This window comes from Stegodyphus dumicola, chromosome 1, assembly GCF_044657685.1.
Source record: "Stegodyphus dumicola isolate Sdum_Otavi_A_Nest chromosome 1, ASM4465768v1".
Lineage (NCBI taxonomy): Eukaryota > Metazoa > Arthropoda > Arachnida > Araneae > Eresidae > Stegodyphus > Stegodyphus dumicola.
The window spans coordinates 64,997,694-65,284,127 of NC_140768.1; the positions used below are offsets into that span (position 1 = coordinate 64,997,694).

The window sequence follows — 286,434 nt, forward strand, 5'->3', positions numbered from 1 at the left end:
AAGATAAGCCTGCAACACCGTGTTGTAATCCGGGATGTCCTAGCAGCACGCGCATGATGACGTTCGTCTAACGCTTTCTAAACACGTCAATGATACACACTGAAGCACACGGATGACTCCATGTCTTGCAGTTCGGAATGACATCAAAGTAACAAGTGATCTAAAGCACATGGTTATAGAATGTGAGCTCCTTAATACGCAGAGTTTGGATTAACATCTTCAGATCGATCTCGTTTGACAGGTAAGGTAAATTTAAATTATGTTTTTTCGGATGTTGAAGTGCTAAATCGAAAATAAACATTTTGGTTGCAGCAGATCATGCATCTGAGAATAAAAAGTAAGACCATTTAACTCAGGAGGCTTTTGCATCCATACTTTACATTTTTTTCATTTTCCTTTCCAATTCGTTATTAAGGTACTTATCAGTATATAATTCGGCAGAGATTACCTAAATATTCTTAATGAATTTCAGATATCAGTTCATTTTTTATGAAGTGTATATTCTACTTCTGAGAGGAGGGAGACAATTCCAAATTATGATCAAAGTTCAGATTTCTATAAATGAGTGCAACATATACTCAGCTTCACATAATGAGAACAAAAGAGAAAGTATTCGTTTGAATTCAGTTATTTTAACGAAAAGATATTAATTTTCTAAATACATTAAAACACGTTTGTAATGAAATAGTAGTTTACCACTCAGCGTGTACAGTGTGAAGTATGTAACACTCAGTGTCATTCAGTAACAACTTTCAGTGTTAACATTTTGCCAGTCAATGTGGCTGTGTAAAAAGTTCGGATACCATACGTTTCGTCAGTGTGATTGTGTAAAACATTTGAATAGGCTCTAATGTTATGTAAGAACTAAAAAATTAAATTTGTTATACGGCAGAATATCACAAAAGTAGACAATAAATAATCATATCAAAAACTTACTGTTGCGGCGAGACTAACTTTTAAATATTCAATGTTCAAATATTTCCAAAACTATGAATATTAACGTAACAAAATCATGCGGATATTCATTAATCGAAACTATATGAAACACTTTATTTCATGTGAGGTTTTCCCCTTAGTTTATAAAATTTTATTCCCTTTTAAAACAAATTCTATTATATGTGTCTGATACTAATAGAATGTGAGCTAAGGCTAATGCATTTCATCTAACAAGATCATAAGAATCACGGGATAAACCAGGAAAAATATTTACATGAATCCTCCCATAAAATATATATATATAAGGTGCAGATGTTAAGATCTTATATTAAAAATGTTTAAAGTAATTAAGTAACTGTTTGAAGTATAATTACAAAAGATTTATTCATTTTGGCAAGAGAGATTAAACATTATTTTTACAATACTGCTTTTTATGATAATCCGATGAAGCCTTATTGCATTTTTTATCCATAAAATAGAACTTTTAAAAAATTAAATACCGTAAATATTGCATAAATTACTAAAATATCAGTAGTGATTTATTTATTATTTATACTGAAGAAATAATTTTATTTTTATATCAAAGGCATGGTTACGTGTGCTTATAATTTTCCAAAAGAATATTTTGATGTCATTTTATTGAAATTAAAACAAAAATAGCTGTAGAAGAGAAAACAGAAACTAGAATTCAAAAGTAATAAAAAAGGATCTTTGCAAACTCTTTTATTGAAAATAGTGAGAATTTTATCTTATAAAAAGCTCTTGTTATTTTTATCACATCCAAGAAAATATATAAATAACTGACAAGAAGAAGAATGATAGCAGTAATATAGGACCATAAAACATAAGTTTGTTTGCTTCTTTTTAGTTCTTACTGAAATGCTGAATTTCATTTTCCTCAAAGTGGAACGATTTCTTGAAATGGTTGCTCACATGGTCGTATAAGGTGAAATATTTTTTACGACGAGTCGGCGCTTTTGAGTTTCATGTTTTATGTTCGATTTCTTGGGTAACAATGGCTTGTTGAAATCCAGACCTGAAAGAAAGTGTTCCAACGTATCCCATCCTCCACCTAAACGCACCACAACGTTATTTCCTCGAACAATCTAGGAAAAAAAATGTTAATTAATCTAACTAAAAAAGTTATATAAGATAAAATTTAGTTTGGAATTCATTTTTTGAGTACTTTAAAATTTAACTTCAATTAAAAAATAAAAGAAAACCAAGCCTGAAAGAGATTTTTTGCACAATGACCCAAGCTGGTTCTCTAGAAAAACAAAACATATTTTGTATATACACATTGATTCATAAGCCGTAAGTACCTGAAATATGTCAATCTTAAAGATACCATTTTAATCCTGTTTATCTAAAAGATTCTACACGTCTCCCAAGTAGCATATGACGTTGCAAAGACGTTGCAAACTGGTCCGAGAGGTTGCAAAGTGGTCGTGGTAACTTTTACGACGTCTTTTCAACGCGGTGAAGACGTAAAATGTTTGCCGTTGCATTTTGGGAATTTCTCGACGTCGTTCAGACGTTGTGAGCTGACCGCCTTTAGGCGTGGTCGTTTTTGGCATTTCTTTCCTCGCGTTCGAAGTGCATGCGTGGATTTTATGTTTTCGCAAGTGCTGGTGACTTTTCTTCGTATAAAATGGAGGGAAACGAAAATCCCCCACGAATTTCTACTTCATGTGACTTAACGAAGGCGACTCGCCGCCATGTGTTAGGCTTACCCTTGGACATTACCTCCGAGGCTACATGAGTTAGGCTTGCCCTCGGACTTTTTTCGTCGACTGATGGCGGCCACCTGACTTTTACTTTCGTCTTTTTTTTTTTTTTTTTTTTTTTTTTTTTTTTTTTTTTACTGATGTGTCATTGGAAAAAATACTTTTCTCCATATAAAGATATATATGACAATAAAAAATTCATATTACAGCAAATGAACTTGTGTGATAAATCTAAAATGACTCGAAGGTACAGCAGTGAACTTTTAATTTTTGCATATTCTTTATACATGAAATCCTCATCATGCTATTCTTTGTTGTATGCCATCAACCGATCATTGACGTTCAAGCATTCTGAATTTCGACAATTCGTTACAAAATGTGACTACAAAATAGTACATGAGTGAAAAATTTAACAAATTGAACGATGAAAATAGAATCGCAAATCTACTAATTGATTAAATCTATGTAAAGAAATCAATTGCTTATAAAAGGAAATCAGTATCAGGTTTTGCAGAAAATAAGTACGATACTGAAGCTGACACTGTACAAGCTTTCATAATAAGCTCTATTTTATTCATCTTATAAAGAAACTATTGCTTTAGTTCCCGATAATAATTTGAATTCAGATTATGTTGCGTGACCCGCAAGCTCTTCATATTCTGGTCGAAGCAGGTTTTTCAGTTGCTTTGATGATTTCTGATAATAATAGAATAAACAGAAACATGTTTCAGAATTTAGGTCGTAAAAAGTGTCAACTCGTGTCAGCAACCTTGAAAATAACGAGAAAAAATTTTTCTTACTTTTTGATTCTGTACACCTTTTGAAATAAGAAATAATTTTATTAATCAGTTACACACCCAAAAACATGTTGATAATCGATTAAAATGTATAATGCCTAAATTTTCGCATCTAAGGAATATATATCATAAGGATAAGACGTCAATTGTAAAAATGCACTGTAAACCATAAAATAAAACAGCATAATTCAAATAAAAAATAGTTTAAAATAAAAAAATCTGGGTATTTAAAGCCATCGCAAAAAATGTAAGCTTTCAAAATTATTTATCTAACTTTAAAATAATTGTTCATGTCAACATAATCATATTATATAATTATGATATAATCTTGATGTTTAAAACACTTTTCACTACTGAAAAGAGTCTTTTTTTTAACTTTATGGTATTAAAATCCCCCAAAATAGTATATATGTAAATTAAAATGTTTATTAATAAGAGTTTATCTATTCGCATAAGAGTGAAATAAAAAAATGATTGTTTGCTTATTTATATTCATGAAAATATATTTCTAATATAGAAAATAATAGGTCTTAGACGTAAATAGAATTATTATAAAAAAGTTTCATGTTTCTAGTAAAATCTGGATATTAAGCCCTTAACAGCATTAAACACGATGCTGCGATTATTCGTTTAAATGAATAAGGTTCTTTGGAATTGGATTTTTCATTTTCAAATGCTTGATTTACATGAATTTAATAACATTTGATTCTACTATGATACGAGTGTTTCAGGTTTTTGCTATGAAGAATATGTTTTGGAAATTAGTTAATGGCATTAATGCTCTTTCAAACGATGTAGTTATTGTTAAAATTTGGTCTATATGAGTCTATTCATAACAATTGCAGTTCTGAAAATGAATTCAAAAAGCTAATATTCTCCTTATTCATAATCATGATAGTATATTTTTTAAATAGGTAATAAAAAACTTTGGATGTAATTAGAATTATTATAATAATATTTTTTATGATTTTTGTAAAATTGGATATTTAAGCCCTTTATAGCATTTAAAACAATGCTGAGGTTATTTGTTTAAATCAATAACGTTCTCTTCAAATATATTTTGCGTGTTCAAGGATATGATTTATATAAATTTTATCGCAAGTTTCAGTCCGATATAATCAGGGAGTTCAGTAGTTTTGTTTTGAATATTCATAAATGGCATTAAGTTTATGTGAATCTACTCTTGTATATTGTTTCTGAAAAGAACATCAGATAAGAAAATATGTACCTATTTATAATCTTCTAACCTCTGTGAATGTGTGTATAGGTTATATAAAAATGTTTGGAGTAAATGTTGGATATTCGAAACTTTTGTATTAAAACTATTTAAAACAATAAAAACAATGTTGCAGTTACTGATTTAAATAAGAATATTTTGAAACTCAGTGTTTAATATTAAAATGTGTGGTTTATGAGTGTTGACATACAATTTAAATATTTTATTGTATGGCATTTAAATGTTTTATTGTATTATGTTTTATGTTATTGGCAGAATTTAAAATATAGTTACATATCAAAGACATGAGAATATCTTCAGACTATGTTTATTTTATAGCTACATGAGCGACATACCATAGTCACCAAACACCACTCTCGCAATATATCCAGAAGACACAGTGGTTCTGCCACAAAAGACACAGTGGATTCATTTCTTAGCCCAGTCATACGACACGTGCAAACTCACATTCAGGTATTTAAGTCTTTTTAATAAAATATAAAATTCAAGTCAAAAGATAGAAATCAGACGCGGTAAGAAGAAGAAACTAAACAATAATCTCAAACTATCGGAACTCTTGGTAGCCTGGGCTAAGCAAGCCACTTAACGTGATACAAAAATTCACTGATGTAAATAACACTCATTACATCTATTATCAATATCTTTCGATTGCGTAAAGCTAAATTGTTTCCTTTAATTGCTCGAAATAACGTTTTATCTATTCATCATAAGTTACTCATTTACAAATGCATTCTACGTGCAGTGCTATATTATGTCTGCCGTGCCTAGGCATATTTATAGAGAACTAATGGCAACACATTTTAAACTTATTCTGCGACAGATTATAAACCTTCCATGGTATACAAGAAATAATAGGATTCATTAAAAGTTGAACATTATGCAGATACACCTTTAAAACACCTTTTATTATTACGTTGCTTAAAATTTTCACAACACTCAATGCACTATTAGTAATGAAGCAATGAAAATTTTCAAGTATGATATCAATGCATCTATTAGCAGCAAAAGACCTAAATATATTTTAAGTACCAGTATCTCCAGTAATTACTATATAATTAATTAAAAAATCATATAGCACCATTTAACCACATTTCCTGTATTATTTTTCCTTATTCTTATCATCAAAACTAAAATTTAGTAAAACATAACTTGAATGCCATAAACATTCGAATTATGTTAACAATTATTATGAACAGTTATTTTTGCCATAAACATTCGAAGAGAACATTTATTTAATAGGGGTATGGTTTTCTGTACTGTTGCTTTGGTGCTTTCCTGTTTGAGCTGACATGTTGAACTGGGCCTGTTGCTGGCTTTTAAATCGCTGAGTTTGTTAATCAAAAATTTATTCAATTCGTAGAAATTTTGAAATAAACAGGAAATAAAAAATTCAGTCTTCGAGGTGGACATGTTTGGTTGGTGTTCACACATTTCTTAGACGCTTTTGCTTTGCTATAAAAATTGTCTACTAGGAAATTTGTTTAACTACAATTATATTTTTGAAAGTATAAGTTATCGTATGCTGTCTAATAGTTTTGTTTTCATTTTGTTTGTTTAGAAGCAGTAGATGAAAGGCTATGTTTGTGCCTCTTTCCAAAAAAATGTTTCGCATCTAGTCATTAAAAAACGTTGTGAAAGGCCATGATTTTCGAATATCTAAAGCTACGATAGGTAATATTTCAAAAAGAAAGGTAAAAAACGTCAACGTTTGGCTTCATGCTGAAACATTGTTCTGTATACATATACAAGTAAAAAAACGGAATGTTTCGAATGTTGCAAAGCTAATATCTTTAAAGTTATAAGAAAATCCGCCAAGGACAGTAGAAAAATCATTAAAATGCTCAGTGTCAACTGTAAACAAAGTGATTAATGCTAATTTGATTCACAAAAAGGCGAAACAACACAATGTACATTGTCTTTCTACACGACCCGAGCGCAGAATGCTCTGTAGAATTCTTTATGAGAAACATTTATCCGGACAAAAATTGAAAGATGTTGCCACGATAGATGAATCTTGGATATATTTAAATAACTGCAGTAAAACGAGATCTAATTAATACCATCCAAGAGGATTAAAAAGTCTTGAAACATGGTTCAAAGAATCTAAAGGAAGTTTTGCAAAGAGATTTATGATTGTTGCCAGTTTTTCATGTAACAGAAAATAAAGAGAGTGGAGAAACGTTTTAAGATCAACTTCACATATTATCAGGAACATATTTTTACCCAATTTTCAAACAAGAAATACCTTCTCTTTACACACAGTGCCATTAATCAGTAGATCTGCCTCAAGACAAAGCAAGCAGCCACACATCAAAATCTAATGTTAATTTCCTGGCAAAAATTGAACAAGAAACTGGTATCAATGCCATACCCTTCATTCATATCCCTGATGTATCACACATAAATTTTGGAGTTTTGAGACTTTTAAAAAGCGGATTATCCAGATAACCTATAACCCTCTTGGATTTTTGAAAACTGTTAAAAAGGAATGGGATAAAATACCTCTCCTGATACTATAAAAGGCTTTAGTGTCTTGGAAATTAGGGTGTAGAAAGATAGTGAAGATTAATGTTTATCAAATAGAAAATGAAATACAAAAAGGTTTAGGTAAAATATTTCTGTAAATACAATGAAAATCGTCTAAAAATGTGCGAACAACCTCTGTATACTTTAAAAGGAATGACTGTTAGACGATTTGAAAATTAAACTGGAGATTTCTTGAACCTCTAATAATGTCAATTAAAGGACTACATAAGTAGTAAACAGAGATATAAATGCAATAGGTGAGAGTACCTTATCTACTTATAATGTCAATTTTTCTTTTAAAGAACATAGCAAAACTGCTTTTAATTCCTTTTAACTTACCCGAAGTAATACATTTTTATCTCCAAAAATATAATGACCCTCTGAGATGCGTCGAATTTTGTTTTCATCTTTATTGTATTGACGAGCTACTTCCAACACCTAGAAAAGGAAAATTTTAAAAATGCCGTTATATTTAATGACAAAGAGAAAAGAGAGAGAATTGAACGGTTATTGTGTTATGAAACACTAATTTTAATTTTTAAAGAAGTTTAGCACATTAATTGAATATTTGTTATATCTAATTTGCTACATAAAAGACTTAGCTTAAAATTGACTCAAAAGAACATCTCATTAAGAAATCATCTATTTTATGCTATATAAACCACTTAGTTTATTTTATTATTTAGGTCACGGAATCATATAGTTTATCTAACTGTACAAAAAATAATCATTATGATGGTTTTCTCAAGAGTAACTGGTGGAAGAAGGACCCAAACGAAATTTAGGTCTCCATCCCCTTTGGATGCATTTGCAAAATTTAGGATTTAAATTTAGGCAGATAGCCTCTGTGTGCTTTGGATAAATTAAATATCTATTTAACCTATCGTAACTGGAAAGGTAAGTGATAAATCTCACACCTCGTGGAGTGGCAACAACTCGGAGAACTGGCAATGGTAGTTTACCAGTCCGAAAGTTTGACTAAAGGAAAGAGGACGATATAGTATTTTAATGCAATGCGGCTTGACAAACTGAAAGACTATCCTCCAGATGCTTTTAATTTTAAAAAACGAAACAGTTGAATCAGAAATCACTGAATCACCAAATTTTCCTTTCTCTGCGACTCCCTTCTTTTCTTAATATGCATTTTGCACTGACGAGAGTAAACTAACTTCTTGATACTCAGGAATACTGATAAACCATATATATTATAGTTGTGTAAAAGTATGAAAGATTTTAAATAAAGACGGTAATTATTCATAATATAAAACACATGTAATCCTCTCGTACTTTTATAATTTGTGTACATTATTAAAACATTCACCACGTGTATTGCGTAGATAATCAGTGTCATCCAGAAAATGAGAAGGGTGAAGCATTTATCTGGTGGAAAAATAAGAGGTGACGCAAAATTAAAATATAAAAAATTCAACATTAGTGTAAAAGTTATTAAAAACCATTCAAGAAACGCAATTTCAAGTTTTGCTTTAGGGGCTGAAATCTGTTATTATACATAAAAGTGATCTGCTGTGAAATGAACAGTCTGTCTCTTTACTTTCAGTGAAGTCAAGCAACTCTAGGCTACTGCCACCCATTTTTATCCCATATTAGGCATAAAAAATCTATTTATGACACCGCTGATCAGAATAAATCTTTCAGGAAATGAGATCTTACATGAAAAGTCTTTGACGTTATTGAAAGGATAACGATCAGTTGAGATGGATAAGTCGAAGTATTATAATTCATCACAAATTATTATTAAAATGCAGTAAATTTTATCATTTAAATTTTATCATTTAATACTGAAATATGCTTTAAGAATTAAATAATCCGTATATAAGATGTTTTCACATATATGACAACCCTGACTTGGAAAGCATAAGTAACAGATGTGTTTATATACACAATTTTTGCATTACATAAAAAGGGTTGACATATATGCGCTGTCTCATTAAATGGTTTCTATAGTAAAACTAATTAAAATAATTTAATTCAAGAGTAAATATCTTTTTAATGTAATATGTAAGAGACCATTAATAATTTATCATTGTTTATTTTTAAATGCTTATCCATGCATGCAAAAGAGTATGGTTTTCATATTATTTTCAGAAAATAATACTACTTATGTGAGGTAATTACCAATAAAAGAAATTCATTATCTAATCGTCAAATTAGTAAACATTTTGTTTCATTAAAACGGAATAACTATTTGATTGGTAACAAAATGATAATGAAATTGACTGTAATTCTGGAATGTACAAAGTTGGTAACTTACATTTTGACTCATAAATAATAAAATAAAAAAATACGAGCTATATAAACAAAAACATTAAAAAATGTTAGACAAGCTAAGGGAAAAAAATCTATATTTTATTGTTGTATTCAATGGAATTGTTAGATAAAGGTTTAGTCCGAGTATATGTTTTTAAAATGAATATATAATAAGTGGGAAAATAAGCTGTAGTTTTATATTCTGCCACAAAAGAACATAGAGCAATAGAATTGACGCAAAGCATGCAATAAAAACTTAGAGTAATTAGAAATGCGGATAAAAAATCATGTGATAACAAAAAGGAGTCAAAGCTACCTTTTTGTCGAGAGCTGATCGCTTCCTTTGCGCCAAGAGAGGAACGCCATCCAAGTGCAGCTTGTTGTTTCTTTCCATCAAACTCCTGGATGACGCTATGGATGATGAACTTCTGCTGAGATTGGGATTAGATCTTATTCTGCTGCTGATAGTTTCCGTTCTCACCGACGAAGAGCTACGTCTCAACGATGGAGACGAAGTTCGTGGAGAGAATACTTTTGACATTGTATTTTCTGCCAGATAGTTGTCTGAACGGCTTCTGACCACCACTACTACGTTCTTGTCCTTTTTCCGCAAGGGAATCGAGCTGCGCTTTAGAGAAGAACTAGGTGATGAGGTTTTAGAGTAAACTGAACTTGGAGAAGGACTTCTGGGTCCACTAGAGCATCCGGAATCCCATCGTTGAATTTTGGTTGGGGGATGTATTGAAGCAGAGAAAAAGAATTCATCATCTGAGCAATCTGACATATCATCTGTCACAGCTATAGTTGAAGTCGGTGAAAGCTGAATAGGAGGAGGGAGCAGAATACCATATTTTGATGCCAATCGAGAGAGCTCCAAGAGACATAATATTACAGTACGTGGTTGGGTTTGCAGAACTACAATATAAAAATACCTGTTTTAAATTCATGAAAGACAATATTATTTCTTGTATTACTACATGACGGTAAAGAGATTATACAGACAATAACTTATGTTTATAAATAACAGCTCTTCAGTTAAGAGCGGCTAAAGTATTTTACGCGTTGAAAAGTGATTGTTTAATTTGTGCGGTTTTGCCTAGATGCTCAAGAAAGTAAAATGTTTTACACCTTCTCCTGCCATCTGAGATGTAAGTAACCGATCAGAATCGTATTTGATGTTACTTTATAGCATCTAGAACAGCGGTTCCCAATTTGGGCTCCGCCGAGTCCTCAAGAATCCTCGTCCGCTAGAGAAAAATAAAATAAAAGCGTGAAACTGGAAAATAAGAAACAAGAACAATAACAAAAACAACAAAATATTGATTATATTTTGAAGGCAAAAATTCAACAAGTTGAATTTCATGTCGCCTCTAGCAGCCCAAACTTGGCCATTACTTGGAAATGCATATTTATAAAGTTTCTCTTTCATTCTCGATCCTTCGAAAATTCTTTGAATTCGCTGGAAACTTAACCCCCATAAATACAGGTGGCTTGTCGTTTTAGAGTCTATTCTCAGTGAAATACCACCGAAAATATCGCGATTCCTTAGCGATTCTGCCCCGAATTTTCTGTTTCCTTATGGGTTTAGTTGTATAGCCAGCAAGTTTTTATTAAGGAAGATGATAATACAATTAATGAACAATATGAAAACGCAACCTGTTAAAACCAGATTTTATATACTAATGAGTGAAAAATCTGAGAAGCCACCATGAGTTTCTCCTGTTGCATATTAAAGTAAGATGATTGTCTTGAGAATGGCCTGGTGATGCAGTGGTTATCGTGTCGCGCAGCAGCATCATAGGTCCGGGGTTCGATCCCCGGGCTGGGAAAGCTAGCTTGACTCAATCTTTCATCCTTAAGTGGGTCGATTAAAAATGAGTACCAAGTTCGCTTGGAGACTAAACAACGGTGCTCCTGCGACAAGCTGACCACCTGTCCAGGGCGCATGTTCACGCAGCCCTGAGCCCATGATCCGGAAAGAATGATATCGGGGCATTGCAGGCCATGACCCCCTAGGGATGTTGTGCCACTGAGTTTAGTTTTAAACTGTCTCGAGGGCGTTGACATATTCACAAAAAAGCAACTACTAGACTTTCATTAAAAGTTTTTGAGCTTTTTAATGTAATTTCCTAATTTAGTACGTACACTGCAGAGGGAGTACACTATAGTTGCATAATAATAAAATTAAATTATAATTTTCTTTTAGAGAGGGTTTAAAATTTTCAAATAATAAATCATGAGCGATATTTTTTGAACTAAACGCATGTAATTATTAACTTAGAGAAATCGAATTTATTAGAACGATTTCAGTGATGCTCTCAGGAGCAATGCAAAGTATTTGTTGTAACATAAGTAGGTATATTTTATTGAATTTTGGAAAACCTTTTATGAACAGTTAACATTTAACAGTATCAGGTTAAGAATAAATTGAGATATTATGGTAACATAATTTTTGAAACATAATTTTACTTCATTGATATTATTCAACTGTTTAGATTTCTCATTACTTTACATTCCCTTATATTCTACCCGTGTAATAGGTAGTATACAATAGCACAGCATATACTAACACGTATGTGTTTATAATGACACTAAGTAAGGCATATAATAGCATTTCCTACCCATGTAGTAATACAGTTCTTAAACATCAATGACTTACAAGTTGAGAAGTGGCTCTGGCTCTGTGAGTCAAAAATTTTGGGAACATAGAATATGTAAATATGTTCGATATTTTTACTAATTTCTCAGATTGAAGTAGCTATCAACTAAAGCTGCTAGATTTCAAGCTGCTGGTATCATATTAACGATCACAATTCATTCTTACCAATTCAAATATGCATTAGCATCAACACAAGTCTACTAGCTATCAAGCTTTTTAGTAATTTTATGATTAAAAAGGAAATAAATTATGTATCAAAATTAATTAAAAAGTTTATTAAGAAAGTTTAACAGCTTCAAACTACATTCAGTGGGTATATATGAAATAACTAAAAGCACATTTATTAGAAACGATAACAACGAAACACAATTTGAAAAATTTTCACATCGAAATAATATATCTCTACAGATGGCTTTAGAACTGAATGTAGATTTCGCAGTTGTTTTATAAGGATGACGTTTCAATTAGATGTTAATGGAAAAGAAATCTTGATAATAAAAATCATATATCCCAAACAGAAGTATTAGATTTAATTAAAGAAACTGAATATATTATTATAAACAATAATATTGATTCAAATAAGTTTACTATGTCGATAATATTACAATATTTTTAGAAGTTTTAACAGTCACCACACATCGCCATTAATCCATAGGATCCAATGTTTGTTACGATAAAATAACTTCATGTCAAAATTTGTTGAATAAAATTCATGTTAGAATACATGGTACTGGTACTAAGTTAGCGGGTCAGTTAGCGAAAGAGGCCACTGAAAATGATAATGAAGAGCATGTTTTTAATCTCCAGTCTTCGAACACATCTTTAAAAATACCTTCTGACAATAGCACGTAAAACTATGGTATCAAAAATGGATTACTTTTGAAAAGGGCAAAGGCGCTTTTCAACAAACATGGCATACTTGCTGTGTTTTATAATAAACATGGATTTTCTAATGTTGGTCATAATACGTATGAGGAGACATGTTCCTTTACAAAATGTTATCATATTAAATTTCCTGCAGCAAGCATTAATTCTTTTATAAGGTATTCTAATTAAACAAAGACCTTTTTGGTCATAAAATATGCAAAATTATAAAATTACTTTCTACGTGAGCAGACAATTATGAAATAACTCAAAAAATAGAGAATGTAACGCTATGTAATCAGAAATATAAAATTGCTTTCTACTTGAGAAGACAATTATGAAATAACTAAAAAAATATAGAAAGTAACGATATGCAATCAGAAATATATACTATACGTAATTGTCGGCATCTTTAAAATTTCTGTATGTAGTGTTTTACTTACGGATTCAAGGCGCAAGAACCTTTGTGAAAGGAAGATTTATGAATGATTTACTTTATAAGCTTAATGAGCTTTACGACAAATTTTTTACTATACGACATTTTATGAACTTTATATACATATATATATAGAGAGAGAAAAAGTTCATAAATCACTTTCATTTTCCTTCAGTATCAGTTTCAGTGGCCCCTTTTGCTAACTGATCTGCTACACTCCAACATGAATTTTATTCAACAAAGTTTGAAATGAAGTTTCAAACTGCGTTGTATATTGTAATAAACACTGAATTTTGTAGACTAATGATGATGCGTGATGACTATTAAAACTCCTAAAAGTATTGATCTATTATCGATACAATAAACTTATATGAATTAATGACTTTATTATTTATGATATATTCAGTTTAACTGTATCTAATACTTATGTTTAGGATCCGTTATAATAAATGTATATTTGAAGCCCGCCATATTTACGGAGAATATAGCTTGAAATCTTAAGGAAACAATAATAGAAAGAATTCATGGAATAGATTCTTATTCTAATCGAAAGACTTCTGTTGAGAATCGAATCTAAGATTCGACTGTAAATTATGAATTTTATGATTCCTTAGGACAGGAATGTCAGACATGATATACTAATATTTCTTTATATGTATTCATGACGATGACTGCAGTTGAAAATCACACGTACTATAACATTTTTACGTTAAATAAAAATGTGAATATATATGTAATATATATATACGTATATATATATATGTGATATAATACGAGTATAAGTGATTTTACACTGTAGTCATCGACATGAATACACATAAAGATATATTAGTATATTTTGTCTGACACCCTAGTCTAAGGAATCATAAAAAGTTTAGGTACAGTCGAATCTCAGATTCTATTTTTCAGTAGAAGTCTTTCTATTAGAATAAGACTCCATTCCATGAATTCTTTATATTATTGTTTTTTTAAGATTTCAAACTGTATTCTCCATACACGTGACGGGCTTAAAGTATATATTTACTAGAAAGGATCCAAAAAATTCTTTTTTTTAAATTTATTTGAATATATCACTAATAAATTATTTGAATTAGGTACATGACTCATAGAAATTAATATTTTAACTTTAGATTCCATCAACAGTGAAAATTATATTTTTTCTTAAAATATAAAAATAAACGATAATTGCTCTTATTTACAAAACCATTACCAAAATTTCTGCTCAAAATTTAAACTCACTACTATATTAGAGTTAAAATAAAATTATTCATGTGCATAGAACAGCAACAGAAATTTAGAAGATGATATATTGTGTACAATAACAAAAATGAAATGTTTATCATGAGTTAAAAGCAAGAAAGCAGAAAGAAACGATACATGTTTGTTATTTTAATACATAAAAAATTTATATGTAAATTTTAGTTACAGTTTTATGAATGAAAAGGGGTGTAAGAATTATATTAATTTATCTAACAGTTAAATTTTGAGTTAAACTTAATTTCCTATCATTTTTGAATTTCATCTTACAACTTCTGGCCAGAACGTAGTTTTAGAATTACGCTTGAATGCAAATTGAGGAAGAGCGATATTTAACCGCGAAGTTCTACTGTCTTAGTTAGAGAGAACCAGAGATTCTGGCTAGCACGCGACCACCTTTTTCGGCTACTCTTTCTTAAGCTATTATTACGCTCAGCCGTACTTTAGGCCCTTGATAGCTTCGCAGTTCAGCGTTAAGGGGCCAACTCTGTCAAACTTGTTATAGCTTCGGCTACATCTTTTTTAGTTAAGATTAGTTTAGTTTAGTTCTTAGTTTCTTAAGTTCAAGCCTGAGTGTCGGCTTTATTGTACAACTCCAAGACGGAGTTCTGTTAAACATTATTTGAATAATAAAGGGTGTTTAACTCTTTTCAAGTTTTGGTTACTGTCTCACGAACTCAAGCGATTATTTGCTTACTAGTTTTTAAGATTCTTCACATTCAACTGTAACTTAAAATACACAGTAAAGAATCGTCCAAATATCTTTTAAGGAATTTTAACGATCTGTAAGTACGCTTCACAGCTTAGTTAATAGATAAGAATTTGTTTAACTGTTTTAAACTAAATAATTTTCATTAAAACATTTAAAGTATGGTCATCGCATATACGCATGCGTATTCATCTAATTTTTTACATTACACTATAATTAAGTTAAAAACTTTATTCCCTTATATGAAATTTTAAGGCAATCTCTTGTTCTGTAGCTTAATTTATAAGAAATTTAAGTGCACACTTTTTATGGATTTACAGAATTGTGATTAGTAACGCGCTTGGTGACTTGTTTCTTAAAGCAAGTTAAACATAAGCATATTTTAATATTACTTTAATTTTTTTAGAAGTAATCTCAGGCAGAAAATGTTTGTAGCAGAAAGTGTAAGTATAAAAATAAACTATAAATGATTCGGTATAATATGATGAAATAAGAGTTTAATTTTTCATAGAAATATATTCTTTACATGTATTAGGATATATTTTTATTCCATAGTGAAGCCTTTCTTCTGTTTTTCTGTATTTACTGTAGCTTTATTTCAGAGACGGAATCAATGCAGAGAAGTTATTTATAATAAAATTACGTTTGAAGTGTGACCTAAAAACTGTAAACTGTATTTGAAATGAAATTTGTAGTTCTAGATAATATTCGAATAATTAAGGTGACATTGCCCTTAAATATGCAGTAAATATAAATGCGAAATCAAAATCATTAAGTGTTGCTATGGGCACAGTATGCTACTTTTACTGAATAATTGATTAGAATTTTGTCCTACTGGCTTTACCTACTTGAACGAGAACGTATTTCTTTCTTGAAGCGATGTCTAGTGGTAAAAGCATCATTACCATCTGTCCATCATCCTGACGTTCGTTATTAAACCTCCAGCTGGGCGACTAATGCAGAGCGGCAGCAGAACGATATTGATCAAAGAGCATTTTGATTTGATAATCTGCTTCGTTTCCGAACACATTTATAATCAAACCACTATAGAATGATAGCTAATTTACTCTGGAATTAATTAATTACATACTTTTGAATTTGTCAAGTGTAACTGAAATTCTATAAGTGTGATAAAATTGTAAGTATAAGAAAAAATAAAATACTAAAGTAAGAGAGAGTTTCTTGTACACTAGGAACTAGAAATTATATGATGTATTTAGATTTACATATGTGAAAAGTACTCAAAGTAGATAACATTTATTAAATTATTTTCAGAACTTAATAATAAAATTTGCGTTTATTTACAACCACATTTTAGTAAATAAAAATGAACTTCTTATGGAATTAATTTTGAAATTTGTTGAATTTAGTTATTATAGCACTTGCATACATGGTATATTTTATACAGTAAGAACAAAATTTTAAAGATAATTTGTTTTCTTAATTTTTTTCTATAACCATAACCGATGAATGAATGATAGAAAGACCAAATCTTATTAAAATATACGCTTATAAGGGGTCGAGTTGGATGGGGGTCATAAAACAGTCCTTTATAGTGTAACAATTATTTATTAACAGGTTTAAGTTACACATGGACATTACATTTAACTTAAAGAAAATTACAGAGCAAGAGTCTGATACAACCTCTCAGGTTAAACATTTGGCTTTTATTGAAGTCCTTCCCTGGCTACTTACCAGAGGCAACCTTGTTGTTACAGTTATTCCAACAGTTAATAGTAGCAGCAGAGTTTATATTAAATGATTGGTTACAGGCTTTAAATTTAATCAGGTACCAACCCTTTAGAATGTTGAGTTGCTTTCTTGAATTTCCACTGTTTTAACTGAAGTATGAAAGTATTGCATGTATAAGCAAATGATGATGTCATTGTATCATATTTTTTGCTATCCAAGAGAAACTCATAAATTACTTATTGATCAATATTGTTGGACATCATCATGATTGCATTCATATCTTCTGTAAAAGTATTCACACATTTTTCCAGCTGGCAAATTAAATTTCCTTGAAGCTTTAAATATTGATAAAAATATTTAAACTTTGCATAATGATTCTAATTCTTATTAAACCATGTGCTTCAAATAACTTAATTTGCGCTTAATTTATTTCTCATTTTCCATGAATAACTGGGGATAGTTGTTTCTTGCTTTTCCTTATGCTAGGTGCTGTGCAACATTTTCCAAAGCTTTCTCTTTTATTGATTTATTTATTAAAAAAATATAATGTTCATTTTCTAATTAATGGCCGAAAAACCAACATGAGCGACACATTTAAAGTGCGTCAAGTTTGATTCGAATTTATTATAGTTACATTTTATATGAAATTCTTTATTTTATTTTTAAGGAATTTTATTACGGGATATTCTTAGTCATTTTAATGACACATTTGAATACAGCCATGCATAATTTTCGATGAAAGATGTTCTGCAAAATGTGGTGTTTTAAATTCACTTTATTTTCATTTCGATTGCAAAGCATATCATTACATATATCCTTTTGCAGTCTAAAATGAAATATTTATTTACTAAATACCAGAAATTACACTATTTGGAAACTTTTGAATATAAGTTCATTAACTGCTTATGAATTCAAATTTCATTATTTTTTACGTTATTAAAAGCTTGTTTAGTTGACTATAATATTATTCAAACATTTGCATGATAAACTCATACAACCATTTAAAATTTAAAAAATGATACTAATAATAAATATAACAGACATATTTGTAGTAGTGTTTTTAGAACAGAATTAACATACATGGAAAAATTATCAGTTTTTTCTAACGTTCATGGAGAATCTTGCATTTAGAAATACAGCTAATGAAATTACTTTTATTAAAACTGTACTCCAATTCTTACAATTCTTACACTTAGATTTTATCGATAACAATGTCATAAAGTGTATTTTAATCTTAATATATAATTTTATCATTTAAAATGTATGATGTGAAATGTAATTACAGTGATAGTGCAATGAAGTGAAGCTGAAAATTTCCAAGTATTGTTTTCACACGTCTTTCCATTCAAAATAATGCTTACTTTTATAAAAGATGAGTCAGAAATGTGGCTGCATATTTGAAATACATATTAGTTTGTATAAACGGACGATTAGGTGCGCAATTCTGTATTTAGGCCAGATGTTCCAGCAAATCTGAGGTGCAAAAATACTGCAATGCCGAAGTCAAGCGCAGATTTCGAAAAGAATTAAGAAATTACGATTTATTTTGATTTGCATTTTGCTAATTTTCAGTAAACGGTAATTAGAATTTATACACTGATCTGATGTTACTGTCAATCGGGTGGGAGAAGTCACAACAACAACGAAAGAATTTATACAATCCGTCTTTTACTAAAGGAATCATCACCATCTTGGCATAGCTATCTCACTACTATGGTAATCGGAACATTCACTTCTGATATTGTATGAGCTTCTGGAATTTTTCAGTTTTCAAGTTAGGAAATTTTACTTTTGAATCATTAAAGCAAAATTTGATAAATTCTCAACAAAATGTCGAAGATTACTGAAGAGCTGCAAATATGGTTTGAACAGCTGCAAATGTATAAAAGTTCAGTCGATAGCTTTTGGTGCTCGATTTTCAATTACGTCGTATTTTTAAGAGTACGTTATCAATCCGAGATATCAATTCTTTTTTTTTATTGGAAGAGATATTTTTGTTTATTTTTCTTTGACGCTTGATCTTCGCAGCAATAGAATGTAACCTATTACTTAAAATAGACACTTGAAGGTCTTCCCGACTCTCTATTTGCGATCGCAACGCGTGTCGTCATAACTGCATTTTCCCACCTAGTTTGAGTCTGTAGATCAAGTCAGACTTTATTCATGAGATTTTTATTAAACAAAACAGGCTAAATAGAAATGAAGTGAAGAAAAAGCAATTAGCAGACTCAACCTGCGACGAAGCTGCCATTACCGTAATTACGAAAAAGGTCAAACGGTAGAAAATGACTCTGAAATTTGTCTGTTCTAAATTAGAATAGATACTGTAACTCCTCCAATACCCAGCAGAAAAACGCGATCAGCAGTAATTTATGCATTTAAGCTATTAAATGGTTAGAAATAGTAAGAATCACCAACTATTGTATTTACTGTTAAATTTATTCGCGTATTGTACCCCTTTCCCTCTAACTTTATCGCTTGAAAACTAGGATAGGAAAAACACGCGGTGTATATTATTCCTAAAGAGACGGCTTAAATGACAAACATAGTACAGTTAAAAGTATTCATAAAGATACTTTTCATCAGTTTCAATAATATTCTTTCTGCTTACACAAAATAATTTCCTATTTGTGCACACATTTTACATTGTTACTATGAACCAGAAGTTTCTAAACTATATGCTGAAAGCCTAGGAAAAAAAATACTGTACAGTTAAAAACATGCGAGTAAAAATACGGTATTACTCGAATTTCGAGATATTGTTAATCTTCTCGCTCAGATCAAAAGATTAAACAGAATGTTTACTTCTCAGAAACCTTTAGATCCCCATCACTGCAAAACCATGACACCTTGCTCTGGAAAGATAGAGGATTTCTAAAGAACAATTTCAACGTACGATTGACTTAGATCACATGGGATCCTCAAAAAGTAGTTATTCTTGCCCATTGCGTATGATTTCGGTTTCCAAAATGGGCTACCCAGACTGGAGGTAAGTTAGTAATTACTGAGCATTAAATGGCCCTGTACTTTATGACAATATAGTACTTATGTAGTATTTATGTTTGAGTTGCTCGGGAAAAGCCTTTTTTTTTCTTGTTTATCATTTGAAAGTTTAGCATCAAACACAAATTAATCTTGAGGATGTATACAAAATTGCAACTGTAACACCTTCAGGCCTGTATGAAAGCACTAGAATGCAATTCAGGCTTTGTAATTTGGCTGCAGCATCTCTGTTCTGCATCATTTAAGTATTTTGATGTAAAATGTTTGGAAGTTCTTGGTTTCCAAGCTTTCTGTTGAAGGAGTTGAGCCTTAATCCGACAAAATTAAAACTACTCATCACCTACTAGACATCACTACTACTATTTACACTACTCATCACCTACAACTTAGAGACGATTTTGGAGATTATACAGTTTCTATAACTATTTCATTCCAAGGAAAGCACACAAAGTTTTTCCTTAGTCAAATTTCTGAAAAGACACAAAAACTGAAGAAAGTTTCGGTGTTCTGCAAAAGTTCTAGTACATGATAAACTAAACTGGACAGAAGCGGAAGAAGCTTTTATGGAAACGAAAGCATTCTTTCTGCAACAAACCTTCTTCGACACTATTTTAAATGCTTAGGCTTTGGATAAAAGCAGCGGATTGTGATATTGGTGGATCCCTGATGCAACTTACTGGGACCACTAGAGAACCGAAATCTTTCTTATCGATAAGACTCTAATTCGCAATTTAATATAGTCAGTAATTCGAAATATAAACAGTTAGCTCGGTAATTCGAAATGTAAACAGTTAGCTCGGTAATTCGTTTCGAATTACTGAGTTCTTCGTGAATTATTAGCAAACTTTTCCACATAATGAATGTGGAAGCATTCGCTAATCGTCCACAGAGAAAGGCAATAAATAAAGAGAGTTGGGTTGGTATTGATGTGCATCATCCTTCATTTGCCAGAAGAGTTTCCTATGGCACTGTCACATTTCCTTTACCCATAATGCGACGAAATCAACTGTGTAGTTCCATTTCTGTAGCTTTGCGACTTATTTAACTTGTCTGACAGCAATGCTATAGCAAATCCATGAATTTTATTGTGACCAAAAGGCAAAGGTTGCACCTGTTATTGGCTTAAACCTTGCGCACCATAGAGCTGTCAATAGGAATTTGCCCATTCCATTCCAGTTTTAAAGTAGAATCCACCAAGGGATGAATCCGAGGGTCTCCTACCTCAATATCCTTCCCGACAACCTCTCTAGACGACTTTGGCCTGGACAGCATTTTAAGCACCCATTTGCTGCAAAGATTCCCTACACTTACATAAATCCATGTTTTCTCCGAATCGAGGTCCAAGGCTAAGACAGTCGGATCCCCTGCATCATGCCAAAAGGGCTGCAGTCATATGTATAACTTATGTTTTAGTTATAATATTTCACATTCCTGTTTTGATGCTTCTGTAAGACAAAGTTTACATTTTATAGAATTCTATTCAGTAATTTATTCAAAAATTAAATTACATTGCATTATGTAGGATTATTTTTCTGTTTCCTCAAAATTATAAACTGTTGAATGTTCTAACACGAATCGTATGCGGAAAGCTTTGGTGATATAAATAACGTTTTTATAACACAATATGTCTAATAATTTATGTTCACCCAATTCTAGAAACATTTAACTGAGTAACTATATTTTCTGACTTTCTGTTTGCTAGATAGATTTTTTCTCGTTAGCTAGTTAACATTTCATTAGAAAGTGAAGCGAGAAATTATATGATCCCTGCAGAAATCGGAATAACCTACATCAGTCAGCCTTTTCATACTAATTTTAGTCCCTGAATATAAAGAAGTTCCCATTCTAGTAGCATTACATAATTTCCTGCCAGAGTTAAAGTTAGCGAAGGAACCTGGGAAAAGTTTCCGAGACCGGATTAAACAATACATTTATCATGCTGTTTGAGAATAGTTCCGGAAGTAATTTTTAATACTTCAGGGCGGTTAAGGTAATACTAATGACTTCTTATCATGGTTTTGAAGAGATACGGTACAAACAGAGAATAGCAAAATATGTAGACTACTAGCTGCTAATCATTAGTTATATGATCATTAGTTATGATAAGTAACCATTGGTATAATAACAGAACATTCTGCAGCCATCATAAACGATAAAATCATCGTTAATTACTTTGATGAAGAAAATTACTATAAAGAACACAAAAATTTTTAATTCGTTATATTTTAATGTTTTAAGCAAAATATTAGTCAATACTTTTAGTATTTTATGAACAACTTAGAACAGCAAGATTTAGCTTTCAACAAAATGTCTAAAACTAAATTATATTTTTTCGGTCGTAAAAATTTTCTAAATTTGTTTAAACAATTCCAAAAGACAGAGTATGTAAAAATACTTTTTAACGAACATTTCGTTTCACGCGGCTCAATATAGCGAAAATATATTTTGAAAAATCTTTCAAATTCGTTAGTTATCTATGGCAAAATATTCATGAAAAATATTTGTCACAAAGACATTTCAGTGTGCACGAATTACATTTATCATTCTTTCTAACTTAAATGATGATATAAGAAACTGGTGGCATAATATTGAGAATACTGAATAATCAATTCGTATAAAACACACCTGACAATTGTCAGCTTTACGGAGTATTTCAAATCAACGTGCACATAATAATGGCAGGTTTCTATTCAAAATTTGAATAAAAATCATTATTGAGTAAATGGTGCCGAAAACGTTGAAGAGATTATATGATAATACCGGTTTTTTGATTTTACATAACAATTAATTTGCAGTTTCAGACTTTCAGTTAGACTCTTTTAATCGCATTTTCATTTGTTCAGCATATTATAAAATTTAATACATTATTTTCACATTCTTAATCAGCTCTAAAACAACTTTATGAGTAGTTACAAAGTACTCTCCTTCTTTTGCATTTTATGAATAATTTATGCCCAAATTCTTTTAAGAGCACTTTTACGTATTGCAAACACAAAATTTTTGGTATTTTTAAGTTAGAAATAACTTAATACAGCGAAATTGCATTACACAGCCCGCGTAAAAAATGCTTCAAATATTTTTGCTAAAATGTGTTATATGACTCATGCTGTTTCAATCAGAAAACTTACTTTATTTTATTCTTTCTTACACTGGAGCTATGGGTCCTCGGCCAACCGTACAAAACAGATAACTGTGCAGTCGTTTTGCAACATTCTACATAATAACAATATAATTTGCTACGCATTATATACATCATTTAAAAAATAATAGCTATTGGTTAAAATTCTTTCTACATTAAACCAAGAAGAGAGATGCTGAAAGCTGCATTCTTATTGTTATTAAGAGGTTTTTATTTTATTTTATTTTTATTTATTTTTATTTATTTATTTATTTATTTATTTATTATTTTTTTTTTTTTTTGATGACCATTCGTACAAAAGCAATTAATTTACTCTCATAATTTCTATTCGTTTTTACCTTGAAATTATTCCCTTTTTTCTGAAACTTATAATATGTAATATATTAATGTATAATAATTATATATTATTATTTATAATATGTAATATAATGTCTTATTTATTTCTGAGAATTATAATATGCATCAAAATATGTAACCGTTTTAAAAATATGGTAAACCTTCTTTGAAGAGTTTGATGGATGGGACATAACATGTTGTTTAAAGATTATTTAGTCCGAGATATATTTTGTCCGATTGTATCAGAAACAAGCATTTAAGAAAGATATCTTAAACAAATAATGCATAAAATATTATAGAAATTTTTAGTAAAATAATCAGCGATTCTTACGTACGCAGTATCTAACATAAGATTTAATTAGGTAAAAGGAATGTACCTTAAATCCTGTCATTTGTATAAGGAAACCACAGTTAAAGTTACATGCATCAAAAGATAAAATAGAAGCTTAAATAACCAAGAAATATCACTTAGCGAAACAAAAAACGTTTGATATAAACTCAGTTTAAAAAGTAATCTGTCATGGTTAGATGAAGAACCTTATACATATTACAAACCTATCAGAACAGTTATAAAATCAGTTTCTCATATTTTTCTGTGTCACGGCATTTTGATATATATTGACAATGTAACGCATTAGAAAAACTATAAAATTTCACATTTACGCATTTAAAAATGTCCTCGACATATTATTCACCCGTGTTTCTGTCCTAAACAAGACATATCTACCATGGATTTATCTGACAGTAACTAAAACTTTCTCCTTGATCAAAGCGGAAGAAAATTGCATTGAGAAACCAAATGGCATTGACAGTTTCGCTTCTAGAGAAGCAAAGACGTCACTGAAGTAAAAATATACGAAATTAACGTCGTACCCAATCCATCCGATTCAAATAAGACTGCATCACGAACTCCAAAACTTTTGCACCATCGGATAAACATTTCGGCGTTGTCTCTTGCGAAAAATGTTTCTCTCTTGGCTCGCTCCCAATATTTCAACTGTAACTGTGTCTGCAACGAAAAAAATAAGAAAAGTGGCATTTAAATCTCTACAAATTGTACATTTCTTTCAGCTATATTTTCAAACTTTTCCTATTAAATAGGATATTAATAAAGCATTTTAAACACAAATAACTTCATAAAGTGGGGAAAGAATGCAGCCTAAATTTGAGAAATGAAATATGTGAATCTGTAATTAACTAACTTGAGTGGAAATGTAACTCCTTTGAATGGAGTCTTTTAAAATTTGGACTTAAGTTTGAAGAAAAGAAAGTTGTAGAGAAAAGAAATACAAAGATAAGCCTTTATTCTATCCTTTTAATAAACTGCACTTATTAAAAAATTTCAGATTTTCCAAGCTGAAATGAAAAGCTTTTTGTGTTAAAAAATTAAAATTTAAACAATTTTAAATTTTGGAATATGATTTGATTATGAATGCATGATTCATTTTTCTCTAACACCGAAATGAGACATATGCATCTCCTCTGCAGCATGTAAATGATATTGAAAAGCTTAATAATCTTGAAGAATATGTAAAACTTCTTTATAACATCAGGAAATAATGGTCAGAAATAGCTTAGTTGTTGTTTTAAGCGCGGAGATGGTAAATGAAAATGAAAGGATCTAGGCGGATTAAAAGGCAAAGAGTGAAACATTCTGGGATAAATTTTCGATTCTGAGAGCAGATTTAGTTGATACATATTAAATGTGAGATAAAAAAGTGGTAAAAGATTTTAATAGAAAACAAAACATGCTTCCGGTTTTTACAGATAAAGAAGGCTATTACGCCAAACCATTACGAAAAAGAGTTAAGAAACGTATTAAAAACAGGTGGAGAAGAAGAGACAGCTTGAGATGCAGTAAGGATAAAATCAAAATGAATGACAGAAAGTCATCGCATAAAATAATATGCACAGAAAGGAAAAAAAAAATATTTAAACGCTTATAGCTCCTACAGAATAAATTAAGTGTAATAAATCTGCAAAGGGACAGTATAACTATTTGCAAGCAAAAGTAAAATAAACCGTGTGGAAATGCACTTCATTTAGACGAAAATGTAAACATGGTAATACATTCATTGTATGCAACATTTTTCATATAAATTATTATACTTCTTATATGTATGAAATTTGAGTATTAAGCTGTAAGGTTTATCTATTTATTATTAACTAATAGTTCATTTTAAGTTGAAAAGTTTTTTCTATCACTCTCTTTTCACCCACGCTTCTCATGGCAGAACGTAAATGAGGTAGAGAGAGTTTATTCAGATTAAGGTAGAATGAAGTACTATTTAAGCAAGAGTTTCGGAAGTTAGTTTTCAGAGCGTATTTGCCTACTAGTTTAGGAGTCACGTTGTGCAGTGATTATTCGCGATTTGGGTTAGCGGCGTTGATGTGTTCTTGTCTTAGGATTGTCTCTCCGGTTACTTTAGACTAGCTCTTTCTGAACGTTAAAGTATTCTGTGAGCCGTTAGGCTAACCTACATACCTTGAAATTACTATTTGTTACGTATTTGCATTAGGCCAGAAATGTTGGCTTCTTGCAACCCAAGTTGGGTCATTTGTTAATTTTGAATAAAGGGTCTTATATACTCTTCTTCTGATCTCTGTTTAGTTTCACAAGGTTGGGAGATAATTCTTCAAAAGACCTTTTTAAAGTTCCTAAGTCTCATTTACTAAGCCTCATAGACTTTACAAAGCATTAAAATGATTTTCATTTAATTATACACAATGAGCTTCATATTCCTAACTGTTTGTAACACAGACAAATCTTAAACGAATTTTTCAGTGTCGTAACTGTCTGATCAACAGCTTTTGCCCGTTTATATTAAGCATATTTAAGACGAAGTGTTATATTATTTTTTAATAAGAAGGTATAATCCAATGCATTTATGCATTTTTATATCTTGAATACTGCAAATTATTTTAGAATGATTTCAATAATTGATATTACGCATTTTGAATTCATTCAAGGCAAAATTCAGGGTAGAGAGTGCGCTATTAAAAGTTTCTTGCAACAATACATGTCAAGAGCAGAAAAAACTAACTCCCTGATCTTGTTTGGCGCAGAAAAATGTATCGGTTGAAATAAAATTGAAATAGACACGGAAAAAAGGAAAGAAGAATATATACATGATGAAGTTATAATTTATTTTTCCTCTCTGAATTAAAGTTAGTATATGCAGAAAAATACATGTCGCAATAAATCAGTTTCGTTTGCTACTAATGCCGTCTAAATTATATCGTCTAAATCCGTCTAAATGATATTGATAGTATTTTTTAAAAGGTGCTTTAAACAGACTGGATGACCGTAAATGCCCCTTGAATGGTTAGTAGCGGGTCCATGGTTCCAGTTAAAAGATTTAGACAAATTATGTAGGCTTTTAAACTTTATGTGACATAATTAATTAATCAAAAGAATAGAGAATAATAGATAACAACATGAGATAATTTTTAGTAAAAATGTGTATAATTAATTTTTATGCCTACCACCTACAAAGAGATTTCCAATCAGTAGATCTTTAATTATTTGAAATATTTGGCTTGTAATGGGAAATTGGCCCTGAAGAGAATGTTAAAACTGTATGATTTAAACTACATACCGCAAAGAAAATGTCAGCTTTAGGAGCCATAAAAAAGCACAGTATATTGTACTTTTTATGTAAGTATATTGTACTTTTTGTATTTTTATTTAGTACAATATCTTGTACTTTTTATATTTTTATTATTTAGTTTGCAAAATATTTTCGAATTTCAGTTTTCCTCTGAATGCTGCTTCAAACATAACTTAATGTTTATACTTTCCTGGCAAAAGTGATATCTTTTGGTAGAGAGTTTTGCTTAAATTCAAATTTATAGCCTCTTGTAGCCATATTTGTAAATGCTTTTTGAAAATTTTGATTCATGTTATCTCGAGTAATTTTAATTTTGTTTTATTTATTCATCTATGGGAAATCGTTTTAAAATTGAAATTTTATTTCCTACAACACTCGTATAAAACTATTCAATTTTGTATAATTTACTAAAAGGATAAACGTGCGCAAACTGAAAGGTTTACCACGTTTAGTTCGTTCCGTAAATTGTGATTATAAAGCAATAAGTATTTAGTTAAACATTCAGAAACTTCCACTAAAAGCACTTAAAACAGTTTTGCCCAGACAAGACGCGAAATTACAAGACTTTTGAATATACTTTGAGGTTATTTGAAGACAGCATATTATTAACCAGTATACTACCAGCACCTGCAGTTAAGGTTAAAACCGAATTGGAACAAATTACACGCATAAAACGGTATAGATAGTCTTAGAACTTGCAAAGAAAAAGAATATCCGAAATTCTTACCTTGTGTTCCACAAAGCATTTTGAGTTATTTGGCGATATGCCATAATGCGTTAGTTTGCTGAGAAAACATATCCCCAAAGGAATTATCACAAAATATATCTGTAAATGTATCTGTATCACAAAATGTATATATAAGCGAAATCGTGGTTTGCTACAGAGTTTGGATAATTTGTAAGCGTGAAAACTTTGTACGTATAAATGGCTGAACTGAAACTTTCTGAACAGACAAATTGTCCAAATCTTTAAATTTTGTCTTTATTTTGTTTCGTTTTTTGCCTTTCAGTGCATCTTAACTTCATGCAAATAAAGCAAATACTTATCATTTGATCATATATCTAGACTAAAGTAAAACTGTATTTTCCGAACCGAATAACTTTCTTTGAGTTATTCAAGGTCAGCTTTGCTGTTAATATACTTGTGGTAGGAGCTTTTGACGACGAACTGAGATTAGTACTGACATTCAAAACAGCTGTGTAGCTGCATCAGCAGGATATTATACTGCATATTATAATACAAATAGTGCCGCCCAGAAGGAGAAGTGCTTAGTGACTTTGATTGCCGTACCGAAGGGCCCGGGTTCAAATTCTGGAGAAGGCATGGATGTAAATTACCTGTTCGTGATAGGAGCAAAGGTGGCTCACCTATTAAATGATTAAATGCCTCCATAATTAAATGATCACCGCTTCCAGACTTAGTAGTGGATAACGCAATTGTAAAGTTTAGCTTTCTTTGGAACTATAAACTAGTTCCGAACTCCCAACAGGCGTAAAGCGAATTATCGCTGTATCTGAAGTAACTACAGAGACTTGAAAATGTTTAAACAACCTTGTTATTAAAATGGAATTTTGAACAACGTTAATCCTTCTAATAGGCGTTGCTCATCCCTCAGCTCGTCGCTGCATCTGCTGGATCTTTGTAGTTTTCTGTTCCTTTTGGAAACTTTTCTTTTCTGTCGTCTTGGACCTTCGTATTCAGTAGTTTCGCTTTCTTTTGGCTCGTTGCACATTGATCTTTTTCTTGTCTCGTTCACCATGTCTAGCGTTCTTCCTTTTTCTTTGTGGACCTTGCATTCCCAATGTTGAAGGAATTTTCGCCATCTTTACCGCTGGCTCTTCTCTGCTGATACTGTTACACCCTGAACATAGATCCTCCAAGATTTCGTTCACAAACTCTTTTCCATTATCTGAAATTACTTTAAGTGGTGCTCCAAGTTTTAATATAAATTTATTTAAGAAAGAATCTGCAACAATTTAGCTGCAGTTCTTTTAAGGGAGCTATTTCTAACCCCTTTGAAAAATGATCCGGGATTGCCAGAAAATATTTATTTTAATTTTTTCATTGCATGAATAGGAACCTTGTAAATCAATTCCTATTATATCATTAGGAAAGGTGACTTTGATATTGTTCAAGTATACGGTCGGGCTATAACTAACTGGAAAATGTTGCAGGGCCTAACATAGTACATAGTCTTTAATAAATTATTGTAGCTGTGGAAAACAAACAGCTTCTCGTACTCTTTGAACTGTTTTTATTATCCAGAGATGACCTGAAACTGTCGCATCATGCAATTCTTTCAAAATATCCAATCTTAAATTCACTGAGATAACCAATCTTAATTCGTTATTTTTGTTTGTTACATTGTAGTGAAAGAAAATATAGTCAATAATCTCATTATTTGTAGCTCTGTTTCTAATATCCGTAATATTCTTGTGTTAAAAATGACAGGATCATTAAAATATTGATGAATATTTTTAACTTCTGGGTCTGTGCAACTCTGCAACAAGTGTTTCGCGAGAATCCGAAATTTTTGACGTTAAAATTACACATTTTCTCGTCATCTAATTTTATTCTGGATAGAGCATCTGCCACAACATGCTTATTCCTGGGATTATGTATAAGTACTAAATTGTACTTTTGAAATTTAAGGGCCCTGGCCTTCTCAAAATAAACTCGAAATTTCTAAATCGCAAAAAAAAAAAAAAAAAAAAAAAAAAAAAAAAAAAAAAAAAACTGCTAACGTTCCTCTCTCTAAAACGGTGCAGTTGAGTTAGATTAAGTGCCTTTTTACATATCCAACTGTCTGTCCGTCTTGCATTAAGCATGGCTTCTACTGTAAAATCCGATACATCTGCGGACATTTCTATTTTTTCATCTGCTTCAGGGAATTTTAATACTTAAGCCTTTTAAGTATTTCAAAAGCTGTGCTTCTGCCGAAAAGGTAAACTTGGATTATTTTTTTTAAAGTTTAATAGTGGTTTTCCTGCATAGACAAAATCTTTGATAAAAGTCTTATAATATGAGCACAAGCTCAGATATGCGGCAAACGTGTTTGCTCTATTAGCTGGAGGATAGATTTTAGTGCAATAATTTTGGAACTTCCATCTCGATTCTCTTTTGAGATACCTTATAGCTCAGCAAACGAAGTTCTTGCGCCGCAGATTTGCACTTGACCGCATTTATTTTTAACCTTGCTTCTTTTAGAAGCGAAAACAGAAGTCTGAAAATTTTAAGTTATCCCTTCTCTGACAGCGGTAAGGTTTTGCCCCACAAAGGGGGGGGGGAATTTCTCACGCCAATACTGCGCTTTATCACTTGAGTTAACCCCAGGGACCCATCAAATGAATTTGAAAATTTTCTTAACAACTGCTTAATTTTTCGTCTGGCTTCATTTCCTTCAAGTACAAGGCCGGAGGCTGGAATACTTTTTTTTCAGTTTATCCATGTACAACTGAACTGTAGCTTCCTGAAAGTTAATTTTCTCCCGCGCCTTTAAAAAAATCCATTCCCAATGTTACCTATGCCTGCAAATTTTCACAACAAAGTAAAACACCTTCCGATTGTCATTTCTCACCTATACATCTAATGTAACTTTTCATATGCATCCCCACTGTTTGCTTTTGGCAGCAATAATTCTCATTCCTACATCAAACACTCTGTACCGTCTAAAATTCTTTCTAAAACTTTTTTCTGCTAATTTGTTTTTTCATTACAGTACTTAAGTGAATCTTGGAGACAGTTCTTTACTTTTCTAGGTGACTATACCCTCTTTTGCAATATATCGTGGGTGTCGCCACTTGCGGGTGAAAATTTCTTCCCATTATTAAAACGTCTAACCACCGTCAGACCGTAGGCTTCCTTCCGCTATAGTCTACGAAAACGTCCGCTCGATCCGTGCTCACACTGGTTTATGTAGTTATCCCCAACTTTCAAACTTCACCGCCAATATCCCCCAACTTTCAAAACTTCACCGCCAGCTCAAATAACAGTAGCATACTCGGGTTTCACTGAAGTTCTGAATTTAAGCCATCAACCTAAGCAGAGTTATTTGTATAACCTCCCCATCGGGTTTTTTCACATACAAATAAGTTTAGAAACTGTATTTTCACTTCCTTGCACAAAGTAAAGTATTCACGAAAAATTCCGGGTATCATATTTCAACGAAAATATCCATTTTGACCGCTATCGAATCCGTTTGATCATTTTTTTTGCATGATAGCTGACACTTTTTCCCAAAACGAATTATAAAGCTGATTTAAAGTGGATTCAGAAGAAATTTTTTTCGTGGCGTCTCTCTCATAACTCCAAAACGAATAGCCTCAGAACGTCGAAATTTTGTATATAGGACTGCTAGAGCATGTAGTCGCACACCTCTCTTTTTGTTGCACAAAAATATATAAATATATACCCAGTCTATTACTCGGCTGAGCTTAATTTTTTTTTATTCTTATACGTTGGTTAATTGTGCATTTTTGGTTTAAAAATGTTTGAATTATGTTGTACTTATCTCCCGTTTAAGGTTTTTATGCCTTTAGTTAATCTGCATACAATAGTTCTAGAATTATCAACAATTAAAAAGTTCTTTAAGTGCGGCTAAGCCTAATTTTTTTCCATAGCAGCCATATTTGTTTACATTTGAAACTTAGCAGAATAGTGAATTTGTTGCCAATCTAGAGAAAGTAAGCTTCGCAACAATAAAGTAACGTCTTAAATGTCAGTTTCTGCCTCTTCGGTGTCTTTTTTGCCGAATGGGAAGGTTCCTTTAAAGAAAACTTTAAATTTTGTACAGCGAGAAATCTGCCTTCTTGCCTGCTGCCCGCGTTGCTTGGTTTTGCACAGAAACTATAATTTTAATTGTAAAACGTTTTAAAATTATTTTAACTGTATTTTGTGTTTTATGCTTTTCCATATTTTTCAATTTTTAATGAAGATATTTTGAGGTTTTAATGTATTTTTGCCTTTCCACGGAGTGAGAACTGAATTAATTGAATATTAATTGAATGACAAATACATCTCTAATGAAATTCGAGAAAATAAATTTAAATGAAATGCATCAAAAATGCGTATAATTTAATATTCCTTACAAGGAAATCATGTGGTGTCCGCATCAGATTTTTTATATATGAATTCCGTCAACTCTTCGACCTTAGTATGGTATATACCAAACAGTTCCGCTTCTAATTTCTCCCTATAGGAATACTTTTACCAAGGCGGCTTTAAATATTTCCAAATTGTAATTCTTTCTGCCTAATCCTCTTAAAATTTACCAATGCACTTGTACCATCAAGTCTTCATAATCTTCTATATTTCCGCAATCAGGTAAACCAAAAACTGAGAATTCAGCTATTCGCGAAGTGTCACTACTGAACTTGTGCCATCAAAAGTAACTGCGTATTTCACTGTCGCTGGCATGTATCTACGATGAATCTGAATACTTTCATAGGAATTATTGGTACCTGTGGAGCCTGCGATCTTGGGGAGGAAGCAGATTAAAAGTTGACTTGTCTTGTGACGTTGTTCGTAATTTGTTCGCGCGTTGCTTATAGAGTGTGGCTTTTGGAAGCATAAACTAGTTCCATATCCTAACAGACGTAATCCGAATTCTGAAGATTTAGGCTGAATACAGAGATTTGAAAAGCTTCAAACAGCCCTTTTTTATTAAAACGAATTTTGAACATAAACGCAGTTCTTGCATTAAGAGAATCAAGTACCACTTGTGCAATGCAACTAAAGTAACAATCAGATTATGAATTTAAATGTCGGCAGCGGAACGCAAAAACCCAAGAATTACACTCTTATCAGAACTAGCAGAACTAACATAACGTTGCCATAAGAGGCAGAAATACGCTTCGTCTAACAATCCAAAAACCTCAGCTGTACGTTCAAACTTATTTACATTTCTGGTGTTTCTGGTAATCAGTACTGTATTTATCAGCAAAATCCTTGCATTAGTATATTTAGCAGTTTACACAGTCCTTCGTTAATCTATAGTATGAAATATATAGTGATCGGCTTACTGCGAAACTATATGAAAGGTAAAATTATAAGGTATTTCCCCCTCCTTCCTGCATGCTTTCGTGGTGTAACCGTAGCACATTCTGTGAATATTCGACAGGTCTTAGGTAGAAGTCCCAGCAAGAGTTTTTCTCCTGCTTAAAAAAAAACCCTAATGATTTTACAGTGGCGACCGAACTAACAGGTGACGGACAATAATTGGTTTCCACCAGGATTTGGTGATTGTGAATCCTAATCCTCAGGCGTCCTTTAAAAGAGGCAGTATATAAAATATTTTCTCCCTCTTTCCAGCATGCATTCGTGGTGTGACAATAGCACACTCGGCGCGTATTCGAGGGGCCCAGGTTCGAGTCCCGAAGGCGAAGGTGTTGCTCATTTTCCCTGTCTCCTGCTTCAAAAGAACTTAAATACTATAAAAATATTTTCTCAAAACATTTGGTGGGTGCTGCTCCTACTTTGTTAAATTTTAGCCTTTCGTTTCTTTTCTTAAAACTTCTTGCAAACAATTAAGCACAACTCACCATAACAACGTCAGAACTTTGCAAAAGTCAAAAGAAATTTTTTACAGGTACGGATACCTCTTGCAACACTGTTAAATGTATTATTGTAAGTCTCTATTAGACTTTTCTTAAGGGTGTTTTCACTAACAAATTATGAGTTAGATCCACAAATCAAGTTCATTCATGTTTATATGAATCTCTTCTCGTTTTCTTTACAACTAAAAATTATATTACTTAGAATTTTATACTTATCGACACTAGACCCATAGGCCTCCTAGACAACACCGTCTTTCCCTTCAGAATCAACTAGTAGGCTTTACGTGCAACGGCGAAAAAGCTCTTCAGAAGTTTTTTAATGTTAGCTAATGCTCGTCGCTTGATTTATATATGTGTATTACACTAGTTTGGGCGAATATTCATGACGTCAACCAAAGGAAAGATAGGACAGTACTTAGCTTAACTGTAAGCAGAACTATAATATCCAGTGTAAATTCGATATCATTTTGCATTTAGAGAGATAACCAATGCAGTTTTCCATAATATAAGCAGGTATCTTTAAAAATAAACGTTAAATAATGTATATAAGCAGGTTTTTATATAATGAATGGAAAAATAATGTATGGATATGCCTTTAATTAAAAAAAATTAAAAGGCAGAATTTAAGGCTGCAGGATAAAGCTATTTTTGCATGTAAAAGTCTTGGGAACACTATACGCAGACTTTAGATTCGTTTTTTTTTTTTAGTCCAAAGGGGCTTTGTCCCAGAAAGACTATTGTTTTCGTTTTGCGATTTTGCGTTGGTTTGCTATAAATGTCCGTTTCACTTTTCAAACTGTTGTCACCAAAGTTAGAGTCCTGCATTATATTTGAGGAAATTAAATAATGAAAAATCTGTATAAATGTATGTATATTTCTCGAATTGTGATATGACTCGCATTGTGTGATTCGAATTTTGAATGACGTAATCCTACTGCGAATATGGACATGTAGAAGCCCAAATTTGAAATTTGGAATTTGATTTATTATTGATTTCATATTTTGTAAAACGTTAACGAATTTTTGAATAACAAACTCACTCAAGGATTTCAAAGCGAGCAATGGCAACGTTGTACAGAAAAAACAATTTTATCTCCAGCGCGCGAGACTCTGTATCGGAAATTCTAAAGATATGCTGAATTTAAAACTATTTTGCGTAAAAAAACGCCCCTTTGGACGTAATTTAAAACCTGGAACCTTTCAGACTTTTTTTTTTTTTTACTTTTAAGGTATAAGATTATTTTTGTTAAATTTGCTATTTTCGCAACAAAAGCCGAATTAATCAAAGATGAACATGCTTTTACTTACTGGTTCAAAATTTCATAAATTACTATAATTAATATTAATTTCAAAATGAAATAATTTTAAAAATCAGAGCTAATTTCAGTTCTTGAAGGATAAAAACCACGGATACCTGCAGATACTTGCTTACAAACTTCTTTGCGGATTTTTGATTGATAAATGTTTAATAGAGATGTAGAAATATATTCAGTACAGATATGGTAATAAATATATTATGGTACTAAATTTCAAATGAAGACATCTAAAAGAATTAAATATCCATAGGTTAAGTTTTGTTAATTTATGAGAGTAAAATATGCAAGTGCTGTTAGGCTTAAGAAGGTTGTTTCCCTAATCACCCTTTCAGAAGCAGAAACTAACACTTCGTTACAACAGTTCAGGACCAGCTGAATATATATTTTATAAATTGTATTTAAAAGTTTCGCTGTTACAGCCCCATTTAACTGCTGCTAGTTGTTTAAGAATAGGCAGTCTTTTTCATGCCTTTGAGATAACATGATCAGCATGTCCCCTCCGTGTTAGCTGGTTGTTGAAGATTCAGTCTAAGTAAGTTAAAAATCATTAAGTTCTCCCTGAAAGACGAGTTTGGAAACAAAGGGTTGTCGATTAAGAGTGAAAAACTGGCTGGTAGGTTTATTTATGTTTATTGACATATTGTTATCCTTTCACCAATAGCCAAGTCGCTTCAGGGTTAGATTCAAACAGTGTTAAGTTCGATTTGGTCTTTTTTCACAGAACTACACCAAAAGACTATATTGTTTGCAAATAGAGACTATTCTGTCAATCCAACAGAGTCAGATCAAGGAGTTCTAGTGCCCTATGGTAGACCAGTTTCATTTTACTTAAATTTCGAAGCATGATCTCCAAAGCGAGTGCGCAGAAGCGTTGAGAAAAAAATATTTGATCCACCAGAGCATCTTGCCATCAACATCTAGGGATTGCAGTTTTTGAATAGGCCTTAGTCTCTAGACCCTCTCAAAAGTGGCTTCAAAGTCTACACATACGACAAAGACAGAATGTTGGTGATCCAGAGCATCTTTTACAGACTGGCCAGGGAAAACGACATGTTGACTTCTTGATTGGAATCTTCTAAAACCTGCCTGGGTTGTAAACAAAAAAAAAAAAAAAATATTTTTCTTAGATGACTTTTAATAGAACGCAAGTTAAGGAAACAAACCGATAACTATTAAAATTAACCGAAGGTTTATTCTTTTTAAGAATTGGAATAACGATAGTTTTTTCCAAATAGAAGGTACTTCAAAATTCCATGCATAGTTTTATAATTTTAAAAGCCCAGACAGTGCATTTTTGCCAATATTTTTTGATAATTCCTAGAAAAAGTTATCCATCCCTGGACTCTTTACATTTTTCGTTTGTGTAGGCAATAAGAAAGATCCAACTTTAAACAATTGTTAAGAGCATGCTGAAAAATTAAGATAATTAAGATAAAATGATGAGGTATGAGGCTATCAACGGAAACATCGACACTATAAATAAAACTGCGTATGTCACGCACATTATCTCAGTATACTCTAAAATAAAGAATACATTATAAAAAGAAATATTTTCAATCTATTTTAAAGTCTCACATTCTCACAATTTTTCTGCTTTTTTTGCAAATTTTGAAAGATTTCCAAAAAAAATCTGACATGATGGGAAAAAAATTGAATGTCTCTTTTGGATTCAGAATTAAAAATACATAGAAATCAATTAACAAAAGCTAAAAAATGTGACAAAAGCCAAATTTTGCAGGTTTGTGTATTTTTAGAACCAAAATATGTGTTTTTTTTATCATTTATTTTATTGCATATTCACTTAGCGAAATGTAAAATTTCTACAGAGATAATATCTTGTCTTAATATCAGATGCTAACCCCGTTAGCAGGAGAATTGCGTAGGTGGAATTAAGAAACAAACCACACACTAGTATTCTAAATTAAATTCCATTTTTTTAAATTTTAAAATATATTGAAATTAAGAGCAATGTACAAACAACAATGAAGAACAAATCAATGAAGATTTTCACACTTGCATCTTCTAAAAAAAGATAAATGTATGATGCTTTATTAATGATCTTATCAATTTTTATTTTCCCATGAAACTTTTATTCGTCAAGAGCGTCAAACTTCCGCAGAATAAGAAAAGAAAGATGATGAATAAAACCGAATACAGGGCAGCTGTATACGCTTAGCAAATAATGCTGTCATCTCTTACCAGCGATCTAACCGTTGTATTCAAGGACCAGAAATGCGGGAAAATGTTGAAAAGCGAAGCAGGGGAGATGCGTAAATAGTTTTACTGATAATGCTTGCTGGTTCTGCGAGGAATAGTTGAGTCTGTGAAAAGAGTTTTATTTATTCTTGCTTGAAGTAAAAACCTTTATCTGGAGTTTCAATTTGCAAAGTTTTTATGGCAAAGGAATGAGTTCTCTTATTAAAAATGCTTTTCTTATTCTATTTTAAGCTGTGAACCATTCTTTATTCTAATTTAAAGAAGGAACTTCAATTTTTCCCATTTCTATACTTTAAATTAAAAGCCTTCTATTAACATAAAAAGTATTAAGAATTCCTATAATATTTGGAAGGTATATAAATATAACTGATGATTTTAGGAACTGTGAACTAATTTTATGAACAAATGAAAAAAATTATTAAATACTATTTTACATCTACATATCTTACTTGAAAGTTTATTTTACATCAGATATTCTATACAAATATTATTTTACAGGTAAATATGACTGTATGATAATTCCTCTTCAGAAATCTTCCTCCATGACTCATTTCTTTCCGTCGGTACGCTTTTACATGACCGGGATTTAGAAAATTTTCTTATTAACACAATAAATTTTATTTGGTAGACTTCAAGAAATATTTCCGATATTTATCTAGAAATTTCCCATTGTTAATAAAATATACACTATAAGAAAATAATTTTAAATTAGAAAGTTTGTTCGTTACATAAAATAATTTTGAACGAAGTCTAAAAATCTGTTTAATATCTTATATATAAAACTGAGATTTACAGTTAATCCCCCCATTCGACATCGAAAGTTCAGTCATTTAGCCCCTTTCGGTATAATTCTGTCCAGTTTTAATGTAATATTTATTTGCAACACTTTTGAAGTTCTACGTTCTACTGTTTCAGTGTGTTAAACACCTTCTTCCCTCTGATTTTTTCTTACTGCAGGATTTGAATGGAAATATAGAAACGTGATGAAAGCAGATCAAAATGGATAACAGCATAATAGTGTCATTGCAAAAACTCATCAGGATATTTCAAGGCTGATGGGTAGGTACCATTGCAATTGTCTAGAACTGTTGTAAAAGTGCCATCATCTTTATGAAGATTAGATTTTAAACTGAAACTATGTGCCTTCATACAGGTGCCGACACCGTTATGTCAAGGCTATATAAATATCGATATGCTTTCTTTGATTCTCCATTTATTACATGACATGAGATTACATGCCGAAGTAAAAATTTATGCAGCCATTCAGTTAAAAGCCTTCATAATTCAATCGAAGTGCTATTTTTTTATTTCTTGATTAACATAATTCAATGGAATATTGGATGCAAGACACTGAAAGAAAAATTTTAGTAAAATGGCTTCGACCTCACAAAACGTTCCATCTTGAGCACATAATTTCTTTGAAACGTACTATCCACAAAATTATGCTTTTTCTTCAAACATTTTCCCTATTATAAATATAGTTTTTAGCGTTGTCACATGAATATCTAGTTTCTTTACTAACTCAACTTTCATTAAGAGTGCCTTTCGCTTTCATGACATTTTGTATCAGGTAATTTTGCTTTACCTAGTTTACGTAACACAACGTCCTTTCGGAAGAAGAAAGCAGTATCTATTTTTCCTTTCAAGTATCCTCTCTATTCAGGAACTGGTTTTCAACTCTTGTACCAGACTGGGATGTCTCATACCTTTGTTTTCTCCTTTTATCTCCATTTTTCGAGAAAATGCATGCTTGAACTGTGAAGTGTAAAACCAACAGGTAAGACAATTAAAAGAGACGTATAACCGAAGTTATGCGACATAGAAAATAAATAATTTATTAATGAAGTAAATAGAACTGAATCGGGATCAAGATCAAACGACGTATAAATGTTAAAGACGTATAAATGAGGAAACAGTGCTTTAGTGTAATTCAAAATATACGTAATCATGTATATTTGAATTTAAGTTCCTTGAGGTTGGGGGTTCAGGTAAAGCTTAAAGGTGGCTAGTGTAAGAATAGTTTTAATACATATAAGCAGCAAAGACTATAAGTATTTTATACGTATTTTAAAGTATGTTTGAGCACTTTCTGATTCTAAAAAAAAATTATATTAAAACCATTAAAACCCATGAAAATTGTTTAAAATTTGTGAAAACTTTTCAAACCAGTTATATTTCATTATCTCATCTAGAACGATAACACAAACCATATATATTTGGTCTTTAATTACGGTTATTTTAAGTAATATTTTTTCTTTCAATTTGCAATATAAAAAAAACTCTATCCTCTACTCTTCAAGTTTAGTTTATTTTGTTTATTCAAAATGCAAACTCAGAGCGCGCTGACATTTAAAATATGAAGAAATATATGAAACTAAAGACTTTTTTTTAAAAAAAATAGTAACGATAAATGAAATACTTCTGATTCCAGTGTAGTATCTGCAAGGGCTATGACTTTCCAGGATTATCAGATCCACACCCTGCACTTTTCATCAATCAAGGGCTCAATTAATAATGAGCCTTCTTAACCGCTTCACAGGCACCTGATAATAAAAGAGATATTTAAAATTCTTTCCCTGCCCTGGATTGCCGATCGATTTGTGCTTAAATCACGATCCCCCTCTCATCTCCTAGCGAAATAAATTCCTATTTTTTTCCCATCAAATGATTTCTGGAATCTTGTACAATGTTTCGGCGACAGAAAAGATTCTTTCTTTCATTCTGGATGCTTTCTATTAAATACAGGAAGATTAATTTTGTGCAACATAGCGCGAACTTGGATAGCAAATTAATGTCTAGCGACTTAGTTGGAAACGGGTCGAATTTTTTAAATTTTATTTTTCGTTTATTATATTCGGGAATCTTACATTAACTGGTCGATAAGAGTGATTATCTGGATTTATAGGTTAGAAGAAATGGAACGACTAAAATAATGCTATTCTGGATTGGATGAAATATTCTTATTTCTTGCTGCAGTTTATGGTTAAAAGAATCTTATATTTGCAAGTGCAAAGTTAAAATTTATAAGTAACTTAAAATTAAAATTTTTCTTTTCACATTTATTTGTAAAAATGTGAAAAGAAATAAAGTTTCAGTACTCATGGCTATTTCAGTTATATTTCTTTATTTCCTGAAATTCATCAATAATTCTCAAGTTTTATCGTATGGCTAAAATGTTTCATAGATATTTATGATGTGCATTTCTGAATTGCATTAAGAAATGCGATAATCTTCATAAAATCCAAGAAGCTATTTCATCTTAAATTCTAGTTGAAGAATAATTTATTCGTTAACAGATTTGATCAAATGCTGAAACAAGTATTTTTTAAACAACAATTTATTTAATCCAATATATTTTGCCAATTTTTCCTACTGGTGTATGTTCGTTTTATCTTTGCTCTGCTATTGATATCATTAATCTCCTATTGATGCATTTGACAGATTTTTAGATAATAGCCAACAACTCAGATTTCCTTAACAATTTGTCAAATGATTTGACCACCCTCCTAGTTTCTATAGCGAAATTCCTTATACACTAATATTTAAGAGAATTTTTTACTTATTTGTCTATGATTTATTTGATCTCTGCCCTATAAGAGTTTAAAAGAACAAACAAAAACGGCTTCATTTATATTTTATGGCACGCCACTTTACAAAACAACCCCCAAAAAACATAACCCAAATAAGTCCTCGGAGGTTCTGTGTGTTACTGAGAAGAGAAAAACAAGGGAAAGCCCTGGCATAGATTTCATTAGTAATACGATGATTAAGCACAAGGGAGTTGTCATGACATGCCGTTTTACGAACATCATAAATCTTCCACTCAAGATGTCATATTTCCGTCGCCATGGAAAACAGCAGTGATTATCCTGATACTGAAGCCAGGAAAGTTCTCGGATAATCCTGTTTCATGTCAATCAATCAGCTTTCTTCCTCGATTCAGCAAGATCACGGAGACAGTTATATTGTGAATTTGTCAAATTACTTTGAGGAAAATAATATCATAATACCAAAGAAATATGGCTTTTTCGAAGGCTCTATACCACAGGTTACCATACGTCAACCTTTTAGTCTCCCTGGGCCACAGTGGAAGAAGAAGAGATCTTTTAGGCGATATAAATTATTTCTAACGCACATGAGCAGCTCGTGACTTGCTTACATTTTACCGAAAATTTTCGGATTTGGTGAGGTTTGACAGCTGAAAGAAGTATTTGAATTTCATCTCAAGGGGGAGAACTTGCGGGTTTTAACGCGTTGATCCCAATTTGCTCAGTGTGCACTATAGACACTGTGCGAAAGCTAAGCAACTTTTTTTTATTTTGGTCGTAATCATGCAAAGAATCAGCTGGTGGACATATAAAATTCATAATACAGTGGTACAATGCAGTACTTAAAAGAGGAAGAAAGTGTATTAGAAAAAAAAATAGGACGCATACGCTACGGATTGCATAGAAAAAGGCTTTGTTGACAGAATTGCGTTGGCAAAATAAATTGTATGGCCAAGAGGGAGAACATTTAAAGGAAGAACCATAGTGAGGGATATGACCTCTCCTGTAATTGCAATGATTACATTGCACCGTCTATTGATACTCACCACCAGTTTATCTAAAAGTTCTTGCCAATCATTCCACCACGTCTAAAGGCGTCTTGATGTTTTCCTGTAGACATAAAATTTCACATTCATTTGCAGAAGAACGCATGAAAGTGCGCCTTGCTTTCTTCCTTTTAAGTTAGCTTCCACTGCAGCCTGATTTCTCGCATTTTGCGTACCCTGACGCGCCCTCTGACATCACTGCGCTGATATTTGCATATACATCACCTTTCTAGTGAGTTGGCTTTTCACTGTGCAGACCGCAAAAAGGTCTTTTCAGCAATGTTATGGTTGTATGTTGAAAAATATTGTTGCTTTTGCACGCTTGTATATATATATATATTAGAAAACGCACTTAGAGAAAAATTTCAAGTGAATCATGATTTACTTGATTCATAACGTGAGAAACTACTCTCAAACACTAACGATAGCTGATGAGACCTCCCCGAAAAAAATGTAAATACATATTTAAGTACTTCAAACTTTATTAGTTTATGATATTTTTAATATAATGATAGCAACTCAGAATTATTTTGACATTATATTTCCCGTTTTATACACAAAATTTCATTACAAATTTGATTTATAATTATAAAATAACAAAAATTCTAAAACTAATACAATATTTGACCTTGAATTTGAGAAACTTATGAATCAAAATCTGCTTCGGTTGAAGTAGTCGCAATTCTCAGAAAGTTCTCAAGGTGTTCAAATCAGACTCTAATTTCCTCTTACTATGCTTCTCTCTTGAAAATAGTTTTTCGTAATTGTACGTGCTGTCAAATATTGATGACATGAGAAATGTATGACTGTGCAGCGAGGAATATTTGTCTTCAGCGAGGTAGGTATGATTTATAAAAAGATCAACAAAGAGAATGATACTATGCTGCAGAGATTATGTCATGCGTAGGAACACAATGCTGAAGTACCAAACTGATTTTTCACCCGACATACTCACTTAACGTATCGTAATTCCACTAAAGATGTAACAAAATGTAGGCGAAAATTCCTCACGTATCTTGAAATAGCATCTGAGCACTCTGCACGACTTTAAACACACCTTAAAGCACTTGAAAATAGAACATCGTTGGAATATATTGCAGCTTGAAGACAAGAAACGCTGGGAATACTAGTCTTGATATCCTCACCTTGCCGAAAAATACTAAGAGCCTCAAACCACACGTACGTCCACTTTGAAAACTAGCCTCAAACGCCGATCGCAACAGCATAAGATGTATAATCGGCGTTTCGGGTGTTGATATTTCTTCTGCACTACGCTTTTTGGGCCCCACTAATACTTGCTTTAGTCCGCATGCGGCCTACGGGCTCGACATTCCTGTTCTAGAACGTACCAACTATTCAGAGCTATGAACTTTATCCTAGAGTTTGTGAAGTCAGCAATGAAATATTTAAACAAAGGAACCACGTTTAATAATATCGATGTTATTAATTGCGTAGTCCTTTGCCCCCACTTCTCTTTCTGCTATGAAAGTGTGCTTTACATAGTTCTGTTCATTGTTTAAAGATGTATATAGCTATATGAAATTCTGGGGTGCATAGCACACCCATAAATGACGATGTGTGAACGTGTTTATGTGTATCAAGGTTTATCTTGTTACGAAATAAATCTATATCGAACCAACCTTCATGACTGAAAGCTTCTCTTCTCCGTTATTTCGTCTCATGCAACTACGAAGCTGTTTTTTAAAATATATTAGAAAAAATATTACAAAAACATTATGTTAAAAAACAATAACAAAGCAGCGGTAAATGGAAAATTAGCCTAATTCGAATATCACCAGGGACTTTTCAAGAGAAATGCATATTTAGTGATAGTTTAAACTTTATTCTACATGCATATTAACTTTTAAGTTTGAATCAAGTTAAGCTTTCACATTTTTTCTAATTTTTTTATTAGTATTTCATACATATTGTGTTTTTACTTTTTGAATTACAATTGGATCTTTACTTTATGTTTAAACTACTTTGCAAAGGAACCGCAGTATCACTTTAGCTCATAGGCAATAGCTTGAAGAATTTACTTTTTTATATAGTATATATATATATATACATATACATATATATATATAATGAAGAAAAAAGACGTAGTAGCAATATTTATGGCGCAGCGAGTAGAATTCATAGAATCGATATTCAACATCGATATTCAAGAGGAAGAATTCTGATTGCGTTGTTTGCTAAAATGTTGAATCCGTAGTGATTAGGAAACTTGGCAGCTGAGTCATTTTAATTTCAATTAACATTTGTGGCCACAATTTACGGGGCACTCTAATCGTGCCTATTTCCAGAACATTTACATTTTTGATACTATTGCGATAGGAAGAGAGCATAGCGAAACAGCGTCCAAGCAGAAGCATCTGAAGTGCAAGCAGTCCAAGCAGTTGAAGGCGCATTTATCCAATATGGCAGTCTATTACGAAAAAGGTTTTGATTTAGTTTAGAAAGGTTTCAATTCTCAGAGTTTAGGTTCGGAATTAACTACATCATCAGTGTTACGCAAGCTATGTGACATCGATTAATTAAAAAAAGTCGCAGTCCAGAAAAGTTATTATTTTTAGAACACAGAGAGGAAACATCCAAATTAAAAATGAGGAATTATAAGTGTATTACTAAAATGAACTATAAAGCTGATTTACATATTTTTATCATACACACACAGACAAATAATTTTTACAAATAGTTTTGAATTAAAATGCATAAACACGAGGGTGTCGGGGGACAATTAATGGAGTAATTTATCAATTTTACTGCAGAAATTGCTTTTCACTCAAAATTGAATTAGCGAAAATGCTTAATCGGAATGAGTTCTTTGGTGCTCTGCATTGGTTCTTGATCCCTTCAATTAATGGAAATATTTGGCCTAGCTTGAATTGCAGGTTTGGCATCGCCTTATTACTTGAGTAAGGACGAAACACCTTCGTATTTATTTCTTAATTATTGTTCATTGAACTGGTTTGTTTCCCTTGAAAAGTCAACTAATTTCCGAACAATAGCAATGATTACTTACTTAATTTCTTTTTACAATTGAAATTATTTTATTCATGATTTAATTCAAGTCCCCGTTAAACATTTTTAACAATTTACATTCAAGTTACTTTAAAACAATTTTCGGAATTAAACTTACTAACTATGGATTTATTCTTTTAAGATAATTTTACTAAAATTAATCTTAGGAGATAATATAATCAATATTTATTAAATAAATTATTATTAACTTACTTTGCAGCAATTGCGCAAGTAGTAGAATAACTCTATTTCGCACTAAGTGAATTTAAGATCATACAACATTTATATATAGAGATATATAGACATTAAACATGAAATTCAATATCTTAAAAATCACTCTCATCAATAATCAAATTACACTCAATTTTATTAACTTATTTTTACGAAAATTACACATTAGGTAATTTTAATTTTAATTTTAATTTATTGTTACTTATGGATTTTAATGCCCTATAACTGCCGATTAACAAGAACGAGGCAATTAATTGCTATTTAAAACCTTGTTACTTCAATGCCGATGGACTGCGAAGATAATTTGAAATTTCTAGAGCCCAATTGCTTCATAAGATATCACCATACATAAAGTAATCAATTATTTGAGAAAATACAAAACTGATGTTCACGAAATTTATCTTCGGCCAAGCAAAAACTCAAGCTACAAGATTATAATGTCGTAAGAAATGATAGACAACATACCACTGTACTGATTATTAAAAAATTATATAAAGTGTTCAATTTATGAGCTCCCGCTTTCTGTTCAGATCGAGAACTCTGCAGCGATCATGTACAGTAGCACCAAGGAACAGTTCCTATTTATAGTAGTCTAAAAACTTCACAGAAACATCATCAATCGGCAAGATTTACTAAATCATAACCATCTCGGATCTCTCTAACATTATTGCAGGAGACTTCAATGTCAAACATCCTGAATGGAATACCTGCCATGGAAATTTTGAGTAGAAGGCCTCTGAAACATTTTGCTGATAATCTGACAATTCTAGGCGGCAGCTGCCTCACAAGATATTATCAAACATGTACAAGTGATATTCTGGACACTGTTATCATGAAACACGTTCATCAAACCCTTTTCTGGAAGATATCGAAGATGTTTTTTCTGATCCCGATCTCGTAAATTTTGACTTCTACGGACTCTATCCGTGTATAGAAAAATACAAAAATAGTTCAAATTGAAAAAATTTAAAATATCATGAAAAATATCAATAACACTATCCACCTTGATAACTACGGAGATATAGAAAACTCCATTTATCATCTCAGCAATAAAATCAACAATATTGTCAACATTTCTACAACTTCAGTTCCTATTATTAATGAACCCAGCAGTGGCAGAGAGATAAAGTCGCTAAGCACTGATAGTTCGGTCCAGGGTTGGAATCCCGGTGAACGCTCTGGCTGCATGGGTGTTTTCATGTTTTTCCATGTGTAACGTGTATGTTATGAACCAGTTTCCCCCTCCAAGAAGGCATCCCTCAGGCATATAGCCCTGGAATGCTTAAGCTTTACTTTAATCAAATAAACCAAAACCAAGCATTTCTTCATATTTAATAAATATTTTAAAAAACTTAAAAAAATTAATTTTTTTTGCATTTTTAAAACATTTTAATTATCTTAATTTTGAGTAAATTTTCTTTGAAAATTCTTCCGTTGTTCCTTGAAAAAAATCAAATTATCCTAAGCAATTTTTATAATTTATTACATATTTTTTATCTTAAATCAGTATTTTTTAAATTTTATAGAATTGTTTTCGTAAATTGAATTGTGCATGTTTTTATTTTAATATGTGTATTTCCCACTAGGAAGTAGCTCATCTTTCGTAATTTGATTTCGATTTAATTATTATCTCTTGATTAATTAATTTTTGTAGCCTATGCGAGATTTTAATAATATATATCATATTAATTTGAGATTTCTCTATATATTTATATATGGACTGTAAATGCGAGAAACGAATTATACAAAAGAATTGTAGTTCATTTGCATCTTTACCTATCAAAGCATACAGTCAGTCCAGTGCTTGACTGATTTTTGTGAATATTGCTTTGAATAAAGTTACAGTTCCACGAATATCACAGTTAATGAAACAAATTTATGAAATTTTAACTTACTTCTGACTTTTCATAGTATTGCCGAAATTCATCTACTTTCGACTGTATGCATTTTGCCAATCTACACAAAATGACACCAGTGGATAGCTTTTGTATCAGATTGTCAGCATGAACGACGGTTACACCTATTAAAAAAATAATAAAATTTGTAGGAAGTAAATTTCAATGAAATAATTAAGAAGCCTTTTCTTAAACTTTACATCAGCAAATTTCATAGACTCACATTATAAGGTATTTCTCTCGCCTTCTTAGCATGCCCTCGTGATGAAGTGGTCAGAATACTCGGCGCGTATTCGAAAGGTCCGTGGTTCGAGTCCCGGCGAGGGCATTGCTTATTTTTCATGTTTCATAGTTTGTTTACCTGTTTCAGAATAAACTAACGTCTCTACAGTGGCGCCCGAACTAAAGAGAGTGTATATAAGGTATTTCCCCCACCTTCTTAGCATGTCTTCGTGGTGTAGTGGTGAGCACACTTGGCGCGTATTCGAGAGATCCGTGGTTCGAGCCCAGGCGAGGGCATTGCTTATTTTTCATGTCTTCTGCAAAATAATAACGTAATGTCTCTACAACATCCATCAAGAGATGAAATACTATACCTATTTGAAAATAACAAAATCATGCTTACAATCTTTGAAAATTCTGACAAAATATTGTAGTATTATATCCTTTTGTGATGCTGTTCCATGAATATTCTAGAAGTCGGAATGGATTCGGAATTAATTTCTATAAGTGTTAGTTATGCTTTTTTTATTCTTTAAAAGTTACTTTCTATGATATTACATCAATTTGTTTCCACTTGTAATTCATTACTTCCCCTTTACCACTTAAAAGTAATTTTAGGCTTTTTCATAACACGAAACATGTTTACATATTCATGAAATGCATTTTATATTTTGTTTCCAAAATATTTCTTGTATTGTGTTCTACTGAATTGCAGTTTTCTTTGAGAATTCACAAGGGGTTATAACTATTCATTCCTGTAATGTTAAGAAGTTTAATTTCATTTCATTATTTTAGGCAAATAGACTTTCCCCATTTTTAAATTTAAATCCTTAATTGATACATAATAACTACCTACTTTATTTTACAATGGCAGGATTTCACTGTACATAACACCTTAAAAAACAATGAATTACTAAAAAATTATTTATTTATTCATCGGCACAGATTGCAGCAGATTTTTCGAACGAATAAAATGTTTCTTTGCCAAGCGGGAAAAGAACGATGAAGGCAGATTTATACTAAACGAATGAAACCCAACGATATTTCCTTAGGGAAAAAAACAGGGTAAACCAAAAAATTAATGAATGCTTAAAACGAAAAAATCGAAAACGACCAGGGAAGGAAACTTCACGCACAAATTCCCTGGAGGAATTGAGACAATACGAATTGGAGGGGGGAATCAAAGAATAGGCGAAAATTCATCTAGAACAGAAGTTCTCAGCCCGTTTTCATTAGCGTATGTTTGTTTCATCATAGCTAGTGAAAACGCCCACTTTTGTTAACGAAAATACTTATCTATTTCTAGACTAGTGGTCTTATTATTAGTAACAATTGGTAATTGATTTTTATAATTAGTGTAGCTGAAACCGCGTAGAGAGTTTCCGAGTTCGCGAGGAACGGCGAGATCAAGTTACATTAATTAAGGATTCTGCTCCTTTTGACAAAATAACATAACAAGGGATAGGTTGTCAGCCTATTCAAATTTAAGGTTTAATGCATAGACCATGCTCAGCACAGCAGTTTGCTATTATTTTAACTTGTGCTTTGGTATCTTACCGCAATGGCCAGCCGTAGCTAAACGAATCTACATCTTCTCCAGATACACCTGAAATGCGATCAGAAAAAGGAAGGTATGTCAGCAGTAGCTGACTTAGTTAGCTTGATACGGGTATTGTGGAAAGGAAAGAAGACTCGGAAGTGATGGCATAACACCCCAATAGGCTGTTTGTTGAATACTTTAAACCGAAACTTCTTATAGCTGAGTTACTGAGTTTCCTGACTTTTGCGGAACAAAACCAAGAAAATATGAAAGCAACAATTCACTCGTGAGCGGAAGATGAAATTCTTTTGCGTATATATATATTACTTTTGTATATTGTTTTAAAAATATTACACATAGAAAAAAATTTTGAAATTATTGTTAAAATAACGTATTCAGTACTTGTTTCCTTAAATATTTTAATTTGTTAGATATAAGAAGTTTAAATATGATTTTAATGAAAATTAAACTAATTAGAATTTTCAGTTTACAACTTGACAATTGGCAGACCGGATTCGGTTACAAGGAAGTGGATAAGACAGGAGTTTTAATATGCTATCATTAAGACAAAAATTGTTTTCTGCATAAGAAAATAGTTCTTAATAGATATATCAGAGATTCAAAATTTTTTCTCTTTATGTTTTACTTTGAGCAAATCTTATTTTGCTTTGATTTTATTTTGCGAAAGTTTTATAACTAAAGCTTTTTAATTTGTAATAAAATTTATTTGGAAACTAAACACATTTAGGAACTTAAATTTCTCGTTTAAAAACTCGTACTATAATGAGATTTGAAGAAAATGACATCAAATAAAGATAACAAGCTCAAATTAATGATAAAAACTGCTTAGCTTTAAAGTTTGAAACTAATGTCGTGAGTTAGAGAAAGTGAGATCCTTATAAATTTCAAATTTGAATGCAATATCCCGTTAAGTTTAATTATTCAGAGATTTGACTATGATAACCTCAAATTCAGCAAATCTTTGATTAATGTGAAAGAAATGTTCACCAAAAGGAAATCTAGAAAAATCCTTTTCGAAGTAAGTAAGTTTGAAAAAACAAGAAAATGACCGTTTAGAGGATTTTACACTGAAGTCTAACACATCAAAAGGAAGAGTTTACAATTAAAAGAATAAAACAATATTAAAAATATTTTAAAAAGGAAAACGTCGTAGAAATTTAAAAAATATAAATGATTCTTCACTTAACATATGGCATTAGAAACATTTTTTATTAATGACAATAACACTGCAAATGTTCATAAAAATTTACAGTTAGGTAAATCATAAATTAAATGTATTTTAATTTTTACAGTTAAATACATAACTAAAAATGCAATATAAGGATTTATATTATTAAGAAGAGAGTTTATTGGTTTTTAAGTGTCTCTGTCTGTTAACCAATAACAAATTATTTAAATTGTCTTTTAAATTCTCAAATGGTTTTAAGATTGCTATGTGAGGAAGCACAGGGAAATTTAAGGTCTTACGTTTTGCACAATAGCAATTATTGCCAACAATTGCTTTTAGATTCTTTTCACTACTCTTGTCAATCATTTTCTAAGGTGTCAACATCAGAAGGATTATTCTAGTAAGTTTTGCGATTTTTTTTAGTTCTAGTATGTTTATCTTTATATCTGGCGCATTTTTCTTATCGAATACTGATCAAAATAATAATTAATTAATTAAAAAATAACATGAACATTAGACATATGAATTTAAGTTTTACCTTTAAGTAGGAAGCGGTATTTAACAAGCCAAATAATTTTGAATTGCAATATAAAATCCTTTAATCGGGGCTTAGTTTCTCTTTTTATCGTTAATCCTACCAAAATGGCAATTTCAAATTTATATTCCTATGGCAATAAATATCACCATAATCTTCCAGTCTTTTTGATAAAAATTATAATGAAAATGACGATGAAAAATTGTTTTACAAAATCTTAACTATGATATATTATAATAACAATATCTTATAATACAGTATCATAACAAACATGATATCTTAATGATGGAAATATCTTAATATTAATAATATCTTAATAAATAACAGCAAATGAAGAGATAAATCCAGCAGCAATGCTCAATTTTTAGATATAAGAAAAAGGCGAGAGGAGGACCTTTCTAAAATAAGTTTAAAAGAAAGATGAGTTCCAGACAGAGACAATGAGGTACTTTAGGATCTACGTTGGGTTTTTAATCAAATTTTCAAACGGATAAATTTTAAAAATCCTGTAAAAGTTTATGCGATGCTGAATTTTAGAATCAGACTCTCTTCATATTAAAACGCGTTTAAAATTTCCGTAATATATTATTAAGGTAAATGGCTGTGAAGATCTTAAAAGAAAGTATATAGAAGAGCTGAAAAAATTCAAGAATTCACAGTTTTTTTTCACAAATTTCTGAAATGAAAAGTACTGTAGGAGAGCTAATGTATCGCAATTTAACATTAGTTAAAGCTTGTTTTATGTGCATTGAGTTAAGCCTCCCACACTCATCAGCAGGAAGTGAAAGTATACTTCCAACAAGTATATTATAAATTTTCCAACAAGTATTTTTAAAAAGTATATTTCCAACAGTGGAAATTAATGAAAACAAAATAAAATTCATCTGCGGACTCTCTTAAAGAATCACTTTTTTGACAACGGAAAAATTAAAGCACCCCGCAGCAGCAGATTTTACTATCTCTTATAATAAATTAATTTAACAAAATCTTCCAAAAGTAATGAAAAATCAACACTTGTAATGTTTTTCTTGTATGTAGATGACAACAATGAAGTGTCTTGACTTTTGCCATATACTTACCAAATATTAATCAAATAATTTAATATTTAAGTTCCTATATAATAAAAAAGATAGTAATATTGAGAAATGCCTAAGAAAGTGAAATTGAAGCAAGCATAATGTTTATTTCTATAAGTATTTTTATTAGACATAGTTATTCTGAAGTACACTACAGATTGTATTTTGCCAAGACAGGTATTTCATATGTCAAATTAAAACAATACATATGTAAAAATATTAAATTTTTTATTCGCTTTAATATTTTTTTGTACTCTGCATGTACCTTGTATGTATGCTTCTAATATGTGAATGGATGATTATTCATAGGGGCTTTTGTTTTGATGATTATATTTGTAAATATGCAATTATTATATCTTGCTTCTATTTACTTATCATTTTTCATGAAATAAAAGTGTAGATATATGGGTCAGATGAAAAGACATAGAACCATACTGCATTTTTCATAGATTTGGTTTCTTTATTACTGAAGAGAAAAGGAAAAGACCTGCTCTTAAAATAGTGGGAAACGTTAACTTGAATATTTGTTTTTCTAGCTTGTAAATTCTCTTTCAAATGCCGGACAAATTCAATTTAAATTGAATTAACAAACAAAATACATGACATTCTGTCAATTTATTTTTTTTATGAAGAGTTATAAATCTATTTCGGTGAATAATTTCCCTAAACTCAGTTTCTTTATGAGAAGAAAAGAATGGATTGCATTATTATTTAAAGTAATTTAAACTTTAAATACATGAGCACTTCTTACAATAGCCTTCAACTTTTCAAAAATCGTATTTTGTTTGCTATTTTTTTTAAAGCCAATTTTTAATTTAAGTTTGAAGGCTTCTCGATTTCGAATATTTGAAATGCTGTTAAATATTAGATGACTCTGAAATATTGTTAAATATTTATTATTCAAAATTTATATTAACTGTGGGATGTAATATTTTATTGTAAGTTTTAGCTGCGGTATTAAAAGTGAAATTCTATTACACTATTTATGCTCATTTCAAATGCTAGAATTCAAAAACAATTTTAATCAAAGGTTTTGTTTATTGAATAAAAGCTTAATTCAAATTTTATCGCTTTTAATTCCACAGGTTTCATATTTAAAATATATTTTAGTTCAATCTATGATAATGATTAGGAAAACCAGGAAATAGCTTAAAATTTAATAGCTTTTACTCGGGCTTCCTTTTTAGTTATTGAAGAGGCTTTGTGTTAGCATTTACGAAACATGCGATTTACATTTATATTCTGATAAATTAACCTAATTTACCGAATATCTAAATCTATACAACATAGAAAGTTTTATAGTTAATAAGTGAAAGTTTTACAAAGAATATTTTAAATCTGTAATACAAAGCCTGGATCAGTAAAGTAAAAAGATTTAAAATTCTGGAATATTTTACTTATCAAATATTAATGTTCTCAACTGTAATTTGCACTAAACGTTTGAGTATTTTGAAAAAAAAAATACTTACTTTAGAAGTAAGTATTTTTTTTACTTACTTTAGAAAAAATGGGAAAATAAATAATCATGATAAATATGAATAAAGCCTGTTCTCTTATTTATTACACTATTAATTAAGGAGATGAATCATCAAGATAAGCATTTCCATTAAATCTAATTTTACAAAAAAATGCGAAACATTGGAATGTTTAGCAATGAAAAGAACACTGTACTATTTTCTTTTTCAAACTATAATGGGTTTCGCTGCTTAAGATTTGAAAACAGCCTCTTGAAAATATTGCAACTAAAAAAGTAAGATAATTTCTTTTGTAACTTAATTTGAATAATTTTTGAATGAACTGCACATGGCTAATTATACGAATGCATCATTCGGACAATAATATTATGTTTGAAAATATTTTGAATAAATTTTAACTTTTCATTTAAACTTTATTCGTTAAATCTCAGAAGGAAGTAACACCCGTCTGTAATTAGAAACCTTTCATAGTATTCCATAAATAATCATAGGTTTCCCTGCATTTTGTTAATGTTTGGGGTAAAATGTTTTATGATTTCAAAATAATTTTTAATTTATTCATTTTTTTCAATACATAACGTGTATTGAAATCTTTGATGAAAATGTTTTGTACATTGGCAGTTTAGCTAATTTAAGGAAACTGTGTTTGTAGAAAAAAAAGTTGAATTAGTGGAACATAGCTATTTAGATATTATATAGGAATTCTGACGTATTCTCGAAATAAAGGAAAATTCAATTTTTCATTATTCTGCAAATGATATATGAGGATGATTGATTTTCATTATAAAATAAATATTTATTTCTAAAGGAGGACAATAGTAAAAAATCTGATGTGTACACCACATGACTTCCTTGTACGGAATATTAAATTATACGCATTTTTTTCTTGAATTTCATTTAAATTGATTGGATTGAATTAAATCTAGTTCATCGACAGCGCATAAACCACAATAGAATAAATGCATTCTTTAAAATTCACTATATTTGTTGACTATAAGGACACTCTGAATGCACAAAATTTATATCATTTGAAGAATTATCTTATCGTTGCCATATGTTCTATTCAAATACTATAATAAAACTAGAACGATGTATGAAAGAAATTAAGCAAACAAAACAAAAAAGAAACAGTTTTTCACAGACGATTTAGTATTTCTCATTCAATTAATTCAGTTGTCACTTCGCGACAAGGCAAAAATACATAAAAACTCAAAATATCTGTATTAAAAATTACGAAGTAAATCTTAAACACTTATTTCCTCGAAAAAATTCCAGAAAGGATTAAGCATGATTTAATTAGCAATAATAAATGAAGGCGTTATTTTTGTTGTTGCAAAGCTCTAGATTGGCAACAAATCTACAATTCTGCTATTTCAAATGTAAACAAATATGTCCGCCGTGTTATTTAAAACTTAACCGCACTTAAACAACTTTTAAATTGTTGATATTTGTACAAATATTGCTTCCAGAATTACGAAAGGCATAAAACCCTTAACCGGAAGATAAGAACAACATAATTCAATCTTTTTTAAAGCAAAAAATGTACAATTTACAAACATATAAGAGTAAAGAAACTGAGATCACTGTGCCGAGTAACAAAGTGGATATATATATAAATATAGTATTTATATACGTTTGGTGCGGCTGTTTGCAACCAAAATACGGGGTGCACATCTACATGTTACAGCAGTCCTATATACAAAATTTCAACGTTCTGAGGCTACTCGTTTTCGAGTTATGCGAGATATGTACGTACGCACGTATGTACATACGTTCGTACAGACGCCACGAAAAATTCTCTTCAGAATTAATTTTAAAGCAGTTTTATAATTTTTTTGGAGGAAACGAAGCTTTTATTCTGTCCTTACGTACAGATATCACACAAAACCATCGTTAAATTCCATTCGATAGCGGTCAAAATGGATATTTTCGTTGAAGTATGCTGCCTGAAACTTTTACATACTTCCTTTTTACTTCATACAATGAAGTAAAAAGAAGCTAAACCCATGGACGGAAAACTGGAGTTCATTAGCTTTCGAAATCACAAATTCGTACGTAATATTTTCTGATATGTTACATCATTAAAAGTTGTTGCAGGATACTAGAATTTATTGCCATGCGACATTAACGTTTTACTTTTGATCTCAAAAATCCATTATAATGTATTTTCCCGATGTAAATAGATTTATTTATGGTGAGCACTGTCTAATTTTGCTTTTGATAGTTGTTATCTTGTATCAGAGAAGTCTGAAATTTCTAAATTGGCTATTTTTTATAGGAATGCTTTTATGGACAAGTACATACATACTTTGGCCACCAAGATAATTTACGTTTTTCCAAATTCTTAATATATTCCTGTCTTCGAATTGCTAAATTAGTAACCCCTATCGTGATTGACGATGAATAATTTAAAAAAAGTTTTGAATATGCAATGGAAAAAATTTTCTTTTATATCTGTTATTCAAATAAAAATATTAAAATTTCAGAATTTAATACTTCGATCTAAAATTTAAAATTTGGGCCTCACTTACCTAAAGTGTTATTAATCCATGCGGCTAAAGAGCGCTTTTGCGCTTTAATAATTTCTTTCTCTTTGCCGTAAATAATCATATTTTCCATAAGTGGAGGCTCTAGATATCCAGCCTTTTCTTATACGAACTCTTATTTATTTCATTCTGAAGGCAAGACTTGTCAAGTAACCGCTGGAGGACAAATGTGTATCATAAGGGGATCGACAAGCACTCCAAGTTGAAGGTGAATACGAAATCAAGAACTAAGCTATTGGGCTAATGAAAGCACGCGATGTTCCCATGGCAGCAATTAGACGGCTCTCTTTCATTGCCGAATTTCTGCTCATTGTGTTGGTGTTGAAAGTGAGTGGTCAGGGTGAGAATGGATTGTCCGCATCGTTTCCGGCTATTGAGTCATCGTGTTTTGGTCTGTGTACGCCAGAGGGTGGGGCATCATTTCGGGGCGACCTTTGTACTGCAAGAGGATGTTCATGGACCAGCGATTGTCGGGGCTTTCGCTATCCTGGCTTTTGCTTGCGTAAGGTGTTGGCATTCACGGTCACATAGTTTTTATTTCAGGATTATTTCGCTTTTATGTGGATTATCACGCGGGCTTAAAAATATCGCTTTCTGTTCCGATATATATTTTTGCGTGTGGCCTTTGGGTTGGTCTTGAAGTTCAGTAACCTTTCTAGAAATTGAGAGGAAGCTTAATTCATTCCCGTCAGATATTGGCTCAGCAAACCGCTTACGGTGATTACTTGAATAGATGTAAAGCCCACCCAGCATTTTTTTTTTTTTTTTTTTTTTTTTTTTTCATTTTGAATGGAAAAACCTTTTTGAATGAAAGGATTTAAATCTATCATTCCGCGTTTTGAAATTATTGGGATATTTCACTTCTGCTAACTGTAGAGAATCAACGCAGGTAACTAGTGAATAAGCAAAGAAAATATAATATAATTCCCAATGGAATTTAAATTTCATGTCTGAGGCTGAGCACCTTAATCCAGGATGATGCAGATCTGATATGTTACAACATTGGTATTATTGTTCGTTGTCGGTTTCTGATGAAAAATGCTTTTGCTTACCCTAATAAAGGGTTATTGACGAACAAGTAGACAATAAGACCATGCCTGAAAAATTCTTTTAAACATTAAAAAAATACTTACACTTTCGCAATACTGTAGAATATTATAGACCAGGGGTTCTCTACCGGTGGTACGCAAGAGAAAATAGGCGGCACGCAAGGAAGTAAAGTATTTTTAACTATAAAATTTCAAAAATTGAAATTCCAACATCCTGCGAGTTTTTTTTTTTCTAACACTCGTAAATTTATGCGATCTGAGCTTTGTTCGAGAGTGGTGGTGGTAGTAGTACTTTCTAGCGGTGGTGCTAAAGGTTTTCACTTTTTGCTTCGATGGTACGCGTTAGTCAAAAGGTTGAGAACCGTTGAGACCATTCATTTTTACAAGATTTTACCAAACCAAATCAGATGATCTTTCATGTATTCGGGTTCAACATAAGGAGCTAAATATTGTAGTATTGTATTTTTATTTGAAAGAATTTGTTCACTTCCACGCCTGTCGAATTAATTTCTACCTTTTCGTTGCCCTGCGTTGGCGACACGCTTTTGAGATTTGTCGTTCGTAGGATTCGGTCGCTAAAAGCGTAGCTGACCTATAACTGTTGTAATTCTTATTTTATGCTTATCTGTACTCCTGAATTATTACTAAATGTTTACGTGTGAATGTTATATTATTAAATGTATTCAGTTTGGTTGAAATAGACCGAGAGTGACTGAATTTATTAAGTATGTTTAAAGTCGAAACTGCGTCATCCATATCGGCGCCATTCTAATACGAGGTACGTAAACAGAATTAGACAAAACATAAGTTACAATTTATCTGTTCGAGAATTCTAAAATATTTTAATTACTATTATGAGAGAAGAAGCTAACAATTTAGTTAACTTAATCAACAACCGCTCCAAAATAAAGGTATGCTACGAAGGTATGCGGGAGAAATACCTTATATATTCTCCCACTTTTAAAGGGCGTCTGGGGATTAGGGGACCCAATCGCCGAATCCTGGTGGTGGAGAATCATCATCCACCACCTTTTTTTAGTTCGGACGCTACTGTAGAGTCATCAGGTTATTTTGAAAGCAGGAGAGTTGGAAAATGAGCAATGCCCTCGCCGGGACTAGAACCTTGAACCTCTCGAATGCTGACCATTACACCATGAAGGTATGCAGAAAGGAAGGAAAATACCTTACATGTTGAGCAAGTTTGAAGGGAAAGTTGAACTCTAAGTCCAAGTACAACAGAAGAAACGCTTTAAAATAGGATACGCGAATCAAAAAACGTTCGAAAATTATGTTCATATGCATCTTTCTGTTACTGTTTAATAATACTCGTAATCCACTTTTAATTATTTCTGCTTCTCCACAACCATACCTGCCTCCCGATGCTTCACACACCATAATTTAAATGATTGCAGAATTATATAACACAAAGTACTGAGTTTATGTAAACTTCTTTTTTACTTAAAAAATTAAAATAAACTTAAAAAATTTAAATAACTAGCAGTTATACAGACCCGAAATATAATTTACTGTAAGCATCAGTTTAATTCTATTAACGAATGACAGCACAGTGTCTAACTTATGTATTTATGCGAAGTAATCCCAATGTACTTATCACGGGCTAGTCAAATGTAAGTTAAGAGTTGGTTAATGGCTCTTTACGAGAGTTTAATATTTCTCAGAAGGTCTTCTAAAGATAGTAGGGTAAACACGACTGCTAAAGGATAGACACTATGTAATCAAGACAGTAAAATAAAAACCAAATCACACTATAATTTAATAAAGGAAAAATCAAATCATATTTTAAATAAATCATAATTGCCTATTTCTCTTCTCGCACATTTTTGTTCGGTCAGTAATTTGTGTTTGTCCTTACTTGTCTAGAGAAAGCAAAAATAAAGAAGAAATAGAATGCTAGAAAACTAATTTAGAACAGGAAATTAAAAAATTAATAAAAACGAACTTTTAAATATTGAGATACTTGTAAGAACTGGTAAATAATTTTATTGCGTATTTCATTCAATATTTACGTTCTAAGGACTTTTAACATTTATACTTTTTAATTCTCGACTGAAAACAAATTTAGAGTAAGTAATGCCTTTTACGTTAATATTTATTCAGATAAAAAAGTTAATTTCTTTCTCTTTTTTTTTTTTTTTTTTTTTTTTTTTTTTTTTACTTACGGTAACCCTGACATTATAAATATATCCTGGTTTTGATCCTTCTTTCTTTAAATAACGTTAATACGTGTGGGGAATCAGTCACAAATCATGGTGAAATTGACTACTTTCTTCTGTTATCGTGGTGTTGTTGTGCATCATGAAATTCTAATAAATGATCAGACTTTTAAAAGAATATTATTTGAATATTTTGCAACGTTTCTGTCAAGTAATTTGCAGAAAAACACCTAAATTGCGGCGAGATAACTCACAGATTTCGCATTACTATAATGCACCAGTTCGTTTTGCTTTTGGTGTTTGAGAACTTAAGGCCCAACATTCTATAAATACTCGAGTTTCACATTCATCTGATATGGAACAACAGGATTTGTTTTTATTTCCAATGTTAAAATTACAATTAATTGTTTAACACTTTCAGTCTATTGATGCAAAAAAGAAAATTCGCTATGAAAACTATTTTAAGCCATGTTCTGAGTATTGGAAAATATGTTGGCACAAGTGCATGGCAGTTAGATGAATCTGAGAATGTAATAAATATGGACAAATAAATTGTAATCTAATGCTTTAATAAATCATTTCTGATTCTTTTTGATGAGAGTAATACAGTCAGATCGTTCACAACTTTGAATTTGCCTCCAAATGCCCAAAACGTAAAGCCAGTGAAACATGGATAGTTTGCCTTGTGTTTAGTCATAATACCTGTACTACGAACTGGCTTCGAGATTGTTTTGAGGTTTTCTCCATTTGCAGCGCAAACACAGGCCAGGTTCCTTTAGACTAGGGATGTCAAACTCATAGGTACACTTGGGCCAAACAAACAAGGTTTAACTTTAGGCGGGCCGAAAAAAAAAAAAAAAAAAAAAAAATCAATATTTATAGAAACGCAGATTTATTTCGAATAATACAATAATAAACATATATATATATTTATATAGAAAAGAACAAGAAAAATTTAATGTTTACGTCCTGATACTTGACATCTCTTCTCTGCTATTATCTTTCCTATTTCGGGAGAAATTTTGTTTGCAGTGATAACTTTCAACGCTGACCCAAGGTGAGCATCATTAATACGGTTTCTAATAGGAGACTTATTACCTTTCATGACTGAAAATAACTGCTCGCACCGATAAGTGCTACCAAACATGGAAATAATTTCATATGCGAATTTTCGAGTATTTTCAAACCTGGCTGGTAAATATTTGTAAAATTCAGGCACGCCCACTTCAATGAATTTTGCTTTCAAATTTGAGTTGCATTGAATCTCGATCACCTCCATTTGCATATGGCTGGGTACTGAGTCAATACTTATTGAGAAAAATCGAAGGAAAAAAAAAAAAAAAAATTGTCTTCGAGTGAACTAAAATCATTAAACCTCGTTTCAAATTCAGTTGTTAAATTTGCAATTTTTTCTGCGTATTTTTTATATGAACAAGTATCATATAAACTTGATTTGTTCATGCTGCACGTCGGGAAGTGCGTCAAATCTTCATTTTTAAGTTGTTTTTCTCAAAGAACTAGTTGACATTTGAATGCTTTAATTATGTCAAATATGTTCGTAATGATATGATCTTTTGCTTGTAACGATAAATTTAAATCGGTTAAGTGTTTGGTTATATCAACCAAGAAAGATAAATCTTGTATCCATATTGGATCGTAAAACAAACTTACGTCTTGATTTTTCGTTTTTAAAAACTGACATATTTCTTCTTTCAAATCCCAGAATTGTTTGAGAATCTTGGAGCAAGATAACCAACGTACCTCGGTATAGTAGGACAAACCCGAATATTCACTATCTAACTCACTTAAGAAAACAGTGAATTGACGCTGATTTAAACCTCGAGATCTTATAAAATTTATAACTTTTTTTATATATGACAAAACATTCTCCACATTTATTACTTTTGTGCATAGAACTTCTTGATGTATAATACAATGCATATGATGAATGTTTGAACAGTGAATTTCACTAAGTTTTTTTCTTAGTAATGCTACGAAGCCCTTGTTTTTCCCGGTCATTGATGGAGCGCCATCTGTAGCTACAGAATTTAATTTTGCCAAAGGTAGATTGTATTTCTGCAGAAGTCCAAAAACACAGGTAAATATATCTTCTCCTGTGGTAGTACCAGGCATCGGTATTAGTTCCAGTAATTCCTCAAAAATGTTAAAATTCTTGTCACAAGAACGAAGAAACGCTGCTAATTGAGCTTTGCCACTAATGTCCGTGCTCTCGTCACAGGCAATGGAGAAACTTTCGAAACTAGATGATTTTGCTTTGATCACTTAAATTCGCGGCTAAATCAGTAACTCTTTCCGCAACTGTATTTCGAGACAATGAAATTAATTGAAAAGCCTTCACATTTCCAGGACAAACAATTACTCCAGCTTTCATTAGGCATTCCTTGATGAAATCACCGTCAGTAAAAGGCTTCGAATGTTTAGCTATCAACTCGGACAAGACGTAGCTTGCATGTACCGCCGCTTCACTTTCTTGCAATACTTTACTAAACATGGACTGTTGCTTTTTCACTCCTAACTTGAGCTCTTTCAACTTTTCTTCTCTCATTAATCCTTCGTAATTGTTATATTTCGATTTGTGTTGTTCGTAATGACGTTTAATATTATATAACTTTGGTACATTAATAGTATTATTACATATCAAGCAGATTATTTTATCTTTTATTTCACAGCAAAAATATTCTAATTCCAATTTTACTTGGAATATTCTATGTTCGTCAGGGATTTTTCGTTTAATTTTACTACCACTTGGTTTTGATATAGACATACTGAATACAAAGGGCTGGAATAAACACGGTTAACGTTAAAAAGTTAACAAAAATTTATTCTTTTCACAAGAGATAAATCAAAATGCTGAAATATTTCTTCAGAAATATTCCAACAATATCACAAAATGTCAAACGTTTAGCAAAAATCAATTCAAAACAGAGAAACTAATTCTATCTCACAGCGAAATCGCTACAAATCAATCACAGCATTAAGTAAACAAACAGTTCGCTAGAACAACAGCTACTACTGAGATGAATTGTTTGTTCTCGGCTTTTATAAGCTTTATAATTAATTTCTCGAATATACTGGAAACATCTATAAATATCTGGATTTTTGTGGATGGCAACAGCAATTACGAGATATTTATTTATTAGGTATTAAATGCACGCGCTGTTCTATTTTTAACCTTCCAACGCAGCTGTCTTTTCAAAAATCGTCTGCGTTGCTAAGGCAACATGAAGCAAATCTAATTACAATTCTAAATAAAAAAAAACTAAATAAATAAATAACTATGAAATCCGTAACAATATGATTTAAGTAATAATTAATAATAAAGCAAAGTGCATGCACATGCATGCACCAATATATCGTACAAAACTATGATTGGAAAACTGAGACCATGAGTTCGGCCACATTCGGCTATCGAGGGATGCGTACAAGTTCTGAATGCACGTGTCCCCCAAACGCCGAAGGTAGCTGAACGAAAGCTACTCACACACATTTGTAATTTAAGTAGTGCGTGTGTCAGCTCGCTGTGAGTAATCTAACAACACTGAATAAATTATCGTTAAGTACTTAGCAGTAAACATTTCATTTTTTTCTTCGTCGATATGTTATTTTATTATTATATATTATTATTTGCCGATATATTGGCCGGGCCGCAAAAATATTTGTTGTGGGCCGCGAGTTTGACATCTTTGCTTTAGACAATGCTCCGGAATGCATCTTTTCCGCTAACAGCTAGCTAGTCTAGTTAAACAATTGTTAACTGAATTCAAATATTAAAAAAAAAAAGATTTAATTTCAGTTGAAGTTATATTTAAGATTCCATATATTGACCAAAGTTACTTCAACTACAATTCAAATTTTTTTTGAATATACAGGGAGTCCCGTAAATGTTGCGACAAACTTCTGGGGAAGGTAGAACACATCATAAGGATTAAAAATTGCATAGGAACCCATGCCCGGAAATGTCAGGGGTAGGTGGTAGCAGCGGGAGAAGATGGGAAAGGAAATAAGAGAGTGACTAATTTGAAACATTTATTGAATATGAATACAAATGGTGTACGACAGTTTGAATATTACAACAGACGCTCGAAATTTGCACCATCAAACGCCAAACATGTCTGACACCGACAGACCATTGATTGCCCGACATGTTCAAACACACCGGGAGTTTCTTTGATTGTAGCAGCTGTTCAAGCGAAATTTGCCACGAGATCCATTTCAGACAAAACAGGATCGTGATACACGACATTTTTGATGGCTCCTCAGCACAAACACTCCCGCAAGTAGCACAAATTTTAATCAGACGTGCAAATAAACTGTGATATGGTTGATGTCTGTTGGGGAAGCGGTTCTTGTCCATTACCATTCCATTCACTTTTTATCTTTTTAGTTTGCCTCTAAACGTTTAAAAAATCTGGGCTAAATTTTTAGTTCTGAAACTCTAATTCATTATTGGAGAGATATATTGCTGACAGAAAACTTAAAATGTGATAATGTATAAAATATTTATTTTTAATTAGCGGCTAGTAGTTGCATATATTCATTCACAATTGAAACTTAAATTTATCCTGTGTATAACAAAACGTGTTTACACTATACATTGATCCAAGTCAAGTCTTTAGCACGAAGGTAACATCAATATAAAATTTCCTCAGTTTCTTAACTAAGACCATTAATTAAAACTTTATTTATGGATAAAACTGTTTTTATTAGCTTAGCTTACACTGTTGTCAGTTCATAAGCACTGAATCAAATTCATATATGTTTAAGTTTAGATTGCTTTTATTCCTAATTTTCAGGTGTTATACTGAGTCATCTCGAGCAGCACATCGACGGAATGAGCATACAAGTTTTAAAAGAAAAACAACTAATTTTAATTAACCTTCAACTTAGATTTAATTAACTTAAATGAATAGAAATGACAAAATGTGTTTAAGAAAGACTAAATACAATTTCTAAACAGAGTTATTTAGAAGAAAAAAAAGAAGAAAAAAAAGAAGGAAAAAAAAAAAAAAAACAGTAACTACCTTAAACTAACATTTAAGTTATACACCTAACTATTTACTGCTAAGAAATTCCATCTAAATTACCTACTCTCAGACAGAAATTGGCCTATCTTTGATAACTTCACTTTGCTAAGCAGAATTTTATTCTCTTGGAGATCAGCTGAGGTTAAATAGCTTTGATATTAAAATATCATTCTGTAATAATGGACGCGGATATATCAAATACTAAAGCGGCAAGTAACTTCTATTTAAAACACTATAAGGTATTTCTCCCACCGCCGTAGCGTGCCTTCGTGGTGTAGTGGTCAGCACACTGAGCCGGTATTTCAGAGGTCCGTGGTTCGATTCCCGGCGAAGGCGACTGCTCATTTTTCATCTTGCCTGCTTCCAAAAATACCTAATGTCTCTACAACACTCTTGCTATTGTTTGAGTTTCTTATAGACATTCATTTACATTACTTCGTGGTTTTCTTAAAGAGGTGTTTAATAAAGAAAACTAGAGTTAACTAAGAGAACTAGAGTTTATAGATTACCTATGAATTACATGTCTCTCGCCAAGAGAAAGATTTCAGAATGAAAATACTCCTTTTGATGTGACTAGTAGCAGTTAACATGTAAAATAAAAAATACTCAGAAAGAAGAAGTTTAGAAATATTAAGATATATAGTTAGTATTACAAAACCCTCTGATAAAAAATTTCTGTCGAAAGTTAAAAAGTCTAAACAACATTTTCCAAACATTAAAGAGAACATCAAGTTTTACTATCAACTGAAGTATCCACTTTGGTGGAAAAACAACACCTCTTAAAAACACATTCTGTAACATATAAATATGTATTATTTTCAAAATTATTTTCACTTTCAAATATAATAAATTAGACGTCGTTTTAAAGAAAATCTTGTAAAGAATTCAAAACTTTTTTCTGTTTTGAAACTGCATTAGTTGAAAAATGTATGAAATTAGGAATGGCTCATAAAAACACAACTAACCAATAGAAAATCAAAAATGCTTATTCAGTCCGCTATAACTGTCTTTGATGTTCGAATATGGCTAGCAAATGAATGATTATTTAAAAGTTCTTGCTTTAAAGTTTATCATGTTGAGAACTCTGTGTTGTAGTTTTTATTAGCCCAAAGGAGCGTTAGCTTAGAAGGGTATTAGTCTCGTAACGGCCTTTTGCCTCGGTTCATTATAAACGGCGTGTCACTTTTTAAATTGTGGCCACCAAATATTATCGCCCTGTATTATATTTAAAGAAATTAAATAATGAAGAATCTCATGAACTTATGCATGCTTCTAGCATTATGAAAAAAACAACGATACCTAGAGCCATTAAATTTTGAATAAAGTAGGCCTCCAACCGAACATGGGAATCTGGAAGACGAAATTTTAATTTCAAATTTGTTTTAGTGTCTATTTCATATTTTGTAAAAAATTTTTGACTAACAAACTCAACAATTTCAAAGCGAGCAATGGAAACACTGTACGAAAAAAAAAAAAAAAAAAAAAAAAAAAAAAAAAAAAAAAAAAACACGCCTTTCTGGGCATAATATACAATCTGAAATCTTTCAAATGTCCTTTTCTTTTAAGTTAGTTTAAAGGTACTTATTTTCAAAGAAAGTGCTGAAATTATTACGAATAAGTGCTGAAATTATTGCCCTGCTTGTAATGAAGGCATATCGCTATCAAATAAAGCTCTTGTTATCAAACTGCTATAAAATATGACATTATTCGATTATTTTATTATTATGACAAATATTACCTGTCATTATTTGATTAAATATTATGTTTTTAACTACAATTTTGGAAGATCGGCTTAAAAGAGAAAGACAAACGAAAAGTACTTGCATAACTGATCGAAGGGGTTTTCGTTTGTCTTTAACGGATCGTTTCGATAGTTATGAAAGATGAAGTTGCTGTTAAGCTACTCTATGAATGCTTTTAGATGAACTGTAAATTTAAAATTGTCTAGTTTTTAGTTGGAAACATCAGACCTGTAATAAAAGTTCGCATATGTTCTTAGTTTCATTCATAGACGTTGCAAGATGCTTTATTCGTGTAGAAAAATAGCTGATGTCGTGGTAAATATTAAGAACGTTATATTGGTACTATGTTTCCCAAATGACAAGATGTTTTAAAATTTGTTTTAATGTTCTATAAGTACGGTAGAAATAGAAAAAACATAAAATTGACAATTTTGTGCATGACTAATACTCTGGGTACATGACATCTTTTGTTCTTCTTTAGCTACGACCTGTAGTCAGAGTCTGGTAATACTTCCATAAATCCACAGACTGCTTGCTTTTATTCATTGCACTTTTCTGTGGTTTTCATGCATTAATTGTTAGTTTTATGTAATAAAATATTATAAAATAAGTTTTAAAAAAGTTTATGTAGTGAAAACAAAGGCTTCGTTAGTGGAATTGATGAATAGCTAAGATAGTTTTCAAAACCAATGTCCATGATGGTGAAATGAGATGCAAAGGAGGGCAATGATGAAATTTATGACAGAGGCAACGAATTCATAGACACAGGTAGTACATGGTAATTTTATTACATATTAAGTGAATGCTGTTATAAAAAATGTCTTCAAAAGAAAGATATTTTGTTGAAACGTCAGAAAATGCATGCAGAATGTAAGGTGCATCAGGAACCTGAATTGAAATTGCTGTTGGAAGTGTTCCAAGACTTACTGTACAAAACAAGTCATCAAACAAAGTACGAGATATATTATGGAAAAAGGAGAAAATAAAGAGCAACTTTTTTTTTTTGTACCAGAGGATCTACCTAATGAGATACCAGTAAAGGAAATGCCCTATTATTGATAACAATATAGGTGCATTAAACTGATTTATAGGTACATTTTCGTTTTTGTAATTCCAACTATACAATTGGCGGTAAAGAGAGACTTTTATCATTTTATGTGTAAAGTGTTTATTTATTTTATTAACTAATTATTTTATGTTACGCATCTACTGTCACTTCTCCCTTTCCGTTTCGCAGCCAGATTGCTAATTTTAGGTAGCTCGTATTTAAATGAGGTAGAAAGAGATATCATTTAAAAGGAGGTTTTTAGATTACTAGTTGAAATACTACGTTAGCATTATATCTTCGGCTTTGCTTTATTCTTGACAATAGTGCTTGTCACGCCGGTGTAGACTTGAGCTAATTTGCACATTAATTATTTCTGTGTAGCCTTTGTCTAACTTTCAACTTAGTTTAGTTTTAATTTGAATTCATTACTTTTACGCCATTTGATTACTTTTGATTCTGTAAGCACGAGAAGTGCCTTCTGTTAAATTATCTGAGTTCTTAATAAAAGGGTCTTTTATACCCTTCTCACGTTTTCGTTGTTTATCTAGACATAGCGATAATTTGCTTAACTGTCTTGACTCAGTGTATGCTAAGTCTTGACTTAGTGTATGCTACCAAAAGAGTGAAACTGCATAGATGCATGTGTTTCTCAAATAGCACAAGCGGTAAATAATTTATTAAACACAGTAAAACAAGAAATACGTTTCTGAAAATATTACGTAACAGTACGGATACGTAACAGCACGGATATAGTATATTCGGGCCAAAAGAAAAAAAAATCATGCAACTTTGGTTTAAGTGCCCATAACTGAATAAAGACCTCTTTCATTAATAAAACATGTAGGTTTAAGACAGTACATTGGGCATGTGATCATGTTGATTGCTCATAAAGAGAAGGCCGCTCAGAAGTATGGTATAAGATGCAAAATGCCGAAGTTTTATTCGTTTGCCTTTAAAAGTTCATTTCGATATTTGTGAAAAATTAAGACGCAAGTCGCCCTGTTCTGTTAACGTTTCCAGGTGATTCTGTTAACGTTCCAGGTGGTTCTGTTAACGTTCCAGTAAATGAAGACTGAAGAAAAACGACTTAGCCCAAAACCTGTGAAAAAACCTTTATTAATTAACTAGTGAAAAACCAAGATCAAGCGACTACAATATGCACGTGATCATGTAGTTAGACTGCGTATGAATGACGTAAAGTTATTTGGAGTGCTGAAGCAATATTTTCTTTAAAATAGAATCATACTTGTACAATGCCATCACAATGAAAGATTTAAACCAAATATATCATAGCAACAGTACGCATGTACTACTATAGCTAAGATATGAGGTTGAATCACAGCAGAGGGATTGGACTGATTTCAAATCATAGGAAAAAAGAATTCGGTCCAAAAAATATATTAATGTACATTGCGAAAAAAAGGGGAGACAGTTCTAGTATATCACCCGTTCTAAAACTTGGCCGATTGATGAAATTCAAATTGCTTTTTCCATGTCTCGAAAGCGCGAATAGTATATACTATATTACATTTATATATAGCTTTGATCTAACATAGGTATTTTGACACAAAATCGGATTTTTCTTGAAACAGCATACCAATCTTTTTCATATTTCTATTGTACGACTCAAATTATGCCTAAATATTAAATTTTGTAATTTTTGGTGAGAAATTTATGGAGAAATTTAAAAATTTATTCTGGCGAATTTTTTTTTAGTTTGCGCGAAGAATAATTCACTCGGGCGAACTTCTTAATTTATAGCAACCTATTTTCCTTTCCTTTTTCTTCGTTGTACACTAGAAGAAAAATGGACATCGTTCATACTTTCAAATAATTTTAACAAAGTGCGGTAACCACATTTTCGTTATTATCGCTTATAATAAATACTCCAAATTTCAAAACGCACCAAAATGTAAATTCGCGTATATTAAGATGCATTTTGGTTTTGGTTTGGTTTATTAGATTACGGCAAAGCACTCGAGGGCTATCTGCCTTAAGGGAGGGATGCCTTCGTGGAGGACTTTCTAAGGGAAACTGGCTCGTATACACGTTACACATGGGGAAAACCACGAAAGCACCCATGCAGCCAGCCCATTCGCGGGATTCGAACCTCGGACCGAACTACCAGTGTTCAGCGACGTTACCGCTCGGCCGCTGGTGGGCCAAGGTGCATTTTGAATAAAACACTAATTTTTTACGGGTATGCTTAGAAATGCGTCTACTTTAAGATGACGGTAAAACTTTTGTACATTAAAATTCAAAATGTTTTTCGAAAAATTTATAAAAATTATTTGAAAATACGAATTTTAAAAATAAATATAAGTCGCGCCTTGGAGACGTATAAAACGTAAGTTGAATTTTTTCAATCGCACAATAGGGCCCACCAGCGGCCGAGCGGTAAAGTCGCTGAACACTGGTAGTTCGGTCCGAGGTTCGAATCCCGCGAACGGGCTGGCTGCATGGGCGTTTTCGTGGTTTTCCCCATGTGTAACGTGTATACGAGCCAGTTTCCCTTAGAAAGTCCTCTACGAAAGGCATCCCTCCCCTTAGGCAGATAGCCCTCGTGTGCTTTGCCATAATTAAATACACTACACCAATCGCACAATAGAACGGAATATATAGAACTGTTCTTTTTTTATGCGCAATGTACTTGAAAGAAAATTGCTTCTAACAAACTTCGCAGAATGATAATAAACTATGCATTAAGCACGAACGATGTACAGAGATTTCCTTTTAAATAGATTCTAAAACTGGCAGTGCCTTGATCATTTGTCATCTTTCAATTCAATTGAAATTATTTGGATGCTATGGAAACAGAAGATCAGTATGAATAGTGTAAGCAATAAAACAGAGTTAAATGGCGTTGTAATTTTTTGCAGTATCCAGTAATTCTAATGAATGACATTGAGAAACTTGCGAGTAGTATGTTCAAGTGATGCGTGTTAGTAATAAGAACGATAGTTTCCTAATTAAATATTAACTATCTATTATAACTCGAAACGTTTCAAAATTCGCTGATCAATGTGAGATGTTTGATATTTTATAATTTTATATTATTATTTTATTTTTAATTTAAAAATTATTTCTAGTCTACAAGAGTTACAAAAATGCATTTATATTTATCTTTTCAGATTATTTATGTTTTTTGTTTTCATAAATGATCTTTAAAATCCTGTTGATACTTAAAAATCTTCTGAAATTTTTATAAAACTAACTTTAAATTTATATATAATTTATTAACTTTAGTATTAAAATTAATTTTTAAAATATGGTTAGAAGCACAAAATGCTGCAGTATATTTACTTCAAGCTGTACTGATTTCCAGTTCAACAGTAAAATTAGTTTTGGTACGAAGATCAAAATCTTGGAAATTAACAAAATTCTGTATAGAATTCTAAGCAAAATAGCTTTATCTAATTTCAAAGGATTTTTTTAGGTTATACTCTATTACTATTATTAATTAATAGTACTTTTAGCAGAAGAGGTTATGGATAGGAAATATATCAATACTGCCACCCGCAGATCATAATAACATTTAGATTAGCAATAGAACAATAACATTTAGATTAGCTACCGACAGGACAAGAATCAGACCGGCAGTTGTTTTGGTACAGAAGAGCGGCAAATTCGAGGAGAAAATAGGATGATATGGCTAAAGGCAAGCGGACAAGTTACAATAATATCAGAATAACGATCTAGAATAGTAAGAACTATATAGATTAAGTTCTAGACGTCAGGGGGCTTGAAACGAGAAGAATAATGTTGAATGACGAGGAATTTTATGTTATTCTTATTGATTGCATGAGATTTTCGCTTTCCTGTACCAAAATAAGGATTCGTCTTTGTAAAATAGAGGACAAATTTTATTCATAGTTGGTATGTCTTGCTCGGAGAGAAAGTACTTATACACTTCTGTAACATGTGAGGTTTTCAAATGTTTCTTAAATAACATTAGGTAACATGTTCCAAGGGTTAAATTTTTTTCATTAGTAACTTAAAGTTTGATTTTTGAGAATTCAGCCTAATACTTCTATTCTTTCACAATTCTGTTATTAGAATTACGTCATATTTATGAAAATTTTATTGACATTTGAAAGCGATTACGTAGGAACTTTCCAATTTTATGTGTCATTATGCCAAATTATGTTTTGTTACCAGGATTTATTATTTACTTGACCTGTTGCCATTGCACGCGATGCTATTTCTTTAATTTGTCTCCTGTGCTGCCTGGCAAAACGTTATATCGCAGATCGCTCTCGTTAGATGTTTTAGAAGTTTTTAATTTATCTTTAAAATATAACTCTAGGCGCCTAAGAAACTCAGCGATTTTTACAGCAGCAGCATTTAAACGCGCTCAAAATTCTCCCTAAAAACATCAGCTTTTATATTTTATAAAGATACTTATTAAAATATATCTCTGTTTTAATTTTTATAGTGGTTCATTCTTATTAACATAGCATATAATAAATTTAAATGATATAGTTTAAAATATACCGGATTAATAATTTTTGCGAACATTTTCAGTATTACAGCAAAAAAAAGATGATTTTCACCTTACATATCATTTAAGGAATCTTTTTTTAAAAATATATTTTTATGTACTTGTAGAATTTGGAAATATAAAAATTATTTAATTCAGGTTGCATTTATTTGTAACTCATATAGAAATAAATAAGCTTTAGGTTATATATATGTTGAGTAGTGACACAGCATCAGTAAGCATATAAATTTTATTAATATATGTCATGACTTAATATCGATAATAATACGTGATAAAACATTTTGTTTATAAAGCACTTACAGAGTTTAAAATTATTCAATGGAATGGAATCAAGAAGAATAAATTAAATTATCATAAATTTATGCATTTTAAATACATAAATTATATATGCTGAGAAATCTGTTGAAGTAATTTGATCGGATAGATGTAAAATTCTATTCGATCGAAATAAAATTAAAAATAATACAGCTGTGTTATTTTGATTTCATGAATTTATGCATATAGTTTATGCATTCTAAAAAGTTAATAACATTTAAGGTACTTGTAGTGTAAACACATAAAATGAAATGTAACTTAATTGTAAGAGCTTATTAAATTAGAATTAACAAGAAATTTTTTGTTTGTTTAATAGGTAAGTACAGCTTGTCTGTCTACGTGGGGAATGTCTTGACAGAAGATTTTATAAAGGAGCATGACTGGTATTCACTTTATAAATGAGGACGCATTTAGAACATTTTCACGAATTGAATCCACGCCAAACTACTCTAAACAAGAGAGTGAGTCATATAGTTTTATTTCCAGTTCTATTGCTATACAATGCCGAAATACATTTAAGTTTCACGATGAAATATTTCTAACAATTTTGATATCATAGCCTAAGCTTTGAATCTAATTCATAAATTTAAACAATCGATCATGCTTCTGTAAAGGAATAAACCTATCTCATATATCATGTTCGTAGCAAATTTGCAATTAAAGCTGCTTTTCTTGAATTCTATTCATTTCAGCATAATACAAGAAGATTGATGCATGGCTACGTGCTTAGACGCTCTCAGAATTTTGCCTCTGTCATCAATTTCAATTTCGCTTCACTTTGTGAAAGCAGATGCACTTTTTTTCCACTTTCAGAACGCAATGCTCGTTTATCCCATAAAAGTACAATCCCAACGGCACCACGATGGCGGTTTAACACGAATCGAAACAGATGTCACGTTTCGAGCTAATGACATTACCATCTTACCCCTCCCCAAACATGGATTCTTATATTCTGCTTTGGATGCTCAAGAAAGGAATTTTTAAGGATACATTTTGTTACCAATGCAACCTAATTTTGCTACTTTTATAAATAGTGGAGTAAATTCATGTCATACCATTCATTTATATTCACTAAAACGATTCAATGTATTGTACAGTCATTAGGTTATTTTGAAGCATGTGACGCGAAAAATTTGCAGTGCCTTCGATAGGACTCGAACCTTGACATCTCGAATACGCTTTGAGGAGGGACAAAGAAGGGAGAAAATATCTTGTACACTCCCCTTTTTAAGGGGACAAGGGGACCCAATCGCCAAATCCTGGTGGTGATGAATTTCTTGTCCGCCACCTTTTATTTTGGGCGCCACTTGTAGAGGTATAAGATATTTCTCCCATCTTCTTGGCATACTTTCGTGGTGTGGTGGTCTGCATGCTGGGCGCGTATTCCAGAGGTCCGTGGTTCGACTCCCGGCGGAGGCGTTGTTCATTTTTCTTCTCTCTTGCTTCCAAAAAAAAAATCCTAATGTCTCTACAGAGTCACTTGGTTATTTTGAAACAGGAGATATGAAAAATCTGTAGTGCCTTCGCCGGAACTCGAAATCTGGACTTCTGGAATACACGTTGAGTATGCTTCCGATTACATCACGAAGGCATGTAGAAAAGAGGGAGAAAAATACCTTATAATACAAATGATAGAAATCAATGAGTAGGTTAGTTAGTTGATTATATTATCATGGTAAAGCACACTAGCTTTATTTCCGAAGGAGAGGGATATCTTCGTGAAGGACCTTTCTAAGGAAATTAACTTGTAATTAATTAAATGGAAAACCACAAAGAAACCATGCCACTAAACCCACTCGTAATGGAATTGTGAAAAAATACAAAAATTGAAAGTCATTTGGCCATTTGGTCACTGGTATGAACATCTAACGATCTAATATTGCTTAGCAGAAATTAAGTTTTAAAATTTATCAAAACTATGTCGATGTTGCATACTTTAGTTTCGTAAATCCTATTTTAGTGTATTAATTAAATTAAAAAACAATAAATCGTTTTAAACCAAAATATGCTAGGTAAATGTAAAATAAATGCTTTGCTGCATTTAATCAGTAAACATTAAAGGTTGCAATTGATCAGACCTTAAAGCAGACTTTGTTATCAAAACAACTAGTTTATGAATCATTAAAAAAATTGTTTCAAAAGAAAACTTGAGATAAAACCTACTTTATTTGTTTGGATAACCTTAAAAATCCATTGTAAACACAGAATATTCTTTGCACTTAGTTTTACACTTGAATGCATAACAAAAAATACTTGTTTCGCAACGAGTACAAAATACTTAAGTTGAAATAGTAAGGTCGACTTTATTTCAGATAAAGAATACATTCATACAGGTCAATAAACTTAAATTTTATAATGAATGTGGCATATCGCATTTCACTGATAAGCAGTGTTTTTGCTTTTCTTAAATTTCAAGGCATCTATGAAAAAATGGAAGATTTTTGAACCATCATGATTCAAGGAGGTTGAAAATAGGTCATGACACAAGTAGAAAATATAAGGATGATTTATATTGATATTGCCTAAGGTATTTCTTACCAATGCCGATAACTCGCCACACGATTAAAGGGTCATCTGAAAGACTGATAAATTAAAGTACAAATTACAAGGATATAAAGCAAGAAAATATTATGAAAAACAAGTTTAAAAATACCACTAATGCTCTTAGTAGCTTCTAAATAGTTAATCTGTGTTCTAATACTAATAAGCAGGCTTTCCACATTCTCGCATTCACTATATTCTTATTTATAACTTTTCCCATAGTAGTTTAGAGAAAACTATTTCTATAGAAACCGTTGTATGCATAGATATGCATTCGAATTTTGAATTCTGATTGAAGGAATTCATGTTTAATGATATTTAATTTTCTTTTCAATAAAAAGGTAAGCGATAAACCTATTTAATGAATGTTCTGCCCCAATTTAACGACTGTGTTTCGAAATCTTTTCAATTTTGAATTTTTTAAAGCATTTTTCAGAAGATAATTCCGTTCAGTATATATATATATTATTATTATTATTACTTCGGCTACAGTTTCTAGGAACAGGAGAAACTTAGTCATTAAAAATTATGTGAAAAAAAGACTATTAGGCAAACGTGAATTGACAGTTCAAGAAAGCATTTAAAAGCAATTTTCTTGATGCTATGAATTTGTTATTGTCATTTCATTATTACATCAAGTATTATAAACAATTACTTTTGGAAGAAAGATATTTTTTACAAAAAATAATCCAATGCAGTATACTTTCTAACATATAGAACTCCATAGAAGATATTTTGAAGGATGAAACGAAATTACAAAGATCTAAAGATTTTACAGATATCTCCTTTATATATTTTTGAAATATATTTAATGATAATGAAAAATTAATATTTTAAATAATTTTATCGATATTTACTCTCAGTTTTTTTAAATTATTGGACTAAGAAAGAAGAGATGATACAAAGGGTGTTTACGCATTTTTAAAACGATTTCAATAAAAAATTAAAAAAAAAAAGCAAATGTTTTGGAATAAACATTTCTGCCATCAGATTATTATTTGAAATGAGAAATATCGTCCGATTTTTTAAAATTTATTTTACTTACAAAATGTCGTATGTAAACAATCTGTGGACTGAAGGATATGTTTTTTGCACTTTCCGAAGCGAATTATTCCTATTTCATATTTCAATTGCATTGTTTTGAAATGAATGGTATTAAAATTTCGAAGTGCAAATGAACATTATTAATCTGAAAGAGTTAAGCAGTCGATCTGCTGCAACAGAGACCCTAAACGAATGCCAGAAAAAGGTAACTGCGCAAAAAAAGTAATGGGACAGTTCTATATACCCCGTTATATTGGACCGATTGACAGAATTCAAATTGCGTTTTCAATGTCTCGAAAGCGCGACTTAGAATATATATTAGGTTTATACATATATTGTTTTAATATAGGTATTTTGACACAAAATTGGACCTTTTCTGAAATGACATGCCAATTTTTTTCCATATTTCGATTCTAAGACTCAAATTATGCCTAAATATTAAATTTTGTAAAACTAGGTGCGAAATTTACGGAGAAATTCAGAAATATATATTGGCGCAATTTTTTTTTCATTTGACGAACATCTTAATGTATAGCAACCAATTTTCCTTTCCCTTCCATTATACCGGAGCGGGGAAAAAGGCACCTCGTTCCTACATTTTTACATTGTGCATGAGCGGAAAAAAAGTCCCATCGTTCCTATTTCCAAATAATTTTAGCAAAGTGTCTAAACCACATTTGATGTTTTATCGCTTTCAAGAAATATGCCAAATTTCAAAAAGCGAAAATATATAAATTCACATATATCTTAGGAAATTTTGAAAAAAAAAAAAAAAAAAACTGTAGTTTTTTTTCTGGTATGCTTAGAAATACGTCTACTTTAAGATGGTGGTAAATATTTTATAGATTATAAATTCAAATTTGTTTTTGAAAAATTTATAAAATTACTTAATAAATCACAAAAAATGGGTGAATTTTATTTGGAATGAATCAGAATTTCGAAATGTGAAAAGAAGAATCAAATAAGTTGAATAAAAAAAGAGAGATTAATAAATATACTATGCTAAACTCAATTAACATTGAGGAGCTAAAATTTTGAAAGCTAATTTTTTTGAAAACCTTGGTAGTTTGGCGTAATTTGGCTTGTAGAATCGAGATATGAAAAAGCATTGGTATGTTATTTTAGAAAAGGTCCGATTTTGTGTCAAAATACCTATATTAGAACAATGCTATATATAAATCTAATACATAGCCTAAGTCGCGCTTTCGAGAGATGAAAAACGCAATTTGAGTTTCGTCAATCAGCCTAGTAGAACGGGATATATAGAATTGTCCTTTTTTTTCTTTCGCAGTGTACATACTATTTTTAATGTTTCTAAAGTTGAATCATTGATAACAAGAGAAAATTCGCTGATCTAGAAATCAGTTGCGAAGTTTTTAAATACATCTGTAGCAACAATAAGTAAAATAAAGAATCAAGATTTATAACCTAGATAAACTAAAAAAATATAATGTTCATCAGCTTTACCAAAGCATGTGGCTCAACACAGAAAGTTTGTAGTACCTTCTATGAAATTTGTTAGCAGAAGATAAATAGAAAAATATTTTCTCGCTCGATAAGCATGACTTTACCTAAATGACTGCAACAAAAAAAGGTCTCTTTATTATGGTAAACGAAGTGACAAACCTACAAATCTGGTTCCCTCAGTGCAAAGAAAGTTTCAGTAAGGGGTTTATGATTGTCACAGATTTGTTTACAATGGGAAATTAAAAATAAGAACACTGGGGCCATTTTGAGATTTGTCGTCAACTTAGCCAACTTTGGAAGCTTTCGGAAATCACATTTTTAAAGCCCTAAGAGCGTTTTAAAGATTCGGGAAATGATTAGCAACTCGATAAACAACGGCTGCGGTGAATCCGTGCGTCAGTGTTGAGTTAGCTGAATAGTTGAATTTAGAACCATACAAATGTACTGAATTCTTCAGAAATTATTACTTTAGACATGATTTGTGAGCGATTACGGTATCCTGCGATATTCTTCGCGTTGTTAGGAGGAATTTTGGGCTTATTTCTTTCTTTTCTTCCTCCTTTCTTCTTTTTTCCATCCTGTCCCTTCTCTTTATAGTTATTCACCTTGCTATGTGAACTGTTATTAGTTTCCTAAAGCGTCAATTTCTACTTACGTATCTGACGTAGTTATTAAAGAAATCTCTATTAAACTCGTACATTTCAGCAATAGTTTATTTGTACATGCCCATTCATTGCCTCCCTTTCTGAGTGAATTCGAATCAATATTGCTCAAAATATCTCTTCTGAGTACTTTAGCGTATTTATGAAAATGCATTTTTCTTTTTCCATTTGTAAATTATCCATGTTCTTTGAGTACGTGTTATCATGAGATGCGTTCTTAAATATTTTTAACATAAAAAACTATTTTGCTAACAGAAATAGTTGACAAGAATATTAAAAGTTCTTCTAATTTTTAAACTCATTAAAGAGAATGTCTAATTTTGCTTTATCCTGTAGCAAAGAGTATCGTTCTTTTCTGCATTTACGAATAGACTAATATTTTCATATCATTTACGAGTCATGTTGTATCATAATACGAAAAAAAATATTCGTTAAGTTTTGACAGTATATATTTATGAAATTTTCTCAAAACTTGCAGAAGTATTTCGAATCTAAATGCCGAACACTGAAGATCTTTATAAAATTCAAACTTCGACATTTTAGCGTTATAAGCTTCTCCAGAATTACACTATATAATGTCAGGATTCTATAGAATCGTCACCATTACTGTCATTTTGATAATGGTAGCTCTGTTGTAGCTATAATGTTCACCTATATTATTCCTAGTTTCAAAATTTTTATTTAGTGATTTCCAGAGTTTCAGAAAATTCATTTAAAGAAAAATTTCACTTTAGAAATTAAAGCCAGAAGAAGTATTTATCCTTTCATTATTCAATCATTTTCTTTTATTTTTAGATGACGAAAAATGTTCCTACAGATTCTCTTCATAGAGTTTAGTATGAAAGAAAATTTTGTTTTTTGGCTAAGAAGCATTTTATTACAAAACCTTTAAGGTGGACAATTTTGGGACAATATAATGAATAAAAAGCTGATATTTTACAAAATATAATCAAAAACATTTTTATTCGTTTAGAAAACTGAAGATTTCGACTTAAGTAAATCAGTGAACTACTAACAAAATCTAAAACTCAGGACACATCGCCCGGCTTACAAATACGCTGCCAAAGTTCTACATAATTAATGTGGGTAACTATAAATTTCTCATAGCTTTCTCATACAAATTCATAGCAATTCTCAGTGACGCCATAAAAATAAGAAAATTCCTTATCTGTAAATTCCACTATCATCAACGTATGCCATTGCCGTTGGTGAATTTGGCATTCATTTGTCACAGTATTCGTTTCACAAGCCATATTGTAACAAAAGATATCTTAAACATTTCAAACCTGATTTTATCCTATTAACTGCCACATCAATAGGCTCATTTTGAAATGCGTGCTGTATGACTCTAAAGATAAATTCTGTGTTTAATTCTCTGCTGTGAGTTTTTGTTATCTGAATTCCAAACTATGTGCACTTATTCTTGCGATTTTTCAGATACCTATAAATGAGCATTTGAAAATTGCAAAATAAGGATACTGCGTCAAATGAATTTTATTAGAAATAATTTTTTTATTATTTGTTTTTTCATTTTGCAAATCATACGTTATGTTCATTTGCGTATTGAAAGAATGACCGATTCTTTGCTATTTGTAAGGCAGTTTGCAAAGCAGTGAACGTTATGACCTGGAGATTTTATGTCAGTCATAAGCAGTAATTTAAAAGTTTAAACTGTTAAAGCCAGTCTTATCTCAATAACTTGCATGTTTAGAAAAAGTACAACTATCTGTGCACATTACTTAGTTTATTGTACCTTAACCGTACATATTTAGAAAAAAATATTTTATAAGCATATCTAAAATCCTATTTACATTATCATACCAACGTATATTTAACTATTATTATGGCAACGTTTTTTACCCCTGCGTTCTATTTTCAACTTCAGGAGAACTGCGTAAGACCTGTTTTTCTGTACATCTTTACATTAAACATGAAAATGTAATTTTTCCAACAGTTCTTTCATTAAAGGAAAGAAATATCATTCAGAAAGTCATAAAATCAAACCTTAAGACCTATATACTACAAAAATAAAATCATTGATATACATAGAAGGAGTGAAACAAATAAAATAAAATTCCTGCTTATTGTTCTGTTCCTTACAGTTAAGCTAGTATACTTCATTGCATTTACAAAGTGATTGGGTTGGTTTGGGTTGAAATATTTGATTATAACCAAGCACTCGAGGGCTATATGGCCAAGGGGAAGGATGCATTTTGTGGACAAAAGGGATTGGGAAAAATTCTCATTCATCCCTCAATTTTTTTTTTTGTTTTCCCGATACCATAGAAGTTTACTGTGTGGCCCATGTCCTTAGATCAGACACGTAAAAAAAATATAAGACATAGTCTTTTTACATAGGGTCTAAGGTGAATGCTCCCGAAAAGAACACGAAGACTATACAAGGATTCTACTGAAATCTTATAACTAAATCCTGAAATTCTCTTTCTTCCTTTATATTAAAATCATTAAAAAACTTAATAGCTTATGTCTAGATCAAAATTAATTTAATTTATTCTATTAGATTAAATTAACGCATATATAATTCTATTAGATTAAATTAACGCATCTATAACGCAAAGTATAATAGATAATAATTTGTATTTTGACAGTTTTAATCTTTTGAGAATGAAAGTCTTTGTTAAGATTTCAGACAGGAATATGCAGACAAGAAAGGAAAATTAAATTATACGAAGAGTAACTTCTTTCTCAAATTTCTTTCACAAATTTAATTATTCTCTGTTTCAATATCATTCAGTCTCTTTACACGTGCTTCATTAATACAGCTAGAATAAACTTCTTACTATTATTTTATACATTTGTTCTCATAAGTCATTTCGTACAAAAACTATTAGTTGATAATGTATTTTGCCACCGCACTTCCAAATTATCATGTGCTTCTTCGGAGTTCTCTGTGTAGCGTGATGAACTACTAATTTTGCGTGACTATCTATTCTTAATCCACGATGGCTGGTAAATTTGTTATTGGCTCATCTACTCATCATAACAGAATCATACTTTCTAGCAAAGATTATCACGATGGTGATATTAAACTTGACAACCCAAACGAAGGATGCAAATTTAAATGTCTCCAGTTTAATTAATTCGCTTGTGAAATTTTTGCTATCTCATACTCTATCACCTTCCATTAGGAAATTTGGCTAGAACTAACATTTGGCACCGACATTTGACTAGAACTAACAATTTCTTGATCTGTCATTAATTCTTTGTCTATTTCTTCAATTTCAGGCATCGATAGTTACATTCAACTTGCATCAACTGACTACTGCTGTTTTGTAATTTTCTTCTTTTCCAAAATGGTGAGAATCGGGGAAAAAAAAAAAAAAAAAAAAGACTTAATTGAGAAACAAAACTGCAAATTCAAACAAGAATACTAAAAAGAGCATTATAAAATAATTTAGGCAATCTAATTTGCTGTTCAAGGAAAATTTGATATTCAAGTTAGGAAAAATAAATACCAAGTCTTACTTGAAATATATTTTACTAAAAATTTCTTACGAATATGCAGCTATGTTATTCAATAGTACTGATTTATTAACGCAAAATAAGTAATTCTAAAATGAGAAACGTTTAGAGACTTGAAGATGAAAACCGTTAAGTAGAAGGAAACAGGTTACTTAACTTAGAAGATTACTTGTGAGAGAGAGGAGAGAATTTTGTTTCGAAAGCCGCTGTGTACGGAATCCATATAAAACAGAGGGAAAAAAATCTGAAGTTGTTTATTATGATAAATAGCACTCGAAATCGTTTTGACAGAAGATGAGTGATTTTGTCGCTTTTTTAGGTCAACACTGTATCTATTTGTTGCTAAACGTGGGGAAAGGAACAAACGTAAACACATTTTATACACTTTGTAGTTAGTTTTGAGGTAAATGTAAGAGCTTAGCAATGTACAGTTATTTAACCAGCTCACCCAACGGCGGGCATAAGAATAAATTGTAGCAATGTTTAATCAACTATTGTAATATTTAAAAATATTTCTAAAGACAAAACGTTGAAAAATTAATCTTCAACAAGGATTTGTTTTTAGGTTAACAACAGGCTCTACAATGAAATTAAATCAATAAATTGCAGAAATACCATCATATATGTATACTTATGATCCTGAGCTGAAACGACAAACATAGAAAAATATTCGAATATCGAATTCACGACATTTTTTAATGAGTGAAGATCTAATTAAAGTAACATGCCAAATAACAATTATTAGAAAACTCAAACAACAGCAATCAACCTTAATTTTTATAAATTTGAAATACTAGTTTCGAAGGTTTGACTGCAGAAACTCCTTCTTCAGCTCCAGGAGTGAAATTGACGAAAGACAAGTTTGTGCTCACGCGATAGCAGTGAAAACAACAGATTAGAAAATTCCATCAAAATACGAAAGAACTATTGGCGCCATCTATTGATAAAAAAATGAAAGAATTTTTTAAAGATATGGGTAACTTCCGTTTGGAATTTGGATCATTAGCTAGAACTAAAGCATTTTTATGAATGCCTCTAATCAATTCATAAAAATGTCATAAGAAGAAAATTTATTTCGCTAAGATATTTTGGGAATAATTTAGGCTGCAAAAAATGGAAAATTGATAATGAGCAACCGATGATCTGAATGTTTCCTTTTCCTAACATATGTTTCATATCCATTAGTATGAAATGTTAAGGCTCTCATAGTTTGCCTAATATGCATTAAACTCCAACGGCAAGCAATACTATGTATATTGCAGAAGTTCATTTCTAAAATGGTATTTTTAAGTACGTAGCTGCAAATTTTATGGTAACGAAACAATCTCTAACAAGTGAAGATGTGTTAAATGGTCAGGATCGCATATTTCATTACAAATATTTACCTCTATATGAGCATTATAAAATTGTCATGAAATTATCTATTTTCATAGTCTTGATTACCAAAATCTGATTTTTCTTTCGAGTGCGAATGTTATTAGGAAATATATTTGGCTTTTTAGACTTTTCTGGGTGTTTACAACCTAAATTTATATTCATAAAAATTGTAGGTACTTTTGCGTTTTGCCTGCGCAAACGATAAAGTAGCCAATAATGGTACAACTGATGCCAAATGGAATATCTTCGCTGGTAACCTTTTACACATCATTTTCAAAACAAGTCGTAGCCATTTCTTACCAGATTGATTGTTTCTTTCAATACTGGCATAAAATTACATAGAATATTTACAAAGATAATTAAATTTTATGCCCTAAGACCATTCGCGGTAATTAAGTCAATTAGGATGCAATCACACCGCTCACCCGAAGGCGAAAATATAGAAAAGGCAAAATCAAGGATTAAATTCATCAATTCTAATTGAGAATGCACTAGCGAAGTAAAGCACTACGGTTTTACATAATTTCCCAGTAAGCTATTTGTACGAATTGAAATAATTCTTGCATTTAAACTTGTATTCAAAATTAAGATTTAACTTAAAGTAGATAATTAAAGTAGATAAATTAAAGTAGATAATTACTGGGAGAATTACATTTTTGTAGCGTAGTTTACGTGAGATGAGGTGACTTGGGGTCACGTGATATGAGCCGGCGAATTAGGATGTTGAACCATGATAGCATAATAAATTATTAAGTTAATGTCTTTTTACAAATTTATTGTCTTTATTTATTGGCTTTTTACAAAATTATAAACCATATTAAAATGTTTATGCCTTCAAAATAAAAAATTCTTAGAGCTAACATTTGTCAACATTTTTTATGTGCATACTGTATGTTGGCCCACCAGCGGCCGAGCGGTACAGTCGCTGAACACTGGTAGTTCGGTCCGAGGTTCGAATCCCGCGAACGGGCTGGATGCATGGGCGTTTTCGTGGTTTTCCCCATGTGTAACGTGTATACGAGCCAGTTTCCCTTAGAAAGTCCTCCACGAAGGCATCCCTCCCCTTAGGCAGATAGCCCTAGTGTGCTTTGCCATAATCAAATACACCACCACACCATACTGTATGTTGTCGCCAACAAAGTCTGCTTGGCGAGATTTGCGCCGACGAAAAGTATCAAATTGTAATATTACCAATAACTTTATACATTTTCTTCAAAAATTATTTATTTATATGCCAAATTTTTTCCTTCCATAATAAAGCCCTTATACATTTGTATAAATACCGATTACATATTTCAATGTTTTTGATTTGTTGATAGCATAAAAATTTCACATATTTTATTTACTTGGTCCTGTTGTTGATATTTTTACTATGATGTTTATCTTTATATCAACATTTTAGTACAATAACACTGGATGATAAACATTTAAACAAGCAAAAAAGCATAATGGAAAATCCCTTAAACAAAAGTATTTTACTTCTTGTTAACGATAAAAATTTAGAAAATAAATTCATAAAAAATTATACAATTATAAGATATTTCTCCCACATTTCTAGCGTGCCTTTGGGGTGAGCACACTGACAGTATCTCAGAGGTCCGTGGTTCGATTCCCGGCGAAAACGGTTGCTAATTTTTTATCTCTTCGGCTTCCGAAAAATCCTAATCTCTCTACACAAAACGTAAACTAAAATCACTTTAAAAGTTCTATTTTTCTTCGTGACTTAACTCACACAAGACAATAAAAAGTCATATCGCCGAAAATTATTTGAGTTGAAAAATTTAACAATAACTGAGACTTTTTTGGTGTTTATAGCCTAAATTTGTATTCATGAAAATTCTAAAACATAAAAACATCAGCGAACTTTATGAATTCAACAGCTATTGATTCTAATTTATAATATTTGTTATAATGACTTCAGTTCTATTTAGTTGACATAAAAATTTTTAAAATATTTAATTTAATTTATTAATGCTCAAACTATCGTCAGCATACTTCTTAATAATGCCTGGAAGTTAATAATATTTGTAGGCCTAAAGAAATTATATTTGAGCTAAACATGAAGTAATTATTTTACTTGAATGCCTCAAAAACACAGCGCTAGACTGCAGTGTTGCATTGAACGTTGTACACAGCAAATTGAGTGGCATGACATCATCCTCTCTAATGAACCATTGTTTACTTTAGGCAAAAATGTTTGCCGCAAATACAGGGTGATTAAAAAAAACGGGAAATTTTGAAAATTAAAATAATTTCATGAAAACAAATTGTTTTAAAAATTATTTATCTCATTTAGTCGTAACATAATGCCATTTTAGAATATATACAATAGAATTAATTTTTTTAAGATAGACATCTTGCAGGTGAGCTCCTTCTGTACGCAAACATTTCTGAAGTCTCTTCGTTACATTGTTCATGGTTTAATGTAACATCTGAACTGGAACCCGGCAACTGCTTCTCAGATTTCATTTCTTCCATTGTAGAAAGTCGACTAAGGAACACTTTACTTTTAAGATGACCTCCACAAAAAGAAATCACAAGCTGACAAATAAGGGGATTATGGAGGCCATTGAATATCATCATTTTTAGAAATTATACGTTCCCGAAGCAATTGGCGTACGGCAGCCATCGATATTCGTACTATGTGTGATGTTGATCCATCTTGTTGAAACCAGGCTGGGCCAATAACGTGTGGAAATCTCTGTAGTTGTTGCACAACAAAGGTTTCAAGCATGACAACGTAACTATTCGATGTGACTGTGGCCATTCTCGTCCTAAAAAAAAAAAGCTCATCACATCGTATGATGACATACACCGCACGATGATGACATCATATGTCCACACACGATGACGATGACAGTGGACGATGACGATGACAGTGGTGACAGTATGAGTGACGATGTGCAGTGGACGTTGGTGTAGCTCCACAGGATTGTCTTGTGCCCAATATCTAAATTTTTGCTTGTTAACAAATCCACTGAGGTGGAAATGTACCTTATCTGACATCCACAGTTTGTTAATAAACTCTTCGTCATTGTTCATCTTTGGAAGCATTAAATCTCGAAAGTGTCGTCGCATAACATGATCGTTGGGTTTCTTTTCCTGGACGATCTGCAACTTGAATGGATGGCATTGCAAGTTCTGTACTAATATTCTTCGAACACTTGAACTATGAAACTTTAAAGATTCTGAGTGACGATGGATTGACCAAAGTGGAATTCTTAGGAAACCACCTCGAACAGCTTCTATATTGTCTGGTGAACGAACGGTTCGCACACGGTCTAGTCTGGAGATTTTTTTTCATTGTCGAGTCAGTTTGCTCGAAGTTACGTATCCATGTTTTAGCTGCATTCGCTGATGGAACACGATTATGATATCCTAAATTAAAATGGCGGAATTGTCGACGTGGCCCCTTTCACACGGTCATTGTTCTTGTAAAACGGTTTGATCGCAAAAGCGCGTTAAACCTCAATCACATTATGTTTCGACTACGCGGAACTTGACGTCGAAAGGGACAATTTTCAGAATCCGCACATAATTTCAGGAAACACACGTATCTAGGTTACCATTTTCACTTACTACAAAGACTTGAACGGCAAACATTAATCTATTATCGCTCAGATTAGGATCACGTGATGCTTCAGAAGCAGAACTTTCGTCTGATTCGCTGTCTCTACTCAAGAGAGAGGTCCAGCCTAGACATTTTCGTTAAGGTTTTAAAAAATCCCGTGTAGCCGCAACATCGTTTCTCTAGCTAGGGAGGACTTCGCTTCAGGTGGGGCTCTTTTTTCTAGGCATCCTCCCGTTTAAACCAGTGCTACCAGAATCTCATTTCACAGAAAAGTCCCTTCTAGCAGAGACTGTAGCCATGTGTGATAACCTCTTTACGCACTACTCCAAGCATTCATGATAACTAAAGGACTGGGTGTCGTTGACAGGCTGGCATACGTTCAGTGTTACCAAACACTCACTATTGCCAACATAACTTTCAAAATTTCCCTTTTCTTTGAATCACCCTGCAATTTAACCGACGATGGGATGACGCCGAGATACTGCATTCACATTTATAGTAACGCGCTAGGAGTGTTCTTAAAAGGAGTGTTACTGCAATTAGCAGCAGATTACCCTTCAAGAGAGATCAAACAACTGTTATAATAATATGCTCGATATGTCAACCAATTCGTATCATCATTCGCAGTTACCTGCATGTAAATTTTCCTTGGGGTTAATTTTACAGCAGGACGACGTTGCATTTCATATTGCAGTGACAATACAAACCTTCATCGCGACAATAGTTGACAATGTACCACTTTTCCATTACGTTTTGATGCTCAGATCATTTTATTTATCTATTATTGGAATTATGTGAAATCTGGTGAAATGGGATGTAATGGATTCTGACAGCCTTTCAGCAAATTTTAATGGATTTTGGATGAGGGTTAATGCAACTTAGATGGGTATTCCACATGATACAAGGATTTTAATTCAGTTCCACGGTATAAAGAACAAACCCTTAGGTGGACATACAAAAAAGGCATCCTCCCGTTCATGATAACTAAGAATGCTAATTATTGCTATATATATAGTGTATTGCTTTGTAAAGCTAATCATGTAACTAGCATTGAATATATCTTGCAAAAAGAAAATTGTTCCTTTTAAGTGTTCTGCGTTTTAAGAACAATAGCGCATTAGAGAATTTAAAAATCACAGAATTTTTAAGTGTGCATTCCTAGAGAGATTACCCTATGAAATACAATTAATTTCATAACATCTTGTTCAAAGATTCATATATTCTTATTGTAGTTACAATATAAAAGAAAATAGTTACACAAATCTATCTCATTTTATTCTTAATGGGATATTTTTTTCAAAACAAGGATATAAACTGTATTCCGATTCAATTCGATTTGCAAGCTTTTGTTTCTTTAAATATCAATCTGAGAAGGAGGTTTTCCATTACATTTAAATAAAAGAGCTAATTCCGATTCACAAAAATGGGATTTTATAACTTACTTTTTTTTTTTTTTTTTTTACCCGATTTCAAATAAGTGTTGGATAAAAACAGAAAAACTGCCTGCTTGATAGTAGTGGTCTCATATCTCTGACGAAACAACTTATAATCTGCATAAAGTAGCGGTATGTTTTCCTCCGAGAAGATAAAAAAGTGGAAGGAAAAGAGATAAGAGAATCACAATAGCATATTATTTACAATAAAGTATCACATCTAGGTTATAATTCACGGAGTTGTTTCCGATAATTTCACTCGAGTGTAAAAGATAAAAAGATGAAGTTCCCTTTTTTAGCCCTAACCGCTTACGATAAGTCTCTACGTTTCTTTCATAAATGTGAAAAGCCATTAAAAAATCTGAAAAAGAATGTATTCGTCCAAAATTAAAAGGAAAGTTTTTTCATTTCATCATACGTTTTCGGTGTTATGGACAAATACGTAATAGTAAACAAAGGCGAAGTCTTGGAAAAGTAAAAAAAAAAAAAAAAAAAATCCTGCGGAGAAACAGGAAATACGTGGCAATGGGCCAGGGGTATTTCGTCTACAGCCATCGCTCAAGGTCTCAGAAAGTTTCGTTTAGACCTAGAGACATAGTCTAAACCTACTTTCAGACGATTACGTATATTATTTTGATGCCGTGAAATTGAATTTCCTTTTACAAAGTTCTTCCTTTTGTTCAAAAAATTGCTTCTCTTTTATTCCTATTTTTGTCGCTTTTGTTTTATACCGCATTATTTACAATTAATGGCTTTGATAAAAGTATATAAAAAGTTTCAGTGAATTCAGAGCAGATTAAGGAAGTTTGACCCAATTTTTATCTTTAATTTACTATCAGCAGTTCTTTTATCTTTGGACTCATTACAGTCCTTACTTGTAATAATCACCTAACCTCTCATGGATAATGACCAAAGATATTAATTGAGTGTCCTTGTATTTTTCGAGTTTTGAACAAGTTCCAAGCAGTTTATAAGATGAAGTTTTGTAAGTTAATCTGCTGCAAGTCCTAATGGTTTTGGGTGAAAATTTGTGCTGAAGAAAGTCGTTCTAATGCCTCTGAATGGTCAGAGTTTTCGACGAGAAAGCACAGATTTCCCATAACTACAATGAGAAATTATTATTTTCTATTTGTCAAAATGTCCCTGGTATTTTCTACCTGGATTTATGTACTTTTAATGTATTGCCTTAATTTCATGGGCATATTTTCAGATACACACACATACACACACACACACATATATATATATACTTTCTTACAGACATCACAAAAATATTCTAAACCGTATATATACAGCTTAAAATATATATGGTCGTGTGGTCGGAAGGTTTATCTCTAAATGATGTGGCGATCAGCTGAAAATAACATCATTTTTACTTAAACTAAAAAAATATATTATATATGCTTTACTGTATTCACACAAAGCGCTAAACTGCTAGAGAATAATACATTTTTGGAATAATACATTTACAGACCAATAAAGGCAGCTTTTAAAATATATTATTTCTCAAATAATGTTATATTTAGTAATATATGAAATGTTGTGAAATAATAAGCATCTGGGCTTATAAACTCAGTAAAATTATTTTAATTAAAGGAATGACTTATTCAGAAATTTGTAAAAGACGCATATGTAAACCATTACTAAGATTCTTGCCTATGTTATCTAGTGTTATCGAGGGCAGGCATAGCATATTTGACATAATGTATGAGAAGTTTCATTTATTCCAATATTACAAAAAGATCTAATACGTTTATCCGATACTCATTTACCCGTCGTCATTTGATCGGCAACTCGGTTGTTTGAGACTCAATTGCGATAGGTAAGTTTGCAAGACAAATATATATATATATATATGCCTTGCAAACATACCTGTATATATATATACTGGGTGTCCCACAAAGGACTCTCGTCTTTAAAATTAAATTATTAGAAAACAAAGTTCGAGAAAAGAATGAAACAAATGGTATGTTTATTGGGACAGGTGTAAAAATCTGATACAGAAGTATCACATTTAAATGCAAAAGTTGCCAATAGGTGGCGCTTTACGCTATATTACCAACAAGGATTCCCTATAAAAAGTGATCTGAAGTTCAGAGCGATCAGTCTGCGGATAGTTACACTGTTAAAATGTGAAAGGACGTTAGGGTATCGAAGGATGTGCATGAATTCATGTATTCCAGGGAACAACGCGTTTTTCTGCTACTGGAATTTCACAGGTTAAATTACAGTCCTAAGGCGCAGTTTTCAATCCCGATTTAATGTTGCAAAAAGTCCTGATTCGAAAACTATTCGTGTGCTTTTCGATAAATATCAACGTGGATGATGGCTGATGGAAGCGTGGCTGCTGAGTTAGTGAGAAATGTTGGTCCTAGGCAGTCTGTAGTTACTCCTGAAAATATCGCGACAGCTCAAATTCGAGGAACTTCATCTGAAGACTTGCAGCAGAATCCGTCTTAACGCGATCCAGCATGCACAGAGTACTCAAAAAATAGGCTACACATATTTCTGTTCAAGATCCAAGGTCACCATTCCCGTTTGAGCTGTGCAACAGAGCGAAGACTTCGCGAACGAAATGCTCACAATGATTGATTATGACAAATTCGATGTTTGGCTGCATATGGTTCACAGATGAAATACATTTTCACAATGAATGGTGCTGTGAACAAATAGAATTAGCGATTTTGAAGTACTGAAAACCTCATTTGCGTGAAGAAAAACCACTACATTCCCCAAAAGTTACTGTGTGGGCTGAAGCATTCAGCAAAGGTGTTATCGGCCCCTTCGTCTTGAGAGAAAAGGCCAGAGTCACTTCTGACCGCTAAGTTGAAATGTTGGAACAATTTGTCACCATACTGTTAGCGTTGGGGGATCGACCAGGCACTTCGTGGTTCATGCAAGATGGTGTCCGACCACACCGCACCGAAATTAAGACCGCACTTGTTGAAAAATGAAGTTGTCTTCGTGAAGCCTCGGAAAGAACCAGTTTTGTAACATAGCGAGATACTGCTGACCGTTAATCGTGTTTCCATCAAAGAAGAATGGGCCGTAAACAGATAATCGGGATATTGCAAAAAACACATTGATGTTGGGCGAATCTCGTACCTGTTCAGTGGCTTTCTGTAGGTCCCAAATTCAAACATTGTGTTTGTTTACATGACTACTAACATGAAAAGTCGCTTCATCACTGAACACGATGCGTTATGCGAAAGTGTTATCATTGTCAATAGCATCAATAATTTCGTTACAAAATACCACACGTTTGCGTTTGTCATCAGGACGCAGAGCCTGTAGCAAATGTAACTTGTACGGCTTCATAACCAACCGACGTCTCAAAACACGCCAAATTGTTGATGTAGGCCGTTGTAACTCCCGACTGGCACGACGAGTTGATTTTGAAGGACTACGTTGGAAAGCAGTTTGAATTCGTGCAACATTTTCGCCGGGAACACGAGGGCGGCCAGGACTCTTTCCTTTACGTACACAACAATGTCTTTGCTCTGTAATCAGGGAATTGCACTTCGCAAACTCTAGAATACAAAATGATTTCTGCTGCAGAGTAGCCATTTTAAACATATGACGGTTACCACGCAAACAGAAGACAACAAATTTAGCGGCTATTAGTATAAACTAGACTATGTATTCGCCAATAGCCGAGCTGAGGTGCAGTGATCGATAGTTTGGACAAAATAACACTTTGTAATACGTATATATTTTTTTTGAAACACGCTGTATAACTATTTACCACACTGACTTACGAGTCGAATCGTCACTAGGAAATATTTCACTAAATTGCTTTTTCATCCAAAATTGTTATCTGTAACTTCTGCCTTTGAAAAAACAACCATGTAAAGACATTAAAAATATTGATATTTAATATAATTCTTTAGCTATGTATTTTTGCATGAATACAATGCATCAGTTCTACTGCTTCCTTAGTTTTGATGGATAAAATAACCTAATAATACATATTTCTCCTCAATATAAGTAAACTATCTCGGGGTTAATAATTAAGGCAATGAAGTCTGGCGAACACCAAATTTATTAATGAAGTAACATAAGAAATAAAAGTGAGAGATTCTATAAGCTACACTGCTCGCGCAGAGTTGAAGTTCTAACTAACATTAGTTGTGTTACATGTTGTTGTTGTTGTGCATGAATTTCATGGAAGAATGGTTGCCAGAGCCTCAAGGAGTTTGGACTTCTACCCCAATTTTGAGGGAGAGGACCCCGTGGTGGGTATTTGGAGGGCCTTCCATCTCTCTTCCCTTCCACGAGAGGATTTTAGGCTCGCCATATATTTAGAGTGCCGCTAAGACACTATACATTTACAAACATCCATGTCTTCTTAGGGATTCGAACCCGAGCCCTTCGGTATCGCAGTAGGCTCCCCTAACCTCTATACCATCTGGATGGCCGTTGTGTTACATGAATTGTAAAAAGGAAAAAGGATGTTTATGAAGACCGAATCACGCATCACGTGAACTAGAGCAGGTTCCTTTCTTGAAAAATGACTCACGCCATCTGTTACACACTTTCCCTCAAACCGTTTAAGTGGTCCTCAATATACGTTTTGCTCTTGGTGGCTGATTTATGGCAAGGACAGCTGATCCATCAGGTTCAGGGGCTTTTCTGGTTCGACCTTTTCATCGAATCGTGAGTAATGTATCCCTTTATTTGGCCGCAGGGCAGAAATAGGGTAGTCACTTATGACAGAAAAAGGATCATCATTAGCAGAGATTAATGCAAATCTTGCGTGCTGTTCTTAATTGACTGAACGGTTGGGACAACATATGCACAACAAAGTTAACTTTGGGGCAGATACCGAAAGTATGGCCTATTTTACCACAGCCATAACATTTATGATCATCTTGTTCACAATCTGTGGATATACTTGTCCAAGTTTTCCACATATGTAACATGTTTTCATAGGCCACATATATAACATGTTTTCATAGAGGTTAGAGGTAATCTCGGGCAATGCACTTTGTGCAGTGTCGCGCAATGTGACCAGTTCTTCCACAATTATAACATTCATTGAAATTCATAATCTTTTTTACCTCTTCTTTCTTTGAAGGAGATATAGAATGCCTTGTAGCTATGACAGAGAGTTTGCTTATTGTGTTAGTATAAATATTGGACTTTAGGAGTCAGTTCTTTCCTTGATACCTGAACTGAGCGAATATTTCTCTTGACAGAACATGTTAAATTTCGCTTTATAATCGGAACGCTCAGATTGTTTGAAAATGTCATTACTAAACTTAAATTTCTGTTTAAGGCTGCCCTGTTAATACCATCTATTATTTGAAAGTCTAAAACAATTCCAGCTGTACGTAAAAATTCAGTTCCTAAAAGCGTTCATTTATCTTTTGCTATAGATAACACAAATAAAGTTATTCCGAACAATCGTCCTTCAATTCCGATGTCTACTTGGTTCGTATAAACTTCTGTTTCCTTCTGGAGACCATCGGCGAGAGTAGCATTCCCATTGGTTTTCCTAAATTCTATTCCTCTTTCCCTCAAAAGACGATATAACGTTTTTGCCGCTATACTATGGCTGGTTCCAGAGTCAGCAAATACAATTCTGGTTAATCTTTGTTTGTTTACTTTCAAAACAGTAGTCTTAGGTTCCTTGACAGAAAATGTCCGAAGGTGTATAATTCTGCTATTAGCTTATTCTTTTTTGAGAGGAGGGGAGCTGATGGGGCATTTAGCCTTAATAAAGGCCTACTTCCCACATCCATAGCAACTAACAGCTCATAGAATCTCTCACTTTTATTTCTTTTGTGTGTGTTACTTTATTAATTAATTGGTGTTCCTTAGACTTCATTGTCTGAGGCACCGACTTCATTGTATTAGCACTGAGATGATTTAGTTATACTGAGAAGAAATATGTGTTATAAAATGTGGCACCTGACGTGGGACCGAAAATCCCCGTGTGGATCGTCAAAACCAAAAGTGATGATGATGGATAGTCCATGGATGTGCTAAAGATAAGTAAACTTTAATGTTTGATGATTTTGTAATCACGTAAATTTGTAACTAAAAAGTCAAAATGGTGGTCGCCTTGACTTAATTTCGTTTTCACTGATCATCAGGATCAAATAAATATAAGAAGAATATGGTCACACTGACCTAATTTCGTTTTCGCCGATCATCCGAAACAGTTAAACGTTCTGTTGAATTTTAATTCTTTTATATGAATTGAGATCACGCTGATCATATTGTTGCGTTTTGTACGGGTTCATGGATTTGGAGTGATTAAAGACGACACTTTATGAAGTAGCAAAACAAAATTTATTTAGCCAGTATTACTCAGGACAGCTCCAGAAACATGTTTACAGTCGTCGAAAGACTACGACAAATACGCTGAAACAATCAGCAACACAGCCTTCAGGCTGTCAGGCTAATCGGTTTGGTCGTTCTTGGAACTCAACGCTCTAAACGCTACAACTCGCGATGCGTTCGACGATGCACTAATTCGCGATACACTAAGAGTCTTTCTCGATGCACTCGACCAACTCGACACTAGACTGACGACCAACTCGACACTAGACTGACGATCAACTCGATAGACTACGAGACACTTCGACACTGGACTGCTACTCCGAGTACAGGCAGAGTTTATACAGCTTTTGGCCTGCGTTCGAGAACATTCTGGGCCAAACAGGTAAGAATTCGTTCTAGAAGGTTCTCCATCCGTCTATGGCATATCGCCAGTTTTATTGCCAATTGTCCCCAAATGGACGGTTTCTCGCCAAATATGGCAACCCTGCCTTTTCTTGTCATTTTCTGGCAACCCTAAACCTGCTTTGCGGGGAAGCTATCTTACTGCGGGGTGGGCATGTCGTAACAATACTGTATGAGTAATGTTACAATCTGTTATTTATATCTTCTATTATTTTCCTCCGACAATTTACTTACTGCCTATCTTGAGGCTAATTTCACATGCAAAGTGGTGCTCTGTTTTCATAATTTGTACATATTTGCAAATTTTGACGATGCGAAAGCTGACAGCATAACAATTTACGTGATTCTTATTTTACAATAGCGCGCTTATCCATTCTAGACTGTGTGTCTTATTACCTTTGAACCACGTTCAACAATCGCATAGTGTTAAAGTTCTACTTGCATGAACTCGTTATTATTGGTTTCCTGTATCCATCGCTAATGGTCGAATGATCTTATAAGTCTGGGAAATTAATCATTTTTAAAAAGTATAGTTCATTCAGAATCTAAATCTTAATGACGATATTCGGGGCAAAAATTGAAAATTATTTCCAGAATTTAAAGGACTCAGGAAAAGATTATAATGAAGGAAATTAATAATTTAAAAATTTCTAATCCTAGCGGAAGTTAAAACAAAATAGAATTATTGACTATCCCAGAGCTTTATTCATTTAATATTAGATTAACCCTTTGTATCTTAACAGTTAATAAACAAGAATATTTTATGATATTTATTTGAAAAAAATTTTGACCGATTCAGTATTTGTATACAATTGAATGTCATTTATATACGAGTAAACTGATAATATTAAAAACACATAATAAGGGCGAAAAGATTTTTCTGATTTTAGAATTCTAACAAAACAAAATTTAAAAAAATTCATTGAGAAATTTATTAAAGATTTGCACGTTTTATTGATCTATATTAAAGCAATACGTTATTTTGTACATTCATTTCATATTAATTTAATATGTCTTAAATCAATTATAAACATTCACTTTTACACCTCTTAAAACTTATCTTAACATGAGAAACACAAAACCTGTACTAGTTATTCGTAAGTCACTGAATATTGTTAAATTTCACAGTTAAATTTAATTAGAAATATTCCCTCCTGAATTGATAATTGTAGATGAATCACTTCTGATATATAAACTGTTATTTTTTATAGTTAAAAGGAATAATTTATTATAATTACCGTATTTTACCTTCTGTTTGATAATTATCTGAGATATTATTTAGTTTTCAACAGCGACATTGGATTTTAAAAAAAAGTAACAATTTATTGTACCTAAATATTATTAATTTTACATTGTTTTTTTAAGAAGGAAATAAGCATTTAGATTATTACTTATATTTCATATTAATAAAGAAACATTCTTTTATGTATATTTATTTTTCAAACCGCCTGCAATCTCTTTAAACGTAGAGCGAATTGGTAGAGACGTTATTAAGTTTAATTTCTAGTATATCGGAAAACTGTAAAATTTATAATTATCGTGCTGTAGATTTTATGATTTACTAGGAGGAAAATAAAGATATATTATAGACTATAATAATCTGCTCTTTCTTTGGTCTAATAGAGACTGCAGGACAGATCTAAGTCACGTTTTCGATACAACTGGATATTTAATATTCGAGGTATCTTTCTGTGATTTTATGTATAAGACGGCTTTAATTTATTGAGGGCTGTATCATGTAACATCAAGTCTGCATACCCAGAAGAGAGAAAATTTTGGACTAGTCAGAATGCAGTTCGTGTCCCCTTACCCGCGGTTTCAGTTGAATTTTTGAACTTTCGGACATGTAAGCATTGCATTGAAGAATCAAACAAACGCTTTCGAGAATAAACATATTTATTTTAACTGCGTAGAGGAGTTTTACGGTGAAGCATCGATTTCCCAAAAGACAATGGCTCCTGTCGACTTCGCTATAATAATTTTGAAGAGAACACGAAGATACTTGCAATTATCGCCGTAAGATTTATTTTTTCGGAAAACAATGCTTTTGTTATAGACAAACAAGTTTCATGAAGGCAAAGATAAATTTAGCCGGGCGGCATAAATAACGTAACAGAAAAGTGGTTGCAGTGAGCTGCCATCTTGGAATCAAGTGACAACAGAAACAGACGTCGAAGGGTTAAATGACGTCATACATGACAGTTTTGATTTTGCGGGAATGAGGATTATTTTTTCTAAGTTTCGTTTTTATTTTGTTGCAACGATGGTTATATTACAAATTTTTGTTTTCTGTGGAAAAACCTTCTTAAACTTGTGTTATGAATGACATGAATTTTAACAATTTAATATATAATTATTTTAAATTGAACTTCTAATTATTCAATATTAACTTTTGTAACTGGTTTCATTATTTATTTTAATAAGGATAATTAATAAATGAATGGATTTAGTGCAATTTCACAAGTTTTAAAAAGAGCCCTGAAGTTAAAATCGAACTTGCCATCTCATATTTACAAGACATGCATTTTAACGAAAAAAAACCACCGAGAAATACTTAGAAGCGCTTGACGTGTACGCCTTTCACTGTAGGTGCCTTTCACTCACGGATGCGGCAGCATCGAAAAATGATCAGCTGTATTAACATGTATGATGAAGGAGAAAGTCATGAAATCATGAATCTTGATGCGATAAGCAGATGCGACTATATATGCGGTGTTCTTGTCCCGATGTGTGAAACCGTATTTATGCTCCAAAAATTAAGATAATAAAAAACTCTCTCTTCGGGACTATTCCTTAATGAGTGAATGAAGTAAAAAGGTTCGTTCATTCCTGATTTAGCGTCTTAAAATATCGGCTTTTGTCTTCAACTGATGATGTGCAAACATCCAGGCATTGTGTTCCTGTTTAAGAACTTTTATTAAGATTATAAGGCATTTTCCCCGCCTTCTTAGCATGCCTCTGTGGTGTGGTGGTCTGTACGCTGGGCGCGTATTCCAGAGGTCCGTGGTTCGATTCCCGGCGAAGGCGTTGCTAATTTTCCATGACTCCTACTTCAAAAAACTACCTAATGTCTCTACAGTGGCCCCGGAACTAAAAGGGTCGTAGATGATGATTCTCCACACGCCGGATTTGGCGATTAGGATCCCCTAAAAGCCCAGTCGCCCTTCAAAAGGGGGAGCATATAAGGTATTTCTCCCGTCTTCCTAGCATGCCTTTGGGGGATGGTGGTCTGCACGCTGGGCGCGTTTTCCAGAGGTCCGTGGCTCGAATCCCGGCGAAGGCGCTGCTCATTTTTTATCTTGCCTTTTTTCAAAAATACCTAATGTCTCTATCAGATAATAAGCGAGAGACATCTTTAAGAGTGCACATCCATACCTCTTAGGCTATTTCTCTATTGCTTTTCTCATTAAGGCAATAGGAAACATTGTCTTTCACAGCAACAGACTCAAAAAGCGAAAGGATCTCTTATTCATAAGCTAATTGTCTAGTTTTACCGGCGTCTGCATCTATCACTCATACCCCTAATTTCTTGACCTTCCCATTAAGGAATCTCACAACGTTTAAAAATAATCCTGAAATCAGGATCTCTATATAACGAAAGTTTGATTTGGAGATTTTGTTAAATTACAGCAGGAAGCTGAGTTCTCGAATATATTAAAAAGCCTTTTGTAGAATGGATTTGTGAAAGTTGACTTTAATAATCATTTTCAGCATTTAAACAGTAAGGAAAATTATGAAATTTTGCGATAACGTTTCACACTGTTAATAAGCAAAGAAAAGATATATAGTTTTTTAGTTGATAATGATCATATTATGATGGAAGCGAAATGTCTTCGTCTAGCCCGGTAACCAGATGAAGGGGTGAAGAAGTTGAAGAATCTACGAAACCTATAACACTGAGAAATAGAGCTAAAGCGGCAGTTCAATGTCGAATAAAAATCTTACGCTATCTTTGATTTTATTTCAGGATCACGATCAGTGTTAACATGGGGCATAGAAATAAATATTGTAATTATTCGTCATAAATGGGCTAAAAGTTTTCAACATTAAGTATTTAGTAGATGCAATAAAAGCCATTCCGCTGATTTCTGTCGCACAAAAACGAAGACACATTCATAATTCGTTTATTAAAGTGATTGAAAGCAAACTTTAGTAATAAAAATGTGGATACTTAGTAGAAAAGAAGTTTTGGCTGCTCAGTTGCCCTCTGAATTAAAAAAATTTTGCCACGCAGGTCAAGTAAAAGCTGCTTGCATGCTTATCCCACTCTGGAGTATTAGGAATCATAGGTATAAAAGAAGACTGGGAGTTAATGCAACAGGATTTAATTCCCAATCTAATCTAGTACTTTAAAAGTTTATTATTCCATTTATCAATTCTCACCTTTCACCGTGTATCAGAATGTCCTTTCTTCCACAAAGTTTTTTTTCTACCCTTCTTTTCCTTCAAAAGTTGTACGTACCAAATTACAGATAAAACTGTAAATTGTGATGGTATATTATAAAGGAATGTTATAGATGCATTTAGAAACTTAAGCATTATTTTATTTAATAAATATTTACTGTACATATCAATATAAGAATTATTATTATATTTAATAGATATAAATATGGTTTTGTTGATTTTGCTGAGTTTCCATAATTCCTGCATTAAAATTTGTCAGCTTTCATTGATCACATGATTTCAAACAGACCTTAGCTGTTTTTACCAGGAACTTGTTACAGTTTCAAGTCTAGGAGTCTAGAGTCGAACAGTTATCTCCTGAGAACGTAAAATTCCCTCCGGCGAAATTTCCCACTGTTTGAAAAACTCTGACCTAACCTAGTATTTTGAAAGTTTTGCGATGTCTACGTGTTAATTCATAACGATCACAAACCATATTGAGCCGCCCAGTCAGAATAATGGTTAGCGACGCTGGCTGCGCATCGGGGCTCAAGATCGAATCTCCGAGAAGGCATAGATGTTTGTAAATGTATAGTGTCTGCGTGGAATGGGGGCACTCTAAATCTGCGGCGAACCGAAAGTTCTCTCAAAAGGTTGGTGGTAGGGGAAGAAAGGTGAGAGACTCCGGGGTGCTCTCTATCAAATTTGGGGTAGAACTGAGCAAAGTCGTACTGTCACCTGTATGATGCTCAAGGCGGTTGCAGACGATAGGCGCAATCTTGCACTCCTTGCCACGCAGAATTTCGTGGGCTTGTTCTGATGTTACTGTCAGACAAGTCAGATAAGGCACGATTAAAACAACACCACACTGCATTAATTCGTTATGTGGGATAAACATGCTTTTTGTTTATTATAATCCTGCATACATTTCATCATGCATCACGCTTTATGTTTATTATAATCTTGCATACATTTCTTCCCCATGTTTTCAGTTGCCTATGTTACAACATAGAAACAACAGAATTTCTCTCTGTTAGAGTTCATATAAAAGTTTAGAACGTTTCTTTTCATACTTATTACAAGCAATACTGAATGTTCCAAGTCACCCTTTAATATTGAGAATATTCATAAGAAATTTGACGTATGGAATACATCATATTGTAATCAAACGGTCTAAATTTTATTATGATAAATTTATTCTGTCTATGACGATATTAAAAATTTACTAAGCTTGTACTTTTATAGCAATCAATTAAAAGAAAATGGCAGAATGTTTACAGTACAAGTTCTAAGAAAACGTTATTCATAAGCAGCGCTTTCGGGATAACAGAACAGAATTATTTGTTTGATATCCTTTACCACGTGCACTTTATTTTTATAACACATAATCTATCATTCTGCTTCATTTTGTAAATATTCCTAAAAACAATAATAAAAAAATAATACTGAAACAACAGTTGCACAGCATGGAGCTTTAATGTGATAATATATTATTTATTTCAAATAAAATTATAATTTAAACACACTTAATAAGATTCCTCAGTGAAAATTGGCCATTAAAATACACTACATTTATTAAAGAGGAAAATAATTCTTTTTTATTTGAAGTTAATGCTCTAGCACACAGAATAAAATATCTGTCTCGGTTAAAGAAGTAAGTAATTTACTTTCAAACATAAATCAGTAGAAATAAATAGCCTCAGTATAAGTAGAAATAAGTTCAGGAAAGAATCCTTCTCGTATGGTTTCTAAATCATTCTAAATAGTTTAGCAGCCAGGTCTTTTAAAAGATATCATCAATAACAGTCGATCTAATTTAATAAAGTGTCTAGCAGAATTTTCTAAAGAATATTTCGGTTTAAATCGATATGAATTTTTGTTCTTGATATCTTATAAGGAAAGAAAGCGTACCTATCATAAAAGTAAAGGTTCCGAAGTTTTGATAACATATTCTATATATCACGAGTTCCATTTTCATATATGTATATTGTCTGTAAAGCCTTATTGGTGTCTCAAAAATGTGAAAGGGGAAGCATTTGTATAGGAAGGAGAAAACAAGGCTTTTCACAGAAGATGGTGGTATTAGGAACAAGGGATACCAACAGGCGTTAAAGAAAAGGTTTGTAGTGCGTTTAGAAAAAATAATTGCTTTCAGAGTGAAGTGCGTTTAGAGTAATTATCTTAAATATCACATAATATATTTCTGTAGTAAAACCTCTTTTCTTTTTCTACTCAAATAAATTTGATGAATGTGAGTTATTAGAAAGGACTTTCAGTTGGTTATTGATTATAATTATATCTCACAAAAGTAGTTTTTTTTGTTATTTATTAAGGATTGAAAATTAAATATGATGACAACTTAGATTCTGTAAAACCATTTTCATAATTGATTCTACATAATTTCTGTTTCTATTGAAGAAAATGATACAAAAGGTACAATGATCATCGGCAGCGATAATAAAATATATATGTTAAATATTGATATTTATGCAATAAAGGTACTACGGAGACTATATAAAATGCTGTTCATGGCAACAGTTAATCATTTTTAAAGCAAAGTTTATCTGCTTGAAGTTTTGAATTCATTTTTACTTTGTTTTCTAATTTGCGTGCACACACATTTTTACAACGGTTTTGATTAAGAAAGCAGCTGATACTAACGAAATAAAAATATTAATTGACAGTAGTTTTTTATACAGGAGGGCAAATCATTATCAGCTATAAGCTCAAAATGGCTTGAAAAAATGAAATTTAGAATGAAAGGTTAGGATTTTTCATTTTCCAAAGAAAAATATCCTCATTAAAAAGTTCAAAATCAAGATATCTAACGACACAATAAACAATGTTACTCATAATAATGGAAATAATTGGTAACGACTGTCTTCTACAAGAAACAGAACCCTAAATATTTATCCAATGAAATTGTCTGGCTCTATTGTGAAAAAATAATATTTAAATATGACACAGAACAAAATTGCTCATCGTTTTCTTCTGCCACATGTTGCAGACAGTAAATCCAAGTACAGAATTCTTAACGGCAATCATGATTCATATGAAAAAAGAAATGTTTTATATCTACAGCTGAATCATAACTATACTTAAATAAAAGTAATAGCAAATGGTCCTATAAGCATAAAAGCGGATAGAAAACTTGGTGTCTTGAGTCTAAGAAAAAAAAAGCTTCAGTAAATGATTTATGATTACAGCTGGTTTAAATTGCCACCTTCTGTCAAATAAAGAGGTGTTGAAAGAATTATAAAAATAAACTCTATATATTATATAACTCCTAAAATTAAAAAAGAAATCTTAATTTGTTTCTGCACACAATACAAGCAAAAACAAACTCCGTGCATACATAAACAAAAAAAATCACATAAAAATAACGAAAAAAATCTTAAAGGGTTTACGTTTAAGGAACGCCCAACAAGGCTGTTTTAAAGTTTAATATAGTTTATCGGTAGGGTTTATCCATAGAAATGGCCCAGGTTGAATAGCGGAACATTTTATAGGCGATTAGATGAATATGCATTTAAACCAATGGTTTTCAAACTGTGTTCTGCGGAGCCCAGGAATTCCTCGTGTCAAACCACAGGGTTGTACGAGTCAAATTAAAAATTAGAAAAGAAAATTTTAAAGCACTCACACTGTAGAGATATTAGGTTAGGTTATAAAAAGGAGCAAACGTGCCTTCGCCGCGAATCGAACCGCGGGCCTCTGGATACCGGCCAAGCGTGCAGACCCACTACCACGAAGGCACACTAGGAAGGCGGGGGAAATACCTTATAACACTAGTTATAAGGTATTCCCCCGCCTCAAGTTCCCTCAAGTAAAGCGATAAATCAGAAGTCTTGCCAATGAATGAAAACAACAGCGTAATAACATATCAACAGATTCAACGTTAAGTGTAGGATAGAGATTCCTCTGCTCCTAAAATAACCCTAAGAGTTCCATGAGTCGATAAAATTTGAAGACCACTGGCGTAGATCAGTTGTATGGGTAGATATGTATTTTGCGTCTTTTTTGCACAGAACAGAAATATGAAACTAATTTAAAAAATAAAATATATTTTTATTCATATTAAGAAAGCTTAATAATAGCAGGAAATATTAAAAAGTGAAAAAAAAAATAGAACTAAAAATGGAAACGTTAGTGTTGCTAAATTTTTGCTGCAATTCTCAAATTCTAAAATATATTGTTATGGATTTTGTATATATGTAAATAATTTAAGAGAAATTATATGTAAAATTATAGAATTTTTTGTATTATCTAACACGAAATGCTTGAATGAAGCTCTGCCGGAAAATAAGATTAAAGAGGCAATCTATTTAACATTGAGTAAATTGCTATCTCGCTACACTGGCGAGATCAACAAAAATCGTTATAAATGGCGAAAGTTTGGTCCGGTCCCTATATAACTGTAATTGGATTGTGTCTGAAGAACTGTAATTAATCTCTATGCGCTGTAACGCATCCAGTTCTCATATGCATTCCAGGAATTTCTAGAAGCCGAAGGTAATAGAGATTTCTCGGAAGCCGGGAGGAAACTAAGATTGAAGTTACTCAGCTGTTTTAATTCAGTGTGGGTTTGAAGTATTGAAAGACCTCCGTAGGAGCTTCGCTTCTTTAGATGCGCTCTGCTTTGTATTGTGTTTAACGTTCTTAGTAGTTTCAAGCGTAACTACTAATTGTGCTCTATGTTACTGATACGAACTGTATGAGTATTTATGTGGAAAGTTCCAGAACTGTAGTGTCCCTTTATAGCTACAGTCGATTCTGGGTGCATGCAATCCATTAAACTATACGCACACGACAATATGCTCTAATTACTCTCTCCAATTATTGCTTAGCACTATCCTAGACTTTGATTTAATTTATAATATGTCCGTTATTTTTAAGCAATTTTTTTGGAACAAAAGGAAAAGATATGACAGGAAATTAATGGTAAAAATGCAATATTTTTAAACAAAAGACAAATCGCCAGCAATAATCAAAGGATTTACATACGAATACCAGCTTTCCAAATTTAGGCCATCATTATAAAAGATATTTCATTCTATATACAAAATTGCACATGCAACCGTGTGTGCCATTTTAAAATAACCTCCCAAAGAAAGTAACTCTATTTCATATTTATAGTAAAAATAAGTAATAATAAAGCAGTAAAGTAAATTACTTAGATAAGTAATAATTGCATAGATAATTGATAGATAATTGCATAGATAAGTAAATTACTTATCTCGCATGCGATTGGTTATGTATAGAAAAAAGACTGCTTTCATTTTTTAACAAAATGTTTTCGTTGTACGAAAGATAACAAAACTTCAAATTTGAGGACTCTGGGAAAAAATCATCCTATTGCTAAGAAGATTGAATATTCAAACTATAGTCATATTTTCAAATTTAAGGCAGAAAATTTAAGAACTTTAAAATTAGATTCTGAAAACTTTTGCGCATCCTTTAAATTAGAGGTGTTCTTGTGGCCAGCAGAAGGTATTTTAGTGGCCTCACATTTGAATTTGAAGAATTTTAAGAAATTTTGATTTCAAGAAAAATTGCCTTGTCAGCTTTTTGTCGTAAAAAACTTTTTTCTCTTATTTTTGATATTTAAAACATTAAATTATTGACATGCTTTATTTGAGATAACATTTTCTGAAAATGACGCATTTTTCAAACATTTCACTTTTTCTTATGTAATTTATCTTATGTAATATTCTTCCAACTCAACTTCAATTAGAATTTATAGATTTACAGTCTAACTCTGCAGTAAAATGCAAGTTTCTTGAAAATCCTACATTAATTTATTTTTATTCGAAATATGTGATTGAAGACAAGTATCCAGGAATTCGTAAATATGCTGTTCTTCATGCCTTCTATCTTTGTCAGTACCTACATATGTGAACAGCTTTTTTGCAAAATGAAAATCATAAAATCAAAACCAAGAACACGGCTGACAGACAAACATTTGGAGGAAACTTTACGAATTGCAACAACACAGATTTAACCGGATGTTGAAGGTTTATTTAAGCAAAAGCAATGTCAAATTTCACATTAAAACTATAGTAAGTACCATCTCCTGCCAGTAATGTAAGTTGTTTTTCTTTTTTTATTTCAAATGCATTTTGTGACATCGTTCTGTACAATCATCTTTATATTTTTTTTCCCAGTTAAAAAAAAAGATTTAAAACATTTTAATTCGATTTCCAGTTGACGTTTTGGAACCAGTATATATATATACATATCTGTAACATTATCTCTTCGCTTAGAATCAGTTGTAGTCTTGCAAAACAAACCTCTCTTTTTAATATAAATTTTCTGACTATACTATTTTTTTGACAGACGTGTGGGCCCGCGGATTTGTGTGAATTTATTGATGTGGCCCTCGGGCGTGATTGATTGAAGACCCCCTACTTTAAATGATTAATTAATGCTGCAATTTTTTTTCAAAAAGTAATACATAAAATTTAATCTTTAACCTTCCAGCGGGCGCGCCTTCTGCACCAACAAGAAAGGTCGCGCGTATTTCTTAGACACGCTATTATAAAAAATAAATTTTCCAGAGCAAAAATATTAAAATTAGCTTGTAAATAGTTAAATGTTAATAAGTACAATTGAGTTAAACAATATTAACTTTAAATTAAGGAAAATAAAATAAGTATAAAAAAAACAATATAAAATGGACTAAAGACTTATCAAACTAACTTGAAAGTAAAACAAAATTAAACTGCCAATATATCAATTGAACTTTTATATTCTTAATCAGTAAGTGAAAAAACACATTAAGGATTGCATAACAAATCAATTTCATAGTCACTTCATTGCATCGGTGCAGTCTGAACAAATATGTTTACAGTGCTCTAGACAAATGAATTTTAAACAAATCTCACAGCTGAACCTCGTAATTCCAGTATGCTTGTCATTTTGGCAGGGTCTGCTTTTTTTTTTCCTGAAGTCATTTCTTCAACAACAGCTAATTCTGCTTTGCGTTTCAACAATTTAAATTTCAGCTCACTTTGAAGAGAGTTAGGGATTCTTCTTTCAACGTTTTCCTTCATAAGAGCATTTGCTAGCTTTCGCAGCTATTATCTTCTAAGTAATTTTTCACTATTATTCGTTGAATGAATTATATAGCTGTTGGTTGCTGCTATATTCAGCATAGAGAAGAAAACTACAAGAGTCCACACCTCCTTTGGTACGATTGTAAAATGTGATAATCTCAGGCTTTTTTTGGTCTTGGGTATTTTCATCTGTTGCTACGTCATTATGAAGATTTGAAATCATTCGTTTCTATAACGTTTGGGTACATAGGAGAGAAGTGTCATATTTTTTCTAAATCCAAAAATCACCGTATTGGGTTCCCGACTTTTCGCCAGCTTGAACTGATCCCGAATTTGAGGTTTATTGTTTTTCAAAGTACCTACAAATGACAATTTTTTTCATCTGTTTCTCGTACTAACTCACAACTTGAAAACCAGTTGTCTGCGGTTACATTTCTTCCAGTGTTATCAATAGGTTCTGTCAACCTTTTTACATCTTGTGGTTTGTTGCTATCAGTTTGTTGTTTGTTGCTATCAAACTATCAGTAAAAAGACAATCTGGCTGCGCTCCAGCATAAATGTCCATATTGTATGTGTAAAACATACGAGCGTCTACGATGGCATAAATTTTTATGCCATATTTGTTCGTTTTTTTGGGGGGGAATGTAATGAATGACACCACATCTTCCTCAAAATCCTTCTAATTTCTCATCGGTTGTCACATTCTCTCCAAGTGAATAGCACTTCTGGCAATTAGAGACAAACTTTTCAAAAATGTTTCTTATTGGAGCCAAGCGGTCGACTTCTCTTCGTTCTGCTCTTGTGTTTATGTCATCAAACCGTAAAGCTCAAATCGTAAACCGTAAAAACAAAAATCTCTTCAAGTCCATTACTACTTTAAATTCCTCCATTCTCCACAGTTCCTCAAGATTCCAGAACTCTGTTACCATGATAAATACCAGCTAAGTAAAGTAAGCCCAAAAAAGCTTATTTCTGCCCATTCGTTTCTCTGCTGTCCCTTATACGAGAATAATTAGACTTCACAGAAGAAATAAACTTATTCGTATCTTCAGCGATGATTTCTATCAAACTATCAGTAAAGAGGCATTTCCATATATCCAAAATATCTGTTAGATATTTAGCTTCACCGATGACTCCAGAAACATGAACACATATGTTACGAGGCGCTCGTTTAATTTTCTTTTTATGCCATGTCCAAGAATCGATGGCTTTTCTGTTTTCTGAACTATATACATTTCGGAAGAATTATCATCATTATTTCCCTCTTCAGAATTGCCCTCTGCACTTATCTCCGATTCTGAATCACCTTTTTCTGAAATTCGCCCTTCTTCATCTGTAATGCTTTCATTTAAAATAATGTCCTCATCGTCACCACTGTCACATAAAAGTATATTTTTTATAATCTCAAGATCCTTCGGATCATTCATGTCGAGTATTTTGCTTTCATTCGCCATAACTGAAAAGAAAAGAACAAAAATATCATACATGGTCGCGCGTATGTGACGCATACAGTACTTCTATTTTATCATGAAAAGTAATTATGCACACAAGTTATACAAAATTATAAGATTTAGATGCAAAAGAATAAAGATTTTCTATAATAAAAAAGGAAATTAGATATAGCAAAAACTTACTTCAATGGTCGCGCGTATTTCTGGAATACAAATAGTAAATCTGCAGACTCGCATTAGCCCCTCGAAATCCAGCAGACGACTGAAAGAAGGGCGAACGAAGAGGAGAGAATAGCCAAGAACACGCGGTCATAGCGCCTTCTGGTCTACGAAAAAAATGCGAAATTAAAATCTAGTGTATGTCACACATACGCGCGCCCGCTGGAAGGTTAAAGAAAAAAAAAAGACCCATTTATTTTTTGGGGGTTGAAAAGTAAAAATTTTTTTCAGAAGGCTCATTTTAATTACGTTTTAGGAAATGTAAATTCAATTAAAAAAGAAATTAGCGTATAAAAATTAATTTCGTTTGAATTATTTTATTTAGTGCGTAACTGAAAATTTTAGAATTTAACCAAAAGGCAACAAATGAAATTAATTGGGAAGAAACCTTTTAATAAATTCTTCACACGCACTGTTACATTTAATATCAATTAAGCGCACAGAAAAATCGAAGAATATAAAACTAAAACAGAAAATATTATGATAAATTAATTAAAGGAAGTTTATAATAAAACCTCCGGTTACTTTTTATTATTTTCTAAAAACAAAAAGAAAAATAAATAAGTAAATAAATAAATAAATAAAAGCTAAAAATTTTTGCATCACTGGAACTTTTAAAGAACAGAAATAAACGGATTGATTTATTAAATAAATTAATGTATTTTTATCAAGAATTACACAGAATTAAAGATATAATTATAAGAAAATTTCTAAACCTTTATGACATTTACTTCTTCTGTATCTGGTATTATTTCCTCTGAGCTTTTGCAGTAGGTGAAACGTGTGAAATGTAAAATAGTTACCTCATTACTTTTACTACTTGCATTTAACGAACCAGCCATCGTTGTCGGGCTACATCACCCAAAGGTAACCCACAACGAGGCCTCCGCCAATTTAATGATTCTTTAGATAATGGCTCCCTAGTACGACTGTAAGTAATTGGGTTGTTGTTAGCCAAAACGACATCGTCAAAAATTAATGTGGTATGCACGAGGAGTAACTGAAGTTTCGACCGGAAATTTTAATGAGATTGCTTCATATATCAGCCTCTCTCTGGGGTCTGACAGTTTCATTTTGTTTGTAAATAAAGTTCAACAAGAAAGTGTTGGATACTGGACATTGAAGTACAGATTGATATCACACTGGAAATACCATTGTAAATTAGTGTAAATATATTTTTCCTATTTTTGTATATGTTTGCCTGCATAAAATTTGCATTATTGTTCGCATCAGTCTTGAAATTCTTCGTGTAGTTTATATTAGGTTATGGATTTTTCATTTTAAAGGTATAGGTCATATATTGGGCCCTGGCAAATTCTTGTAGCAAATTCTGTGAGAAATACTCTCTTATGGCCTTATAAGGTATTGTCTCCTTCCTTTCTCAATGCCTTCATTTCTACATGCCTTCGTGCCTCATTTTTCATATCTTCTGCTTCTAAATAACCTAATGACTGCACATCCTTAGTCAGTGTAATTCACCGTAACTTTACTTCAGTGAGTTTATAAGACATTTTCTCCCATCTTTTTGCATGCCTTTGTGGTGTAACGGTAGCACAGTCAGCGAGTATTCGAGAGTTTCAGCTTCGATTGGTCCGGAGAGAACATTGCACATTTTTCACCTCTTCCGCATCAAAATTCAAGCTAATGACTCTATAAATGGCGCTCGAACTAAAAGGTGGACTGCAATCCCTCACCACCAGGATTTGGCAATTGGGTCCCCTAATATCCAGTTGTCCTTTAAAAGGGGCATATAAGGCATTTTCTCTCTCTTCCCAGCATGTGTTTGTGGTGTAACGGTAGCATATTTATTATTCGAGAGGTCCAGGTTCGAGTCCTGGCGAGAGCATTACTCATTAATCATGTAATCTTGCTTCAGAATAAACTAATGTCTCTACATGTTGTCAGTTCAGGTAATTCGAATGATCACAAAGCGTACAAACAAAACACCTAATGAATAGAAAAACTGTACAAATGAAAATGTTGTTTAAATTAAGTCATAAACTGTATAAAGAAAAGAACGTAAAAATGAAAACATAAACGGTAAACAATTTATTATAAATTTGTGTTGGATTTTCTAAATAAATTTGTATGCTGCATCTTATAATCAAACGGATGTACAATTCCATAACAATGCTCGTTTACAATAGCGGCAGAAAGGAAGTGAATTAATAAATCTTGAAAAATTGCTTTCAAAATGCTTCTAACTGCATTTCTTTCGTACATTTCGCATAGATGAAACACGCCATACGTTAAACGAAACAGTGTAGAGGGAAATCTCGTATTAAAAATCAGGTAGCTAAATTTGTCGGTCAAATTAAATCATACTCTGATTTTCACATTTCTATTTATTTAGTCAGCAACTTACATACGGTTAAGTTTTTCTCAAGTGTGTTTCTACTGTGAGCGGGGAAAACTGCACACTCAATTGACTGTAATACGCAAAGAGCTAACTAATAAGAAAAGCTTATCTTGCAGACGAAGAGAAAAATTCAGGTTTTATTTTATCAGAATACCATTTCAAGTTTTGACCACTTACAGTAAAATCTCGTCTGAATAAGCACAATAAAAATGCTTTCCAATTACATATCCGTTGTCTCAGTTAAATGTCACCACATCTGCAAAATATCTGCTCCAAATCTTTGCCGGAGAGAAAATTATGCTATCAACCACATATTCGTGAAACAAATTCGTAAATCTGGCATGGTCTTTTAAACGCAGCTGGAATCCTTCAAAAACCCAACTTAAGGCAGATAAGCTATTCATGTAAATTAGATGTCGCCCACACGAGAGGCTTCATAAAGTAAAGCAAGAAAGAAACAAATTTTCTCCGAGCTGCAATTATATTTTATACCCAGGAAGTAAATATCAGTTTTAAGGGAGGAAATATAACTGCGGCTTTTCTTATTTTCCAGTATTTAATCTGTTCGTTTAAGCGTTGCAGACAAAATTAAACTTCCGCTTTTGCTCGAGGGTTGCTTAGTTGTCAAGGGTTTTGAATTTTAATTTCGTGCGTGGTTCTTTAAAATTATTCTTTGAAGCAAAGTGAAGCAAAGTTTAATAATAAGAATCATTATCTGTATTTGTTGTGGTTCCTTTGTTTTAATGAGTTCCAAGGCTCCAGGGCAAGAGATGCAGTTTGCGCCAGTTGAAGAATAACATAGTAGTTTATTGAAATGGTAATTTTGATTGCACTTCCCTCATTAACTGAGAAAATTACACTTCTTCATAAAAATATCAGGGAAAATAATTCAGAATAACTGTTTGAATAAATGAAAATTTAAATATTTTTAAAATCACAACACGTTTAATTTTATTAATTAAATCTGCTAACCAAATCAAATCACCAATAATAATGTAATGAGTTTTTTAAATTAAACCAATATGTTGAGATAAAAATATTCAAGAAATATTAATTAATTATTAATTGTTTTAAGAAAATGCTTTCAAAAACATTTTTCTAATACTTCTGCAAAATAATTTTTTTAAAGCAACATCTAAAAAATGCAGGTCAGTAAATTTAATAATGTCAAATAAACGCAGAATTTTGAATCAGTAAATACATTCGTCATTATTTGAAACAGTTGTTGCGTTTGGCCAATCAAGCATTCTCCGGGACAAGGACAATATCCTAAAATTATTCACCCGTCTTATGACCGAGAACGCTGCCCAAGGTGCACCACAGGGGGTTACCGAATTTACACCCGCAAGAACAGATAAGGTCTGTACCAGATGTAGAACACACGAATGACGCATTATGGAAATTTTCCACCCTTCTTTCCTACCGAGAACTCTCGAAAGGTCTTTCAGCTCATCATACGCAGACAGCCAAGCGTCTGCAGTTACAGACAGTTACATACATCCCAAGCCTTTGAACCCAAGGCTAGTCACATAGCAGCCAGGACCTCTATTAACTGTACCTATCAGGGTGGCTCATTCTTGAAATTTATGTATAAATTTTCAATTTCAGAATTGTTTATATGGGAATCACTAAACATATTTGCAGATTTTATGCATTAAAAGATAAATTTAAAATGAAACATAGTGTTTAGTTTAGTAAGCTATTAAATATTCTATTTACAAATCAGTTGTTATAAATCTTTTAAATATTCTATTTACAAATCGGTTTATAAATCTTTTAAATATTATATTTACAAATCAGTGTTATAAACCTTATTTCAATTAAAAATTTTTCCTGAATTTTTGTAAAATTAAAAAAATTTGTATGAACTGGTAAATGATTGAATTTCTGATTATAACATGAATCGGGACATTTGAAAAATTTCATGTAACATGTAAGTCATGTTAAAATTATTTTTTCCTATTTACATATTTTATAGAGGAACCATAAATTAAGTAAACAAAATACATAAAATAATGATTTCTTAGCTGCAACATCTAAAATAATATATCACTCAATATAATTATATATGCTTTAAAAGAAGACTTATGATAGAGAAAATTTTCTGAGCGAATATCTTTAAAGTTATAAATTTAATTTATGAAAACTATCAAGTTTAGAAGTGCAAGATTAAGGATTTATGATAAAAAACAAAACAACGAAAACATCTCTTCTAGGATGAATGATGACCGTAAATTGTTAAAATTATAATTCATATCTTTAGCGGTATGAGTAAAATGAGATTACTAAAATTGGCTGATTAATTGATTATGGGACAGCAAGAAAGCCCTTAGGGAGAGTACTTCAGTCTAAGAACTTGAGAGGAATATTTACGATACACATAAAAATAAATTACGAACAATTACATGCAGGAAGTTCTTGCTTTGAGGATTGATAGAGATATGCGGTCGTGCTGATTAACAAAGCGGTCTTGCGGCGTATGAAGTCAATTCTTTTGAAGATTATGTATGCAGAATAAGAAGAAATTCAGTTTTTTTGAGTCATTCCCAGGGATATTTAAGCAGATTTAAATGCAATTTACATGTTAGCAAGACCATATGTTTTATCTAATATCTGTATATATTAGTAGTCATGCTGTCGGTAATTATGCTAATCCTTCACAGTAAGGAAAGAACTTTAAAACTCAGCAGCAAAAGATATGACAGAAAGATTAAATTTGCTGTTGTAAGACACCGAATTTGTTTCGTGTTACCCTCAATGAAATATTTCTAAGTACACTGAAGTCAATATGATAACAAAAAATTATGCTTCCTGGAACAAAACATTTTTGAAAATAATGGTTAATTAACAGTAATAGTATGTCATAGTAAAAATGGTGACTAATTAAAATTCTAGAACACAGTCTGCCTCTAAATTATAAGGTATTTTCTCCCTTCTTCCAGCATGGCTTCGTGGTGTAACGGTAGCACACTTGATGCATATTCTGGAGGTTCAGGTTCGAGTCCCAGCGAGGGTACTGCTCATTTTTTAAGTCACCTGCTTCCAAGAAAATCTAATAACTCTATAATGAAGTTCAAACTAGAAGTGATGGACAATCATTCATCACCACCAGGATTTGACAACTGGGTCCCCTAATCCCCACTCGCCCTTTAAAAAGGGGGGTATATTAAGTATTTTCTCATTCGTCCTAGAATGCCTTCGTAGTGTAACGGTAGCACACTCTGTATTCGAGAGGTCCATGTTCGAACATTTTTCACCTTACTTGAAAAAAAAAAAAAAAAAAAAAAAAAAAAGGTAATGACTTTACAGTATTTTTAAATTACTTAGTTTATGAAGCAATAGAGCTAGTTCATTTTATGGCTTCCTTTATTTAACAACAAAATACACTGCTGGCCATTAAAACTGCAACACCAGGAAGGAATGATCTGACGAAGATCAAAATCACATGTAAAGAAGAAGGGGTTGATGCAAATGATTAGTATTTCAGCGCATTTAAACGACACAGAAGACAGAAACGGCATCTGAAGCACTGCATAAAAGAAAAGTTGTATAGTGGATTTCTCATTCTGAAAGCGCTTTGTAAAATTGCTCAGAATATCGAGTTATACCTCGAATAATAAGAAGAAATGCTTACCAGCAAGTGTCGGAATTCTGTAGAGGCAGGATCGTTACTTATCGAGAGTGTGGATTATCATTACGTGATATCCTATCGACTGCTAGCCATACGTGCCTGAACTAAACCACGAGGGTACGCTGTATGAAGTGAAAAAATACCTTAGAAGTTTCTTGAAAGACCTGAGAAGACTGAAACCCATGTGTTAAATGTGTTAAATTTTGGGAGGAATGCCGTTATGTTAATCATCAATCCTTTTCAAACACTTCTGTTATTATTCTGAAAACACTTAACACACAAGGGTGACTTACCACGCTTATGTAGAACTAATACTAACAATCATTTAGTATTATTCAAGAAAATGACTTTATATGCTACTGTAGGGGCAATAGTGAGACAGGAATATTTCACCTCGAGAATTAACAAAATTTTATATTGCATCTAAGTATATATTAGTGTATATAAAAGCAAACTTCTACACTCATCCAACATGTATGTCATACTAGTTAGACACCTTTGAAAGGATGACTGGGAAAAAGATTATTATATTATAAAGCTTGAAAGATGCTATGGAGTTCAAGTAATCTTAATATCAAATAAAACCATGAAGGGAAAGTTTTGAGTGAGGAAACTAAACGCTTTGGACAAACCAGGTTGTAATTTTTTTTTCTATGCTTAGAGATAATGAATTCATTTATTATTTTTTTAAAATTTCGTCTTTTAAAGGTGCTCTAAAAGAGGTTCCCAAATGTTTTTGTCCCCTAAACCCTTCCTATGGGTTTCAGAGTCATTAGGTTATTTTGATGGGAAAAATGCGCAGTACCGTCTCTGGAACTTGAAACTGGACCCTTCGAATACGCGTCGAGTGTGCTACGGTTACACCACAAAGGCATGCTGGGAAAAGGGAGAAAAATGTCTTAGACACTTCCTCAAAATAACGACTGAGGATTAGGGCACCCAGTAGCCATATCCTGGTGGTGAGGAATTATTGTCCACCACCTTTTAATTCGAGCGCCATTTATAGAGTCATTAGGTTTTTTTTATGTGGAAGAGCTGAAGATGTGCAGTGTCCTCTTCGGACCAGTCGGAACGGGATCTCTTGAATATGCGCTAAGTGTGCTACCGTTACACCATGAAGGCACACTGGAAAGAGGGAGAAAAAACATCCAAAATCAATCAGATTGTGTAATACTTATACTCGAGGGTTCTAAAATAACGTGAAACCGAGTGTAAAGTTTCATCCAAGATTTTACAAAACCCCCAGATGAAAGAAAAATGTTCGGAAATGCCACGTGGCAAGTGCGAAATTCCCTTTATAGAGTGAAAATTTACCTGATAGTGACAGCTGTCAGGTGAAACTGAAATGAACCATGGTTGAGTAGTTTTGGAGCGCTAACGTAATATTGAGTTTTTAAAATGTCTTCAACCTCAGACGTTTGGCTTTTGACCTCAACTTTTGACAGCTGGTAAAAAGTTACTCACATTGATGTGGTTTACTGTAGAGTGAAAAAAAATTTAAATAAAAAATGTAAAGTTTTTCAAATACTTTTATTAATAAAAATGTACAAAATGCAAAACTAGTAGCTTTCTTATATAATTCACAAAAAAATGAAGGATTTTAATGGGAGGGATGAACTTGATATTTTAACACCAAATTTTTAATACTTGGCTTTCTGATACCCAAGCTTAACCTTAAGTTCCCTCCGCTAGTGATTTCCAATCTGTGTCTTTCTTTTTTTAATATAAGAAGATAGGCAATCACGCTGAAACCCCTTTCCACTATGTATGAAGATGGAAAAGTTGACGAAAACATTCTTTTGATTGTTCATAAGGTAGAATTAATAACGGGTATGCCTCTCTGACGTCAGAATTGCTGATATCCCTTTTTAAACTGCACCTTAAGTTCTTCTTTAGTGATTATTTCTATCAGTTTTTCTTGTAATATAATATCTGTTCTTCAATGTCACTTCAATGTTAATTCGCATGTAGTGATAGTCCATTGTGGTATTCCTCTAATCAAAACATCCTGAAGCCTGGTTTTAAAGTCTGTATGAAGGGCATTAAATGTTGAACGTAAGCCGAAATGCCATTAACCTGGCAGCTTTTGTCGGTATCAAATTGGAAATTCTCGAAGTCCTATTTTTTGCTTCATTAGGTTAAGCTAGCAGGCGTGATGGACTTGCCTTTTATTAAATTTAGATTGTCACCTTCTCATTGCAAGTTAACATCATTCAATTTTGTAAACAAATCCATTAAATAAGAAATGTCTGGTTTCCATTTGATTAAATGTTTTTTAAAACAGGATCAAAAACTCTAAAACAGTCTTAAAATTAATGTCACACATAAGCCTTTTGACAGCCAGAATACTTCAGTATCAAGGAGTAAGCGATGAACGTTTCGACATCTTCACATATCTGCGCAAATAACCTAGAATTCAACGAAATGCTCCCAATTCTGTTCACTATTTAGGACAAATTGAAGAGATTCATATAATATGCCATTCAGATTTTTAGCAATTAAACGCTGTTGATGGGCGATGCAGTGAACTGCAAACACCCCGGGTATATTTTGTTTTAAATGGCTTATAAAACCAAGGTAGCGCCTAAACATAGCAGGTGCTCCATCTGCTACTACTGCCGACATTATGTGTCATAAAGGGATAGGTGCTTGCATGAAATAATATCACACTACGTTGAATATTGATTCGCCTTTAATGTCTGTTGTCAGAGTTTTCGCGAAGAGCAGTTCTTCATGGAATTAGTGGTCTATAAACGTAACTAACATATACCAATAATATATACCTTTATTATCAGGTAAAAGTGACTCGTCCAATTTTATGGAGAAATTAGTAGTTTGCGAATAATTACACAAGCAGCTTTCAACATCATGACTCATTTTATCACTACATCTTTAATTGTGTTGTTGCTCAAAGGAATTATTTGTGTTAGTAGTTTTCTAGAACAGTTTTTAAAATCTCTTCAATAGCTGGCAACATTAGCTGCTCTCCAACAGCATACGGCTTTCCTAGTTTTGCTTTAAGTAGTGAGACATTATAAGACCCTTGCAAAACATCATTGCCTCTTTTGGATATCGAAGCGAGTATACTGTTCACCGTGGGTCCCTTTTGAAGTTTTTCTTTCAGCGTTTAAAAATATTTCAAATCTTTGCCCGTTTTACCAGGGATCACCTTCTCAGGTCTCATGATCCTCCAGGTTGGATGTTTTTAGACTCATCGCTAGAAACTCTGTTGCATAAAAGGCACATAGGCAGCTATTGGTTCGACAATGATAAAATGAAGCCAACTTCAAATAATCAACTCTATAATGCCTTCAGGTTTTTTAGATTCGACTATGTTTAGTAGTAATTATCTGTGGTAAAAGGTTAAGTTGTTTAAAATACAAGACACAGTAATTCGAAATTTATTCACAGTGTAAAATCTTATTTAAATCTTGAATTAGATATACAGGGTGTTTTCAAAGTGGAACATTATTTTTCTCAGTAGTATTTGCTAAATAAAGTAGCACTCATTAAATAAAGTTACTCTGCAAAATTTACCTTATAGAAAAAAAATTAAAAATCTCACTTTATGTTCTCCACAAAATAACTTAATGCAAAACATAAATATTTACACGATCGGAAATTAGGTTATGCTCGATCCGATTATGCCTAAATCGGATCCAGTCTTGTGGACTCATTACATTTCATGCACCACCAGTGTTTTCGTTCGTCGACATGGACCCCTTGCAGGTTGGAGTAGACCCCAGGGGGTCCATGTAGACAATTTTGGGAATTTGTTTTCAAAAAATGTTTGATATCCTGTACGTATCACATTTAGCACTACAACTTATAATAAATTTGCCCGATTTATAAAACGATTGTTACCGTTTTTTTCAGCTATGAGCTGGAAATTCTAAATTAAATGTCATTTCTGCAAAATCATTACTTTTATTATGAAATCCAAAATCTAAGTATAATATGTATCTCTTATTTTTTCGACCCTTTAGTCAAAGTAGTTATAGTATGTTAAGCTGTGCTGGAATAGCTAAGTTCAATCCTCTTATAAATACGAGAATAATAACTCCCAGCAGTAATTTAGAAGCAGGTTTTCAAGATGTTAACACTAATAGTGGCTGTGAAAACGGGACTTATATTAAATTGATAATATACTTTAATTCCTAATCGACATAATGCTACGCAGACATCCAAAGAGATGTTCCATGCATTGTTTGCTTTTTCTCTCAGTGAAGAAACACAGAAGCCATTAGAAGCCCGGGTGATCAAAATGCAGAACATCAGCTGTTTTACGAGTTGGATGCATGATGTGTTTGCATGTGTAATATAAGTATAAGTAAGCTTTAAAACTACAGGTTTTCATATGGCTGTCCCAGTCTCTCAGAAACGTTTGTGGACTCAATAAATAAAGCAAACGAAATATTGTAAGTGTAAAGATTAGTAATTAAATTGAGAATATACTTTAATTCCTAATCGACATAATGTTACGCAGACATCCAAAGAGATGTTCCATGCATTGTTTGCTTTTTCTCTCAGTGAAGAAACACAGAAGCCATTAGAAGCCCGGGTGATCAAAATGCAGAACATCAGCTGTTTTACGAGTTGGATGCATGATGTGTTTGCATGTGTAATATAAGTATAAGTAAGCTTTAAAACTACAGGTTTTCATATGGCTGTCCCAGTCTCTCAGAAACGTTTGTGGACTCAATAAATAAAGCAAACGAAATATTGTAAGTGTAAAGATTAGTAATTATCATTGCGAAAAGAAAAGAAAGGAGATTCTATTACATCTAGCCTTCTTATGCTTGCATAAAATAATTTATGCCTCTTGTCCTTTACCTAACAGAGTGTACACAGAGTATGTCTAAATAAACTAACATATCTGAATCAGAACTTCAAAGCAAATTTTCTAATTCTAGAGAATATTAGACATTTAATGACGTAAATGTAGCACTATGCGAAAGTAACTTTAAAAACTAATATTTGCACATATCACTGATATATCTGAATTTATCAAATTCAAAACTCAGAGAATATATTCTAGATTCTACTTGTCTTTTGGATGATACAATCCTGTCTCGTACCAAAGGTGATACATGGAGATAATATCACCAAAAAGCAAAGTGTTCTGATGTCTCATTTACTGAATAACGGCATTACTATTTCGAATTTGATAATCAAGAATCAAGTTAAGAAATTCTGAGTTATTAGTAGCTAAAAATATTCCCTTACAACATAACTAATTCACGAATAAAATCAATACGCCGGTACTAGTTCGAAGTCAAAATGAGAACTGTTTTATACGAAGAGAAAGAAGTGAGTGTAGATTTTCTCCAGAAGGCTCCATGTTCCATAAAATTCTGATTATTTATGAAAATTTTAAGAAAAAGGGTTCAGTATATTAGCTATGCAAAATTCGTGCTGTTAAATATATTGAAAAATCTCTAAAAAAGAATTTTATTCATTTGACACATTTAAACAAATGTTCATGATTTACTTGCAGATATGTTTCTATCTACATTATTTTATAAAATATTGTAAGTTAATTTAGCTAAATCTTCTGTTACAGAAATCTTTATCCAAACGTTACGAATAAGTATTTCTTGACAAGAAAGTTGGAAATGGATGGCCTCTGGTATCATAAAACCAAATCTTATATCATGTATTTATTCAACACGTATTGCTTTCCAAAAAGAATTGTTTTCCCAAGGGAAGCTTATTGACAAGGAAGAATATATACAGCGGGAATCAGGAAAAGCTTTTTGTACTCCCTCAGATATATATTTTTAGATTGTGAGTTAGAACTATGAGATATAAAGTAATTATTTTTAAGTTGATACTTATAAAACACATAAATTTTTCTACGTAAAGTCTTTTCTCTCGTATAAGTCTTTTGCAGATAAAATTTGCAGTTCATAGAGCTATCCGAAAAATAGGTTCAATGAGTTAAATATTGCTGAATTCAGATAGAAAGGTCTGTGATTTTTATCACCGAAACGATTTTAAGTGCTGTTTTAGTAAAAAGGTTTTTTGAAATTTATTTTTAAATTTTAAATACAAAAATATTAACAAAGCAAATTTTGTTTCAAGCGTTATAAAAGATTTGAAAGGGGTAGTTTTACATTTTCTGATATCCACACATTCTGTCTGTTTCTAATTAATACCTATTGTACCGTATATGTCTTTGTGATGGAATAGCAAAAATCGCAATTTCATCAATTAGCACTTTATGTATTAAAGTTGTATAATAAGGGCATTTCATAAACATTTATGCCAGCTGAAAATATGAGAAAAGCATTTGTAAAGATGTGCCGAAAGGAAACAAGAAAAATTTTCAAACCTTAAACCTGAAAACGTTTTCAGCTCGATCAGATTTTATGCCATGGAAGCCCCGATGGCAAATAACGATGAGTGAAATGTGTGATTGAAGAAGATCCAAGAAAATCCTGTGAAGAGTTAACGAGATACCTTGAAGATTCACTGAATGATGTATACAGGCGATAGTCTGAGTAGATCCTGTGAATCCTGTGAGAGAACTGATGACTAGAATTTCAATAGATTCCTCCGTACTACTTGCTAACTTCCCTTTTTCCGAAAGCTCATTAGTCACAACACTTTCACTTTCTATCTCTTCCTCATCTTCCGATCTGGAATTCAAGTCTTCGGCGCTCACTTTCTCTAAACTCCTGCGCGCATGCGCCTGACTACGAGTTTCCGCAGCATTTAAGGGAACCAGTCGTTCCCTAATTTCTTCTATCCATTGTGCAATTTTATTTCCTAACACCATAGTACTCTTTATCTAATTATACAGGAGTAACCGCTGCCTTTGTGATGTGACTACTACAAAATCATCTTCAGTGGTGACTTTCGCCAAAGGTAAACATTTACATTCTGCGTCCGAAGGCTGTTTTACCCAAACATTTTTTCCTAATAAGTCACTAGTATTAATCCAAGTACTATTACACAGATCTATTACAGCTCCAGTATCTCTCAGATATTCTCTTTCTATCCCATTAATTACTGCTTTCTTGAAATACGGCTCAAACATTTTCCTAAACTCTCCGTTCCTAGATTATCCACCAAATTAGCCTTAACCTTTTCCAGCGGTGGACTGTTAGGTCGGATATGTCCGTCCTTTCCACATTGGTAACACCTTATTTTCCGATGTTTCTCGAAACCTGCTTCATTGAAAACTTGCTTTTTTAGGAGCCTCCACTTTTCTACGCTCCTCTGATTTAATTCATTCTTTCATGACCACTACTTTTCTGACTATAACTGCCATTGGAATATACATACCACTCTCTAACTTTCTTAAATGGTTTCTTAAGCTCCGCTGTCTGTTCTAACCTCCTCGTATCTCTTCGCAAAGCCTCATACCTGTCGCATTTCTCTGCTAAAATAGAAGCTGTTTTAAATTCTTCCCAATTGTCTAAGTAGTGCTCTCTTACTTCTGGAAGTAATCGCCGCTTAATTTGCTCGATAAACACATATTCATTAAGACTTTTAAAATCCTTAACTTCCACCGAATCCAGCCAGCTCTCTAAATAAACTATCAATTCATACACTAAATCCACCCACAATACTCCGTTTTATCTAGAATGTTCTTCACATTTTGTTTTTAGAGCCAAAGAACTGAGCTTGAATCTATGCATGAGTAATTTCTTAACATGCTGATAATCATCGCCTTTATCCTCTGGTTCTTTTTCTTTTAACTGAGCTACATCATGAGATAATAAAGGAATTAATTGCGAGACCCAGTTGATCTCATTAACGCTCTCTTTTTGAGCTTGTTTCTCAAATAGCATAAAAAATAATGAAATATCTATGTTACTAGGTTCAAAATGCGGTACTAGATCTTTCAAATTAACTCTTTTTTCTCTAGGTTGTTCAACTGTCGAAATCGTGGAAGCTAGGCTATTAGTCTCAACCACATACATCAGTTTTAAATTCTCCAATTCAAAAACTCGCTCTCGTTCCCGTTCCTCTCTCTTATTCACGTTCCCTCTCTGCTCTTACGCTTTTGCCTTCTGCTCTCTCTTGTACACTTTCGCGTTCTGCTCTCGTTCGGCTATTTCTTCTTTTTTCTGCTCAGCCGCAGCCCAAATTCTTGCCGCGTATTCTTTCGTCGCTTCTTCTTCATAGTCCTCGGCATTTAGAATAGCCTGCCTAATTTCTCTTACTCTATTCGCCTGAGACACATTTGTATCTAACTCTAATAGCAGAGCTTTAGTAAATTTCCTCATAAACTCCCCCATTATAGAAAATTAAAGAAAAAAATAACCTACCCCAAAATACAATAACACAGAAACAACAACAGGTCTATCTCTCCAAAACTGAACAATACCCTAACAGTTCTGAACACTAATTGCCTTATAACACTAAATGATAATACCTATGCCTACATACAAAACATATATCAAAAATGTTAAATAAGATGCAAATGTTTCCTGCACTGTCTCAACTATACAAATATTGTCCTCTAACACCGAACTAATTTAAAAACAAAATTTTTCTAATGCATACCGTTATGATACTTCATACAATTTAAACAGTTGCTAGAACAAGAGAAACACATTTAAATTCCAATTAGAAAAAATAACCACAAGAATAACTTTCAATAACCACAAGAATAACTTTCAATAACTACAAGAATAACTTTCAATAACCACAAGAAAAACTTTGATCCCCAATAACTGAGCTATACCGAAAATCAAACTAGTCTCGAATAACTGGCATGACTTATCCAAAATCACAAAAATGGTACTCACCAATTTGAAGATACCTTCGATGACTTTCCTGGCAAGAACTTGGATACTCTTCTGGAAATTTCACTATTTTGCGGCACTAGATCACACTCCGGCGTTCCCTTCTGACACACTGTCACTTTCTGAAAAGGATTCAACACGCGAACTATCCTTGCACGCAAAATTAGATCGTTCTTGCCCAGAAAAGAAAGTCTTGACTGCTCACATAAAGTCCTTTACAATACTGCCTTTTCTGGAACTTCCATTCGACGATCCGAAACACTCACACGACGAGATGCACGGAAATCAACGCACGATGTTAACTGAAGTCCACCTTATCACAATATATATATATATATATATAAGTTGGTTCCTGAATTTACTCTCAGGAACAATCCTAACCGCTGCCACCAATTTTAATATTACTGCTATGGTGTAGTTCCCGAAACCGCTACACAAACCCCGGGTTGTGATGCAGGGTTGAAATGAACTTCGAACTGAAGTTCTAACAATAACATGAATTTTAATAAGATGAAAACATTAATAGTTGCAATTCTTGACAGTATGGGACTTGGATACATTTAGTCCATTAATTTCAGAATTTTGTTACAGGAAAATGCTCTATCGCATTATACACGAGGAATGATCGTTCTAGCAGGCCAACATACCCATAGCTCCAAACAGGAAAGTTCTTTTCTCTTCTCAGAAACCACCTTATATATCTCCCTGTGTTTACTTGCGCTGAACTCCCGAGGGGGGATGATTCTTTCACTCATACATAACAAAGTGTTCATTTCCTGACCCTGCTCAAAAGACTTCTTTTACCTCTTTGCCCACGGGAGTAACCTTCGAGGCTGCACAGGATCCCTCATAGACAAAGAGCCTTTATGCCACCTTATCACAATATATATATATATATATGTGTGTGTGTGTGTGTGTGTGTGTGTGTGTGTGTATGTGTGTGTGCGCGCGCGCGTGTGCATCTCTATTTCTCTCTCTCTCTCTGTATGATAAAACATATGTGAATTAAAACTGTAATAGCTCTTTAATTCTTAATTTTAATTTGGGTTTTTATCCTGTCTGTTCTGAAACCAGCAACTGCACAACCTATATGGACTGCTTCAATTATACATTAATCCATATCATATGATTTTTACATAAAGCAGATGGCGGTTTCCGAATTGAAACTCAAACAACCAATAATAATTTTTGAGTGACAATTAACAAATAAAAATTATATCGAAATCGAAATTCATTCATTATGTACTCAGATTTTGTTGAGAACGCACTGCTTTCCCTGGCAGCTACACCTGCTAAAGCTTATTTCTTTCAAAAACGTTCTTAAAAGGCCCGCGTATTGAGGCTAACTATTTTATGTCGAAAATTTTTGGGAGCCGTAAATTTTAAAAATTCTATTTGACTTCATTTACTAATATATTCATTATACAGCTACAAAGTAACATCATGATTCCAGGTGCTTCTATTTTATGCTTCAATACATGTTTCTACAACGCCATCAACAATCTAAATTATTGCATACAAATATATGTATACGTATGTTTAAGATAAAAATAAGGAAGATAAAATGCTGAATTTGATTTGCAATAGTTCCTTAATTTTAGTTTTTAATTAATTAATTTTTTTGTACGGCTTCCCTAAAACAATAACTGCTCATAATAAATCGCTGTAAACGGCGTCATTTCAAAATTAATCATTCTCACATGATTCTCGTATAACTATAACGACACAGACACTTATATAATGCTTAAGCAATCATTATCAAATAGTACATGTTTCTACATCAGGAACGTTATTGATATTTATTAAGTATACTTTACCTAAAATATTTACCATGACGTTTTTGAAAATGAGGTTCCGCTGTATTCCACATTTGCGGGAGAAAAGAAAATCACTGTTAAAAGCTGAAGTTCATGTGATATGAATCATAGTACTTCTTCGGAAAAAGCACTGAGAATGAAAATTAATTGATCAATAAATTATAAGGCAATATCCGGCATGCACATAATTTGAAAATTTTATAAGCATCACTTAAAACTAAAACAAAACACAGCAATAAAAAATACAATGAAATTTCGTAGACTTTTATTTGATCTTTTCTTTACTATGTCTTGTATATTATGAAAAGCTTACTCGTGATTTTGATTTCTAATTTTCATTTAACCAGAAACTCTTAGACTAGATTTGATAATTATTAAAATTTATAAAAAAGCCTTTTATGAACAATAACAAAACACAAGAAGGCCAAATATGCTTTGAAAACGTATTCTTAACTTTATTATGCACGCGATTTAAGAACTACTTTGTTGAAATATTAGTACGAAATTTCAGTTTACGAGTTCAAATGACGGAAGAAATGGTCTACTTTAATAAATTTTCTTCCGGTATTCCGCACCAAATGGCCATTAGATGAAGTACGCTTGACAACTTTCCTTCAATAACGCAGATGAAATGCTGTCATGTAATTGATTACTGACCATTAGTGGGTTAAGAACTCGAATTTCCTTAATGGAGCTTTGAAAGTTTCGGCCATTAAATGTGTAGACATGTTTAGTCAAATGTCGAGAGGGCATTCCGTTCTAAGGCGTAAGACAGACGACACAGTAGAGCGTCTGAATAACTGAGTTCTGTAGCATAAAAAATAGGAGACCATTTTTTAGTAACACGATTCTATTTAATTCTAGATAATTGTTTTCCAAGATCATTTATAGGTCTGAAAATTCTGCTCTGATGTAATTTTTGAGTACAAATCTGTCATGCCTGTCGTTAAGGTACATTTAATACACGAAAGTTCTAGAAATATATGCATAAAGACATTCATCATTGATATCTTCGCTACAGATTGAGTTCTTATCGGAATAAGACGCTTTCTAGTGATTAAAATGAGAACACATTTTTCTTAGAAAGTCTTCCATGAAAAATACTACGGCCTATAGTTATTAGTACCCAAACAGAAAAGAATATAGAAAAATTCACTATCAGATTTAATATCTAAAAGAATTAAAAGAAAATATCGCGGCAGAATCTAAGCCCAAGCATAAAACGCACCGTATCAAACTAATATCTTGAATTAAAAAGTAAAAAATAACGTGTATGACTCAAAAGAAAAATGGAATGATTGTAAAACAGACGCCTCTAGCATCAGTTATTACTTCCATTAATACACATTTTTCTCAGTTATGAATTTTTTCTTTCAATTTTTATCTGTTTGCTTTAGAAGTATGCTTTAAAACATCTGCAGAGATTCAATCCTAAGTACAAACCGTGCATATTTTGCTTGATCTGTGTACACATTATTCACCTTAGAATTGCCGCCAGTGCGGACAACACACAACGGCCTATGAGGAACATTACTGACCATTTAATTTTAAATAATGAATTTATTTAAACCTTCTTCTGTTTCAATTGTATTTTCTCTAGATTGGGCGATAACTCGCTCGAAGTTCTGAGAAAGGTTCAAGAGGTTTAGCTCATTTTTTAATAAAACCCTTTATTGTGACTTTGATACAATATCCCCAAACCATAAATATGCAAATTTTTTCGACTTGCATAAACAATAAATGAAGGAAAGAATAGGGGAATCCGGTGTTGAATTTCAAAACGAAACTTAAATCAATGCTTTCCCCTGTATATATATATAGATAATTTTAAGAGCCGAAAGCTCCCATCTTCAATAAATAAGTAAATAAATAAGTAAAATTGCATGCCCAATTACGCTACCTATCTGCATGAAATCAAGCGTATAGATTAATCTCTGTTAGATGTGCAAATGACTCAAGTTCACATCGGTCCTGTAAATGAAGTTAGCAGTGGGCGAGGCTAAGTGATATATCAGCAAAATTTTAAATAGCCATCGCGATAGATGTAATTTTTAGTTTGACAACAAGAACTGAACTAGAATTCAATCTGCATTGAATGAGCTAACGCAGAAGTACGTTAGTGACTTTCACGACTCCATACCGCAACATATAGCAGAATGCAATAAAAATAATGATGACACGATGCTCTGTTTTGAATTCTAATATTTTTAGGATGTGCAATAAATATTTCTCATATCAGAATCATTTTCAAATAATTTATTATTGTAAGTGATAAATAAAATTTTTTTCTAAATTGTACTTCATCATGACACTGCCTTCTGATCTCACCCTGTTTTTAGACGATGAATTGTCCTTAATGAATGAAAGCACAAGAAATAAACTGAAAAGCGGTACTTTAACATTAACAGAAACAATTTGATTCATTTAGAAACGCTACTTGAACTACATCATATGAAAAGAGAACATAATTAAGCTTTGACTGTAATTTTGATAGAAAACTTTACGAAGAGATTTTGTGATCTGAAACATCACCAGACGCCTTTCACTATATTAGCTTCTCACTCGTAAATATGTGGACAATTTACCTGTAAACTTGAAATTAAAATCTGTAAGTTTTCACTCGGATACGCAACGTAACTATTTAAGTGGTATTTTAGAAGCTTATAGACTTCAAATAAATCCATTTGATGCAGATGATACAGTAAACCCTTGTCGAACGCGGACAAGCGGAACACGATTTTGGGGTTGTCCAACACAGCTCTTAATCTGTCCAACACAAGAATTTCAGTTATGCAGTGTTCACTGCAGAGTGTCCTTCGCGTTGAGATAGCCCTTATTAATGACTAGCTTTAAAATTCATGCATTAAAGAATTCAAAGGTTTCTTAGAACAGCACAATCTGAGTTTTAAAATTCTCTTAATTCTGATTAATGCTCCAGAATACGATGCTGAAGCCCTCATAGCATTGTATCCAAATTAAAATATTTGATTTCTTCTACCAAGCACTTTCAAAATTCAAAAAATGGATCAAGGAATCATAAAAGCATTCAAACTCTGTATGTTTATATCTCTGCAAATGAAACACTAGATGAAGGAAAGCGCAGCACATTAATGTTATTTTAAAAGCACTTCAACTTAAGATACTGCGTAGGAATGGTTAAACTGACATGGGAACAAGTGAATTCATCAACAATGAATGCTTGCTAGCCTGCCAGAAATTTTCGGGACGTTTAAAAAATTTCTATCGATTGGAAATAAAGCCAAAAAAAATCGTACAGATTGCAAAAGCATTAGACGGTGAAAGATTTTCAGCCATAAAAAAGGAGTAGTTAAGGAATTAGTCGAGAATTGTTATTGTGAAGTAACAACTGAAGAATCGGATGATCCTGTAACAGCAACCGAGTGGAGAATAACAGTAATCTTGCATCACCAGCCAACAGTGAAAGCAATTACAATGAAAAAGGAGAAATTAAGGAATTAGTCGAGAATGTCTACCGTGTAATAACTAATGAAGAATCGGATGATCTTATAACACCAGTCGACAGTGAAAGTCGCGGCAGTAAAGAGGAACTGGGAATACAGTGAAAAGGACCCGATAGTGAAGAGGAATTAGTTGAAGTTATTTGTCAGAAATCTAAGAAATTAGTTACAAACATTAAGGAATTAGTCAAAAATGAAGAAACTAGCGAAGAATCGAATGATCTTGCAACAGCAGCCGACAGTGAAAGTTGCGATAGTGAAGAACTTAAGAGTCTTTAACATACAGAAATTTAAACGAATCGTTAAAAATGCACTGGAACTGTATGATTTTTGTAATGGAGATTGACCCGAATGAAGAAAGAAGAAGACACCTAATAAGAGTTATTGAAAAACTTTGCACTCCTTACAGCGAAATGATTAATGAGGTGCGTCAGTCACTGTCTCAAGCAAAAATCCTAAGCGTTCTTAAAAAAATAACTGACGTACATGTTAAGCAGTAAAAAAAATGCTTTTAATTAACATTTGTTTAATTCTTTATTAATTACAACAGTTTTGTTTAAATTATACATACTTTTTTATTCTGAACTATACCTTTTTTTTTTTTTTTTTTTTTTTTTTTTTTCAAAAACGTTAACTTTGCTGAACCCCATTTTAAACATCTGTTGTCATTTCATGAAACTAAATCTTAATCCATGAATAAAATAAAACTAAAAAGAAACTGAGTTTTAAACACTCGTTTATGTTGATTGTTTTGCCACTCTTTTTTGTAATATTTTGTAACTTAATGTAATAAAATTAAAAAATAAGTATATTCAAGAGGTCGGAAATGAAAGGGCGGACACCCTTGTTAAAATAGCGGCACTTGGGGATGGAACCGATAATGCTGATATCCAAGATTCAAGAAAAACTTCCATTGCTGAAATGGAAAACTGTACAGAATAGAATTTTTGCTGGTAGTCGTTTAATAAGAAAAAAGAGTTAATGAAAAATATAAAGTTAAACAAGTAGCTGAATACTGTAAATAATGTTGATATAAATCAGGTACTGACTTTCCCCGGCTTATTTGAATTGAGTCCATGTACAGAATAATATGTGATAAATATGAATAATATGTATAAATGTTTAATATATGATAAGTTTTGGTACGCAAGCACTTCGTCAATGAATGTACACTTACGCGGAGTGCAAGAGAGAAATATAGAAAGAATTTTAAGGATGATTTTTAAAAGGATCTATTCAAATTTAAAAGATTTTGCAAAGAGAATAATTAAAATTACAAATACGAACAAAGATAGAACTAGAATTCGCACTGAGACTCAGATTTTGGACTTTATGTTTTTTCTTATATTTGTCCCTTTTTGGCCAGTCCAAATTTTTGATGATACGGCCAGCTTGTGCCAGCTAGGAGGATCGGGGCTGTGCCCTTATAATAGTAATAATAATATACAAGAGGTTTGCTTTTTGTATGTCACCTCACTTGCAAAGTACTCAAAACGTACTTTAACGCATATATGGCATAAAATAACAATTGTTATCGAAAGGTAGAAATGAAATGATTTTCTAGATAATTCTTTATATCTCTACTGTGGCTTGGTAGAAAGATGTTATATTACTATTTTTTAAGGCTATCTCAGCTCCATGTAAGCATCTATATTTATTAATGAGAATGATTTAAGTTATGTAGCTTAGTTGTTAATGGTAGCGTTTGTGTTTGACAATAGACTTAGTTAACAAAGTCGATGTCCTTTCTGGCTGCTCCGTTTCGAACTAGGCTCGAATATGGGAGCGTTTAGATTCCGCCACGATAATCAAACATATCACACTAAAAGAGTTTTATTAGTGAAGCGCGTTTGATTGAATGAAGCGAGATCTTATACGTAATGGAGATCCCTGCCTCTTGGCATGGATTTCGTCAAGTTGTGGGCGTTAGCGTTTAATCCACTTACTGGTTTTACCTGGCTCCGTGATCGTCTTGTTAATATTACTGTCATGCAGCTAGTTCACTATGTGTGCTGGGAGGAAGCAGAGAAACCAATTATGTCTATGCCACCAATATGGAGGCTTAGTAGACAAGTGAAGGACCATAACACCATCTATATATCGCAGTAAAAACATTTTAGTATATATAGCTAATGTGAGCAGGGACAGTACTGGTCATTTGCATAATACCTGTGGCATTATGCAAAATGATTCCGTTCGCTTATATTAATACTTCTACCCGTTAATGAATGCGTAAAGTAATATTCAGTTAAAATCAATGAAAAATGGTATTTTAAATTCAATTTCAAATTTGATACAACTATTTTATTACTGAAATACTTTGTAAGGGAAGACAAATTTCGAAAAGCAGAACTCACATATAATACAAAAGGGAAAGATATGAAAAAAGAAATAAAAAGGAAACTAAAAATATAGAACAAGAATACCAAGCAAATATATTTTGCCAGAATATAATGAAATATGATTGAGGAAAGAATGGTATTTCTTACAGAGAAAAAAAGAGCTCGCAAATTCTGTAAGAGAGAAACAAACGGAGGAAAGAAGTTAAGAAGACGTAAGAGAATAAGGAGATATAGAAAAGTAACGGTCCAGAAAAAGAGAGATAAGCAGGGAAAAGAAAAAGAGAGATCCAAGGCTTCATAAAAACCTGAGAGAGGGAGGAAAATACATCAGTTTGAAATGAAGTACTACCCTGCTGAGGAAAGATGGCCGATAAAGAAGTATGAGGCACAAAAAGGAATAATACAAAAGTCATTGTAGAAAAAAAAAAGATAAAAATTTAAGTGCAGCAAGGAATGTATTAAAAATAGGAAATGTTTAGAACCAATAGGAATGGTCAATAAAAATGTGTCATCCGTACTTAAATGAGAGGAATTGATGATAGGAAAATCTTGAAATTTAATTGCAAACATATTTTGGAATTTAAATCATTAATAAAATATGCTTTAATTCTAGATTATCTGGTAATAAAAATATATTATATTAGTAAATGAAAACATATTCAATATAGTTCTGCTACATTCAGATCACATTCAAATTACATTCAGGTCCTATATTTGTTGAGACATAAAAATTAAAGTAAAAACAGCTAACATTTTGCCATTATTATTTTCCCAAAAACCTTGCGAATATTTCTCAATTTATAATGATCTATATGAGGGTTTCTCAGATGGAGTCTATGCAAAACAAATTATTTCAGAAATTCGTAAAAAAGTTAATTCAATATTAACTTAAGTTGGTTATTTAAAAGGAATTCATATTTAGCTCTCGATTCAATAAAAAATAAAAAATAATATTTTTAGAACTTAAAGGTTAAAATATTTCTTAATGAGCGTACCTTCATATAACTCGAAGGTAGGAAATTAATAGAAATATACACACTAAAGCTTACTCAAGCAGTTTTTTCAATAGCGTATATACTCAACAAACAAGGCAAGTTAAAAAAAAACCCTTATTCGAAGTTCAGATTTTGAGCGTGAAGGTGCAGTTGCCCCTCGCTCCCTATTTTTAACTTCACTAATTTTTCTTGTCCTTTGTGTTTTATGTTTGATCAGATAGCCTGGCTCAGTAAAAGTAGGCGGCCATTGTAACTCTGATTAAAAATCCGGTTATAACCACGTGCAGTGCTGATAAGGACCACGTGTTTCTGAGACTCCTTCCCCTTTATTTTTCTTCTTTCTAGGTATTTCTTTCTCCTGATGAGGAGGGACCTTTAGCTGCCCTCGAAATCGATTGAGTGTTACAATATACTTACGCTAAATACAAGGTTGTTTTTACGATTTTGATTATATTAACATCTTTTTAGGTTAGTTATAGAAATCTGGGTAGGAAGATTCTAAAAAGTGAATATTGGAAGTATCGGTAGAGAATTTGTTTCATCATACAGTGATTGCAAAACCATATGACTCTAACTGCCAGTGCTTAGATTCAGGGCGCTTTTATAGTATGTTCTGATTACCTACGAAAAGCTATAGTAATCAGCCATGCATATTGTCGTATCTTAAGTAATTCATATCAGCCACACAAGACTACAGGCAACGACAATGAAGTTAGCAGACGGAGGAAATGTAAATATAATTTCCTGACGGATATTAATATTGACTCTCTCTGTCGTACAATCTAATTTTCTCCTCCTCCTGCTACATCTTTCTTCTGCTTCCCACTATGTACCTACTCAGCTTCACGTGCTCTGTTATCACTAAGTCTCCCTTTGTGCTTATCTTCTTCCTAAATTTGGAAGATTAAGTTACATTGCACATATGTTATTCCCGTTTTCCGGGGCTGTGTATTTATCATACATTCTTTCTATTAATACTATTTTGTATTTTATGAATTATGTGGGATGTTTTGACAGATGTTTCTGAAGAATTGGGAGCTCTTGAACTTTTGTGTTATAAGCGTATAATCGCTTGAGTTCGTGAGATAGAAAACAACAAGTGACAAGGGGGAAATAACCCTTTATTATTCCAACTAAAGTTTAACAAAACTCTGTCTTGGAATTGTACAATAAAGCCGACCCTTGAGCTTGAACTTAAAACTAAGAATTAAACTAAACTAATCTTAACTAGCGAGATATAGCCGAAGCTATCAAAATTCTAAGAGAGTTGACCCTTTAACGTTAACCTTAACGTTGACCGCGAAGCTATCAAGGGCCTAAAGTACGGCCGAGCGTAATAATAGCTTACGAGAGAGTAGCGTAAAAAGGCGGACGCATGCAGCCAGAATATCTGGTATCTCTCTCACTAAGACAGTAGAACTTCGCGGTTAAATACCATTCTTCATCATTAACAATCAGACATGATTCTAAAACTACGTTCTGGCCGGAAGTGGTAAGTTGAAATTAAGAAGGGATAGGAAAGGAAGTTTAACTCGAAATTTAACTCTTAATAAAATTAACATAATCCTTACAGCTGTAAACATGATATAAGTGAATTTTGTTTACAGTCCTTGTTTTGACAGAGAATTTAAGAAAGAAAAATTATTTTACCTACTGTGACACTTTTATGGATGAGATATCACGATAATAAAATGCAGACTGTCGATAAATTATTCGCCAGTTAGCAGATCAAATCATCTTTGCTGCATGATTACTTTAATAAGTTATGCCGTTGTTTTCATCGATTTGAACTCTTTTGACAGTATTTTTATTTAAGTATTTTTATTTTAAGACTGACATCTTAGGCAATTTTTCAGAATTTCAGGTTTACAGATGAATTTATTTCACGCATAGAGCATCATAGTACTTACGTACTATTTCAACCGTCTTGAGTAGAAGTCTCCAAACTCAGGCAACCATGTACGTAACAGTTCTTTAGAAAGCCATATCTATGGTAAGTTGTAGTCCGAAAATTCTCGAAATCACTTTTATTCCTGTAAAAAACTGAAAAAAATGCTCCAAGTGCTTGCATTAATACGCAGTCACCTTGGCACAGTTTATGAACCTATGGTGAACTGTGACGGATGTCTCAACTTTCTCAACCTAGTGTTTCATTTTTACTTTGTTCACAAATTTCTGGCTTTCGTGTATACTAAATCCACTGCAGAGGTACTCCATTTAGCAGGAAGACCTCGCTTAATTGCATTGATTTTATCGGGTGGAAAGTTTAAGTTATTGTCTTACAAAATAGTTTCTTTTACAAGAAGCATGCTATACAGTCTTAAAATCAGATAATGAAATTCAGTCCCAGTTAGGTTAAGTTAGGCTATCTGAAAAGATCACGAGACGACTAACTGTCTAAGGGCAGGGCTGTCTTCAGAAAATGACCATCTAAGGAAAAATTTACCGTATTCACGTTACACATGGAGAAAACTAATAGCGCAGCCAGTCCATTCATTAGCCTGGATTTGAACGCGAGGTGAGCTGCCAGTATGCAGAGGCCTTAATCACTTGGCCACTGGTGGAGCCATGCTGTTCTGTATAGCAGACGTTACAGTGTTTAATCAGCCAAACACACGAATAAGAGTCTATAGATAAATAAGGGATTGTGAATCGGGAACTGTTGAATCAGTGAGTGAAAAGATGCGATGCTTATTTATTGGTAAAACACATTTTATAGCAGAGATAGTTTGATTTGTAATAGCTAAAATTATGGACATCCTGTATGATCATGAATCCCATACATACACTTTAGAAGTTTCTAATTAATTAGATTATAAAGTCCGATTTGGTAGTATTTTGATCTAAAAAGAGACAAAAAAAAACGCATTAGAATTGAAACTCTTAAAAATATAAAATAAGTATAAACGTAGACAGATACATGCACTTATAGCTAAATAAAATATTTAAATTTGTGACATTTTTATCACATTGCTTCCAAATGATGCAAGCAGTAATTTACACTGGCGTGCAAAAATTAAGGACGAAGTCGAAAAATTAGCATATCAGCTGAACGAAGAGGCAGAGCGGACAGAAAGACCAATCAGGAGATTAAGTAAGGTGATGTACGGTAGCACATGCGCAGATATGCAGGTAGACGTAATGGGATAGTGTCTGAGTAGTATAAAGCATGTTGTCGGTGTAAGATCAGTATTTCTGGCAAAGAGATTGCACGCCGTATAGTAGTTAAAATCACACCGAGTTGCTGCCTCAGCAAGAAATGGCGAATAATCAATCTGTTAGACGACATATGGATGCTTTTACCCGAGGTCAAATCATTGGGAAGTTGGAGGAAGGCCGCAGTGTGACAAGTGTGGCTGCAGAGTTCAGAATTGCTCACAGCATCGTTTCACGACTTTGGAGACAATTTCAAACTACAGGAACAGCTATCCCGGTGTTTAGTAGTGGTCGTCCACGAGGAACCACACCCGCAGATGACCGGTATATTGCCTTACAGGCCAGAAGAAACAGGCGGCAAGCATCGGGAGAAATCGCTAGACACACGACACAGGCGACTGGACGACGATATCGCGTTTTACCGTGGCCAGAAGACTGCACTGTGGTGGTCTGTTTGCACGACGCCCTGTACGGTGTGTACCTCTAACGCCTGCCCATCGGAGAAGGCGTTCTCTGTGGTGCCGGGAACACCGGAATTGGAGAGACAATGATTGGAGACGACTACTCTTTACAGATGAGAGCAGATTCAGTCTGAGTAGCGATTCTCATCGCATACTCATCTGGAGAGAGCGGGGAAGCCGCAATCATCCCTCGAACATCATTGAAAGGGACAAGTATGGAGGTGGCGCTGTTCTCGTTTGGGGAGGCATCATGCTTGGTAGTCCTACAGACCTTCACATCTTCGACGCAGGTTCAGTCAACGGGACCCGTTATTGTAACGAGATTCTTCTTCCATGTGTGCGTCTTTTTAGAGGCGCTATGGGTCCGCAGTTCCTTTTCATGGACGACAATGCACCCTGTCATCGCACAGTAGCTTCCGAACAGCTCTTAGAGAGTGAGGATATTGAACGTATGGATTGGCCGGCACGATCTCCGGATCTCAATCCCATCGAGCATATATGGGATTTTCTAGGCAGACGCTTGGCAGCTCGTACCTTACCACCAGTAACGATTCCGGAGCTTCGATTGGCGCTGCAAGACGAATGGGCAGCAATGCCTCAACAACTCATTGACACCCTCATTCTCAGCATGGGCAGACGCTGTGAAACCTGCCTAGCAGTCAGGGGAGATCATATCCCCTATTAAAGACCGAATGTTTCTTGCTGGACACCCATCACAGGGATGTTTCGGTCTTCAGTCGCATTGCGCTCCATGCTACTTTTTCAATAAAGCTTCTTTTTATCCCTCTGATTTCTCTTTTAGTAAGTGTTGCTTACATTACTCATGTCCTTACGTATTGGGGATTTTACGGTATTAAATGTGTTGATTTGGAAAGCTTTTGTACAAAGTTATATTGAAAAAACCGTCTCGTCCTTAATTTTTGCACACCAGTGTATATTAACTATTTCGTTCGATGAAGCTTGAGCTTCTGAATTAATCGCGTAAGCAATTCCGAACGAAAACTGCAAATGATATGCAGCAAAAATTATTTTCTATTGCTATAAGTAAAGAAAATGAGAAAATGTTATAAAGATTACTTTATTCCTTGTTTATATTTCTTATTTTCTTTAAAAAAGCATTGTCTTAATTATTTTAAAGTCCTGTACGTGAATGCTGAAATGCTAAACGGTTTACATACTTCTATCTAATTTGCTTAAAAACGCATTTACACTGTCTTTGGTTTTATGAAATTTTTATGAGTTTTTGTCAAATATTAACGAGGAAAGATTTAAATTCTTTTTAGAAATTTAAAAATAATTTGATTTGCAATAACTAGTTAAATACAAATATTTTCATAATTCCTAGTATGAATATGATAAGGGTTTAGTCACAGTTTATCGCATTAATTCATAATTTTACCAGTTAATATCTTTATTTTCTTAGAATGATTTCACCGTATAATTTTCCTTATTTTACCGTATATCACCGTAAAACGTAAGATTTACTTAGTCAAAAGTTTTAAACTGTTAATTAATGTCTTCAGCAAAATTATTTTAATACTATAAATCAGTTCCTAATGAGAATCTTTTTCAATAATAAAAACATTACAGAAATTCGAATGATTGTGAAATGAATACTCAATATAAAATATAGTATCGTCTTTCTCAGCGTATCTTTTGTTTTTATTTATGTATTAATAAATATTTAAGGTTGCAGAAATTATTAACAGCACGTTTACTTTGTCTATTAAAGTATTTATTTATATCAGTAATAACAACACTATTATTATATTTTATCATTATATAACTCTGGTGCTTATGTACTTGGAAAATGTGTAAGTCATATTATATGTATAATCCCATTTAATGAGTATTTCTATACAAATATATATTGGCAGATGGGTTCCTAAACTAATGTGAGACAGATATACTTATTACTTGACAGAAGGATGAAATTTTCTATCATGAATTGGTTTGGATTATTTGGATTACGAAAATGCGCATGAGATGTATATATTTAAAGGAAGAAAGACCTTTGATGAGGTCATTTTAGAAGGGAAACTGTCTCGTACTTACGTTACACATCGTAAAACAACGAAATATCTCAGCCCATTCATCTGGTTTGAATTATCAGTATTTAGCTGTTTCACTGCTTGGTCGCTAGTGGACTCTTTTACGCCACGAAAAGAGCTTTTGAAAGTACATATTGAAGAAAATATTTTTTAAAAACTATGTTTTAAATGTTACCTCGTATTTGTGGAAAATAATTTTCGGATGAGTCCTAGAAATATTTAAATGAGTTAAGTCCATATGTTTGAGAAATATAACTTTAAATCTCCAATAATTCTTTTCACCTTTAGTTGGGCTGAAGGATGTCAGTAGGAAATCAACCAGATGTATACGCTTATTTATAAAATTTTTAAACAATACTGGAAAATAGTAAGTGCAGAATTCTTGATAATAGTAAGTATCAGCAAAAGTGTTAGAAAATGTGAGCCGACGTATTTAAAACTCATTTGAAAGTTCGTGAATGTAATCATTTTTATCTGTAAGCCTTAGAAGAGCTCAGTAATGCTTAAAGCGGTTGAAATTGAAACTCATCCGTGATATGGCAGACAAATTAAAAAAGCGAGAAAGTGGGAATTCAGTTTTAAATTTCTTCAGTCAATCTTTACTACATTTAGATTATTATCGGAACTCAGTTATATTTTAAAATTTAATTAGCTTTAAATTTTAGTAATCAGTTTTTGGACATTGAATGGAGAGTCTCAATGCTCCAGAGAAATAATACTACGGGTATCTAAAAGTGAACAGCAATGTTTCATCTTAACTGAATGGCAAAGACTAAATTTTGCTAATATAAATGTGAGCATATGTATTACTACATTCTTCAATTAATAGGAAAACTGTTAGTAACAGCAGCAATTATTGATTGTATGTGCAGTCGATGCTTGCTATAAAGATATTTTTTAAGTGACTGTTCCATACAAAGACAGGTTCAAAAAGTCCCTAACTTATGAAAATACATCAAGTCCACTTTCTTTATAGAGAAAATCGTAATAATGTCATTTTAGTTTTGGATACAAGGAGTCTTTACAACGACCTTTAACTATTATAACTTTGTTCTCGATGTACTGGTATTTAACAGGAGTTTTTTATGAAAGATTTCTTATCATGTATATATGGTGTTTAGAGAATTTACCTCCCTTGCATAATATCCAATACTGTTCGTCTAATCTGCTACGATTTACCAAAAATATTCAAATTATCCATTTTTACATGTAGATTATTTTAGTATGGATTCATTTATTTTATCACAAAAATATTTTGTTATAACGAAAGACTCATTCAAAATATAGTCTTGTGTGAGAATACAACGCAAAATAACTTCATATAATACAAGTAAAACGCGATGCTAAAGAAAATTGAAAAGTTTCTCTGGCAGGAATGTACAATTTTGTATTTATTAAGGAAAAGTGCTGCCTTCCAGGGAAAATAAAATTTTTATAAGCAGTATAACCAGTTTTTCATTCATTGTCTTATTAGAAACCATTGGAAATTCATTAGAGAGAGTATCAATAGTAATTTAACCAACGCTCTGCAGCCCAATCACTGACACCAATCGATGTTCGGACCTCTTAATCGCTTCCTTAATCTTCCTATATCCATTTCTTTCAAAGAATTCCTTCCATTCTGTTGTACTACGTGTACGCCAGCAAGTGCGAGGACTGCGCACGCAAGAGAAGCGAGTGAACAGTACCTGTGTCGCCAGCGTAGGTACGGATCAATAAGACCGGGTCCGGGCACAAAGCAGCGTCAGTGCCTCCTGCTGCAAGGAGCCGGAGCACGGTCAGGGAGACCAGTCCGGGAAACAGCGTGGGAAATTTTTGCTGATTTGCTTCGCCCAGACGCGTGTCCGGCAACTAGTGGTAATGTTTGTTCTTTTTATTAATCCTCCTTTTCTTTTTCCTTGTCAGATGCGGATGGGTTTTTCTCTCTGTAAGAGATATTTATAGCATTTCATTTGCTTTCATAAATGGAGATTTAACCGGATGATTTTGGGATTTTATGGGTAGTAACAAGTGCGAGAGATTCCCAAAGAGGCGTTAACAACCTCTGAGAGACAAGGGAAATGTGCCAGGTTACGGTCTTTTCTCTACAGCGTGGCAGGCTTTAAAGATTAGAATGATTTAAATTAATGTTAAGTACCTAGTGTTAAAATTACTTAAACAGTATAAAATTCTATGTTTGTAAATAAACCAAACTGAATAAAATCAGCCTTTCTCAGATCAATACTTCTTCTGGTATAGTAAGGCAAGATGTGCTAAACGAGATTTTTGAGATTATTTATTTCTAGATAAGATTCTGATTTCGTAATGAAATAAAAATTATATTGAATTTTGGAATTTAGATAAAATTATACATTTTGTAAGGCTGTGAACAAAAAATGACTGTACATTAACAATAAAATTAAACAAATATATAAAGTGCTGGGAATTAGATGTGTAAGATGTATTGTTAACACAACATTAAACATTGAATTTTAAATTGCTCTTATTTATTATTTATGTGGCTAGCCATTGTTATACCATTACTGTTACCATTATTAAACTATTTACTTAAAGATTAATAAAATAGTATTTACGCAGCCAAAACGTATATCAGATACTTATTTAGTCATATTCCAGGTGCCTGTAATAATGAAAGGTTAACTTAAGTACATAAATGATGTGTATAAAAAAAACTACGTTTATATCCTCATTTCATTATTATCATTCTTTTGCCCAGAATATAAACTTTGAGCTTTTAATTATATTTTTTACAAGCTGGTGAAATAAATTGCAGTATAGGTTAGTTTCATTATTTATTAAAGTACATCTGCAATTTCAGGAGGGTATTAACAAATGATACCGCGTGATACGTATATGCCATAAATATTATTTCAAAATAAATATCTCTCATTTTATAATTGTAATGTATAGTTATTTAACTAAAACGTATTTTGAAATAGTTTTGCTATAAATAACGAAACTCAACCATTATTTCCACTGATTATTAGAAGGAAAATTGCGCAAATCTTTTTCTGTGGTAGAATCATATATTAATACCATTAATTTGGGCAAACTCAATATTAGTAAAACCGAAAATAGAGATATGACAAAAGTGAAATATAATAGAGAGTTTTGTATTAAAAGATGCTTTCTGTGACAGGAGATATCAGAAGTTCTTTTTGTTTGCAACACTATATTAAAAATATTGGTAAAAATAAAATAAAATAGTTTACTTCTCAGTTGGCGACAACAGCTGTTCGTTATTACTAACAGGTAGGGTTACAAATATGTTTATAAATATTAGCAAAATTTAAATTGTAATTAATATTTCTCATACAGTTATTATTTAGATCTTAGGAACACTTCAATAAAGAGAGGCAATAATGTGTATACGCTCTACAAATATATGAACTTATTTTAGAAATAAAATGAGCCAGTGATACGCATTTCTTCTATTAATGAGGGAACGTTGGAAAAAAATGTACTTTTCATTGAGCTAATAATTTTATTGGAAATTCTTATAGCAGGAAATGTAGAATAGCATTAGCAGGGTATTTTTATTATAACTTGTATTACAGATTTAAAACTTCTGGCAAACTATGATTTTAAGTTAAACGAGAGGTTACATATAAACAAGAAATGCAAATAATCACTCAAATGAAAGAATTAGAGTAAAATTATATACACAAACTTTACGATTAGTAAATACTCCCATTCCTTAATTTCGCTAAGGCCAAGAGGTCAGCATGAAAAGGGTGTGGTCAGATGAGGTCAATCCTGATGGCATTCTGCCTCTGAGCTCAAGATTCACGTTACAACATCAGAAAACTAATAACTTTTCATATATAAATTACCTCATGGCATCTTTCCTAATGATAATTTTGCTTTGTATAATTACATTTATGAGAATATCAAATTTCTAAACCTTCGTTAAAAATGAATCATACAGGTAATGATTTTGATTGGAAAATAAAGGAATGAAGTCCGTTTCTCGTCATCGGTATTTTCATTCTGAACAACAGTAGCTAAATTTGATATTTAATTATTTTTGAAATTTTGATAATAACAGTATGCTACATCAATGTATAACAAACAGTATGCTACATCAATGTTGGATAAAAAGTTTTAAATTTATCTCATAAACTATGGTCAAAACTTTTACAAACAATGTGATTAATTTCAGTACGGCAAAAATTACTGAAGAAATACAAATGATTTATTGTAATATTGATAATTAAATATACGACAAAAACTTGAATAACCATTTCCTTTCTATACAGAACGAAAAGTTATTCATTCATTAGTAACGGGATGTTTCCTTACTTTTGCCTTTCCACGTAGAATTCCCAAGCGCTTAATTAAGGTAACTGAGAGATTATTTCCTTTCAAACTGTTTCAAATAAATTTTCTGTGACATTTAATAAGTTTTGCTTAGAAATTTCAGTATGTTTCAGTTAGAAAGCTAGAATTTTGCTAAATGCGTCTTTTTCTTGATGTTCCGCAATACATTAGATTTATTCTAATTTGAACACCTTGAACTTATTTTGTCGATTTTATTTACGATATAACAGCATGCGTGCTTTAAGCTGTTTAAGAAGGTGTAGGGGTGATCATACAATATTTATTTCGAGAAGCTCCATTAACGAACCTTCTATTCTAAATTGGTTGTGGCGTTTCCACGCACAAGTGACGCTCATGATACTACCTAGACACATTAGCATGTTGTTTGCTTCTTTCGTTTTGGTACTTTCGACGATTTGTCTTAGATAGTATCGAAGATTCGAAATGGCTGGGATCTGTAACAAACCTCTATTTCTACATACGCACACCTATAGCGTACGTATTACTTACCTCGGTCATAGTCAGAATAAATAATAAAATTCACTGAGCAATTTTGCCAAATAATAGGAACAATATATCATATTCTTCACCAGGCTAAAGTTTAATTATCCTGATTTCATGAAATTTACGAAAGGAAGTTGATAAACTTTGATATCACAGTATTTCTCTTTCTGTCCTCCGCGAAGGAATTCATTCCCTTAGGCAGATATCGCTTGCTACTTTGTCGTATTAAAAATGGTTGACTCTAACTTTCCATGATTTACAAACCAACTATTGATTAATATATACTAGTAAGTTAGCTAGCCATAAAAGTAATAAATAGTTATTCAACAGTAAAATAAAGAACAAACAAAAAAAATCTGAAAGGTTTCAGATTTTAAATTACGTCCAAAGGGTTTTTAACATCCTGTGTGTTACCTTTACTTATTAAGTATCATGTTCTTTGTATTTAAACCATAAAATTTAGCTCAACAGCAATGTCGCAAAATAATTTTTAAATGAACATATCAATAGAATTTCCAATACACGGTTAAAAAGTTTTTTTCCCCGTACAGTGTTGCTATTGCTCGCTTTTAAATCATTGGGTTTTTTAATCAAAAATTCGTTAAAGGTTTAAAAAATATGAAATCGATAATAAAACAAATTCCAAATTTCAAATTTGCGCTTTCAGATGCCCATATTCGCAGTAGGATTACTTCATTCAAAATTCGATGGCTCTAGGTACAGTTGTTTTATCACAATGAGAGAAACATACATAAATTTGTGCAGATTCTTCATTATTTAATTTCTTCAACTATAATACAGAGCAATAGTATTTGGTGGCAACGATGTGAAAAGTGATACGCCGTTTATAGCGGTCCGACACAAAATCGTAAAACTAAAACAATAGTCCTTCAGGGACAAAGCCCATTTAGACTAAATTTTTTTTATACGATTACCTTTTATTTAAAATGTATATGATAATTATTGGATTAAAAGGAAAAATAATGTTTCATATAACCTAATGAGAATAAGAGATTATATAATTTTATTTACAGAATTCATCTGCAATTTTGTACCGATATGTAATAAAAAAAAAAAAGGATTTCTTTTAAAAGAGACCTTCTTTTCAAAGAGGACGAAAAGTTCTTCAAAATTTTGTATTCCATACAGTTTTAGATGTTGAAGTTTCGAAATCATAATCATCAAATATTCTAAAAATCGAGTAATTTTTAAAAAATTCCCAATATTTAGATACTATATTACAATTTTCATAAACATTCCACTGAAAATATGTTTATCCGCTTTGTTCGACGATGCCTACAATAAAATTCTAATATGTTTAGCTTGCTCGTCAAACGAAGATATGTGCGAAAACTTATTAAATAGCAAATAAAAAATCGAAATCGAACTTTGAAATTCGCCCTTCAGTACATTGCATTATCATCGCCAACAGTGTATGTAGAAAATTTAAACTCCATAGCTTATCAGCAAATAGGTTAAAAATCGATGACAAAATTTCAACCATGAGTGAACTAAATGAAAGCTTACAAAACTATCCACATAAGTTCTCTGTGCAAAAATTCAGCAAAGGATAAAATTTTTAACATACTAATAGTACGAAAGAATTAAATTAAAAAAAAAATCTGAAATGTTTCAGATTTTAAATTACGTCCAAAGGGCCGTTTTTTAACGTTTTGAGTGTTACCTTTATTTATTAAACCCACCAGCGGCCGAGCGGTAAAGTCGCTGAACACTGGTAGTTCGGTCCGAGGTTCGAATCCCGCGAACGGGCTGGCTGCATGGGCGTTTTCGTGGTTTTCCCCATGTGTAACGTGTATACGAGCCAGTTTCCCTTAGAAAGTCCTCCACGAAGGAATTCCTCCTCTTAGGCAGATAGCCCTAGTGTGCTTTGCCATAATTAAATACACACACACACACACACTTTATTTATTAAATATCATGTTCTTTGCACTTAAACCATAAAATTCAGTTCAAGAGCAATATCGCAAAATAATGTTAAATTAAGCATATCTTTAGAATTTCCGATATACACAGTCTCGCGAGCTGGAGATAAAAGTATTTTTTTTCTATATAACGTTGCCATTTCTCGCTTTTAAAGCATTGAGTTTGTAAATCAAAAATTCGTTAAAGTTTTACAAAATATAAAATCTATAATAAAACAAATTCCAAATTTGGGATTTCAGATGCCCATATTCGCAGTAGGATTTCGTCATTCAAAATTCGATGGCTCTATGTACCATTGTTTTATCACAATGCGAGAAATAGACAATCATTTATGCAGATTTTTCATTATTTAATTTCTTCAAATATAATGCAGGACTCTAACATTTTGTGGCAACAGTTTGAAAAGTGAACCGACGTTTATGAGTCCGACGCAAAATCGCAAAACGAAAACAATAGTCCTTCAGGGACAAAGCCCCTTTGGACTAATAAGAAAGGAATAATGAGCGTTTCATTCTATATTCTTCAAAATTAGTTTCGTTAATAAAGGTAATCAGTATACAGTTTACTGTTAAAAACTTTATCAAAAGTTGATAATTGCTTATATCAAAATTTCATGAATAGTCTACGTACGTCAAAACTCGATGGCCTATGAGATACATAGTATTTTAAATCGCACTTGTGTTTTTAAATCGCACAATGTGTTTGCTTTTCGCATGGCTTTATTAAAAGCGGAAATTTAACACAGGCACCTTTTAAAAGAATAACTTTTAGAATTATAATATTGCTTTCGTCAATACTGCATATGGCATAAAGAAAGAATCATTTTAAATAGACAATTAATAAGGCAGCAGAAAAATTCTTGTGTGCTTCAGCATGCATTCTTCCATTTATAGATGCAAGAGGATGTATGTGACTTCCCATTTTTTTCTATTTGTATCTGAATAAGATTCTTCTACGAGTTGGACAAGAACACCTATGATAATTCCGAAATAGAGTTTTCGCAGTTGTTATTAAAATTTCACTTCCTCTTTTTAATTTCAAGATTCCTTACGTCTAGTAAAAGGCGAGTGGACAGTTCATAACTTTCACAATGAAACAGTTCTGCTTAAAAAGTTTAGAATTGCAAAGGCCTTTATCAGCAAAGATGAGAACAAAGAATCGAGGATTTTAGAAGCAGTTTTTTATTTTAGGATTATTCTTAATTATGTCTTTAGCGGAGTGTGCTGGCACGAAATTTTAAAGGGGAGTGAGGCGGTACTATTCTGCAGATCTTTACGTTTTTCCTGTAAATAATTTGTTGTTTGGAACGTAAGTCGTGAAGGAGCATCGAAGGTCAAGACTGTAGTGGTAACATAAGTTAATGTTCTTTTGTAACTATTAAGATCTGCCGAATGGCAACACAGATTTTATGAGTGAAAACATATGTAAAATGTTTTGCTGTTAATAGCTATTATTCCATTATTATCGTCTAGTAAGCGTTATTCTTTAAAAAGCCTATGTTACATTTTTATTTAAAAATCCATAATAGGAATCAAATATGGATGAAAGTTATATAAAGGAGAATATTATTTTTTATACGCTAAGAAAAAAAATAATTCTTTTAATTTTAAAACTTTGGATGTGTGATTTCGATTCATTATTCGTTACCTCAAGCACTCATAGTAAAACGAATGTAGGTTATTGTACGAAAAAGTACTATGTCAGTTTTGGGTAATCTTCAAAATGAATTTATGAAATATATTTATCGTTTTATTTTCCAGAGATATTAACAAGCGTCATGAGGTTTCTTGATTATGTAAACACAGCATTATATTTTTCTTGCAGTTTTAATTTCACATAGAGAATGAATGGTAAAATAATTATAATTTACTTTATATTGACTGACATCAGGATGCTAGGAAAATTATATTTATTCTGTTTACATTCTTACCTCGAAATTTTCTCAAGATTATTATTTATCTGTTAAATTAATTGTTTAAAAATCTTTGCAATATTCAGGATTTTAGTATATTATTACTTCTGTAATATATGCATTCAAAAATAATAACAATCGAATTTATTGTTAACATAAAAAGTTTCAAGGACATGTTGCTACTATTTAATGCGCCATAAAATCATATTTTTCGAAATCTTAACTCAGCTTTACGAATTTCTTAAATAGAAAATTCAGTATAATTTCAAATAAAAAAAAAGTCTGAATTGTTTCAGATTTTAAATTACGTCCAAAGGGGCGTTTTTTAACATTTTGTGTGTTACCTTTCTTTATTAAATATCATGTTCCTCGCACTTAAACCATAAGATCCAGTGCAACAGCAATATCGCAAAATAGTTTTAAAACGAGCATATCTTTAGAATTTCCGATACAGAGACTCACGCGCTGGAGATAAAAATGTTTTTTCTGCACAATGTTGCCATTGCTCGCTTTGAAATCCTTGAGTTTGTTAATCAAAAATTCGTCAAAGTTTTAAAAAATAGGAAATCGATCATAAAACAAATTTCAAATTTCAAATTTAGTCTTCCACATGCTCATATTCGTTGGAGGATTACGTTATTCAAAATTCGATGACTCTATGTACCGTTGTTTTATCACAATACGAGAAATATACATACATTTATGCAGATTTTTCATTATTTAATTTCTTCAAATATAATGCAGGACTCTAACATTTTGTGGCAACAGTTTGAAAAGTGAACCGACATTTATGAGTCCGACGCAAAATGCCAAAACGAAACTAATAGTCCTTCGGGGTTCAAATCCCTTTGGACTAATAAACAGATTTCTATACTTCAGTTACTTAGCATTGTTTTTAAAGAATGTTACGGTTGAACTCGAAAGAAAATTCGAAATACATAACACGAAAATATTAAACTAAATTTAGCAGTACACATCCCATGTCATCCTTAACATACTTATTGTAGGAATTTTAATTTAACTTAAGAAGCAAGTAATGTTTAGTTAGGTTATTAATTTTGCTTTAGAGTACGATTTCAATTTTCAATCAATCAATTTTTCTAATAAAAAGTTGAAAAGTTTCGTAAACAACAACATTTAAAATTTAGCAGAAAGCAGGACAAAGAGAGTTCGATGTTTAATTTCTAGTTTTGAGCTCTCTCTCTCTAAAATAAAACATTCTTAATTAAAATAAAATTATAACGAATAAGAACTGAAATTTAATAATGATAAAACGCAAATGTTAAAACTGAAACTCTAAAATGCTTGTATTTTATTGTATTTATTTGTTATATTTATTACATTATTTATTTAAGATATCTATACTAAAATTGCTAGATAGTTTTAATAAAGCATAAAGAACGTTTTCATCTAAAATCTTAAAAACTGATTTCGTTAATAAAAGAAAGCAAAATTTTTAGATAATTTACTGTTAAGAACTTTATCGAAAGTTGATATTTACTTGTATCAAAAGTTCGATTATTACAGTAACATACTTCAAAATTCGATGATCTATGAGGACGTGTGCAAAAAGGCGAGTATGAACTTTCCCTTTTCTATTTGGATCTGACTGCTAGCTGTATCAAGAAATTAACCCTCTAGTCAAATCAAAAAATCAGTTTTAATCGGATATGAGCTCTGACATTCTTCTACGCGAGAGACCAGACCAACATAAATTTACAAGCAAAGGATCTCTTTCAACGGAGGAACGTAAAACCCGATTCGTATGACTAAATTTTAATCATTTTAAACCTATTAAAATAATAATATTAAAAATACAGTTGAGGCAAACTAAAAAACATTTAAAATATATAAAATTAAATTAGAAATAAATCTGCACGCGTTGTTCAGATTTAATCAAAATTAAGACGTATATACAAAATTGCAGCAATTTAAATTTGTTTATGATCTAAAAGTTGTATGCGGATAAATTTTCGTAATCATTGAGATAATATTGTATGATCCGTTTTATTTAACAAAGAATTCTAATACTGAGTTTGAATTACAGAAATTTCTAAGGGCAGATATTATTACTGTAATCTATGGGCGCAAGTTGAACATTTGTATAATAATTAACGTCTGTTTTGAAGAAATGTATGGATTCTATAGCATTTCAAATTTTGTACTTTAGGGAAAACTGTGCTGTTGAAACTGAATTAGCATTGCTCAAGAGAGTCATTACATAAATCTAATAAGAAGTGAATTTAGATATGCTTTACCCAAAACTCTTTTGACAATAATTGTTAATTATTGAATTTTATAAACTTCACTCGAATAGAATACTGCATTAGGTTTATTCAAACTGAATAACACAGAGTTTAAATTGTGCACTATGAAAGGAAAAGTGCTAATTTCCGTCTTTAGGGAAATATTAAGGTTATGATAGTCTGAACTAAAGGACTGAGCGCGAATATGTTTACATAATGATACGCACATAAAACGTAATTTCTTTTACGAACTGGTGCATCTTTTCTCATAAGCCACTCAAACTGCATGCGGGCCGCATAAACGATTTGAAAGCAACTAGCGGGCCAGAAATTTTGTTTTTCCTTTTTACAAAATGAAAATTTTATTGAAAAAATAAAAAATATCAGTAATAAATTTCCCTTACTAAACATTTATTAAAACATAAACAATAATCGTAATAATACTAATATCATAAAGGGAAAAACTCACATTTACATTTATTTTCTATCCGATATCTGGTATTTGCAAGAGATTTTTGTCGTTACATTTTGTAATTCAAATACAGTTTGATAGCTATATAATAAATTCTTTGAATGGCATTTATTTCAAATAATTATAATACTTTAAGTAATCATTCAATAACTTGATAAAATTTAAATTAAAAATAAACAAATTGACTTAAAAAAAAAAATGATGGAAAATAACTTTTACCCATGAGCAGCTACTTCATTGTTACTCAACTTGTAGAGACATTAGGATTTTCAGGAAGTAGAAGAGATTAAAAATTAGCTACCGCTTTCGCCGGAAATCGAACCACGGACTTCTGAAATATCGGCTCAGTGTGCAGAACCACTACACTAGGAAGGCCGGAGAAATACCTTATATACTCCCCCTTTAAAAGGGCAATTAGGGTTTTTTAGGACACCCAATCGCCAAATCCTGGGTAAGGATAATCATTATAAAACACCCTTTTAGTTCGGGCGCCACTGTAGAGACATTAGGATTTTTTTGGAAGCAGAACAGATGAAAAATTAGCAACCGCCTTCGCCGAGAATCGAACCACGGACCTCTGAAATACCGGCTCAGTGTGCAGAACCACTACACGACGAAGGCTCGCTAAGGCGGGAGAAATACCTTATCAACTCACTAAATGGTCGAACGGATAAAAATGCTCGACGCTGTTAGTTTGGCAGGAATTCGAATCCCGATGAGCGGGACTAGCTGCATCTGATTTCCGTGATTTCTTTTATATACAAAATAAACACGATACAATTTGCTTTACAAAGTTCTTCCCAGAAAAAAATTCTTGTCTTAGATATTCTTCAAGTGTCTTCCCAAATCACTTATTCAACTAATCATAACTTTCCTTGCGAAACTCCTAGCGAATTCTGAAGAAACATTAGGGTCTTTTTATTCCTTTTCTTTGCCAACGAGGCGCCTGGTCTACACGGAAAATGAGCGTATCAGCTAATTTTGCTCCGTAGACAATTCTAATTTACTTTTCTTGACAAGAAATGTCCTCAAGGACTATCGAAGCTTACTATATCACTGCTGCCGTACGGCTAAGCCATTCACTTTTGCAGATAGCAGCTACTGAGCCAAGAGGGAGAAAGAATGTTGAACTGAACTAATTGCAATAAGCAGATGAACAGTATTTATCTCGAATTAGGAGAATAACTATGCAAGGTCCGGATAAGAATAAAACTACGTATTAAAATCATTATCTATGAATATTACTATTTTAAAGGATAGATAAATATTAATATATAGAACAATATACACGAAACATACATTTTAGAGTTGGCATGAACCATAAAGTAACATATATCTAAGTAATAAAAAACTGGAGAAATACGTGCTTATTTGGCATATTAATTGTATTAATAAAAATGATAAAGTAGAAGAGCAATGCTCATTGTTACAAGTATAGATACAATGACAAACTAATAAAATTACCAGGCAGTTAAATTGCTGATTTACAAACTGAAATGCCTAATTTGACATTTTGCAGCTTGCAGTGAAAGCGTATCTGCAGACATCTCAGTAGAGTACACTACATGATATATATTTTAGTACTTGATATATAACACGTGGTTCTTAATACATTATTAATTAAAAACATATTTTGAATACATTATGCTACAGAAAACTGTGATTGCTGCAACCCATAGGTTTAAAGAAGTGGCATGAATTATTTAATCGATTGGAGGTTCCAAAGAGCTACCTCTTTAGTACAGTTATGGATGTGTCTGAGAGCGTATGTATTTTTGCAGATGTTATTTGCCTATACATGTTTGTTTTCTGGTGATGGAATGCAGAGAAAATAAGTACTTGCTTCTGGACATTAAATGTGGTTAAGATTTTCAATCTCTCCACATAGGCATTGCGCATTTTCCCGGAAGCCGAAACAAAATAAGTATATCATGTATGGGCCATATCCCACCAGTAACTACATTAGCTCCTGAGTAATTTATGTTTGACCTTGGAAAGGTACTTGTATACTCTCCTGCCAGCGTCTTCGCTGTCCCAGGGACTTTCTCCCTGAAATGGAGCACCATTAAAAGGGGTCCTAGTGGTCGCTTTCATGTTCGACGTCGGGCATGGCATATACGGTATCCACGTAGTGCAGCAATTTTGGCAGTTTCGTCTGCTTTTATTGCCATGTTCTCCAGTGTGTGCATGAACCCATTGATGGTTTGTTCTGATACTAAGTGGCAAGCAATGTATAGTTTTTAGATCTCCTTGTCGTTTCTATACTTTCAATCCTGAATAGCGTAGGCGAAATTATATGATTAATGGGTGACAGAATCAAATGCCACAGTTGAGTACTGCTCTATGTGCTGTAAGCTCAGCCTGCATTGACAGAATTTAATCTGCTTGATGTATTAAGGTAAATACAATACTACTCGTCTCACAGAATAGCCACAGCTTGTACCTTGGTCTTCCTTTGATCCATGGGTATAAGCCGCATGTGACTCAGATGATGCGGCTTATAGTTCCGTATCAAGGTCGAAATCTGCCGGGTGGCAAATTACTGCTATGTGACTGCCCTCATAGGCCATGCTGATGAATTATGTATCCACACAGATGTATTAGTGTACAGTATAAGTGCGCAGCTTATGGCATGATTATTTTGTAAGTAGAGGGAAGAACATTAAGACCCGAAGAAACCCGTTTGAAAAATATTGAGATCAATTCCAAATCTCAATATTTCTCAATATTATATATTGAATCCAAATCTCAATATTATATATTGCATTTGGGATTTCATAATCCCAAATTCAATATTTCCTTTTTCTTCCGGCCAGGTACATATGCTTGCCATAATAGGTGAACTGCATAGTTTTGGAAAATAAAATAAACTAGTGTATATAAGTGCTTATTTAGAAATTAATTTGTTTTTTACAAATCAGGCTTGTAATTACTGCAGACTTCTTTTTTTCATTTTATAATAGAATGATTCGCAAAGATATATTCATACAAAAATCATGATCACGCTTTTGAACAGTCTTACATTTCTAAAATTCATCATTCTGTTCTCTTCAAAAACAGAACCTGCAGATCCGTATCTTTTTTTAACTCCACGAGTTTGTCAAGTCGCATTGCATAATCATGCTCAATGTAGCTAATTTATGGTTTTGTAGTAACTACTGTCTGTGCGTATCAAGGAGTTTCTACAAGCAGAAGACGATTCTGAATATTTCTGAAATATTAAAACCTGTTCTTCAATTCTTCGGATAAGGCAGCTAAATAACTTGAAACTATAGTGTAGTTTTCTGCAGAACAAACTTTTGTTTGCGAGAGTTTTAAATAACTTCCGCTTTCGACCGCACATAAATGTTCTTATGGGCTACCCATGTTCATATGCAGCCCATGGGCTGCGGGTTGAGTATGGATGCTATATATTTTTTCAAATAATGCAGTCGTAGGTGATGAAATTAACAACAACTTGGAATGTTTCCTATTTTTTATGGAAATGTTAAATGACATCGTATGAAAATGATTAATAATTTTTGCCTAAAACGATCATTAATCCCCGCCTACATTAAATTTTAACAGAGTTTGAAAGTCTAAAGTTTGAAGTTTTTTAATTGATAGTTTAGTATATGAAAACGGTTATTGACTGATATACTAGAATTACCTCTAAGAATAATAACTCCCTAATTCACTAACAAAAACATTTATTTCAATCAAAATATCGAATCCAAAATTTTACTTTATTATTTTATCCGCTTTACTACATTTAAAGAAATATATCGCTTATATAAATTAAGGGTGGCTTTTTTTGACAACATCAAGCGATTATTTTTGAGGTTTCAGATATAAGGCATCAAACTCTTTTTTCAATGCATTTTTTACCATATAAGGTGAAATTTCAGGAAAGAGATCCCTCTTCAGGTCTTGACAAAGCTTGTCCAGAAATTCTAATTACTTTTGTTTATATATTTTTGTTTTCACTTTTGGTTTTATATTTCAATATATTCTGCATTTAATTAATAACGTATCTTAGTCTTCGTAGCTATTGCAGTTTTCCTAGCAATTTGCCTTTCATATTTATTGTTGCCATATTATAGATAATGAATAAAAAACAAGCGAATGTATTTGGGATGGAAACGAAATTAAGAAGGCATTTCTCAGTTTTCCAAATTAAGGTCTTTATGCATTTTTGTTCCTAAATTTTTTTTATTTAGAAACTCCTTTCCTTACAGTCATTTAAATAATTAGTGAGTTCCTTTCTTGATTCGGTTGATGATTCATTGTCGCTGTTCAGTCTATTAAGTGACCCATTTCTGTGACTAAAAATAAACAAAGAAATATTTAAAAAGATGCATTAAAATAATAAAATAATAAAATGAAAAGACAAAAAGCTTTTGAAAATTTGTGGGTACAATGTTAGCACAAACCTGTTGCAGGTTTATTCATTTAAATAAGTAAATATTCATTTTGGCCAAAAGCAAATATTGGTGATAAATAAAGTTGACAGAAAACAAGTTGTACTCTTTCACTGTAGCAGTGCTTGGTTTTATTTTATCAGCATATGAAATGTAAAATGAATGTTAAATGACTGTAAGGAAAGGAGTTTCTAAATAAAAAAAATTTAGGAACAAAAATGCATAAAGACCTTAATTTGGAAAACTGAGAAATGCCTTCTTAATTTCGTTTCCATCCCAAATACATTCGCTTGTTTTTTATTCATTATCTATAATATGGCAACAATAAATATGAAAGGCAAATTGCTAGGAAAACTGCAATAGCTACGAAGACTAAGATACGTTATTAATTAAATGCAGAATATATTGAAATATAAAACCAAAAGTGAAAACAGAAATATATAAACAAAAGTAATTAGAATTTCTGGACAAGCTTTGTCAAGACCTGAAGAGGGATCTCTTTCCTGAAATTTCACCTTATATGGTAAAAAATGCATTGAAAAAAGAGTTTGATGCCTTATATCTGAAACCTCAAAAATAATCGCTTGATGTTCAGTTTTTAACATTAAAACAAAATTCTTCTTAAGCAATGAATTTTTTCCCTCTCCGTTCTTTTGAAAAAGGAATTCTCTAGAGAGCTTTATTTTTGTAAGGATAAAGATACGGTGCTAACATCCCGTAAAATTCAATAGCAAGAACTGTCGTCAGTAATATTAAAAGATTAGGTTTAACGTATTCAGTTTACGAATGAATTCTTTCGTAAACGCGCGAATAATATTGGTAAATATTTAAATCAATAAAGTCTTGTAGTTTTCAACTAAATTCAAAACTGTACGTTTTTTATTCATGAATTATAAGTATTTCAGGTAGTCTTCAGTTATTTGAAATAAAAAACGACGAATGAGAAAATGCTTCAAAAGAAACTTTTCGTAAAAATCAACAGTGTAGAATGAGTATTCTAAAGATCGATAATATCCATTATTGTGTTTTACATCGATCAATTATTAAAGACATATTCTAACTAAAGAATTAAACATATGTACTTCAAAACTAATTTTAATGAAAATGAAAAACATTTTCTGGAAATAGTCACATTATTAAAATAAAATAAAAAATATTGATTAAATGATTCCGGAGTTGATTTATAACTTGAAGTTATAATCATAACAAATCTATATCTGGCAGCTGAAATAAAATACAGTAATTATGTTTTCATCGTAAATCTGTATATGGGAGAACAACAACAAAAAGAAACGTTGTTCTCAAATTAGAAACATTTCGGTTTTCAGGTTTCAATGGAAATATTCATTTTGAGCCGTTCCACCGTGATATGGCCCACCAGGGACGTCGTACTGTTAGAAATGTTTTTTTAAATTTTAGTCGCTCATAATTTGCTCAAATAGCCGCGGCATAATAATAAAAGGTTTACAGATCCAAATATCTACCCCATTTGGCACCTTCAAATTGTCTCATTTTATTGGTTATTGACTGTAATTTAGTTCTTAAATGTGCAATGTGAGATAGCGAAGAAAGGTTTTCATCTTATGTTGAGCCAAGATTTAAAATTCACTCGAGAATTTGCTGTTACGTCCATTAAATATATAAGATTTTTTAAATATATTTTTGCCCTTTGGCGGGATCAGGAGGATTCGGCTTCTGGTATTATAAGTTTAATTCTAATGCATTGTTTGGCGAAGATATTGCAAATATAAGTTCCCCGTTGTTTACTTTCTTTACTTATGTTGCCCTTGATGATGAAAGCAACATAATCTGAATATGCAAATAGTTCGTAAGGACCAGGGACAGTTAAAAACTTTGTTGAATGTGAGATTCCAAAGACCTAAACCTGCACATAAACCTCTTAGGTAGTCTCTGACCTGTGGCTTTCTCATTATTCCTCTGTTTGAGAGACCTTAAGTTCGCTTTTTAATAAGTAGCTACGTAGAGTCTTACAGATGTTAATAAGGCATTCAGCTTATCAAAGTGCTTGTCTAACGACTGGCCAACAAGAGAATATCGAAGGAACTTTTAAGGTCAAGTGTAAGGATGGTTGGGCGGTGAAGATTATTGTCTGTTGACTGTGAAAGTTGAATGAATATTCGCCAGTGCATGAGGTGTTAATCGATCGGTTCTGATACCATAATGAAATGGGTTGAAAACGTTTGTTTTCTATATCGATATTTGAACTTATTTACTAAACATTTTTCATAGATCTTCTCTAAAGCACATAAAAGGCATAAAAGACGGGCTGTATTTGGATCTGTATGCTCCTTGTTTTTCTTGACAAAAGAATATAGCATTGTTTATTTTAAAGGCTCTAGGAAATATGTTCATTGATAGAATATCATTGAAGTATACATTGAAAAAAAAAAGCTACCAGGAGTTGTAGGAAATTTTGATGAAAATTTTATCAATTTAATCTGAGCGCGATTTTTTTTTCTTTTGGAAAGATATCTGAAAATATTCTGAACTGAGGGCTGAAAGGCAGATCACCTAATGAACTGAGTTCTGTGGGGTTATGACGAATTCTGTTTTGCTTTCCTATAAAAGTAAAAATAGTTGATGTTAATATATATTCGTCCATAACTAAGCTGTTAGTGAATACTGCACTTAAATTTTGAGCTTATGATATATTTGTTTACAAAATATCAAACTGCTTATCAGATTTGCCTAACGTTAAAAGATATCATTTGAAATTAAATCAAATTAAAGTATACCAAAGTGAAGTAAGAATTCAAACATGAATTCAAACCAACTGAATCTGCATCCTATATCATTTTATTATAAAACATAAGCGAAAACTTTAAATTTCAATTTTCAGCTGTTTTTATAGTAAAAATATTGCACAAGAGTCCTTTCATATCAGATTTGTGAAGCAAAAAAAAAAAAAAAAAAAAAAGAGATTTTGATTCCTATGAAGGAGAAAAATATTTAGTAAATAAATATTTATCCCGAATATTAAAACTGCGTAGATCTCCATGTTTTTAAATTTAGTTCAAAGGCGATATTCCCACATAAAAAAACATGCAGCACACCAAAATAAAATTTCAGATTATTCCGCCGAACATAAAATCTGAACACGGAACGAAAAGTCAAATTTAGCAAATACACACAGGAGATGTTTTTCAATCATCGGAATATCTCCTCAAGGGATACAAAGTTACATGGCTGCTCAGATTTGTGTTAGATCCGAAGTTATACTGTCTTCTTCTCCTTCTTCTGTCTTGAATAGTAAACAAACATTTAACACTTTTTTTAACCTTGAAATCTGAATTTTCAATTTTCATGTACTATTTTCATGTAAACTTGCATGTAATATACAATGTGATTCGGATTTCTCCTTTCTCCTATTTTTTATCTAGTGGAACATTCTGGTTCAGCATTGGTTTTCAGATAAGTGTAACACAGACAAAATAGTTCATTGTTTTCCTTGTTTAATGTTGGTGCTTACAGGTATGGCTGTGATAAAAGTACTTTTTACCTCTGCTGAGTCACGGTCAAAATACGCCAACATTTTTGATATCGTGGTTAGGGCTGCTGGCTGCCGTATCGGTGGGTCTAAGTTTGAACCCAGGAGAAGGCTATGATGTTTGTATTGCTTGAGATGTATAGCGTTTGTGTGGCATGGGGGCATTTAAATATTAAGAAAGCCAAAAGTCTCCTAATGAGGTTTGATGAGAAAGGAAGAGGAGTGAAAGACCTTCGAACCTACAATTCTCTCGGTGTGTTCTCCAAAAAAAAAAAAAAAAACTGGAACGAGTTCTTCTCCTTCTCGCAGGAGTCAAACTAGTCACTCCTGTAGTGTACACTGAGCAACATTCCCGGGGAGAAGATAGTCAATTGATCAATAGGCAATGGCTATTGTTGTCAAGTGTCTTGCCTTCTGGAACAACATGACCATTATTTACGGATACGTAGAATTCTAAAAGCCTTGTATTTTCAAAACAGTATGTCTTCATATAATGTTTTATTTAAAGTTTAGTTCACTTTCTCTACATGAAGAAAAGTGTTAGAGTCACTTTGTTTGAATTTTCTGCAGAAGTATGCGAGTCGCGAAAATATTTTTATTATTAATTTGAATATTTATTTATTTATAATTAGGTATTATACAAAACTCTTATGCAATGCTTAACGTATTTAAAATTTCTTACATGTCTGTTATAAATTTGAGTTTAATCTTCCTTTTAAAAGGGAGATGATTTATTTTATATAGAACTCAGAGAAGAAAGTTCGAGTTCAAAAAGAAAAGGATTGTTATGATTTTACTTCAATTGTTCGCAGTAGTATGTGGATTCCAAAAATAATTTTGCTTCTAGTACTTAAACATTAATTTAGTGCTAATTATTATACAAAAATGTAAAGCAGAATTTCAGCTCTACAAGCTCCTTGTTTAAGCTGCTTGGAGAATTAGTAGTCCTACAATTCTCCATTGGTGATCTCGAGGAAGCAGTTAACAAATTTCATGATGATCTCCATCACGATCTGTCTTAAATAAGCAAAGAGTTCCCATATGATGTTACTTCAATTAAAGTATATGTAAATGGGCAAGTAATGCTATCATGACTGTATGCTTCCACTATGTTTTCATAAATTAACTGTATCAGCTGCATATGCCACGCTGAGATCTCGCACATAGATCAGCTGTGTATGCCGTATCGGTTATCGTCAAGTAACCGATACGGCATACACAGCTGATCGGTGTATGCCGTATCGGTATCGTCAGAGCAAACAACTATTTTTTTATTCTTTCCGCTTTGCTTCAGCTGTTGAATAGCTCATATAGCAAAACGTAATTTTATTGAAGAATTAAACGTAGAAAAATACCTTTCAGAATTCTTGAGCCTTCGTGTTGTTAAATAGAGAAACAAAAATTTATTGATCTTTAATTCGATTTATTAGCCAAGGTTTCTAACGGCAAGCGGATGATTTAACCCTTTGCACACAAGAGGTGACTCTCATTCGCCATGTGATTTGATGCTGCTACTCGATAAGTGACTCTCACTCACCATGTGATCTGATGCCACAACTCGAAAGGTGACTCTCGCTCACCACTTAGTTTGACACGGAAACTCGATGCTCTTCAATAACTGCTTACGTTTAGTTTCTTCGAAGCGGGTTCCTGTGCTGTTTCTGTATAATCTTATGAAGTGTAAAATGATGCCTCTTTAAATCTTTAAATGGAGATAGATTTTCTGATCTGAAATCTTATCTCTTCTTATCTATCATAAAGTCTGTTCTCAGAGAAATGAACCCGGAAAAAGGCATAAAACGACATATTATTGTAATATTTTCCCCGACAATCCGGGCATGCATCATGGGAATTGTTACGTGAAATATCATACACAGAAAAATTACAGAGACTAATATTTAAAAAATTATATTTATAAAGGTGTAAAGATATATAAAATGTTAAAATATTAAAAAAATTATACATTAATTTGTGGGTGTAACGATTTTAAGTTACTGGTAAGAAATGCGTCAAAAAGACTGCGAAACGTCTCTAGTTGTTGGTGCGCCGCCCAAAAAAGGCCCCGAGTGCAAAGGCTTAAAATAAATTTCAGCTGCAGAAAGCTCTATGTGCAAATATAAGCTTATCTAGATAACTTTAAACAAAATAGAAATTTTTTTCCATGGGTGTTTATATAATATCCCTACTATCAATATTCTGCCCTCACGACATTTTCAGACGGATAAGCTCCGCATAACTCTGACTGAATCAAGACATGCGGATGCAGTCAAAGGTGCGACAAAATAGTTGTTCAAAATTTACTCAAATAAATGTCAGTCGTTTTGAAAGAAGGGAGAATTTTAAATTCCTAACTTCTTCAATGCTCTCTGAAGCGTCGTCGTTTCCTAAAATGAGACTTTCCACATTTCACATCTCACCGAAAACAGAATGTCAAGTTCTCTATGCATGAGTCCCAAGAGTCTTTTAAAATGCAAACAGTTATTTGAATACTCTCATCGTCTTATGCCTTCTGAAGCGATATAGTCTTCTGCCTTCATTTTTATGTTATCCGCATTTTAGATATCTTTTATTTTTAATTTTGAAGTAAGCTTAGCTCCCACATTGCTTCACTCTTGATAAATGTTTGATGAATTAGGAAGATTTAAAATCTATTTAGCCTTCGTATTTCCTTTAATAATGTATTAAATCCCAAACTGTTGCATTTCAGTTCAAATGAAATGGTACATCACTTGCAGAAATACAATTAACAGCAGTTACAGCTCTACTTAAAATGTTCTTGTCAAATAAGGTAATATCTTTAATAGAATAAAATACATATCACAGTCAAAGAAAATTCCACATTTTGGAAAATTGTCCTGCAATCTTGGTACTTAACATGCAAATACCTATTAATTAGAAATTTAATTGATAGAAAATGCACAGCTAATTACCTCAAAAAGTGATTAGGCTTTTTTGAATAAGGCAAATCACACAAGGGCTTCTAAGAAAAGGGAAGGTTTCCTTTTCTTTGGTGGATATCCTTCTAAGCAAACGAAGGCTTTCTAAGGGAAACTGGCTTGTAACCATATTACATATCGGAAAAAGTACGGAAACTAACTAAGTAGTCAGCCTCCTCCGTCTGGGTCGAAACCCGCCTTGAACTACCAGTATTTAACCATTGTAACTATATTTGGCACTATAGAAGAGTCGCATGCGTATGAGAAACGCCCAGTTCAAAATACATATAAGTTACGTTAAAAAGATAGTGTGGGTTTTCATTCGAACTGTCGAATTTCGAAGGAACTGATGAAGTCCGTCTTCTTTTGCCCTATTCGGTTTTGTTTAAATGTAAGGCTATTTAAGCATTTTTTAGGCTTAAATTTAACCTAACCGTTCATTTTTAATGTTTATGTGCAATTAGCGTAGTTGCACACAAGCATGTAAGATCTATTGCTTGTATTTACTTTAATTCCAACTTTTAATTTTATTACCAAGTGAGCATTTCCTGAATATGCATTCAATAATGGTACGGCCAAAAGTGTTTGGGAAACTTCAGAAGAGCGGCTGATCGTTCCAATGAATCGCAGGACCCAAGACTTGGGGCAATAATACTACAAGCGGTATCATTACTAGTTTAAAGAATTTATGTGGCACAACTTTTAAAAGATCATATATTTTATAAGGCATTCTTCCTCCTTTCCGCATGCCTTCGTGCTACTAGAAGCACATTCAACGCGTATTCGGGGGCTTCGGAGCTCGAATTCCAGGAAGGGTATTGGGGCTTTCTTCAGTTTCCCTACATTAAAAAGTTTCTACAAGATTGTGCAAGGGGCTCTCGAACTAAAAGGGTGTTGGATGAGGATTCTCCACGCCCAGGATTTGGCGATTGGATCTTCTAAAATCTCCAGTCGCCCTTTAAAACGCGGAGTAAATAACGTACTTCCTTCCGCTTCTTAGTGTGCCTGCGTGGTGTAACTAAAAGCGCGCTCGATGCGTAATCGGAAGGTCCAGAGTTCGAGCCCGGCGAGGGTATTGCGCATTTTTCACGTTCCTGCATCGATATAACCTAATCATTATATAATTTGTTTGCTGTTTTACTGCTTACTTGAGTTTACCTTACTATTCATACTAAACATACCACTTTTCATTTCGTTACCAAACAACAATCAGTTGAAATGTACGATATTTTAAACAAAATGCAAAGCAATGTAACTCTAAATTCTATTGAATTTATAGGGAAAATAATTAAAATGATTGTACATTACTTTCCTACCTTTCTTCAAGTTCTTTTCTTTAAATTAAATCAATTTATTCAAAATCAGACAATTATATTGCAATATTATAAATATTAGGCAATAATATTACGAAAAATGACTTAATTAAGAAATTCGTTTCCGTCATAAATTTAAATCTACGATTATTTTCAAATTTGAAAAAAATTGAGATTCACTCGTGAATTTCTAAAAATATGGTTCATTTTTCAATCTGTGAATTTTATTACATTAAAGAAACTAATTTTGAACAAAAGAGAAATTTAGATTATTGAGCCTCATTTAAAAGAGAAAGATCTAAGTTTTAAGATTTTTACTTCAACTTATCAACCCAGAATGGATGATTATATTATTTATGAATATTTTATTGGTAATAAGATTTAATTAGGATAATTATTGATTTATTTATGAAAAATAAGTAATGTAAATCTAAATTAATAAATAAAGGGGGATTTAGTATGTAAAAATACTCGCATTGCTGAGTACTTTCTAACAAATATTTTTCTGTACGTGATTGAAATCTGGAGGTTTTTAACTAAACGAGTACAGTTTACTTTAAGCAGCCTTTTAGGTAATAAAATGTGAGTGAAAAAATATCTCGATGACAGTCCTTGCTGATCCTTTCGTAATTTAGTAATGCATTTGGATTAAAAAGTTACAATTTATACACATGCTATTTCCCTCATATTATGCATTTTACAAAAATTTTAAGATTCCTGTAATATTAATTCAATATCATTATTATATCTGATTGTGTTAAAAGGCTCTACATTATAAAATTCTTTGCTTTTCAGTTTTTATTCTATCAGGAAAAATAACTAATATGAAATGCGAAATATCCTGAAAAATCATCGTTTATTAAGAGAATAACGATGACACTTCCTCAAAAACAGATTCGTGTATGCTACTTTTCTCTACGTCTTTTAAGTAAAGATACTTTACTTTAAGGATTTTGTACTTTAAGACTTGTTTGGCTTCCTTCGGCTTTAGTAAAGCGTTTCAAGAAAATAAGCTGATTGCTGCCCTCCCCGTTAACTGTCAATCCAATCTCAAGCTAGTGGGTGTTTGGACGTGATAAAAAATTTGAAGATTATTTCGAAGGAATTAGCCATATTTTGTTCCCTCTTTCCAACTTGAAATTTCGGAGGATAAGCGTGTTTAGCTTGACCACCAAACTCATTTCGTTTAGTTTATGTGGAAACATAAATAACATGATAAACACTTTTTTCATTTATCTTTTTAAGCTTGTTTTGCAAGCTCGAGTGCATCATGCAACATTTCAGTCGCTATTACTGACTTCGGTTTCTTTTTCAAAATCTGTGATTTAAACATTTTTTGAATTAATCGCTTCTTATTCTTGAAATATTAAAATAAAATCAGATTTTCATTTACAAAATAATTCTACTACCTGTCATAGATGACCTAGCGCATATCTACTAAAGTTTGAAATAATATCCTTGTCTTTTTTCGAAATGTTTACTTCATAAGATCGATCCTATATAACATGTTGATTAATGTAATTAAGCCTTACCTTTGAAGATGAAAGCAGTAGATCTGGTAGTAGTTTAATTTCTTGTTTTTTAGGTTGTCAGAAAATGCAATCATTTGGTTTCCTAAATCTGTAGGTGCTTTTGGAACAGCAGTTTCATTATCTTAGACAAATGACCGCACAGACGATATAGTGGCACCGATGGGTCCGGGTTCGAAACCCGGAGAAGGCATGGTTGTAACTGTCTGTCTCTTCATAGGAGGCAATGGTGGCCGCCTGTTAGGTGCCTCCACAATAAAATGGTCACCATTTCTGGTCTTAGGAGTGGCTAATGTTAAATAGACAAGTGCCCGCCATTAGATAAAAAAATTAACTGACAGATAAAAGCAGATAATTTAATTTAGCAGATAATTTAGATAATGACAGATAAAAGCAGGTATTGATAAATATCTTATTACTTTACAGATTGACTGACTACTAAGCGGGCTAATTTTAATAGTATTTTGGATATAAAAAAGTAGATAGATTTCAGTTGATGCTGTTACTATTCTTCTCGATAAGAACATAATCCCGATAAGATCCATGAATTCACCACAGCCAAAAGGAACAGCGCGCTGGTCAGGGCCATGGATACCTTATAGGAGATCTCAATGCTGATTGGAAGCACTTCAAGAGACGAATTCAAGGGTCTGTTACCATCCTTTTCTACTTTCAATATTTTTTTAAGAAGACTTAGCTGGATATCATTCTATATTCTCCCATGCCGCAAAGACAGTATGCATTAACAAACATTAATTCTTCACTGATAATCAGACATAGGGCTTACGATATGGCAGTGGGCATCGCTAATCACCTTATTTATCAAGAAAGTTAGGTTCCATTTCGTAGCAACATGGAATATTTAAAATCAGATAGATTGATTAATTGAAGCGAGATTACTAATAAATCTTCGATTTATTGACTGAATATTGGACACCCTGTTTTTAAATAAGTTTTAGATGTTAAAAATGGCTCTTGATTTTATTCTGGACATAAAGAATATCTACAGTCAGAATATTTATCGTAAGCGAATCGGCTAACAATCTTTTTAACTATTTTACAGGTTGATCGAATATTAAGCATTCTAATTTTAAAAAAACCTATTACGTTAATGTATTATCAAGCATTCTAATTTTAAAAAAATGTTACGCCACACACAAAGGCGAAACAGATTTGAAAATACATTTTCTAACAGGGCTCGTTTATATGGAATAAGACATTTGTTTCTCTGTATTGTAATAGCATTATTACGTTATTGACATTATTACGTTATTGACTAACAAAAAAGTATCCATTATTGAAAGTTAACTTTTATTTATTTTACATATGCTGTTAATGATTACATAAGTATTAGGGTAATTTTGCTTAAGTATGCTCCCCTAAGGAAAGTTATGAATCCTAAAACCTATTAAAAACAAATAAAATTGTGTGTGGTAATAATATCTTTTGTAGTTGATGATATTTATTACAATAAAATTCAATGCAGTCTCTTGGATAAAATTAATAAAATTTATGAACACCAATTTAATACGACTTAAACAATCAGTATCCTAAGTCGTACCGCCTATATCTTAAGTCATACTAAGCTCAAAATTAGACAATTATATTAACTTTTTTCTCAATTAATTTACTTATACAATTAATTATAATAATCATTACAAATATATTTTTTCATTTCCTTGTCAACTCCCGTACGTAAGTCATGTACTCGTTTATTATTAGACTGCTTAAAGTTAATTTTTTCGAGTAGGAATATCTTACTCTTTTAAGGTTTATTCGGTTACATATATAGTTGTCGTCCTAGAAGTAAAAGAAAACTTAAGAGTAAGAAAATTGCTTTCAGTAGCTGAAGCCTAAGATTGAGGGACTCCCATCTGCTTTCAAATTAGAACAGCTTTATCAAACTAACCATCTACGCGAAATTGAGACGTGGTGATATCGATCTTTTCCATCCTCCTCTTAATAGATGAAAATTATTCGCCAGAGATATTACTTCTAGACGGAAACAAGAATATGGTAATACAAAATGTTATTTGTATTCTTAAATGGGACATTAGCTGAGAATAAAAATCCTCATAATATTTGTTCTTCAGATATTGGAAATTTTTTTAATTTAATGATGATATACGGGAGTTGACAAGGAAATGAATCCTTCCTTAATTGGTAATTATTAATTAGGTATTAATGGTTCGAAATAAAATAATTAAAATTATTTATGTTATATATGAGTGGTTTCTAAGACGCAGTACGTCAGAAGACGGGATACTTTATTTAACAGTATGTCACAAGAAAATTTTTGAAGCTTGAGGAAATTATTTGTTTGAATTATTATACATACTTCTTATACTCCTTCGTTAGTTGGTTATTATTAATTAGGTGTTAATAATTATATGCAACAATGTCTTTTTATTAATTTAGAAGTCAAACAACAAAAATCAGCGTTATATTTTCAAATTTTGACAGGACTAGTTTCGTTGATTTTACCGAAGTATCATCAGCTGCCAAAGCGCAAATGAATGACGTGATTATAAAGCTGAATTTTTATATAACGCTGGTTTTTGTTGTTTTATTTCTAAATTAATGCTTCTTTGGCGTCTTATTTTATCTGAACGTCTTCTTAATTTATTAATATCTTCTAAAATTCCATTTCTTTTTCCATTCATTAAAATTTTATGCAATTCTGTACTTGAAAGTTTCATTTTAAAATTTATGTCGAGGAACTAAAGATCAATGTTATGGATTTTGTATACTTCAGCAATATTTAAATAAAGCATAATGAAATTAACTCTACTTATTTTTTATCCTTATTTTTATTTTTTGTTTCTACCTTTTTATTTTTTAATGCTTTAAAACTAGTTTGTTCATTTTTACTGAATTTTTCTCTTTTTAATTTTAATTTACCGTATTCATTCTCACATTTCATAATTATTTATTGAAAGAAAATAGACTGTAATAACTAAGATATTTGTTCTTTTAAAACGAGAAAGGGTTTAAACTCTATTTGTAACGATATTCTGTGTAGGCATTGCTTGTAAATCCTTATCAGTCGTTTCGTTTGGTTATATTATCTGCTTTCATTTTTTATGCAGTTTTTTAATCATTTATTTCGCCCCTCCCTTAATTTAATGAACGGTAGTTTGAAAACAAAAATATTCTGCTTGTGGAGAGCTGGCACTGAATTTTAAGTTAAATGATTGTCTCCCACACTTTACGCTTTCAAATGATACACGAGAAAAAAGTCTGCATCATTACCTCCTTAATGTTCTGTTAAAACGAGTAGAGTTATTTCTTTACGATTGCTCAGATTTCAGCCCTTTTCCAAACTAAGCTTTCTTGAAACTATTCGAAAATTTAAACTATTTTCTAGCTAACTAAAAATAATGCAGTCTAAAGATATTTCGCTGAAGATGTTTCTCAGTTAGCTGACAAACGCGATTAAAATATTTTATATATATATATATATTCTTTAGAATAAGACAGTTTTCTTTAGAAAGGTTTCTTCTTTTTCGCAGATAAATACGGTATCCTTTCCCTGCGTAATTAATATTTGTACATTTCCGTTATCCAGCAGAATTTTCTAGATAATAGTCTCTCATGAGCTTCACGAAGAACAACTGCATAGAAATACCTGTCATATTAAATGATAATGACTTGCTCATCATTTCGTTTTATGCATATATATATATAAATAAATCATTCAAAAATAAATTGGAACCCAAACAAGGCAATATATATATATATATATATTAATATTTTTCATATTAAACCAATTGTTATGTTTCATGATTTAAATTAATAAAGTTTCGAAATAGCAAAATAGGCTTTCAGTGTACATTATTTGTCGTTAATCATAAGAAGAAAGTCTAGCGAAGACGTAGAAGATTTTATCAAGACTTTGACTATTTTCAAAGAGAAGTCCTTGTTAGATATCCTTCTTTGCAACAGTGCATTAAAATAGCGTATTTCAGTGTCATAAAATTTTAGAATACGATTTCTGATTAAAGCGTATAATTTACCAATATGATAGATAAGCTGAACCAAGACTTAAACAGTTTTATAGTAATCTGTGACCATGCATAATATAAATGTAGATCTAATACTAAGAGTAATAAATTTAGAACTTTCATCAGCTTGTAAAATTTGAAAGTAAAAAGATCTTTCACAAAAGCAAGTAAGGTTACAGTTAAATTCTTATTCCTTTCAGAATGAAACACAAAATGTCAAAAAAATTACATTTCTGTTTAAACAATGAGCGATTAAATTACCTCAGTAGGAAAACCAATTGCATTATATCACGCAAGGAATTTGTCCAAAGAATATTTTTCTAGCAAGCGTCACAATTAAATGATGTGCAAATGCGCATGCGTGTTATCTAAATTATTAATTGCGAAATCCGAAATAGCAGCGCTTTATCGGAAACAGTTAATTAGGAATTTAAAATCTTTTGTGTTTTCCAATAAAGAATGCCAATGCTTGGAGTAAATGAATCCCGCACTTGATAGCTGCATAGTTGAAGATAATTTTAAACACTTTTGTTTGTGTTAAATGCATACCATTTTTCAAATGTAAATGTAATACAAAAGAAGGAATGTTAAGCATAGAAACGCTAGTTACAGTCCCATTTCAAAAGTCTTTAAATAACTGAAAGTTAAGATCTTGTATTTTAAATAAACAAGATGAATGCCGTTGGTGCTATAAGTTTTAAACAATAGACAGTCTTTATTTAAATTACGACTAGTTTTAATTAAAAATTTTTTAACATAATTATGCAATTATGCAAAATGAGTAAGTTAAGTAAGACTATCATTTCTGTCGTTAACAAAAGCACTAGAAAAATTAAGAAGAAAGCATTTAGTAAAATTATCGTTAATTTTGTTAAAAGTTTTTTTCAGTTTTCCGTAATCATTTGTAAACCAGTGCAAGTCCAATAAATAAATTTTATATTTATGCAATTTGTAGAATGATCTTAACCTATTACATATAGTCATACAATGGATAAATTTCAACAACTAATGATATTCATTTACATTAATTTCACGTAAAACGGCTTAATTCATTTTCATATTTAAACGTCATAGTATCTTCTCATGGGAATTATTATAACTGGCACAAATAGTAGAAATTAAGTTGCTGGAGGTTATGACATTAGAAAATAAAAACTCTTCCTTAACTTTCCAATTTATGTAGAAATAGAGGAAATGATTAGGGCTTCCACGGTATATTCCTCGTCTTAAAATTTATGCCAGTATTCTTCATCGTAATTATAATATTGATTTCTATGTGTCGTAGTTCATGTAGGCAATATGCTCTTCTCAAATCTTAGATATATTATTGAATTTCTTTTATTTTATTGTTTCCTTCTTCGATCTTGTTTTAATAAAGAATCATCAGAAATTACAGTGCAGCCTGTTTTCAATTTCTAATTTTAATTTTGGCTCACATAATCTAGGCCGTTATTATTATATATTTTTAATAACTTGATACATCGGCTTTTTGTAAAGATATGTCTAAATCATACAAATATGCTTGTATTAAAGTTACAAAATTAAACTACTTTAAACAGAATGTGTATAGGAGTTCGAAACTCGACGAAGGCATTGCACATTTTTCATGTTTGTTGCTTCAAAACACTTAATGACTTTATTGCAACATAATTTATCAGTGACGCCTGGATTAAAAGACGTTGGACAACAATTCGTTACTAGCGGATATGGCAAGTGGATTCTCTTCTCACCCGTGGCCTTTTAAGTGGAAGACAATATCAGATTTTGTTTTCTCTGTACCGCTTGCCTTTATAGTGTAATTCGGCATTCCTGTATAGTGCACGGCGGATAGCAGTCCAGAGGTCCCAGGTCAAGTTTTGGAGAGGGCATTTCTTATTCCTCGCGTTACTTTCCTAAAAAAAAATGAAATTATTTCTACAATGGCGCCGAACTAAGACGTAGTTGAAAATAATTCGTCACCACCTATATTTAGCAACTGGATCCTGTATCTCACTCTTTGAGTACAGGAGATTGTAAGGTATTTATTCCCTTTATAAGGTATTTTTCCTGCTTTCCTAGCGTGCCTTCATGATGTAGTGGTTCTGCACGCTGAGGCGGTCCAGGGGTCCGTGGTTGGATTCCCGGCGAAGGCGGTTGCTCAATTTTCATCTTGCCTGCTTTCAAATAATAATCTAATGACTCTACAGTGGTGTCCGAACTAAAAGGGTGTTGGATGAGATTTCTCCACACCCAGGATTTGGCGATTGGGTCCCCTAACAACCCCAGTCGCCCTTTAAAAAGGGGAGTATATAAGGTATTTCTCCCGCTTTCCTAGAGTGCCTTCGTGGTGTAGTGGTTCTGCCCGCTGGGCCGGTATTTGAGAGGTCCGCGACTCGATTCCCGGCGAAAGCGGTTACTAATTTTTCATCTTGCTTGCATCCAAAAAATACTTAATGTCTCTGCACCTTCTTATCGCATATAATTGGAAGCATGTCCGACTAAAAGTCGGGAGATTTGGAGATCGAATCTCGGTTAGGACATTGCACATATTTAATGTTTTCTGCTTCAACAAAGCTAATAACTTTAAAACACATGTTTAAGTAAACTAAATAAATATTGACATAAATTTATTTTAGTTTATAGTTTAAAATCTTACATTATGTTTCCCGACCATAAATAAATTGAAAGCAAGAATTAAATTTCCTTAATATTGTCGAAAATATGCGCCAATTAATAAATAAAGTTAATAAAACCATAAACAGTATTTTACCCTTAAGTAATTTTAAACTCAAAATAGAAGTTTATTAAAACTCTAAAAGAATTAATTAATATGATTGTGATATTTCATGAAGTAAACATGAGCATTCCAGTGATGCCCGGAAATTCGTTTAAATTAGGTAAAACAAGGAAATCAGTAAATCCGATATAATTAGAAAATCAGTTTAGCAGTGCTCAAAATTATTATCTTTTGATACTTTGATACTTTTGTCGGTATACTGGCTTACCCAATAGGAGATTTATTTTCCCCTACACTTACCAGTAGCTTAAAGATTCCCGTTTAGGGCCTGACCTTTGTAAAATCCGCAGTTAAATATTCCTCTAGATAAGGTGAATTTGTCGGCGAAAATTATTATCTGTGTTCATGCAAACTTTTATAAGATCTTTATAAATTCTAATATTGCACGGTGAAAAAAAAAAGCACTACACTCTCATATAATCATCAACTTAGTTAACGTGGCAGTTGCCATAACATTAAGTTTCATTTTGACTTCATCAAACGTTTTCGAAGCAACGTAAGCATTTTATCGTAACTCATATTCTGTACTCTGGAAATATAAGTTATTGCAGTATAAAGGGGCGGAAGATAGAAGTTCAACTTAATGGAGCTATGAAAATACATTTCTGATCTGGAAATAAAGGCCATTGACCGTTGAGTAGTATATAATATAGTCGAGAAATTTATTCCGACCATACTTGAATTGCAATAACATACATTTTGTCCTAATGAGCGAAGAAGGTCTTACTGTTTAGGAAGATTTTAACGAATGATAGATCCCGCATGCTTTGACTGAATAAGCAGTTCAATTAATATAGAAACGAACACTCGCGAATGACTCTCTAAATTACTTGGCGGACTCAAAGGATCCAATATTCAGATTTTAAGATTAATAATGCAAATCATATGCAAGCTTAATATTAGTATTGTGAGGGAACGATTTATGAAGCTGAATACGAGAATTGTGAATGAGTAAAGGTAAGGAAATCGTCAGGAGGATCTAGCATTTCTCTAAACCAAATAATGAAACAAAATATGAATGCCTAAGCTTATAAATTGTGAGTTGGTATTCCAGTAAACTTAGTGTTATTGAAACTTCTGTTGCTACATCCTTCTATGTTTAATCAATACATTTGTGTAAGGGAGAAAATTCCAATCTATGACATGAAGGCTATTTTATACAACAGTTATAAAATGAGATCCTTGTACCAAGCAATTTTAAATAACTGCGTTACAATGCTTTCGAATTTTAGTTAATTTATCTTTATAGAAATCCCCGCTATAAAAATGATGCATACTGTTTCCAAAATACTGTGGTAAAAGAAAACTTTATCTTTGAATGTACTATAAATGTATATCTACAGAAGAGTACTATGGCAAATGACTTGATATTTGCATTCATTTGGTTTACGTCAAATGCAGTTCAGTTTCTCAAGAGGATATAAACTGATAGATGGAAATTTATATCTCTTTCCTTTCAGAGATATAGTAATGGCATTATTGGGATTATAAAAATTCATATTAGACCTTTATATTCGGGATTTTGACATACTTTTTACCGGAATTCAACCAACGCGATTTCAGTGTGAGTACACCTAGTTTGTATCTGAAAGCCAATTATATACTTCAATCGCAATTAAGTTTTGAAACATTTGAAAATACACATAACACAGCTTCCGGTAATCATAGTTTATCTAAAAGTGCGAAGAGAATTAAAAAAATACAAAGAGATTGGCAACATAATTTATCAAGTGAATGCACTTTTAAAACAAATAAGAAACTTTTAATTCCATCCCAATGAATTATAAAAGATTAAAGGTCTTGAAAAAGAATTTTCAGTCTTAGTAATCGGCTTGTGCAACTGAAAAGTAAAAGAAAAAAGAAACACGTCTGAAAGAAGAAGATTCTTGTTTGACGTTACTTCGAGCAATATTTTTATGAACAATGTTAACTCGAAACGAATTTCATCTTGAGTTGCATTATATTCTAGCACTCCATAAAACCTAAGTTACTATCGTTGCGCTCAATATTCTTTTCAATTCAAAAGCCCTTAAGGGATCAACAACTGGAAACTCAGTTCAGTTATAAAAAATTTTACAGAAGCAGTACCACTCACCAGTTGTTTTTCCTAACATAAGTATGTCTTCTGAGATGTGCTTATTAGCAGTAAAGTTGTCCATAAAAAGGCATTTGTTGAAATGAAAATATGTTAAGGGATTGTTTTAGATAATTTATCTAAGGAAGAAGAGAAAATGATCAAGAGGAAACCTCTAGACACAAGCAAAAACATATTCAATTGTAGTATTATTTGCAAATGGATTTCGTGCAGTGATATATTTGTTCCTTTCTACCATAAAAATTACTTTGCATATCTCTTTATCATAGATTTAGAGTTATATAAAAAATCTTTGAATGAGATTCGAAGTTCTGAAAAACATTGAGCCTTAAGGCTTGTCTCATTGTTATTCATTAGTGAATTCATTAGTGAATAACCCCCAAAATTGAGGCAAAATAGAATTTTGTAAGAAAAAAAGTTTTATTAATTTACTTTGCTGTCAAGGTAATCATTATAAAATCATTGGGAGGATTTATTTATAAGCCCTGGGAAGTGGAATGAAAACAGCAATAATTACCTATTTCAAAAAAATATTGTTTAGATCACTACCACGAAGACTATTATCGAAATCATTTGCAAGAGTATCTCATGCAAAATTTCTCGCAAAGGAGAATATCTCAACAAAATTTGCCGTTATCGTGGATAGCATGCCCAAGACAAAAATATGATGCGTTGAATATTGTAGCAGCCGCAAATCGTGGATTTAATTCCAGGTGCCTTTTTCTTGTAAGAATTTGTCAGCGAATCCTCCATTTCTTTCTAATCGCCAAGACCACAACTATAACACCACAACTATCGCAAAACGAATTGTAACGTAATTTATGTATACTTCAATACTCAACCCGTTTAAGGGATATTAAATATTCTCATTCTTACGAAACATATATCTTGGTAGGAAAAAGCGTGAATAATGCAAGGCAGGTATTTTTGGTCTTTGTGAAACACATACAAAACTTTGTGAATTTTCCTGTGTTTCGGTATGATAAAATTTAGTGGCGGTTCTATGGTTTATTTTTTAAGAATTTAAAAAATGTTTCACAAAATTATGAATGACGTAGTATATGTGCATTTTTCGAAAACCTATTAAATTTTGAGAAGATGGTTTGTTGATAGATCATAGTTTACTAAATTATAGACCTAAGATTATAACCACTTATCTTTAAACTAGCCTAATCTTTAACCTCTGCAAAGAGAACAAGAATATGTTCGAGTTGTTTAGTTGTCTGTAAGGTCTTCGATATCGGAATTACAATGGCAGCAACGAAAAAGATAAATTTTCCGCCTATGTTACTGGTTTTTACTTTGCAAATTGCACGCTGTGATCGCAATTTATGTTCATTTGCCTTGAAACTTTGATCATTTGCATGTTCGATCAAGATGTTTTTGCATACCAAATTTCGTCACTATCGCAAAAGTCCTTCTTTGTGCTTCGAATTTTTTTGCAAAAGACTGTATTTTCTCTCTTCTTTCTGCATGCCTTCGTGGCGTAACGGTAGCATGCTCGAGGCGTATTCGAGGCGATGACTGCACATTTTTCACATCTACAGCATCAAAAACACTAATGACTCTATCTCTTTATCAAATAATTCGAAGCCTAATTTTATGTGATAAATAATATCGTAAGAGTGATAAATCTACTGGAAGGAAAACATTATTAAGGTTTTAGGAGATTCTTTTTTGGACTCTGTTTGTGTATAGAAGAAAAGAGAAATTGAGACTGACTTTAATAAAGCATGTTTATAAAAGTTATTTTTCTTATTATTTGATTTTTGCAGTATAAACTACATATTAAAGAACACAAGCATATGGAATAAATGATATAAAATTAATGCAAAATTACTAATAATATCATATATTATTATTTTATATATTTGTAATATAACACGTATTTTTCCACAGTCTATGCATCTGATACTACTTCCTTTTTTTACTTTTAAACCGATCTACTTCATAAAAGCTATTGCTTAGAAATAACTACATTACGGAAAAAAATTGAGTTGCTAAGTGGCTAAAATCTCTAAATGCTGGTAATTTTTCCGAATTTTGCATCTAATATACGGCCTGGCTTATTTGATTTCCAGTACGCAACATGAATAGATGCCAGTTCCTCTTAACCAGTTCTTTCCGATATTATTCATCTTCTGATAGAAAGCTTTTACGTACTTTCTATTAATTAAATTGACTAGATAATCTACCACAGTATCTTTAAACAGCGTACTGCATTATACATCAAAACTGTGGTGATATAAAAAGATGGATAATTTACCATAAAAATGAAAATTTATAGTTTTTCAACTACCTGATACCTTCTTCAATAACAATTTAATTTTGTTCACTTTCAGGTATTAAAAAAGTTCAAAGAAGAAAGCCAAAAAAAAAAAAATCTGAAATGTTTCAGGTTTTAAATTACGTCCAAAGGGGCGTTTTTTAACATTTTGTGTGTTACCTTTCTTTATTAAATATCATGTTCCTCGCACTTAAACCATAAGATCCAGTGCAACAGCAATACGCAAAATAGTTTTAAAACGAGCATATCTTTAGAATTTCCGATACAGAGACTCACGCGCTGGAGATAAAAATGTTTTTTCTGCACAACGTTGCCATTGCTCGCTTTGAAATCCTTGAGTTTGTTAATCAAAAATTCGTCAAAGTTTTAAAAAATAGGAAATCGATCATAAAACAAATTTCAAATTTCAAATTTGGTCTTCCACATGCTCATATTCGTTGGAGGATTACGTTATTCAAAATTCGATGACTCTATGTACCGTTATTTTATGACAATGTGAGAAACATACATACATTTACGCAGATTTTCATTGTTTAATTTCTTCAAATATAATGCAGGACTCTAACATTTTATGGCAACAGTTTGAAAAGTGAACCGACATTTATCCGTCCGACGCAAAATGCCAAAACGAAACTAATAGTCCTTCGGGATTCAAATCCCTTTGGACTAAAAAAAAAAAAAAAAAAAAAAAGCATTTTCTTACCGAATGAAAATATATAGAGTCCACGTGGACTCACTTTTATCATATAACAGAATAGTAATAATGTCCTTTTCTCGTTTTCCAGGTTTCCAGGAAATCGATGGGAAAGCTTTAGACGAAGCACCTGTCGCCATGGCAACTAGATGTTGTGTTTAGAAGACTATCTCCCAATCTTGATCACTCTGTGCTGTGAAGCATCAATGAAGATCTAATGTTACAGAGATATTTGTTGAATCCATTTACTCAAGTATAAGCTCGAAAGTTTTTCTGTTACTCTTACAGAGAAGAAACTTTATTGCTGATCTGTTGCTGTGTTAATGCGATGCTGCTGCTTACATTGTGTTAAAGATTGATTTATTTAAGAATATAACAGATAAGTATGAAATGTATACTCAGAGATACCATGAAATGCACATTTGATACAAAATATAATTTGAAACTTGATGATTTATATGTAATTGGGAAATCTATTGATTGTGCTTTAAGAATATGATACAAAAACTATATTATTCAAGTGACAAAATATTTTTGAAATGTCACATTTATTTTCGATTACAACTATAAGTAAAGGTTGTAAGTTTCGGTATTTCCTGTTGATTAAAGAAACTTAGATCTCAGATTAAAAAGTTAAACGTCTTGCTAAAATGGAAAACATGGAAATGAGTGATGCAGAAGATGAAAGAGAGTCGCCAACTGAACGAACAGCCTTAGAAAGTCCAGTGATTGTACCTAAATACATGAAAAATGTTCCAGTTAAAAAGATTCACCATCCTACTGAACGTAGCATTGTTCCCACCGTTATTTTATCCACAGCATTTGTTGTGGGCGGACTCGCATTTGGACTCCCTGTTTTCGCAGTTCTCACCGTCGCGGTAGTAGTTGTGGGTATGATTCGAATAGCAGTAGCTGCCTGTTGCGCCAGTCGCATGGGTTATGGTTTTGCAGGTTGCACTGGGCTTTTGTCAGCTACGGATGCCTTCTGGTTGCATGATTCTCATTTCAACCGATACGTGGCTCATTGCCTTTTCTTCGTAGAGCGTGGGTTGGATGTCAGGACTACAAGAGAGATTCTGCAGAGTCGAGTCATCGATAAAACTACCGAAAACGGTGAGCGAGCGTTTGCACGATTCACTCAAAAAGTTGTGTCCGTCTCCGCTGGGTATTGTTGGGTCGATGATAGCGAGTTCGACATAGAGAAACACGTCTTTGAAGAAGCACGACGTGTGAGGACACGACATCAACTACGTGATTTAATCTCATCACTCATGAGTCATCCACTTGCTCCTAACAGACCTCTCTGGGAGGTCAGAATGGTGAAAAACTATGGTTATGCTAGAGACACAGTTCTCATCGTTCGCGTTCATCATGCTCTCAGTGATGGTATCACCCTCATTAAAATCCTCAGTAACTTCTTAGCTGACCATCCGCAGATGTTGAGACTGAAGCCTCGAATTGGTGGAACCACTTTTCCGCTCAATGTTTTACGGGCTGCTGTGGTAGCTCCTTTAACTTTAATTACGTGGTTGTGCACGCCAAGAGATTACAACCCAATCTCTCACCGGCAACCTCTGTCTGGCAAAAGAAACATTGGTTGGTCTTCAGGTATTCGTTTCGCTACGGTGGACAGAATTCGCCAGGTTACGCACTGCAGTGTGAACGATGTCCTTATGGCTGCAGCCAGAGGGGCAATCAGAGACTACTTCAAGCAGCACTGTGGAGTTCATTCTCCTCCAGATGTAACGGTAAGCTATTTTAGTTTTTATGGCAAGTTTCCCTTACAATTCCGAACTAAAATTACTTACGGAGAAAGAAATAAAGATACATACCAGTTCATTCATTTAAACGAAATAAACATTTGGTAAAAGTTTACATTTGAGTACCACTTGTTTGTTTGGCGATTCTTTTTTGACGCCAAGATCGATGCCAGGAAGACTGAATTTCGAGATAGTCTCTACACAAAACCAAAATAAGAAGTCAAAGAATTGCACAAACTCGGTGCCCATGTAGACATCTATCTATTTTGACTTAAAACAAATCAGAGGATTGCACAAACTAGGCATTCCGCATTTCCCTGACTTTGTCCATGTACACATCGATCTATTTTCACTTAAAAAAATCAGGAAGCTGAGATCAAGTTTAAACTATCATGGTAACCAGAAACGGGGTTTCATCGCCAAAATTGAACAAAATTTGTCGCCAATCGAAGGGGCACACAATTCTACTCTAGAGCCACATATTTTAAGATTTATTATGAATATTTGTGATTAAGACTTTAAATCAACCTACAGAAATCTTTGAAAGTATATATACAGTGTAGCATGTGCATCAGGATAAAAAATTAATAAAAGTTTTAATTTTATATCTCAATTATGATAAACAAGTACAATTATGATAAACAGGTTTAAATCCAATCTACTACCTCCCTAAAAAAATTTTTATTTTCAATTTTTTAATTCTATTGAGTTATGTTCCTTAAACTACTATATTCTGTATGAGAAATATGGAAGTAATCAATGAATTAATTAGGTGTTATTTACAGATAAGAGAAGATTTACACATTCCGAATGCAATAAAAATACCCCTTCAAAATTATTAATTGTGAAAAATTTGATGTTTGTAATTTTCTAGCTTACCATATGTTTTTCACTTTTGTATGCCTGTTATAAAAAATGATTTAACGCTTAAGATAGAAAAGAGTACGGCGCTTTTGTATTTATGGCTTTCAACTCACTGGTTTCTTCTAATTTCGTTTGCATATAAATTGACTTTTATTGACAATCTGAGTCCGCAAAGTGAATCTATAAACTTCCCTTACAAAATTCAGACGACAGTTGGGAAATATTGCATTTACATTTCCTCCTTTGTCTTAAAATTACATTACTCAATTTCGAAAATCTCATCAAAGATGGTTTCATTTTGGATGTTTGTCATTCAGTTAAAAACGTTTCAAAATGTAGGAAAATATTCCGTTGTATTTTTCTACATTTTAATGATAATGAATTTTTAATGCTTGTATAAGTTTTAAACGTTTTTCGTGTTTTATTCTATTAAATTTTGGAAAGTTATCTTAGGTTATTCCTTATTTTTAAAATAAATTTAGTTCGATCAGTTTGCTTTTGCATAGTCATCATTCTTTAACACAAATTTGACTAGAATTACCAAATATGGTCCTTATGAGACTTAGTCTGCAAATGCAGGATTGCTCATTCTAACAATGAATCAAGGATGTTCAGTTATTATAATGATAATAAATCATTAACAGATTTCAGTTATTGTAATTAATTAATAAAGAGGAGAATGAAAGTTTTAATAATCCAAAAAACCAAGTTTCGCAAGTTCAATACCACTAAATCCTAATCATAAAATACATAAGTTGAAATAAACTGATAAGAAATTTACAAGTTTCTATTTATAGTTTTCTTCAAAAGTAAGAGCATATTCATATTTAATTCCATTGGCTGTACAGCTTCTACAATGAAACCAAACTTTACTCTGCAGAATATGTTTTCACTTTCAAAATTACTTATCCTTGGCGATAGATGTTGTCAAGCTCAGCAAAGTCCCATTCAACTAGAGCTAGTTATGGGGGTTTCAACTATTATAGATATAGAATTTTAGTATCAAATACTTATTTCAGTTAATAGTATTGTTAACAGTATTATGATCGAAGATATATTTTTAGCAGCAATTATTCCTATTGTTTCAGTAATAAGTAAAGAAAATGCGGTAATAAATGACAAATTCTTATTCAGCTCTTTAAAATTAATACCTGTTAAAAGGAATTAACCTGTTAAAAGGTCTGACAAACTTTCGGGTTTTTTATTTAATATTCAAAATATAAATTGAGAAATTATAGCTAATCTTTAGTTAGGAAATATAAATACATTTTTACTAAGTAATGGAAATGACAAATTCAGCAAACTTCAAATTTTGCAAACGAATGACGATTCAAATAATGAAATTATAATTTCAAATTTAATTTAATTATAGTTTATAATTATGATTTATAATTAAAATTTATCATTTTTAAATGCACAGTTCATCATCATAATATTTTTTACACATGATATTATTTCATCACAATTTATGTAACCAATTAACACGCCATCTACTTTAATCATGAAATGAAAAATACGCAATGAAAAATATTAAACAAACAGTTTAAAAAAATGTCAGTTAGCTGGAGACCAGATGGAAAAAATCAAAGGGAATAATTTAATAGCTTCCTTTAGGTGTATAAAAAAGAAAATAATTTTTAAAAATATTTTTTAAAGAAAGAATTTTTAGATTGAAAGTTGAATAAACTTTTCTTATTTATGAATAATATATTTCTTTTAACTTTTCCTATTTATGAATATTTTGTTTCGTGTTTTAAGCTTTAATATGGCTGAAGGAAAGTTAATTACCGGCGCCTTGAGAGAGGAAGATTGGTCGAAGATAATTGTTGGGCTTTATAAGACTTCCAGTGTAATATGTAGCTGGTAAAATGTTTATCGTGATTTAACTGCATTCTAATACACATTATTTCAAAATTACGCAGATTGCTTTAAAGCAGCTTTGATTTAATATTTATTAGATGCGTAATACTTATTGTGAGTGTAATAGAAAAACATGCAATGGGAAAAAATCGCATTTTCTGAATTTAAATGTGTACTCGTATCATACTAATTAAGTAGTTACTTTGTCGTGGGTTCTGAGTTACTTTCGTAGGAAGTTCTTTTTTCTTCTTTTTAAGCGAAACTGATACTTTAAAGATTTAAAACACCTTGTCTTCTCATACCGGTCGTACTAGCATTCCGTATTTTGCCTCTAGACCACATTTGTAAAGACAAGGAAACCAAATTTGACATTATGCTTGGTTATGAAAAATTTATGCATTAAGGAAGAAAGCAGAAAAGTGAAATAATTTACATTTAAATAATTAACGGTCTCAAAGAGTGATTTCTGAAACCTTTATCATCATACTTATTCTATGTTTCAGTCTTATTTAGCAATTAACAACATTAAATCTGAAAATCTTTAAAAGCTGTAGGGTTTCCTTTAGTTAACTAATATTTTATTCAAATTTTTGTTATCATTCGCGAACTCCTCAACTTCCCCTCGCATTTTCTCACCACGATGTAAATTCAAAGTTAAGTGAAGTAAGTATTTAAACGGGTGAATCTCTGACTTTATTCAGAGCATGCTTTCGCTAGCCAGCGCACGTTTCGTTGCTTATCTCGCTGTTATGCTAGTACGCCCCTTGTCCCTTTATGATAATCGTCACTCCTGTTAGGGTTTGTTGAGTCAACCTAAGTTAGCCGTAACTTAACGTGCTAATCCGGCAATTTTCTATTTAGACTTGAATTGATTTATGTTATAACGTTTGGATTCCACCGAAAGTGCTCGGTGTTTTTGTAAGGCACGAAGTACGTGCCTTTCTATTCTGGGTTAGAATTAATAAAGGGTTATTTTCAACCTTTGACTCCACAGACGCAATAGTTGTTATTTAAGAGGTTCTTTTTAAGAAAATAATCTGGATATGCCCATGACAAGTGAGGTAATAAGCTAGAAAGGACTGAAACATCTAATTTCTGTGCTGAATTTTGGGAAAAATTGGTGTATTCCGCCCTGTTGTGGGTTTTACTCCTCTATTCTTTCCACCCTTGGATTAGATGTTTTTTTAGGATTTGACGTAGTTGCGATTTAAGAAGCTTGATGCGACGAGCGAGTTATGTTTGATACGGGGATATTATTACTGCTCTTCCTCTGGCTTCGTAAGAAATTTATGAGAAAGAGCGGTTAAATCGCTTGATCGTATCAAGTTGAAACAAACCATCTTCGGACATTCCATCAAAAAACAATGTATACGTATCTTTTTTGTTAGCTCAGTTGTTGCTCAGGATTTCCAGCTATGTGATGTACTACTGTAGCTGTATAGCTTCACATGAGATTGAAAGGTAAAGAACAAAACTTAAATCTGTTCAAGATGCAATATCAGCTATTTGTTCATTTTACTGGTGCCATTGTCAATTTTTGCTTCCTTCTACGAAGTAAAATTTCGGGTATCATATTTCAACGAAAATATCCATTTTGACGGCTATCAAATGCAATTTAACGATGTTTTTGAAAAACATCTGTATGTAAGGGTATAAAAAAGGACAACTTTCCCCAAAACGAATTGTAAGAAGGATTCAGAAGACATTTTTTCATGGCGTCCGTACGTACGTATGTGTGTATCTCGCATTACTCAAAAACGAGTAGGATCAGAGCGTTGAAATTTTGTATAGAGAACTGCTATAACATGTAGTTGTGCACTTCTATTTTTGGCTATAATCGGCCGCACCAAAAGTATATATATATATCCGGCCTGTTACTCGACTTGGTGTAGTGAAAATATTTGTATGTAGTAAAAATACTTATATATTTTAATTTCTTGTGTAATAAAAATGTGTTAGTTTCTGTAGGCTATGAGAAATATTTAATATAATTATTCAGGTGCATAAGTGATAACCAAAATTTTGAATATCAATTTTATCAGCGATGAAATTATAACAGTGATTAAGAGTAAATCACGTTGTTTTCGCAATAACCCGAATGATAGGGATAAAATATGTGACCTACAGAGGATAGCAAAATAAAGTACTTACCCCAGACGTTGTGATAGTTGAAGAAGAAAATACAAGTTATTCGTCTACAATTTACTCTATTTATCTTTCCTATCAAAAATTTTATTGCTGAGCTCACACAAATAAACAAGAAAATTAAATAATCAGATCATAACTATAGTCTACTATAAATACAGAGCGTCCACTCGTTTATCGATACTCTACAGAGCACTATCCATTTGCATCACTTTCTATAAATCACGAAAAACCTGGAATCGAAGATATATGTAGACCAGGAATATACTTATCTTGAAATTTCTTTTTATTTTGAAGCTTCTACCAGTGAATTAATTTGGAGCAGTGCACCACGTGGCGATAGACAATGGATGAGTCTTAAATTGCACAATGAGATCGTTCATGATTCTTGCTTAAAAAACATCATTCCACCCAGGATGAATTTTCAGCAACTGCATATAGAATGAATATATTCAATAAAAAACTACAGTTGGTTTTCTATAAATCAGAATCCGTATCATCGGACTTTTCAGGAAAGTTAAACGTGCATCATGAAACGAGGTCGTAGGTGAAGAGACAGTCAGTGAAGAGACAGGCCGAAGCCCGTCCTTCACCCTTGAACTCCCAGCAGCAAAGAGAAAGAAACCGGTCCAACAACTGCCACCAAGGGCTTGGACGAAACGATGACGATTCTTGAAGCGATAGTTTGATGATAGATGCCGGCTTGCTAGCACACTTGGTAGCTGAGTTTTTTTTTATACTTACATGTTGGTAAATTAGGCATTTTTTGCTTTAAAAATGATTGATTTATGTTCCGGTTACGGTTTCCAAAACGGATGGTAACGGATGATTCAAAAGAGATTTTTTCCGTGACGTCTCTACGGACGTATGTATGTATCTCACATAACTCAAAAACGAGTAGCCTAGAACGATGAAATTTTGTACATTAAACTGCTATAACATGCAGTTGCGCATCTCCCCTTTTTGCTGCAATCGGCCGCACTGTGCTAATGAGCTCTTGCTCAGTGTGTTCAGTTATGTTACTCTTATAAGTTGGTAAACTGCGCAATTTGTCTTTAAAAGCGATTAAGTTGTTCTTATATTCCAGTTAAGGTTTTTATGTCTTTAGTTAATCTGCATGCGACAGTTCTAGAATTTTCAACAATTTAGAAGTTATTTAAATGGTACTAAACATAACAAGGCCGCCATTTTTTTACATTTTAAACCCTTAGTAGAATAATGAATTAAGTCAGTTTGGACACCTACTTCAGTGTCTTCTTTTAGAGTGGGACCAAAAATAACTTTCAATTTTGTGCACCAAAAATCAGTATTCCTGCCCGCTTGCCGAATTTTGTAAAAAAGAAATAAATAAACTGTTTTAACTGTATTTGGTGTCTTATGTTTTTCTGCATTTTACAGTTTTTAATGATGATATTTTGAGTTTTTATGTATTTTTGCCTTGCTGCGAAATGAGAACTTAAGAATTCGTGTGAGAATTATATCTGCAACTGAATTCAAGGATATAAATTTAAATGAAATGCAACAAAAAATGTGTCTAATTTAATAGGCCATACAAGAAAGTCATGTAGAGCCAACATCAGATTTTTTTAAATTTAGAGTAATGCCGAGACAAAAGTTTCTTCAATATAACTGTTGATTTTGACTTATGCAAAAGAAGTAATAAGTTTCGAAATAATCTACTGCCAAAGAATCATATTGTATGGAATGCCTAATAATAGTTATAATATGGTTTGGTTTCGCTTAATTACGTTTCTTAATTTCAAAGGAGCTATTCTACATAGTTGATTTCCCGCAACACACTGCTACTTCATTGCCTAACTTGATTCTCAATTATTAATGACTGATAAAATATCGTCTTCACGCGATTTCTTAGGTTTTTACCTCATGTGGACTCACTTGCTTTGCTACAATTAATTGATCAAACTAATTTACGGGGATTATAAATTTTAGGGTGACGTTTCTAATATTAAAAAATCATAAGATATCCTATAAAAAATTCAAACTACTCTAATACATTTTTTAAGCGTTTTTCATGCATTGATGTAGTCACAACTGAAGAAAATACCCTAAAAACTGATCAGTATTTTAATATTCCATAATTGTAAGCCTAATGATATTAAAACAGCTTAATGACAAAATACATTGTTTAAAATGCCATATTTATTATCACCTTCTTAAAGGGTTACAAAACTTTCACTCAAACCTTTACTCATTTGCAACTTTTGTAGAGTCTTACTTCATTCCCCATTACAAGCTAAACAACATTTTGTATTTTATAATCATTTGTATACAGTTGTTACCTTGAAACATTTGCGATATTTGTTTCTGTTAAAGTGGTATGTAGACAAAACATGTAACATTAAATTAACTGCTTCGGATGTTAGAGCGTGTTTGGACATTTAATTGCGAAAACTCTCCATTCTTCGCTCTGTGAAAAAGGCTTCACATCTATTATGGTTACAGTTATCTGCTCATTATTTATTCGGGCCATGAATACTATTTTTCTTCTTTACTTCGCATTTGCTCGCTGAAGCGTTGGAAAATAATGAGTTGATATGGATAAAGGAAATCCCTAAACTCCCTAAATCATTTGCATAATGGGGTAACGATAGTCGAATTTCGTTCTCGAAGCAGTGACGGAATTAGCCTAATTTTATTTTTATTCGAAGGAGTTATAAATCTAGCTTTAGGGGATGTCTTGTACTAAAATTACTTTCCCATAAATGAGTGATTTCCTATAGTTATTGTATCCTTTTAAAAACCGGAAGATTGATAAGCAAACGGATTACATTATTTATGTTTTATTTCAGTGAGCAGTATAATTTGAATTTTTTTGTTTTGTTTTCAGAATGCCATTAGAGTAAATGACACCATATTAATTTTCGTGATGGGGATTATTTAAAATATTGCAAATTTAATTATCTCCATGGGTGGGGATTTAATAATAAGCTATCCTGTATGAACAAAGTATTTTAGACTACCCAAATAAAAAGATAACATATTATTAACTAATTCATACATTTATTTGACTCAAACTGCTGTATTTGACACTTAAGTTATAATAATTTGCGTTCTTCACTGAGATGGCACAACCAGTGGTAGAGTACTCAAGATCGCTGAATACTGTTAGTTCAACCAGGGCTTGGTCCCAGGCAAACAGGGTTAATTTTCGTGTCTTAACCATGTATAATATGAATACGAATCATTTTCTTCTAAATTGTTCTCAACGAAAGCCTCGCTCTTCTTAGACACGTATCCCTGGCGTATTTTGTGCTCACAAACCTAGTGCACATCTTCGAATACCTCAAATATTAACACCATCACTGATTTCTCCATCTGTACACTAGTTCAAAATGATTTCAATCACAAAAATGATATTAAAAGTTAAATTAATTGAAAAAATTTAAAAGTTAATTCTAATATTTATTAATCAAATGTCTCAATATCGTTTCCCAGTGTTTCGAGTGGTCGAAAACAGGACACTCATCTTCAACTTATTTGATAGGTCTACTTAAGTCAAATTACAAATTATTCAATTATTCGGGCGTTATATAGCTGGATTTATACGGGTATTTTTAATTCAGCTTATGTTCGTATTTTCATTTTGGTTAAATTATTGCACCAGCCTCTCAACTCCCATTTTAATTACAGATAGCCTTACATCTGGAAATTTATGGCAATTTAATAGTAGCATAATGATCGTAAATGATATTAATAACTCAAATTATACTATAACTCAAGATGTATATCTGTAAGTATAAGTAAAGCGAAAAGTTTTCGAGGTATCGGATTCTGATGATAACTTTCATTTTTAGCCCAAAGGAAAAATTTTTAGCCCAAAGTCTGTCCTCCCCTTTTTTTTGCGCAGTGTATATTCAACGAACATTGTTAAAAAGGTGTTGGCATTTTTTATTATACTCCCTATGTCCCATAATTTTTGTTGTGAGTGAATAACTGAAAGATAATTATTGGCGAATGCAGCTGTAAATTGCGAAGCTTTCAATCAAAATTAATGTTGCATGACATCTGCCATTTGTTTTGAGACATTTGTCAATTTTTAGTTAGCCTAATTATTAAGAATTCTAACTATTTTCTAATTTCATTCGCTGATCGAAATCAGTTGTTTTATTTAAGTTGAATCATTGTAAAAATAAGATGTAAAAAGGAGAGTTCTGAAGCAAAATCGAATCGCGATTGTCCAGTTCTTAATGCATCAGAAGAAAAACGAAAAGTTGCAGAAAAGTGCAATTACGTTAGTTGCAAAACTATTTAACAGAATGACAATATTAAAAATTTTGAAAAGTGCTTCCAAAAATGATTGTCAAGGTAAATCTCACACTAATGTTGATTCGTTGAGAAAACAAAATTATACACTTAAGTGCAAAGATTATGGAGAAAAACTTAGGCATATTCCTCTTAGCAGAAAATGCACCACAGAAGCAGTACACATAGCCTTTGATAATATTTCTCTCGAAATACTTGGATAATACTTTTTTGTCACTTCAACAAGTTACGCTGAAAACAATGAAGAACGATGGATCCAACAATTTTAAGTTCACTCTTATAGGGAAAGCAAAGCTTCGCTGAGAAAAGACCTATCTGCAGATTAAAAAGCAATGATGAAATTTTTGAAAATTCTTGAAAATATCTGATCATTCAAAATAATAATTAGGAGTATTATTTTTAATTTGTTATTTAATCTAATCTAGGTTTTTGATAATATATGTTCGGTCCTATATTTATTTTCTTTTGCTAATATTATTATGAGACAAATTAAATTCATCAATTCCTGCTATTCTTATGGGACAGAGAGGGTATTTGTATTTAATATTATTTGTTCACTGAAATTTTGCTTGGAAAATTCTTATTGGCATTATTCTTAAGGATACAAATATTTACGTATCTGTAAGAATAAGCCCTAGCTAAAACATTAAACATATCAGTAAAATATTGTAGTGTACCTTTATTCAAATATAAGACCTTTGGCTCGATTCTTACCTGAAACAAACCTATATACTCTACGTTACAGGTACGGATTTCTGTACAAATGAACTCTAAGCGATAAGTATATAAAGGTATTTTCTCCCTCCTTTCTGCATGTTTCGTGTTGTAACGGTAGCACACTCATCACATATTTCGATAGGTCCAGGTTAGAGTCCCGGGGGAGGGCACTGCACATTTTTTACTTTTATGACGTCAAAACATCCTAATGACTTTAAAACTGCAGATGCAGGGGGCAGCCCAATGTATTGTAATGTATTTTAAAATTAATTAAGGAATAATAAATAAAAACAGTCGATGTCTCGTAACTAGCGAGCCCACCAGCGCCCAAGCTATAAAGTTACTGAACACTGGCAGTTCGGTCCGAGGTTCGCATCCCGCGAACGGGCAGCTTGGATGGACGTTTTCATCGTTCTCGCCATGTGTATGCGAGCCAGTTTCGTTTAGAAAGTCTTCTACGAAGACATGCCTCCCCTTAGGCAGATAGTCCTCAAGGTTTTGCCGCAATTACATAAACCAAACCAAAGAAACCCAACCCTCGTAACTAGGACACTTTGTAAATAATCCACTTTTGTTCATTTAAAAGGCTGCTTTAATTAAATGAACTAATAACACATTATAAACTAAAATATGTATTTGATACGATACGCAGGTGAAAAAAATAAGAATTTATAGAAAGAATAATTGCATGCCTATTTTAGTGTTTTCTTAAATCAAAATACAGAAAATATTTGTATACCCGCATGATAAACTTACAGTTTCATATTTCAATTCTGCAAAAAATGCATCAAGTGTAGTCAGTCTTTTGCTGCTGAAATTTTGAAGTTCTGTAAACTCAGCACACATTTAGTGCAGACGTAGGAATTTCTTCATTACTTTCCTGCACAAAATAACACTGTAATTCGACTGTAATGTTTTTCTTCCCTCATGATTGTTTACAAACACATGTGGATGATCATCCTCATGATTGCATTCTCCGTCAAATGTTTTAACTATCGGGTTTAATGACCTTATAAGGTATCTTCTCCTTCCTTTCTGTATGCCTTCGTAAAGAAAGGGGTAGCATAATTGGGCGCATTTGAGAGGTCTAAGTTTGAGTCCTGGCGAGGGCATTGCTCATTATTCACGTCTCCAGCTTCAAAATAACCTAATGATTTTACAGTGGCGCCCGAACTAAAAGGTATTGGATTATGATTCTTCATCACCAGGATTTGGCGACTGGATGCTCTGATCCTAAGTCGCCTTTTAAAAGGGAGAGTATATAAAGTATTTTCTCCCTCCTTTATGCCTGCTTTCGTGGAGTAAAGGTAGCACGCTCGGCGCGTATTTGAGAGGTCCAGGGTTCAAGTCCGAAGGCATTGCTCATTTTTCACGTTTCCTGCTTCAAAATAACCTAATGACTCTACAGAGTCACAAATGCTTCTTTTGTATGTTTCTGAAATTTCCTTTCTACTACTCTTTCCTGGAATTATTTTTATGCAGTACATTTTCTTCTTGCAGAAAGCGCATTATGGTAGAATTTAGTACCTCAGTCACATTAGCAAATCTACAATGGTTTGTATTCAATGGCTGCCTTTTAATTTTATCAGTAAAGCAATTTTACCTTAAAATATGAAGTTATGCCTTGACACTTTTGCAAAGATTTAAAAATTTTAAACAAAATCTACACTGTGAATAAATATATTGATAGGTACAGCTTATAGCAACTGTAGCTGCATAATTGCCACACGCACGGAAATAGATGACTGATTAACATCCCGCTAATATTGCCAAATATTATAAGTTTCGAAAAATATCTAAAATATATCAACAAATGCTAAATTCGTTTTTTATTAGTGTCCCGATTAAACTTTCAAATTATGTATTAATTTATTAGTTTGGTTTTCGTTCCTTGAGTTTTTCCCCATAAAAGCGAAGGGCCCAATTAAAGGGAATCGATTGAACTATTATAGAATAGAACTTGCATTTACTTCTGTTTATCTTTTGTAAAAAAATTCCGAATCAACATGTAATGCTTAATGAAACAAAACTTGCAGTGCAAATTAATCAAGGTAGTATAACCTTCATAGATGGTAACAAATTCACCTTGTGCTTGAATAAGTCAACTTTCATTAAAAGCTACCAGATATCTGCATGTGCACTGTTCGTCTGTAAATTACGTGCTATCAGAGACACGTATAAATATATACTAGCGTTATGAAATACCTGGCAGCGTTATGAAATTCATGAAATCCCTGAAATTATTACATAAGCGTTATTACTTGTGTAATAATAATAAATGTTATCTTTTTGTCACATAATCAGCAAATGGCCTTAAGTTAAAATATCAGCTTATTTAATATTTAAATGTTTCTTTTATTATTATTTATAATACATTTATATCTAATCTCATAAAAATATTTTTGGCTCTACTCTTATATGCGCCCTAAGATCAACAAATGTGGCGATATGTGTTCTGCGCTGATTTTTGAGGCGATTGTGTGCTGTATGGCAACCCTTTTGACGTTGAAAACTCTTTTCCTGGAGTGGTTTAATTGCTGGTTGGTTCGTGTCGTGCGTGTTTTGAAATGGCCTATGTTGCAGTGAGAGACGTGGTTGCAAGAGGGTCTGGGAGATTACTTTTAGTGGCTGCGCATGATAGAAGTAAGGACACACTGATGCAGTGTATTAAAGACTGGATTGAGCCTTGTACAACTATTTTTTCTGGCTGGAAATATTACAAGGATTTAGGAAAAGAAGGTTTTAAACATTTATTTGTGAACTATAGTATGAATTTTCTGGATAGTGTGTCTGGCTGTCATATAAATACGATAGTGATTACGTGGCGGCATGTTAAAGGCGGTATGAACTTGGTATTTCTGCTGTTCGAAAAAGCATTCATTCATGGTAAGTGCATTTTATTTTATTCTTGTTCTTATTTTGTAGAATGTTATGTTCATTGTTTTTTTAATATGAATTTCTGTCGTTATTGTTGTTTTTTGAATTATTTAAAATTCATTTTAGTTATTTTAGTTTATTTTGTTGATTAGTGCATAGTGCCTAGAGTGTAGATGTAGATGTTTTTTTAAATTTAATCAGGATGCCGTGTATATGGTATTCTTTGAAATTTATTGTTATTATTTTAATTTATTAAAGAGAGGTGTGCGTAGTTTGTAGATTCGTTCGTTGCTTAGATTGTATAATTCGTAGATTTTTTTTAAGTTAACGTTTTTTTTAAGTACGTAGTTTTTTTAAAGTTTTTTTAAGTTTTTAAGTATGGATTCTTGTCAAATATTTTTGGTTAGAAACTTTACGTTTTGGTTTCTAATTTTTTGTTTTTGTTTCGGATTTTTAGCTTAACTTGTGTGTTCAAAACGTGGTTTTTGCATGTGGTTTTTGGAAACATTTTAGGCCTAAAGTTCGAAATATAGACAAAAAAATGAGCTAGTAATTTGGCAACGCGGAGTTTGTGGCCAAAAAGCTTTGGCGAGAAATCTGTCGCCGCATTTGGGGACCTGAGGGAGCATATAAGAGTAGTTCCATATATTTTTCTGTCATTCAGCAAAATAACCTTTATCTACCATGTTAAACACAGTGTATAGAATTTTTAATTGTACGATATTTTTTACCAATTTAAAGATAAAGATAAATTTTTTGAAATCTATCATACTGAAAAAAATAAATACGGAATGAAACCAATTTGAAATTTGAAGGAAAAAGGTGCATTAAGGAAGCATACATTTTAGGGTTAATGTCAGGAACTGATTAATATAATCTGGATCTTAGGAACAGCTTTCTGGCAGGAAGTTTTATAAAAGAGGGACTGGACTGTAGTAAATCATAGGATAATGTTCTAAATTACCCGGTAAAACACTAAGTTTTAATTTGTTTTGTTTAATAAAGCATTTATTTTATTTGATGGTTATTTTACTTGGCTATTCAAATTATTTTTCTATGAAATGTGTAAAGTTTAACACTCTTGGCTATCATCCAATATTAAACTCTCGTTAATCTTCAAGCGACTTATGATTAAGTCTAAAGTAGAACAGAAACTGAGAAAGGTGTAAATGACCCTTTTTTTCAAACTAAACAAATTGAACTGAAGACACTCTTGAACTCCACTAGTATCTATGGCGAAAACTTCAAGAGCAGAAACTCAAATGTAAAGCTAAATTTAAACAAATTGGGATTGGCTCATATTAACGTAAAACTTTCAAAACCCATTGTTTGGCTTAAAAGGGGGAGGAATTCACTTTTAACGAAAAAATGTGCGTTCTTTTGGACTTGAAACAAGTCTTCTTACGCATAATAGCTTTCCATGCTTCCAGATTTCTACGCTTCTTCTGAATGGCAATAAGAATACACTCTTCATTTTTTATGAGATTTTTTTTCTCATTAAAATTGGTCAGTGCAAAAGTTATAACTTCTACTACCCTATGAAGGATACATTATGCTTTTACTTAGACCAGATTTCCTAGACATTTTGAATAAAGATATTATTTTTCTGCTACAAATTCTCGTATTGTGTTTAAAATGCTGAACGAAAGACTTTAATGTTTCGTAATTCTTTGCTTAAAATGTTTTTACTTTTATTTTCCGCACATTTGGAACGCTGTATTGCAATTACAACCTGTAACGGCTTCTGCTTGATTATTTTTACAAGCTTAATTTTTTATTGTCATTACATTTATGTGTATAATGTATATGTACTTTATGTTTGTGTATCTGTACTTTTTATGTTTTGCTACTTCTTATGTTTGAAACTGTTGCTGTTTTAGTGACCTAACTTTATGCTAATTTTAATCTGGCAGTTTGTCACGGGTTCCTATCGCGATTCTGTAGCTTTCTTGTTCTTCTATTAAGAACGCAGTAGAAAAACAGTCAGAAATTCTTCAAATGGTTTCAGAACGTCCATCTACAGTTTCAAAGAAACCACTTAAACATTCCTGCATCGTCATCTTGTATCTTTTTAGATATTATTTGCATCATGAAGTTAAATATTTTTATAGTATCTTTCAGTGCATGAATTTCGTATAGTTTACCTATATCGTGCATGACGTTTCACACGTTTTAGTGTATACAGACCCAAATGATTTTAGTCTGAGAGAAATGATTGTTAAAGTTTTTCCACTTATTTAGTTCACTTTGTCTTAACTACTAATTAGTTAGTTAGTATCGTAGAGTTATTTATTCATTGTTATCTTCTCTAATTTAAGTTCTATTTTAAGCTACCTTTAAGTTCGGACATTTCCTGAGGCTCGCATGTTTTATCCAAATACCATTTTACTTAAATCCGTTACAGTTCAAAGTTAATTTAATGGAACATCTCAAACTGAATGCAATTCATCACTTTATTTTACTCCTAATTTTCAATGAGGTTAAAATAACCAATTTAGCTTACGCTGTTTTTCAGCAAAACATCTATTTTACGCACTTGTTTGTCTTAGCGCAGTGTTAACAATAAGGCATTTTTTGTTGATTTCAAACGTGTGACTATGCGTCAGCTCTTGCATTCTGTCTTGACTCTTGTTTCCGGTAACAAGGATAACAATAACGACTCCATTATGGCTTGCCTGGACAACAGCCATGGAATCTTCAATACCAGGATTATCTAGTAGAATTGGTTAAGCGGTATAAGAACCTCACACATAGAGCAGAAAATGGGGGCATTAAAAAGCCGCATTGTCGAATACTCGGGTGGAGGACTACGTATTCAAAATTTGATGGCTCTAAGAATCGTTGATTTTTTCACAGTGCAAAAAAGATGCGTACATTCATGCAAATTCTTCATTATTTAATTTCTTTAAATAGAACACAGGGCGATAATATTTGGTGGCAACAATCTGCAAAGTTGAAACAGCAGAGTAGTGGATTTGTTGCCAATTTAGATAAACGTAGCTTCGCAACAACAACGATAAAGCCTTCATTTATTATTGCGAATTAAATCATGCTTAATCCTTTCTGGAATTTTTTCGAGGAAATAAGTGTTTGAGATTTACTTAATTTTTAATAATTTAATTTTTAATAATTAATAATTTAATTTTTAATAATTAGTAATTTTGAATACGGATATTTTGAGTTTTATGTATTTTTGCCTTGTCGCGAAGTGAGAACTGAATTAATTGAATGAGAAATACTCAATCGTTTGTGAAAAACTGTTTCTTTTTTGTTTTGTTTGCCTAATTTCTTTTATACATTATTTTAGCTTTATTATAGCATTTGAATAGAACATGTGGCAACGATTAGATAATTCTTTAAATGATATAACTTTTGTGCATTCTGAGTTATAATATGAACGAAATATAATATTGTTACGTTATTTATTTTTCTTCTGACGCCCGTTGTTGCGTTATTTTCTTCGTTCACGTTCGTACGGGGTTCGTAGATTTGGAGTGACTAACGACGACACTTGATGAAGTATCGAAACACACTTTATTTGGCCAATGTTAATCAGGACAGCTCTAATAACACTTTTTACAGTCGTCGAAGATCTACTATAACCACGCTGGAACAATCAGAGACACAGCCTTCACACTGTCAAGCAATAACGGTGGAGATAGCTTCCTGCAAAGCACCCGACTCTGCTTTCCGGAGTACAGCTCCCGACTCTGCTTGGTCGTTCTCGGAGCTCCACGTACTCCCGAGACTCTCCACGCTACAACTCGGGATGCACTCGACGACACACAGAGCACGCTCCCGACTCTCGGTTCAGTCGTTTCCGGAGCTCAACACGCTCTCTCGACGATGCACTAACCGCGATACTCTACGAGACTCTTTCGGTGCACTCGACGACCCACTCGGCATTCGCTGCCCGGCTGTCAACTCGATCGCCTCCGCAGGGATTGACTCGCTAGACGAGACACACTCACTCGATGAGAGACACACACTCTCCCTCTCGATGAAGCACAGTTGCTGACTGCAGACCAGCACGGTTTATATAGCTTTCGGCTTGTGTTCGGGAACATTCTGGACTAAACCGGTAAGAATTCGTTCCAGAAGGTTCTCCAACCGTCCACGGTATATCTCCAATTTTGTCGCCAAATGGGCGATTGCTCGCCATATGTGGCAACCCTGCCTTCCCTTGCCATTTTATAGCAACCCTAAAACTGCTTTGCAGGGAAGCCATCTCACCGCGCCTTTACATTTCGTAACAATACTGTTAAGTGAACCTAGCGCCAGAGTGTCGCTATGGTAAACAAATAGAGTGAATTTTAAAGAATTCATTTATTTTATTGTGGTGTATGCGCTGTTGGCGAAGTAGATTTAATTAAATCCAATAAGTTTAAACGAAATGCAAGAAAAAATGCGTATAATTTAATACACACCGTACAAAGAAGTCATGTGGTGTACACATCAGATTTTTTCTATTTTTAGAAGCCTTAATTATCTTATAATCGCACCATATGTTATACTTCGGTACATTTACGTTGAATAACTAATTTAAGTTAAATAACTAACTTCTTATTACAGTAAATTTTGCACACTTAAGAGTTATGTGGTGTACACATCAGATTTTTTTAATATTTGTATGAGTAAATTTTTACCTTAGCCGTGTTATCGTCTGCTACTTTATTTTAACCTCATTTAAACTGAATTGTCTAAAAGTGCGAAAGTTCGTTTGATGTTTATTTTCACAATGTTTTTAAGTAAACAGGATGTTGAAAGTTTGGGTTATGTCCCAGCTTTAAAAAAATATGTATAAATATAAATTTTTAGATTAATCCTCTTAGAAAGAATGTTTTAAGTAGTAATTTTTTCTCCTGTTGTAGATTATATAAAAACATGTTCTTTAATATAGAAATTATTAGGTTTAAAAACTTTATATAATATGATTTAGATTGCTTGCACCCGATATAAGAATCGGATCACTGAGTGGTACAGGATAAGCGCTGCTGGAGTGGTTTATTTCTTTTTCATTTAACAAAAATCTTTTACTTCAAATATTTATCCTTTGGACTTTGTTTTTAGTTAAAATGTTTAGAAAATGAAAAGCTATCTTCAGCTGAAACGCATTTGATGCAACGGATATTTTAAAATATTTGACAAGAATGCAAAATTTATGGAAGTGTAACAATCGAAAAATCTTAATTTTCTTGTGTCAGCACTGAAAACAAATGTAGAAGTAAAGAAGGAAATTAAGGGAAAAAAGCAAAAATTTAAAGGGGAATCTACGTCAAGGAAGGTGGGTGTTCAAAGAGAAAACACTTCGACGTGCACACCAGCAAATATCAGAAATTGAGTTAATGCTAAAGGAAAAGACAAAAACACATCATTGCCGATTAAATTGAAGAGCGATTGGATTTCGACTATATGGTTGTATAAATTTAAAGAATATCATATCGTATCATAGAACATCATATCGTATCATTAACGGGGCATCTCAGTCGAATTATTTGAAGATTCAGGAATTTATCCAGTGACTTTATAAGGTATTACTCTCGCCTTCTTAGAGTGCCTTCGTGGTATGGTGGTCTGCAAGCTCAGTGCGTATTCGAGAGGTCCGTGGTTCGACTCCCGGCGAAGGCATTGTTCATTTTTCATTTCTCCTGCTTCCAAAAAAAGTACCTAATGTCTCTACAGGAGCGCCCGAACTAAACGGTGGTAAATGATGATTCTTCACCGCCAGGATTTGGCAACTGTGTCCCCTAATCCCCAGTCGCTCTTTAAAAGGGGGAGTATAAAGGGTATTTTCCCCGCCTGCTTTGCGTGCTTTCGTGGTGTAGTGGTCTGCATGCTCGGTGCGTATTCGAGAGGTCCTTGGTTCGATTCTCGGCGAGGGCATTGTTAATTTTTCTAGTCTCCTGCTTCCAAAAATTCCTAAGGTCTCTAAAACGTGTATGGATATCATCTAAAGACGTTTTCTTAATGAAACCAGTCTTGTCTTTCATCTCATGCCTTCAAAATGCTTAGCTTATACAGACTGATAAAGGCTCTGACCTTATACATCATGAAATGGATTGAATTGGATTATTAAATTACGGCAAAGCAGGGCTATCTGCCTAAAAGGAAGGTTACCTTCGTGAAGTACTTTCGAAGGGAAGCCAGCTGGCATACACGTTACATATGAGAAAAATCATGAAAACGGCCGTGCAACCATTCCGCTGGCCGGGATTCGAACCCCAGAGCGAAATACCAGTGTTCAGCAACTTTATCGCTCGGCCGTTTGTGGACTTTTAGGAAATGGAAGACGAAAACTTTATTTAAAATGAATGTCAGAATTACCAAGATGTTTCGAAAAGCTGGATGCTTTTTAATATCTTTGCAGAATGCCTGAAGGAAAAGAGCAAGCCATTAAAAACCAAAAATAAATTTTTGCATAAAATTTAGTATTTTTTAAAATTTAAAATTTTTTTAATCTTATGATATTTGATTCTTGATTTCAAAAATTAAATATTTTTTGACTGAAATATGAATAACATTTTAAGAAACTAAATGTAGGATAACAAAATTGTGTAAAGCAATGGGCACAATGATAAAAATGTTTAAAGCAATGTATGCAAGTCATCCTAGGTTAAAATGTCGGTTATACATCTTTCTTATTTATATACCTTTTCTGAACGGAACATTGAAAGGCGTGTAAACTGTGCTTTACTGTATTTTCGCTTTTAATATATGCAGTTTTCAAATGTATCATAGTCTGGGTCACAAAGTATTCTTCCGAAAGAAACGCAATTCAAATAAATAAAATCAAATTCTGGAAAATTTATATTAATAAATATATTTAAAATGCTCAGTTCGAAAAAATAATAGAAAATTTTAAAACAATTATCTGAAGAGGCAATGCAACATAAACAATTAAAATAAAAGTCTAAAAATTACCTAAAATAATAACTATGACTAAAAAATATACCATAAAGAAAACTATTTAAAAAAAAAATAAAATAAACGATGCACCTTTTATTTAAACTACGCAGTTCAAATGAGTAAATAGAAATTTTTAAAACAATTATTTGAAAGAAACCATGCAACTAAAACAATTAAAATGAAATACGAAAAAGGAAAAATTACTTAAAATAATAACAATTATAATTAAAAATATTATATAAAGAACAATATTTGAAAGAAGGAATGATTCTAACTTTCTCTCCCACACACACACACGATGTAAAATGGGAAATGAAAATGGGTTGCCATAATTAAGAAGTTCGCTAAGTGGCGCAAACTGAAAAAAAAAAAAAAAAAAAAAAAAAAAAAAAAAAAAAAAGGCTCCAACATAAATTATTGAATTTCTCCTTAAATTTCGCACCAAACTTTACAAAATTTAATATTTAGGCATAATGTCCAAGGCAGATATGGAACTGTTCCCCCTTTTTTATGCGTAGTGTATGTATATTGATATACTTCTGGTGCGACCGATTTCCACCAAAAAGAGAGGTGCACAACTACATGCTATAGCAGTCCTATATGCAAAATTTCAAGGTTCCGAGGCGTTTTTGAGTTACACGAGATACATACATATATATGTAGGCACGTAAAATCTCTTCTGAATCCATTTTAAATTAGTTTTATAATTCGTTTTGGGGAAAATGTCCTTTATTCCTTATGTGCTGATGTCACTCAAAAATATCGTTAAATTGTATTCGATAGCGGTTAAAATGGATATTTTCGTTGAAATATGATGGCTAGAAGTTTTTACGATAGCAATACTTCCTTTACTTCGCACAAAGAAGTAAAAATTGGAAGAAATTTTACGTGCATTACGTGCATCCGAGATTCGATCTCAAGTACATGGGCACTTTATTTGCTTCCATAAGTTCCATACCCAATAAATAGAAAAGCTGAATGTTGGTCTGTTACTCAACTAATAATGCCCATTGTTGCTGAAAAGTGTATTCAAGCCACCCTAGGAAAATGTAAAGTAACAAAACAGAACACAGGATCCTCGAATTAAAATAATATGTCTTTTTGACTAAATATTTTAATAAAGGTAAAGTTTTATTAAAAAGGGTAATATGAATTATTTAGAGTTCTTAAAGAATAGTCTAATCATAAATAACCTTTCCTGTTTCCCTCTGTTGATATCATACCGTCTGTAGACTGATACAGCGTCTGGTATGTGACAAAAATGCTTATGCTATAATAAGGAAAGTTTTAATCAAAATTTTATGCTGCTGTTATCAACGACGTATTATTAGTCCAGGGTCAATAATTAACAATTTCAGCTGAGTCAAGTGAGGAAATACAGTATATCAGCTATTGTTGGAATAAAATATTCAATACTACGTTTATCGACAATGTTTTGCTTAAAAGCGCTTTACTGTACGATTTCCCATCCAACAATTAAGAATTTCAGAAATCTATAATTCTCAGAAAATATGATGGAGAACTATTTTATAAACATCCATTTGAATTCATTGTCAATGACATCGTTTCTTTAACAACGTTTTAGCATCAGGACTGAAGTTAACTGAAAACTATGTTAGCTTACTGGAACAAACGATCAAACAATCGCAACTAATTTATGAAAATAAATTAGAATAATATGAAGCTACTAATTTTTACAGCTGTATGTAATTTTTAAACGTAATTCAATTGAGAATAAATAATTAAATGATGGAAGTCCAAGATTTTATTGCACATTTTATTAAAATAACAAATATTATGAAACGCATTATGATTGAAGGAACGATAATTAACTTGTTCCAGTTTAATTTTTACATCTGCAAAGACATTCTGTTTCGTACGAAGATAAAGCTCTTAAATTTGTTTTATTTTATGAAAGTTATAAAATATCAGCCTTCTTCCCCGCAATTATTTTATGTGCCTTCAAGTAGAAATGGACAAATTGCTTCATTTTATTGCTCTCTGTCTGAAATATGGCATAAATATATATGAATTTAAAATTCCGGCAGCAATAGGTTTATAAGAATATGTTTCACATTAAATTAGTGAGGCTTAACAAACAAATACTGGAACAAACGTTAAGTCATTGTATACCTAGTACTTCATAAAAGTCAAAACATAATACTTGAAAATTCATACAAAATAAATGGATACGGCATTACCTTTTAGAAGTGTGTTTACATGAAGCTATTACTCATATTTTATTCAACAAGCAGATACCCCTTGAGTGCTTTGCATTAATTAAATATATCAAAGCATATTTTCTTCAAACTTTAAAGTCGTAAATCGTAACTCAAAAGCACACATTTTATAAGTAATTTGATGTCACTATAATATATCACCGAATACTTGAATGACGGGTTATCTAATCTTTTGATTTGATCTAAGAATAATAGTTTTGCGTATTGAAATGGGTTTGATTGAGAGAAACATTAGTAAAGAATAGTTTATTTCTTTCGCTCTGAAAGAAACAGACATTTTTAAATCTATTTTCAAGACATTTCAATGCTCCTTGGAATGAAATATTCGTAAGATGGAATTTAGCACGAAAAAAAACCTAGTATTGTATTATGGGGAGAAATATTTCTATATTCATGAATTCAACTGCTAAAAGATATAATTATTGATTGTTTGGCCGAATAATATACAAAGTAGCAGTGGAAAACGGGTAAGTTAAATAGAAACCAGTTTTGCGAACTTAGCATAAAATTTAGCATTATTAGCAACACATAAAATGAGCATTTGTGTTGATAGTTTGGATGAATAGGAAATTATTTACTGACAACCCTTCTGAAGTTAAAATCGTTGCTAAACTGTCTAGTATTCTTTCAGTTATTTACTATTATCTGTGGATTAATTGAATATTTAGTTTGGTACTAGCAATCATAAGTCCGTAACAGTGAACATATAAGTTACAAACAATTGTATTTTGCATTTTAATAGTCAAAGATAAAAAAAAAATATTTGCAATCCCTTACAAATATCGTTGTAACTTTTAGCGTAATAACTCTTTTAAAATTCACAAAACTGTAGTATATCAGTACAAAATCATATTGTCGAATTTACAAAACATATTTCACCTGTGAGAAAAATGCACATAAAAACGACAGAAATGTTACTAAAAACACGGTGTCTGTTTCGTTCTTATAAGAATCGTAAAAATAAAAATTCGCAAGGCTTAAAAATTATACCTCTGCGTGCCTGCGGCTTCGCAATAGATTCAATGCACAATTCCGATAATAGGTTAATAAAATATATTCTTATCAAAAGAAATATATCAAAACGCTTGAATTTTCCTGAGAGGTATTCGTACAAGTTTTCACAATATAACGCAGTATAATCAGTAGTTATACTTCAAACTACTAAAAACATTAAAATGCAACATAATGCAAACCGTTATCTAAAGAAAAAGCTAATTCAGGTATCTCAGTTCACTCCGAACTAAACAAATCGCAACAACAATAACTAAGCAACTAACTAAAACCTTTTTGCCGAGTGGGACCAAAAGGAAACTTTTAGTTTTGTTCACCGAAAAATCTACCTTCTTGCCCGCTGACTGAATTTCTTGTTTTTGAGTAGAAATTCTAATTTTACTTGTAAAAATAGTCTTTTTAATTGTTTCAACTGTATTTGGTGTTTAATATTTTTCTATGTATTTCAACCTTTAATAAAGATATTTTTAAATTTTATGTATTTTTGTTTTGCCGCGAAGTGAGATGAATAAGAAATACGAGATACGTATATCTCCCATGATAAATTCGAGTTAGCTCTGTTACAGTATTTGAATAAAACATGTGGAAAAAGTTAGCTAATTCTTCATATGATATAATTTTTGTGCATTCTGAGTTGTGAACTGAATGAGATGTAAAGCTGCTAAGTGAAGCTAGTGTCAGAGTGTCTCTATGGTAAATAAATATAGTGAATAGTGCATTTATTATATTGTGGTTTATGCGCATTCGTGAAGTAGTTTTAATTCAATTCAATAAGTTTAAGTAAAATACAAGAAAAGAAAAAAATCGTATAATTTAATATTCCGTGCAAGGAAGTCGTGGTGTACACATTAGATTTTTAACATGAACAAAATTTTAATCAGTCAGTAATCTTTAGTAACAGGGTTTTTTTTTTTAAGTTTTAGGAAAGTACAAAAACAAATCCTGTATCCATGGACCAGTCATTGAAAGTGTGGACCGTAGTGAAAGCGGTAAACATTTCTGCATTCCTATAATATGTTTGCAATACCTGATAAAGTGATAAATAATGGACAACAGAACTTGCAGACAATAAACAATAAGTGTATTCATTACGTTGCACATTGATAATGCACTTTCGCTTTTACTTCCTGTCGTTTGCATAAAAATAATATTCTAATATTTCCATGCTTCAGGCTTATTCTCAAGAAAGGAAATAGTAATAATATGTGGCAAAAATTCTAAAAAAAATCTGAAGGCCTTCAGATTTTAGATTACGCAAAAAGCAGCGTTTTTCTAACGTTTAATGTGTTATATTTATTTGTAAATATCATATTCTTTGCATTTAAACCATAAAATTCAGTTCAACAGCAATATCGCAAAATATTTAAAAAAGCATATCTTTAGAATTTCCGATACACAGTATCGCGCGCTGAAGATAACAATGTTTTTTTTTCGCACAGTGTTCCCATTGCTTTCTTTGAAATCGTTGAGTTTCTTGATCAAAAACTGATAAATGCTTTACAAATGATGAAATAGATAGTGAAACAAATTCTAAATTCCAAATTTGAGCTTCCCATATTTGGGTGGAGACTTGCGGTATTGAAAATTTTGTGCCTCTAGGTACCGTTGTTTTATCACAATGCGTAAAAGGTACATACATTTATGCAGATTCTTCATTATTTAATTTCCTTAAATATAATACAAGGCTATATTTGATGGCAACAATTTAAAAAATGATTCGCCGTTTATAGTGAATCAAAGCAAAACGGCAAAGCGAAATCAATAGCCCTTAAAGGCAAATTGTCCCTTTGGGCTAAAAAAAAAAACTTAAATTTCAATTTAGAGAAGAAAATTTGAAGGGAAAAAAGGATTTGGGGCACAGGTTATAATATATGGCGTTACAAATAACTTATTAATTGCAATAATGGTGAAAATTATCATAAAATTCAGTGATTATGTCATGTATTTTAAATGCATGTATTTCATATGCAAAAATTATTGACTTTTTAAATATCCTACTCCGGAAAACCTAACATTCTCTGCAGTTTTCGTAGTATAATTATATACACAAAACCGTGAGCTGAAAAATAAAATAACTTAGGACAAACATTTTCCACGACAGACTTCAGAAAAGTGTTAGATTTACATTGAGGCAATTGTTAACTGTGTGTATTTCCTGCATCGTTTTTCTGGCCATCAGAATTTTACATGCAGGTAAGATGAAATGTCGAGAGAGGCTAATATGAAACTTACAGCTATGCTTATGAACAAATAATTCATACATTGCACTCGGGATCATGTCTTTATATATTAGCAATTAATTGACGTCTGAAGGAGAACTATTTCGAGTAATTAGGGAGAAAGTTAAATTTAGATGCCAGAGCTTAAAGATACGTGTAATTCAGCAATTCATTGAGCGGGAGATGAAGAATGGCCCTGAAGTATACGCTTCAAATTGAAGTGATAGGGTTTTCAAACTAAAGTGTTAAGTTTAATGATTATAGATTTCTGAAAGCTCACATAATTTTGGCTTATCACTGGAAAAGAAAGAAAGTTTTAAACGTTTATCATAAAAATAATATTTCATACTTTCTAACGAACAGTTTAAATTAAAAACTGATATATGGAAAGAAAAAAATGCTTTAATTTTCATTAATATTGTTGCGTGCGTACGGGTTCGTTATGAATTGAATGCACAAGTTCGATGAAAAATGAATAAAATTTATAATTATCACAACAAATAAAACAAAATGCTTAAATTTCCACAAATATGCGTACAATACAGTATTGCAATATCTCACAGTAGTTATCTTTTAAGCTACTCAAACATTCAACAGAACTGAATTCAAAGCATAGAAAGCTAATCCGATTTCACCGCGAATTCGCTACAGTAAACAACAACAGTTTTCTAAACAACTTGAATTGAGAAGTTTTGATCCTGCTTATAGAAACTTTTTAAAAAGCACGAGAAACTTTTCAATTCTTCTGGATATTAGTAGAATATAATTTCGAGATATGTATTTATTAAATGCGTGTGCTCCCGCATGCTTAAATTTTGCGGCGCAGCTTCCTCTTCAAATAAGTCGCGCGCAGCACTCCACGGGGAAATTAAACAATTTAACAACAATTCTACTAAAAGTAGCAAACTAACTAAATAAATCAATACAAGAACTGTAACAATAATCACATAAAAGCACATTACTACCAAACTGCGATTTGAAATTATTTAGTTGTATGAAAGTTTTTACAAATAAATATGCTAAAATTTCTTTTCAAAGAGACATATTTTTTGAATTTTTTATTACATAAATGAAATTTCTTTCTTTTCTACTAATCATTTATCAGTGTGAAGGCTTATAACGACATAGATAATGTAGTAAGAAGTTTTGTAAACCTTCGCCTTTCCTAGCTTCTCGTAACTGATATATGACATTTCGGAAACAATGCGAGCATTTGGGAATAAGTTTATAAAGGCAACTAAATAACAAATGTATGCCATATTAAGAATCATGTTACATTAACTACAAACGTACAATGTCAGTTTTTTAAAAACAAAAATTTGAAACTGAACGTATCTATAATAAAATATGATGTCTTATTAAATTTGATACATCTGATTATCTTTAAATGCGAATTAACTACTGTCATAAATGTTCTCATATTCATCGTGTACATCGCTTTGAATCATATTGCTGTAATAATTAAAATAAAAATTTAACCCAAAGTTTTATTCTAATATAACTGAATACAATAATACCTTGTTCCTCTCCCTCCATCATTTGTGGAAGTTCTTCAGCTTTAGTATATTTTTGGAATTATTTTGTACTATTATTATTGAATGGTGAGTTTATGTGGTACTCTGTTCGAATTAAGAGCATAAACTTAGATAAACTAAGAGATAAGTTTTAGTATTTCAACATCAGTTTTCTGGTAAAAATATAAATTCGTTTCGTTTCGGTTATTCGTTTATCGTCATTAAGCAAATAAATATTGAATTAAGAATTTTGAAACGAAAAAATATTACAAAGCTGTTGATACTTGCCTTCATTTATGAGAAATTAAATAAAAAAGTTCAGTTTAGAAACTTCAGATTATATCCTAACTCTTACCCCTCCTCTAAAAGTTTATCATTAAATTTCCAAAAAGTTAAAAAATCATAAGATTTTAAAAATCAAAAATATGATTTCAATACGCAGTTTTTTTAATTTTAACATCTGAAACGATTTTAAGCATAGCAGAAAAGAAAGCTTATTAATTTAAATTAGTTTCCCCGAATTTAAGCAACTAGTGGAGACTTGAGCATTTATTTAATAAAGAAAAATCTCAGACACTTCAAAACATAACTGTGCATTTATTTCACTAGATGTCTTGCACACGAAGTTTGTAATAAAATTTACGGATTCAACGGATTCAGAGACACTATTTAGAAATGAAACGTTCATGAATTCGGAATCAGGTTTCAGTGAATGCTTTAGAAAAATAAGAGTTTATACTTTATCCATTAACAGTGAGTTAAGGAAAGAAAAAGCTTGCGTTTTGTGATCAAAGCTCGAAATAAAAAATGGTTCAGGTTTTTGGGGACTGCTCAAAAAACTAAAGGGAACATATGGACGAGAAAATAATTATCTCTGCGAAACAAGTGCAACAGTTGAAGTACATTCAAAATATTTTATATCTAATCAGATGTAAGTCTATGAAACGCTTCGAATGATTTGATAAAATTATGAAAATGATAAAATAGTGTAATCCATTGAAAAGATAATAGTAAATCATATTGTTTTTGTATCATTTTCTGCATAATTAAGAGGTTTCCCATCATTGACACATACACACGTTTGGAAAACATTAAAGAAACAACTATCAGTTAGCTATAAACTTGAATGATTTTGCAGTTAAGAACACAGAACTTACCCGAGATCTTGATTTTAACACTCTTGATGTGCCTTCAAAATGCAGAACTACTTATTTCTGTAAAACATATTTTAAAATAAAATCATAGAAAATGCGGTATAAAATGGGACTGCAGAGATGCAAGTCAGCGTGAACTAGGCTTATGTCAAATGCACAACGGAGGTCAAGAAAGACCACCGCTTCTCGAATTTAGAATAAAAATTCATATTCCTTTAACATTCAACAACTCCCCCTTCTGGCGTAGAGACTTTTGTTCACGTTTGTTGAGTTCATTATAATTGCTAACCTCGGGGAAGAGGAAAAAAGGCAATTCTAGAATAATATCCAACTGAATAGGAGTTATTTGGTAGAATTTAGGAAAATACTTTTGAATTCACAAAATATTAAACACTCTTCATATGCTAAATTGAAATTTTAAGACTGAAAATACAAATCTTTTAATCACGTTTCGCATTAGTATACCTTCATTCTTAGTCTCATAACGCACTACTGTAAGTTTAAAACTAAAAGGCTTCTTTAAAAGAAATATTAAAATCTAAAATAATTTAAATTTACATTATTATAAATATTGAGTTTCTGTTGTTAAATTCAATAACCAAAGCCAAATTGCTTGTTGATATTCAAATAAATTGAAATGATCCTAAACTGGTTAACGGTTTCAGAATTTCACAGACAAACTGAATAAAGAAACTGGATTGGATTGGATTGGATTATTCAATTATGGCAAAGCACACGAGGGCTATTTGCCTAAAGGGAGGGATGCCTTCGTGGAGGACTTTCTAAGGGAAAAGTGTAACGTGTATACTGGCTCGTCTACACGTTACACATGGGGAAAACCACGAAAACGCCCATACAGCCGCCCGTTTGCCGGATTCAAACCTCGGACCGAACTACCAGTGTCCAGCGTCTTTATCGCTCGGCCGCTGATGAGCGAATAAAGGAAACTGACAGTTGTCTTTATAACTATAGAATTAAATTAAATTCTTTACGATAACCAAGCCTGTCAGTACGTTAAAGAAATCTACCAAAAGTTATTAACTGTTAAATTTGGAATTAAGAATATGTCCACTAACTAAATTGTAAAATACATCGCTTTATTTTTTACATTTTTGAGTTTGAAATCAATTTGAGAAAAGTCCGACAACTATTTCATTTACCTTTTTTAGCTATTTTAACAACATGTTGGTTAATATTCCATAATCGAGGTGAGCGCCAAACTTGGCTAGAGGTTTTTATTTGGCACGATTTTGATTTGGTTGCGGTTTCCGGCTGTATGTTTTCTTGTGGCACACCTAGAGCTTTATTTCGGTAATTGTAAGAAAGAGTGTGAAATTTTGTTTTGAAATACTGTGTTTAAGTTTTACTGTTATATACATGTTTAATATTACATATTATAATATATTATATACATGTTTAATATTACATTTATATAAATATTTGCAGAAGGTTAAGTTGCTGTTGGTGGGAGAATGTTTGATTTCAGATGACTTGAAGCTATGAAGGTTTTCATTTCATTTTATTTAGTTAATTATTTTTTTTTAGTTTTGTTTCTTGCACGTGGCAGTCGAAAGATGTGGAATGTTTGAAGTTTTGAACGAAAGTTGTTTAGTGTGTTGAATTCCACGACGTTGTTTTATCATTTAAATCAGGTTCATTTACTATTCTGTTTGCCCATAATAATCGCTGTTCAAAACAAACAACAAACAAACATAAACAAAAATTGTACACAAAATTTGCTATTTTGTTTACGTTTAAAACCCACTTCGCAGTGCTCTAATCTGATAAGTGTATATATTTATTTACTCAATAATTATTTACAAGAATTGTTCATTCTACTATTTAATGACAAATTACGCAGATAGGACTAAGTTTTTACTTGCAAAGCTGTTGGACTTTGTTTTCCTCATCTAGTACTTTCTCATCTCATTTTACGGGTAGAGTAGACTTTAAGGTACCCCTTGTATTATGGCAAAGTTGTTGTTTGATTTATCTCCCAGTTATTGTTTCATTTATGGTAGCCTGAGTAGTTGAATGTTATGAAACCCTATTGTGACGTAATCGGGTGCATGATTCTGGGAAATTTTGAATCATGGGATGTTTTGTAAGTGTTTTTGTGGTGTGTGTTGGTTTCATTCTTTATACGGTAGAATGGCCGAATGTAGTAAGATTAATTTGAAGTTTCTGTACGATTTGGAGCGAAAGGGGAAAAAAGCTTTAATTGACTGGTGTGTAAATGAAGGTTTACTTAGTAGCCATTATAAGTGTCCTTTATGTAGGAAGGATATGCGTCTAGTCGAACGTAAAAACCGTTTAGATGGATTTGAATGGGTTTGTAGAAAGAAAGGTTCAGATGGTCACTGTATAATTGATATTTTGATTTTTGCACGGCTCTGGGTGTACGAAGCGAACTCCAAAATCACGTAAGTGAATATTTACTTTTGGTAGTGCTTAAATGTATAACACGTTTTTCCTTTTTAATGTTATTTTATTGTTTGGTTTAAAATGTATTTTATTGAGATTATGTATTTTTTGTTTGCCTATATTGTAGAATTTGGTGCTCCTTTGACTTTTAAGTGAATATATATCGATGTGTACATGGACAAAGTAAAGGGAGTGCGCAATGCAAGTTTGTGCAATTCTGGGATTTTTTTTAAAGTAAAAGTAGGTCGACGTGTACATGGATAAAGTTAAAAGAGTGCGCAATGCCAATTTTGTGCAATTCGGGGATTTTTTTAAGTGAAAATAGGTCGACGTGTACATGGGTAATGTCAAAGGAGTGCGCAATGCCATTTTTGTTCAATTCGGGGATTTTTTTTAAGTGAAAAAAGTCGATGTGTACATGGATACCGAGTTTGTGCAATTGTTTGTCTTGTTATTTTGGCTTTGTGTAGCGGCGATTTTTGGCGCAAAGAACGCCGCTTCGCCAAATTAACGAGTCAAAGAATTGCACAAAATCGGTATCCATGTACCGCCCAAAATCGCCAAGTTTCGCCAAGGGGCACCCTAAACTATACTTTTACCCATTTTACTATTCTGTTTACATAAAATAACAGCGTTTCACTATTGCAAAACTTAAGAGTTACTATTCTGTTTTACGTTTAAAAAAAATCACATCTTAGTGCTTTCATTGCCGCCAAAAAATTTCGCCAAACTTTGAAGGCCAACATATTGCGGCGTCAACTTGCCCCGCTTATGGAATATTAGCCAACATGCTTAACATATTTTATTTTTTATTTATCTATGAATAGATGAAAATTAAAAAAATCATAACATTTGAGGATTTTATTCTAATTTCCTTTTACATTTTGTTTAATATTTAAAAATCACAAAAAGTTTTCGAGATCCTTCGCTGAACTTTCAATATTATTTTGATAACTTTGGTAATTATGACAAGAATGCTTTCATTTTACGTTAAATTATCAAAAATTTAAACATTAATTGCTTTTATCATTTCTAAATATTTTGTTGCTACTGTTCTGGGTCTGTTATGCTTCTTTTCCCATAGCATCAAATAATCCTCGCCCAATACTTCTATTAGGATACGAATTCTGTGCTTAAGGACAGCTTTATCTTGCTTCGTACGAGTTCCAGCAGCTAACGCTTCCTGTTGATATACAATTGCCTCATCCGTTTTCTTACTTTTTATGCAACATAGCACCTGAATGCACAATATTTTGAAATTTATCAAATCAGTTGCTTCATTCATTCCTAAGTGTCTTACAGCTTCATAGATCCACTTTAGTACAATTTTCATTTCCATATACTGGAACTCCAGTTCTCTCATTTCTTTACTTAATTTTAAATATTCTTCTATCTCAAAGTCAATGGTACTTTTTTCGTACTGAGATAAAAGGTACTCCAGCCAATTATCAGCCATTTTGTGAAAGCAGGCCATAGCACCGTCTGTATTCTCGAATTTCAGTAAGACTAATCCAAGATGACCATATCCTATTGCCATTCGTATATCAGAAATTCCATATTCAAAAGCTAATGAATAGACACATTCAGCAAAAGCTTCCCTTGCATCTTTCCAGTTTTCGGCAACGAAGCAAACCAATCCTCTTATTCTGTAAAGCTCAGAAAGAATAGTTGGTGGCAAGAGATCATATTTTTGAGAGATCCAAGAAGCTTGTAGCATATAATCTTTGGCAGCTTTCAAATCACCTAACCCAAGAAAAACTTCAGAAACCAAACACGTAGGATAAATAACTGCGAGGTTATCCGGACCTTCAAGTTCTATAGCAGTATTGAAGGCAATCATTGCAGACGGAAAAGCAAGTTTCGCATTTTCTTTTAGAAGCCATTTTTTGGTTGTTATTTTCGCCATTTCCAGGATTTCATTTTTGCTTTGAAATATTGCTTTCTGGGCTTCAGTTCTATCTTCTTCCGTAAAGGGCAATGGATGTTCCCCTCGCAAATACGCCATTTGTCTGCAGATATAGCTATGAAACGATTGCAAATCCAGCATTTTATGATTCTCACTGCAGTAGTGAGTCACCCTGCAACTTTCACATTTAGTCGTAGCTTTTTGTCCACAAAGTTCACAAAATGAACATACGTTGCCTTTTGGTACAGCAAGTTCTTGAATACGAATAGACATTTCTTCTCTGAAACAGCAGGAATCTATCTAGTTTAGCGGTTTCGTTTCAAAAATATATTTCCTAATTTGTTGCCATTTTCAGAAGAAAGTAACGGCAATAATTGATTATAGTTTTCTGTATATCAAGCACTGTATCATTTATAAGAAATATTTATACAAAAATAAAAGATGAAAATAATTAATCTTAAAGTATTTACTTTTCATCAACTTCAATCCCGTGAGGTATTTCATTAGCGCAAGAAATGCTCCCTGCTCGAGCAACTCTGTTAGCGAACTGAAATCAGAATTGCAAACTAAGCTGGCCGGGATTTATCCAAAGAACTATAACTGTAATTAATAAAGCAATTATCTGAAAAACAGACGGTCTTCCTCAAGGCTAGAAAAACTAATTTATTCGATACTTGAATGATTTGAGAAACGGTATCATGTTAGAAATGCTTTATGGGTTTTCCTTCCGAGATATCGTGTTTGTGAATATTATGTGAGCCGCTTTAATGATGGGTGAGGTAATGTGACAATTCAGACGATTACAGTGATGAGGGTTGGTTGTGTTCCCAACATGCTATATCTTTCAAAAGTCTTAAAACATTTTATCTCTCATTGCAGATATTGACGATATTCACAATGCTGCATCGTACTAAAGTAGAAATAACGATTTTATTTCAAGCTTTAATTTTGATTTAATTGTTTAATTATCATTGTAAGTTTTGAAAATATTTGATAATCTTGAAGGTTTTATTAAATGATGAGTTGATTAAAAAACTCGGATATTTAAATTTTTATAGAACAGTTATAAAAATAGGAAAAAAGAGATAAATTTAAAAGAATCTCTAGAACTAAATGGTTCATGTATGGAAGAGAAGCATGTCAATTTCAAATTTGAAACTGATCAAAATTCAACTTTCAATTAATATGCATTCTATAAGTAAACTCAACACATTTTTCGAAACGATGCACCTTACTGCCTTTTATCAATGAAGAATATGCCTCCATTTGCAAAAAGAAGACCAAAGAAATGTATGGAATACAATAAAATTAACCTAAATCTGAATTCTGTATAATTCTGAATAAGTTGAGTATATCAGTTGCAGGGAACAAGAAAGGAAATCATTATCTCAATTGTAGAGGTATTCTTGAGATAAGACATCTTAAAAAATAAACTGCGCTCTTACTGGGAATTGAATATATATTTTTCCAATTGCTAACTGGATGACGCCTGGTTACTAAAGCAAATAACCATGTGAGATAAATGCTTTTAATCCTTGTCGCATTTACTACCGCTATAGAATGAACCTATCTAATGTTTTATTACCTATATTTATAATTAATTGAATATAATGTTTTAAAAGTTTGGTCTTGTAAGTTGCAAATAATCATATTGCAAATAACCTATATAAATAGTAATACTGTCTGATTTTCTAAGTGAGAGGAGAGTTTGATTAATTTATTATGAAACCATTTTTAATGTTTATTTTTTTCAGTTACAACCGTTACACATTTCATTCGTATATTCGCTAGTAAAACATCAAGATTTCTGCTCCAACAGTGAATCAGGGGTTTCTTCTAGGGAAACAATTTTAATTGCACAGGAAGCAAAGGTGACAAATGTATGGCAACTAATTTAATAATCTACGAAAGGATCAGATTAACTGTTTTAGTATCTACCTTTTAAATACTTCCTTCTGATATAACATAATCTTACAATACTTAATTATTACTAATTGTCATAGAGAAAGAAAGCTTTGTTCAGAATTCGTCATCACAGTTTCTACCGTCTCGTAAACTGTGCAATAAAGAAAATTTTAGAAGATAAACAGAGAGACAAGATTTTATGTTCCGGTGAATGTATGATTCCTTAGAGTTTTCTCACTTCTGTCTTCATATACATTTCAGCTGTCGCACCAGAAGCTAGTAAATGAAAAATAAATAACTAAACGAATAAAGAAACGTAAAGAGGATTTACTAAATAACAAATTTAAGAACGGCTTTATTTTGGAAAGATATTTTTCTGGCTAAAATATGTGTGATTCTTTTAGTACCAAAAGAAAGCATTAATTTCTTCGTAAAGAAAGCTTAAGAATTTACACATGTTTGATCGCGCATAAGCAGAGTGACAAATATTTAATTATAACTTGATAAATTTGTATGACTTTAATCAAGAGAATATGAACTTATAAGGTATTTCTTCCACTTTCTTAGCATGTCTTCGTGGTGTAGTGGTTCTGCACGCTGCGTCGGTATTCCAGAGGTCGAGTGGTTTGATTCCCGGCGAAGGCGGTTGCTAATTTTTAATCTTGCATGCTTCCAAAAAAATTCCAATGTCTCTGCAAACTTGCTCCTGAAAAATGTGTAATTTTTGTAACCGTAACGTTCTTTTTTTTACTACTGAACATAGGTAAAGATCTAAAATAAGAAAACCGTTTTCATATTCAGTAAAACGAAATCTCTTTGGAATTAACTGAAAGTTTACAAACCCGTATTTCCTTACATGAATTCTTTCTAAAATTGTTTCCTTATAACTAAGATTATTCCCATTATTTCCTTAGATAAATTCGTAATGAACTCTACTATTACTACTAAGAACAAACGAATCATGTTAAGCATTCATAGGGAACCCATAGGTAAAATATCCAGCACACGTGAGCGCATATTCTGTTTTATTGCGGCAAGATCGTTCTCAATCACACGTTTCAGAATAAAATACTCAGAAGAGCAATAATCAGGTATATGATATTCTGCCCTTACTGATTTTTCTCCTAATGTTTTCCGAATATCTAGATTTTTTCTGGTGTCTGTACATACAGGACTTTGAATAGTTATTCAGTTACTTATCAAGTGATTTAAGACTTTACAGCTTTAGCAGAGAATCCCTGTTCTCGAAGATACGCAAAATCTCCTAAATCTCATCTGAAATGTATTATTGTCTCGATGGTAAATATTTTCATGAATCAGTTGCGTTACTCTTTCTGTGCTTAAAAGAATTAGCCATTTCCAATGTCAGAAACAAATATTTTCTTTTTTGTTTTCTTTCTGTTGCTCTGTAACATTATACTTAATTTAGTAATTATGATTATGCTTTTATTCATGTTGATGAAATTTTGAAGTATTCATGTAGATGAAATTTTGAAGTGTTCATGTAGATGAAAGTTTGAAACTTCTAAAAATATTTTAAGTCATTGTCAGATAGTATAAGTAGTAAAGTAGTAAAATAAATTGTAATTGAATTTGAAGAAAACAATATGCACAACTGTTCATTCGCTAAGTACGTGTGGGATTATAGCTGGTAGGCAAGTTAAAGAAAGAATATAACAATTCTCAGGTAGATGATTCAATAAACGCAAAAAAGAGCTAAACTAGTAACTTTATATCTCAACTCTTAGAGGTAATTAGATTTAGTATTAAGAACAAGAGGGTATCTCTTATGACATTTTTTCCCCAATGGCAGATTGTGAACAGTTACAGTGTAACACCACATCTGGCCTTGTCTCTCTATTATGGAGGCAACCAATAGGTGGGCCACCATCACATCCTATGAAGAAACGGACAGTTAGAACCATGCCTTCTCCGGGATTCGAACCCAGGCCCTTCGGTATCGCAGTCAGGCTTCCCTAACCACTATACCGTCTGGGCGGCATCTCTTATAGCATATCTTCTAACTGTCGAAATGCGGACAAATCAGTGACAATGTTGAATATTATGTACTAATAGCGGCTTCTATGTTACTCAAAATCTTTCTTGTCCAAAGTTCTTATTAATATTTGTTCTCAGTACCTGAAACGAACGCTACAGATTTATACTTCTTGCTGAATGGAAACAAGCTTTACATTCTATTATAAAATTATCAGTCGGGAATTATTACCTGGAAAACTTCATATTCTAAGTGTTATCTTAAATATCTGCTTTAAATTCTGTTAATTTCAAACATAATATTGTTAACAGTGGTTTCTGTTTACGTTGTAGCTTGAGATTTTCTCTATTTTGCCAAAGACTACATTATTTTTAAGTGAGCCGGACATCCATGTTGCCTAGCACAGTTCGCTGGTTTTTTCAAGTGCCAGGTTCTTGTATTCACGCGATGAAAGTAATACTAGGCCGTGTCAGTTCCTCTCCGAACTCACAGAAGGGAATATCCATAAGTCTGAATTTGTTGAGGTAACCTGGGAATGGACCATGACCCGTCAAGAATTATGTTATGCTAGTACGGGGGTCTTCATTTCCATGTGCACGTTTGGCAGTAAGCAATATATTCTTCGTCTTACATCTGCCTTTGACTATCTACTTTGCCAATTTTGCAACAAGCTTATAAAATATGCTATTTTAATGTGACACAAAGGAAGTTTAGTGGGTTGCTTTAACAATTCCGTGCCATTAACTGGCTGCTTGACGAGAAGGTAAACGGCTTCATTACCTTGAATCGCTTTATGAGCGGGAACCCATTTTAGAGCGGGTCTTTGTGGGATAGGCATAGCCATAAGCTGTTTTCGAATTCGGTATACCAAGGGACTCCTACTATTTTCCCCTGCGATAGCCGCCAATCTTGACGCTGAATCGGTGAGTATCCAGAATTTCTGATGCTAATATGTGTTAGTGTCTTTAATTTCTGCGCTGGGAGCTAGAAGTTTTACTTAGGATAACGGATTATTCAATCCGATTTCCTAATAATCTTATTCCAAACAATCGTAATCTCACTTTTCATGACTATTTAAAAGTTATACATTTTACAGATTTCGGATAAACAAAATGTAAGAAAGGCGAATAGCAAAATTAATGGTTAACAAATTCAAGAGGAAACATTGCAAACTAAAGCATTTACTTTAGAGTAATGAGTAAATAGTAGATGAAATCCTGAGCAAGTATTTTGGCGATGAAGTTGTACTGTATATTTTAACAAGAATCATAGACTGTAATTAATCTTTGTCTTGAACGAAGACTTGTTTTATAGTAAAGAATATTTTTCATGAAGACACTCGAAGACTTATTAAATAGGACGTTTGTTTGTAATGTAAGAGAGTTGCTTTTTAAAGAACTAACTTATGATTTATCAAGCTCCATGTCTTTCAAAAACCGTTTTTTATGATTTATGACATATGTTCCATATGACTGTGTTGAGACTCCAAACATCTGATTCTAAATATCGGTACTACTGAAACGAAACACAAACATTTAGTAGGCATACAAAACTTCGAATTTGAACCTAGCTCCATAGCTTCGAAGTGGATATTTCGAATTTTCACGAATATCGATAATTCTACATGGCATATAAAAGGAAGAAAGCAAATACACGTTCTAATGAGAGACGGGATATTCGTTCACTCTTATCTGATGTTCTAACGTGCATAAATGAACATAACTACACTGCTGTTAATTGGGCAAATGATACTCTTAGATTTCGCGATAACATAAGTATTTAAACAAAATTTACGAGTCACTCTAAGATAATGCGAAATACATTCAGGAATTAACAGAGGTATTTCTTAAACAATCAAGGGTAGAACAACATACTTTGGCTTATTGTAAAATTATAATTTAAATTATTACACGAATAAATAATGTCGGATATAACGTTATTCAACATGTAAACAAACTGCATTAAATAATTAAAATACACCATGCTATGCAATTAAATGTAAACAAAATTTAATTAAATGTAAACAAAACTCAATTAAATGTAAACAAAATTCAATCTTATTTTGACCTAAGTGTTTAAGTACGAAACCTGAACATATTTCAAATGATTCATTAAAATAACAAATAGCGTCTTAGAAGCTTAAATTACCAAATAAATTAAACAAGAGGCTCTTTTTCTGATAAAGAAGGTTTTTCAAAAAATTAATTTTCTCAGTAGCCAAGAGCGAAGAAATATTTTGTTTCATTGCCTTAGAAAATCGATAAAACTTATTAGTTTAAATTTTGGGATAGAGAGGAAAAATAAACGAATAAAAACCAATTTAAAACACCCGCGAGTCAAATTAATTTTGTCCACTTTTAGTTTTTTAATGGTTTATTTAGAGTATTGTTGACTCATACAATCCTAACTTAAAACAAGTTTTGGAGCATTGCCATTCTATTCGATTTTCAAGATTAAAGAAAAGTAATTCTCTGAGCACTTGAAATCCCATTAAAGGAATAAAATTAAATTCAAGCTGTTATAATGAAATACAGAATTGAAAAAGTAATTACTCGGTAGTTATGTACAGGAATGTTATTTGCTATTGTTTTTTATCACATCATGAAATAAAGAACGACATTGTAGTTTAGATTTAAATTGCATGATCAGAATGTTTCATGCAATAAAATACATTTCCATAGATGTTTATTTATAATTTTGATCCTAAAAGTAAGGATATGTCGGTATAAAATGTTAGTCATGTGAAGAGTTATTTATCAAAAATTAAAAACGCTGGAAAACGTTTCTATCGCGTTTAGTTAATATATAGGAAAAGTTATAAGATTACGTTGTCATCACTATGCTGCTAAATATATCAGAAATAGTTCAGCTTCTGCAAAACGTTTTATTAAAACATTTACTTTTAAACAACTTTCTCCACAATTGAAGTGGGTAGCTTTTGATTTTTTTTTCTTTTTCCTGAAAACATTTAACTAAGTGTCAGAATGAATGCAAGTGGTAATGAAACATTATTAGAACATCTCAGTAAATAATTTCTATCCAACATATTTTTAAAATTAATATTAATTAGATAACAACGATATATGTTTCAAGTCATTTGGTAAAAATTAATCGAAAATAACTTAAAAACAATGGATTTTCGACGTAAATTAGACCTGTTTGGTTAAAAGAGTACTGCATCCATTTCATCATGTACTAAACTATCATAAGTACGCATAGTGACCATTGCAGTTATTTTATTACGAAGAAAAGTGTACTATCAGAACGAAACAATGTTTTATGCCACTATAAATAAAATCTATATTTATTATGTTTTTCCTTATTTTAAAGTTATGGCTGTCATGTAATCCGCAAGAAATCGTTTCTAATCGAGAAAGTTTCGATATATAAAATTTCCCTCTGTAAAATCTATTCTATTGCAATAACGTTTGTTGGGCAGGAAAGCTAACACATCTTAGCATTTTGCAAATGTGACAAAACTACGCTAACAAACTCTTTTGAAATTCGGGAAGTTAATTCCTTTGATATTTGAATAATTTTGATGAATATATCTAGCTAATCTGAAGCGTTTTTTAAGTTGGTGTCAAAGTTAGTAGAAATTTTATTTATGGTTGTAGCTAATAATAGAGTAAAATACAGATGTACAGATGTATCTTATTTTAAATTCATTTGATATATAAATGAGGCATGGAAATGGAAACGAAAGTATTTTATATGAAATAATAGATTATCTTAGCACTAGGATACCATTTTCTTCATTTTGCACGACATGATCGTAGGGTTATTAATGATCAAACTTTCAAATTTTAAGCAGCACTTATATAAGTAAAATCATTAGCAAATTCTAGAGGGATATAATATTTACAAAAACGTAAGATATTTTTAAAAAAGTGCATTAATTCATAATACTATGCTTATTCATAATCATTATTTTCGATTTAACAATAGTAATTAAAGAATATTTATTTTTCAGTCGCAGCTATCCTATCGTGATTTCATGATTATTATTTTTGATTTTAACAATACTAAAATAGAAGAGAAACACGCCAATGTGACAATCAAAATCGCAATAACAACCTTGTATTTAGCGTACATATATTAAAGCACTCAATCGATTTCGAAGGCAGCTAAAGGTCCCTCCTCATCAGGAGAACGAAATTAAAAGAAAGTGGAAAAAGAAGAAAAATAAAGCAACGGCAAAGGAGTCTCAGAAACACGCGGTCGTTATCAGCACTGCACGTGGTCGTAACCGGATTTTGAATCTGAGTTACACCGGCCGCCTAGTTTTACGTGGAAAAAAAATTTTTTTTTTGATTTAGTCTATGTGTTTTATGTTTGATCAGATATCCTGGCTCAGTAAATTTGATTTCAACGTATTTCCTCGAATTCCATTAGACACATATTTCTCATTCAATTAATTCTGTTCTCACTTCTCGGCAACGTAAAAATACATTAAAACTTAAAATATCTTTATTAAAAATTGTAAAATACAAAAAGTATAAATAATACCAAATGCAGTTAACAACAGTTACAAAAACAACTGAAAGATTAATTTTGGTCCCACTCGGGGAAAAAGTCACTGAAGTTGGTGAAGAAAAGGACTTAATTCACTACTCTACGAAAGGGATTATAATGTAAATAAATAGCGACTTCGTTAGGCTTAGTACCACTTAAATAACATTGACATTTTTGATAAATCTATAACCATTGCATGCAGATTAACTAAAGACATAAATACGTTAATTGGAACATAAGAACAACATAGTTCAATCCCTTTTAAACCAAAAATGCAAATTTTATCAACATATAGGAATACAAAACTAAACTCTTCGAGCCGTGTAATAGAGTGAGTATATATACTATATATACATATATTGCAAGCAAAAAGGGATTTGCACAACTGAATGATATAGCAGTACCACGTACAAAATTTCAACGTTATGAGGCTACCGTTTCTGAATTATACGAGATACATTCGTACGTACTTACGTACAGATGTCAGGAATAAAATATCTTTTAAATCCATTTTATAATCCGTTTTGGGGAAAAAATTCCTTTATTCTCTCCGTAGGTACAGATGTCACGCAAAACCATCATTCAAATGGATTCGAGAACGATCAAAATGGATGTTTCCGTTCAAATACCACTCTTGAATTTTTTCAAAATTACAACACTTCCTTTACTTCGCACAAAGAAATAAAAAGCTCTTTGTATTTGCAAGTTCATTAGTTTTAAATTTGAACACAATTTTGCAATGCTTTATACAGCTCTTGACTAAATTGTCACAAATTTGTCCCCGTTGATTAAGATTTTAATTATTGCTAAGTAAAGCTCCAGGAAAAATACTTCTGCCAATATTCTTTTTAGTTAGAAATATTTTAGTTGGTCTTTATTTAACATGAGCACTTTTTGTCATGCTACACTTAAAATAACTTTAAAATTTCTTTACGATATCCCCAAACAATATTTCTGCTTAGATCTACAACATTACAGAACTTTAAAGAATTCACAAATTCTTTCTTGGTTCATACTTTTTTTAATTAAATAAGGAAAATCTTCTCTGTCTCTAACGTCTTAATTTCATACAGGTTTATGTATCACTTGATATTTTTTTACTAGAAACTGTAATAATGTAAAACACCATTATTTTCCTGGCAATTGAAACATTTAAATGCTATTTCTTTTCGTTTCTTTTTTATGTACTTTCATCTTTGTCCTTTGAGTGAAAATCATAATGCACTTTTGAATAAATATAAATATAAATTTTATTTTGGATTGTCTGTAAAGGAACAACGAGATCAATCAATGAGAAAAGAAAAAGATGTACAATTCTAATCCAGAACTGTTTTTACTATACCGTTATATGTATTTCATTTAATACTGGTGATGGTGAATCTAGAAATTACAATAAAAAATTTTGTAATAGGGGCATTTAACGTTATAAGACATTAAAAATGACTTTTTTGCGTTGTACTAATAATATAAAATTTGATAGTATTAGTCTTACAAGGACATGTCATTAGGAAGTTCACGTATATCTTTCTAAATGATTCACGCTCATACTCTGTTTAACAACACATTTGTAGTTATTTATTTATGACTGACATGTTATTGTCAATTTTTTTTATAGTCTGTTAGCAGCATTCTTAAACCTCCGACTGTCCAATGGCCGAGTATTAAAATCTCTGAACACTAAAAATTCGACCAGGACTCAAACCCCGGGTAATGGCTTAACTAATGAGACTTTTAGTACCTTTCCTCGGGAGTAACGTTAATACGAACAACGTTTCTTTAGAAACTACTCTATGAAAGCATCATTCGCCTTAATAGCCTCAAGTGTTTTCCCATAATCTAAATAATACAATTGAATCCAGTCCTTAATTTCAGCACATTTGAAGTCTTTTCCCTTTTTCAGCTAAAAGAGATACTTATTGTATTAACTTCAGTTTAACTAAATACGATGCATTAAAATTGCTACCTAATTTTAAGGTCACGTGATATGTTGTAATAGACAATATTTTAATGAATCATTGCGTTTTGAGAATTTGAGAATGATTTGCTTAATTTATACTTTTCTCGGAATAAAGATAATTACCAAAAATGTGTGCATAGTATTTTGGTTTATTAACTATGGGTAATGTGAATATGAGCTACACTTCTTGAGAAAATTCTCCACGAAAACATTCCAGCTCTTAGTCAGGTATACTAGTGAGGAAAATTAATTGAAAAATCAAAGAATGAGTGTAATTTCTTCATTTTGTAACGAAGAAAGGAAAATTTTTATAACATTATTTACCTTGATATGTGTAACGAAATTCCAAAGCATAATGGCCTATTTTTAAAAACTTAACTGCTTAGTAAGCTACTTTCAGATATCAGAGAAAAATATATTTCAATTAAATTCTTTGGTGGATATTTGTGGACAGTTTAGCAAGATGTATTTAACAGTTCTGACCAAAATGCATGATTCACATCGTTTCGCCATGCTTTTGAATATTTAGGACACTAATGAGAGCCCATCTCACAGCCCGTGGGCTGCATGCCGCATCCATTGTCCCTTAAAGCTGCTTGCATCGTATAATAAAAAAAAGAAGTAATCACATTGGAAGTTGAATTTATAAACGGGAACTAGAAAGATGATATTTTAGTGAATATAGCTGTTTGTTTACATAAACTGAGAATACGCTTTTAAGGCCAAAAAGAACTAACATTTTTTTAATGAAAGGCAAGACTCGAAACCAAATTGAAATCGCAGCATTCTCACATTGAATACAAATCACTCTCTGGAACCTGGGCTAAAAAGAATTTAAATCGATTTTAAAGTTTCAGAAAGCATTACCTGCGTTTTAGTATATTTGGTTTTCTATTTTCATTTGAGATTACATTTACTTGATAACTGCACACAGAAGAAGTTGCACACAGAAATGAAACACACAAAAATATATACATAAAAATTACTTAAGTCTCTTTTTTGTGAGGATGCATACTGAAAAGGAATTTTTTTCAATGTATAAAAAGTAGAAAAAAATTAAGAACAAAACCTTCAGATGGAATTCTTCATTATATTCTTCGCAATAGCTTCACAACTTTCAAATCAGACGAAGATATAATGGTATTAAATATCGGTTTAATGCTAGTACAAAAATGATATATCTAAACATTTTTCTTCTAATAAATGTAGTTTGGATTATAGTGTGAAAGGATTTTATCAATCGCTACAGTAATATAGTCTTTAACAAATATTAAACTCAATGGGCAGAACTGAATGTATGTTTTGTCAGGAGATGCTGCTTTTGTCTCTATTGTCTCTATGTCTTAGGCGAGTGCAAGCCAGGATGTTCGAAAGCCTGGACTTCCTTAGTCTAGGAGTGCCTGCGGTAACAAAGCATATTGATGCTGTATCACACTCAGAAGTCTCCAAAGAATTTTGATTGTGTATTGTGCATATGCATATCAATGTCTTAGTAAATCCACGCACGTCCAACTAGATTAAAATACTGGGATGCGTGTGTGTGTGTGTGATTATGGCAAAGCCTCGAGGCTCTCTGCCTAAAGGGAGGAATGCCTTCGTGGAGGACTTTCTAAGGGGAACTGGCTCGTACACACGTTACACATGGGGGAAACCACGAAAACGCCCATGCAGCCAGCCCGTTCGCGGGATTCGAAACTCGGACCGAACTACCAGTGTTCAGCGACGTTACCGCTCGGCCGCTGGTGGGCACAAAATGCTGGGATGTGTAGCCTCTATCATCTAATAAATTCTTTATCTTCTAATATGTTTCCCTGACGCGAATGGGGTGCGATATAAATGACAATTATCATCCTTTAACACTAAGTTAACACTTTCTGTACCTGTAAAATGTTTCATATTAGGAGGTAGGGCGCTGTCTCGGTATCTTTCAGCTGACACAGTTCCACAGGTAAAGCTACACAGTTCACGACGACGCTCTAAAAGCTACACAGGTCAGGACGATGCCATAAAATGCCTCGTCAGGCTTTGATTCCACCATCTTTGCACAAATGTTCTTTAAGGTTTTTCGCAGGATAATCTCCTGTATTGCATGTGCCCATTTCTGCTGAACATATAGACCTATTTAATAAAGGGAATTGGTTTCTGTCAATCAGTTAGTGGAACTCAAATCACAGCGTTCTTTGCTTCATTCTATCCGAAGGATTCTTCGAAGTCTGAACCAAGGGAAACAAATCAATGATCCTTTCGAGTAGATACATCTTTAATAAACTCTTTTACTCACATATATCAGAATTTATAAAATCTTGTAAAGCAAATTCTCTTGCAATCCGTAGTCATCCGTCTGTTTTCTACCCTGTAAAATGCACCGAGAACCGGTTGTAATATGCATGTGCATGTGGATTGAAATGCATTATTTATATCTGAATCATTTTCAGCTTATGAAATGGACATTATTTGGATTTTACATCCCTACATGCCTATGCGTATTTCTGTACAGCTTGTAATTACACGATAGTAGATAATTTTTCGCAATGAATTCATACGCCTTCTTAAAACATATATTATTATCCACAGTCAATTAACAAAACAACTGCAGAATCCTTTATGTCGAAATTTAAGTACCGACTGGTATTTTCTTTTCAGCATGTCAGACAACATATCTGCAATAAGTTACGCATTGTACTTAAACAGATAAAATTGTTTGGGATTGCTTAAATACATTATCGTTGTGCTACCTGTTTCCAAATTTTAATTATATTTCATTTCATATTACTACTATTACTTTCATTCATACCATTAATTTTCCTTGCCAGTATATCGCTACTGTACTTTGTCGTAATTAATTAACCTATCAACAAGCCAACTATAAGGCTTAATGCGCATGATGAAATTTGAATAATCAGTTCGTTGGGTAATATTTTATATTATGCTAACTGCTTTATTTTGTATACCCTTTTTATCAAAAGCATAAACTTCCAAATGCTATTAACTATCTCAATTACCCTTACGAGAGAAAGCTAACAAAAATATAAGTTGCTTTTAATTTTAATTGCTTGAACATTTGCACTTTCAGCTCTATAGATATGCTTTGACCATCAATAACAACCACACCCTCGGGTAGTATTCCGTAAAGCTTGTTACATTTTCCCCGATAATATTATGTTTATGCTACAACGAAATAATCCATTTTGCAGTTTTCTCACTCCCTTTCTATTTCTCACTAATATCTACCAAGCGGAAAATACCATCTTTTTCATATTGAGATTTTGGAAGGAGAGAAATAAGGACATATAATGAGTTCTGTCGAAACAAAAGTGGTTTCTCCTTCAATTAGTTAAAACTTTGATTAGTTGAGATTAATGTCATTTAAGCTGTTAGGGTATGCGAAGCGAAACAATTTCAATTGAGAAAAAAAGGAGGAGAAAATAAGTTTTAATGAAATTCGCCTTGTAGGACACCAATTAATTTCACCTTCAGAAAGAAAGAAATTCGAATTCCTGCAAGGCGAAATGTTCTTTCTGACCTGAGACAGCATTCAAGAATGTGTCTTTCTCTAAATGTCAAGCTGTTAAAGCGATATTTCTCTGCTATGATTGGGAAATTTTTGTAGTAGTTGATACATACAGAATTACGAAATAGGGCAAAGTTGGTAAAGAATGGATATGGCATATTATAATTATTTAACGACGTATAGAATTAAAATCTTTTGAACTATAGTGATATAGAATGAACCAATATAGAAAATTAAGGAATTAGATTAAAATTAAAATATTTTTTAAAATTTAATTGGTGTTATTAAACAAAATATATTATATTTAACAAAAACTATAATAAACTATTATCCACCAAAGTCTGAAAAGTAAAATGGCTAAACGATAGTAATTTGACCCGTGTTCATATCCCGGCAGCCCTGCATCACATTCCTGCATGGATGTTTTCCCAATGCTCTCTATGTGTGGCAAGGATGAGAGTCAGTTCCCTTTAGAAAGTCCTTCACGAAGGTATGCATTCCGTTAGGCAGATAGTCCTCGCCTGGTTTATCGTAACTAAGGCAATTCAATTTATAACAAAATAATGTCAGTAGAATATGGAAAATTAATAAAAATTACATTTCTTTACAGCTAATGAAACTATTATTGGCAATTATTAAAATATAAATTTACTAAAAAGGATAAAATAAATATGGCATTAATTAGCAGGCAAAAATTAAAATTAGTTATTCAGGTTCAAAATAAACATACTTATAACAAGCTTCCTAATAACAATTTGTAATTTTGTTGTCAGAATATACAGTGAAATACGTGTAACGCGAAAACGCTTAGGACGAAATATCGGTTAACACGAAATAATACAACGTCTCGATAAACTACTAAATATTTTCATGCATTTTGTTTCTCTTAACACGAAACAAAAATCGCTTAGCGCGGAAAGATATCCCTTAACACGGAAAACACCGGCCTCGCAAGCGAGATTTAAGAGAGGCGTGAAACGAAAGAGAGGTGGTTTTACATGTTTCGTAGAAAGGAGGCTGAATTGGCTTTAAAATACTCTCGGAATAGCCTGTGACACATTTTATTTATCTAAGCTACTTTCACGTTCCATCCCTTACAAACACCACACAAACATCTCATCTTTCATCAGCTGGCTTTAGAATTCGGTGACGAGTCTATCGCAGTGTGAGTTTGATTCATATGTTGCACTGTGCATGTCTCTGTCTCTTCACATGTTGTACTCTGCATGGAATACAGTGACTCAAAGGACGAGTGAAATTGATTTCGTCACGCACGATTTTCAAAAGTATCATATTCTTTGGCGCTAGAAAAAATGGAGAAGGAGGATATTGAAACTGAGCCGACACTTAATGAAATGTTTGAGAAAGTTTCTGTATTATTGGACTGTCCTATTGTATTATCGGAATAATTCGTTGCAGTAGTTGATGATAATGTACAGCCTCAATTATGGCAAACAAAGACATTCTGGAGTTTGTTCGAAGCTCAAAAAATATCATTGATGCAGATTCCGACGACGAAATTGAATTGAATAATGGAGTTTCTGCTCCCACGCCATCTGAAATGAGGAACATCATATGTAAAGATCGTGAATTGTAAAGATCATGACTTGTGAAGATCGTGACTTAAAGAGAACGTGAAATATAAATAATAGGACAAGAACTTGCATTTTACGGTGTGGCAACAAGAAGAGGATTTGAAAGATTTTTATATATTTTGTTTAGAGAGTTTAATGTTTTAATATTTTAATAGTTGTAAGAGTTTTAACTGCAGTAGTTAAGAGTTTAAAATTTTGATAGTTTAGAGCTGCAGTATTTATTTTTTTGGCTCTGTTTTAAAATTTAAATAAAAGTATTTTGTTTATTCTGAAAAATTAGCTTTATTCTTCCTACAAGATTCAATATTCATTATATTGAAATAAGGAAAGGATTTTTACTGGCGCAGTCGACAGGATCGGGATTTACCCGCATATAATTACGAACCAAAATAACTCAGGTGAGAGCTCAATTTACCTTGTAAACGTAAAATAATTAATTAAGATTATGAAAAGTTAATTATTGTTTCCGTCATGGAATCTTAGTTTATTTACTTGTCAAAGTAATGAATACGCCAGTGTTCAAATGTAATTTCGTTTGACTCGCCAGAGTAAGTGAACAACACATTAAGTATTGATTCCACTGATTGATTTTCGTGCCGAATAAAATTAAATTCATTGTGAATTATATTTAAATAGAAAAAGAAAAGAGAATTTTTGCTGGCTTTAGCTGCTGAATTAGAAATTCAAGTAGATCCAAGTATGAAAATCGTGGCGATAAAAAATGAAATAATTCAAAGTGATACATATGATGAAGCATTTGCTAAAGAAGTGTTTTTAACGATTATTGAAGAGAGGAAAAGAAAAGAAGAGGAACAGCGAAGAAAGGAGAAAGAAGGGATTGAGGAACAGCGAAGAAAGGAAAAAGAAGAGATTGAGGAACAGCGAAGAAAGGAGAAAGAAGAGCTTGAGGAAAGGCGAAGGAAAGAAGAGATTGAGAAACAACGAAGGAAAGAAGAGATTGAGGAACAACGAAGGAAAGAAGAATTAGAAGCACAGCAGAAAAGAGAGCAAATGGAGTTTGAATTGAGGAAACTCGAAATTGAATCTCGTGTTCGACTAACACAAACTCCACCAACAAATGAAAATTGACATCATAATTTTGATTTAATTAAGCTTATTCCCAAATTCAATTTAAGACACGATGATATTGTGATTTATTTATCCTTATTTGAAAGACAAGCTAAAAGGACAAAGATTGATCTTAAAGATTGGGTTTCATGTTTATTGACTTTAATGCCATCTGAAATCATTCAATTAATTGGTAGGGAATCTTAAGAAAATTTTGAAGATTATGAGTACATTAAGGCCATTTTATTGAAGAGATTTAAATTAAATCCTGAAAGCTTTAGAAAAAAAATTTGTGATGCACCAAAAGAGCGCTGAAAAATCATGGAGAGATTTTTGCTACGAAATTACAAGTTATTTTGAAGAATGGATCAATGGTCTTGAAATCACAAATTTTGCCGCGTTAAAAAACTTGATTATTACTGACCAAATTAAGAAAAGAGTACCCTATGAAGTAAGAGACCATCTTCTTGACGACTGGGCGAAGTTCGTTTCTCCAACCAAATTAGCTGATAAACTTGACGAATATGACAGTGTTCGTAATATCTCAGAACGGACTGGTGGTAATCCATCAGCAGACAGAACTAATAAAAAATGGCAACCTCATTCTCCACTTCCAGAAAGAGCTTTCAGAAATAAATCGCTGTCCGCTGAAAACACGCCAAGAGTGTACCCATCCCGTAAGAGTGACGAACCACAAAAGCCTAGTTTCAAACTAACTTGCTATAATTGTGGAAAAGAAGGTCATACATCTAAGTTATGTACCAAAAATCGGATACCAAGAAGTGCTTCTGCAACAGCACAAAACAACTTAATACAAACACAAGCACCCCTTACAGAAAAAGAAAAACCAGAAGTGCTAACTGCCAAGATCTCTATTCCTGTCTCAAAATCAGTGGACGTGTCTAGAAACATAGATGAATTAAAACTTGTCAAAGTTAAATGTGGAGATATTATTTTAAATGGAATCGTAGACACGGGAGCACAAATCTCAGTAGTCCGTGAGAAATTGGTTGACAACATACCTTGCGAAGGAGAAAGTAAAATAGAGATATCTTCTGCTTTTGGTGAAAACGAAATTACTCCACTAAAGATTTTCCAGATGAAAATTGACGATGATTTTCACGGTAGAGTGTCCATTACGTGTGCTGTTTCAAAAAAGCTAGTTACCGATTTGCTATTGAGTTCTTCAGCTTATGAAACACTCTGTGGGAATATCGAACTGTTTAACTGTGATCGTTATTGAGATGCATCCCCCTTAGAGTACAAAGAGACAGATGATAAACCGTTACCAGTTGAAGAAAATACTACAAATTTGGCTGTTGTTAATCAGCTTTCCCAAGAAAACATAGAGTCTGGGAAAACAACGAATAGAGTAAGACTAGAATTCAAGACACATAAAGAACAAGACGAAATTCTGAAAAAATGCTTTGAATGGACAAATAAAAGTCAAAATTCATATACTTTCGATGATGGCATGTTACTTCATTCTGAATATATCTGTGGTGAAAACATTAAGCAAGTTGTGTTACCTTTAGAAAAAAGAAGGGAAGTCCTAAGAATGGCACATGAAATCCCTCTTGCCGGCCACCTCGGTGAGAAAAAGACAATTCAACGAATCAAGTACTCATTCTTTTGGCCTACTATTAAGCAGGATGTTAAAAAATTCTGTGAAAGTTGTAAAGAACTGCCCTTTACAGAAATAGAGAAAACAGAAAATACAGATGATGCTGAAACTGCAGCTGAAAAAGAAATAATTGCAGATGACAATAAAACTCAAATAAATCTTGATTATGAGAACATAGAAGAGAAAGAATATATTACTGAAATTGGAAACGAGAAGGAAAAAGTAGATGATAAAAAGAATGACTTAATAATCCATAAGGAAAGTGTGAAAGCTGACTTAGTAACTGAAAATGAAAATGTAAATCACACAGAAGCTGCAGATCTTGAAACTGAAAATAAACTTGCAGATAACAGTGAACTATTACAATTTACTGAAAAAGAAATTCTGGATGATAACAGAAACAAAAAGTACAATAAGGACAGCATAGATACTGTTGAACTGGGAGATGAAAAAGAAAGTGTGGATTATACAACAAAATTTGAAACTGAAAAGGAAAATGTCATCCACAATGAAGCTGAAAACCACAGAAACCTTTCAAGTTCAAGGGTGAAAACATGGAAGATTGAACAGAAAGTTATTCGGATGACAGCGAAGAACTAGAAGACGAGAAAGAAACGGAAGGACTTGCTGAATTAATAGAAGAGCCCGAGTCCTAGGTAGACGATCTACATCATGTTGATGAAGAATTATTAGAAAAAGCAGAAGAAAAAATTGCTGAGTTTTTTTTTAGTTTATAGGACTTTCAGCAAGCACAGAAATCCCATATTTGAAGAAATTGATAAAGCTGAAACAATTGATAAATGGTATGAGCTACTTGAAAAAGCCATTGGAAAGATAGAAGAGAGGAAAGATGATAAGGAACAACAGCTACTAGGATTGCCTGCCATAGGTGAGAATGATAATGAACATAAGCCATTTACAAAAGAAATGCCCATAGCATTTTTCAGCAAGAAACTAACGCCCTGTCAACAACGATGATCAACCATCGAACGAGAAGCATTTTGTGTCATCGAAGCCTTGAAAAAATTTGACACATGGATTTTCGGTGCCAAAGTGCAGATTGTGTCTGATCACAATCCCCTCACCTACTTGACCCAAAGCGCCCCTCATGGTGCTAAACTGTCTCGTTGGGCCTTAGCGTTACAACGGTATAACATGACTGTGACATACCGCAAAGGAAGTTCACATGGGAATGCTGATGCTTTGTCAAGGTTAGCTGTTAACTCTTTCTCTCTCAATGAACTCTGAGCAACATTGTCTCTACGGTGACGAATGTGCTTCTTGTGGGGGGACTTGTAAAGCTCGTGACTTGTAAAGATCATGACTTGTGAAGATCGTGACTTAAAGAGAACGTGAAATATAAATAATAGGACAAGAACTTGCATTTTACGGTGTGGCAACAAGAAGAGGATTCGAAAGATTTTTATATATTTTGTTTAGAGAGTTTAATGTTTTAATATTTTAATAGTTGTAAGAGTTTTTACTGCAGTAATTAAGAGTTTAAAATGTTGATAGTTTAGAGCTGCAGTATTTATTTTTTTTTTTTTGGTTCTGTTTTAAAATTTAAATAAAAGTATTTTGTTTATTCTGAAAAATTAGCTTTATTCTTCCTACAAGATTCAATATTCATTATATTGAAATAAGGAAAGGATCTTTACTTCATAAAAAGGATGCGCAGTTATTTAGATGCACATTTCCAATGGTGAGATGAACAACAAAATGGACGGCATTGAAAAATATTTGTTAACAATTTGATGCTAAAAAACAATGCAACGAAAAATATCAGATTATTTTTCAAAAAATAAATGTTTTGTTTTTCAAAAAACTATAAAATTTTTTATTAAATTTCATAAAGTTATTGTGGATGTTTTTGTTTCATTGATTTTTATTAAATACATATACATATACATTATCTATGTAAATAAAATGTACTTAAATAAACTTAAGTTTGTTTCTTTTTCTTTCTTTCTTTTTTTTTTTTTTTCAATATCCTTTAATATGGAAAAATATTTCAGTCCCCTCAGTTTCGTATTAAACGATTTTCACTGTACTTAAGAAACTTAATTCTTCTTTGTGGAACTAATAAATAAGTTAAACTTAAAGGGCGACTAGGGTCTTAGGGGACCTAGTCGCCAAATCCTGGATGAGGAGAATCATCATCATATGCAACCGCCTTCGCCGGGAATCGAACCACGGACCTCTGGAATACCGGCCCAGCGTGGTACCGTTACACCACGAAGGCTCACTAGGAAAGTGGGAGAAATACCTTATATACTCCCTTTTTTAAAGGCCGACTAGGGTTTTAGGGGACCTAGTCGCCAAATTCTGGGTGAGGAGAATCATCACCCACAACCCTTTCAGTTCGGGCGCCACTTGTAGAGACATTAGGATTTTTTTGGAAGCCAGAGAGATGAAAAATAACCGCCTTCGCCGGGATTTGAACCACGAACCTCTGGAACACCGGCTTAGCGTGCAGAACCACTACACCACGAAGGACGCTAGGAAAGTTGGAGAAATACCTTATATAATAAAACTGTATTTTTAAAAATAAGATCAAAAGTATAATTAGAACTATATGTTGGAAAATACTTGCAGCTGAGCACATTTTTATTATTAACAGTAAACACACTTTTTGGCTTTTAAACGTAAGTGGCAAATGATGAAGTTAATTTAACATGATTGCAGAAATTAATGATAACTTAAATCGTTGCTTATGGTTAATGATCTTCAGTCATCTCTTGTAAAGTCATTATTACATCTGAAATTAATGGGTATAGTATAATTGAGCTTAACAGATTATATTAATGATTCCGGATAATTTAACATGAACTCTACTAACATAATTGGCATACTTTACCTTATTAGTTTCGAAGGAATAAATTGATTCAACGGAACTGCTTCACGATATGCCATTCTGAGTAAAATAATAGACAACAAAATTAAAAACGCCTGCCTGATGAATAAAAAATTTTAAAAATTACCATCTGTGTCTTAATGCGAATAATTGGAAAGAATCATACAATAATTATAAAATACATAAACTGCTATAGCTAGCTATAACTCTACTGAAATATGTGAAAATACAATCAGGCGTGATTTACGCAGAGGCGAATGAGGAACGTGCCCCAGACTTCACGTTCAGTGAGCTTCCGAGTCCTTTGTGTTTGATCTAGATCTGCGGTTCCTTCACCATTTTAGTGATTATCATTCCTTGAATTTGGAAAGCTCTGGCATTCGCTTGACGAATGTGTTTCTGATTTAGGAAATTAAATGATTGTAATCTATAAAGAAGAAATTTGTTTGTTTAACGTCTAATAACTCAGTCACTTCCATAGCTATCGTCGCTAAACTTTCTACGATTCTTTACGAAAAAGGTCGACGTCCATTTGTTTCCAAACAAAAGTAGCTAAAATCAAAGATATTAATTAAAAACGCGGAAAAACGATAATTTTAGTCCTCATTATTCCCAGTGGCAACAGTCTCGCAAGCTGGAGATGAAAATCTGCTTTATTTCAAAAGTTGTTGCCAATGCTCGCTTTCAAATCCTAGAGTTTGTTAATAAAAATTTCTGAGCTTTACGATGAAATAAAAATAGCATTGTCAAACATAAATACATTATTCCCGATTCCAAAAATTCGTCAGAAACCATTTTGGCTATTCCCATCTTGGTACACCTTTAATCAGCAGAAATATTAATTAAAAGCTCTGAAAACACTAATTTTCGCGCTCATTTTTCCGAGTGGCAACACTTTCGCGCGTTGGAGATAAAATGCTTTATTTCGAAACGTGTGGCTACTTTTGAATGAGTCTGTTAATCAAAAATTTGTAAGTTCTACAAAATCTATACATATGTATAAAGAAGAATGTGTATGCGTTTGTTCGCGTTATTGATTTCTGATCCATTATGATAAATGTTTTGCCACATTTAATCTACTAAAATTTAATATAGATGAAATATTGGATGGAACTTGAGTTTTTACGACCATTTGATTAGAAAGACGAAAACCATTAAAAACTGAGTGCCATTGTTGCTGATATAATGAGAGAGAATTAGTTTATTTTTCTATCGAAAATTTTTATGTGAGTTACATATTGCATTAACCTAAAAAATGTATGAATAGTATTTTTGCATCGTTATTAGAGAAGTATTAGGTATCGTTCTCTCTGTTGTTAGATACATTACTCTCAATCTAACTTAGCTGGCATCGGGTATTTTCGCTAGGATAATATATTTATTAAAAATTACATATACACACAAAATAATACATTGTTGCTTGCGAGTAACTTTTAAATATAGGCTTCTTTTGTCAGCATAGGATGAAAGTAATCAGTTGATTTGTTTTTATGTGCAATCTCTTTCTTTTGTTATTATGTGAAAAACTGATAAAGATCCTATTTCACAGAGGTAGATTGATGCAAATGGTAAGCGTGTCTGCAATGCTGCTTTTGTCAGCTGTGGATGGGATCTAAACTAAATTGTCCAGCTTTCCAAATTCCTTTTGAATACTTGCAATGATTCTTATTTCAATATTCTCTTTTATTAAACCAGTATCTCACATTGAATTTTGGTCAAATAGAAGTGAATTCTATAGCATCTCTGAACTTTGCAAATATTTTTTGTAGTAAAATACTCATTTAAAGATTCTGGTTAGCGGTATATTGTAAAATTAAATATTAATTATTAATTTCTCAATTTCCAGAATGATTAATTCATGCAAAAAAAGGTTTGCAGAATTTCCAGTTTTCAATTTGGTATTTCCAAATGATTAGTTTTTAATAAATAAATGTAATTTTTCATTGCTTGTTCTTATGTTCTTACCAGATCCTTGAACTGATGTGTTTAACGCATTCAGGTGTCCTTATATACATGAACTCATGTACAGCTGTCCTTATATATATATGCTGAGCAAGATAGTCGGAGTATTACGCCTTTCCCCCCCTGCCCCCCGCAAAAAGAAGATTTAAAATTTTACAATTTGTATAAAACTATATAACTTTCTTGCAAAATTCAAGGACTCTAGTTAGCAGGCGGATCTTGAAGAGCCACCATATTTATGTGCGATGAAGATGTACAATATGAAAAGCACCGATTTTGAGGCACAAAACACGAAAGATACGATAATTAAGCTGATGTACGCTTATGATATACTTCTGAGGATGCCTTCCCTGCAGTAGTTTGCAAGTCTTTTTTTAATTCTCTAGCGAAGTTTATTTTACTATTTTTAATTTTTCTGTTTGCTTTATTTTTCTAAAATCTATTAAATGTATTATTTCATTTTTATCTTTTAGTGACTTTCAGCCAAAATATCTGTTCTGTAATTCTCCTGTTTCTTTTTTTTTTTTTTTTTTAAAGACTGAAGTCTAATTTGCCTCTGAAGGAACTCACTGCTTTTCATATGTTGAATGAAGCTTTTAAATATCAAAAGAAGATTTGCAATAATCTCTGTTTTTAAAAAAAACTACTAAAGATGTTAAAAAAAGTTTGAAATAGTTCTGTTAGCCTCGCAATCACCATTAGAAGGTTCGATAAGTGTTACTCCTGCACACAAAATATGAACAAAAATAGATAACGTATCTTAGGAGTCAGAATTAGGCAAAAATGCAACCTTGGATTATCATAGACTTTAAATAAAGTTCTATCGATTATTAGGCTAGTTTGACATACGTGTCTCTACTTCAAAAGATGCAGCTTCTTGGAGCAATTTCTTTTCTTCTAAGAAAAGAGCCATGTCAGATCTTCCCAGCGATTGGTAGAATTTTATTCAAAATTTACGCCAAGTTAAGCTGCGTTTTGGAGAGATTTTTATTTTAATTTTTACATTAACTTTTCCTCTTCAAATTATATATTCCATGAACTTCAAAAGTTTAGAAACACAACTGGAATATTTTTTAATATTTTTCAATGTTAAACAAACAGCTTTTGTTTATTTTATTCTTAATGGAATTATAAAAACTAAAAATTGCTATATTATTCAATCCAAAACCCTCATAAAATCCTATCTTCTAAAAGATACTAGAACTTGGCCCGTTATTATTAATCAAATGGCGAAAGAATTTCGTACCATGTATAGTCATTACAGAGATTCTGAACAAAATTTTCAATGTTTTTAACCATTCGAAACTTATTTATGCGTAATGCCAAGAAATGCATTGCTACATACTGAATATGATTTCAGACCTAAAACTGAAATTTCTATTTCTTAAACTTTTTAAGGACAAGCCTTAAAAAGAGAAGTGTGTTTAAAAATAAAATATTTCTTATCGTTTTTATCCATAAATGGGACACAGAAATCGTCTGTCATTCGGGAATACGAAGTCTCGAACAATAAATTACAAAGGCTATAAATGAATATGACATTTATGGCTAAAATACATGTTCTTCTATATGTAATAGAAAATATGAATCAATTCGACAAACGTTCAATGAAACGAACATTTTTCATGCCATATTAAAAAAAAATGATATTTTTCAGTAGATGGGTTGAAAGTACTCTTAACATCGTTTTGTGGCTGTATGATACGCACATTCATCAAGGACGAATGTTTTTAAAATACGGGCATTTCATTTTTCATGAGCTGTACTACTTATCATTCGTGAAATGTTGATGAGTCTACAGTGTATGCATAAAACTAATACCACTAATAAGATGATGAATAATTTACTTATTAGTTAGTAATGTAAACTATCCTTGCACTAATGAGTATAATGAGCTGCAGTCAACTGCAAAAGAATCCATTATTCGGTTGCTAATGAAATTCATTGAGTTCCATTTACACATATAGTGTTTTCTTGTATATATATTTTCAGAGATTTGTTCAGGCGCTTCGAGGAACATACCAGAGGCAAGTAATAAACTAGGAACTAGTGCGATCTTCTGAAACGTAAGATGAGCCTTGCAACTGGCCAAGAAATGTTTTTCACACAGAAACAAATAATTCTCCTTAAAAGGCTGTGTACTTGAATGCAGAAACTTTTATTAAATGGCAATCAGCGATAAAGTAGCGAAATTGAGGCCAGTAATTGCTATAAAAATCTTTCCTTTTGTGATAATCTATGTGTCTTAATATGACATGCAAATGGTTAAGATACTAAATAGATGTTCCCAAAATGCGTGTTTTTATAAAAATTGACGAAAATTAAATCCTCAAAACTATAGAAAAATTAGGGCGTTCTCTATTGTAAGAATCTTACCTTGATGCTTCGAATGCATACAAACAGTTATTGTGATTTAACTTGAACTTATAAAATTTTACTTTGAAAATTTAATATTACTGACACATAGATAACTAGAACAGAATAGAGTACAATTAAGTGAATAATAGGGAAACAGTTTCAGATGTAAGATTCTGTTTTTCGTACTATTAATAGTTATTTCACATATTTAGAAATTTATTGGTGCTAACAGAATATACCTTTTGTACAAAATTTACTAAATAGGTACTATCCTTAAATAGAATATATCTAATGTGTATCTACTTAATATTATGCAAGTACTCTAATGCTTGATTAATCCAGTCTTCAGTAATTTATTACAAATATCATCAACGAAAATTGTAAAAATTTTGTTTATTTTAATTAACTAGTTAATTTTTTAGTTCCTGTCCCCTTCCAATGCTTATCTCTTTGACATTACTTATTTCAGGAATTTGTAGATAATGTAACATTAACATTAAGGCACACCTTGCGCAAGAAAAAATGGGACAGTTCTATATCTTCCTTTCTACTGTGCCGATTGGTGAAATTTAATTTGCGTTTTTCATACCTCGCAAGCGTAGCTTATATACCAGTTGGTTATAATTAAACTTCCTCTATAAACGGTATTCTACAGAGAAAACGGATGAACGGAAGGCAACGAAATTTTGTTTTCTGGCTATACACAAGAAACGCTCACGGAATTTCGGAAAATAAACTTTATTTCCAAAATGTCCACCAGAGATTGCCTTTTTGGGAAAAACATGAAATTTAACACAATAAATGACCAAAACGAAATACAGAAACACTATTAAATATCCAGAACAAGAATTATGAGTAAAAAAATGCAAGAAAGAACCTACGGCGTTGACCAATGTCTACTAAAGGTATCCGGGCCATGATTAAGAGATTTTAAAAGACGGAGGAATTAGGAGCTCAACCTGGAAGATGCCGTAAACGTGTCACACCGGTACATGTTGATGCCATTAAGACGGCTGTTGACGCACAGTCACAGATATCAGAGTTTGAGGGCAGTAGCGCGCGTGCAGTTTCTCAACAGACAGGCTATTGTCATGTGTTCGATTACTGGCCGTTGGTACCATGACATATTGCAGACGATTGTTGTGCCTCAACTACAGCAAAGCTGGGTCCTTACATCGACGATTTTCATGCAGGATGCATGCATGCCCCCCCCCCCACATATCCATGGGTCCACGAAAGCGCTATTGATCCAACACTTCATAGTGGAACGTGTTATTATAGTCGCTCCTTTCCTAGTCCATGACCACCACGTTCGCCGGTTCTAACTCCGTGCGAGACGTTGAGTGAATTAAAAACCTCCATAACGCTTCTTGTGCGAAGCTTCACAACTGATCAATTACGATCTGCTACTGAACACACTGTCCATCGACTTGAAATTTTGCAGATGAATGAGGGTGGTCACGTGAAACACCTTTCCCTACATCGTCCTACGCACGATTAACAACTGCCCCTCTTGTGCAATTTCGCCCTAATCTAATCTTGTTTCTACAAACTGAATTGTCTTTGTATCTCCCTTACCTTTACTTAATGTGGTTCCATGACAAGGGGATCAGAAACTAGCCAATAAATCTTAACATTGTTTCTATATTCCGTTTTGGTCGATTATTGTGTTAAATGTACTGTTTTTTCCGAAAAGTCGCCCTCTGGTGGACATTTTGGAAATAAACTTTTTTTTTTTTTTTCTTTCGAAATTCCGTGAGCGAATCTCGTGTATAGCCCATATACAAAATTTCGTTGCATTTCGTCCTCCCGTTTGCGCTGTAGAATGCCGTTTATAAAGGAAGTTTAATTATAACCACCCGGTATATCAGATTTATACATAGCATTGTTGTAACATAGGTATTTTAACACAAAATCGGATTTTTCTTAAATGACATACCCTTTTTTTTTTTTTTTTTCAAATTTCGATTCTACGATTCAACTTATGCTAAAAGTTTAAATCTTGTAAACGTTGGTGAGAAACTGACCGAGAAATTTAAAAATTTATCCTGGGAATTTTTAAAATTTGCGCCAAGAATAATTCACTCAGCGAAATTCTTAATTTATGGTAGCCTATTTTCTTTTTCCTTTCATTGTGCATGAGCGGTAAAAAAAAGAGCTTCGTTCATCTTTCAAATACTTTTAACAAAGTTCATAAACCACATTTGGCGTTATTATCACTTATAAAAAATATGCGAATTTCAAATTGCGCCAATATATAAATTCACGTATGTCTTTGGAAATTTTACTTAAAACAGTCTAATGTTTTGCAGGCATGCCTAGAAATACATCTACTTTAAGACGATAGTAAAACTTTTATGGCTTATAATTCAAAAATGTTTTAAAAAAATTTAGGAAAATGACTAAAAAATACAAATATAAAAAATCAGAAAATAGCTACGAATTTTATTTCGATTGAACCTAAATTTCGAACTGTGAAAGAAGTAATCAAGTAATTATAATAAAAAAGAGATATTAATAAATATATATTAAATTCAACTAACATTGAGGAGCTAAATTTTAAAAGCTGCTTTTTAAAAACCTACTCGAGCAATTTTTACAAAACTTGACACTTTGGCATAATTTGAATCGTAGAATGGAAATCGGGAAAAAATCAGTATGTTATTTCAGATAAAGTTCGATTTTATGTCAAAATACCTATGCTAGAGCAACACTATATATATATATATATATATATATATATCCTAAGTCGCGCTTTCGAGACATGAAAACCACAAGTTAAATTTCGTCAATCGGCCCAGTAGAAAGGGACATACAGAACTATGTCATTTTTTTGTGCAAGGTGTACGTCTCTTAATAGGTAAAAAGATTTAGCAAAATGACCGAGAGAAAGCCTCTCAGCTCCTTTGAGGTCATCACATTTAAGCTTATAATGTATTTCTCCCGCCTTCTTAGCGTGCCTTTGTGTTGTAGTGGTCTGCACGCTGGACTCGTATTCCAGAGGTCCGTGGTTCGATTCCCGGAGAGAGCGTTGCTCATTTCTCATCTCTCCTGCTTCCAAAAAAATTCCTAATGTCTCTACAGTGGCTAGAAAGGGTGGCGGATGATGATTCTCCACACCCAGGATATGGCGATATGGGTCTCCTAAAAATCCCAGTCGCCTTTTAAAAGGGGGAGTATATAAGGTATTTCTCCCGCCTTCATAGCAGGCTTTCGTAGTGTGGTGGTCCTCACGTTGGGCGCGTATCCCAGAGGTCTGTGGTTCGATTCCCGGCGAAGGCGTTGCTCATTTTTCACGTCTCCTGCTTTCAACAATACCTAATGTCTCTACAAGCTTTAGTAAAATTCTTTAACAAAATCATCACTATTTTCACAAATCAAACTGGAATTAAAACCTGTTGTTAAATTGCGATTTCGACATAATTAATCCGTAGAAGATATTTCTTTTGAAATGAGAGGCTAGAAGAATAGCTTAGATAACTTGATAACTTAACTTGCTTAGGTAACTTTATAGAGACATTAGGTATTTTTGGAAGCAGGCAAAATGAAAAATTAGCAACCGATTTCTCCGGGAATCGAACTAGAGACCTCTGGAATATCGGCCCAGCGTGCAGAACCACTACACCACGAAGGCACGCTAGGAAGGCGGGAGAAATAATTTATAACTTAACTTACTAAGATATTAGTTTTGTTATGTCTGCTTATAAGATGCTATTACATTAAGCTGCACAATCTATAAATTATATTCATTTTAATTTGAGTTATCACATGCAGAATGTCTTATTTATTCTTTTGCAAGAATATTTCGCTTAAGGTGATTAATAAAATTACCAACTAATTACAACGAGAAATCATATTAAACTAGTACAATAGATAATAACAGTAGTTTTTATTTTTTCATCAATTATTAATTTAATAAAAATGAATTGCTGAAATTTTTATTTCGCCGCTACATACTGTATAAATATTTTCTACTTATTAAAATATAATTCAAATTCATTAATCCCTAAATTTTAAAAGATATTAATACCTAAATGTACTATCCAAAATGACAAAACTTTTAGCATTTGACTCGAAAATTCCAGTTATAAAATTCTAACTTTCATTTGCAATAGTCCCTTAAGTCTGTTTTCTAATTTGGGTAGTTTTGCTTTCTAACCTAAATTTAATAAAATGCTTATAATAAAATTGTCTCCAGTGTGTTATCTCAAAATTAATTGTTGTAATGATTCTCATATAACGATCATGACACATGCATAATTACAATATTATTAATTAATAATACATCACTTACATAATTAAAAAAGTTTTTATGATTAAGAATGTTTCTGTCAAAAATAATAAGTCATAACCAGCATGATTGGACCACATATTTATGAAACAGGTATGTCATATTCTACGTCAGTCGTACCTAATGTATACCTAATGTATAATTACATATGTATAGCGTATAATAATGTATACATATGTATATGTATTACATATGTATATGTATTACATATGTATAGCGTATAATAATGTATACATATTTATACATTACGCTATACATATGTATGACATATGTATAGCGTAATGTATAATTACATATGTTAGTCGTACCTAATGTATAATTACATATGTATAGCGTGTCTCAAAATAATACATGCACTATTTTATAACGGAATGTCTCACTAATTAAAACATATAGTAGGTGTACATATTTATGCGTAACAAGACAGAAGGCAATGCTACCTTTCAAACGTTGTAGTCCTGGACTTCGAAATGACTTCCAATGAATTGTCCTATGTATTTCTTGTCCTATGTATCAACCAGAAATTGAATTGAATTGTCCTATGTATCAACCAGAAATTGAATTGAATTGTCCTATGTATCAACCAGAAATGTTGTGCATGATTACTTGTGGTCTTAGATGCGTTTTCTTTGGATTCTTTCAAGATGATGGAGCGCAATCCCACTTTCATATTGATGTGAGAAATTATTTTGAGTCGTCGTAAATTCTTATTAGCCCCTTATTAGACCCTGCCGATCTTGTAGCTTTATCTATAATTAGTATTGTGAACCAGTTGTTCCTTGGTCTTCACAGCTAGATTTATGAATGGCCATGTTGCCAATAGAAAATGCCTATACTGATATAACGAGTAGAGAACTATTGGACTTCGGTCAGAGCTTGATCGCTGAAACAATCGGGTCAAAAACAGCTGTGTCTGACACAAGCGATTTTACCGATACCTTTCCTGTATGTCGAGTACAGTGCTTTCATATCAAATGCATATTCTTTCAAATAGCCTTACGATGACGGGAAAACTCTGTAGAGTACTCGCGTCGATCTTCGGATTTAAACCCTCTCAATTTCTTTCCTTGGGAAATAGAGAAGAAAAAAGTATACGCTCTAGAACCACAAACATTAGAAATCTGAGATAGAAAATTGAGCAGGCCTGTGATGTTACAATTAAAATTTAAAGTAACTTGTTGATTATGTTTTGCATCCTTGTCGATGATGCATTGTTGAGGACGGTAAGCATTTTGAACCTTTAAATCTTTGTGGTATACAAACAAGGCTATATAAATTGGATAGCTACCTGCTTTCGTTAGTGACATATTTTGTTGCGAAGAAACTCAACCATTACTTTAAGATATTCCCTTTACATCAATAATCTTGACGCTTGGACCGTTTTTTTCTTCAATTTCCGTAGCTATTAACTGCTTTTTTTTTTAAAAAAAAAATAATAAAACTACCAGTTTGAAATAAAACTTATAGCTGTTGAGTAGAGACAAAAGTATTCGCCCAAAGAAAACAATACCTTATTAACTCATCAATCAATAAGAGAAATAGTGGCGTTTCTCTGATCAGCTGATTGATTATCTGCCATATCGATTTAACGGAAAGCAAGTTTTCTTGTCCTCATTTGAATACCCGTCCTATGCTTTATTATAGTTTCTGTAATGGAAATGATTCATCTGTTGCATTGTAACCGGAAAGTAGGAAAACTTATTAGTTACGTTATTTATGAATCAATAAATAGAATCCGAATATACAAAATCAGAATGTACAAAGTAATTTGAATATACAAAGTCATTTGTATATTCAAATGCGAAGCAAAATTATCTGCCAATTTTTTTTTTCCTTTCAAATGCAAAGCAAAGCAAATTTTATTCTGAGCAAATGCTCAGAATATACAAAGTCATTTGAAGTCCGAAAAGTAATTTTGTCTTTTTGATGAAATCAATATTCCATTTGTTAGTTATTACACGCAGGCCGCAACTCTACACCTTAAAATAATTTTGGAAGCCGATATTTTACTTGTGATTGCCCTCTCCTTCTCTAATTTCAAAGGATTATTTATTCTGTATTTTTTTTCTTTTGGAATAAGTTCAAAATGTTTGAACCAAATTATTTCATTAACATGCTAATTCTCAGTGTACTCGTGATTAATAGAGAAAAATTTCTCATTAACTTCAGTCGTATTCGAATCTGCCAAATTTCGGAACTCTTGAAATTCTTGATACGAATTAAAAGTCACAGTCGTGAATAAGAATTCCTCTCTTTTCACTAAATACTAAACTTTGCATTGTTCTAAGTTTCCCTTGCTTCCCTTCCACTCTACTTCTTTCATTTCAAAAGATTAATGGTACAATAGAATTCAACGCTTGAAACTGTCTTTTTCGTTTCTCTGAAGGCATCAGATGATTTGCTTATTTCATCATCATTCAGATAAATTAACGCTCTAGCTTGCAGATAGCTTTTGTTCTCAATCAGAGTGGAATAAGCAGCTACGACTTTAGGATTTGCATAAATTAGCATAACTTGTAACTTTATGTTGATAAATGGTTTGAAGCTTCTCATTTTTAAGGACTGAGAGTGAGCTAGTACAACCTTATTGCAACAGAAAAGCAACGTAGAAGCAAATAAAATAACAAAACTTATTAAAACCTACAATTTGAAATTGTGAAACCAAATGATAGATCATAAACATAAAATTGCTACTGGCTGCTCCTTAATTTAAATACATCCTACTCACACGAAGTTGCGCGATACAAAATCCATCAGAAAAGCATGAAATTATTGCAAGCTTGACAGAAAAATCCCTGCTGAACTGAAAGAAGAGTAAAAATTTTGTAAATACAGGCTCTGATGGGAGGTCATAATAACTACTGGGCTAAGAATAAACAGCCACTAGCTAGTTTGGAAGACATTTTAGGTGATACAAAATAGTCATTGATTAGTAAGAGTTACTGTTATTACATTTTATGAAGCCATTGGCATCAAAATAACTTGATTTTCTATAGTTCAATTATTTGAATACTATTTTTTACTAATATGTGTATGACAATTACATTCTTCATTACTTATCTTTTTTCTAAACAATTGTTTTTTAATCTCTTGGTCCTAAGCTCCCGATTTATGCGCTTTTCATCAGTCCCACCTATCACGTAACTTCAGAGTATTGCAATGTAGTTATTTATTCTCATTCACTGAATTTTCACCCACATAATATCCAAGATACTACGAAGCCCAAAGATAATACATAATGGATTCTTCGGTCAACATCACGGCAAAATGATAATCTGTGTGTGTGTGATTATGGCAAAGCCTCGAGGGCTATCTGCCTAATGGGAGGGATGCCTTCGTGGAGGTCTTTCTAAGGGAAACTGGCTCGCATACACGTTACACATGGGGAAAACCGCGAAAACGCCCATGCAGCCAGCGCTTTCGCGGGATTCGAACCTCAGACCGAACTACCAGTGTTCAGCGACTTTACCGCTCGGCCGCTGGTGGGCCCCAAAAATGATAATGAAGCATTCAGGGTTCGGATTGACCAGCGCTCGGCTTCTTTGACCAATTTCCATCGCTAACTGGCTGGAAGAGAGGTTGCATAGATTCCTCGAAGTGCACTATCAAAATTGATCTAGGATCAATTATAATGAATTCGATACAACGACTTATTTGATATAATTCGATGAATAATGGCCTAATTCGCTACTGCATAAATTTTGCATAATTTCTGAAGGGAATGCTTATGAGTTTTTTAATAAAAATGAATCCTTTTGCGTTTTGATATTATACTGCAGAGTGAAAAATAGTCGCATTAGAAGCACGTATTCCCATTCTGAAAGACAGAAATTCTGACAATGTTATAATTCCTTGGTTTTATTTTCTTCATGAAAATTAAATAAAGTAGTAAAATAAAAATAGCTACAATATTTATAGAAAATTTAAAATTCAAAATTTTAGGAAAAATAAATCTAAACAATATTGAATTTAACTGAATTATGCAACTCGTATTGCATTTGTCTCCATCTACGCAGTTCTTTAAATTGTAGGTATGTATATTTATTTTAAATAATCAATTTAGTTTAATTTTACGTTCTTTCCTATAAGCCTTCATTCCCCTAATTGTCAATACCAGAATATTTAAATTTGGTAGCACGCGTGAAAGTAATGCAAATTCTACCTTGAGGAGAAAATGTTTAAATATTGAGTTCTAGAAGGGAAAATTAGAGAGCTGGGCAAGCACAGTTACCTCTGTAAAGCGTGAGCTTCTAATTACTTTGCTGCCACTGATTTCGAAGCGGTTTTAAGTAACTGGAGTATCTGAGCCCTGTAGAGTAATTTCTACTACTTGTTAATGTCTTCGAAGTTTTACTTTAGTTCTTGTTATTTGAGTTGCTGCTGGAATGTGGCGTAGTGTGTTAGCGTCGAGTCGACGCTTTGTGAATTTTAAAGAGTTTAATAAAGATACTTTAAACCCTTCTCCTGTGTGGTTCCTACACATACTGCAACTGTCATCTTACAAGACAGACAAGTAGATCTTACAAACTGAAATGAACTATATTACTTAAAACATTAGTGTTAAAATTGCCTTTAACTGAGACATCTTCTATGTTTTTTAAAAAAACTGATTACTTTATTAAAATTTTCTTAAACCTAGTGATTTTTTGTCCAAAAAATATCTAATGTGAACTAAACCAGTATCCATATAAATAATCATTGTGAATCATTCTAGGAGTTATTGCATTGTATAATCTTACAGCGCAAGTCATTCAGATTCAAAACTAGTGAAAACCATTCCCTGTAGAAACGTTTTCCGCTTGATCTTCACAATAAAAATGTAGATTATTTTATTGAGACATTCTCTAATTACTTTTGTTTTCAAAATACGTGTTTTAAACTATGTATCTATGAGAATAATACCCCATTCCTATTTTTTGGAAGGCATTTTCTGTAATACAAAACATGAACATAACACAATGATTGTATTCTATTTATAATTTAAAAACCTTCGATAAATATTTTGATTTCATAATGAATGGATAATTTATTATTTAGATTAAACTAAAAAACTGAAAAGTGAACTCCTTTAATGCAAGACACATTAGTTTCATACAGCCTTTAGGGACTTGAACTGAAAACAAGATCTTGTGCCGAACTGAAGCACCATGTTCTTCAGATTAATACGTGTAAATCAACAGAATTATTTCTCTCAGCTGAAGGAATTGATATGTAGGATAACAAATTTTAAACGAAACTAATTCAAGAACTGGAACCATAATCTAAGATCCCTATCAAGTATAAAGTTTCAGTAAAAAATGTGAATGCTGCATTCATTCAGTAGCGTTGCTAGGCAAATCATAGCGCAAATGTCAGATACTGCGTGTCAGAAACTTAATTTCTTTCTTATTTTCCTACGTTTCATCCAAATTCTGTCTCTAGAGAGTTTCCACCATTGCGTGAACTTATGCACAGTTTAAAATGCTTGGAATAACACACGAAGAGCAAAAAGGAGAAAATGTTATTAAAATGTTATTATTTAGATGAAAAATGTGTAAAACTATATGACAGGTCTCGAAAAAGTACTACAATGCCCATAAATTACTTGAATTCTGGAATAACTCTGAACTTTAGGGTGGAGTTTATTTGACTTTCACAAGTCTAATAAAACAATAAAAGTAAATTAAATTCACGTACTGTTATTTATAACTTTATAAAGAATCAGCCCATTTTTCTCGTGCGTGCCTTTTCGGTGCAAATGATTAGTGCGTTCAACCAGCAGTTAGGATATTCGTAGTTCGAGTACCAGCAAAATTACGATGTACTTCGTAACTTTCCTGGTTTTGAAAAATTTAACATTTCTCTACACTGTCGACTTATGTAATAGAAAACTAATATGTAGAGCACGAATAACTCGTCCCCACCTGGATGTTGTTGAATGGTCTCGTACATTTCCGCAGTTCCTTTTAAGTGAAAAAGATTACAAGGCATTATCTCATTCTTGAGTAAACTTTCTCCTAATGTAAGTGGTTAGGTGACAGGTGACGGAGACACCTGGTGTCTAACAAAGGTGTAAACAGGTATTATACGTCCCACGCCCTCCACTATCTAGAACCAGCAACTCGAGTCCCAGGAGGCCTGCCTCGGGAATTTATTTGGTTTATCTTTGAAGTCGCATCAACAAACAGGAACATGGATGATTTTACATGAAAGCATTAGCTACGTAAATATATAAGCATTAGCTGTTAGAATGCATTGGTGATACTCTTGGGCGCACTTCGCCATAATTACTAAACGCATCAAATACTTACAATACTACATTATAAATGATTCGTCAATTAAATGCATCTATACATTGGATACATGATTAAGTTACAAGGTCACATGAGTTATATGCTTGAGTGCTTAATTACAGTAAGGGACTTGAATTCATTTAACCTATTTACATTCACTGCTTGGGAACTTGCTTTATTTGAGTACTTAAAATGCGTTGATACCATAGACACATAATTATGATATATGAATACTGTTTATGTACTTGAATACTTGATTGCAATAAAAATACTTGATTAATTGATTACAATATTGTGGTCGATAATTCTTTTTTTTTTTTTTTTTCTTTTTCTTTTTTTATTTCCTTCGTAGTGTAACGGTATCGCACTCGGCGCGTATTCGAAAGATCCTGATTCGAGTCCCGTCAAGAACATTGCTAATTTTTAATGCAGTTCTGCTTCAAAACACCTAATGACTCAAGAGTGGCGCGCTCGAACTAAAAAATGTGGTGGACAATAATTTGTCACCATCAGAATTTCGCGACTGGGTTTCCTAATCCCAGTCACCCTTTAAAAAGGGGGTATATTTTCTCCCTCCTTTCAGCATTCCTTCGTGATGTAACGGTTGCACACTCGGCGCGTATTCGAAAGTTCCAGCTTCGAGTCCTGGCGAGGGCATTGCTTATTTTGCACATACTCCTGCTTCAAAAACCCTAATCACTCTACAAAAGTACCTGTGTACCATAGTTTACATGGAATATGTAAATACGTTAATTCCTGTTTGAATTCAATTTTTTGTATGTTAAACTTGAATACATAAATTTTTAATATTATATTATTGTTGCAATTTGCTGGCATTAGTGGCACTGGTTGGCTCTGTCGCTGGTGGTGGAGTATATCATTCATTTACCGTACAGATCCTGCAGATGCGTTTCATGAAGAAGATTGACAGCTACTGAAGAAGATTGATCCTACTTCTTGATCCTACTTCTAGACTGAAGTATAGAAGTATAATAAGATTTCATGAATGAATAGATGAAGTAGAATAGACTTCATGAAGAAGATTGACAGAGATCCTACTTCTATACGGTGACCACAGTATACAGTCTTGATGACATTAGCAGGTTAACGATGCTGTAGATGCTCTATCGTAGGGTTGGAGTTCTCAGTATTAAACGTCTTAATGGTAAAATTAATTTAATAGTAGCCAAAGACTACACAATTTAAATATATTCGAAAATGAGTAATTGTATCGCCTCGTCAAATTCAAGTGTCAGCAGCGATAACTCAAAGTCGAATAAGTACAACTTATCAGAGCTTGCAGGAACTAAACGTAACGAGCATACGCAGGTCAGAAACACGCTCTGTCTTTTAATCCAAAACCTCAGTTTAAAAACCATCTAACCGGTTTACATCCTGGTGAGAAAACGGAAAGGAGAAATTACAGTAAAAGCTGAAAATAAAACAACTGGTTAATTTTAATAATAACCTTAAAACGTGTTCACAAAATGTAGAGTTCTTAGGTAGCTACAGCACTCATTAATAGGCGAGAAAATACAATCGTTCAAAGCTAGAGGTTCCTTTTGATTTCTCCCCCTCTGAAGATTCAATTAACGGGTTACAGATTTTTTCGTGTTTTTCTTTTCACCGCCATACGTAGTGGGAATATAATTTTCCACAGAATTTCCTAGTGATAGTATCCCTTATGTGCTGTGATACCATCACTATATCTATTAACATTACATACACCAGCTACCGCAGGTCGAATTGACACTAATTTTTTCATAACCAGTTATTTTCACAACCAGTTTGTTTCATAACCAGTTATTTTCCGATTTAAATTTACTGTCACTTCTCTTTCCTTCTCCTCAACAGATTGAAATTGAGTACATTATTTAATCCGAGAGTGTTAGCTTGTAAAACGCAGCATGTTTCTGCTGGTGTGCGTACAAGTTACGTTTCGCCCAACTTTGAAAGCCGGAATTATTCGACTTTACATTATTGCTGCCGAATATTGGCATACTTAACCCGGTTACGTTTGTGAGTCAACTTCGTGCTAAACTGAATTGCCTACCCTTCGGTAACCAGCATACTTAAATTTTAAATTGATTAATACTTAATCTCCCTACAAGTGATGGTCGAGTTTCTCAAGCACCAGACGTTCTCTTCTGTTAAAATTCAGATTCAAATAGAAAAGGTTGTTAAAGCCTTTTCAAAGTGCGTGGGACATATACCTTCTTACCTTTGTTAGATACCAGTTGTCCCCATCCCCCGTCACCTGTCACCTGTCAATCTTCAGACTCAGCGGTAATTTGCTACAAGTCTGTCAACAGTTTTAACACTAGATTATGCTGCTAAGTCAAACTCTATAAAGGTTTGATTTTGTTTAATATTTTGTGAAGTAATGTATTCGTTCTACGATTTTTCGCATTACAATTTACGACTGTTAATCCTTGAAACCTTTCATTGTTTTTTAGGTGAACGTCTCCTTGGACCTCCGGTACGAGCCCACTTCCATGGAATCTTTCCCTGAGCTTGGTACCGGCTTCACGGTGGTAAATGCTCGTCTGCCCACTAACACGGAGGGAGCAATTCCTGGTCTGTGGGATGTTCATCAATGCATGGAGGACTTAAAGAGCTCCTGTGATTCCGTCGTCATGTACGGAACTATACACTACCTGATGACGCTGCTGCCTTCCTGCCTCTGCCAGTGGCTGGTCCGGACAGTGCTCAAGAGCGCCAGCCTCTCCTTCTGCAGCCTTCCCGGTCCCGAGAGACACATAATGTTAGCCTCTTGTCGCCTTAAATCCGTCACCTTCTGGATGAATTCACATCCGGACGTCCCCGTTGCCTTCTGTGTCTTCTCATATGCCGGAAATTTTTATGTTGGTGTTTCAGCCGACAGTGGAACAATAGCGTCTCCAAAAATATTAGTCAAGGGCTTTACCACACATGTAAGTAATTGACACTGCACAAGATATTCATTTGTAATTTTTATTGTTTACTCTTCAAGAGTAATGTTTGTATTGTGCGCATGTATATGCGGCTTTTCGTACTTCGAGTTAGAATGCTTGATGCATGAAAAACTGAATTTCTAGTTTAATTTGCTTAAAGATTTACATATAAATATTCTTCATCTTTCTAGAAGCACTAAAAATGCTTAGTAATAAAAAGATTAAATAACGAAGGCTTGATATTCAAAAATAATATTGTACCGCAGAGTTTAGGCAAATTAAGATTATTTTATTTTATATCCAATTATATTGTTTCTAAAAATGTGACAGTTAGCGTAAATGAATTCATCCCTTAACTTCTGAATGGCTTTTAAAGAGAAATTCGCAGTTTGAGATTTAAGCACATGAAGGATTATTTAACATTATTTAACATGAAGGATATATGTATATTTTTATATTTTGCACAAATATAAAAGATATTAGTGCAAAATGATTAAGGATGATTTGTGCAAAAGGAAAACTAGGTCCATGAAAAAACAAACAGTCTCAGACTTCGACCAAATGAGAAGGATAAGCAAGAAAGAAAGTCTTTAAACGATTGGTTCTAAAAAATTCAACAAGTATGCAGACTTAACTGGCAAGTAGCTTTTCATTGTTTAAAACTTTGATGTATTATTTAACGTGAATTATTAAAATGAAAATATTTGACGGGTTCTATCAAAATAATATGTATGGTGAGGTATTTCAAATTTATTCTAAATAAATGATTTTCAAGAACTGAGAGAAAATGTATTCATATTTGTTTTTCTATATATTCATCTTAAACTAAACATTGACTTGTAAATTTAATTTTAAGTCACAAGCTAAAAATCTTAACATAAAGTTACGATAAAATTACAGACATTTTTCTACATCTATGTCTTTATTTTCCTTTTTATAGTACTATTGCTGGACGAATTCAAGCCAATACGAGAAATAGTAATCGTTTCACTTGTGATTAACAAGTATTTAGTTCGGTTTAAAATGCTTATTTCAGTGAATAGAAAACTAATTCTTAATGTCTTGTTTTAAGGAATTTTACCTGCCACTGAACAGCAGTCTTAAACCTGCAGAAATGTATCTCTAAGAGTAATTATGAATGTTTAGTGGGAAAAAGTACTCACAAGTGTTAATGTCAAATTTGCTAAAGATTTAAGGATCTTCTTCAGTTTCTATACATACTAAAACTATTTACAGGATCTTAAATGAAAAATTACTTTTAATTTGGAATTATTGCCTCTAAATAATGTTTATCTGATTGATAGGAAAGAATCTAGCAATAGGATAGAATCAACTCCAAACGAAAGTTAAATGTTTCCAGTTTATTACTGAAAATTACAAACGCAGTGTTCAGTTGCCTTCAGTTTTAATATGATAAGAATGAAAAGAAGCAAATTTCTTCTTCAAATATTAAAACAAGAAATGCTTAAAAGCAAAAGATCAAAACTAGAAAGAATCATAAGTTTTGTTTTCAACTAATTACTTATTTAGCCGTATTTTTCCTTAAAATTCCAACTAAAAAATGGATAATCACAACATTAAAATACACTAGATTACCCTTCGGTATGCAGAACTACAATGCGAACTAAACTTTTCTAAAGAATAGAAAGCTTAACAATTTTCAAAAAAAGTAATCTCAAAGAACTCAAACTGTGAAGGAAGATCAGTACATTTTAGAAAGTCAAGTAGTTTCAAGGAATTCGAACTCTGAAGAAGTTGCACTTTTTAGAAATTCTGACTTCGAACTTTCTTAAGCATAGGAAAGTTGACTTGCGCATATCACAAGACTAATTTTTCAGATTAAATCATCTACAAAATATAAAACAAACTAAAATGGGAACAAAGGTAAAGGCCGAAAGTTATTTCATTTTCGTTTTATAAACAGCAGTAGCAACTTGTAATAACATAATTTCATCTTTTTCTTAACTACTTTTCATGAAGTTACTAATTTGAATACTTCTTTAAAGGAGGATTAAATTATGGATATATTTAATGTAATAAAGGGATATATTAAATGATATTAAAGCTTCAAAGTGAAAGTTCAGAATAAACGTTCAAAGTTCAAAATTAGCGTGGAAACCTTCAGAAGCTTTTGAACTAATATATAAATAAGACTTTTAATTCATATCGAAGGAGACAATTTAAATTCATAATCAAGAGGTGGATAATAATTAATAACAGGAAATTTATGAATGGATGCTTTGAACAAGAAATAACGCAAGTTAAATGGATATTAAATATTTTATTTATTTATTTATTAGTGGTTAGAATTATTTGTTTGAAATGCATATTAGGCACCTTAAGTACGAACAATCGAACAACTTAGATTTTATTTTTCAGATATTCAGTAAGCAATTAATGATTATAGCAGGATTATCTTATAGAAGCAAATTAAAAGTGAGAACAGTGGGAAAATGGTTAATGTCAAATCAGTGTACTATCAAAAGACAGCTTTACGTCCGATGTTCACAGAAGAAATTACATTCTTTATCCGAATGACTGTCTAAAGAGTGAAACTTCTTCAAGACAAAGCAATAAATCACAATTCGAAAAGTACCACTGCATTTCTTAAATAAATGAAGACCGATACAGGTATTGTATATATACATTTTTAACATATTCCTGAAAAGTCTTCTGACGTTTTACCTGTAAAAACGTGTGCCTTGAAAAAAGTCTGAGCACAAACCCACTCTGAAAAGTTCTGAAAGAACAATGGATAACAATACTCCTGGAAATTTTGCAAAAAACCTTTGTGTTGTGGAAATCATGGTGCAGACGTATAGTCAAGAGAAAAGGACTGTCAGATGGAACATTTAAAGAAATAATCTTTGCATTTTAAACATTATGAAATCATTCTAAAAATGTATGAATACTTGCTGTAGCTGTAAACTTTAACGGCGCATATAAGTACAGCTGTTTGAAGGTTTGTAATAGAATTGCGTCTTGAGTAACCTATTGTAATTTTAAAACAATGTAAATAGAAAATGCATATATGTAAACTACCGAGCATTTTATCTTAGCCTATCCAACTTAATTGTGCTCATAAAATTGCAGCTGTAAAATAAGTCGTTAAGTACAATTAATTATATTAAAGTATATTTAATAACTCACATAATTTATTGAATACGGTAATGAAAGATGAAAATGATATAATTGCAGGAACATTCAGTCTTATATTATGTGATTAAAAACGTGTTAAACATAAAAAGTATTTGAAGCATTGAATTCAGTTTAATTGCTGGATTGCAGCGGAGCCATAGTAAGCAGATCATCAGTATATCTGCTCGATGATAATTTGTAGAAGGCACTGTGTTTTTAATAACATATTTAAGAGCAAAAACTGGAAAGTAATTATTTCTTCCTTGAAACAATATAAATTTTACAAAGAATTGAAATTTTAACATTTCATGCTTCATTTAAAATTTTGGCTGTCTGCACACCAAACCTGTACTATGAATTCTATTTAGGAAAAAAAAAAAGATGTGTCTCTTTTATATTTTTCTAATAAACCTTATCACGTTGGTTAAGACTTTTAATTTTCCTTATAGACACCACTTTTTACTACACAATTTCTAACTTTCATTATATATTATTTAGCAAATAAAATATACGAAGATAACTTAAATTATTTCTTAGGTCTTTTGTTAATACACTTCGCGCATATCGCGAATTACTAACAAGAAAGAAATGAAAATAAAAATCTGAATTCAGTTTCCAGTTAATATGCATCACAATTCCTATAACAAAGCTATTCGTAAAATCAAGCAATCATACGTTGAAGTACTGTAATTTGGGAAATATTGGTGTCGAGGTATAATTTAATATTAACAACAATTTTTGGATAAAGTTTACAGTTAATTTTATTGGTTGTAGATTTTAGAACTTTTAAATTAATAATTGTTAGATTATTTAATCTCAAAAAATAGTACAATTAAATACTGCTCACTTGTCCCTGTGGAAACAAGTTTTGAGGAATGTTAATACTTGAAAAAATCCTGAGATACGTTGAATTTTAATTGCTTCTTGTAAGTAAGTAAGTAAGTAAGTAAGTTTTGAAGTATACGTCTATTTAAAGAAACGTCCTACCTTTAAATCACCGTCTTCAACATTTCTGTGTTTGATATCCTTCTGATATATATTCGATCAGAAAAAACAGAAATTTTGGATTTAATTGTCGGAGTATATACGTTTGTCCTCATGGTTTGATATAAAGTGGAATAATATTCAAAGATTATCAGCAAATTTTTGCTAAGCATTCAATGAAAAACATAATACAGTACTAATGTAGAGGAAAGTATCTCATTTCCTTATTTTCATTCTCCTATCAATTTCAAATTTTAGTTTTCAGTGATTTCAATTATATTTCATTACCTCACTTAATTATTTACTAGAATTTTCTCATTGGTGGTTTAATGCTCATATAGACTTAAATTAGTTTTTCACAAAGAGGGAATTCCAACTACAAAATAAGATCAACTAAATTTTTATTAACGCCCACAATAATAAACAATAATGAAACGAATTTTAAACTTGTATCTCCTCTGTGCGTCTTCAAATTTAATAACAAACGATACATAATAAAGCATGTTTCAACTTAAACCAAAGGAATTAATTAGAAGTCTACTACAGAGTGCTGCATTATGTTAAAAATCCCAACAGGTTTTGTTCAGATATTGTTATATACTGCATTTTGCCTTTCATTCAATACAAGCAAGTATGTTATTTAATAATAACCCACTTACATTCTTTCTCAGCTCGATCGAATGTACAGCATTGTTGCCAAACGCAAAATACCCGGACAAGAAAGAAGAAGAAGTTCCTTTACTGCAGAAAGAAGACGAGAAGAAATTTTTAAGCCTTCCGTGAAAGAGGTAAGAGAACCACTATATATTAATGAGCATATAGCGTATGTAATGTTTGTGAGTTTAGGTTTTGGGTTCTCAGACTCCTTATTAGCAGTTGCACAAAATAATACCATCAATTTTCAATCAAGAACTCTATCTGTAAGTGTGCTTTTTCTAAACTTAAATATCATATTTTAATAAAGCATAGATAAAAATGTCACTAATGGTAATGAAGACAGAAACAACTTTTTTTGAAGGAATATTTATTCTATTTGTTACTTAGTAATTTCAAAGTACGAAAGCAAACAGTTAACAAGCTTCTTAGGTACGGCAGCACTTACTCATGCGGTTAGGTTATAAGGTATTTTCTGCTTCCTTTCCGCATGCCTTCGTGGTGTAATTGGAAGCATTCTCGGCGCGTCTTTGAAAGATCCAGGGTTCGAGTTCTGGCGAAGGCACTGCACATTTTTCACATCTCCTGCTTCAAAAAATCCTAGTGACTCTACAAATGGCACTCGAGCTAAAGAGTGGTTCGTCATAACCAGGATTTAGCAAATGGGTGCCTGAAACCCCGGTCGTCCTTTAAAAGGGGAAGTATATAAATTATTTTCTCCCTCCTTGCAGCATGCCTTCATGGTGCAAAGGTAGCACATTCGGCGCGTGCATTGCGCATTTCTGCTTCAGAAATCCCAATGACTCTGCAAGGTGGAATGCCAAAAGTAACTATTTATGTTAATATAACAAATTATAAATTATCATACAGTAAATTGATATCTATTTCCTTTTGAAAATATTGGCATAAATGAAAAAGGTTCAGAATTCTAATAAAAACAAAGTAAAAAGTTTTGATTATGGTTGTTGTCGTGTTCATATTACACGAAACAATGGTTGCCACAGCCTACTCCGAAAAGAGGTTGGACTTCTATTTTCCTCCCCCAATTTTGAGGAAGAGCACCCCGAGGTGATCCGGGGTTCTCCCACCTCTCTCCACTCCCACCAATCCACACGTGAGGACGTTCAACTCGCTGCATATTTAGAGTGCCGCCATGCAGCATTGACACTATACATTTACGAATATCCATGCCTTACCTGGGATTCGAACCCGGGCCTTTCGTTTATCGTAGAAGGCTCACTTAACCACTATACAGTCTGGACGACTTTGATTATGGTAATCATATAATAATGCAATTTAGCATAGTGTTGAAGTAATGAATGCAAATTTTCGAAAGCGCGTAAACATTTAAAAGCTTTAAAAACTGAAAACATGAGGCCAGAAAAATTATGGCTGTTGGTACTAAACGTAGCATTTGAAATTAGACACTTAAATGAAATAGATACTTTGAGGTAAGTTACTAATTTTAAGTAAAGAATTTTATTCCTTAATTAATGTGTAATATTAGTTCAAAATTCAGGTCTTATTATTAACTATGTTTAAGTTTAAATGTACGTGTATTTCAATAGCAAAATGAAGAATAATTACGTAATAAACTATATAATAAACAAATTCGGTTTCTTTGGATTTCGATAGATAACTGCATGACGATATAGAAACATTTCTAAAGAGTACTCACAACTTTCTGTAAATTTGTGAATGCATATCTTGAGAAAGAGTTGTGATAGATCTTCTATCAAGTACTGACGGATTCATCGCAAAAATTTTCAAATAACAGATGATAAAAATATTAATTTTGAAACATAAAATGATAATATTTTTTAAAATCGTAATAAATAAAACTTATGAAACATAAAAAATTCCGAGAGTGTTTTCTGGAAAGATATCCTCCAACCCATTTATGCTTTCTAATTAAAAAGAATTGAAGTAAAATTAAAAAAAAAAAAAAATCTGAAATGTTTCAGATTTTAAATTACGTCCAAAGGGGCGTTTTTTAACATTTTGTGTGTTACCTTTCTTTATTAAATATCATGTTCCTCGCACTTAAACCATAAGATCCAGTGCAACAGCAATACGCAAAATAGTTTTAAAACGAGCATATCTTTAGAATTTCCGATACAGAGACTCACGCGCTGGAGATAAAAATGTTTTTTCTGCACAACGTTGCCATTGCTCGCTTTGAAATCCTTGAGTTTGTTAATCAAAAATTCGTCAAAGTTTTAAAAAATAGGAAATCGATCATAAAACAAATTTCAAATTTCAAATTTGGTCTTCCACATGCTCATATTCGTTGGAGGATTACGTTATTCAAAATTCGATGACTCTATGTACCGTTGTTTTATCACAATACGAGAAATATACATACATTTATGCAGATTTTTCATTATTTAATTTCTTCAAATATAATGCAGAACTCTAACATTTTGTGGCAACAGTTTGAAAAGTGAACCAACATTTATGAGTCCGACGCAAAATGCCAAAACGAAACTAATAGTCCTTCGGGATTCAAATCCCTTTGGACTAAAAACGCTTGTAAATGTTTTAGTTAAGATATAAAAATAAAGATTTAATTAAAATTCTTCCAAAGCAAAGTTACAAATTTGAAATTCTAATTTAAGAATCATAAAAATGCTTCATGTAATAAAAAATAACCAGATCTCAACATACTAAAGAGCTAAAAACTAAGTTAACTAAAATTTCACAATTTAAGGAGAGGTAATTATAGTATCCACTGAACGTAGATAACCGTTATATTTTATTAGAAAACTAAAGGGCTGCGGCCAAACCAAAATTTACAGTTATAAATTTATAACTATTAATTTATAACTATTCACAACTGTACAATATAATTATGTACAATTAAAATTTATAATTATGCACATCCGTAAAGAAAATGCATACATTTCAATATGAATAAAATCCGTTCATATCTTCCAAGCAACAACGAATTCGTAAATAATTTTTATTGCCAAACCAGGGGAAAAAAACTTTTGACACTTCAGGTTAGTAAGGCGTGATTTAAATTTAACGTAATAAATAACCTGGAGCTAAAAGGTTGCCAACAGCAACTATTTATTTAAATTGCTTATATTAACAAAAACGTTTCGGCATACAATAACGTCACATGCATGACGTGCTTTCTTTAACGTCAGAATATGATTTTAATAATACGTTTAATGTTTGGGAATGCTTTATTAGGCCAAAGGGCACTAGCCCAGAAAAGCTATTAATTTCTAAACGGCATTTTGCGTCGAATCACTGTTCAAACTGTTGCCACCAAACACTATCGTCATGTATTATATTTAAAGAAACTAAATAATGGAGAATCTGCATGAATGCATGAATGTTTCTCGCATTGTGAAGAAACAACGGTACCTAGAACCATCAAATTTTGAATATCGTAGTCCTCCAACCGAACATGGACAATTGGAAGTCCGAATTTTGAATTTCGATTTTTTTATTATCCGTTTAAAATTTTGTAAAATTTTAACTAATTTTTGATTAACAACTCAACGATTTCAAAGCGAGCAATGGCAACTCAGTACGGAAAAAAACACATTTGTCTCGGAGGGACTGTGTATCGGAAATTCTAAAGCTATACAGTTTAGTGATACTGATGTTGAACTGAATTTTTATGTGTTTTAAGTGCGAAGAACATGATATTTGATAACTAAAGGTAACACTCAAAAAGTTTAAAAAATGCCCTTTGGGGCGTAATATAAAATCTGAAAGCTTTCAGATTTTTTTTTTATTTAATATTTTGTAAAAGTTACAAGCTTTTGATTAACAAACTCTACGATTTGAAAGCGAGCAGGGGAAACACTTTTCGAAATAAAGCAGACTTTTATCTCCAGCTTGCAAAACTGCTACCATTCGAAAAAATGAGTGAGAAACTTAGCATTTTCAGAGTTTTTAATTAATATCTCGGCTGATTAAAGTGGTAAGAAGATGAGAATGATTGTAATGGCTTCCTGCGAATTTTTTAGAATCCGGGAGTACCTTTCTTGAATAAATATTGTAAGAGTCACGATCTGCTTTACTGATACTGATTCCTACACTGTCGCTCTCGGTTGATAGCGGATTTTCTAAATTAAACTATCATTCATTCTTTGATTTCGATATGTGAAACAAAAAAAATCTATACAATAGTGCAAGAGAATATGAATCACATGAAAGGGGTATTTATTTCTAAACTGATTAGACTGCACTTATCTAAGGGGGAAATATATCCCATATTGGCTTGTGCTATTTATTTGACATACTTATTATATTTGCTTCTGAAATTCTTTAAAGAGAAAAGAAATCAATTTGATTAAAAGTATTGTTACGAATTTGGTATTTAAAAAGCTAATGTTAGTTCAATTATAAATTAAATGGTTTTATTTCTCGCGCAGTGCAGCGCGTGACGAATATTAAAAGAAAGCTAAGCCGGAAAACTGAAAATACAAGAGCGCGTGCATTAAATAAATAAATATCTCTTTTCGATTTCGAGAAAGTACTAGAAAATTCTAACGCGTGATTTTTAAATCTTATAAAAGAAGGAAAACATTTCAGTTCGTAGTAACCGCGCACCCTATCTCAGTAACCTTACGCTACTATCCTGACCGAATGCATCATGCATGGACTTGAATGCTGGATGATTTTGTTTTCCAAGTACTAATTTCCCAATTTTCGTATATTCAGCTTGACTTCGCCACGGAATGATTGCACCTTGTTCTAATGTTACGCCCCCCGGGCGAGGTGCAGTAGCACCTTAATGCACTAAAAACCGTGAATGGCCTTTATAGGCTGCACAGATTGAACAGGTCAAAACTCAATGTAGTTGTATACCTGCGGTGAATAAGAAATAAATAAAAAGTTCGTAGTAATTACTTAGTTTGTTGTTATTTAGAAAACTGCTCTTGTTGATTGTAGCGAATTCGCGGATTAGCTTTCTTTAGCTGTTTTGAATTCTCTTGAACGTTTGAGTAGTTAAAAGATACTACTGTGATATATTGTGAAACTGCACGATTATTTGAGGACATTTAATCATATTTGTTGTGATAATAATAAAATTTCTTCATTTTTTATCGGACTTGTGCATTCATTTCGCAACGAACCCGTACGCACGCAACAGTATGTTATAGTTTTATACCTTCACTGTTAGCTAGAAGTGGAAACATACTGTTGCGTACGTACGGGTTCGTAATAAATTGAATGCACAAGTCCGATAAAAAGTCAATAAAATTAATTCTTATCACAAGATATTCAACAAAAAGCTACAATTTTTCCTCACAGATATTCGTACAATATCACAATATCACATAGAAGTTATATTATTAAACTAATAAAACGTTAAATAGAACTCAATCCAGAATGCAGAGAAAGCTAATCCAATCTCACCGTAAATTCGCAAAAACCAACAACAAAAACTTAGTAAACAACTGAACTGAGATGTTTTTCTCCAGCTTTTTAAAACTTTTTAATCGTGCACGAGAACATTCTGGTGCACGAGAGCAACACGTGGCTGTCGAGCCTGTGTTTGAAACAATGCCAACATATTAATATTATTTTTAAAACAATTAATTCAACTTAACAACTATTGAAAACGTATTCGGACGTTAAATAATAATAATATTCATTTTATGCTCTTGAGACATCCTAGTCCATATTAATCTTCAGTTTCTTCTTCCTTTATGTGACCTTATCACAAATTATTAGATTGCTATGTACCACAGTTATACGGTTTAATAATGTGTCCTGATCTGAAGTTATCTTAATATTTATGGAGATATTCCCAAAGAATGAAGATTACATTTGAAAATATTTTGCTATGCATATGCATTTATACTTGGTATAAAGAAATGTTAAAATTTATGTGAAATTTTTAGAAATATCAAATTGTTTCAGATGTACATAATAACCTGTTTAAACTCTACAAATGGGCAGGGTATCAGTAAAACGTTTCAAAATAGCTTACGCAATTTTTCATTCGAAATTGGGAGCTTTATTATAAGAGCAACGGCATTCAAATCCCTATAAACAACATTTCTACAAAGTATTTCGTTATTATGATATCTTTCCCTTTTCATATTCTCACGAGCCTGACATTACATAAAAAAGGTTCAAAATTCCCTACTTCGAGAACTTTTGGTTCTTGTATAATAGTCCTTACGCAATGAACAGCAAGAAAAACACCATTCCTTTCTTTGAAATACACATTCCATGCTCTCTTTTATGACGGAGTGCATGAAATAATATACTACCAGCGGAACTTTCGAGCCAAGTATGCGTATTTTTCTTTTTTATGCCTAAATCCTTTTGTGACTCACAACAAACAGGACAATCAACAAAAACACATTTCCTTTTCAGAAGGTCGTCAACAAAAAACGAGGCAAAATAAATCGGCAAAAACAAGGCGCTTAGAAACCTTTTTTCTGGTGTTTTCTCCCCCCCCCCCAGTCACAAAGCCTGTCAGCATGAGAAAAAATGGTCTAAATCTTTATTCCAGCCTTGCTTCTTATTTCCTACTTTTTTCCCACAGATCAATAGCAAGCTGCATGCTGTCCAAGACGAGCTGCATGAGATCACCCGTAAGCTGGAGCTCATATCGATGCCGGGGTACGTTCATCCCTTGGAGTACGCCCCGGTACCAGTGTACCAAAGGGCGCTCAATCATCGGATGGAAGAACTGAAAGAAGAATTCGTCGAACTTATCACAGAACTGAGGAAGCGGAAAAACTCTGCTGGAGGCGTGGCGATCGATGTAGAGGTAAATGGGGTTTCGTAGCAAAGCCATAGTGCAGAACGGGGGTTGCCCTTATTTGGTATTCAAGTCACGTATGAGAGAAATTCTATGTGACTGTGGAAATGGAAAGATTTTCCGAAATGTGCGCATTCCCATGACAGTTCTCAATGATTTATAAATCTTTTCCATTAGGGATGAAGAAGGAAAAAATAAATGTAGTTTTAAATTCTTAAGCGCTGATATCCCGGAAAACGTTTTGAATTGTAATAAGGGAATGTACAAAAAGCTGCGTGTTCCTAAATTGTGTACTTTTCTAAGAATATTGTGTGACAAAGAATAATTTTTTCTTCATTTTTTTGTATTTCATAAGTCAGGACATTTCCTCCAACTGTTACATATGTAAAGCCCGCTTGTTTTTGCTATAGAACATTACATTTTTTAGTGAGAAGAAATAGACAAATTAGGTTACTATAATAAATACAATGTCTTAAAATATGCTTTTAAAACTTAATTTACGTGTTAAACAAAGAGAAAATAATAACAAAATGAAAAGAGTGTTGAGAAAAGGAAATGAAAGACACTATAATATAGGTAATGATTCTTTTTAAATCAAAATGGAAATTCACAGGTAGTACGAATTAATCGCTCATAAAGAAATGAATGGTCAAGTACCAAGTAGCACATTAATTCAAAAGCTTTCCGAAGCTCTTAATTCGATAGAAAAGAAACCAATTATTTTACAATATGGATTACGCTTAAAATAGCTTACTCTGAAGAGATCTAAGCAAAAAGTATGAAAATAGTCTATAGTAATAAGAAAAAAGATAAGTTTGCATAAAAAGGAAGAAATATATTTAAAACACTTTTAGAAAATGGGGGTAAGATTGCTTCTGTGGAAATTCTAATGCACGCAACAATAGTGTTAATTTTTTTACGTTTGCTGAAAAGAAATGGGAACGTAGTATCCACCCTATAAACTGAATTATTAATTCAGTTTATCAGACAGGCAAACAACCTTTTGTATACTTTGCTTAGTTCAATGGTTCAATGCAAACTAATCATTTCAACTGAGATGAGAAACTCTAAAATTTTTTAACATTCTAATTACATATTGTGTAAGAAATGCATAGGATTATATATTCTATTCTTAATTTAATTTATCTAGTTTTTTAATTTAATATAAAACATTTTAAAGAAAATTTCGCTTTTCTTTAACGAAATAATTACTGAAATTTTAATTTCTTTAAGCAAAATATGCAATGGTAATTTGCTTTATGAGGATGACTTCGTAGAGGATTTCGTAAGACTATCACATGATTAAACTGTTTCATCGTCATTTATCTGTAAGAAAATTTAAAACGATAACTCACATCTTTTAACTAATTAATTAATAAATGATTAAGTTACTTATTGAGTGCATTATTGAGTTTTGCAGTTATATTTCTTGTGTCTCATCCTGCACCTTGTATAGGTATTTTAAAATGCATCTGAATATCTCTTCAAAGAATCTTAATTCGGAATTACCCATACCTTCAGTTTAATTCGCTTGCTTAATTTTTTGATCAAACAAAATGAATACACGACTTTCTTATCTTTATTATTATTAATTATTATTATTATTATTATTGTCATTATTTATTACATTTTTTATGAATAAAGAATATTAATGTTTCAGATAATATTAGAAAATCTACATATATATTTACTCTTTACTCATAAAATTATGCATTCCTTTAATCTTTGCAAATTATTAGAAAATCCGATTTTAATAATGGGACAATGCATAGCTTCTCGTTAACACCTCTTAGAGTTCAGAGAAAGACTACACATTAATTAGATACAAAGATAACTTTAAAAAGTTCAGGTTTCTCCATTGTATACTTAGCATGCTTTACTGTAATAAAAGCAGTCCGCGTTTTCCACATATATATATATATATATATTTTTTTTTTTCAGTGTTCTTACTATTCAGATACTTTGTAAATCATTTTGCCATTTATACGCTTTTACTTGAATTTGATATTCCCCTTCCCATTTCTGACTTTAAATTCCCCAGAATGCTCATTACGACCACGACTTGGACGGTCAGCTGAGGAGACCTCGTCGAATGCTCGTCAGCCAGGGCCGTCGCCCGAGCTTCACTGCACTCACGACGCTACTCTCTACATCACGACCTCTTCTAACGCAATACGCGCCAACAGCAGCTCAGCAAGCGCTTTATTACGTGCCGTCGGACCCCGATTTGGAAGGACGGGGTACTCCGGAACAGCAGAGAGCCCTGCTAGCAAGGAGCAACGAGGTGACTTTTTTATTCCAGTTTTTGCTTTATGATAGCTAGCACCGTAACATGATTTGCAGTATATTGCAATATTTATAGTAAACGAAAACCTGAAAAGGAGTTATAATGCGATAAAAATATTTTAATTTGAGGAAACTCCGTTTGAAAGCCTTATTTAGATAAAATGTCCAAATTAATAAAAAGAAATACACCTAGTAAAGTATTTTTAATATGAGGCCAAATATTTTTCAGACCTGTTCAAAATATTATCCTGATTTAATTAGATATTATTTGACTAGAAGGTACTTTTTTTTCCAAACATGCTACATTAATAATCTAATTTGGATCTATCATCTTTTGAATTCTTTGAAAGACTAGCCATATAATTAATTATTAATAATTAAACCAAAGTTCACATTTTCCAGTTTTATCCTGAAAAAGAAACATATACGTTGTTTATTTCCTTTTTATTTCCTACAAACTTCAAGATATTCATTTTTCATAAAAATCTGTTATCAGAATTTTAAGGATTGCTCTAGTCATGGGAAGCTGAAAAATGTTACATAATTAATCTTGGTAACCTTCTGCAATATGAACGAATTTGTTACCCACATGACACTGCGATACAAGGATTTAGAGCGCCCATTGAACTTAGATTAAAGTATGTGTTAAAAGTATTCCATTACTGCCACGATGTCGTGACGTAATATTCATCTGAGGTTAGAGTAGACATATGCCATAACGGAAGTAAAATTAAAATCATTGCTCTGCAATTAGATGGTATAAAAACTCTTTAAAGAGTAGGGCTGTTATTTCACTGATTTTTCAGAACTTAATCAAAATTAACTGTAGAATTGAGGCTATGTAGCTCATAATAGCACAATGTTTAAAGCCTCGATAATCTGTGTAACTCTCATCTGGAAATCTTCATTTCAGTTGTCTGTCCCAGTAAATTTCAGAAGTAATCCAACATCCTTATTAACCATACCTAACCGACGATGTTTATATTGCCGGCAGTAATGAATTTTACTTTCCGGATTATTTGCCTGGTCTATTTTACTTTCACCGATCGAACTACTCTCTTAACATTCTGAATTCTATTTGAAATATATAATAATAACAACTTAAGAGTTTTTGAAATGCAAACACGAACAGATGTCTCACAGTTTTTCTCAGAAAGCAAATAAGCTTCAAAATTTGCTGCGATCTCGAATTTTGATCTCTATCTTCTAGGAAAAAGCTCATTCCAATTCTAATTCTGCTTTCGCTTAAGAAGGATTCTTGAGTTTGATAATAAAAGTTTTCAGTATGACTGTTTATACTTTTTAATGCGCAGCAAAGTTTACTGAAACGCTTCAGCCTGAGATCATAGGATTTCTGTGTTAGTATAAAGAAATAAGATAGGTGCTACATTTGTACCTGTTAGAAATAGACGAAGATAAAATAAAAATTGAGTAATTAAAAAGCAATTCGTTTGCGGCAAATGTAAATGTAACAATTGCATGGTACAGATATCATGGAAATGAGCAGAAAAACACGGATTTCTTAATAAATTCTTTATAAAAAGAAATATTTAGTGCCAGAACAGTTAAATGTTTCACCAGTGAACCGGCATTTTTGTATGGGATGGGTGGCGATCATTCAAGATCATCCTCAATATTAATCTTTACAAAATCTACCACGAACAAAAACTGAAATCAGTAGATTTGCAAAGTGGGCATTTGAACATATGGAAACAATCCTGTCTCGTTACTAAACGTCACGGGGTCTGTGAAGATACTTTTCGCTAAATGAAAGTACAAATGCACACATTTACTACATTTCGGATGATGACGTGGTGTGGGTTCACCGAATAATTCGTTGTACACCTTTTTTTGAGGAAGTCCACAGTTCTAAGTTCTAGAACTGTTTCTATCACAGTCGAATGTTATGCAGCGATTTTATAAGGTAGTATCCCTCCCTCCTTGCAAACGAGGCAAGTGTTTTATAGTGTAGTATTCATGCAGGATGAAAGGTTCCTGCAGTCATATGAAATTTTGCTTAAAAATAAAACCCTATGCGAGATCAAACTACACTGCAGTTTGGGGCAAATCTTTGGAATATGGTAACAGGTAGTTTGGCGACATTTTGGTAAGGCGATAAAGGTTACTAGCTAGGACTTTAGTAGTGTACATGGATAAAAACAAGTGTGTGCGAATGCCATTTTTGTGCAATTCTGGGATTTTTTTTTAAGTGAAAATAGGTCGACGTGTACATGGATACCGTGTATGTACAATTCTTAAAAACGCGGCAAGTAGTTTGCGATTCTGCACTTTCTCCCAATTTCGCACCTAATCTTTGTCATGATTAAGCACTTTTGTTCCATAAAAATTCTAGCATAAGCGTAATTCGGCTAGCAGATTGTTGGAAAAAAATGTTGAAAAAAAAAAAAAAAAAAAAAAACATGCCTTTACTTCGTGAAAACAAAATGGCTTCCAAACAAAAACTAGCAGGTTGCTGTAGCAGGATTGGTCGCCAAAAAATCGCCAAGTTACCATAATCTAAAGATTAACCATTACACTAATTTTCTTTTCCCTCTATATTATCTATTATAAAAGTCGCCACAAAATAATCTGTGACTGGAACTATGTACTTCTCAGATTATTGCTAAAGTCCTAGCTAGTAACCTTTATCACCTTACCAAAATGTCGCCAAACTACCTGTTACCATATTCCAAAGATTAGCCAAGTTTGGTGATTTAAAGCTTTATTAAAAATTTCTTAATCTTTCACTTGCAAATTGTTGAGATAAGGTGAAAAATTTCACTTTTATCGATTTAGTGTTTCAATGTCAGATTTTCTGACAAAAGCAATTCATCATTAGTGTCACTTTCCTTTTCACCTGTTTCGAGTTACTACAGAGATCCTAAATGCAAGAAGTACAAGTATATCAATTCTCTTTATTACGCATATGTTAATTGTGAAAATCACAGCAAAGTTGCTTCGTCAGAATATATGGAGATACATTTTATAATGATAGCCAGCCTAGGACATCTTTTGAACATGAGTATAATTCATAACACCAGTTTTTTATTGAAATGAATTTCAAAACACAAACATAAAGAATTTCCACATTCGGAAGTAAATTATTCTTTACAAACTCAATCTCTTAAGCAGTCCAATCTCTAAGTTGTACTATATGAACTGTTCACGCCATCGTTTGCGGATACTTAAAAAGAGAAGAAAACCTAAAATATATGTAATGATATATACAGAAGAGACCACAGAGAGTAATGATTAAGATATAATGAAAGTTTACAAATTTCGATATATTAACTTATTCGATATATTAATCTAATATATACACCAATTGAAGAAGTTTTTTTTTTTTTTTTTTGAGCAATTTTAGCCGAAAATGAATTAGCAAAAATAGTCATCAAACAATTGGCAAGCAGTTAATTAATAAGGAAACACTTATTAATCTATGTCTTCCTGATGTAATATTCATCTTCTTTAATGAGAATATCAAATTAGGCAACTTTTTAACTAGTATAAAGACGAGAATCAACAACAAAGTTGCTGTGATAGCGATTAATAGGAAATGTAAATCTTTAATTTAGATGAGTGAAAATATTTAGTTTGATTAAGAAGGCAAACACAGAAATAGATTTTCTATGGAATAAATTACTCAAAAGTATGCTGAAATTGGCTATTCCAAATAAAGTCTAATTTTACCTCTTACTAAAGGTTCAAGTTTCCAGATGTATGTTAAACATATTTCTTAATTTTTATCTGAGAGTAAACAGATAACATGAATTATTAACTTGAAAACTCCGATTGTGACATAGTACCTAGAATACTACTGCGGTTATAATCCTTCAGCATCTTAATAATCAAATTCTTTCATCTTTTGCGGGTAAAACTACTAGTGTAGTATTGCCTCGAAATAACTGTTCTCATTTTTTACGATCTGTTAATATGACAGCATTGCTTTAGCCTATTTCGATTAGTGCCTTGTTTAATAAAGCCAGATCGAATAAAACATGAATGTATCGAATTGTTTAAACATTCACGCTATTCTGAATTCACAGCATAAATTGTGTATACTAGACGCATTCGCAGTTATTTTCTTGTTAATATTAATTAGATATATGCATCTTCGGCAACCAATAAAGATATTAATTGGTTGCAGATATTATTCTCATCGCCTCTCGATTTCTAGCCATGATTCAAGTAGCTTAAATTATCAATGCAGATCTCGTTTCATGACGCTATATAGAATATATCACTCCGTTATGAGGTAAAGTGGTGTAACCGTTATTCTAATCTAGTTTATGCATACATCTCTTTCCTCATACCTTTATCTCCGAAGCGAAGATTTAATTCCTGATTCTGAATTACGTATGTATATCTCTTGGGTAGAAGTTTAAGATTCTCTTGACCAGGGGCGTGCTGATTGAAAGGGGATAAAGAAGCGGGCTGATCTGGGCCTCTGGTTAGGGGTGGCCTTCGAAGAACCTTAAGTTTTTAAGTGAATATACCTATATGTAAAATTATATAAAAAGGACGGAAGAAGAAGCTAAAAAATGGTCAGTCCTTAACTTAATCCTTAAAATTAGTGGTCAGTCCTTAAAATGGTCATGACCTTAAAGTGGTCAGTCTTTAAAATCGAGAATGTGAAGGATAACAGAACTTCAAATACACTCATGTCCATAAATTAAGGATAATGTAAAATCAGGCAAAGGAAGAGTTAGAACCAAAACAAATTTGACATATTTGTAAAACTTATTTATTAAACAAAAGGTAAAGAGCAAAAAAAAAAAAAGATGGTATATGTTTGATATTATTAAAAAAATTAGCGATTTTTTCTCCCTGGAGCAAATTACAAAAAAAAACCTATTTACAACAAAAAAATATTACATGGTTGGTATGATTGTTAATACATTGTATTTCTCCCAGTCGATGCAATACAGTCCGTACAACGCCTAGGCATGCTGAGTATCAAATTATCGATCTGATATTGGGGGATATTACACCACTCAAAAGGCAATGCTCTCCGAAGTTCCGGTAGACATGTAGGAAGAGGTTGACGGGCTGCAACTCGTCGGCCAAGCATGTCCCACACGTGCTCTACTGGATTCAAGTCCGGTGAGAATGCTAGCCAGTCCATAAGGAGGATATCCTCCGATTGAAGGCATTCGCTTACGATGTTTGCACGGTGAGGACGGGCGTTGTCATCCATAAACACAAATTGTGAGCCCCGAAACAAACGTACATGCTGTTCCAGAATGACGTCCCGATAGATTTGGCTTGTCATGGTTCCAATTTGAACATGCAGGTCAGTTCTGGAACCCAGAATAATTCCACCCCAAACGACACCGTAACGGTGTCGTTCAATGATGTTTTCTTGGTGGTAACGAGTACCTGGAGCTCTCCATATGAAAGTCCGGCCAGAATCAGACTGCAAGCTAAACCTGGACTCGTCGGAAAACATCACACAAGCCCACTGTTGCGGTGTCCACAATGCATGCTCTCTACTCCAGGCTAACCGCAGGCGACAGTGAGTTGCAGTAAGTGGAACGCATCTGACAGGTCTACGAGCATATAGACCAATCTGTCCTAAGCGTCTGTACACGTTCTGCCTTGAAATTGTCGTACTAGTGGCTGAAGAGAGCTGACAAGACAGGTCTGAGGCTGTGCTCCGCCTGTTTCTTTTGGCAGTAACTGTCAAATACCGGTCCTCATTCGCGTTGTAACTCTGGAGCGACCTGTGCTGTAACGTCTACTCACATTACCATCATCTTGGAATCGTTGCCAAAGCCTGGAGATGACACTCTGTGCAATTCCAAGTTCGTCTGATACTTCCAGTTGGGTACACCCACACTCCAAACGGCCGATAATTCTACCACGTAAAAAATCATCCAAATGCGTCCTTTGTGTCATAACTATTCGGTTATTGCACTGAAATGCTTATAAAGCGCCTGCGAACAATTTTACTTCTTTGCCTATATTCCTTATATATCACTGTCTTACTCTCTCGTCATTGTGACGTACCATCGGTGTCATCTGGTTACTTCCTGAAATTTGCATATCATTCTTGAAGATGTGTGTAGTGATTTTACAGGTGATATATTTATTTTAGAGTTCGATTTCCGCGTTACTCAGAATTATCCTTAATTTATGGACATGAGTGTATTTTCTTGCTTAATAAATCTGAAAATAAATTTTTACAAACTTTGCAAATTCCAAAATTTTCTTTATTATAGATTAAATGGGATAGAAAGGGAGTCTATAGCTATCTAGAATTTAAAATTAAGCTTACATCTACAAGTTATATTTAGATAAATTCAAATATGTTGACTCTACAGATTCTTTTAATAGTGTGTATTTCAGATGCTTCCTTAAACTTTTCAAAGTTAATTTAAAGGTATCTTCAATCATCAATGAGCAAAGTAAGAGTTAATATTTTGCCAATCCTTTCCACTGAAAGTAGTTAGCAGTAGTTAAAAAAGATTAATTTTGATGAAGCTATAATTTATTTTTTTCAGAAGTGAAAGCTCGCAAAAAAATTTTATTATTTTTTATTTTGATAGAAAAAATAAAAACATTTTTAAGTTGTAGTATTGTGTGGCCCCCAACTTGTCAGCAACTGTGGTATTGACTGCTACGAAATGTAAATTTACACAAACACGTAAGAAGGGTTTAAAGCCCTTTTTATTCCACTTTAAAAATAACAGCTGCGTTCACTTGACGCTCACAAACTACGCCGACCCGGCGGTTTAACAGAAACAGAATGTAAAACTGAAAAATAATGACTGGATGAATAAATAGCTAGATCACTATCCACGAGGCTCTGAAATCTTAACTAACCTAACCGCGTTCTAAAAATACAGCTGAGATTCAGCGAGCTTAATAATTAAGCAGTTGAAGGATTCAGCAAACTGCCGAGATAGGCACACAGGCCGAAACGCGCGGTTCTTAAATTTCTACCTAGCAACCTTCACGTTCGCGATTCAAGAAGCACACATACAAACTCGTTTTCCTTCTATTTAAACTCAACTTACTTCTGCTAAATTTGAATATACTGCGCGCTTTACTACAATTTACATACTCTAGTATTGGCAATTCTAGGGGAAAATAAAGGCTTGACAGGAAAGAGAGATTAATTTAAAATAAATGTTAGTTAAAATAAATATAAACCCTACATTTGCCGCTGCCAGAATTTGGTAAACTTGGAAGCAGGTCCTAGAAACGACCTGTTGAAAAGTTTCCATATTCTAACCTAAGACTCAAGAGCTTCGTTTACATAAAACAAACTTTTGTCTAAAAAAAAAAAAAAAAAAAAAAAAAAAAAAAAAAAAAAAATTACAATCGTTTTTGTAGACGATTAGAATACAATATCTTCTTACAGGATCCTCTCTGCTGTTTGGTCTTCATCAATCAATCTTTTTCTCTTCCTTCCAGCATCTGGAAGAAATACGTATCAGTATATTCCAAATACATTATAATTTATACTTTTTTAACACTTGATAATTCTTTCGTTTTCGATCCTTTTCTTTTCCTTATTTAGCTGCTTACATTCACATTCATTCAAATATTCAAACATGAATTTAACTTTACCCTGGTTCTCCACCATGTGTGGTGTCAAACAGGAATCTTCGTGTTTTTGTATTTCAACACTTCCCCTAACCACAATGATTTGTTAGATTTCAAACGACCAAATATGACACACCCTAATCCAACATACTGAAACTCGATGAGCTATGTTTAACATTCTTAAATTCAAGTGTGGGTGGAGAACCCTAAAAAACACATTCATTCCAAATATCCCCCTCATTCATCTTTTGACATGCAGGCTTTCGCTCTAAAGTATGATTTTATCTACTGTTTAACACTTAGGTTTTAACTCGTTTCTTTTGAGCATTTACTTTTAGCGTCTAAAATTTTATGCTTCTAGACTAAATTGTAATTTTACATAACTTTCAAGTATTTACCTATATTTACAAAATTCTAATACATATGATTTTTACAATTTACCATAAGATGAATAAGAGAAAATAAAATTTTACTTCACGCTTTCTTCGCCAAGCTGGCGGCACTGAAACTAAATTTTCCATTAATACAAGAATACGAAGCTATTTTAACTTCGGCCAAATTTTGGCTTTAACATAACAGAACCAGTCTTTCGACCAACACGAACTGCTTGCTCTTAGATTTTACACTTAAAGAAAATAATGCTTTTGCCTTAGCTAAATACAGTAAAACAAAACTAAGTCTCAACCGAGACAAATTGACTTCCGTCAACACATAGAACTTCGTATTTACACATAACATTTCAGAACAAAAGAAAAATTTATAGAAGATTTTAACTTATCTTTGACTTTTCGATTGACTTGGAACTCCGACATCCTCTTCTGGCAGAATTGATTCCAAGTTACAGAATTCATGGAAGTTAACTTCCTCTTTTGGTTTCTTCGAGTTTCCTCCATGGTGACTTTCCTTTTTCGCCCTCTCTACGCCGGCCTCTTGGGGTGGTAGTCTTCGGGTTCCTGTCTTTTCCGTTTGGCCCCTGGACGACTGGTCTTGGCGGCCTCCGGTCTGGATTCTTGCTTGAATTTTTTCTGCTGGTGCCAATCATTTCGTTCCTCTTGCTGTCTCTTTCTTCTCATGAACGGCGGCCTTGTTTGCTCCTGCCATAGTGAGGCCTCTTAGTGCAGATGTGGCAATGGCAACTATTTGTGATCAATAAGCTGTGGCAGATCAATAAGCTGTTTAAAACATATGTTTTTCTGCTAGATGTAAATTATTATTATTATTTTTTTTTTTTTTTAAGGGAAATCTCCGCTCGGGCCTCAATAGCTGTAGGTCTGCCACTACTTAATTTGAATGTTTTACTGAAGATTAACCGATTTTAATCATATCTCTGCATCTCAGGATAAGAACGGTTTCGCATTTCGGTTGCTGTGGGTAGTCAAATACCGAAAAACTGCATTTCTAGTTTTCATCAGTATTGAATTAACTTACTATTATTACTCGAATTACTTACTATTACTTACTATTATTACGCGAATAATTAACTTACTAACAGGAAGGAGATAATAAATCTGATTTTTAAGTATTATAGATTTCGAATACGAATTTGCAATGAATGGCATCTACAGAATTACAGAAATATGAATGCATTACAATACTATGTGAATATTGTTTACCCGGCCTTTTCGTATTGTTGAGGACAATGAGGTAAAACAAAATAGCTGTCATAATATTTTATTAGAATTTGTATTTATGAATATATGAAAGGCCAACAGAAAATTATAGGCCGTCTTGTACAGAACTCATGTATATTCATATTCATAAATTATAATTTGCTTCTTAATAGAATATGAGGTATTGTTTAATTAAATATAGTTACGGAAGCTATTTAATATTATGTGCTACATTAGCGATTTTATCACAAATGGTGTTCTTCCTAACTACCCTCCCGTTATATGAGAGGCTCAGTTTAAGTCGGATATTTTAACCAGAAATAGTGACAATGGGATCGAACACATAAAACATTTTAAACCGAAGTTGGGTACTGCAAGTAATAATACAAGAATGCGTTTTTTGAAAGGCGCAGAATTTTTAATTTGAAAAGTCCGTATTTTGCTCAATATTTTTTTCTATTTTGAAAAGATATACTGCTGGGGATAAATATACCAGTATCTAAAATTATATGAAATTGTACAAAGCATTGTGCTTTGAGAAGGAATATGAATACATACGATACAAATCAGTTTGGCGTAACCAAAAAATTTCAGTTGAATAATAGTATAATGACGAAGAAAATAAAAATATTATCTTCTCAACTCACACACAAATTTCACAATAGGATTTCACGCTTTCATAAAGTGCTTAGTTAAGGTTTAAGGAGGTAACTCCGCTACTTATGATCTTTACAGTAATTAATCTCGAGAAAACACGTAAACACGTTTAGCTTTTGCTTGTTTGCTTATGTGATCACGGCGACGCCTCGATGACTATCTGCCTAAGGGGAGGGATGCCTTCGTGGAGGACATTCTAAGAAAACCTGGCTCGTATACACGTTACACATGGAGAAAACCATGAAAACCACGCAGCAACTCGTTCGCGTAATTTCAACCTCGGACCGAGCTACCAGTGTCCAGCGCTCGGCCGCTGGTGAGCTAACACATGTAGTAGCACTTCTAAGAATGTGCAGTAAGTCCTTCATATCAGTGGTCTTAAACTGGCAACACACGAATAATTTCAAATATGTATTTATGTCAATATATTTATTTAATTTAGTTTTGCAGGGATGAATTATATGATTCAGAAAATCGAGGATATGAAGAGTAGAACAACTTGAAATATTATCTGGCTTAATAAATCTCAAAACTAATTTTTGCACACTTTGTAATATATTTTCAAAATTTCTTTATTACAAACCAATGGGATAGAAAAGGAATCTATAGCTATCTAGAATTTAAAATTAAACATACAACGATAGGTTATATTTAGATAAATTTAAACGTGTTGTAGGAAACTAATAAACATTTTGCATAAGAAAATATTATATTATTGTAATGCCTAGTATTATGCATGTTTAAATATTTGAATGCTACTCCTAAACTAAATTTTTGTCATAAATTTTCACACCATTCTTCTTCGTTGGCTTTAATCCAATTTTTGTTTTTTGCCTTTTCTAGGAATGCTACCTCTCCCGAAGTGTTGGCACGTATAGACGGGAAAACGCATATTAAAGCCAACGAGGTGTAAGTTCCGGAGAAAATGGAATCTTTGTTCTACTTCTCCATTTTTCGGGAGAATTTTTCTTTCTTTTTCAGAGATTTTGGGAAAAGTATCGATTCCAAGACACGAGAGGCAGTACTCTAAGATGTCTTTTTTATTTTCCCTTTTCTCGTTTCTCAAAAGTGCATCATGGAAAATTACGCCAGTCTTCTACGATTTGTGAGCGAAAGGAATCATGAAGAAATGCAATCTATGTGATTGTATTGTCTTTGGACTGTCATTTTGAAATAGAATGCCATAGAATCACAGAAGAAATTGATTTAAAAAGCTTTTGATGCAGTGCTTTGATGTATCTCCCTTCAATTACCGACTATTTTGCCAAAGCCACGTTTTACTGTCAACACTATTTTTGAATAATGCGATATACTATAATAGTTCGATGAAAATTAATTTTCTGATGAGCTCAAAAGAAGTATTATAAACATGTAATGTGAATTAAATGAGTATGCATATTATAAAGAGCGCACACAATCACTTCGAGTTTCCAAGGCCACATAATAGGAAAATTTCACAAATTCCTCGTTAAGCCTTTTTCATAGTCGTATTCAGAAATTATTTGTTTATTTTTAATGCCTATAAAGCATTAGTTTTGATTTTTTTCATTTAAATCCGAATTTATTTTCAGTTGTTTGATATCAGTATATATTTAATCTAATGCACAATTTAGAGTATATTTTTAAAGCAAGTATGTAAAGGATTGATCTCGGTATTTTGTTTATCTGACATCTCAGAAAATACTATCTCTGTTCAATGCGATGTTAATTTAAAAAAAAATATAATACGATTATAGACTGGCTATTGACCTGTCTGTGATGGGAAATAATGGAAATAACTGATCAAGTATCCTCGGTACTCATGTCAAACAGTAGATCCAAGAATGTTGGATATCCGCTCAATTTTAGAAACTGAATGTTCCATTCATCATCCAACTACCGTTTCCTGTACAAAATCTGAAAATTCACGTCAAGTGGTCCAAATAAGTTAGAGCCTTTTTCACAATATTCACGAAATTATAAGTGACAATGATAAGGCTTTTAGTATTTATACAAGATTTAACACGGTGTGAATACCATATAAAAATCTGCATTATGTTATTCCGTGACTTTTGACGTTTGAGGATACATGTTTGGCCGTACCTAAATTATATTTTTGTTAGTAAAAATATACAGGAAGAGCTAAAATTTAAAATCAGATTTGTATTTCTAATGGAATGGTATCATCCAATATATTCCAGTTTGCGAAGGATTCAGATATTTGGCCTGAAAATCTAAATTACATTTTCTTTTATATCAAACGAAATTCAGCAAAACATATAAATATTTATCTGTAAGTCTGAGTTGATAAAAAAAGAATATATTGTGCAAATTAGTCTCACATAAAGTACCTAACAAAATTATACGCATTTAAATTGTATCCGTGAGGATTTATTTACTCAAATTTTACCGTTACATTTTGTAAAGGATGTAACTAAAAGCATTCCAAAAGTAATACGTAGTCATAAAACAAAACTGCATTTCAATGATAATACGCAATGGTACGTAAATGCTATGGCATAAGATTTATGCTAAATAAAGGTGTAAATAAATTTTAAAAGTAATAAGAAATGTATGTACAAGCAAATACTATAGGAATTTAAGTCCAAACCATAACCTCCAATAAAAAGTCAACCCGAGCATATATTTATAACAAAGGTTTAGCATAAATCGCATTTTTTGTTTCTTTCGAGAGATTTTCTATTCTACATTTTGTTTTCGAGGACATTCCTGTTTAACAAAAAGAGATCCTCCCCGAAAGAAAAGATTCCATATAATGCACGATAAATAAAAAATAATTGCAATAGCAAAATATTTAATTTTTCTGTGTTAAAAATTGGTCATTAAAAGTATTATTAAGATTGATAGGGACACTATTGTCCTGCTTAAAAAAGCAGCTCATTTATTTGCTCTGTTTGATTATTCCTCTCCCTTTTAAATGGCGCTAAGTTGAATTTTATAACTTGGATTTACACCTCGAAGTTGTTTTAATGCCTAATATTTAATATTAAAATTCTGCTCATGCTCTGCCCTTCTATAAACGCGTTTTAAAGCAATATCTATCGATTTTTCAGGCAGACATTTCTGTCGAAATTCGGTCTCCCTGCAAACATACTTTTTCAATTATTTATTTTACTTCTAAAGACGCACTTATAACACTATAAAAATGCCTGAAAACTTAAGGAAATGCTGAAGTATTTGCTAAGCATATTTTCCGATAAACGACTAATTATTGCAGATAGAAATTAAAGCCACCTTCTTCAAAAAATCAACAGATATATTTACAAAAAACGTCTATTTCTTCAAACTGACGTAGTAAATGCTACACAGATTCGAGAATGGATCTTTTGTCTTAGGCTATACAAAGCTTCCTTCTTTCTGTTTCAAATCGCCTTACCACATATAACATTTCTTATTTGTTTCCTTACATCAGTCAGTTTGGATTATTAAGCCGCCCGCCTTTCCGACCTGTCTATGCTTACCATCTCTCTTCTGCGGGTTTAAGAAATCTTAGAAACTATATAGAGTCTCGTATTCTTAGGTACATCAACTAACAGATTCTAAAAAGACTGTACGAGGAATTATTCTCAGGTCTTTAATTACAACAGAAAGTCAATAGAAAAGTAGGACCCTTTTGATCACGCAGTATAATTTCACAGATTTTTCTTCTTAACTCAAAACAGGTAACGAGGAATTTAAAATAAAATATAGCAAATTTAACCTAACGGCTCATAGGATAATTTAACCAGCAGGAAGGCTCTGACTAGTAGAAGTCGGCGGAAACAAGTTTAAAGGCCAGAAGCACTCTACGTCAATTGCTAGTAATTAAAAACAACAACGTGGCCTTCAAGCAGACATAACACGTTCTTTCTAACTAACTGAAATCACCTTTCAGATTCTTTCCTTAAATAGCACTTTTTTTTACCTTATTTGAATACATGCGCGTTAGCTTTTTAAAACCCTGGCAAGAAAGCGTGGACGAAAACGAGATTGAAAGTAAAGTTGCTTTAACTAAACATTAATTGTTAAGTAAATTAATTTCCACAACAGTATATTCTACAAGAAAACTTTGTTTGATCCTCCTGCCGTTCTGAGGTTGGTTCCGAAAAGCCCAAAATTTCCAAACGTGTCCCAGAAAAGAATATTTCTTCATCATAATTCCAAATTGCTCCTGCTATTTTCCAATTGGATTCTGTATCTTCTAATGAGCCTTTCTTAATCATGAATGCGTTTAAACTGACAAATTGATTAATTGCTTTAGGTGAGGTTTTCCAGTATAATGGTTTCTATCGAAGGTATAGAAATAAAAGACATTGTCAAACTATGAAAAGATACTCGTAGCATGCAAAAAATATTACATGAAAGCCACCTCTTGAGAATAAGCGGAAACCGAAGCACGTTTAACACAGTAATACAAGAAGCGTGCATGTGTTATGAATCTCTTTAAACGCCAAGTTATTAAGGATATTATTAAAATATGAAGATCAAACGCTCTCACGATCTTCTACGGGAACTAACAGATGATCCTATCTATGCCGTTTTTAATACCGTACATTATTATCTTTTGAGTTGCTATGATGATTAAGAACTTTTCAAGACCTGATAACATCCCAATTTTTTTCAAGCAGGAAGCACATGGATTTAGTTTCAATTGAATTATAACGACTTTAAATTTACTGACAGAATACGGGCTTTCAGCCAGAACCTGTCGGAGTCCAAATGCGAGACTCACTCAGTATTTAAGTGAGATTGTTACTCCTGTCGCAACCCTAATTAAGATGAACCCCAATATTTCAATTTATTATTTAATTTAAATTAATTCATTAATTTTTATATGCACTTTACAATTTATTTAATTTTATGTATTATATTTATTTCCTATTTCATTTATACGCATATATTTTAAACTTTCCGAACGGCTTTCCATAGGCCTTCAGTACTTTTAATTTTAAAAATTAAGCCCTGAATGAAGGTACCATTAGGCCACATGACAGATCGAGGAAGTAAGGAATTACATATTGAAGATAAATAAAGGAAAAAATTAATGATTAGATCTAAAGTTTAATAAGAAAATGCTAGTTATTCAGTATCACTTTGTGTTACTTAAGCTAACTGTTTTATTATTTGAAAGTTTCTAACTGAGAACGTTTATAAAATCCAGAAAAATTAGTTACTTTTTAGATTTTGAAATTACTTAGTTCAGCTGATTTTAAAAATCTGCGTTTGGAAGAAAAGAAAAAAAAAATTAGTAATTTTTACGTATTACTATTACTAGCAAGTATTACTGAGGGCAATTATTATTAATATTAATATTAATTATGTATTTAATGTGAAGTAATTATATGTATTAAAATTAATTATATATTTAATGTGAAGTAATTATATCTATTAATATTAATTACATATTGTTAATAATTACAAACAGATGATTAATTTAAAATAGACGCTGTGGGAACATTTCATTTTCAAATTTTTGACAAGGAAATAACAGAAAATTTAAAGCATTAAAGGTAATTATCGATAAATTCTTAATGACTACTAGATTTTTCATTTGTATAACAAAAAAAAAAACCATCACTGAGCAAGTAGACATTTATGAGAGCACGAGCTGTTATAATTGGGCCAAATAAAGCTATATTTTGTCTCTTGAAACAGGGAGGTATTGTTAAAATTCGAACTAACATATTCAATAAGTTAATGCACATGATGCACTCTTAAAAGGCACATGTAAATTTCCAAAAGCTGTAAATAATTATGTTCTATATAGTGAGTATTTTATATGATAATAATTCTTTAATCATGTTTAAAAGAAAAAAAAATTGAGCTCTCTTAAAATTTTTTAATTAAATAATATATTTTAAAGCTGAGTAATTGACGATTGATTGAGGCGATTAAGAAGAATATAATAAGTAACAAAAGTTAACTCTTAAGTGTGCAAAATTTACTGTAATAAGAAGTTAGTTATTTAACTTAAATTAGTTATTCAACGTAAATGTACCGAAGTATAACATATGGTACGATTATAAGATAATTAAGGCTTCTAAAAATAGAAAAAATCTGATGTGTATATCACATGACTTCCTTGTACGGAATATTAAATTATACGCATTTTTCTTGCATTTTATTAATAACTTATTAGATTGAATTAAACCTACTTCGCCTACAGCGCATAAACCACAATAGAATAAATGCATTCTTTAAAATTCACTTTGTTTACCATAGCGACACTCTAGGGCTAGGTTTACTTAACAGTATTATATTTCGTTCATATTATAACTCAGAATGCACAAAATGTATATCATTTAAAGAATTATCTAATCGTTGCCACATGTTCTATTCAAACACTATAATAAAGCTAGAACTATGTATAAAAAAAATTAATCAAACAAAACAAAAAAAGAAACAGTTTTTCACAGACGATTGAGTATTTCTCATTTAATTAATTCAGTTCTCACTTCGCAAGAAGGCAAAAATCCATAAAAACTCAAAATATCTATATTAAAAATTACGAAGTAAATCTCAAACGCTTATTTCCTCGAAAAAATTCCAGAAAGAATTAAGCATGATTTAATTGGCAATAATAAATGAATGCGTTATCTTTGTTGTTGCGAAGCTAAGTTTCTCTAGATTGGCAACAAATCTACTAGTCTCCTGTTTCAAATGTAAACATCAATGGCCGCCATTAAAAAAGGCTTAGCGGCAATTAAACAACTTTAAAATTGCTCATAATTCTAAAATATTGCACACAGATTTACTAAAGGCATAAAATCCTTAACCGGAAGATAAAAACAACATAATTCAATCATTTTTAAAGCAAAAAATGTACAATTTACAAACATATAAGAGTAAATAAACTGATCGGCTCAGTGATCTCAGTTTATTTACCAAACGTATATTATATACGTTTGGTGCGGCCGATTGCAACCAAAATACGAGGTGCACATCTACATGTTATAGCAGTCCTATATACAAAATTTCAACGTTCTGAGGCTACTCGTTTTTGAGTTATGCGAGATACGTACGTACATATGCACTTCAGAATTAATTTTAAAGCAGTTTTATAATTTTTTTTGAAGGAAAAGAGTATTTTATTCTGTCCTTACGTACAGATATCACGCAAAAACATCGTTAAATTGCATTCGATAGCGGTCAAAATGGATATTTTCGTTGAAATACGCTGCCTGAAACTTTTCGCGATTACAATACTTCCTCTTTACTTCGTACAAGGAAGTAAAAATTGACAAAAATATAGCTCAAATTATATCTGCTTTCAGTTAGTTTCAGACATATGATTAATGTTAACATATGATTAAGAGGCACTAAAAAATGTATATTTTCTATTTTATTTAAGATCTTTTTTACGTATTAATTATATTTCTTTTCTAATGTAAGCTATTTGGATTCTACGCAAGAAAGTATTTATTCTTCAAATATAAATAATATTCGATTTAAAAATAATGATATTCGATTTACTTTAATCCTTGAATATAAATCAGTACCCAGTTCAGTACCTTGTTTCTTAACTAAGTTAAAGCTTTCTTAGAATTTCTACAGCTTAAAAATTTTTAGATTTTAATATTTTCAGAGTTGAATTTACTTATTTTAAGTTTTAAAGAATAAATAAATTAATGAATAAGTAAAATTCTTATGTATAACCGTATGCAATATTTTATTCATAATTAATTTAGGTGATTTTTTTAATGCTTTCCTTTCATTGAATAAATTTTATCTATATGATTGTATGAACATTTAAGTTAAGTTTAAGAACACTGTATGAACATTTAAGTTAAGTTTAGTAATGCAGAAACAAAAACAAATGCATTCTATTTGAAGAAAATATTAGAAAAACAACAAAATAAAATCGTGAAAGCAAGTTGGCCAAGTTTCACTAGATGGCGCCACTAGTAATCACACCCAGTTCCACTCTAACGTACTAAAAAAGTTCTTTACTAAAATGGAAATTCCTGTTGTTTAATTTGATTATGAAAGTGAAGCAAAATATTTTTCATTTTAAAAAGATAGCAATTACATTCGCCGTTCAAAGAATTACGATTTATTGTATTGAAAGAAATTTAAACAGGCTTCTGGTTTTATTTTCGTTTCTTTTTTTTTCTTTTTTTTTTCTAATTTTTATGATCAAAATTGCTTGCTTAAGTTTGTTTAGAAAACACTTTTTACCAAATTTACAGATGAATGCAATCTATTTCTTTTTTTTTTATGTTCATGTTGTCTTCCAAATGTATTTTAATTGGTTATATGGGCGTCTGTTGTTTTTAGCAATGATTCTATATGGCGAACTATGCATTCACAAAATGGGGAAATTATCCCTCAATCAATATAATTAAAACTGCAAAATAGAGTTATTTCGAGGAAAGATTATTTTTATAGGTTTCCATTTAATTTTTTATACTCTTAGCAGTACTGCGGGTATTCATACTTACCAGTAAAATATATATGATCGCTTGAAAAGAATGTTTTTGATATTGCATCTTACAATAAAATAGTCTGATAGCGATGCCAAAATATAAAAATGGTCTGATAACAATGCCAAAATATTTAGTCTGATAACAATGACAAAATATACCCTTGTATGGAATTCCTAGTTTTCAAAAGCATTGTAAACAGGAAAAATTCTTATTAAAAATTACGTAAGTAAACATTATTACTCTCTTCTCTAAAAGCAACTTTGAATGATGTGAATCAATCTGCGCAAGAATGAAGTTTCAAAACTCAGCTTAGTTTTGCAGTTTTATCCAATCATTAAGATAAGAGAGTTTTAAGGCTTCATCAGAATACTGATATAGTATTAAATGAAGTAAATTCCAAATTCTCTTGGCATAGAATGAAACGAAGAAATATTGGGAAAGTACACTTTAATAGAAGTGTATTTCCTTCTACATTCCTAGCCTGAAACTGAGGAAGTTCGTTTTGAAGATTCTGAAAACAGAGGTGATAGGAAAATATATGCTAGTAGCGTATATTTCTTAGCAATAAAAATGCCAGAAAAGATCCTTGAAACTGTATGAAAGAACTGAGACCCATGACATATTATTTATCTGCCATTTATTCGAATCGAAGCCAGCTGATACTGATACCAAGCTTATCTGTAATTGCTTCAACATCTGTAGTTGTTCTACAGTTATGTTTCATAAAGTACGAGACGATTTTGAAATTTTTGTTCTATTTTTCTGATATCTTTTAAGCCAGATTTTCCTATCATCGCTTTTAAATTTCATTTGTCAAGAAGCTGAACTTTGCTAGATTTTTTTAAATGATAAAATGGAGTATTTTAATGTAGTATATGAATTAAATTAAAATTTATTTCTTAAATTTTATTTCTTTCACTATTATTGTTTAAATTTTGAAATATTTCAATTTAAAGGTATTGATGCATAACCAAAAGTTTCCCGTTTCAAGCAATAAACAGATTAAGGGATTATAAATATCTTTTATATTATTATATTTTTCATTATATTTTTCATTATTCTTTTATAAATATCTTTTATATTATTATATTTTTCATTATTCTTTTATAAATATATTTTATATTATTATGTTTTTTATTATTACTTTATAAATGCCCTTTATATTATTAATTTATAAATATCTTTTATATTATTTTATATTATTTATACTTTTATATTTATATTCTAAAGAATAGTCATAATTGAAGCAGTAACGAATTAAAAAAATAAAAGAGACCAAAGCTTCTAGATCATAATAAATTGATAATGAAGTTAAACGGGACGTAATGTAAATATAAATGTAGTTCCAAAAATATGAAGGTCTAACTATTTCTCTCTCTAGAAATTGATTACAAAAACGAGTAAACGCGAATGAAGAGTACAATTAAAAACGGAATTGTTTAAAGAACATTTGAAAAACTACAGAACATGAGACTATAAAAATACAAATTGCAATAAATTACATACTTTTTCTCTGCAATGCATTTTTTTCTTCTCTGAAAAATTATATCTAAATTATTAAGAATTCTGAAATACTCTTCAATTTAATGAATGTTGAAATCAAAAGTCTTTTTACAAAATTTAAAATTTTAATGAGATTCATTTCTTTTTTACTACAATTTTCAAACACTCTCATTGTTTAAAATAAAATCGGGTCAGCATTCATTGTCCATAAATATATTTATGTTATTTGTGTTGGTTAGTATCAATAAAAATGTTTCATTCAGCTTTAGGATTAATTCGTCTTGCTATATACAGCTCATTTTTGAGCTAATTGCAGAAGAAAAATGCTATGATCAGAGCCATGCTTTATCGCTTTATAATCCCCGCTCATCTTTCTGTTCTGAGAGCGAAAAGGCTAAATGGTTCATACGTAGTGAATAATTTCCTCGAGAAAAAGAGCTGCATTAAAGAGAAGTGTGTGTTTAGGAGCAATATTTCGTGGAAAATACATGAAACATTTAACAAAAAGGCCTTCAGCCTGAAGTTTTACGAGACCTCCAAAAAGATACTGATATTTGCGATTTGAAACCGTATTCAATAAGCTAAAAAACTGCAGTTATATACATTCGACCAGGACTTTAACAATGTGACGTTATAGGATAGACCTTTATTATAAGATATCACTGTACTGTTATGTTAAAATATATTTGTGCACCTTTTTTGGGGAAGGAGGACCACAAGTATGATGAGAGAACCTTTATGGATATACTTTATGATTTTGTAGTTATTTACAAAAGAAATGAATGATTTTCCGGGAAAAGGTGAGATTCAAGTACTGTGTTGGTTATGTTATTTGAATGTCGTATGACTTTAGAAATTTCAGTAACATGTTTGAACATTTAATGATGCCAAAATGTTTTAGTCGTTGAAGAGTGTTTCATTTTTGATCTACTATTCATCATATCTGAAAAATCAGATTCTGCAGAATTTGCATTTTTTAAAAAATTGATCTCTTGAATCTAAAATACTGCATGTATGTAGCAAAACTGGTCTCAGGAATGACTTTCAAAACCCATTTATTTTTCAATGGAAGCTTGCTGTTGCTCTTAATAAGAGACGAATTGACTTGTTCAGATATTAAGTTTTTTCAATATTCAGATAACTGAAATGACTCTTGAAATAAGAACTGGCATAACTTTTGCATGTTTTGAATAGTTTGCATGTTTTTTAAACTTAATTTAAAATGTTTCAGACTTGTAAGGGATATTGGAGATACTTAATCTTATATTTGGTTGTAATGTTAGTTTACTGAATGATCTCTATGCTTTGAATAATAACAATATAGGATAAGAGTTTCACGCCTATCCATGAAAATAATACCTAAATATTCAAAAATCTCTATCTTATAATTAAAATGGATATTTTTAGGTAATTTAATAATCTACTTATATTATGTTTTTCTGAATGTACGTTTTCATATTTTGTTTACACAATAATACTTTGTTATGTTTATAAAATAATATCAAACGAGGATTTAACTGATGCTTATACAATACACATTTCTGGTTTTATTTTTATTTTTTATTTTTTCGTACTTTATTTATTTTTGAAATGATTTAATGCATTAAAATGGAATAGGTAAAATATTTTTCATTTTTATCATACTTTCCAAATTTTACTAAATTAATTTTTCACATTTTCTATTACATAGATTGCCAGTTAATGTTACAGTGACTTGAAGTAATAGCTTAGAAATAAGACTTATAATGCATATATTATTGTTTATCCAGCATGATACATATATCATAATACTTTTTTTTTCTTTCTTTTAAAGTTAAACATGTCCAATTTAGAACTGAAAGTTTGTTCTAGTCTTCTGTTTGATACATATTTTCAATTATTTTATCTCTTGTCAATTTTATTTTTTATTTCTCCTTAAGCTTCAACGAATGTAAGCAAATTTTTAACTTCTGTTTAAGTATTTTATTTTTATATGAGTGTTGTATGAAATGTATTCTGAAATTTTCTCTTGATACTTTTCAAATTTGGTAATACAGACCGTGTAAAGTAAAAAGATGCAGATAATTATGACATGCTATCCTTTGACGTCATTTCTTCATCTTGAAAGCAAATGTTCAAACATTTATCAGTAAAAGCAATATAAGTACATATGATACGAAATCTTCGACCTTGAAAAAATTTAGCTAAATAGTGCAGTGTCATTTTATCAGCAGGTTCGTTCATTTTATTTTCAACCAACAGAAATGCTTCTAAATCTTGTTGCAATTTCTAAAAAGTCTGATGTGAAAATCACGTAACTTCTTTGTGCAGTCTTATTGAGTTATACACATTTTTTGCTGCACTTCATTTAAACCTATTTCCACGAATTATTCTAACTTAGTCAAACAATTGAAAATGGCTTCAAATTTTAAAATTAAATATCCTGCTCAAATTTTAGAATACGAGATTTAAATTTCTTATTATTTTATTTTTTAATAACGAGTATAAAACTTTTACAAATATCAGAGTACAATCAGTAGTTATACTTCAAATTACTAAGAACGTTAAACACCATTCAACTCATTTAAAAAGACGAAGCTCCTACAGAGGTCTCTCAATACTCCGAACTCACTCTGAATTAAACAACTTGGAAACTTTATACTATATTCGATCTTATATAGTTTACCCCCAGCCGCCGAGAAATCTCTAGTACCTTCTCGAAAAATCAAATCTTCTGATTTGATTTCAAATAACTAGTAATGTTTTATGAAATTCTCTACACTTACTGTTATTAAAAAAACCTACATTTATTGTTATAAGATCATAAATAATCAATTGAAAGAAATTAAAATTACTTTTTAACTACTTAAAATTACTTCAAGCACTAATAGGAAAGAAAGGCTATTATGATTATGCCTTTACATAATGAGTTGGAACTCTGAAGAGTTTTAAAAGCTTGTTGTTGCACTCTATTTTTATAAGCCTACGAAAAAGTATCTTCTTCCAACAGCAGCTAATGTTATTGAGATAGTAATTATCGATATTATTAATAAAACATAGCTAATCAAATAATTTTATCCTTCTCCATAAAATTAATGTGAATAATTACCATTATTGAATTTGCAGAGGTAACTGAATTAATAATGATAACGTCGATAATATATTCATCGGTTTAGGAAATTAGCATTAATTAATGTTAGGAAAACTTTAAGGAGAAAAGAAATCAGAAAATTTTTGTGCTGGTATATATCTCACTGTGAATGATTAATCTTTATTTTTGGTCATAGGTAATTAATGATAACATTAAAGCTGCATTAATTAAGTGCATGTAACTGATTATCGATATTTTTCAGAATATAATTTATATCTTTCTCATTATCTAGCTTTCAAGTTCGTGATTAAAATCGAAGCTAACATTTATTTCTTCAAATCGGTTATTGAAGTTCAAAATCGGGGCGAAGAAAAGAATGTAAAACGTCTTTTTGCTACCATAAATTTAGGAAAATATTGCAAAGCACCTATAAAAGGAAATTTAGGAAATGTGCTGTAGTATCAAAACGTGAAATACACTGATTTCATTGCTGTCGGAACATTAATTAACATGAGAGACAATTAAAATCAAGATCGAAAAAAGATTTTTTCCGTAGCCCTAATAGTAGGTATCGAAGGGGTTGCTTTCTTATAATAGCTGCATTGAAAATATCTACTTATGCGTTCTTTAAAATGAATTTTTGACGCATATCGAGGTTAACTTGACACACCACTAATATTAGTATAAAGGTTGACAGTCTGGGTAATCTGCATTTATTTCGATGCTGATAAAAATACCCATTAGAAACTTATGCGTACCATTCTTTTCTCGTGAAATAAAGGTATCTTTAAATGAAAAATTTTTTCCGCCAGCTTTAAGGCATTTGTCACATTGATGAATGATGTTGAGGATGCCCTTCTAATATATTCTGTTATTTTCTGCGGAATAAAATCCAATAAAATGTCTTTTTCTAATAATCCTATTACAGCCGTTTTCCCTTCAAGAAGTTTTGCATAAAAACGAAAGGAAGTCTCACAGTGAGAGGTCTCAGCCGAAGTGGACCAGGACTGGTCGTTTAAAGGTGCCCACTATATATAGTAAGACGGAGTTATGGCTGGATCGGGTTGAAATTGCCATATTTTAAAATCTTCCCAAATGGAATTGTTAAAATTTTCAAAAAAATGATGAGAAAGGTTTTCAGCCAACTGTAAAAAATTATAGTACTATCAGAAACTATAGTAGTTTCATCAGCAAGACCTCCAAAATTTAAAAATTTCGAATTTACGACGCGGTTTATAGCATCGTATTGCAAAACTAGCTTAAGAATGTTGTTATCTCATAGACGAAGGAAAAAGAAAGAAATACTTTAGATGATGATAATCTTACAGACTATTGCAAAACTGCCCGTATATTGCCATCTTTAAATATTAGCATCTTATTTTAAGTAGCACTGCATAAAACGAGATGTACAAAAAGTATAAATTTACGAAGGGAACTCATTGCAAGTGTGTACTCATCTGAAGGGGGTAATATTTTTCACAAGAATTTAATTACGAAAGCTTAATTATAAATGAGAAGTCACGTAACAAATTTAAGATAATTTTCGAATATTTTTAGAAAATCGTTGTTTTAAAAGAACTATACGAGTTTATAATAGAGACGATATATGCTGTTTGCGATACATGCTCCTTATAAAATATTTCAAATAATTTCAATAGCTTAAATTTTGCTTAAATAATTATGGTCATATACTCATTATAAATATATACTCATTATAAAGCCAAGCTGACTGATGATTTGATTAAATAAATAATAATACGAATATGTATTTACGCCGTTTCAATTTATGAATGAAAAACAGTTGGTTCTCTTAGATATCATGATTTTTAAAGCATAATGAATTTAATTTAATTCTGAATTCTCAGGCAAGGACATTTTACTAAAATATTATAGTGCTTACTGATTTAGCTACTGTTTAGCTTTCAAATAATGAAACAAAAAGTAGGTTAAAATATAATGAAAAACATCTAATTTCAATAAAACGGGCCTAAAACTGTCAAGTAGAGTGTCAATCATTCAGACGTGAAGCGCTAACATTATGGTTGAGAGAGTCTGCCGTACGACTGCATTCTAGATTTGCAGAGTCACAACATTACTTGTTAATTAACAAACCCGACGCAATTACAAAGAGTGAAACAGAAATAAGTAGTTAAGTAAAGATGGCTCAAGATGATGTAGAAGTTATTGACATGCATGAATTCTTTAATATTCAGGTGAAGACCTTTTAAATGAGATTTATGAAAACTTGCTAAGGGTGAGAGAAATTTGAATCTTACGTTAGTATCTGATGCACTACCAGAAAATCCAAAGCAGCTGCTTGTTGCTTTGCTCTTAGTAATTCTCTGAGCGGCTGGTCATTTGGATCTGCTTATGCAGACCTGGAGTAAAACTGCATTTTATAACTAAATTTGTATAATTACTTGTTTTAGTCTCTGTTTTCATAAACTTCTATTAGGGCCCACCAGCGGCCGAGCGGTAAAGTCGCTGAACACTGGTAGTTCGGTCCGAGGTTCGAATCCCGCGAACGGGCTGCCTGCATGGGCGTTTTCGTGGTTTTCCCCATGTGTAACGTGTATACGAGCCAGTTTCCCTTAGAAAGCCCTCCACGAAGGCATTCCTCCCCTTAGGCAGATAGCCCTCGAGGCTTTGCCATAATCTCTCTCACACACACACACACACATAAACTTCTATTCATTAAATCATTAAGGAAAGTAAGAAATCAAAATATTTTAAACTAATATATACTAAGGTATAAAACAATCTCATGACCAGATAAAGGTGATCATATTAGTAAGCTGCAAAATTCAACTATTAATCTTAAAATTGAAGCAGTTGTACACAGCCATAATATATTTTATTCGTAAAGAAAAATATCTAGGCGCAAATCTGTTCTGTGGTTTTTTATTTGGAAATTGCCTTTCCTTTTCAGTTTTAATACCTAAATCATGGGAAGGAATTTTTTATTGTTTCAAATATTTTGGCTTCATTTCTGATTTTTATTTGGCACGAGAGTTAATATATAATGTTTCCATGATAGGTTTATTTTAATAAGCATAGCTTCGTTGTATGTTATAAATCTGAGGAATCTAACCCTATCCCAAAAGCAATCAAAGCTGCACATAAAATAAGTTCCCTGGAATTTTAGGCTTACTTTTAAGTACAAGTAATGCCAAGGAATCTCAGATTATACTTATCGGATTTATGCTTAAACTGATCGAAATAGGCGATTTTAAATGTATTACCTCCGTCAAATCCCAAGCATTTTTCCTTCATTCCTAATACTTCATGCTTAAATTGTTTTAAATTATTCATTTATGTTAGACACCTTTAACAATTATTTAATTTAAGAAATATTATAAATTAATTTTATGTCTTAAAATAACCTAAATTTTAAAATATTGCTATTTTCGTGATAGTTTTTCTACGTAAAGCAGATTTTTCACCACATCTGATATTTAATATGATATCTACCAAAAAGCTCTTCATTGCTAAATTCTTGTTCTGATATATATATATATATATATATATTCTGCTATCAGGGGGGAAAAGTTAAATTAAATCAATTTACGCTGGACAGGAAGTGAAGTTACTTCAATAATTCTGTGGCATGAAATGAAATTAATTCGGAATTTGTGTGCATGACGTGAAAAATGGAAGGTAATTTATTGCTTAGCTTTTTAATAATTGTGCCTCGAGCATTACATACGAGTATCAGAGGATTATAGCTTACACATTTTCACTTTTTTATTAAAATTATCTGAAATGCTATAGTAATAGTCTCAAGAGGTATTAGGATGTAGGTAAATATACCAATAACTTGTGAATTTTAATCATTCGGAAGAAGAATTTTTAGCTTTTCAAACAATTTATACAGTAGGAAGTCTAGTTATGTGCTGCTCAATACTGAGTGACAATCAATAACCAATTGTGAAGTTTAGTAAAAGGGCTGCTGAGAATTGTGTGTGCTTAGAAGCTGATGTTTAGAAAAGGAAAGCTAAGGAATTCTGCTTTATGTCTTTTATTTATGAAAATATAAAATGCATTTTAATTCAATTTTGTAAATTTCTGAGTGTTATTTTAAAATGAACATGTTAAAGCTAGAAGTTTGTTATGTTCTGCAAATTGTGATTATATTTAAAAATCATTTGGAAGAAATGAATCGATTATTGTAAACTTTGTTAACCGATAGAAAATATAACATCTCATAAATGCTACATTTCTCATGTTCAGTATTGATCCTTAACCATTGGAAGATAGTTT

General features: G+C 32.2%; 2 protein-coding genes across 3 annotated transcripts; one reads left to right on the plus strand and one right to left on the minus strand.

Moving 5' to 3' along the window:
- Positions 1-1,644: 1,644 nt before the first annotated feature.
- On the minus strand, positions 1,645-123,459 carry LOC118184284 (uncharacterized). Of its 2 annotated transcripts, none has more exons than XM_035353935.2 (6): positions 123,429-123,459; positions 47,030-47,154; positions 24,460-24,595; positions 9,808-10,406; positions 7,563-7,661; positions 1,645-2,042 (listed from the first exon to the last, which is right to left on the minus strand). In XM_035353935.2, the coding sequence occupies exons 1-6, from the start codon at positions 123,442-123,444 to the stop codon at positions 1,866-1,868; spliced, it is 1,152 nt and encodes a 383-aa protein (XP_035209826.1). In that variant the 5' UTR covers positions 123,445-123,459; the 3' UTR covers positions 1,645-1,865. The 2 variants fall into 2 exon arrangements, with proteins under 2 accessions (XP_035209826.1, XP_035209824.1); XM_035353933.2 differs by lacking the exon at positions 123,429-123,459 and adding an exon at positions 55,598-55,948.
- Positions 123,460-172,457: 48,998 nt separating this feature from the next.
- Positions 172,458-276,653, plus strand: LOC118184283 (uncharacterized). Its single transcript, XM_035353932.2, has 6 exons — positions 172,458-174,600; positions 245,098-245,574; positions 250,368-250,484; positions 256,874-257,101; positions 259,134-259,376; positions 270,040-276,653. Exons 1-6 carry the CDS (start codon positions 173,503-173,505, stop codon positions 270,091-270,093), a joined length of 2,217 nt encoding a protein of 738 aa, XP_035209823.1. The 5' UTR covers positions 172,458-173,502; the 3' UTR covers positions 270,094-276,653.
- Positions 276,654-286,434: the final 9,781 nt, after the last annotated feature.

Bases quoted from the DNA above. Each gene is read 5' to 3' on its own strand.
- LOC118184284 (XM_035353933.2), bottom strand. From the start codon at position 55,685: ATGGAAAATATGATTATTTACGGCAAAGAGAAAGAAATTATTAAAGCG. The intron at 24,596-47,029 runs GTAAGTTAAAAT...TTTTCGTTGCAG, and splicing joins AATACTATGAAAAGTCAGAA to ACACAGTTACAGTTGAAATA. The intron at 2,043-7,562 runs GTAAGTTAAAAG...TTTTTTTCCTAG, and splicing joins ATAAAAATGTATTACTTCGG to ATTGTTCGAGGAAATAACGT.
- LOC118184283 (XM_035353932.2), top strand. From the start codon at position 173,503: ATGGAAAACATGGAAATGAGTGATGCAGAAGATGAAAGAGAGTCGCCA. The intron at 245,575-250,367 runs GTAAGTAATTGA...ATTCTTTCTCAG, and splicing joins TCAAGGGCTTTACCACACAT to CTCGATCGAATGTACAGCAT. The intron at 250,485-256,873 runs GTAAGAGAACCA...TTTTTCCCACAG, and splicing joins TTAAGCCTTCCGTGAAAGAG to ATCAATAGCAAGCTGCATGC.